Source organism: Bufo gargarizans, chromosome 4 (genome assembly GCF_014858855.1).
Source record: "Bufo gargarizans isolate SCDJY-AF-19 chromosome 4, ASM1485885v1, whole genome shotgun sequence".
In the NCBI taxonomy this organism is placed as follows: Eukaryota; Metazoa; Chordata; class Amphibia; order Anura; family Bufonidae; genus Bufo; species Bufo gargarizans.
In genome coordinates, this window is record NC_058083.1 from 315,133,611 (window position 1) to 315,421,968 (window position 288,358).

At 44.3% G+C, this 288,358-nt stretch overlaps 1 protein-coding gene and 1 long non-coding RNA gene across 7 annotated transcripts; both read left to right on the forward strand.

Moving 5' to 3' along the window:
- Window positions 1–20,160: 20,160 nt before the first annotated feature.
- Window positions 20,161–181,110, forward strand: AKAP7 (A-kinase anchoring protein 7). 6 transcript variants are annotated; one of them, XR_006388865.1, is made up of 9 exons: window positions 20,161–20,952; window positions 28,297–28,428; window positions 33,844–33,977; window positions 40,554–40,690; window positions 43,607–43,767; window positions 48,029–48,141; window positions 50,545–50,692; window positions 131,950–132,049; window positions 180,354–180,392. XR_006388865.1 is itself a non-coding variant. In XM_044292023.1 (8 exons), exons 1-8 carry the CDS (start codon window positions 20,751–20,753, stop codon window positions 180,551–180,553), a joined length of 1,227 nt encoding a protein of 408 aa, XP_044147958.1. In that variant the 5' UTR covers window positions 20,161–20,750; the 3' UTR covers window positions 180,554–181,110. The 6 variants fall into 6 exon arrangements, 3 of the variants coding, with proteins under 3 accessions (XP_044147958.1, XP_044147961.1, XP_044147960.1); XR_006388864.1 differs by lacking the exon at window positions 180,354–180,392 and adding an exon at window positions 179,491–179,587; XR_006388863.1 differs by lacking the exon at window positions 131,950–132,049 and adding an exon at window positions 179,491–180,062 and having other exon boundaries at window positions 20,165–20,952; window positions 180,354–180,482.
- On the forward strand, window positions 108,983–111,771 carry LOC122936030. Its single transcript, XR_006388866.1, has 3 exons — window positions 108,983–109,786; window positions 109,993–110,031; window positions 111,420–111,771. It is a non-coding gene; the product is annotated as an uncharacterized LOC122936030 (long non-coding RNA).
- Window positions 181,111–288,358: the final 107,248 nt, after the last annotated feature.

A 288,358-nucleotide genomic window follows, 5' to 3' on the forward strand; every position in this document is an offset into this window, starting at 1 on the left:
GTCACAACAATAGACAATTACAGTCTGCTTAAACTAATAACACACAAATAATTAAATGTTACCATGTTTTTTTTTTTAACAAACCATGTAAACATTCACAGTGCAGGTGGAAAAAGTATGTGAACCCCTAGACTAATGACACCTCCAAAAGCTAATTGGAGTGAGGTGTCAGCTAACTGGAGTCCAATCAATGAGTTGAGATTGGAGGTGTTGGTTACAGCTGCCCTGCCCTATAAAAAACACACACCAGTTCTGGGTTTGCTTTTTACAAGAAGCATTGCCTGAGGTGAATGATGCCTCGCACAAAAGAGCTCTCAGAAGACCTACGATTAAGAATTGTTGACTTGCATAAAGCTGGAAAAGGTTATAAAAGTATCTCCAAAAGCCTTGCTGTTCATCAGTCCACGGTAAGACAAATTGTCTATAAATGGAGAAAGTTCTGCACTGCTGCTACTCTCCCTAGGAGTGGCTGTCCTGTAAAGATGACTGCAAGAGCACAGCGCAGACTGCTCAATGAGGGTGAAGAAGAATCCTAGAGTGTCAGCTAAAGACTTACAAAAGTCTCTGGCATATGCTAACATCCCTGTTAGCGAATCTACGATACGTAAAACACTAAACAAGAATGGATTTCATGGGAGGATACCACAGAGGAAGCCACTGCTGTCCAAAAAAACCATTGCTAAACATTTACAGTTTGCACAAGAGCACCTGGATGTTCCACAGCAGTACTGGCAAAATATTCTGTGGACAGATGAAACCAAAGTTGAGTTCTTTGGAAGAAACACACAATACTATGTGTGGAGAATAAGAGGCACAGCACATCAACATCAAAACCTCATCCCAACTGTAAAGTATGGTGGTGGGGGCATCATGGTTTGGGGCTGCTTTGCTGCGTCAGAGCCTGGACGGATTGCAATTATCGAAGGAAAAATAAATTCCCAAGTTTATCAAGACATTTTGCAGGAGAACTTAAGGCCATCTGTCCACCAGCTGAAGCTCAACAGAAGATGGGTGTTGCAACAGGACAACGACCCAAAGCATAGAAGTAAATCAACAACATTAAGTTCTTGCCTTTAATGTAGATGGCTGTGAGTTCAAATAAAATATGTGAAAACACAGTGAAAAGTTTTATTTTATTGGAGAAAAAAATGGAGCAAAACGTAAAATATGATAAAATAACACCTGTGTTAATCGACGCCAACCTTATAAACTTGTGTAACCAATATTTTTAGTTGTAAAAGGTGCCAATCCTAACAGCACCTCCGCTCACGACTTCAATAGGCCCACTCACTGTAGCAAGCCCAGCCTCAGTCAGTGCTATAAGCGTCAGGACTCATTTGGGAAAAAAAAAATGATTTTCATTGCAATATTCTGACCCTCATAACATTTTAATAGTTATGTCTATGGAGATGTGTGGGTGCCAACCTTTTTAACTTGTGTAACCAGTATTTTTAGCTGGGAAAGGTGGCAACCATAACAGCACCCCTGCTCAGGACTTCTATAGGCCCACTCACTGCAGCAAGCCCAGCCTCAGTCAGTGCTATAAACGTTGGGACTGACTTTGTAAAAAAAATATTTTTCTTTTTATTCTGACATTCTGACCTTCATAACTATAGTTATGTCTACAGAGATGTGTCTGTTCTTGTTTTTTGCGGAACGATCTGTCGTTTTTGACAATACCATTTTGGGGTGTGTATGACTTGATCGCTTTTTATTCAATTTTCTTGGGGGATAAAGTGATGAAAAAAAACACGAATTGGCCATTTTTATTTTTAATTTTCTGTTTCACCATTCACTATATGGGCTAACTTTTTTATATTTTAATAGTACCGGCATTTTCGGATGCGGCGATGCCCATGATGCTGTTGTTTTTTGTTTATTTTTATTTTGAGGAAAGAGGAGGAATTTTTTCCCCTAAAGTGAGGAAAATTGGCTTCTAACTCGCAGGGGTCTTTTTTTTCTTCCTCTGGATTAACTTGCAGGATAACAAGCTGAAGTGGATGAACAGATGTCTTTTTTCAGCTTTATAAACTACTAGCAGAAGGACCCGGCATAGGGTATATTTCATTTAATGTTTGTGTAGGTTGCAAAAAGATATCAACAGTATCCCCTATAACAGTGACATCTACAGTACCCTACCCCCTTAACAGTGATCTCCACAGCCCTCACCCCTTAACACTGCCCCCCCCCCCGAGTGCCACGCCTCCTTAAAATGGGACCTCCACAGCAGCCCAACCCCTTAACTTTGACCTTCACAGCAGCCTTCCCCTTTAACAGCGAGTTCCACAGCACCCCACCCCATTGACAGTGACCTCCACAGGGGCCAGCCCCCTTAACAGTGACCTCTACAGCACCCACCCCTTAACACTGACCATAGGTTACATTCATCTTAACTGTGACCTCCACCATTCCCGGCCCTCTTAACAGAGACCTCCACTGTACCCTGCTCCCTTAACAATGACCTCACAGTACTCCACTGCCCCTTTAACCCCTTAAGGACACAGCCTTATTTCACCTTAAGGACTTGGCCATTTTTTGCAAATCTGACCAGTGTCACTTTAAATGGTGATAACTTTAAAACACTTTGACTTATCCAGACCATTCTGAGAATGTTTTTTCATCACATATTGTACTTCATGACACTGCTAAAATTGGGTCAAAAAAGTTAATTTTTTTGCATAAAAAAATACCTAATTTACCAAAAATTGGGAAAAATTAGCAAATTTCAAAGTTTCAGTTTCTCTACTTCTGTAATACATAGTAATACCCCTAAAAATTTTGATGACTTTACATTCCCCATATGTCTACTCCATGTTTGAATTATTTTGGGAATGATATTTTATTAGAAGTTTAGAAGCAAATCTTGAAATTTTTCTGAAATTTACAGAAACCCAATTTTTAGGGACCACTACAGGTCTGAAGTCACTTTGCGAGGCTTACATAATAGAAACCACCCAAATGACCCCAGCTAAGAAACCACACCCCTCAAGGTATTCAAAACTAATTTTACATACGCCGTTAACCCTTTAGGTGTTGCACAAGAGTTATTGGCAATTGGGGATGAATTTTGAGAATTTTATTTTTTTGTCTAATTTTCCATTTTAACCCATTTTTTCCACTAACAAAGCAAGGGTTAACAGCCAAACAAGACTGTGTCTTTATTGCCCTGACTCTGCCGTTTACAAAAATACCCCATACATGGCCGTAAACTGCTGTATGGTAACACGGCAGGGCGCAGAAGGACAGGACCGCTATATGGCTTTTGAAGGGCAGATTTCGCTGGAATAATTTTCAGGTGCCATGTCACATTTGAAGACACCCTGAGGTACCTACACAGTGGAAAACCCCAAGAAGTGACCCCATTTTGGAAACTACACCCCCAAGGAATTTTTCAAGGCATGTAGCGAGCACTTTGACCCAACAAGCGTTTCATAGAATTTAAAAATATTTGGCTGTAAAAAGGAAAATTTTTATTTTTTTACAAGAAAATGTCTCTTTAGGCCCACATTATTTATTTTCACAAGGGGTAACAGAATAATTTACACCCACAATTTGTTACCCATTTTCTCCTGAATATGGCAACACTTCATATGTGGCCGTAAACTGCTGTATGGGCACACTGTAAAGTTCCGTGTACTGATAAGCATCAGCTGATGTATTCCGTATCCTACAAATTTTATATATATATAAGCTTTATATGGTAGGACATAGTCGCCAAATATAGCAGCTAAAAGAAACAAGTGTCTCAAATTATATGAAAGAAATATGTTGTATATTATATGTCATCACATTGCAGAGGCACTGAGCTACCAGAACATCCAAAGTTCTAGTCCCCTTTTGTAAAACAACACCTGTCAAGGTATTCATCTAGGGGTGTAATGAGAATTTTTAGCTTTGTTATGGGTTTTATTAGAATGCCAATTCAAATGTGGAGAAACGGGAAATTAGAATTTTTACCAGCATACAGTTTCAAGGGGGTGTTTTATAAAATGATCAAAGGGGGTTTAGTTAAAAGTCAAGAGAGGTGTGGTAGATTCTAAAACAATCTTTTATGCAAAGACCCGGCTTTGATGGGCACGTCTCACAATGCTGAATTGTGTCTTTCCTGATTCCATTTCTGGAGCATACCCGACACCTTTTTTGTGTCCTTCTCCGTGTCTCTGTGGGGGGAACTACCCCAGGGAAATGCTGTCCTCGTATTATTCTGCTCTTACTTCCTGTGGCCCTGCTCCCTTCCCCTTCCTGTTCCCCAAATAAAAAGTTATTTTCCTCTGTTTCCTGCACTTCTGTATAATACAAAAGCATTATAGAGGGCAATTTGCGTCAGGTGCAATTTTTTATACCATGCCCGAGTTTTGCGGAGGGCACTGTATGGTTGCAGTACCTGGTCTGACAGATCCACCCCTCCCATAAACTTATTATAGTCCTGGATGCACACAGGTTTGGGGACTGATTCTGTGGATCCACGAACTGGAACAGGGGTTGATCTGTCAGCATGTATGGTAGTAAGTACAAAGATGTCACGCTTGTCTTTGTACTTAACAAGCATCATGTTATCATTGCAAACTGCCCTGCTTTCCCTCACTCTTATCCTTTGGTCTATAAAATTTTTAGGCAGATGTTTTTGGTTTCGTCTGATAGTCCCGCATGCAACAGTGTCTCTGGAAAACAGGCATTTCAGTAGTGGGACACTTGTGTAGAAGTTGCCAAGGTACAAGTTGTACCCTTGACCTAGCAGGGGGTGAATCAAGTCCCATACTATTTTTCCTGCTATTCCAAGGGGAGGGGGGCACTCCGGGGGTTCAAATTTTGAATCTTTTCCCTCATAAACTCCATAGTGATGTCACCACAGGTCCTTTGACAAGTCCTGAAGAAAGAACAGGAGACTGTCAGCTATGCGATCAATTGGAGGAGGTGAGTTAAGTTTTATTTATTTTTTTAACCCTTAGCACAACCTGCATAACCAGGCATCTACATGCAAAAGCATTAACTGCAGTGGAGTAAACACCTTAAAAACAAGGAAGTCACTCAGGCTCCCCCTGCTACCTCTCCTGCTGCTGCCGCCTTGGCCTCTTCTGCTGCTGCCGCCTCGGCCTCTTCCTCCGCCTCGGGAGGAACGTTGGCACCTGCCGCCCAGCAAACAAAGGATGTACCACCAACACCACCACCTCCGTCACCAAGCATCTCCACCATGTCACACGGCAGCGTTCAGCTCTCCATCTCACAAACATTGGAGAGAAAGCGTAAATTCCCACCTAGCCACCCTCGATCCCTGGCCCTGAATGCCAGCATTTCTAAACTACTGGCCTATGAAATGCTGTCATTCAGGCTGGTGGACACAGACAGCTTCAAACAGCTGATGTCGCTTGCTGTCCCACAGTATGTTGTTCCCAGCCGCCACTACTTCTCCAGGAGAGCCGTGCCTTCCCTGCACAACCAAGTATCCGATAAAATCAAGTGTGCACTGCGCAATGCCATCTGTGGCAAGGTCCACCTAACCACAGATACGTGGACCAGTAAGCATGGCCAGGGACGCTATATCTCCCTAACTGCACACTGGGTAAATGTAGTGGTGGCTGGGCCCCAGGCGGAGAGTTCTTTGGCGCACGTCCTTCCGCTGCCAAGGATCACAGGGCAACATTCTTTGCCTCCTATAGCCTCCTCCTCCTACTCGGCTTCCTCCTCCTCTTCTTCCACCTGCTCATCCAGTCACCACCAACTTCAGCACAGCCCGGGGTAAACGTCAGTAGTCCATTCTGAAACTCATATGTTTGGGGGACAGGCCCCACACCGCGCAGGAGTTGTGGCGGGGTATTGAACAACAGACTGACGAGTGGTTGCTGCTGGTGAGCCTCAAGCCCGGCCTGGTGGTGTGCGATAATGGGCGAAATCTCGTTGCAGCTCTGGGACTAGCCGGTTTGATGCACATCCCTTGCCTGGCGCATGTGCTGAATTTGGTGGTGCAGAAGTTCATTCACAACTACCCCGACATGTCAGAGCTGCTGCATAAAGTGCGGGCCATCTGTGCGCGCTTCCGGCGTTCATATCCTGCCGCTGCTCGCCTGCCTGCGCTACAGCGTAACTTCGGCCTTCCCGCTCACCGCCTCATATGCGACATGCCCACCAGGTGGAACTCCACCTTGCACATGCTGGACAGACTGTGCGAGCAGCAGCAGGCCATAGTGGAGTTTCAGCTGCAGCACGCACGGGTGAGTCGCACTGCGGAACAGCACCACTTCACCACCAATGACTGGGCCTCCATGCGAGACCTTTGTGCCCTGTTTCGAGTACCCCACCAACATGGCCAGTGGCGATAACGCCGTTATCAGCGTTACAATACCACTTCTATGTCTCCTTGAGAAAACACTTAGGGCGATGATGGAAGAGGAGGTGGCCCAGGAGGAGGAGGAGGAAGAGGGGTCATTTTTAGCACTTTCAGGCCAGTCTCTTAGAAGTGACTCAGAGGGAGGTTTTTTGCAACAGCAGTGGCCAGGTACAAATGTGGCCAGCCAGGGCCCACTACTGGAGGACGAGGAGGATGAAGCATGTTCACAGCGGGGTGGCACCCAACGCAGCTCGGGCCCATCACTGGTGCATGGCTGGGGAGAAACGGAGGACGATGGCGATACGCCTCCCACAGAGGACAGCTTGTCCTTACCTCTGGGCAGCCTGGCACACATGAGCGACTACATGCTGCAGTGCCTGCGCAACGACAGCAGAGTTGCCCACATTTTAACGTGTGCGGACTACTGGGTTGCCACCCTGCTGGATCCCCGGTTCAAAGACAATGTGCCCACCTTACTTCCTGCACTAGAGCGTGATAGGAAGATGCTCGAGTACAAGCGCACGTTGGTAGACGTGCTACTGAGAGCATTCCCAAATGTCACAGGGGAACAAGTGAAAGCCCAAGGCGGAGGCAGAAGAGGAGCAAGAGATCGCCAATGCAGCTGTGTCACGGCCAGCTCCTCTGAGGGCAGGGTTAGCATGGCAGAGATGTGAAAAAGTTTTGTCACCACGCCACAGCTAACTGCACCACCACCTGATACGGAACGTGTTAGCAGGAGGCAGAATTTCACTAACATGTTGGAACAGTACTTGTGCACACCCCTCCACGTACTGACTGATGGTTCGGCGCCACTCAACTTCTGGGTCTCCAAATTGTCCACGTGGCTAGAGCTAGCCTTTTATGCCTTGGAGGTGCCCAGCGGCCAGCGTTTTGTCTGAACGTGTATTCAGCACGGCAGGGGGCGTTACAGACAAACGCAGCCGTCTGTCCACAGCCAATGTGGACAAGCTGACGTTCATAAAAATGAACCAGGCATGGACCCCACAGGACCTGTCCATTCCTTGTGCAGATTAGACATTAACTACCTCCCCATAACCATATATTATTGTACTCCAGGGCACTTCTTCATTCAATCCTCTTTTTTTTTATTTTACCATTATATTGCGAGGCAAACCAAAGTTGAATGAACCTCTCCTCCGTCTGGGTGCCGAGGCCTAAATATCTGAATGTGGCCTGTTCCAGTGGTGGGTGACATGAAGCCTGATTCTTTGCTATGCGACCTCTCTCCTCTGTCTGGGTGCCGGGGCCTAAATATCTGAAAGTGGCCTGTTCCTGTGGTGGGTGACATGAAGCCTGATTCTCTGCTATGCGACCTCTCTCCTCTGTCTGGGTGCCGAGTAGGGATGAGCAAACTTGAACTGTATAGTTCGGGTTCGTACCGAATTTTGGGGTGTCCGTGACACAGACCCGAACCCGGACATTTTCGTAAAAGTCCGGGTTCGGGTTCGGTGTTCGTCGCTTTCTTGGCGCTTTTGTGACGCTTTCTTGGTGCTTTTTGAAAGGCTGCAAAGCAGCCAATCAACAAGCGTCATACTACTTGCCCCAAAAGGCCGTCACAGCCATGCCTACTATTGGCATGGCTGTGATTGGCCAGAGCACCATGTGACCCAGCCTCTATTTAAGCTGGAGTCACATAGCGCCGCCCGTCACTCTGCTCTGATTAGCGTAGGGAGAGGTTGCGGCTGCGACAGTAGGGCGAGATTAGGCAGATTAACTCCTCCAAAGGACTTCACTTGATTAATCGATCGATCTGCAGCTGTGCATCATTGAGCTGCTCAAATGCTCACTCACTGTTTTTAGGCTGCCCAGACCGTTTGTCAGTCACTTTTTTCTGGGGTGATCGGCAGCCATTTTGTGTCTTGTGCGGTGCTGCGACCAAGTGCATCCAAGCTGCGACCAAGTGCATTTAACCCTCAATGGTGTGGTTGTTTTTTGGCTAAAGCCTACATCAGGGTGAAGCTGTCACACCAAGTGCATTTAACCAGCAATAGTCTGTTCATTTTTTGGCCATATACTAAATCAGGGGCAAGCTGCGCCTGTCACCAAGTGCATTTAACCCTCAATGGTGTGGTTGTTTTTTGGCTAAAGCCTACATCAGGGTGAAGCTGTCACACCAAGTGCATTTAACCAGCAATAGTCTGTTTATTTTTTGGCCATATACTACATCAGGGGCAAGCTGCGCCCGTCACCAAGTGCATTTAACCCTCAGTAGTGTGGTTCGTCAAGCTGTGACACCAAGTGCATTTAACCAGCAATAATCTGTTCATTTTTTGGCCATATACTACATCAGGGGCAAGCTGCGCCCGTCACCAAGTGCATTTAACCCTCAGTAGTGTGGTTGGTCAAGCTATCACACCAAGTGCATTTAACCAGCAATAGTCTGTTCATTTTTTGGCCATATACTAAATCAGGGGCAAGCTGCGCCCGTCACCAAGTGCATTTAACCAGCAATAGTCTGTTCATTTTTTGGCCATATACTACATCAGGGGCAAGCTGCGCCCGTCACCAAGTACATTTAACCCTCAGTAGTGTGGTTGGTCAAGCTATCACACCAAGTGCATTTAACCAGCAATAGTCTGTTCATTTTTTGGCCATATACTAAATCAGGGGCAAGCTGCGCCCGTCACCAAGTGCATTTAACCAGCAATAGTCTGTTAATTTTTTGGCCATATACTACATCAGGGGCAAGCTGCGCCCGTCACCAAGTGCATTTAACCCTCAGTAGTGTGGTTGGTCAAGCTATCACACCAAGTGCATTTAACCAGCAATAGTCTGTTCATTTTTTGGCCATATACTAAATCAGGGGCAAGCTGCGCCCGTCACCAAGTGCATTTAACCAGCAATAGTCTGTTCATTTTTTGGCCATATACTACATCAGGGGCAAGCTGCGCCCGTCACCAAGTGCATTTAACCCTCAGTAGTGTGGTTCGTCAAGCTGTGACACCAAGTGCATTTAACCAGCAATAGTCTGTTCATTTTTTGGCCATATACTACATCAGGGGCAAGCTGCGCCCGTCACCAAGTGCATTTAACCAGCAATAGTGTGGTTATTTTTTGGCCATATCCCAGTCTAATTCTGTCACTAAATCCATACCGGTCACCCAGCGCCTAAATACTAGGCCTCAAATTTATATCCCGCTAAATCTCTCGTTACCGCTGTCCTGTTGTGGCTGGGAAAGTTATTTAGTGTCCGTCAAAGCACATTTTTTGTTCTGGGTTGAAGTACAATTCCCAATTTAGCAATTTCATAATTTAGTGGTTCCTGCTATATCAGAGCTATTTGAAATCTATCCCTAAAAGGGTATATAATATTCAAGGTGCACATAGGGTCATTCAGAATAACTTCACACACACGCTACTGTGCATTTCCAAGTCTAATTCTGTCGCTAAATCCATACCGGTCACCCAGCGCCTAAATACTAGGCCTCAAATTTATATCCCGCTAAATCTCTCGTTACCGCTGTCCTGTTGTGGCTGGGAAAGTTATTTAGTGTCCGTCAAAGCACATTTTTTGTTCTGGGTTGAAGTACAATTCCCAATTTAGCAATTTCATAATTTAGTGGTTCCTGCTATATCAGAGCTATTTGAAATCTATCCCTAAAAGGGTATATAATATTCAAGGTGCACATAGGGTCATTCAGAATAACTTCACACACACGCTACTGTGCATTTCCAAGTCTAATTCTGTCGCTAAATCCATACCGGTCACCCAGCGCCTAAATACTAGGCCTCAAATTTATATCCCGCTAAATCTCTCGTTACCGCTGTACTGTTGTGGCTGGGAAAGTTATTTAGTGTCCGTCAAAGCACATTTTTTGTTCTGGGTTGAAGTACAATTCCCAATTTAGCAATTTCATAATTTAGTGGTTCCTGCTATATCAGATCTATTTGAAATCTATCCCTAAAAGGGTATATAATATTCAAGGTGCACATAGGGTCATTCAGAATAACTTCACACACACGCTACTGTGCATTTCCAAGTCTAATTCTGTCGCTAAATCCATACCGGTCACCCAGCGCCTAAATACTAGGCCTCAAATTTATATCCCGCTGAATTTGAATACAATACATTGGGCCAAATAATATTTTTGTTGTTGTGGTGAACCATAACAATGAGAAAAACATCTAGTAAGGGACGCGGACGTGGACATGGTCGTGGTGGTGTTAGTGGACCCTCTGGTGCTGGGAGAGGACGTGGCCGTTCTGCCACATCCACACGTCCTAGTGTACCAACTACCTCAGGTCCCAGTAGCCGCCAGAATTTACAGCGATATATGGTGGGGCCCAATGCCGTTCTAAGGATGGTAAGGCCTGAGCAGGTACAGGCATTAGTCAATTGGGTGGCCGACAGTGGATCCAGCACGTTCACGTTATCTCCCACCCAGTCTTCTGCAGAAAGCGCACAGATGGCGCCTGAAAACCAACCCCATCAGTCTGTCACATCACCCCCATGCATACCAGGGAAACTGTCTCAGCCTCAAGTTATGCAGCAGTCTCTTATGCTGTTTGAAGACTCCACTGGCAGGGTTTCCCAAGGGCATCCACCTAGCCCTTCCCCAGCGGTGAAAGATATAGAATGCACTGACGCACAACCACTTATGTTTCCTGATGATGAGGACATGGGAATACCACCTCAGCATGTCTCTGATGATGACGAAACACAGGTGCCAACTGCTGAGTCTTTCTGCAGTGTGCAGACTGAACAGGAGGTCAGGGATCAAGACTGGGTGGAAGACGATGCAGGGGATGATGAGGTCCTAGACCCCACATGGAATGAAGGTCGTGCCACTGACTTTCACAGTTCGGAGGAAGAGGCAGTGGTGAGACCGAGCCAACAGCGTAGCAAAAGAGGGAGCAGTGGGCAAAAGCAGAACACCCGCCGCCAAGAGACTCCGCCTGCTACTGCCCGCCGCCATCTGGGACCGAGCACCCCAAAGGCAGCTTCAAGGAGTTCCCTGGCATGGCACTTCTTCAAACAATGTGCTGACGACAAGACCCGAGTGGTTTGCACGCTGTGCCATCAGAGCCTTAAGCGAGGCATTAACGTTCTGAACCTGAGCACAACCTGCATGACCAGGCACCTGCATGCAAAGCATGAACTGCAGTGGAGTAAACACCTTGAAACCAAGGAAGTCACTCAGGCTCCCCCTGCTACCTCTTCTGCTGCTGCCGCCTCGGCCTCTTCTGCTGCTGCCGCCTCGGCCTCTTCCTCCGCCTCTGGAGGAACGTTGGCACCTGCCGCCCAGCAAACAGGGGATGTACCACCAACACCACCACCACCACCTCCGTCACCAAGCGTCTCAACCATGTCACACGGCAGCGTTCAGCTCTCCATCTCACAAACATTTGAGAGAAAGCGTAAATTCCCACCTAGCCACCCTCGATCCCTGGCCCTGAATGCCAGCATTTCTAAACTACTGGCCTATGAAATGCTGTCATTTAGGCTGGTGGACACAGACAGCTTCAAACAGCTCATGTCGCTTGCTGTCCCACAGTATGTTGTTCCCAGCCGCCACTACTTCTCCAAGAGAGCCGTGCCTTCCCTGCACAACCAAGTATCCGATAAAATCAAGTGTGCACTGCGCAACGCCATCTGTGGCAAGGTCCACCTAACCACAGATACGTGGACCAGTAAGCACGGCCAGGGACGCTATATCTCCCTAACTGCACACTGGGTAAATGTAGTGGCAGCTGGGCCCCAGGCGGAGAGCTGTTTGGCGCACGTCCTTCCGCCGCCAAGGATCGCAGGGCAACATTCTTTGCCTCCTGTTGCCACCTCCTCCTTCTCGGCTTCCTCCTCCTCTTCTTCCACCTGCTCATCCAGTCAGCCACACACCTTCACCACCAACTTCAGCACAGCCCGGGGTAAACGTCAGCAGGCCATTCTGAAACTCATATGTTTGGGGGACAGGCCCCACACCGCACAGGAGTTGTGGCGGGGTATAGAACAACAGACCGACGAGTGGTTGCTGTCGGTGAGCCTCAAGCCCGGCCTGGTGGTGTGCGATAATGGGCGAAATCTCGTTGCAGCTCTGGGACTAGCCAATTTGACGCACATCCCTTGCTTGGCGCATGTGCTGAATTTGGTGGTGCAGAAGTTCATTCACAACTACCCCGACATGTCAGAGCTGCTGCATAAAGTGCGGGCCGTCTGTTCGCGCTTCCGGCGTTCACATCCTGCTGCTGCTCGCCTGTCTGCGCTACAGCGTAACTTCGGCCTTTCCGCTCACCGCCTCATATGCGACGTGCCCACCAGGTGGAACTCCACCTTGCACATGCTGGACAGACTGTGCGAGCAGCAGCAGGCCATAGTGGAGTTTCAGCTGCAGCACACACGGGTCAGTCGCACTACAGAACAGCACCACTTCACCACCAATGACTGGGCCTCCATGCGAGACCTGTGTGCCCTGTTGCGCTGTTTCGAGTACTCCACCAACATGGCCAGTGGCGATGACGCCGTTATCAGCGTTACAATACCACTTCTATGTCTCCTTGAGAAAACACTTAGGGCGATGATGGAAGAGGAGGTGGCCCAGGAGGAGGAGGAGGAGGAGGAGGAGGAAGAGGGGTCATTTTTAGCACTTTCAGGCCAGTCTCTTCGAAGTGACTCAGAGGGAGGTTTTTGGCAACAGCAGAGGCCAGGTACAAATGTGGCCAGCCAGGGCCCACTACTGGAGGACGAGGAGGACGAGGATGAGGAGGAGGTGGAGGAGGATGAGGATGAAGCATGGTCACAGCGGGGTGGCACCCAACGCAGCTCGGGTCCATCACTGGTGCGTGGCTGGGGGGAAAGGCAGGACGATGACGATACGCCTCCCACAGAGGACAGCTTGTCCTTACCCCTGGGCAGCCTGGCACACATGAGCGACTACATGCTGCAGTGCCTGCGCAACGACAGCAGAGTTGCCCACATTTTAACCTGTGCGGACTACTGGGTTGCCACCCTGCTGGATCCACGCTACAAAGACAATGTGCCCACCTTACTTCCTGCACTGGAGCGTGATAGGAAGATGCGCGAGTACAAGCGCACGTTGGTAGACGCGCTACTGAGAGCATTCCCAAATGTCACAGGGGAACAAGTGGAAGCCCAAGGCCAAGGCAGAGGAGGAGCAAGAGGTCGCCAAGGCAGCTGTGTCAATGCCAGCTCCTTTGAGGGCAGGGTTAGCATGGCAGAGATGTGGAAAACTTTTGTCAACACGCCACAGCTAACTGCACCACCACCTGATACGCAACGTGTTAGCAGGAGGCAACATTTCACTAACATGGTGGAACAGTACGTGTGCACACCCCTCCACGTACTGACTGATGGTTCGGCCCCATTCAACTTCTGGGTCTCTAAATTGTCCACGTGGCCAGAGCTAGCCTTTTATGCCTTGGAGGTGCTGGCCTGCCCGGCGGCCAGCGTTTTGTCTGAACGTGTATTCAGCACGGCAGGGGGCGTCATTACAGACAAACGCAGCCGCCTGTCTACAGCCAATGTGGACAAGCTGACGTTCATAAAAATGAACCAGGCATGGATCCCACAGGATCTGTCCGTCCCTTGTCCAGATTAGACATTAACTACCTCCCCTTAACCATATATTATTGGACTCCAGGGCACTTCCTCATTCAATCCTATTTTTATTTTCATTTTACCATTATATTGCGAGGCTACCCAAAGTTGAATGAACCTCTCCTGTGTCTGGGTGCCGGGGCCTAAATATATGCCAATGGACTGTTCCAATGTTGGGTGACGTGAAGCCTGATTCTCTGCTATGACATGCAGAATGATTCTCTGCTGACATGAGGCCAGATTGTCTGTTACGGGACCTCTCTCCTCTGCCTGTGTGCTGGGCCTAAATATATGCCAATGGACTGTTGCAGTGGTGGCTGACGTGAAGCCTCATTCTCTGCTATGACATGCAGACTAATTCTCTGCTGACATGAAGACAGATTCTCTGTTACGGGACCTCTCTCCTCTGCCTGTGTGTGTGCTGGGCCTAAATATATGCCAATGGACTGTTGCAGTGGTGGCTGACGTGAAGCCTCATTCTCTGCTATGACATGCAGACTGATTCTCTGCTGACACGAAGCCAGATTCTCTGTTACGGGACCTCCCTCCTCTGCCTGGGTGCTGGGCCTAAATTTATGACAATGGACTGTTGCAGTGGTGGCTGACGTGAAGCCTGATTCTCTGCTATGACATGCAGACTGATTCTCTGCTGACATGAAGCCAGATTGTCTGTTACGGGACCTCTCTCCTCTGCCTGGGTGCTGGGCCTAAATATATGCCAATGGACTGTTGCAGTGGTGGCTGACGTGAAGCCTCATTCTCTGCTATGACATGCAGACTGATTCTCTGCTGACATGAAGACAGATTCTCTGTTACGGGACCTCCCTCCTCTGCCTGGGTGCTGGGCCTAAATATATGCCAATGGACTGTTGCAGTGGTGGCTGACGTGAAGCCTCATTCTCTGCTATGACATGCAGACTGATTCTCTGCTGACATGAAGCCAGATTCTCTGTTACGGGACCTCCCTCCTCTGCCTGGGTGCTGGGCCTAAATATATGCCAATGGACTGTTGCAGTGGTGGCTGACGTGAAGCCTCATTCTCTGCTATGACATGCAGACTAATTCTCTGCTGACATGAAGACAGATTCTCTGTTACGGGACCTCTCTCCTCTGCCTGTGTGTGTGCTGGGCCTAAATATATGCCAATGGACTGTTGCAGTGGTGGCTGACGTGAAGCCTCATTCTCTGCTATGACATGCAGACTGATTCTCTGCTGACATGAAGCCAGATTCTCTGTTACGGGACCTCTCTCCTCTGCCTGTGTGTGTGCTGGGCCTAAATATATGCCAATGGACTGTTGCAGTGGTGGCTGACGTGAAGCCTCATTCTCTGCTATGACATGCAGACTAATTCTCTGCTGACATGAAGACAGATTCTCTGTTACGGGACCTCTCTCCTCTGCCTGTGTGTGTGCTGGGCCTAAATATATGCCAATGGACTGTTGCAGTGGTGGCTGACGTGAAGCCTCATTCTCTGCTATGACATGCAGACTGATTCTCTGCTGACATGAAGCCAGATTCTCTGTTACGGGACCTCCCTCCTCTGCCTGGGTGCTGGGCCTAAATTTATGACAATGGACTGTTGCAGTGGTGGCTGACGTGAAGCCTGATTCTCTGCTATGACATGCAGACTGATTCTCTGCTGACATGAAGCCAGATTGTCTGTTACGGGACCTCTCTCCTCTGCCTGGGTGCTGGGCCTAAATATATGCCAATGGACTGTTGCAGTGGTGGCTGACGTGAAGCCTCATTCTCTGCTATGACATGCAGACTGATTCTCTGCTGACATGAAGACAGATTCTCTGTTACGGGACCTCCCTCCTCTGCCTGGGTGCTGGGCCTAAATATATGCCAATGGACTGTTGCAATGGTGGCTGACGTGAAGCCTCATTCTCTGCTATGACATGCAGACTGATTCTCTGCTGACATGAAGCCAGATTCTCTGTTACGGGACCTCCCTCCTCTGCCTGGGTGCTGGGCCTAAATATATGCCAATGGACTGTTGCAGTGGTGGCTGACGTGAAGCCTCATTCTCTGCTATGACATGCAGACTAATTCTCTGCTGACATGAAGACAGATTCTCTGTTACGGGACCTCTCTCCTCTGCCTGTGTGCTGGGCCTAAATATATGCCAATGGACTGTTGCAGTGGTGGCTGACGTGAAGCCTCATTCTCTGCTATGACATGCAGACTGATTCTCTGCTGACATGAAGCCAGATTCTCTGTTACGGGACCTCCCTCCTCTGCCTGGGTGCTGGGCCTAAATTTATGACAATGGACTGTTGCAGTGGTGGCTGACGTGAAGCCTGATTCTCTGCTATGACATGCAGACTGATTCTCTGCTGACATGAAGCCAGATTGTCTGTTACGGGACCTCTCTCCTCTGCCTGGGTGCTGGGCCTAAATATATGCCAATGGACTGTTGCAGTGGTGGCTGACGTGAAGCCTCATTCTCTGCTATGACATGCAGACTGATTCTCTGCTGACATGAAGCCAGATTCTCTGTTACGGGACCTCCCTCCTCTGCCTGGGTGCTGGGCCTAAATATATGCCAATGGACTGTTGCAGTGGTGGCTGACGTGAAGCCTCATTCTCTGCTATGACATGCAGACTAATTCTCTGCTGACATGAAGACAGATTCTCTGTTACGGGACCTCTCTCCTCTGCCTGTGTGTGTGCTGGGCCTAAATATATGCCAATGGACTGTTGCAGTGGTGGCTGACGTGAAGCCTCATTCTCTGCTATGACATGCAGACTGATTCTCTGCTGACATGAAGCCAGATTCTCTGTTACGGGACCTCCCTCCTCTGCCTGGGTGCTGGGCCTAAATATATGCCAATGGACTGTTGCAGTGGTGGCTGACGTGAAGCCTCATTCTCTGCTATGACATGCAGACTGATTCTCTGCTGACATGAAGACAGATTCTCTGTTACGGGACCTCCCTCCTCTGCCTGGGTGCTGGGCCTAAATATATGCCAATGGACTGTTGCAGTGGTGGCTGACGTGAAGCCTGATTCTCTGCTATGACATGCAGACTGATTCTCTGCTGACATGAAGCCAGTTTCTCTGTTACGGGACCTCTCTCCTCTGCCTGGGTGCTGGGCCTAAATTTATGAAAATGGACTCTTACAGTGGTGGGTGACGTGAAGCCAGATTCTCTGCTATGGGACCTCTCTCCAATTGATTTTGGTTAATTTTTATTTATTTAATTTTTATTTTAATTAATTTCCCTATCCACATTTGTTTGCAGGGGATTTACCTACATGTTGCTGCCTTTTGCAGCCCTCTAGCTCTTTCCTGGGCTGTTTTACAGCCTTTTTAGTGCCGAAAAGTTCGGGTCCCCATTGACTTCAATGGGGTTCGGGACGAAGTTCGGATCGGGTTCGGATCCCGAACCCGAACATTTCCGGGATGTTCGGCCGAACTTCTCGAACCCGAACATCCAGGTGTTCGCTCAACTCTAGTGCCGAGGCCTAAATATCTGAAAGTGGCCTGTTCCAGTAGTGGGTGACATGAAGCCTGATTCTCTGCTATGGGACCTATCTCCTCTGTCGGGGTGTCATGGGCCTAAATAAGTAAAAGTGGCCTTCTCCATCGGTGGGTGACATGAAGCCTGATTCTCTGCTATGGGACCTCTCTCCAATTGATATTGGTTAATTTTAATTTATTTTATTTTAATTCATTCCCCTATCCACATTTGTTTGCAGGGGATTTACCTACATTTTGCTGCCTGCTGCAGCCCTCTAGCCCCTTCCTGGGATATTTTACAGCCTTTTTAGTGCCAAAAAGTTTGGGTCCCCATTGACTTCAATGGGGTTCGGGGTGAAGTTCGGGTCGAGTTCGGATCCCAAACCCGAACTTTTTCGGGAAATTCGGCCGAACTTCTCGAACCTGAACATCCAGGTGTTCACTCAACTCTACTTATAACCATGTTTTAAGAGAAAATAATACAGTGAATAGACTTTCATCCTAGCAACCATGAGTGAAAATCGCACCGCATCCGCACTTGCTTGCGATTTTCACGCAGCCCCATTCACTTTTATGGGGCCTGCTTTGCGTGAATAACGCACAATATAGAGCATGCTGCGATTTTCACGCAACGTACAAGTGATCACCGTAAAAATCACCGCTCATGTGCACAGCCCCATAGAAATGAATGGGTCCGGATTCAGTGAGGGTGCAATGCGTTCACCTCACGCATTGCAGCCGCGTGGAAATCTCGCCAGTGTGAAAGGAGCCTAAGGTCCCTTTCACACGAGCGAGTTTTCTGCGCGGGTGCAATGCGTGACGTGAACGCATAGCACCCGCACTGAATCCTGACCCATTCATTTCAATGGGTCTGTGTACATGAGCGGTGATTTTCACGCATCAGTTCTGCGCTGCGTGAAAATCACAGCATGTTCTATATTCTGCGTTTTTCACGCAGCCCTGGCCCCATAGAAGTGAATGGGGCTGCATGAAAAATGCATTGCATCCGCAAGCAAGTGCGGGTGCGATGCGTTTTTCACTGATGGTTGCTAAGAGATGTTGTTTGTTAACATTCAGTTTTTTATCACGCGTGTGAAAAACGCATCAAAACGCATTGCACCCGCACAGAAAAAACTGAACAACTAAACGCACACGAAGACAAAACTGACTGAACTTGCTTGCAAAATAGTGCGAGTTTCACTGAACGCACTCTGATCGCATCCGGCCCCAATCCGCAACGCCCGTGTGAAACCAGCCTAAGGGAAAGATCTGCATCGGTTCTGTGTTTAGCGCTGCACCTGGTTTGGGCTCAAAATCACTGATGGGAAATCACTGACCATGGCCTCATGCGCACGACCGTATGTATTTTGCGGTCCGCAAAATATACGAATGACATCCGTGTGCATTCCATATTTTGCGGAACGGAACAGCTGGCCCTTAACCGAACAGTACAGTCGTGGCCAAAAGTTTTGAGAATGACACAAATATTAGTTTTCACAAAGTTTGCTGCTAAACTGCTTTTAGATCTTTGTTTCAGTTGTTTCTGTAATGTAGTGAAATATAATTACACGCACTTCATACATTTCAATGGCTTTTATCGACAATTACATGACATTTATGCAAAGAGTCAGTATTTGCAGTGTTGGCCCTTCTGTTTCAGGACCTCTGCAATTCGACTGGGCATGCTCTCAATCAACTTCTGGGCCAATTCCTGACTGATTGCAACCCATTCTTTCATAATCACTTCTTGGAGTTTGTCAGAATTAGGCTACTTTCACACTAGCGTTCGGGCGGATCCGTTCTGAACGGATCCGCTCATAATAATGCAGACGGAGGCTCCGTTCAGAACGGATCCGTCTGCATTAAAATGGCAAAAAAAAAGCTAAGTGTGAAAATAGCCTCGGACGGATCCGTCCAGACTTTCAATGTAAAGTCAATGGGGGACGGATCCGCTTGAAGATTGAGCCACATTGTGGCATCTTCAAACGGATCCGTCCCCATTGACTTACATTGTAAGTCTGGACGGATCCGCACGGCCAGGCGGACACCCGAACGCTGCAAGCAGCGTTCAGCTGTCCGCCTGTCCGTGCGGAGGCGAGCGGAGCGGAGGCTGAACGCCGCCAGACTGATGCAGTCTGAGCGGATCCGCTCCATTCAGACTGCATCAGGGCTGGACGGCTGCGTTCGGGTCCGCTCGTGAGCTCCTTCAAACGGAGCTCACGAGCGGACCAGCGAACGCTAGTGTGAAAGGAGCCTTAGTGGGTTTTTGTTTGTCCACCCGCCTCTTGAGGATTGACAACAAGTTCTCAATGGGATTAAGATCTGGGGAGTTTCCAGGCCATAGACCCAAAATGTCAACGTTTTGGTCCCCGAGCCACTTAGTTATCACTTTTGCCTTATGGCACGGTGCTCCATCGTGCTGGAAAATGCATCGTTCTTCACCAAACTGTTGTTGGATTGTTGGAAGAAGTTGCTGTTGGAGGGTGTTTTGGTACCATTCTTTATTCATGGCTGTGTTTTTGGGCAAACAGGGCGGACAGTTAGGCCCCATTCACACATCTGCAATTTAGTTCCGCATTTTGCAGAACGAAATTGCAGTCCCATTCATTTCTATGGGGGCCGCACGATGCGTGGCCTGTCTCTGGAAATGCGGACCTGCACTTCCGGGTCCACATTTCCGTTCCCGAAAAAAATAGAACATGTCCTATTCTTGTCCGCAATTGCGGACAAGAATAGGCATATTCCATAAGTGCTGGCAATGTGCAGTCCGCAAAATGCGGAACGCACATTGCCATGTCCGTGTTTTGCGGATCCGCAAAACATGTTATGGACGTGTGAATGGAGCCTTATAATTATTTATACCACACTGCAAAAAGACTGTAGGGCAGATTTACTAATAACATATTTTTACGCCGGTCTTATTTCCCCTTTGTGCTGCCGCTATATACGTTGAGGCGTTAGCTTGGTCATAAATTAGGCGCATCCGTGGCAGTCTGTGCGCCTGGAGTAAAAACTACGCCAGCCCCCCAAAATTGTGTTGCACGGCCAGACAGAAAAGGGGACTTGAGACACTTTTTACAAGTAAAACTGTTGCAAGCCCATTAGTAAATGTGCCCCCGTGTCTGCAAATGGGTACAGAGACTGGTAAATAGGGCACAGTGGATGGCACAGCAGATAACACTTATCAAAGTGTTCATCATACATCCTAAAAAATGACATCAAACATAAATGCTAGTCCGCCTGTAAAGCTCCTTGTACAGAAATAAACCGCTGGAAGAAACTACAATCACTCTGCCACCAACATACAAGAAATCGTTCCGCGCAAGCTTCGCGCTTGCTCGAGGTTTGACCCGCACGCTGCTCCGTAGCTGAGTGTCTAGTTACGATGTGGGCCTCGCGCCGAGCACTATACTCGCTCGTAAACATAGCGCTTCATGTCCCTTCGCGGCGGTGCCGTAGTGACGTCTTCAGAGGGACCTCGCTGAACCACAGAGTGACGTTCCGGGCCCCTAGGCCTATGGAATATGGCCCTTTATCTGCCCTGCCCGTGCCGGGTGAACGGGGCTCGGAGCGGGTAGGAGAAGCAGGTGCGAGCGCTGCTGTGTATGCCCGTCATATGCCCACATCCGTGACGTAAGGAGTCACATGACCTCACCAAGTTAAATCCTAACTTCCTGATACCCTAATCTTTCACCCCCTGTTCACACCTTGCGGTAATGGGCTCTTAACCAGCGCCGTCTGCAGCTTTAAATTAAGACTCCATTAAAATCAATAGATCATTTATCAGCAGTATCTGGATGAACGAACTGAGAAAGCCTGGCACAGGGTGCCCAGTCCTGTATGAAGGCAGTTTTTAGTGCCCACAGCCGGCAGTATTGATGCTACATAAGTTGCAGTATCCAAACCATATTTCTTTCTTTAGGGAGCACGATTTTACAAGCTGGCCACGTTTCTCCAAGTGTAATATATAGCAAACAACCCGCACAACCAGCAGAATAAAATGCCGCACCCCCATGTACTTCACTGGCATTTGTATGATGCTAGATTTTCATGCAGGGCTGCCCAAACTGCGCCAGTAGATGCCGCCATGGACACCAGTTTATAATGTCTTGGGTTGTCTCACGCCAAGAAATAGCATTTATCATGTAGAGAAAGGTAATACAAGGCACTTACTAATGTATTGTGATTGTCCATATTGCCTCCATTGCTGGCTGGATTTATTTTTCCATCATGTTAGACACTGCTCGTTTCCATGGTTACGACCACCCTGCAATCCAGCAGCGGTGGTCGCACTTACACACTATAGGAAAAAGCGTCATCTTCTTTAATGGCCGGGACCACGGGGGTGTGCACCTCATATCTGTGCTGCTGTGGTGGTCGTAACTAGGGATCGCCCGATTATCGGATTTACCGATATTATTGGCCGATATTCATGATTTTCAAAGTTATCGGCAACTAACCTTGCCGATAATGCGTCCAGCGCGCTCATGTTCCCTCAGCAGCACAGGGGAGAAGGCGTCATTCTCTCCCTCCCCCTGTGCCGGGCTGCCAATAAGGAGAGACGGGAGGTGGAGGGGCCGGCGCACTGCGCCACCAATGATAATTAACGTCTAATACAAATACAGGAGGTGGTGCCCAGCCTATATGACAGGAAGCTGCGATCAGTTGCAGTTAACCCCTCAGGTGCCGCTTCCTGTATTAAGCGTCAATTATAATTGGTGGCGCCTCCCCAGTATTAAAAACATTTGTGGCACAGTGCGCCCTCCCCCAATATTAAAAACATTGGTGGCACAGTGCGCCCTCCCCCAGTATTAAAAACATTGGTGGCGCAGTGCGCTCTCCCCCCAGTATTAAAAACATTGGTGGCACAGTGCGCCCCCCCAGTATTAAAAACATTGGTGGCACAGTGCGCCCTCCCCCCAGTATTAAAAACATTGGTGGCACAGTGCGCCCTCCCCCCAGTATTAAAAACATTGGTGGCACAGTGCGCCCTCCCCCAGTATTAAAAACATTGGTGGCGCAGTGCGCTCTCCCCCCAGTATTAAAAACTGGTGGCACAGTGCGCCCCCCCAGTATTAAAAACATTGGTGGCACAGTGCGCCCTCCCCCCAGTATTAAAAACATTGGTGGCACAGTGCGCCCTCCCCCCAGTATTTAAAACATTGGTGGCACAGTGCGCCCTCCCCCCAGTATTAAAAACATTGGTGGCGCAGTGCGCCCTTTCCCCCACCCCCCAGTATTAAAATCATTGGTGGCAGTGGCCACAGGGCCCCCCTGCCGTCTTCATTGGTGGCAGTGGCCACAGGGTCCCCTCTGCCCTCTTCATTGGTGGCAGTGGCAGGTTCTGATCGGAGCCCAGCAGTGTAATCCTGGGGCTCTGATCGGTTACCATGGCAGACAGGACGCTACTGAAGCCCTGGCTGCCATAGTCGGCTCCCTGCTGCTGTGTGCACTATGCACAGAGCAGCAGGGAGATTGTAAGATCCTGTTCACACTAATAGAGCTCTATAACCCTGGGTTCACACCTGAGCGTTCTGAAAGGAGCGCTCTGTATGCGCGATTGTACCGGCGTTTACAATCGCGCATACAGAGACAGGCGAACACACATTGTTGCGCATTCCCGAATATCTATGTACGGGAACGCGCGACAAAACGCCCCAAAAAAGCTCAAGAACTTGTTTGAGCGTCAGGCGTTTTACAGCGCGATCGTACGCGCTGTAAAATGCCCAGGTGAGAACCATTCCCATAGGGAAGCATTGGTTTCTCCTTGTTGAGCGTTTTACAGCGCGTAGGAACGCGCTGTAAAACGCTCAGGTGTGAACTTAGGCTTAGGGTGAATAGGACAAGGGATTAAAAGATCCCAGGTTCTAGCCCCTAAGGGGGGAAATAGTTATTAAATAAAAAGTTAAAGAAACACACCAAAATATTAATTATAAATCACCCCCTTTCCCAATTTTACATATAAAATATGTAAACAATAAATAACTAAACATATCACATATTGCCACGTCTGAAAAGTCCAAACTATTAAAATATAAAAAAAAATAAAAAATGGTGAACGCCATAACAGAATAAAAAAAAATAATAAAAAATTAAAATGCACAGAATATCGGTATAAGCTATCGGCTATCGGCCTGAAAGTTCACAGGTTATCAGTATCGGTCGATCCCTAGCGGCAACCCCTGGAAACAAGCAGTGCATTGTGTGATGTCTCAGGAGGCAGTGTGGACAATGACAATACATTGGTACTAACTTTCTATACTTAAAGGGGTTGTCCGGGTTCAGAGCTGAACCCGGACATACCCTTATTTTCACCCCGGCAGCCCCCCTGAGCCTAGCATCGGAGCATCTCATGCTCCGATGCGCTCCTGTGCCCTGCGCTAGATCACGCAGGGCACAGGCTCTTTTGTTTTTATTAACATACTGCCGGGCGGTAACTTCCGCCCAGCGGTGTGTTCGGTGACGTCACCGGCTCTGAGGGGCGGGCTTTAGCTCTGCCCTAGCCGTTTTACTGGCTAGGGCAGAGCCAAATCCCGCCCATCAGTGCCGGTGATGTCACCGGGGTTCCTGTGAGCCCCATGGAGAGCCCGGTACGTCACCGGAACTCTGAAAAATGCCTTTGCCCTGCGCGATTTAGTGCAGGGCAAAGGAGAGCATCGGAGCATGAACTGCTCCGATGCTCATGTCAGGGGGGCTGCCGGGGTGAAAATGGAGGGCTGTCCAGGTTCAGCTCTGAACCTGGACAACCCCTTTAAACTCCATTTGCAGAAGGGAGACAATCCATTAATTTTGAGGCCGCAGATTTTTTTGCCGTATGTTCTGCGTTTGTTCACTCGCAAAGTGGAGGAGGTTTTAAAAAATCTCATCCACAGTCTGCGAATAAAATCTGCAGCGTAAATTGACCTGCGATGTGGATTTGGATTCTGCGCACATCACTTTGTAATACAGAGTGTGAGATCCGCAGCAAAATCCGCGAGTAACTTGTGCTGGTTTGCTCTGGATCCATCAGAATTCTGGAGCAGCAGAATAGGTACTAAACGGTGCAGATTTTGTTTTTGTGGAATACGCCGGTCCCTCTGCGCTGCCTTCATGCTACATGCACACAACAGTGAAAAACGGACAAGTGATGGTACGTTTTTTTTTAACAGCCATCACACGACTGTTTTAAGACCAATGGTAGTCTATAGGGTTGACATTTTGTTTCGTGTGCATGTAGCCTAACACCGACGTCACGCCTCCATTTCTTGCCACTTTGGTGCAGATTGTGCTTAAAAAATGGCATGCGACAAAATCTGCGACTTTAATATGTGTATATGATGTAATAAATGTCCCCTATAGTGTGAATGCTGTGGGTTTGCGGCAGATTTTACCCTCTGCATTGCAAAGGTGAAATCCACAGCATAAAGCTGCATGCACACGACCGTGGTGTGTTTTGCGGTCCGCAAATCGCGGATCTGCAAAACACGGATGGCGTCCCTGCACGTTCCGCAGTTTGTAGAACGGCACGGACAGCTTTTAATATAAATGCCTATTCTCGCAAATTGCAGACAAGAATAGGACATGCTATATTTTTTTGGCGGGGCCGCGTAACGAAACAGAGTGCTGTCCGCATTGAAGTGAATGGGCCCGCATCCGACACAGCTTCATAGATTACAAAGATGCTGTGCACGTTGAGCCGCCTGCGGGACTATTGTCCCACATAATATCATATAAGAGCGGGACACTAGCCCTGTGGGTGGCCCAATGTGCACAGCATCATTGTGATCTACAATGTGTGCGCACGATCAATGCCGCTCTGGTACATATGGCCCGCTCACGGACCGTATATCTCGCCGGGCATACGGTCGTGTGCATGAGCCCTAAAAGCCAGAGTTTATCCACCATGTTTGACTACCCTAAGGCAAGGGCCACGCCTAGGGTGGCCATACGTCCGGTTTTCAGACTCCCTGTCCTCCGTCGGACGCAGGGATGTCCTCCTTTTCAGTAGCTCACGCTCAGACAGCAGCATTGCGCTATCTGAGCGTGAGCTGGCAGCACAAACTGACTTACTAACAGGCTTCTCTCACCCCCAGTCAGTCACTAGAGCCCCCATACATGGCTCCCTGTGGCTGACTGAGGGGGAGAGAAGCACCCCGGGCTGCCCCCAGCTCTCCTTCCAGTCAGAAAGTTCTCTCCCCACCTTTTTTTGCTGGCGATGGGGCGTGGCTTAACAGAGCAGGGGAAAGAACAGGGGCGTGGTTTAGAAGTTTGGGGTGTGGCCGGTGAGATTCGGCTTTCTGGGGTAAAGTCAGTGGCCACCCTAGCCACGCCTTAGTAATCTGGCCGGTATTTTGCCAAAAACAGTATCGGGTCCAAAACATGAAAGAGGAGTAAATCATCACATTATACTTTTTTTCGGTTGGTTCCATTTCTGTTTTTGGCTTATAAATACTGAGATTGAAGTGTGAACGATGCCTTAGGATGGGGATCAGCAACTTTTGGCACTCCAGCTGGTGACAAACTACAACTCCCAGCATGCACACTTAGGGTCCATTCATACGTCCGTAAGTGTTTTGCGGATCCGCAAAACACAGATACCGGCAATGTGCGTTCCGCATTTTGCGGACCGCACATCGCTGGCACTTAATAGAAAATGCCTATTCTTGTCCGCAATTGCGGACAAGAATAGGACATGTTCAATTTATTTTTGGGAACGGAATTGCGGACCCGGAAGTGCGGATCCTCAATTCTGGATGCATAGAAATGAATGGGTCTGCAATTCCATTCCGCAAAATGCGGAACAGGATTGCAGAAGTGTGAATGGACCCTTAGGCTACTGTCACACTAGCGTTTTCAATTCCGCTATTGAGATCCGTCATAGGATCTCAATAGTGGAAGAAAACGCTTCAGTTTTGTCCCCATTCATTGTCAGCGGGGACAAAACTGAACTAAATGGAATGCACCAAAATGCATTCTGTTCCGTTTGGTTGCGCCCCCATCGCGGACAGAATAACGCTGCAAGCAGCGTTTTTCTGTCCGCGGTGTGATGTAGTGCGGAGCCGTCCTGACACACAATGTAAGTCAATGGGGACAGATCCGTTTTCTCTAACACAATCTGACACAATAGAAAACTGGTTCTGTCGTGGCTATAGAAGACATAATACAACCAGATGCGTTCATGCGGTTGTATTATGGTAACGGAAGCATTTTTGCAGATCCATGACTGATCCGCAAAAAACGCTAATGTGAAAGTAGCCTTACTCAGCTGTTTTTGTAGTTCCTTTTGTAACTTCATAGAAGGAAAAGGAGGATTCTGGGAGTTGTAGTTTCAGAACAGCTAGAGTGCCGGAGGTTGCTGATCTCTGCCTTAGGATATATTCATGCTGACAGACTCAGGGCTCATTCACATTTCAATGGGGCCACAAAAGAGGCGGACGGCACACCATGTGCTGTCCGCATCTGTAGTTCCGTTCTGCGGCCTCACACAAAATATTAAGCGTGTCCTATTCTTGTCTGCAATTTGCGGACAAGAATAGGCATTTTCTATGATAGTGGCTGCCATGTGCTCTCCGCAGATTGCAGAACCGGTATCCATGCTTTGCAGATCCTCAATTTGTGGATCCGCAAAACTCTTCTGTCGTGTGAATGCGCCCTAACAGTTATTGATTGGTAGGTATCTTTAATTAAAGGGACACTTCCATCAGAAAGGGGTGTTTTTTTGTAACTCACTAGTCATCGAAAACATTTTTTTAAAGAACGTTTGGCTTTTTTTTTTCTTTTTCGGCAGTACTAAGCCATTGAAAATTTATATAAAATATTGTCCTTCTGTAGCAGCCAGCGCAGTGAGATAAAACTCCTAAATGAATTAGGATCCCATGGCAGTTTACTGCTGCTGTGAGGGATAGGTGCTGTCTGCTAGTATAATAGTAGATTAGTAGAATTAGGATAAGGAGCCTATGTCAGTTTACTGCTGCTCTGAGGGATAGGTGCTGTCTGCTAGTATAATAGTAGATTAGTAGAATTAGGATAAGGAGCCTATGTCAGTTTACTGCTGCTCTGAGGGATAGGTGCTGTCTGCTAGTATAATAGTAGATTAGTAGAATTAGGATAAGGAGCCTATGCCAGTTTACTGCTGCTCTGAGGGATAGGTGCTGTCTGCTAGTATAATAGTAGATTAGTAGAATTAGGATAAGGATCCTATGTCAGTTTACTGCTGCTCTGAGGGAAAAGTGCTGCTTGCTAGTATAATAGTAGATTAGTAGAATTAGGATAAGAATCCTATGTCAGTTTACTGCTGCTCTGAGGGAAAGGTGCTGCTTGCTAGTATAATAGTAGATTAGTATAATTAGGATAAGGATCATATGTCAGTTTACTTCTGCTGTGAGGGAAAGGTGCTTTCTGCTAGTATAATAGTAGATTAGTAGAATTAGGATAAGGATCATATGTCAGTTTACTTCTGCTGTGAGGGAAAGGTGCTTTCTGCTAGTATAATAGTAGATTAGTAGAATTAGGATAAGGATCATATGTCAGTTTACTTCTGCTGTGAGGGAAAGGTGCTTTCTGCTAGTATAATAGTAGATTAGTAAAATTAGGATAAGGATCATATGTCAGTTTACTTCTGCTGTGAGGGAAAGGTGCTTTCACGGAACGGAACACTACAGAAGCACTACGGAGTGGGGTTCCGTTCTGCAAAAAGATAGAACTTGTCCTATCTTTTTGCGGAACAAACGGATCGCGGACCCCATTCAAGTGAAGGGGGTCGTGATCCGCATGCGGCTGGCCCATGGTCGGTGCCCGTGCATTGCGGACTGCTATGATCACTCCATGCATGAACCCTGCAGAACAGTTGAAACAAGGCTAACGCATTACGGTAATTTGTCAGGCAGTATGTATCATATATTATTGATACAGAATAATGGTTTTACAGCCACTTTACTCTTTTTTAATTTTAGCCTGTGAAAATGAAGCTGCAGAGAAAAATCAGCAAAAGAGAACAACCCCCCATAAGAAAAATCCAGGATCAGCGAAGTCTTTGCTGACAGAGCTGCCATTTGCAGGTGCAGACATTAGTTATGTGTTTGAAAGTAAGTATGTTTTACCGTATTGAACGGCTTATGAAGACAACCCCTGTTCATAGGCTGTGATATGGAGATCATGTAGCGCGTCACTTGCACTGATCTATGAGCCAGGACAGGGAGCCGATCTGGGAGAGCGACTCCTGTTCAGGGAGACTCAAAGCATTCTTGTTTTGAATTCCTTAAAAATGGATTCCATATAATGCTGACTGGCCATGGCCATGGTCTTGCTGAGACAATCCCTTTAATAGGTCACTGGTTTTTCAACAAATAATATAAGCGAAGATAAGAAACTTTGTAATATATTTTATCACAGAAAACGATCTATTCTCCTTTTATCAGCCACTTCTTTTCCATCCCCGGCCTCCTTCACTGACTCTTAAAGAGTAACTGAAGTGAGTTTTCAGAAAACTTTTGATATTTCACAGAGAAATATCAAAAGATTTGATTTGATTTAGGCTACTTTCACACTAGTGTTTTTGCTGTATCCAGAATGGTCCAGCAAAAACGCTTCTGTTACTGATAATACAACCATCTGCATCCATTATGAATTCGGATCCGGTTGTATTATCTTTACCCAAGACGGATCCGTCATGAACTCCATTGAAAGCCAATGGGGGACGGATCCGTTTTCTATTGTGTCAGATTGTGTCAGAGAAAATGGATCCGTCCCCATTAACTTGCACTCTGGGTCATGATGAATCCGTCTTGCTCCGCATCCCAGGACAGAAAGCAAACCACAGCATGCTGCAGTTTGCTCTACGGTATGAGAACAGAATGCATTTTGGAGCATTCTGTACTGTTCAGTTACGTTTCGTCCCCATTGACAATGAATAGGGACAAAATGGAAGCGTTTTTTTTCTGGTATTGAGACCCTATGGCCCCTTTCACATGGGCGAGTTTTCCGCGTGGGTGCAATGCGTGAGGTGAACGCATTGCACCCGCACTGAATCCGGACCCATTAATTTCTATGAAGCTGTGCACATGAGCGGTGATTTTCACGCATCACTTGTGCGTTGCGTGAAAAGCGCAGCATGCTCTATATTGTGCGTTTTTTTACGCAACGCAGGCCCCATAGAAGCGAATGGGGCTGCGTGAAAACCGAAAGCAAGTGCGGGTGCAGTGCGATTTTCACGCATGGTTGCTAGGATGAAAGTCTATTCACTGTATTATTTTCCCTTATAACATGGTTATAAAGGAAAATAATAGCATTCTTTAATACAGAATGCTTAGTAGAAGGTCAATTGAGGGTTAAAAAAATAAATAAAAATAAACTCACCTCCTCCAATTGATCGCGTAGCTGCCGGTCTCCTGTTCTTTCTTCAGGACCTGTCAAAGGACCTGTGGTGACATCACTGTGCTCATCAAATGATACATCACATGATCCATCGCCATGGTGATGGACCATGTGATGAGCACGGTGACGTCACCACAGGTCCTGAAGAAAGAACAGGAGACCGGCAGCTACGCGATCAATTGAAGGAGGTGAGTTATGTGAGTTAATCTTTTTTATTTTTTAACCCTCAATTGACCTTCTACTAAGCATTCTGTATTAAAGAATGCTATTATTTTCCCTTATAACCATGTTATAAGGGAAAATAATAAAATTTACAGAATACTGAACCCAAACCCGAACTTCTGTGAAGAAGTCCGGGTTCCAAACATGCTGATTTTTCTCATGCGCATGCAAAACGCGTTAAAACGCTTTGCACTCGTGGGGAAAAAACGCGCATGTTCCCGCAACGCCTGTTTGAAACCAGCCTATGATGGATCTCAATACCGGAAAATATTAACGCGAGTGTGAACGTAGCCTTACTTGACAAAGGCAAGCATTCACCACAGGCATGGCTCCTGTAGAGATCTGGCAGTCTGTAATTGTTGTGTCATTGGAAGAGTGAGAAGAGACTGGTCGCCCTGTTAGAAGGATTTCTAACTTCCGGCAGTGTATGTAGTACATGGCATCATGGTAGAAACATATCTGTTGGTGGACACCTTCAGAAATGTTCTAGAATCTAGATGGCTTTATTTATTGACAGGGCCATGTTCCAGATTAGTCATCTTGCTTGGCCCTGTCAATCAAGATGGAAAGAGATGAACTGGCAGGAGAAGCAAGGGTGCAAAGAGTGGCTTGGGCCCACCTTCGGTGCACTTAACTACTCATTTGGATTAAAAGTACTTTTTCTCCAGAATGAGGCAATGGATCACTAAGTGAAAGGTCTCAGTACATTTATCTAAGCTACATCTACATTATCTACATTTCTACATTTATCTACATGAATTTCTTCAATTGACTGAACAGCGGAACCTCTTTCACCTCAACTGTCCGAACTGGAGCTTAATTTTCTGTCTGTCATTTGAGGATGCAACTTATATTTTATGGTTCCTATATATACATGAAATTAAACAAGAGATTGAATATGGTCATTAATGCATATATTCACTTATAATTTTTATTTATATGTTATTTATCCTTTTTTACCTTTATTTATATCAGGCATGTCCAAACTGCGGCCCTCCAGCTGTTGCAAAACTACAACTCCCAGCATGCCTGGATAGATTACAGCTATTAGGGCATGCTGGGAGCTGTAGTTTTGCAACAGCTGGAGGGCCGCAGTTTGGACATGCCTGATTCATATGAATCAGCTTAAATAATGTGCATTATGGTGGAGAGTTTGTGAACCAACATTCAGCTACCCACAAAATATATAATAGCATAGCTTTTATAATAGAATAGCTCACCTTAGGGAGCTGGGTGTTCGTCCTTGAACTCAGGACATTATATAGACACATTGTGTAAGTACTAGATAGGAGATTCAGATCGCTGTTAGTGTCAGATTTTAACCTGTATATTGGTGCATCTACTATATTATATTTTATTTTCTTTCAGTTAATAAATGTTGTTTTATTAATATATATTGGAGTATTCCGTATGCTTCCTGATAATTGAGTGCCCTCCAATTTGCACTATATACATTGTTTCACATTACAAACACAAACTTAAAGGGAACCTGTCATCAACTTTATGCTGACCATACTAACTGCAGCATAAGGCCTCATGCACACGACCGTTGTTGTGTTCCGTTCCGCAAAATGGGGTTCCGTTGTTCCGTGATCCGTTTCCGTTTTTGTTTCCGTGTGTCTTCCTTTATTTTTGGAGGATCACCAGACATGAAGGAAAGTAAAAAAAAATCTAAGACAGGTTTGCCATGCAAATGATAGGAAAAAAACGGACGTGGATGACAATCTTGTGTGACTCTGTGTTTTTTAGCGGTCCCATTGACTTGAATGGGTCCGCAAACCGTTTTCCGCAAAAAAAATAGGACAGGTTATATTTTTTGGACGGACTGGAACCACAGATCACGGACGTGGATGACAAACGGTGCATTAGCCGAGTTTTCAACGGACCCATTGAAAGTCAATGGGTCCGCAGAAAATAACAAAAAATGGCACAACGGACACGGAATAAAACAACGGTTGTGTGCATGAAGCCTAAAGAAGAGACAGGTGAGTTGATTTCAGCAGTCTGTCATTTATAAGTTAAAAGCAAGTGGTTGCCGAGAACCAACATCACAATCATTGCAAACGGGGCCTGGAAAAGAGTTATGGCCACCTAAGGCCTCTTTCAGACGGGCGTTGTGGGAAAATGTGCGGGTGCTTTGCGGGAACACCCGTGATTTTTCCGCGCGAGTGCAAAACATTGTAATGCGTTTTGCACTCGCGTGAGAAAAATCGCGCATGTTTGGTACCCAAACCCGAACTTCTTCACAGAAGTTCAGGCTTGGGATCGGTGTTCTGTAGATTGTATTATTTTCCCTTATAACATGGTTATAAGGGAAAATAATAGCATTCTGAATACAGAATGCATAGTAAAATATCGCTGGAGGGGTTAAAAAAAACTAAAAAATAATTTAACTCACCTTAGTCCACTTGATCGCGTAGCCCGGCATCTCTTCTGTCTCCTTTGCTGAACAGGACCTGTGGTGAGCATTCATTGCAGGAACAGGACCTGTGGTGACGTCACTCTGGTCATCACATGATCCATCACATGATCCATCACCATGGTAAAAGATCATGTGATGGAATATGTGATAACCGGAGTGACGTCACCACAGGTCCTGTTCAGCAAATGAGACAGACGAGATGCCGGGCAGCGCGATCAAGTGGACTAAGGTGAGTTAAATTATTATTATTATTTTTTTAACCCCTCCAGCGTTATTTTACTATGCATTCTATATTCAGAATGCTGCGATTTTCACGCAATGCATAAGTGATGCGTGAAAATCACCGCTCATGTGAACAGCCCCATAGAAATGAATGGGTCGGTATTCAGTGCGGGTGCAATGCGTTCAACTCACGCATCGCATCCGCGCGGAATACTCGCCCGTGTGAAAGGGGCCTAAGAGTCATGGTTATTCATGGATTCTTGCTCTCCTGCCACCTGCTGATGACTGACAGGCTTCTACCTAGTTTTCTCCCTTAGTCTAGGAGAGAACTGCCAATCATCATCAGATGGGCGAGGAGAGCAGGAGATTATGGATAACCAGGACTCTTCTCAGTTGGCCATGACTCTTTTCAAGGCCTGGGCTGCAATGATTATGATGCTGGTTCTCAGCAACCACTTCCTTTTAGCTCAGTAGTGACACACCGCTGAAATAGGCATTTCTGTCACTGATTTATGCTGCCCTCAATAAGGTCAGCATAAAACTGATGACAGGTTCCCTTTAAAAGGGTTTTCCAAGACTTCAGAACCGATGACCTATCCTCTGGATAGGTCATCAGTATCTGATCGTTGGGGCTCCTACATTTCTTTAGCGGCTGTGCTTGGTATCGTGCTTAGGCCCATTCACTTGAATGGGGCTGAGTTGCGCCTAGGCCACATGACAGATGAACGTGTCATCACTGGCCAAGGAAAAGCTGAGAGGAGACCACAGTGCTACTGCTACTCAAACAGCTGATCGGTGGGGGTCCCGGATGTCAGACTCCCGACATGTTGGCTCCTAGACTGGACAACACCTTTAAATGAACTAGGTTAGCACACGTGTGCCATGTAGGTCTAGCCTTAAAGGGGTTGTCCAGCTTCTAAATTGGTTTTAAATAACCCCCAACTTAGCAGGACATGTCAAGGGAAGCAAACTTACCTACTTCCAGCTCCGTGGGTCCACCGCTGTCTTCAGTATGCTTCGGTCCCCACATATAAACATCCTGCATGGACGGGAGTGTGTGCGCCGCTGCAGGCAATGACCGCGGTGTCATGTCCAGTGAAGATCGTGTTGGACCAGTGGAGCTGGAACAGAGTGTCAGGGAGCAGGTGTTCTTCCACTGGTTCTGCTGGGTGTGTGGGGGGTGTTATTTAAAACCCACTTAGAAGTTGGACAACTTTAAAATTGAATGTCACATATAATCCATTAATGTCATTTCTTTCAGCAAAAGGCACATTGGACAAAAAAGTGAAAAAGAAAAGGAAACGACATCAGCTAGAAAGTGATGAAGATGATGGTAAAAGTAAAAAGCAAAAGAGGGCCAATTATTTTGTATCTCTGCCCATTACAAATGTGAAGGTAATTTTATTTATTTTCATTGCACTTACATAAGGATATGATCTTTATCTTTCCAGTTAGGCCGTGTTCTCATTAGGTCTGAGTTTTCTATCAGGTGAATATTTTGGGAGTGTTCCCCAAGTTATACCTCCAAAGTAGGACTTCTACATGTGCCGTTGTAAAGTTTGCTTATAGTCTGCTGTGCTTTCCTATACACGAAAAAAACTGTGTGCTCAATTTGCCAGCCTGACACAGGCTAGTATTATTGCCAGTTATTAATATACAGATGCTTAAAGGGGTTGTCCAAGTTATATTTATTGATGACCTATCCCCAGGATAGGTCATCAATATCAGATCGGAGGGGGTCCGACACCCGGCACCCCCTCCGATCAGCTGTTTGAAGAGGAGACTCGCACTGTGTCAGCGCTGCCTCCTCTTCACTGTTTACCTTCTAGCCGTTGCATCTGCAGTGGTGAGCAGGTGTAATTACACCCAAGCCATCCCATTCATTTCAATAGGAAGGCTTGGGTGTAATTACACCTGCTCACCACTGCAGATGCAACGGCTAGAAGGTAATATAGTAACATAGTACATAAGGCCGAAAAAAGACATTTGTCCATCCAGTTCGGCCTGTTATCCCGCAAGTTGATCCAGAGGAAGGCAAAAAAAAAAAAAAAATCCTGTGAGGTAGAAGCCAATTTTCTCCACTTTAGGGGACTATAAACTTCCTTCCCGACTCCAATCAGGCCATCAGAATAACTCCCTGGATCAACGACCCCTCTCTAGTAGCTATTGCCTGTAATATTATTAAGCTCCAGAAATACGTCCAGGGCCCTCTTGAATTCCTTTATTGTACTCACCATCACCTCCTCCTCAGGCAGAGAGTTCCATAGTCTCACTGCTCTTACCGTAAAAAATCCTTTTCTATGTTTGTGTACAAACCTTCTTTCCTCCAGACGCAGAGGATGTCCCCTCGTCACAGTCACAGTCCTGGGGATAAATAGATGATGGGATAGATCTCTGTACTGACCCCTGATATATTTATACATATTAATTAGATCTCCCCTCAGTCGTCTTTTTTCTAAAGTGAATAACCCTAATTTTGATAATCTTTCAGGGTACTGTAGTTGCCCCATTCCAGTTATTACTTTAGATGCCCTCCTCTGGACCTTCTCCAGCTCTATGTCTGCCTTGTTTACAGGAGCCCAGAACTGTACACAGTACTCCATGTTCTTATCACGGGAATCTATGCCCCTTCTGATGCAACCCATTATCTTGTTGGCCTTGGCAGCAGCTGCCTGACACTGGTTTTTGCAGCTTAGTTTGCTGTTTATTAAAATTCCTAGATCCTTTTCCATGTCAGTGTTACCGAGTGTTTTACCATTTAGTATGTACGGGTGACTTGCATTTTTCCTTCCCATGTGCATAACTTTACATTTATCAGTGTTAAACCCCATCTGCCACTTATCTGCCCAAGCCTCCAATCTATCCAGATCCCTCTGTAGCAGTATACTGTCCTCTTCAGTGTAAATTACTTTACACAGTTTAGTGTCATCTGCGAAAATTGATACTTTACTATGCAAGCCTTCTACAAGATCATTAATAAATATATTAAAGAGAATAGGGCCCAATACTGACCCCTGAGGTACCCCACTAGTGACAGTGACCCAATCTGAGTGTGTACCGTTAATAACCACCCTCTGTTTTCTATCCCTCAGCCAGTTACTTACCCACATACAGATGTTTTCTCCCAGTCCGAGCATTCTCATTTTATATACTAACCTTTTATGTGGTACAGTGTCAAATGCTTTGGAGAAGTCCAGATATACGACATCCATTGATTCGCCGCTGTCAAGTCTAGAACTTACCTCCTCATAGAAACTGATTAAATTCGTTTGACATGACCGATCCCTCACAAAGCCATGCTGATATGGCGTTATTTGCTTATTTCTGTTGAGATGCTCTAATATAGCATCTCTCAGAAAACCTTCAAACAGTTTACCCACAACAGATGTTAAACTTACCGTCCTATAGTTTCCAGGCTCTGTTTTTGGCCCCTTTTTGAATATTGGCACCACATATGCCATGCGCCAATCCTGTGGGACATTCCCTGTCAGTATAGAGTCTGCAAATATCAGAAATAAGGGTCTGGCTATGACATTACTTAATTCCTTTAGGATACGGGGGTGTATGTCATCCGGTCCTGGCGATTTGTCTATTTTAGGCTACTTTCACACTAGCGTTCGTCGGTCCGCTCGTGAGTTCCGTTTGAAGGGGCTCACGAGCGGACCCGAACGCAGCCGTCCAGCCCTAATGCAGTCTGAATGGAGCGGATCCGCTCAGACTGCATCAGTCTGGCGGCGTTCAGCCTCCGCTCCGCTCGCCTCCGCACGGACAGGCGGACAGCTGAACGCTGCTTGCAGCGTTCGGGTGTCCGCCTGGCCGTGCGGAGGCGTGCGGATCCGTGCGGATCCGTCCAGACTTACAATGTAAGTCAATGGGGACGGATCCGTATGAAGATGCCACAATATGGCTCAATCTTCATGCGGATCCGTCCCCCATTGACTTTACATTGAAAGTCTGGACGGATCCGTACGAGGCTATTTTCACACTTAGCTGTTATATGCTAAAAATAATGCAGACGGATCCGTACTGAACGGAGCCTCCGTCTGCATTATTATGATCGGATCCGTTCAGAACGGATCCGATCGAACGCTAGTGTGAAAGTAGCCTTAATCTTTTTAAGTCGCTGATGTACTTCTTCCTGGGTCAGACAGGACACTTTTAATGGGGAATTTATTTTTGCATTCTGCATGTCATCTGACAATTTATTTTCCTCAGTGAATACATTGGAGAAAAAAATATTTAACAGCTTTGCTTTCTCCTCATCGCTCTCTGCGACTTCCCCCTCATTACTCTTTAACGGGCCGACACCTTCAGATTTATACTTTTTAACATTTATATAATTGAAGAACATTTTAGGGTTAGTTTTACTCTCTTTGGCAATTAATCTCTCGGTCTCTAGTTTGGCCGCTTTTATTTGTTTTTTACATGTTCTATTTTTTTCCTTATAGTTTTTCAGTGCTTCCGTGCTCCCCTCCTGTTTCAGTGAATGATATGCTTTCTTTTTGTCATTTATTGCTTTCGTTACAGTTCTATTTATCCACATTGGTTTCTTTTTGTTCCTTAACCTTTTATTCCCATATGGTATGTACCTCTCACAATGAGATTTTAGGATGTTTTTAAAGATATCCCATTTTGTGGCTGTATTTTTATTTTTGAGGATTTTGTCCCAGTTAGTTTGGCCTATGGCCTCTCTTAGTTGGCTAAATTTAGCTTTTTTGAAGTTTGGTATTTTTGTTCCTCCCTGTAGAAACGCTCTTTTGAATGATAATTGGAAGGTTATTACTTTGTGGTCACTATTTCCCAGGTGTCCCCCAACCTGCACGTCTGTTGTTCTGTCCGGCCTATTGGTTAATACTAAGTCCAGTATGGCCGTCCCTCTAGTCGGGTCCTGAACCAGTTGGGAGAGGTAAAACAGTGAAGAGGAGGCAGCGCTGATCGGAGGGGGTGCCGGGTGTAGGACCCCCTCCGATCTGATATTGATGACCTATCCTGAGTATAGGTCATCAATAAATATAACTTGGACAACCCCTTTAAGGGGGTTTTCCCTTCCCATACAGTGGGAGCATATCGCTAGGATATGCTCCCATTGTCTCATAGGTGCAGGTCCCAGAGAACGGAGTAGAGAAATCAATGGAGGGCGCATGCGCAGCTGCCCTACATTCATTTCAATGGGGCCGCTGAAAATAGCTGAGCGCTGGCTCTGCTATTTCCGTCCGCCTTATAGAAATGAATGGAAGCAGGGGCCACTCGTGCGCTCCCATTCACTTGTAGGGGAGCAGCGCTTGGCGGTGGGTGCACCCCCGGAAAACCTGGGATCCTCCGGCCACAGCTCTCCCCTCTCCGTTCTCCTTGTAGGTTCGGATCCCAGAGGTGGGACCCACACCTATTAGACAATGGGGGCATATCCTAGTGATATGCCCCCATTGTAGGTGATGGGAATGCCCATTTAAGGCAGACCCATGGTTGCCCTGAGATTGCATCGCTGGTGGTATTGGGCTCACAGTGGGAGCCCCCTACCTCTGTCAGACACCTTAGATGCTGCAGTTGGTATCTTTGATCTTGGCTATTACAGTGGGAGATGGTCTCTCACAGTCTGCATGTCTCATGATGCCTCTGTATAATGAATCCATTACATATCTGAAAGAGATATAGAGAATTGGGTCGCTTTATTTTAGAAATAAAATATCTGTGTGCGTAAACAGCCACCTCAGTCCATTCTTAAAGGGGTTCTCCCATTACAACTTAACACCTATCCACAAGATAAGGGATAAGAGTCTGATGATTGGGGTCTGACTGCTGGGTCCCTGTCACGAGGGTGTCAAGAGCCACGTCTGACTCCGTTATACCCGGGGTCAGGAAGTCGCAGCGGGTGGCTGCGCGCTCTATGTCTAAAGATCACGTTGTTTCTTAGTGATTGTTTTCTGTGTTTGCCTTGCAATCCTTTTTGTCTCACTCAGGGATCCGTAGCTTCTCCTCCTCAGCTGTTTCTTGTCTGCCACTCCCAACCTCCTTATATTCTCCTCTCACACTTCTCTAGTTGCCAGTTATAGAGCTTCCTGCCTGGACTTCTATACTGACCCACTGGAGCTGTGAATCCTGGTTGTTGTTCCAGAGTGCTACCCTCCGGATCCCTGTTGGGCTTTTTGTTGTCTCCTGTTGTCGCCCACCTGGGATTATATGTTTAGTCTGTATTGTCTGTCCTCCCCTTGGTGTTTTCCTTTAGAGCTAGTGGTGCGGACTAGTGTTCCCACCGCCCTGTTCACTATCTAGGGCTCATCTTAGGGAAAGCCAGGGTTTTAGGCACGTGATCGGCGTACGGGTGAGGAACCCGTCTAGGGACGTCAGGGCAGCCAGGTGCCAGCCTCAAGGTGAGTCAGGGGTCACCACCTTCCCTCTCACTTGGGCAGGGCCTTCCTCTTTCCCTCCCTCTGTGTCACGTATGTGATAGTCACGCCGATCGTGATAGTCCCCTCCAGTTATGAGAACTGGGGCTTGCATTCTCCCAGTTCAGTGGAGCTGTGGGCTGCTTAATATAACCGAGTTCTTGTACTCCGGTATCTCCAGCAGTCCCATAGAGTTGAATGGAGTGGCACACATGCATGTGGGGGAACTCCGTTCTTGTGATAAGCAGGGGACCCATCAGTTGGGTCTCCGTCGATCATACATCCTCTATCCTGTGGATAGGGAATAAGTTGTTGTAATAGGACAAACCCTTTAATATCTGTCAGATTGGTGAGAAATCTGTATGCCCAGCTTTTGTGATTGTACAATAATTAAAGGGGTTGTTCACCTGCTTAGCACTTTTCTACAGATCCCACTGTGTGGTTGGACCTGCGGTGGTAGTCATACTTATGTGACCCCCACCGTTGGTTTCTGGCATCTTCGCTGCCTGACCGGCGTCAATATCCGTTTTTACGCAGGAGCATGTGACCGCCGCAGCCAATGACTGGCCACAGCTGTGATGTCTCACCGATGTGGCACATCACTGGGTCACCGGATATCCTACAACAAACCGGATGTTGACACAGAGAGACTCGGGACCTGCAGGGCTGGCGTTGCAGCAATGGAGCCGGAACCCAGAGTTGGGGCTCAAGTAGGTATGATTACCACCTCAGGTTCGCACATGGGGTCTGTAGAAAAGCGCTAGAAGGTGAACAATCCCTTTATTTACAGAAGAAGGCCTCTTTTATTACTGTTGGATTGAAGATTAACTCAGTTTGAGACGAACAATTGAACAACTGAATTGAAGTGAGATATCCTGTTCTTTCTCCTTTGTATAGCCCTGATTTTTAGACAGTCATTCAACATGTTCATGATGAAAAGTTCAAGTCGCCTTTCAGACATCTACCTTATTCATAAAGTGGGATAAAAGAAGGTTTGTACCTATGAACCTGGCTGACCTGTTACATGTGCGCTTGGCAGCTGAAGGCATCTGTGTTGGTCCCATATTCATATGTGCCGGCATTGCTGAGAAAAATGAAGTTTTAATATATGCAAATTAACCTCTAGGAGCAACAGGGGCGTTGCCATTACACTTAGAGTCTCAGCTTTTTTTGCAACTAATGTACCCTCCCCAATTTGATTGACAGGGCCAGGTGTTATGATGTTTTCACTGCCTGGCCCTGTCAATCAAAGTGGAAAGAGCTCAGCAAGTGCAGAGAGAGCAGAGCCTCTAGGTGTAATGACAACGCCCCTGTTGCTCCTAGAGGCTAATTTGCATATATTAAAACATCATTTTTCTCAGTAAAGCAGACACATATGAACATGGGACTAACACCGATGTCTTCAGCTGCCAAGTGTCCATGTAACAGGTCAGCCAGTTTCATAGGTACAAATCTGCTGACAGATTTAATTTATGGTCAAGTGTATTTTACATGAAGTTTCTTTTTAGCAGATTCCTGTGTCAGTTAGTTTAGGCAACATGTGTCATGTTTATTTCACAGAAATATGTTTTTTTCTGATTATGACCAGATTCTTGACGACATCCATATGATTCAGAATTCTGTGTTGAAAAAAGATGACAGACTGTCTAAGGCGATGATTCCGCAGGGGTCGTTCCATCTGACGCTCTTTGTGATGCATTTAGCCAGTGAAGAGGAAGTTACTGTGTAAGTACAGTCCAGGCCTTAAAGAGGACCTGTCACCGCTCCTGACATGCCTGTTTTAATAGCTTCATGCATTCCCCATGTAATAACAATTAATGTGTTATTATTTCTACTAGAAGTTATGAATGAATTACTAGCAGTCTGCAGTAAGGGTACAGAGGGGTGGTAACCAGTTGGGGGGGGGGGGGGGGGGCGTGTACCTGCACAGTCTGAAAATGGCTGCTTCAGGAAGGGGTTAAAGAGGACCTTTTACCTCTCCTGACATGCCTGCTTTAATAGCTTCATGCACTCCCCATGTAATAACAATGCTGGAGCCTCTATTCTTATGTCTGTATGTTATGCCATTCCTTTATTATTTCTACTAGAAGTTATGAATAAACTGCTAGCAGTCTGCAGTAAGGGTACAGAGGGGAGATTAGAGTTTCTGGCACATGGAGGGCCAGATATGCGGCTAATTTATTAAAGGGAGTCTGTCACCTAATTTTCACCAATATAAGGCCTCATGCACACAACCGTATGTATTTTGCGGTTCGCAAAAAACACGGATGACATCCGTGTGCATTCCGTATTTTGCAGAACGGAACAGCTAGCCCCTAATAGAACAGTCCTATCCTTGTCCGTAATGCGGACACTAATAGGACATGTTACATTTTTTTACGGAACAAAAATACGGAAACGGAAAGCACACGGAGTACCAAACTGAACGGACATGGAATTAAAATACATTTGTGTGCATAAGGCCTAACTAAGAGCACTGCCCCACAGAGATTGCACACACTTTCCAAGCATACCTGTGTGTACTATGTCTGTATTCTATGTCCAGGAAAAGCACTTTTATTCTGCTAAAAAACAGCTCCCAAGTGCCCTGCTGAAAGTGAAAGTAAAAAACTGCTTTCACTCCTGACTCGACTTTCTAACAGCTATATCCTCTGATATACTGGATATAATGCTATGATTCTGGTATCGTTTGAAAGGTTGGAATGACAGCTTTCAAACAAGGCCCATGTTTCTAGCTGGTACTAATCCCAAGATACTGGGGTCCACTAATGGGGCCTTATTAATACTGGGGGCCACTAATGGGGCCGTATTAATACTGGGGGCCACTAATGGAAGCCTTATTAATAATGAGAGTCTTATTAATACTGGGGGCCACTAATGGGGCCTTATTAATACTGGGGGCCACTAATGGAAGCCTTATTAATAATGAGGGTCTTATTAATACTGGGGGCCACTAATAGGACATTTTTAATACTAGGTGAGCCAACGGGGGCAGTAATTACTGGGGCCTGTGTTAAGCCATGTTCCCACAGCTTAACTTGGTCGGTATTTTTCAGTATGTAGGTTAAAGTGCCATGTTGGCACTTTGCGATAAATAAGTGGGTTTTGGGTTGCAGTTTGGGCATTTAGGGGCACTGGCGGTCGATTTGCCAAGTTATGAAGCGGCTGCAAAGTTATGAAGCCTTCTCTGCCCACGCTACACCTACAATTTTAGTCCTGGCGTGAGCTGGGCAAAGTTGCAGATAGCAGCGCAACTAACCATTGCACTGCTATCTGCACCTGAAATATGCCAAATTTAGGCATATTTCAGCATAGTAAATGAACCCCTTACTGATTTAGTGTGTTATTTGTTCTCGTTTGATATGTAAAACCCCCAGCAGCACACGAATACAGTATCTCTGGTATATTCTCCACATGTGGTTTGCCACTTCTGTGCACAAACTGTGAGGTTCACCTGTTTACAATGGCTCCAAGTTCTCATATGTGTTCTTGGATGATTTGTGGGTACAGACAGTCAAATCTATTAATTACATTTTGGGAAATGTGGTTTCTCAGATGTAAATGACTTGGCTTTGTACAATTTAACGTATGAAACGTATGGCAAGCAGATGTGTTCACAGGATTTCATGTATAATATTTGAACATTTAATGCAGAGCTGTCTGTTCTCCTGACGTGTTTTAGTAAATACCATTGACTAGAATAGAAATAGACACGTCAGGAGAGGCGACAGGCGCTGTGTAAAAGAAAGCAATGATAAAATATTTTGTAAATAATTTTGAATATGTTCTGTGTTTTAGCATTGTATGTATGATTCCTGGATGTTTTTTCAGTGTCCACTTTTGGAAACATTTCAAAAGTTGGCACATTTGAAGAGAGACTCTCACCATGAAATGTACTATTAAACCATGCACAATGCTTTGTAGGACTAGCTCAGCTAAATGTAATAATACCTTTCACTTAGCCATCCATTGCTTCATCCTGAAGAAAAAGTACTATTAATCCATATGCAAATGAGCAGTTAAAGGGATTGTCCAGCCATTACTAAGTGATGGCCTATCCTCACCCCACTGATCAGCTAGTGATGGCATATCCCTTGGATTGACCATTACTTAATAAAGGCAGCTTAACAACCCTTTTAAGCGCTCTGAGGGTGGTCCCAAGCAACTCTGTCCCTTTCTACTAGTCCCTTAAAAGACGTTGCTAGGGCTTGTCTGTCTTCCCTTTAGTATAAGCAGAAGACAGAGGGGCGGTCCTCTACACTGCATGCCTGCATTAGGCTTCAGAGTGAGGAGGCGTTTCTCTCAGTAATCCAATCTGATTGGCTGGCAGGGAGCTGCTGGCTAAAGTATGTTTGTGAAGTGAAGTGAAGGAAGCAAGTTTTGGCCTCAGAGAACTGGCAGAGGAGCCATCTTGAGAAGATCCTCACATTGTAGAGGTTACTACAGCCGTAACTAAGGGAAAAGCTCAAGGAAAACAGTGGTCTGCGAAGAAACTAAAGACTGCTTTATGCATAATGCTGCTGCAGCAGTAACATCAGCTAAAAAAGATTTTTTTTTTTATGAAAACATGACAGTTACCCTTTAATTGAATTAATGAATGGATGGTACCTGTTTAATGTCAGCTCTTTCTTGACTTTCAAGGGCAACAAGCGCACTTTTAGACAGCAAAAAGCCAATTGAGGAAATCCTTCAGAGAAATGTTTTAGTTCTGTCATTTAGTGGAATCTCTGACTTCAAGCATGAAGTTGTATATGTAAATTTGACAGATGAAGCCTCCGTAGCTGCTCTTAAGCAAATAACCGGTAAGAAACTCCCCTTTTTTTTGTACTCTTTTTGTTTTTGTATTTTAACATTAACAAGTGTATTCCAGCTCTATGCCCATTTAGCAAACTGGTCTTTACAGAGAAACACTAGCAGACAGCGAAGCCATAGCCACCGCCGTAACCTAGCCCAGATTATATCAGTTTCTTTCATTTGCAGCCAAAGGGTCACTGTGTTTTCAGAAAACTTTTCATATGTCATAGAGATTACACCGTTGTCATCAGAAGTTTTGATCGTGGGGGTCTGAGTTCTGTGAAACCCACCAATCACTAGAACAAGGAGAGAAGCTGTTTCAGAACGTGCTCTGCAGGAGAAAGAAGTGAGACAGGCCCATAGACTTTCTTTTGAGTCTATCTCGCTTCCGCTCCTGCAATAAGGAGAGAGAAAGCACTCCTCATTCTAGCAATTGGTGGGGGTCTCCGCACTCGGACCCCCGCTGATGACAGAAATTACATATGTCACCTGATATATAACAAAACTGACATCTCTATGGCATATCAAAAGTTTTCTGAAAACTCACTAACCTTTTAATAACCTTCATTTTCAAAGGAATAATATGCAACCAGCTGCACTTCTGTGGGGACGTGGTTAGGTCCTCTCTAAAGGTGTTTTTTTACCATCTCAGACTTTGATTGCATATCACTAAGATATGCCATCAAAGTCAGTTTGATGTAGTTCCTACATCTGAGACCTGCACCTATCTCCAGACTCTGCCCCCGAAAGTGAAGGAGAATGAAGCATACATGCACTGTGTGCTCTCTATTTACAGTGCCTTGCAAAAGTATTCACCCCCTTGACTTTTTTTGTATTTTGTTATATTATAGCCTTAAAGGGAACCTGTCACCTGGATTTTGGGTATAGAGCTGAGGACATGGGTTGCTAGATGGCCACTAGCACATCTGCAATACCTAGTCCTCATAGCTCTGTGTGCTTTTATTGTGTAAAAAAACCGATTTGATACATATGCAAATTAACCTAAGATGAGTCCTGTACGTGAGATGAGTCAGGGACAGGACTCATCTCAGGTTAATTTGCATATGTATCAAATCGTTGTTTTTTTCCACAATAAAAGCACAGAGAGCTGTAGGGACTGGGTATTGCGGATGTGCTAGCGGCCATCTAGCAGCCCATGTCCTCAGCTCTATACCCAAAATCCAGGTGACAGGTTCCCTTTAAGTTCAATGTTTTGTTAATCTGAATTTTATGTGATGCATCAGAACACAATAGTCTAAGTTGGTGAAGTAAAATGAGAAAAATATATAAATATAACTATTGTTTAGAGATAGAAAACAGAAAATTGGCACGTGCATATGTATTCCCCCTCTTTGTTAGGAAGCCCATAAAAAGCTGTGGTGCAACCAATTGCCTTCAGAAGTCACATAATTAGTGAAATGATGTCCACCTGTGTGCAATCTAAGTGTCGGATGATCTGCTATCACATATACACACCTTTTTTTGAAAGGCCCCAGAGGCTGCAACACCTAAGCAAGAGGCCTCACTAACCAAACACTGCCATGAAGACTAAGGAACTCTCCAAACAAGTAAGGGACAATATTGTTGAGAAGTACAAGTCAGGGTTAGGTTATAAAAAAAATATCCAAATCTTTGATGATCCCCAGGAGCACCATCAAATGTATCATAACCAAATGGAAAGAACATGGCACAACAGCAAACCTGCCAAGAGACGGCCGCCCACCAAAACTCACAGACCGGGCAAGGAGGGCATTAATCAGAGAGGCAGCACAGAGACCTAAGGTAACCCTGGAGGGGTTAATTCCAGGTTGTGAGGCTCCAACATACGAAAAAAGTCGAGGGGGGGGGGGGGTGAATACTTTTGCAAGGCACTGTATTTCTATGGGAGTTCTAAAAATAGCAGAGCACACGTGATTGACTATTTTTGGAAGTCCCATACAAATGAATGTAGAGCACACTACTCAAGCGCCTCCACCGATCCATAATTAATATGTGTTCCTCCGTTGTGGAGTTATGCCCCCCAAGAATTGCAGCGCCACATATGAAAATCTGGAGCTAGTAGCCTCAGAGGTATAGCCAGTCACTCCTCTTGTTTGCTAGGGGAGGTTTCACTCCAATGTGACAGTCTCTGTCACAGAGAATCCAATTTCAATGTGATCTCCAGAACTACCAGTTCTCTCAAGACCATGCTGCATCATTGCTGCCTCTCTGCGGCCGCTAGGCTCCTCTCTGCAGCCGCCAGGCTCTTCTCTGAGGCAGCTGGGCTCTTCTTGCTTGGATTTTACTCCCATCTGATTGAGATGCTGTCCGATCAGAACTATGAATGCAGTGAGATCATGCTGTGATTGGACAGAGATTGTCACGTGGGGGAGAAACCTCTGCTAGCAAAAAGGAGTAACACAGCTCTGTGGCTAGTCGCTCTGGATTTACATACAGTATATGGTGCCGGAATTCTTAGGGGACATAATTCCACAACAGGGGGACCCATATTTATAAAATGAAGTATGTCATGCTCAGGGGAGCATGACCAGCAGGAGTCTATCTCTATATGTATATCACATTTTTGGGTGACAGGTCCTCTTTATATCAGGAGACTGTGAAGGCCAGGACATGTTATGCAGCACTTCCTTTCTCCTCCTTTATAAATGGCTCCGGATATGTGCTTGGATCATTATTATTTTTTTTTTTTTCATACTTAAAATTCAATAAATCCATTCTTCATATTTGTCTTAATGACTAAAGAGGATCTGTCACCACAAAATGCAATGCAACCTGAAAGCACCATGTTGTAGAGCTGGAGGAGCTGAGCAATATTGATATATACTTTTGTGGGAAAAGATTCAGTAAAACCTGTAATTTATACATTTATATCTTAGCTTTTTTTACCTCCTGTGAACAGCTATCGGTACAGGAGAAAGGTGTCATCAGTGATTGATAGCACTGTGTGTATAAGTGAGCATACAGAGGTAGCTGCCACTGATTACACCTTCCTCCTGTACCGATAGGTATTTACAGGGCTGCTAAATAACAAAGATATAACTGTATAAATTACACGTTTTACGGAATCTTTTCCTAGAAATTCCTAGATTTTAGAGAAGGAAAAAAAAATAAAAAATTTCATCAGACCCCCAGTGTTCATAAGACCCCTAATCAGACCACAAATCCCAGCCCCAATGTAAATAGGAACCCCCCCATTCAGATCCCCAATGTGCATATGACCCCAAGCAGACCTCAGATCAGACAAATAACTAACTTTTTCGGCTCTGGACGTCGCTGCTCTTCACATCCACAATCTTCTAGTTCAGCCTGCAGCGCCGTGCTGTGACCCGACGCGCACAGTGTGAGGTCACGGCTGCCAACGTCCTCATGCTGTATCAGCACAGCGAACAACCGAGGACCAGAAAACGTTAAGTACAGAGCACAGGGAGAGCTGCATTCACCGCTTCCCGGTCCTCCTATAGTAATGTCAGACAAATCCCAGCAGGCCTACTTGTTTCTGAATGCTTTATTATAATCCATATAACAGGACGCGTTTTGGGCCGTCCAGCCTTCCTCAACTGCACAGCTCCTGTACTAATGAGCGCTTCCTTAATGGAAACGCTTATTATTTTTTTCCCCATATGATGCCCTGACATTTCCCATCCACTCTGGGGGAAAAAAGTGGGTCTTATAGGGCAAAAAATATGGTGCTCTACAACATGGTGCTTTCAGTCCATGGGAGTTTTGGAAAAAGCCAAGCCAACATTTAGAAGAAAGTGACTGTTCCTTTGGGGATGGAGGATTTCTTTTGGTATTTTGCCTTCCTCTCAATCAGTGCGGCAACATATTCTGTGAGCTGAAATTGATGTCTCTTTTTATCAGCCTACCTGCAATGATTGTATTGTTCAGTGTTAAAAACCACCTATCTCGCTAATCAGATTTTTTTTATCATTACATTTTCAACAGTTTCCCTCTACTGCTTTCACTTTTAGAGCATTTGCAGACTGTTGCTTTCTCCTTCATAGTGAATCTGTCAGAGAGCTGCTCTGATGGCTTGATCTGTAGCCTTTACCTCGGAACTGTTGACACCAGAGCTGCTGTGAAGCAGAAAGCAACAGTTTGCAGTTTTAATGAAAGTGAAAGCTGTAGAGGAAAAACTGTTGAAAATGTTTAAAAATATGTCAATAGCTTTTAATTATAGTTTGATTTACTGTATACCTAAATAAGTGTAAGAAAAAAAAAAAGAAAAGGTATTTCTATTTCAAAAGATTTATTTTTCTATCTTAACAGAAGCCACCGGGAAGATATTTATGGAAAAAGGCATTTCTGTAACTGGATGTAAAGATTTTGTACCACATTTGACCTTCATGAAGTTATCAAGAGCACCGAAGCTACGCAAGCAGGTAAGTTCATATTACTTGTTCCAGAATCGGCCTATATAATAGGAGACATAAGGATTTCTGAGAAAATAGAAAAAAAATGATTATTTTTGTTGCTGTTTCTGCCGTAAAGCCGGCCGGGTACATAAATAAATGATGCCATATTAGAAAAATGGACGCAATTTCAGTGCTCCTATTTCTCTGCCTCTCTTATGATAAAACTGGACGGAAATAGATAAGTGTCTACCATAGACTGATGAGTGATGGCATATCGCTTGGATATACTAGAATAAAGGCTTTTGACTGTGTATAGCCCAGTTGTAACAAATCTTATAGAAATTCTCATGTTTGGGCTGCATGGCTTGCAGCACTGGGTCCTAGGTTCAAATCCAATCAAGGACAACATCTGCACAGAGTTTGTTTGTTCTCCTCCTGTTTATGTGACTTTCCTCCAGGTACTGCGGTTTACTCTCACACTCTAAAAACATACTGGTAGGGAGTTTAGATTGTGAGCCCCATTGGGGGCAGCGAGTGATGATAATGTATGTAAAGCGCTGCTATATGAGTAAACTAAATACATATTTACAATGTACATGTACAATGTGCATCACATTTCATCCATATTGCTGACAAAAACCTAAAATGTACCGATCCTAAATAGCAGTCTGCATTAACAGTTCTGCAGGCTTCATAGCTGAAATCTTCCAGCATTCCTTCCTTGTAGGAAAACGTAACAGTTCCAGTGCATTATAGGGGGTTGTTACAGTTTATAGAGTCTGTTACCCTTGGGTTCTTTCTCACATCTTTCAGGATTGTCTGTTCTGTTTTTGAGTGATCTTAACAAGACACCTACTTCTAGATTGAGTAACAGCAATCATGCATTTTCTACATTTGTAGATAATTTGTCTAACTCTACATTAATGCACACCGACGTCTTCATTTTTTTGTAACCTTTGCCAGCTTCATGTGTCTATATAATACCTCTGAGGTCCACAAAACATTGTTTGCATTGAGGCGTGGTTACTACTACATACTAACCAAGCTATTTTGAGAAAAACAGATTGTTCAGTAACCGGGCATTGTGTGCCTTTATGTAATAGGGAAAGCATCTCTGAAACCCACACTTTGAATCTCATCTTCTTTACCGAAACACCTTTGGCCTGTTAGTTCTTGGATTAGTCCTGGAGGTTAACTTATTTTTCTCCCTGCACTGGCATAAACTATAGTGCAAATCTGTGCTTGCTCATAATGGCGCACGGGCTGCCAGAACAAGCGCCAAATTCAAAAGGCCTATGCCTCTTTATAAATTTTCTGCATTTTAGTTCAGCGGATTTCTTGGCTCAAGAAATGACAGTCTTAATAAAATGTCCCTGAAGCCTTTGAGAACGACCAGATTTTTTCAATTTGCAATTAGGCGATTGATTGAATTAATTTGATTAATTTGCCCTTTTACAGCCTGATAATATTGATTTTTCAAATATCATTGCATCGATTTTTTTTTCTTTTGGAGCTTACGCTATTAATCCTGATGCAGACCTGAGACTGAGACCCCTGCACATGCTGCACTGATACAGACCTTCAGATCACAGTGGGAGCCCAGCCTTGAATTAGGCTGGCTCCTGCTATTTATTTTATGCACGTATATAGCGCTGACATAATCTGCAGTGCTTTACAGACATTAGTATTGAACTGTCCCCAATGGGGCTCACAATCTAACTTCCCTATCAGTATGTCTGCAGGGCAACCATCAGGGCAGTACCAGTAGTCCGTCCCACCTCTTCTCCTCCCAAGCTATTATTTATACTGCAGTGGCGGATCAGGACTGGAGCCAGTAGGATCAGCAGCAGACACAGTAAATGCAATTATTCCTCTGTCGGAAGGAGGTGAAGGAGAGCTCAGAAAACTGTAGCCTGCTCTGAGTTCTGTATAGTCAGGCTGCAGCTTCAATTAGTCTCTTCTGCCTAAAAATGTCTCCCTACCCGTCAGCCACAGAGCCTAAACTTCTCCCTGCCATCTTCTCTGACACCTCTCATGCCATTAACATCGTGCCACCTGTGCCACCCTGTCAGGCCCTCTACCACAGAATACCTGTGCCTTTGCCATCTCTGCCACTATTATTCCCACCTTTGCTTCCTTGCCTTTCCAACCTTGCAACTGCTTCCCTACCCTTACAGACAGTGGACATCCCCCTCTTTACAGTGCACCCTTCTATATACAGCGCACCCCTCTATATACAGTGCATCCGACAGAAAAATAAAGACGTTATTGCCAGAAAAATAGAAAAATAAAGTAATAGAGATTATAATTAATAATTGTCCATGAAGTTGAAATAATCATGATCATTTTTCTGCCATAATCACCCAGCTCGGTTTGCAATCATATTTACCTGCTGAATTGACTGCTTCAAACGCATTATATGCTTTTTAGGGAATGAAAAAGATTGATGCACATCTGTATAAGGATTTCCAAGATCATTGCTTTGGAGAAGAGACACTTACGAGATTGGATCTTTGCTCTATGTTAAAGAAGAAACAGCCAAGTGGTTATTATCACACAGAAGCATCCATATTGTTTGGTAAGTAAATGTGTTCGCTCAGTTTCACTTCCAGTCATGTGAAATTATAATTTCTTATGAAAGATTGGCAGCATGTTGATTGGTATTCTGCTTTGCAATGTTTCCAGACTTGCAATTTGTCACTATGGAATTTTTTAAACCAATGCAAAAAATACAACTTAAAAACTGTTTATCTTCAGTGCTGTTTATTGCAGTTTTATCATTGTACAATTTAATTTGTTTATTGTACTTTATCTTTGAAGTTGTGTTTTATGTTGTAATTGATTCAATACGTTATATTCAGTTTCTGCTGATGTTTCTACTTATTTAAATTCAATGTAGTACAACTGCAAAAAATAAAACGTAACACAGTTTATATATGATAATTGGGTGGTGTCTTGAAATGAAGTGGAAGAAACTGTAAGGTATTAATCAAAAAGCATACATACATCAATATCTGTTAACCACTTCACATCCAGGCCATTTGCCTGTCACGGTCCCTCCTGTAAGAGAGGTGAGAAGATCGGATAGACTTGCTGCGCGTGAGGCTATCTGACAGGTCTCTGTTTTCCTCTATGTATGTTGTTGTTTGGCAGGATCTCACCTCTCGTTATCAGTGATGAGGCTCTATTTAGATCCGCCTCACACTGCTGACCATGTGATTGATAGTTTCTACTTGGAGTTGCTAGTGCTGGTTTGTCTTGGATCTCCTGCTTCTCCATACATCTTTAAGCTAAGTACTTGTTGCCTTCGCTGTTTCTTTTTATCTGGTGTGTGTTGTTTCTAGGCCTCAGGGAGACGCAGGTTTCTTCATTCTGGAAGCAACCAGCTGTCTCATCCCCTGCTACCTATTCTAGGGCTTGTCAGTTTTAGCAGGGCTTTAGGAATCTGCTGTATGAGTATTTCCACCATCAGGATGTGCTCATACTGGCAGGAGTTTAGGAAAGGCCTAGGGATTACTAGGAGGTCACCATCCCTCTTCCTTAGCTTTTGAGGCCTAGATTGTTGTCTATTAGTTGTGGTGTGTATTTGGTGTTTTCCCTTCCCCTTAACCTGTGACATTACCCCCTTCCTGACCAGGCTTAATTTTGCAAATCTGACGTGTAATTTTATGTGGTAATAACTTTGGAACGCTTTTATTTATCCAAGCCATTCTGAGTTTGTTTTCTTCGTGACAAATTGTACTTCATGATAGTGGTATATTTGAGTCGATATATTACACCTTTACTTATAAAATAATCCAAAATGTACAACAATTAGCAATTTTCAAAATTTCAATTTCTCTGCTTTTAAAACAGAAAGTGATACCTCGTAAAATATTTATTACTTAAAGAGGACCTTTCACCGATTATGACAATGTGAACTAAGTATACAGACATGAAGAGCAGCGCCCTGGGATCTCACTGCACTTACTATTATCCCTGGGTGCCGCTCCGTTCTCCCGCTATGCCCTCCGGTATCTTCGCTCACTAAGTTATAGTAGGCAGAGATTTCAGTCACTAAGTTATGGTAGGCGGAGTCTGCCCTTGTTCTGCTGTAGCGCTGGCCAATCGCATTGCAGAGCTCACAGCCTCGGAGAAAATAACCTCCCAGGCTGTGAGCTCTGCGAAGCGATTGGCCAGCGCTACAGCAGAACAAGGGCAGACTCCACCTACCATAACCTTACATTACAAAAACCTGAGGGGTTAGGTCATGTGATACTTTTTTTAGAGCTGGTTGTTACGGACGTGGCGATACCTAAGGCTACTTTTACACTCGCGTTTTGGCTTTCCGTTTGTGAGATCCTTTCAGGGCTCTCACAAGCGGTCCAAAACTGATAAGTTTTGCCCTAATGCATTCTGAATGGAAAAGGATCCGCTCAGAATGCATCAGTTTGCCTCCGTTCCGTCTCCATTCCACTTTGGAGGCGGACACCAAACCAAAACTGAGCCAAACTGATCCGTTTTGACACACAATGTAAGTCAATGGGGACGGATCCGTTTTCTATGACACAATCTGACACAATAGAAAACTGATCCGCCCTCCATTGACTTTCAATGGTGTTCAAGATGGATCTGTTAAAGATAAAACAAACGGATCCGTTCTGAACAAATGCAGACGGTTGTATTATCTGAACGGATCCGTCTGTGCTGATCCATGACGGATCCGCACCAAATGCAAGTGTGAAAGTAGCCTTATATGTATACTTTTTTAATTTAATTTAATTTAATTTAATTTAATTTAACACAATAATAGCATTTTTGAAACAAAATAATTATGTTTTAATGTCTGCATGTTCTGAGAACAATATATTATTATTTTTTGAGCAATTTTCTTATGTAGGGGCTCATCTTTTGCGGGATGAGGTGACAGTATTATTGGTACTATTTTGTGCGACATACGCCTTAATGATCACTTGGAGTTGCACTTTTTGTGATGTAAGGTGACAAAAATGATAAAATATATATATATTTTTTTTATGGTGTTTATATGACGGGGTGGATCATGTGATATATTTATGGAGTCGGTCGTTACTGACGCGGCAATACCAAATATGTCTATTTTATTTACTTTTTTCTATTTTTTATTTTATTAATTAATTGGGGATATATATATTTTTTTACATGTGAAGTCTTTTTTTACTCTTGATTTCTCCTGTAACTGCCCCAATTACAGTAGAAATGCAGCCCCCAGAGAGGCTGTACAGCAGAATACAGCGCTGTACAGCCTCAGTGCAGGGCTGATCGAGGTCTGTGGAAGACTGGACAGCTCCTGTACTCTCCCGGCCCCGACGGTCACATAGCGCTGTATACACCTGGGAACTGTCCCTGCCTTCCCTTTGGGTTGCCCTGCTGTCACTGACAGCGGGCCCCCCACTTGGCTGCCTCACGATTAGCGTGCTGCTGCCATCTCTAAATGGACATTCCAGAACGTCCATTCAGAGATAAACTGTTACATCCACCCATAGGATGTTTATATCCTATGGGCGGATGTAAGGTGGTTAAACAAGAAGAAGCTAATTGAAATGCATAGCTCACTCTGCCACAAAAATCAAAGGCTTTAGAAAAAATACATGCACCCTGCAGGGTGTTGGTATCGAGAGCATAGAAGGTGGCAGTACACTTTTAACCTAGTTGATTCATTACTTTTCTTGTTCGTAATAATTTTTTTTTGTGTATCCTTAATACAATAGTTAGCTTTGAAATATAAAAAATAAAGTGTTGCATATAAATGAAAAAGTTTTTTCTCTGTGTGCAGTGATGACAAGAATTTCAAGAGTTAATTTTTTGAAGCTCTGCCTATAATATCTATACAGAGTAATCTCTGTATAAAACTGTGTTGTATTGTACTGTATGACTCTTAAAGGGGGTTATCCAACCCTTATAATGCCCCCACAAGGCCACCGCTGCATTTCTGCATCGCCCGGACCAAAACATCCGGTGACGTCACTTGCGATGTTTTGACCCACGCGATGGGGAGATGCAGCGGCGGCCTTGCGGGCATCAGAAGCGACGCAGGTGCTGAGACTGGGGTAAGTATCAACAGTATGAGTTGCTGGAGCATTATATGGGTTTTATAACCCCTATTAAGAGGTTTTCCACTAAACTGTCTAAAATGACCAGCAGATTGTGTGGTCTAAACAGTGCTTCATGTCCCACCCACCATTATTAAAAAACAATCAAAATGTCTCAACATATTTTGGATCCACCTACTCATTAAGATCTCTCCAATAAATACCTCTCATTCATAATGTATGTCACCTTAATCAAACATGTGAACTAAATAAGTGATTACCTTATGTGATCATAGGTGTTCTCCACGTGGTAGATGGCGGGCAATGGAGTCCACATTACATGCACACCAGTTCCATCGCAGCGTCTGTCAAATTCCTCCGAGCATGCTCACATGCGGTCCTATCACTTCTGCTGTGCCGGATGACGTCAGTTCGCCATGTGATACAAACAGGTCACATGACACACTCGGAACTACGCTGACAAGAAGAGCGTCCGTATCTCCATGGAGATCGGTACACCGCGATGCTACAAATCGTACGCGCATCATGTGACATATCTATGTCACATGATCCCCTCAGTACTAAACAACCAAAGAGTTGTCCCGCCTCCATGGAGATCAATTATCAACAGCCGCATAGCATGTATATAAATAAGAAGAAAGATCCATTTATCATATACCATACTCGCCCAATCTATAAAATGAAGAATATCCACTAAAGGCATTATAAATACCTCTTACTAGTGCATAATGTGTATCCGTCCGCCATCTTGCACCTACAAAAAAGACAAAAACATAATTAAAGGGAACCTGTCACCGGGATTTTGTGTATAGAGCTGAGGACATGGGTTGCTAGATGGCCGCTAGCACATCCGAAATACCCAGTCCCCATAGCTCTGAGTGCTTTTATTGTGTAAAAAAAAGGATTTGATACATGTGCAAATTACCCTGAGATGAGTCCTGTATGTGAGATGAGCCAGAGACAGGACTCATCTCAGGTTAATTTGCATATATATCAAATCGTTTTTTTTACACAATAAAAGCACACAGAGCTATGGGGACTGGATATTGTGGATGTGCTAGCGGCCATCTAGCAACCCATGTCCTCAGCTCTATACACAAAATCCCGGTGACAGGTTCCCTTTAAGAACAATAGTACAACTATAACAACAATATATACTCTATACTGATGTATATTAATTATGAACCTATTCATAAGTGGTTTGGTTTTCGTTGATCTGTTGACCGTTGAGGATCTATGGTTGTGGACGAGCTGATGCATTCCTGAGGGAGTCTGCGAGGTACTGGTGCTGCTCTAAGCATTCTATTATATCCATTATATTCTGAAGATCACTTCATATATATTAAAATGTAGTTGTCATTTACATTTAGCATCATTTTTTTCAGTGTAGCTGACTTCCTTGTGTTTTGGATGGCTTAGGGTCCATTCACACGTCCGCAACTTCATTCCGCAATTTGCAGAACGGAATTGTGAACCCATTCATTTCTATGGGGCAGTACGATGTGCTGTCCAGATACGGAATTGCGGACCCGCACTCCCGGGTCCGCAATTCCGTTCCCGAAAAAAAATAGAACATGTCCTATTCTTGTCCGCAATTGTTGACAAAAATAGGCATATTCCATTAGTGCCGGCAATGTGCGGTCTGCAAAATGTGGAACGCACATTGCCACTGTCTGTGTTTTGCGGATCCGTGGATCTGCAAAACACGTTACAGACGTCTGAATGGAGCCTTAGTAGATATGTTCCTCTAGTAAGTTTGATGTGCTTTTAGAAGCCTTGCTGAGGCAACATCCCCGATGCATCTTTCATATTACAATATCTAAATTGATTTGTGTAAGTAGATTTACTGTTGTGCCTCTGGCTTTGAAACAGGAGTACTTCAAAAGCATGCTTCGTACCCTGTTCTTGAACTGTGTATTTGCCTTGAACATGAGCTGTAATAATAGGATTACCTCACCTGCCATGATTTATTAAGCTACAAATGGTACTATTTAGTTTCTACCTCTGCAAGTAAAACAAAATAAATTGGCATTTCATTTGTAACGGAGTTGAAAAAATATAAATCTGCATGTTCTCTCTGATCTGCTGTATAAACGCATTATGTGACTACAAAAGTACATAAATGATGATATACTATACACAATTTAGTTTTTGTAATATAATGATCCATAAAACTCACAAAACTCTAGACCCTATGTTGCATAAAAAATTATGAATACCAAATGTAAACCTTTATGACCATTGGCATCAAACATAATTAGAATTTTATGTCTTGTATTGTCACCGTAATGGGCAAATCAATCTCACATGCAGCCTGTTAGAATTCCATAGACTGCAGTAGTATTCTATTGCAGTCTACTGGGCAAGCAATCAAAAGATCGCATGTTCAAGTCCCCCAAAAAATTAAAAAGTGATCAAATAGTTTTATGTACCCTAAAATGATACAAATAAAAACTGCAGCTCACCCAACAAAAAAGGAGCTCTCACAGAGCTCTGTAGAAGGTAAAATAAAATAAAAATGTTTTATGCAATACAATAATTTTTCAGATTATGGCAATACAAAGAAAAACATTTTTGTAAAGGTTTATTTTTTTTTAAGTAATAAAACAAAAAAAATTATAGAATATAATAATAGAACTATAGAAATTTTGTTTCGCCAGCACTGAACCACTGAAATCAATGTCTCTGTCACCTCTATACGCCTCCCTATTTTCTGGTATAAAGTAAAAAAGTTGCAAACCCTGTGTCTGCGTCTTAGGGTACTTTCACACATTATTCTTTTCCGGCATAGAGTTCCGTCAAAAGGGCTCTATGCTGGAAAAGAACTGATCAGGCATATCCCAATGCATTCTGAATAGAGAGCAATCCGTTCAGTTTGCATAAGTATACCTTCCGTTCAGTCACTGTCAGGCGTTTTGGCTGGACATAATACCACAGCATGCTACAGTATTATGTCCGTCCAAAATGCCTGATCAGTCGCCGGAATGCCGGATCCGACATTAATTCCCATTGACTTGTATTAACATAGTAACATAGTAGTACACAAGGCCGAAAAAAGACATTTGTCCATCCAGTTCGGCCTGTCATCCTGAAAGTTGATCCAGAGGAAGGCAAAAAAAAAAAACTGTGAGGTAGAAGCCAATTTTCCTCACTTTAGGGGAATAAAAAATTCCTTCCCGACTCCAATCAGGCAATCAGAATAACTCCCTGGATCTCTAATAGCTATAGCCTGTAAAATTATCACGCTCCAGAAATACATCCAGGCCCCTCTTGAATTCCTTTATTGTACTCACCATCACCACCTCCTCAGGCAGAGAGTTCCATAGTCTCACTGCTCTTACCGTAAAGAATCCTCTTCTATGTTTGTGTACAAACCTTCTTTCCTCCAGACGCAGAGGATGTCCCCTCGTCACAGTCACAGTCCTGGGGATAAATAGATGATGGGATAGATCTCTGTACTGACCCCTGATATATTTATACATATTAATTAGATCTCCTCTCAGTCGTCTTTTTTCTAAAGTGAATAACCCTAATTTTGATAATCTTTCAGGGTACTTTAGTCCCCCCATTCCAGTTATTACTTTAGTTGCCCTCCTCTGGACCCTCTCCAGCTCTGCTATGTCTGCTTTGTTCACTGGAGCCCAGAACGGTACACAGTACTCCATGTGTGGTTTGACTAGCGATTTGTAAAGTGGTAGGACTGTGTTCTCATCACGGGCATCTATGCCCCTTTTAATGCAACCCATTATCTTATTGGCCTTGGCAGATCCCTCTGTAGTAGTATACTGTCCTCTTCAGTGTTAATTACTTTACACAGTTTAGTGTCATCTGCGAAAATTGATACTTTACTATGCAAGCCTTCTACAAGATCATTAATAAATATATTGAAGAGAATAGGGCCCAATACTGACCCCTGAGGTACTCCACTATTGACAGTGACACAATCTGAGTGTGTACCATTAATAACCACCCTCTGTTTTCTATCACTGAGCCAGTTACTTACCCACTTACAGACGTTTTCTCCCAGTCCGAGCATTCTCATTTTATATACTAACCTTTTATGTGGTACAGCGTCAAATGCTTTGGAGAAGTCCAGATACACGACATCCATTGATTCGCCGCTGTCAAGTCTAGAACTTACCTCCTCATAGAAACTGATTAAATTAGTTTGACATGACCGATCCCTCACGAAGCCATGCTGATATGGCGTTATTTGCTTATTTCCGTTAAGATGCTCTAACATAGCATCCCTCAGAAAACCTTCAAACAGTTTACCCACAACAGATGTTAAACTTACCGGCCTATAGTTTCCAGGCTCTGTTTTTGGACCCTTTTTGAATATTTGCACCACATTTGCCATGCGCCAATCCTGTGGGACATTCCCTGTCAGTATAGAGTCTGCAAATATCAGAAATAAGGGTCTGGCTATGACATTACTTAATTCCCTTAGGATACCGGGGTGTATGCCATCCGGTCCTGGCGATTTTTCTATTTTAATCTTTTTAAGTCGCTGTTGCACTTCTTCCTGGGTCAGACAGGACACTTTTAATGGGGAATTTATTTCAACATTCAGCAAGTCATCTGACAGTTTATTTTCCTCAGTGAATACATTGGAGAAAAAAATATTTAACAGCTTTGCTTTCTCCTCGTCACTCTCTGCGACTTCCCCCTCATTACTCTTTAAAGGGCCAACACCTTCAGATTTATACTTTTTAACGTTTATATAATTGAAGAACATTTTAGGGTTAGTTTTACTCTCTTTGGCAATTAATCTCTCGGTCTCTAGTTTGGACGCTTTTATTTGTTTTTTACATGTTCTATTTTTTTCCTTATAGTTTTCAGTGCTTCTGTGCTACCTTCCTGTTTTAGTGTTTTATATGCTTTCTTTTTGTCATTTATTGCTTTCTTTACAGTTCTGTTTATCCACATTGGTTTCTTTTTGTTCCTTAACCTTTTATTCTCACAATGAGATTTTAGGATGCTTTTAAAGATATCCCATTTTGTGGCTGTATTTTTATTTTTGAGGACTTTGTTCCAGTTAGTTAGGCCTATGGCCTCTCTTAGTTGGCTAAATTTAGCTTTTTTGAAGTTTGGTATTTTTGTTCCTCCCTGTAGAAACGCTCTTTTGAATGATAATTGGAAGGTTATTACTTTGTGGCCACTATTTTCCAGGTGTCCCCCAACCTGCACGTCTGTTGTTCTGTCAGGCCTATTGGTTAATACTAAGTCCAGTATGGCCGTCCCTCTAGTCAGGTCCTGAACCAGTTGGGAGAGGTAATTGTCTTTGGTTATTGCCAAGAACCTGTTTCCTTTATGAGATATACAAGTTTCAGTTTGCCAGTCTATATCTGGGTAGTTGAAGTCCCCCATAATAACAATCTCATTATGATTTGCCACCTCATCTATCCCGTTTAGTAGTAGATTTTCTGTGGACTCTGGTATATTAGGTGGTTTATAGTAAACTCCTATTAGTAATTTATTGTTGTTTTTCGCGCCTTGTATCTCTACCCACAGTGACTCCACATGTTCATGTCCCTCACTTATATCTTCACGGTGTGTGGGCTTTCGACCGGACTTTACATAAAGGCAGACCCCTCCCCCTATTAGTGCCGGATCCGGCATTGCAAAACAACTGAAGGACGTATTCGTGAAAACGATGAAAAAAGACTGCAAGACGATCCGTCCATCCTCATGACAAGCAGAGATCAGTCTACAAATGCTGTCAGTTGTCACACTGATCGGCGGATCCAGCAGGCAGCTCCGACAACGGAACTGACTGCCGGATCACACTAACGCTAGTGTGAAAGTACCCTTACATGCCAGTGTGCTTCTACGCCACCCTCATCAGGCCATTGCAAAGACAGGGAGGGAGCAGGGACTGCAGGCCCGACACATTTATCTTTGTTCATGCCAGTTTTCTTGCATGAATGCAGACAGAAATGTATGACAACTAGGAGTCTGCTGTATATTTTTGTCCCTCGCATGACCTGCTGGTGGATGCGCCAAATCTATGATGAGGCCTGCACCTCAGCAGAAATTAGGCACATCCTCCGACTGTGCGGGGGAAATCAAGACCGGCAAAGAAAACGCCAGTCTTGATAAATGTCCCCCTATGTGTCCTCAGAGAGGGTACCAAATGGGACCTGACAGATTGTTGTAAGGCTTCACATACAATACAGTGTATTCATATTTTCGTCGGCAAAACCCAGATACCTGCCCTTTGGATTCTGCAAAATAGACCATAATAGGACATGTTCTATAATTTGTGGAATGACCACATGTATCTTCGAAAAATACTGATGTGCTTATGGCCCAATAGAAATGTGGATAGTGTACATATGAAAAATACATTTCTTGTGATGTCAAAAATGTTGTGGGGACACTTGTAAGAGAAAACTTTAGGTTAACATTATTAAAGTTTGTAGGCAACTTAAGGAGAACCTTTTACCACTCCTGACATGCCTGTTTTAATAGCCTCGTGCATTCTCCATGTAATAACACTTCTGGAGCATCTATTCTTATGGCTCTGTGTTGTGTCATTCCTTTATTTCCTGTATTATTTTTACTAGAAGTTATTAATGAATTGCTAGCAGTCTGCAGTAAGGGTACAGAGGGGTGGTAACCAGTAACCAGGTACACACCCCCAACTGGTTACCACCCCTCTGTACCCTTACTGCAGACTGCTAGCAATTCATCCATAACTTCTAGTAGAAATAATAAAGGAATGGCACAACATAGAGCCTTAAGACTAGATGTTCCAGAATTGTTATTACATGGAGAATGCATGAGGCTATTAAAACAGGAATGTCAGGGGTGGTGACAGGTCCTCTTTAATTGTTTCTGTCTATTATTTGTACCCCCCAGAGGCCTATTGTGTCAAGCTGCCATCATTTAGGTATGTAAAAAGAAGAGTCTGGTGTATAATACATCTGAAGGTATTATTGTAATATTGACCTGTTGCTCCTTGATGAAAAGAACATTAGTCATTAAATTTATGGACATATGTGTTGCTGCAAGATATTGTTTTTCTTAAGCAGAGCCCACACATTGTCAGTGCCGAAAAACGATATAAATGCCAGATATACACTGCTCAGTTCCATGATTGGCTTTTATTCTAATTTGCATGTCTGGAAGGCAGAGACTTGAATAAGATGTAATGCAAGATTGATTCTCATTACAGAGATTGACTCAGAAACATACAGATGGCATAATCTGGCTCTATTACTGGGAACCAACAGAATGTGACGGTTTTAATAGATTCACTCATTAGAGTAGTATTTACAGTGTTATAAACAGAAGGTTGTATGAGAAAAGCTCAGAATTAATTGTCTCATTAATGTTTGGTATTGATAATTATTTCATGTTAAACGAATATTAGTTTAAAAAGGTTCTCTGATACTGGGAACCCCTTTTGATTAGTGTTTTTTCGATACCAAAATTTTGATTCGGTTTCGATACCATAAAAAAGTATTGCGATCCTCAATACCGTTCGATACCACGCGAAAAAAATAAAACACCAAAAAAACCTGGGTGCGTTCCGCATTTTATGGAACGTCCGGCCCATAATAGAGCAGTCTGATCCTATTTTTGGGGGGGATGGGGGACAAGGTGACAAAAAAAAAATGGCGAATTGCGCAGTTTTTATTTATTTTTTTCTGTTACGGCGCTCACTGCATAGTACATTTTTTAAAATATTTTAATAGTTTGGACTTTTCAGATCTGGCGATATGTTTATTTATTTATTGTTTATATATTTTATATGTAAAATTGGTAAAGGGGGTGATTTATACTTAATATTTTGATGGGTTTTTTTGCTTTTTTTTTTACTTTTCATTTAATAACTATTTTCCCCCTTAGGGGCCAGAACCTGGGATCTTTTAATCCCTTGTCCTATTCACACTGATAGATCTCTATCAGGGTGAATAGTACACAAAGCAGCAGGGAGTTGACCATGGCAGCCAGGCTTCAGTCCTGTCCTGGCTGCCATGGTTACCAATCGGAGCCCCAGGATCACACTGCTGGGGCTCTGATCGGAACTGCCACCAATGGAGGAGGAGGGGAGGGGACCCTGTGGCCACTGTCACCAATGATTTTAATACTTAGGGGGGCGCACTGCGCCACTAATGATTTTAATACTGGGGGTTGAGGTGAGGGGGCGCACTGCGCTACCGATTATTTTAATATTGGGGGGGTTGAGGGGAGGGTGCGCACTGCGCCACCAATGATTTTAATACTGGGAAAGAGGGGGGGGGGGAGGGCGCACTGTGCCACCAATGATAATATAATTAAAATTTAATACAGGAGGCGGGTGCGGCACCTGAGGGGTTAACTGCCGCTAATCACAGCTCCCCGCCAGCAGCCGCCTCCGGGATTTGTATTAAACATTTACTCTCCTTATTGGTGGCAGCGGCACAGGGGGAAGGGAGAGACTGCTTCCTTCTCCCCTGTGCTGCTAAGGAGAACACGGAGCACGCTGGGAGCAGCACGCTCCTTGTTCTTTGATACTAGACTGCGCAATAGCGAAGCCTAGTATCGAAAAAAGGCAAATCCTGGTATTGAGGTCCAGGCAAAAGTATAGATTGGGTATCAAAAATTCGATACCCGAAACAACCCTACTTTTGATATTGCAAGTATTTCATGGTCCCCGGTGGACTGGAAGTGTGACATGCATGTTACTGCTGCCTGCCAATCCGTGACATCAAATAGTGGCAGTGAGGAGAGAAAGCCGCTCATAGGGTGAGTATGTCAAATAAACACTATATCAACAATAGTGGGAAATGTTAAAGTAGCACTCCCAAAAGAATCTTTATTCTATGACCTGTTAGAAAGGTACATAATGTAATTTGTAATGGAGGTAATCTTCTCACAATGACTGTATTTGTAATTTATAACCTTCCTTCTGATCCTTAGCTGTGTCATATGACCAACACCCTGATCTCCAACTGGCACAGGACAGGAAGTCAGTACTTCTCTATTCATTCCTCCCATAGAAATACATAGAGAAACTGGCTTCCTGTCCACACATAAGATGCTGTGTTAATTGGAAAGTGCGGGTTCCATGACACAACTGAGGATCAGAGGAACATGAGGATCAGAAGGGAGGTTATACAGACGTGGACAAAATTGTTGGTACCCTTTGGTCAATGAAAGAAAAAGTCACAATGGTCACAGAAATAACTTTAATCTGACAAAAGTAATAATAAATTAAAATTCTATAAATGTTAACCAATGAAAGTCAGACATTGTTTTTCAACCATGCTTCAACAGAATTATGTAAAAAAATAAACTCATGAAACAGGCATGGACAAAAATGATGGTACCCCTAACTTAATATTTTGTTGCGCAACCTTTTGAGGCAATCACTGCAATCAAACGCTTCCTGTAACTGTCAATGAGACATCTGCACCTCTCAGCAGGTATTTTGGCCCACTCCTCATGAGCAAACTGCTCCAGTTGTGTCCGGTTTGAAGGGTGCCTTTTCCAGACTGCATGTTTCAGCTCCTTCCAAAGATGCTCAATAGGATTGAGGTCAGGGCTCATAGAAGGCCACTTTAGAATAGTCCAATTTTTTCCTCTTAGCCATTCTTGGGTGTTTTTAGCGGTGTGTTTTGGGTCATTGTCCTGTTGCAAGACCCATGACCTGCGACTGAGACCAAGCTTTCTGACACTGGCTAGTACATTTCTCTCTAGAATTCCTTGATAGTCTTGAGATTTCATTGTACCCTGCACAGATTCAAGACACCCTGTGCCAGACGCAGCAAAGCAGCCCCAGAACATAACAGAGCCTCCTCCATGTTTCACAGTAGGGACAGTGTTCTTTTCTTGATATGCTTCATTTTTTCGTCTGTGAACATACAGCTGATGTGCCTTGGCAAAAACTTCGATTTTTGTCTCATCTGTCCACAGGACATTCTCCCAGAAGCTTTGTGGCTTGTCAACATGTAGTTTGGCATATTCCAGTCTTGCTTTTTTATGATTCGTTTTCAACAATGGTGTCCTCCTTGGTCGTCTCCCATGTAGTCCACTTTGGCTCAAACAACGACGGATGGTGCGATCTGACACTGATGTTCCTTGAGCATGAAGTTCACCTTGAATCTCTTTAGAAGTCTTTCTAGGCTCTTTTGTTACCATTCGGATTATCCGTCTCTTAGATTTGTCATCAATTTTCCTCCTGCGGCCACGTCCAGGGAGGTTGGCTACAGTCCCATGGATCTTAAACTTATGAATAATATGTGCAACTGTACTCACAGGAACATCTAGTTGCTTGGAGATGGTCTTATAGCCTTTACCTTTAACATGCTTGTCTATAATTTTCTTTCTGATCTCTTGAGACAGCTCTTTCCTTTGCTTCCTCTGGTCCATGTCGAGTGTGGTACACACCATATCACCAAACAACACAGTGATTACCTGGAGCCATATATATAGGCCCAATGGCTGATTACAAGGTTGTAGACACCTGTGATGCTAATTAGTGGACACACCTTGAATTAACATGTCCCTTTGGTCACATTATGTTCTGTGTTTTCTAGGGGTACCATCATTTTTGTCCATGCCTGTTTCATGAGTTTATTTTTTTACATAATTCTGTTGAAGCATGGTTGAAAAACAATGTCTGACTTTCATTGGTTAACATTTATAGAATTTTAATTTATTATTACTTTTGTCAGATTAAAGTTATTTCTGTGACCATTGTGACTTTTTCTTTCATTGACCAAAGGGTACCAACAATTTTGTCCACGTCTGTAACTCACAAATACAGTCGCTGGTAAGTTAACTTCACTACAGTTTACATCATGTACCTTTCTAACAGGTCATAGAATACAAAAATGTGTGGGATTTAAACATTTTCCTACTTCTGTGACATAGTTAAATAAGTTGTCTACAAGCACCTGGATCTGAATATATTTGTAGTTACATAAAATAAAAACATTAGTATAGCAACTAAGGTACTGATGTGGTTATCTGGTCACTATGGTTCCCTCTCCCCATGGTCTGTGTCGCTCTATGGGGCCCCCCTAGAGATACAGTTGTGTTCAAAATAATAGCAGTCAGACATCACTAACCTGATCAATTACTGTTTTTGGTAGAAATGATATTTCTACATGGAAAATAATTTACTAGCAGGTGTAGTAAAGTAATAGAAACCCAACAGACCCTACAGTCATGACATGCATGCTGCTGATTCTCTGTAATTCAATCACTTATTGAAAGGGGCATGTTTAAAATAATACCAGTGTGGAGTTCAATTCATTCTTTGAAAAACAGGTGGCAATTATTGCCCTTATTTAAGGAAGGAAGGCAGCAAATTTTGTAGATGCTGGTGACAGTGCATTTCTCTCTGAAATTCTGAGGAAAATGGGTCATTCCAGACATTGTTCAGAAGAACAGCGTACCTTGATTAAAAAGTATAATGGCAACCAAAACCTGAAAGATGTGGAAGAAAGCGAAAAACTACCAATCAGATGGATAGAAGAATAGCCAAAATGGCAAGGACTCAGCCAACAATCAGCTCCAGGAAGATCAAAGTTACCTGTGAGTACTGTTACAATTAGAAGACGCCTATGTGAAGCCAAGCTATCTGCAAGAAGCCCCCGCAAAGTCCCACTGTTGAAAAAAAGATATGTGCTGAAGAGGTTACAATTTGCCAAAGAGCACATTAACTGGCCTGAAGAGAAATGGTGCAACATTTTGTGGACTGATGAAAGTAAGATTGTTCTTTTTGGGTCTAGTGGCCTGGAGACAGTTTGTCAGACGACCCCCAAACACTGAATTCAAGCCACAGTACACTGTGAAGACAGTGAAGTATGGTGGCAGAAGCATCATGATATGGGGATGTTTCTCATACTAAGGTGTTGGGCCTATTTATCTCATACCAGGAATCATGGATCAGTTTGATTACATCAGAATACTTGAAGAGGTCATGCTGCCTTATGCTGAAGAGGAAATACCCTTGATATGGGTGTTCCAACAAGACAACGACCCCAAACACACCAGTAAACGTGCAACATCTTGGTTCCAGACCAACAAGATTGAAGTTATGGAGTGGTCAGCCCAATCCCCAGATCTTAATCTAATAGAAAACTTGTGGGGTGACATAAAAAATGCAGTTTCTGAGGCAAAACCAAGAAATAGAGAAGAACTGTGGAATGTAGTCAAGTCATCATGGGCTGGAATACCTGTTCACAGGTGCCACAGATGTACAGCAGTTCTCAGAAACAGTGGTTACACAACTAAATATTAGTTCAGTGATTCAAAGGAAAGCAAAATCTTCAAACATTTTTTAGTTTATATAGTGAATGTTTGAGTTTGTAAAGAATACAAACACTGCTATTTTTTTGAACAAACATATTCACTTTTCGTCAATTTTTTTAGAGGAACAACACAAATTTGATATATTTTTCTTCATGTTTTGATTTGGAATAAAATGTGTAGTGTTCCCAATGCATTTGTGTGTAAAGAAATAAAAGCTATTAGAAGGATTTTGAGCTTTATTCACTTTTTTTTTTAAACACACTGCTATTATTTTGAACACAACTGTACATCACTAGTTTTTTATTTTGGTACCTTTAGTACCATGGACCAGTTTCTGTTAGTCTTATAGTGTATTTTTACAGATTTTTAAATTCACGATTTTTCAGTGATTTGCAGCTCCTCTAAATAAACATCTCTTCCTGAGGATTTCTTCTAATAGTTATAAAGATTACAGCTAAAGACTTCTCTGGTGAAACTTTCTAACCTTCCATAAGGTTACTAACAGCTATTATACTTTTGTTGAGCTCTGTACATATAGTATGAAGTCTCAGAGGGCTGTTGATAGCCAAAGCAAGTTTGCGTCACCTTAAATCACTAATGAACTCTCATATGGGGGACGCGAAAAATGAAAACAATAAATACTTTATTCACAAATACAAAATTAAAAACTTGGGAGAAATTTGACGTACAACAACAATTATCAATCAGTGGTGGTAATGCTAAGTGTGGGTGATAAAGCAAGGAAACCCACAGGACACCAATTGGCAAGGGCACATAAAGTTGCAAGGTGCGCAATTGCCACCACTGATATAAATAGAGCACACTCTGGGGTATAGTTCCCACCCCTATGACCTAAAAATACCCTATTGTAACCCAGTTGAACTGACTCTGTAATCATTAAACCACAGTGTGAAACATGCACCGCGTAGACACTACTTTTGCTGTGTAATAATACAGCTGGAGCTTAGCTAGAGCACACTGGGCGTCAGCCAAGGGTTAAGCACGTTATCCCTGCCGCTAGATGATCATTGCAGTTGGTTCCTGTCTATGCTATACACTCATTATGCACTGGATCAAGGCGTTTCTTTTCGCAAACATCAGGAGCCCTACAGTGGAAGCATTGCGCTACTCCCCGCATGTATGGAGGCAGCGCTCCAGCACTAGTGCGGCCGTGAAGCGGCCTCCAAAACCAAGGGCATTTAAATCATTAACCTCTACCATCGCCAGCAAGGCTACGCCTACCCCGCAACACACAATCTGAGCCTAATGAGACGCTCCGAGGTGATTCTACTGTACACGGACGCTGGCACTGTAAGTGGGGGACCTGCTAGGGGACCTTGTAAATCTAGGAATCAAACGGCGGATATGCAAGCATCGCTTAGGAGGACCATTGTATATTAGCAAAGGGGGACAAAGCGAGCACCAGATTTGAAATTATGATCACAAAAGGGTAAAACAATTACAAATTATACGGAGAATGGCACATAAGGTAACATGAGTACCACAACCAGTACGTAATCCATCACAACATGTCAGTTGACAGATGACAATACCATACTCCTGATAAAATAAAGCCTCACCTACAATTTGTTTCATATTACCTGTCCAATATAAGCAAATTAAATAAACCCCAGAGCCATACATTAACATGGCATACGCCCACATACTGTATTCCCTACGGAGTAAATATACCACAGACTGAAAAATAATTTTTGTCCCATTAGAGGGAGGGATATATTGTAGGGATATCTACTAAATATCTGGTGGAAACAACATAACTTCTCTCCATACATTAGGTGCATCACAGTCTGGGATCTAATTTTAAGAAACAGATAAAGTATATGTGCTTATTTAGGCCACAGGGACGTATGGTTTTCAAACGGAAAATCCATTGTGCCTCTTTTTTCAGGAGATCTCGATAAACAAATATTTTGAACCAAAAGGTGTACTTTTGGTGGGTTTTGAACTAATGGTGGTCTGTAGATTACACTATTATGGAGGGATCTGTGGATGACACACTGTTATGGGGGGTCTGTGGATGACACTGTTATGGGGGGATCTGTGGATGGCACTGTTATGGGGGGATCTGTGGATGACACTATTATGGAGGGGATCTGTGGATGGCACTGTTATGGGGAATCTCTAGATGGCACTGTTATGGGGATCTCTGGATGACACTTGATGGGGGCATCTGTGGATGACACAGCTATGGGGGGGGGGGGTCCGTGGATGATACTGCTATGGGGGGATCTGTGGATGACACATATATAGCATCTTATGCTATGTGCCAGCCACAGATCCCCCCATAACAGTGTCCCTGCAGTGTGAATGACCCCCAATACAGGGGGTGGGGGCCGGCATCTGGATTAGGAATGACAGTGGGGACCGGTGCAGTCCCTGTATTCTAATGTATCGGCCCCGCTCACTGTTGTATAATCTTATCTAACCTGTAGGCATTGTTAAAATATAATAATGTGTAATATAGCTGTATTACTTACAACTAAGTTCCGTAGCAGAGAGGAGGGAGGAGGCAGGCCGGGAGGACGGGCGGGCGACGCGTCACTCACTACGTCACACGCTCGTGCCGCCTGCTTCATTTATAATGTGTGCGGCGCAGGTGCATGACGTAGTGAGTGACGCTTCTCCCTGCTACGGAACTTAGTTGTAAGTAATACAGCTGGATTAAACATGATTATTATATTTTAAAGGATAACTGTCGTATTTTTATTTTTTGGGGCGTATTGGATTGTGGTGATTAATACCACCTTGGTGGCCCAATTTCAACTTTTCACTGTGTATTCAATTACCCCTAATTCCACATTTTTTCCCCCTGTACTGCCTACTTTTACCTCTGCTTAAAATAGGGCTGCTAGGCATGGTCCGTCTATCTGTTGATAGACGGAGCACGCAGCGTGCAAGGTCACATTACGAGGGACTGTAAGTAAATGATTAAAGCCAGGTCCTCCCCAGCAGCTGATAGCAGTGCCTGGGCTGTGTGCACTTCTCCCTGTCCCTGCGCTTGGCAGACACTCCCTCACTCAGCAGAGCTGGAGAATGCAGAGTTGGAGCAGCGCACAACAGGGAAGGGAGATCTGCCATCTGCTCAATGTATACATGAAAGCAACATGTGGTAAGAGGACCCCTTTGTGCTGCAGGAGATAAACCCTTTAGGGGGGAGGGCTCTGGTTACTGACACTTTTGGGGGGGTATTGTTACTGGCTAGTGCATGTGAGGAGCTCAATGCATTGTGGGTAGTGAGGGCAGGTGGGATTGGCCTCAGGGTGAGGGCAGTGGCGGCCATCTTAACTGAATAGTGAAATTGCAGTTTTATGCAGACTGGTTGCTAAGGGCTGAATCTTATTAAATATGGGGTAAGTCAGTCTAATAGTAACTGATTCTGGAATATCATGTTATTAGTAACTACATATATGAAAATTGAAATTAGTGTCTAAATGTGACAGTTATCCTTTAACAATGCCTACAGGTTAGATAAGATTATACAACAGTGAGCAGGGCCGGTGCATTAGAATACAGGGACTGCATTGGTTCCCGCTCTCATTCCTAATCCAGATGCCGGCCCCCAGCCCCTCCCCCCTCTGTTGATACACCAGCTGACCGCGCTGTGCAGCATCGCAGCGGGTGTATATCATTGTAGGTAATCGCAGCATTTTTGGGTCGGCCAAATCGCCAAATCGCAATCGTTGATTATCGCGATACGATTGCTTTGGCGATATATCGTGCAGGCCTACTGTCAACTAACATGTTGTGATGGATTACGTACTGGTTGTGGTACTCATGTTACCTTGTGTGCCATTCTGCATATAATTCCTCAAACCCCCCTCTTTTTTTTGTGACCATTTTATGATCATCATTTCAAATCTGGTGCTCACTTTGTCCCCCTTTGTTAATATACAACGGTCCTCCTAAGCGATGCTTGCATATCCGCCGTTTTATTCCTAGATTTACAAGGGACCAGGTCCCCCACTTACAGTGCCAGCGTCCGAGTATAGTAGAATCGCCTCGGAGTGTCTCAATAGGCTCCGATCATGTGACGTGAGGTAGGCGTGGCCTTGTTGGCGATGGTAGAGGTTGATGATTTAAATGCCTTTGGTTTTGAAGGCCGCTTCACGGCCGCACTAGTCCTGGAGCTCTTCCTCCATACATGCGGGGAGTAGCGCGATGCTGCTTTGATTTATGTTTAAAGAAAGTACTCCATGCTTCCACTGTAGGGCTCCTGATGTTTGCGAAAAGAAACGCCTTGATCCAGTGCATAATGAGTGTATAGCATAGACAGGAACCAACTGCAATGATCATCTGGCTGCAGGGATAACGTGTTTAACCCTTGGCTGACGCCCAGTATGTTCTAGCTGTATTATTACACAGCAAGAGTGGTGTCTACGCGGTGCATGTTTCACGCTGTGGTTTAATGATTACAGAGTCAGTTCAACTGGGTTACAATAGGATATTTTTAGCGCATAGGGGTGTGAACTATACCCCAGAGTGTGCTCTATTTTTATCAGAGGTTGCAATTGCGCACCTTAAAACTTTATGTGCTCTTGCCAATTGGTGTCCTGTGGGTTACCTTGCTTTATCACCCACACTTTTAATTTAGTATTTCTGTATATATAGTATTTTTATCAGGGTAATCTGTAGTCAGGCTAATCCTAAGTAATATTCCTTAAAGTGGCCCTCTCAACTGTAATCAACTCTCTTAGGCATTTCTTCTCACTTATTTAGTTTAAATCCTGCTTTTATAATCCCCAGATTCCAATTATTTCTTTAGCGTCATCTTTCTGCATGTTCACGGGATTTCTCACTAAGAATATTCGTAGGATAAGTACAAACCGGATTCCCAAAAAGTTGGGACACTATACAAATCGTGAATAAAAACTGAATGCAATGATGTGGAGGTGCCAACTTCTAATATTTTATTCAGAATAGAACATAAATCACGGAACAAAAGTTTAAACTGAGAAAATGTACCATTTTAAGGGAAAAATATGTTGAATCAGAATTTCAAGGTGTCAACAAATCCCCAAAAAGTTGGAACAAGGCCATTTTCACCACTGTGTGGCATCTCCCCTTCTTCTTACAACACTCAACAGACGTCTGGGGACCGAGGAGACCAGTTTCTCAAGTCTTGTCTAATACAGGCCTCTAACTGTTCAATCGTCTTGGGCCTTCTTTGTTGCACCTTCCTCTTTATGATGCGCCAAATGTTCTCTATAGGTGAAAGATCTGGACTGCAGACTGGCCATTTCAGTACCCGGATCCTTCTCCTACGCAGCCATGATGTTGTGATTGATGCAGAATGTGGTCTGGCATTATCTTGTTGAAAAATGCAGGGTCTTCCCTGAAAGAGATGACGTCTGGATGGGAGCATATGTTGTTCTAGAACCTGAATATATTTTTCTGCATTGATGGTGCCTTTCCAGACATGCAAGCTGCCCATGCCACACGCCCTCATGCAACCCCATACCATCAGAGATGCAGGCTTCTGAACTGAGCGTTGATAACAACTTGGGTTGTCCTTGTCCTCTTTGGTCTGGATGACATGGCGTCCCAGATTTCCAAAAAGAACTTTGAATCGTGACTCGTCTGACCACAGAACAGTCTTCCATTTTGCCACACTCCATTTTAAATGATCCCTGGCCCAGTGAAAACGCCTGAGCTTGTGGATCTTGCTTAGAAATGGCTTCTTCTTTGCACTGTAGAGTTTCAGCTGGCAACGACAGATGGCACGGTGGATTGTGTTCACTGACAATGGTTTCTGAAAGTATTCCTGAGCCCATTCTGTGATTTCCTTTACAGTAGCATTCCTGTTTGTGGTGCAGTGTCGTTTAAGGGCCCGGAGATCACGGGCATCCAGTATGGTTTTACGGCCTTGACCCTTACGCACAGAGATTGTTCCAGATTCTCTGAATCTTCGGATGATGTTATGCACAGTTGATGATGATAGATGCAAAGTCTTTGCAATTTTTCGCTGGGTAACACCTTTCTGATATTGCTCCACTATCTTTCTGCACAACATTGTGGGAATTGTTGATCCTCTACCCATCTTGGCTTCTGAGAGACACTGCCACTCTGAGAAGCTCTTTTTATACCCAATCATGTTGCCAATTGACCTAATTAGTGTTAATTGGTCTTCCAGCTTTTCGTTATGCTCAAATTTACTTTTTCCAGCCTCTTATTGCTACTTGTGCCCAACTTTTTGGGGATTTGTTGACACCGTGAAAATTTGAATCAAGGTATTTTTTCTTTAAAATGATACATTTACTCGGATTAAACGTTTGATCTGTCACCTACGTTCTATTACAAATAAAATATTGACATTTGCCATCTCCACATCATTGCATTCAGTTTTTATTCACAATTTGTTTAGTGTCCCAACTTTTTTGAAATCCGGTTTGTATCTGATTGCTGGGCGTCTGGCATTGACACCCCCATCGTTCATATGAACGGAGGTTCAGAAGTGTGCCATGAGGATGGGGCAGTGGTGCTGCTCCAGTCTCTTCTGTGGGACTGCTGGAGATTGTGTGAGTGCTGTACACAGCAGTCCCATTGAAGTGAATGGAGTGGTTGTCATGCATAAGCACACCACTCTATTTTCATGGGGCACCTCGAGACCTCCATTTTCATGATTCCTCGGAGACCCAACAGTCAGATCCACACCAATCAGATATGTACCCTATAGATAGAGGATAAGTATTGTTAGTGCAAATTCCCCTTTAAGTATGAACCTCAGATTTCTGTGCTCCCTGTATTGATCATAGACAGTCCCCTTAGTTCACTATAAAAAGGTGGCGTCAGCAGCAATGACTTTCCATAGGAGGCTGAATCGATTTACACATATTATGAACTTTCAGTGCCTCATATTTTGTTACATTACTTTAGAAGGCTTCACATTCCTATATCTTTTTTCTTTTCTTAATCCATGACTTCAAAGCACACAGATAAAAGATGCCATTGATTGAACTTCCCTATTCAGCTTGCTTCCATCGTGGAAGTTTTACAGCTTGCAGCATAGATGTGATCAGCTTATATGATGTTCTACATGATTAGAGAAAGAATTTGTATTTCTGGCATGCAGTAATCCCTGTGTGATGTTCTATATTAGGATTCCGCTGCAAAGGTCACCGTATGGAGAAGAAATAGGCAGGCAGCATCGGCAAGAGGAACAGTGGATAAAAAGATTAAAAATTACCTGGATATTCTATTCTAAAGAATAAACTGTAGCATCCATCAGGCACTTAAGACTGAGATTCACCTTGTCTATAGTTATAGCGTGCCTGCACCAGGCTACTGATTGATCTAAGTGGTTTTATTCCTGGCTACAGAGCGTTTAAAGGGATTATCCAGGATTTTGATACTGATGACCTATCCTCATGACAGGTCAGCAGTATCTGATCGGTTGGGGTCTGACACCTGGGACCCCTGCTGATCAGCTGTTTGAGAAGGCACCGGTGCTCCTGTGAGCGCCCCAGCCTTCTCCGTGCTTACCAAGCACAGCGCAGTAAATTGTATCAACCCGGTTGAAGTGAATGGGGCTGAGCGCGATACCAAGCACAGCTGCTATACAATGCGCAGGGCTGTGCTTGGTAAGCTGCGAGACCTGCACTCACAGGAGCGCCAGTGTCTTCTCAAATAGCTGATCGGCAGGGGTCCCAGGTATCGGACACTAACTGATCAGATACTGTTAACCTACCCTGAGAAACTGAAAGAAACTTAATAAACTTAAATACAGGATGCGCTACCCAGTATTGGTTAGACTACAGTGGCATGCAAAATCTTGGGCACCCCTGGTCAAAATTACTGTTACTGTCAGGGCCAGCTCCAGGTTAATGTGGGCCCCATTGAGGCATTTTTTCTACATTTACATGTCCCCTTGTGGCTCCCACACCATATAATAACCACTACTGGTCCTTGACACAGTATAATGACCACCCAATGCCCGCCCACACAGTATAATGACCACCAGTGGCCCCCCACACAGTATAATGACCCCAAAGTAGCCCTCCATTCAAAATAATCACCCCCAGTCGCCACCTATTCATAATAATCACCCCCAGTGGCCCCCCACACTGGGTGTTATACTGTATGGGGATCACTGAGGGGTCATTATATTGAATGGGGGCTCTGGGGTTCATTATACTGAATGGAGGGTCATTGTGGATCATTATACTAAATGGGGGCACTGGGGGTCTTTATACTGTGTAAGGGTCCCTCACAGTGTAATGAACCCCTAGTGCCCCCCTCACATACCTATCATTGCTGGAGCGCAGGGGAGCCGGTGGTCCTGTCATTCACTAACCACAGCTCATCTCTCTGCTCTCCTTCTCTCCTCTGATCCACTGCAGCAGTGAGACACACGTCATGACATCACCGTTGGGCCGGCCTGGAGGAGAGAAGGAGCTGTGCAGTGATGTAGCTAGAACTGACTGGGCCCCACAGCAAATTTTTGTTTACATAATTTGGGTTTACATAACGTTTTTCAGTTTGTTGTATACAAATGTGCAGCACTCTACGTTTTTGTATCCTGCAGAGTACAGTAAAAAGTGCATATGTTAATGTATGTTTTTTTTTTTTTTACAATGGGACTGTATGATGAACAGACGCCATTGTATGTCTGTTAAAGAGGTATTCCCATCACAATGAGCACTGTTAAATCTGTTAATGATTTGACAGTGATCATTTTTCTAAATACATTTTATTACCCAATTCCCTCCGTTTTTGAGAAAAAAAGTCCCCTCTTACCTGATTGTAGTCTTTCGTCTCCCCTGGTTACGGCCACCTCTCCTGTTGAATCCCGCCGGGCCGTGCTTGCGCTGAAGACTGAACATTCTCTCCCGGCCGGGCCGCGCAATGTCCTGAACGCGCACGCCGCCGCGCATGCACCATAATGACTTCTTCTTGGCCAGTATAGTACAGAGCTGTGAACGCGCATGCCGGCTCTGTACTATACAGACCAGGAAAAAGTCATCATGGCGCCTGCGCGGCAGCGTGCGCGTTTAGGATATTGCGCGGCCTGGCCGGTAGAAAAACTTCAGTCTTCTGCGCAATTGCGGCCTGGCCTGGAGAAGACGTCAATCAAGCACCGCCGAATCCAGGAAGTGAACGTCGCGCTGGATGAAGGTAAGTATGAAAACTGAAGATGGGAATACCCCTTTAATGTATAGAATTTTGGTATGTATTAAATGGACGGCAAAAATGTGATGTGAACCCAGCCTTAGTGCCAGAATAAGTGCTAGTACTCAGCGGGGCGGAGAGGAGAGGGCACGGCACCATGTACTGACAGAGCGCACAACCTGATCCTGGTGGTCGGCGGTAAGGACTGTATTTCCCAAGAATCATTTATCTATTGGGAAATACAGGGCACAGTATAATACACTAGAATCTATATACTATAAAGATATTAGCCCGTCTGTCAGCTCACCTGACAGACTCCTTATCTCTGCTCTCTGACATTATAAACACTCATTATAGCTCTGTCCTTATCTTTCTGATAAGAACGTGGCTTATATAAGTGTTTATGACCTCTTAGTAAATTAGAGATAAGGGTTATTAGATGACCGGCAGTTAACCCTTTGTGACAGAACAGCTCAATATTTTTAATGAAGACCAATTGAAAAAATGTTTTTTTAGCCCAAAAGGAGTAAAATACAATCCCAAAAATTTTTGGGCCTCCGAAAAAAAAAAAAAAAAAGGCTTACCCTTAATCGCAACGGCGATATAATGCACCATTTGTTTAGTGAAATGATCTGGCTAAACACCGAGTGAGTAATAAATAAGAAGTCAGATATCTGTAATTACTGCATTTATATTTAATTTCAGTACCATATAAATAATTCTGATCCTGGCTTCAGTTTTCTGACCATTAGTTTTATTAAAAGATTGATACTGAAAGCAAACAACATGGATCATCCTACCCATTGCCTGAATTATTGATCTTCTGTGCAAAACTCTGCTTCTTATCTCTTAGCAATAATCAGCCCTGTTTCCTTTCAGTCTTTTTTTTTTTTTTTTTAGGCAAGAATTGAAAATACTAGAATTTTTTTTTTCTTTTACCATGGGTGAAGCCAATTTTTGCCTGAATCTCTTTGCACAAAACAGCATACATGCACAGTGCCGCAGGAGGGTAATTAACACATAGCTCCGTACATGTACACTGCTGGCATGCCATGCAATATGCCGCGGGGACTGGCTGTAATACCCTTGTCAACCTCCCGATACAGAAGTCGAGATTGGATCTAGCTACAATGCCAGCTGTATCTATCAGATGCAGCGGTAAATAGCAACTGCTGCATCTAAATTTATAAGAAGGTGGGGTCCCTTTACAACCGCGACGTGATTGCAGGGTCCTGATGATTTCTATGGAAACCAGAGGCTTAACAATGGCCTTCAAGTTTGCCATTTACAGAAGGCTATTGGGCCCTGTCAGCATAAAACTGATGGGTGTTTGCAATACCAAAAGTATTTCTTTTTTTATATATTTTTTTTCACTCAGAAAAATCTGAATATATACACGCTGCATGTTCACTTTGGGAAGCTTTGTGCAGTTTATGGATGTATTTTTTGCCCAAGTAAAGAAAAACATCCGTTCCAGTGCCAGTGGCAAAAATTGAGAAAATCTCAGTTCTTTGTCATAAAATAATGGTTGCTATAATAGAGGAAATAGTGGAGTCTGAATCCTGAAATGTGATATTATCTTTAGTTGTTTAGTTATTTAATTGGCTTCTGTTTTTTTTCCTGCTAAATATGTTTCCTAAGATTCTTCCATCACATAATATTTTGTATCCGATATCTTACATCATCTTCTCAGATCTTCGTTTTGATCTGTGTCCACTGTTCAGCTATTTTCAGGGGGCAGAGGGTTACTCGAGCACTGCATCCCCTCTTTTAGTAGCAGTTGTGCCTGATGTTACAGTTTACCAAGGTTTCATCTCATTCTAGTTAATAGGACTGAACTGCAATACCAGGCACAGCCATTACAAAAAGCACCGAGCTGTGCCTGGTAAACAGTGAAGGAGACCCAACCCTTGCTTACATTAATTTCAAGCTGCCATCAGATTGTGGCATTTGAAGAATGAAACTGAATATGTGCATCCACTTCATTTACCATATTTTTCGCCCTATAAGACGCACCTGGCCATAAGACGGGTTTTTGAGGAGGAAAATAATAAGAAAAAAAATTTGAACCAAAAGGTGTGCTTTTGGTGGGTTTTGAACTACCGTAATGGAATCTGTGGATGGCACTGTTATGGGGGCATCTGTGGATGACACATATATAGCATCTTATGTGTCATCCATAGATCCCCCATAACAGTGTCCCTGTGTAGTGAATGGGGGCCGGCATCTGTTTCTGTAATGGCAGCGGGGCCCGGTGCAGTCACTGTATTCTACTACACTGGGCTCCGCTCTCTGTAGTATACGGTAATTATATCTAACTTGTGGGTATTGTTTACAGTTTTCCAATCATCTTAAATCTAGCGCTGTACTACTTACAACTAACTTCTTGGCAGTCAGGAGGCTGGGCGGGCACTTTTAGCGTAGCTTACTGCGCCTGCGCCGCCTGCTTCATTCATAAAGTGGGCGGCGCAGTGAGCGTAGTGAGCTACGCTACAAGCACCCGCCCGGCCTCCTGACTGCCAAGAAGTTAGTTGTAAGTAGTACAGCGTTAGATTTAAGATGATTGGAATACTTTAACAACACCCACAAGTTAGATATGATCTGTGCCTTTAGAGGCATGCCGTTATTCATTCCGTCATAATGGCTGCAAAACGGATCCATCCAGTTTCCGTTATGCAGGAGAGGACTGCAGCATAACGGAAACGGGACATATCCGTTTTGCAGCCCATAGACTTCTAAAGGCATTCCGTTATGCATTCTATCATAGATTTGCGTTATGGTCTGTGGTAAAAATGTGAAATTCGCTCATCTCTACTCACTATACAATATACATTAATTTTATGGAAACAAAAATCAATTCTCAGTGTTTTATTGGCAGTTTTATATCCAGTGTGTACAGCAGGGATGGGAATGTACATCCCTGGGTCTGATAGCACATTGTTCTGCATAGCAAGCTGCTGTCACAGTCAGGTCCTTATAATATGACAGAGAACTGAAACGATCGGAGCTAAAATTGTAAATCACTAAACCCAACCTTTATATTTTAAGATGTGTTCATTAATGTAGCTGTTTCCTATGTTTAGATGGTTACCATAGAAATGTTACATTGTGATGATGTCAGAGGTGTCCCGATTTGGAATAACATACATTCTACATACATGGATGGATTATCATATGCTTGGTAAAGCGAAAGTATCGCCTATATATTTTTAACTTATTAAAACCAGATAATTAAACATGTTATTTTTCTCATCCGTTTTTAGTTTCTGATTATATCATTTTTTTATTCTATTTCCTGACTATGGAGGTCTGTGAGATGGTACAGGGATAGGGAGATGGTACAAGTGGTGACTATTATCTCAATTATTGTCTATTATGTCACTGTAATCCTGCCTGTGATCATAATGAGATGACTGTTGAAAAATGATCTCCACAGAACAGGAAGTGTCAGTCAATTATGAGGCTCTGTGAAAAACTCAGGATTTTAAGATTTTTTTCATATAGTGTCAGGATCACAACATAGACAGGATGGGGAGCATAAAGGGTAACCCAGATTTTAATGCCAGCCTCCCACTCTACTTTGAGCCACAGGGTTATACCAAATCTTCCCCCTTTAGCTCTCTGACATCCACATCTAAGAAATATTAGCTGCCACCAGTTGTCATATTAAGCAGACAAGACACCTGGCATGCCCCACTCTGACGATGTACGGAGGTCAGCACGAGTTTAGTGATTGCTTTGGCGCCGTGCTGGATCCGCCTCTCTCAGGTGCACTGGGTGGGGTCTTTAGTTTAAATAGCACACTGCCCAGTGTCCTGAGCGGATTATACTGTTCATTCTGGTCTGGGAAGCTTGGAGAGAAGGTTGGCTGTCAGTTCCTGCTCTCAGAGATAAGTGTCATTGCTAGTTCGGTTGTTTGTGTCTTCTTGTCCATCCAGGTTCTGTGCGAGCAGACTGCTCCTATCTCCCCACTTCACCATCTTAGGGAGTTCAAGGTTTTTGTTAGCCCAGGCTGGAGGACACTAGTACACCTACCTTCAAGGTCTGCTGTGGGCTGAGCAGTGCAGGGAAAGAGGTCAGAGATAAGCTAGGAGGTGACCCTTCCCCTGTCTCTCGTCCAGAGCCTGGTTGGTGTGTTATCTTTGGTACAAAGTGTACGTCCGCCGTGACAACACCTTAAACTAGGTAACTCACAATTGCCCACTACTCTCTCTAGCATTCACAGGGTTACTATACTGCTATACCTTCTGAGGTTGTGAAATTGTTTAGAACACAAGATGGCTCTTATTGAAGTGAAGTTTTGATATCTAAAGGATGGTGCATACAAAATAATACAGTTATCACAAGGTAAAATATAAGGACATACTAATACAATGTAAAAAATAAAAGTTTTAAAATAAAAGAAACTGAACTTACAGAGGACCTTTCATCGGTCCAAACATTGTAAGATAACTATCAGGCTGTGCAGAGCGGCGCCCAGGGATCTCACTGCACTTACTATTATTCCGGGGCGCCGCTCTGTTCTCCCACTATATCCCCCGTTATTTTTTCGCTGACTTGGTGACACTGGGAGGAGCCTGCCCTTTTTCTCCTGGGCGTGCCTTCTCCCAGGCTGTAGCGATGTCCAATCGCAGCGCTGATTAGAAGTACCGCCCAAGGAGAAACAGGGCAGATTCCTCCCAGTGTCACCAAGTCCGCGAAAAGTGGGAGAACAGAGCGGTGCATCTGAATAATAGTAAGTGCAGTGAGATCCCAGGGTGCCGCTCTACACAGCCTGATAGTTATCTTGTAATGTTTGGACCGATCAAAGGTCCTCTTGGATACGTTATGAGACAGTAGAAGTCCGGTATCCTGGGGGTACCAAGAAAGTTGGCCAGTTCATCAAACCAGTTTTCCCCCAAAGAAATGGCAAAGCCGAAGGGACATACACACCTCAAGAAGGTGTGCAGGGTGCATTCTTTAATTACCACCTCTTGTAGAGCCCTGATTGAGGTGACGTTTACACAGGTCTAGGGGCTCTGAGGACATAGGGTTTATGATGGGTAATATATTTTCTGAGTGAAGTTGTTCTGCTCCCCTGGTTTTGTTTCAACAGACCTTGTGTTCTGGGTTTGGGAATAAGGCATCAATGATTTTATTACCAGCCACAAGAATGTCAGATGGGTTGTCTCCTACACTGACATCTACAAATTATTTTGCTATCTATACCACCCAGGGTCAGGGTTAGGGGGGACACACTGGGAAATTGCCCAGGGCCCCCAACGTGGAAGGGGCCCCCCTGCTTCAGGCTCTTCAGCTGACTGTCTGCGGAAGCCAGCGGGCGTTCAGCAGAAGAGCGCTCAGTGCAGAGACGCAGCCAGCTAGTCTGTGCAGCTGCCAGCCGTGCTCCTAGTAATCGTCGGCCGCACAGTGATGAGTGTCCCTCCCTCTCCCACTGTGATGCGGCCGCCACTGCCACCAATGAAATCACAAGGGGAAGGGCCTCTGAATCTGAACCACCAATGAAAAACGTGTATAATTAAGAGGAGGAGGGAGGGAATACAAATGAACCAAGGTCCTCTGCTGACTGTTTCTGAGGTGAGCCAGAGAGTGCCCAGTGAAGCAGCAGCATCTCCACAAGACCACAACCACCACAATTGCTATTTGAGTCCCAATCATTAGCAGCCCAGGCCCCTGACCCCACAGGGTGTAGCAGAAGGACTCAGGTATCCCAAACTGTCCATACTGTACACAAATGATTAGCCTGCCTAAAAAGAAAGGCAGGCAAAAACATAAGTACAAGATGGGCCAGCAACATTAGGGTTAATGTGACTCATTAACCCCAATCTTGCCACTGCCATGTGTTAAAACATGATGGGGGGTCACTTATTTTTATTGTGAGGCACATGCTTTTCTCAATTTGTCCCCGTGTGCCCCACATTAAGGCCTCATGCACACGGCCGTGGCCCATATTGCAGACCCGCTGTTTGTGCAAAAGGCCTAATACTAAGTGACCTCCAAGTACCTCTTGAAATAATGTGCAACATGGGGTTAATGTGAGTTACAGAATACAGATGAGTCTCTTACTATTAGGGCTCATTTAGACGGCTCTAGTGTTTTGCGTTCTGCAAAACACAGATACCGGCCATGTTTGTTCTGCATTCTGCAGACTGCTCACGATAGAAAATGCCTATATCTGTCCGTAATTATGAACAAGAATAGGACATGCTCTATCTTTTTTGCAGGGCCGCGGAACGGAACTACGGATGCGGACATCACACGGTGTGCTGCCCACATCTGTGTTGTTGGTACATTATTACAAGATTTAGCGACCCCACTTTTCATTTTGCCCAGGGCCACATATTGTCTCAAACCGGCCCTGATACCACCACAGTTAGTGACATAGAAATTTAAATAAGAACATCACCAAAAAGTCATAACATTGACAAACCCTGACAAACTGTGCATCATGTTCTGCTGCACAATCCTTTTGAGCCCATGCAGGTGCCCCTATGTCACACAGGATGGTTGGTAATGGTCTGGATAGGCAGGTAGATGTGTGGTAGATTTGTTCACATTGGGAAGACATCACCTGTGTGTTCCTTGCATTCTTTTACATTATAGAGAGATTACGAGAATAAGAGTAATTTAATGTCCAATAGCTAATCGCTGCAATATGTGATCTGCATATACAGTTATTAAATATGATACTGTAAACTTCTGGACATATAGGGTTACATGCACCCCTTCAGCCAATGACTGGCCTCAGTGATGATGTGTCCCCAAGTGGCACGTCAGTGCTGGGTTATGTGCCGTTTAGAGACACCTCACCACTGCTGCCAGTCAGTGATCAACCACGTGCATTCCGAAGTTTAGTGGACACAGACAGGAAGACCAAAGAAGGGAGCCAGGACGACGTGGTGGGGAACAGATGAGTACGATTTTTTTCAACAAGCTGCTCTCCACAGTAAAAAAAAATCAAAAGCTGGACAACCCCTTTAACCGCCTCCGGAACGCCTAACGCAGATTGCGGTCCGGAGGCGGCGGCCCTGTGCAGAGTCACGCATATATTCGTCATCTCGCGAGGGCCGGGATTTCCTGTGAACGCGCGCACACAGGCGCGCGCGCTCACAGGAACGGAAGGTAAGCGAGTGGATCTCCAGCCTGCCAGCGGCGATCGCTCGCTGGCAGGCTGGAGATCTGATTTTTTTTAACCCCTAACAGGTATATTAGACGCTGTTTTGATAACAGCGTCTAATATACCTGCTACCTGGTCCTCTGGTGGTCCCTTTTGTTAGGATCGACCACCAGAGGACACAGGCAGCTCAGTTCAGTCGCACCAAACACCACACTACACTACACCCCCCCCCCCGTCACTTATTAACCCCTTATAAACCCCTGATCACCCATGATCACCCCATATAAACTCCCTGATCACCCCCCTGTCATTGATCACCCCCCTTTCATTGATCACCCCCCTGTCAGGCTCCGTTCAGACGTCCGTATGATTTTTACGGATCCACGGATACATGGATCGGATCCGCAAAACACATGCGGACGTCTGAATGGAGCCTTACAGGGGTGTGATCAATGACAGGCGGGTGATCACCCCATATAGACTCCCTGATCACCTCCGTCATTGATCACCCCCCTGTCATTGATCACCCCCCTGTAAGGCTCCATTCAGACGTCCGCATGTGTTTTGCGGATCCGATCCATGTATCCATGGATCCGTAAAAATCATACGGACGTCTGAATGGAGCCTTACAGGGGGGTGATCACCCTGATCACCCCCTGTCATTGATAACCCCCCTGTAAGGCTCCATTCAGACGTCCGCATGTGTTTTGCGGATCCGATCCATGTATCCATGGATCCGTAAAAATCATACGGACGTCTGAATGGAGCCTTACAGGGGGGTGATCACCCTGATCACCCCCTGTCATTGATAACCCCCCTGTAAGGCTCCATTCAGACGTCCGCATGTGTTTTGCGGATCCGATCCATGTATCCGTAAAAATCATACGGACGTCTGAATGGAGCCTTACAGGGGGGGTGATCAGTGACAGGGGGGTGATCACCCTGATCACCACCTGTCATTGATCACCCCCCTGTAAGGCTCCATTCAGACGTCCGCATGTGTTTTACGGATCCGATCCATGTATCCATGGATCCGTAAAAATCATACGGACGTCTGAATGGAGCCTTACAGGGGGGGTAATCAGTGACAGGGGGGTGATCACCCTGATCACCCCCTGTCATTGATCACCCCCCTGTAAGGCTCCATTCAGACGTCCGCATGTGTTTTGCGGATCCGATCCATGTATCCATGGATCCGTGAAAATCATACGGACGTCTGAATGGAGCCTTACAGGGGGGTGATCAATGACAGGGGGGTGATCACCCATATACACTCCCTGATCACCCCCCTGTCATTGATCACCCCCCTGTAAGGCTCCATTCAGACGTCCGCATGTGTTTTGCGGATCCGATCCATGGATCCGTAAAAATCATACGGACGTCTGAATGGAGCCTTACCAGGGGGGTGATCAATGACAGGGGGGTGATCAGGGAGTCTATATGGGTGATCACCCCCCTGTCATTGATCACCCTTCCCTGTAAGGCTCCATTCAGACATTTTTTTGGCCCAAGTTAGCGGAAATATATATTTTTTTTTGTTTGTTTTTTTCTTACTAAGTCTCATATTCCACTAACTTGTGTCAAAAAATAAAATCTCACATGAACTCACCATACCCCTCACGGAATCCAAATGCGTAAAATTTTTTAGACATTTATATTCCAGACTTCTTCTCACGCTTTAGGGCCCCTAAAAAGCCAGGGCAGTATAAATACCCCACATGTGACCCCATTTCGGAAAGAAGACACCCCAAGGTATTCTGTGAGGGGCATATTGAGTCCATGAAAGATTGAAATTTTTGTCCTAAGTTAGCGGAAAGTGAGACTTTGTGAGAAAAAAACAAAAAAAATCAATTTCCGCTAACTTATGCAAAAAAAAAATATATAATTCTATGAACTCGCCAGGCCCCTCATTGAATACCTTGGGGTGTCTTCTTTCCAAAGTGGGGTCACATGTGGGGTATTTATACTGCCCTGGCTTTTTAGGGGCCCGAAAGTGTGAGAAGAAGTCTGGGATCCAAATGTCTAAAAATGCCCTCCTAGAAGGAATTTGGGCAACTTTGCGCATCTAGGCTGCAAAAAAGTGTCACACATCTGGTATCGCCGTACTCAGGAGAAGTTGGGCAATGTGTTTTGGGGTGTCATTTTACATATACCCATGCTGGGTGAGATAAACATCTTGGTCAAATGCCAACTTTGTATAAAAAAATAGGAAAAGTTATCTTTTGCCAAGATATTTCTCTCACCCAGCATGGTTATATGTAAAATGATACCCCAAAACACATTCCCCAACTTCTCCTGAGTACGGCGATACCACATGTGTGACACTTTTTTGCAGCCAAGGTGGGCAAAGGGGCACATATTCCAAAGTGCACCTTTCGGATTTCACAGGCCATTTTTTACAGATTTTGATTGCAAGGTACTTCTTACACATTTGGGCCCCTAAATTGCCAGGGCAGTATAACTACGCCACAAGTGACCCCATTTTGGAAAGAAGACACCCCAAGGTATTCCGTGAGAGGCACGGCGAGTTCCTAGAATTTTTTATTTTTTGTCACAAGTTAGCGGAAAATGATGATTTTTCTTTTTTTTTCTTTTTTCCTTACAAAGTCTCATATTCCACTAACTTGCGACAAAAAATAAAAAATTCTAGGAACTCGCCATGCCCCTCACGGAATACCTTGGGGTGTCTTCTTTCCAAAATGGGGTCACTTGTGGCGTAGTTATACTGCCCTGGCAATTTAGGGGCCCAAATGTGTAAGAAGTACCTTGCAATCAAAATGTGTAAAAAATGACCGGTGAAATCCGAAAGGTGCACTTTGGAATATGTGCCCCTTTGCCCACCTAGGCTGCAAAAAAGTGTGACACATCTGGTATCGCCGTACTCAGGAGAAGTTGGGGAATGTGTTTTGGGGTGTCATTTTACATATACCCATGCTGGGTGAGAGAAATATCTTGGTCAAATGCCAACTTTGTATAAAAAAATTGGAAAAGTTGTCTTTTGCCAAGATATTTCTCTCACCCAGCATGGGTATATGTAAAATGACACCCCAAAACACATTCCCCAACTTCTCCTGAGTACGGCGATACCAGATGTGTGACACTTTTTTGCAGCCTAGGTGGGCAATGGGGCACATATTCCAAAGTGCACCTTTCGGATTTCACCGGTCATTTTTTTTTACAGATTTTGATTGCAAACTACTTCTCACACATATGGGCTCCTAAATTGCCAGGGCAGTATAACTACCCCACAAGTGACCCCATTTTGGAAAGAAGACACCCCAAGGTATTCCGTGAGGGGCATGGCGAGTTCCTAGAATTTTTTATTTTTTGTCGCAAGTTAGTGGAATATGAGACTTTGTAAGAAAAAAATAAAAATAAAAAATCATCATCATTTTCCGCTAACTTGTGACAAAAAATAAAAAGTTCTATGAACTCACTATGCCCATCAGCGAATACCTTAGGGTGTCTACTTTCCGAAATGGGGTAATTTGTGGGGTTTTTCTACTGTTTGGGCATTGTAGAACCTCAGGAAACATGACAGGTGCTCAGAAAGTCAGAGCTGCTTCAAAAAGCGGAAATTCACATTTTTGTACCATAGTTTGTAAACGCTATAACTTTTACCCAAACCATTTTATTTTTTGCCCAAACATTTTTTTTTTTATCAAAGACATGTAGAACTATAAATTTAGCGAAAAATTTATATATGGATGTCGTTTTTTTTGCAAAATTTTACAGCTGAAAGTGAAAAATGTCATTTTTTTGCAAAAAAATCGTTACATTTCGATTAATAACAAAAAAAGTAAAAATGTCAGCAGCAATAATATACCACCCAATGAAAGCTCTATTAGTGAGAAGAAAAGGAGGTAAAATTCATTTGGGTGGTAAGTTGCATGACCGAGCGATAAACGGTGAAAGTAGTGTAGTGCAGAAGTGTAAAAAGTGCTCTGGTCATGAAGGGGGTTTCAGCTAGCGGGGCTGAAGTGGTTAAAGTGCATCTGTCAGCAGATTTGTACCTATGAACCTGGCTGACCTGTTACATGTGTGCTTGGCAGCTGAAGGCATCTGTTTTGGTCCAATGTTCATATGTGTCCATATTGCTGAGAAACATGATGTTTTAATATATGCAAATTACCCTCTAGGAGAAACTAGGGAGTTGCCGATACACCTAGAGGCACAGCTCTCTCTGCAACTGCCGTGCCCTCTGCACTTTGACAAGGCCAGGCAGTGTTAATGTAATCTCATCTGACTTCTCCTAAAGTTAATCAAAGTGGAGAGGGTGCAACAGTTACACCTAGAGCCTCCACCTTCTCTGCAATTGAAACCGTCCCCCACCCCTCCACACCCACTAAATTGCTCCCTCAGCAATGTGGGAACATATGTACATGGGACCACCACAGATGCCTTCAGCTGCCAAGTACATGTAACAGGTCAGCCAGGTTCATAGGTACAAATCTGCTGACAGATGCCGTTTTAGGATTTCTAAATGTGTAAAGTGGCCCATGGCCCCTCGAATTCATTCACCCTTTCCTGACATCTGTGCATAACCTTTTTAGGATTTTTGTGTACTTTCTCTCTTATTGTACAGACTAAATTTCTCATTGACTTGAATTATAAGTATGGTCAAGGCGGGCAATTTATCATGACAGTATTGTGTTTATGTACCGTATTTTGCATCAGTATTTGTAAGCCACAACATGATATTGGTGCAGATCTTTTTCTGTACAGGTTCCACTCCTGCTTTTGACTGACAGACACTGAGGCAGAATATTGACCAAATACTGACCTTGTGAAAGCGGCCATATTCTGTTATGTGATATACCAATATATCCTTACCTCAAGTTCCACTACCTATATCCTATTGTACTTCTTTTTTCTATTATAAAAACCCAAAAAAGACTTTTAATTTTTTTTATGAAGTTCCTTATAGCCACAAAATTAAAACAATACAGAACTAGATGGGCCAAATGGTTCTTATCTGCCGACACATTCTATGTTTCTATACCAAACTAGTACATGGATTGCAGGATAAAACTAGTTAAAGGTGTATCCCTTTTGTTTCAAGTTACCCCCTATCCACAGGATAGGGGATAACTATTGGATCAATGGGGACGCCTACTGATCATGAGAATGGGGGCTTCGTATTCCCTGCAGTCCCCCTGAATGGAGCGGCTGGTCAAACTTGCACGCAGATGCGCCATTAAATTCTATGGGAATTTCAGAGATAGCCGAGTACAACCGGTTTATCCCTTTAAACCGCACCTATATAACCTGCATTGCGAGGATAGATTAACCGCTTGCGTTACATAATGCGTGTTACCTCTTGGTTTTAGATCACCATAGGGTTCTAAAATGTGGCCATATTAAAGCCAGTTGAAAAAGCCAATTTTCAAATACCCAGTTAGGATATTCTCAGCCAATAGAATGTGTTCCCCCATCCAACCCCCTGACTTATTAGCCAAAGCAGAGGTCAGCTACAGAGAGTATCTCTTGATGTAGAGGACCGGGCATATCCATCCATGCGTTACACAAGCAGTCCATTGATTCCAATGGGAACTGTGTACTACATCATATATCTAGAAAGTAGTGCTATAGACTGAACACTTTCTGCCAAGTTCTCTAACAGACTGCAGGTGATCTTTGGAGGTCCCTTTAGGTCAACCTATTTCTAGAGAGGTACGACTTTAGAGAAGTCACATGCGGCAGGAAGTATTCTGATCACTCCATTTGTTTTCAATTTGTAAAGGATCTACATATTTCAGCCAAGTGTATTTTTGTACGGGACCAGGGCCAGGGACTTTCTGAGTCACCAGTCAGAAATAGTGACAATGGGAAATTCAATCATTGAAAAATATTTGATTTATATTTTAAGTAGAAAGAATTTCCATCTGGGCTTTACACATTTGAAGCAAAGCATGTGTAAAGTTGAAGTGATATACGTGTGACAGGATAAAAAAAAAAAAGCTACTGGGAAAAACAATTTGATGGTGTGAGGATGATATCTTACATGGGAAAACTGTAATTCACCATGCCAAACATTGATTCTGGCTGATGGATCTGTCACATAGATTGGCAGGGCAAGCAATACAGTTACTGGAGCATGAACTGCAATCTTATGAGAACCTATTAAACATATGGTAGTTCCTCAATTTATCATAGTTATGGTGCGGGGAAAAGTGCTAAGCTATTGTAACATTGTATATTACATAACTTTTCCTTATACAATGAATAAGCTTTGCATTATTTTAATATATCAGAAAAATGGGTGCTCCCTGCCTGTATGCATCTATAGGTTTTAATTGACCCAGGCTATACCAGAAGTGTTCTTTTTCCATATAGGTGTAGGAAAATCTTATTTCCCCTGTATTGAAAAACATAATTGACTACACTTTTCAACACAATGAGGTCCTACAAAAAAGAATAATACACTCAGATAGAAATGTCAGATTGCTGCAAAACTAGGCATGTACTTATGTCTCAGACAGGTGTGGATTAGACAGATTAGACACTGGGTCTTGCCACAAAAGGTTGTAAAAGTTCTTTCCCAGCTGCCCTATAAAAGAGCTCTCAGAGGCTACTTGTGGGTAGTGTACCACTTGGTGAGAGAGATCCCTAACTGCTTGACATGCCCCGATGATGCACTTTAAGACATTTTGCCCAGTTGACAGACTTTGGGAGAGGATGCATATTTGGACTAAAAGAAGCAGAATTGGCGTTTTTAAAGAAATTGCCTGCCATCTAGCTGTTAGGAGTTGTTCAGAGTGGATATGTAGGGGCATGCACAGGTCCCGAACTGCCCAAACCACCAGAAGAGAGGATCCTTCTTTGATCCACCAACCATTCAGACACATGTAGCACCTTCATTATGCTTGACAGAGGTAAATTTGGTATCATGGCACCCATTATGTGTAATGCCATTGACAGCCAGCCAGCCAGCGTTGCCTTCCTTTGCAGTGGTGTAGTGAACTAGAAATCTGGACTGCTACGGACTGCCACCATATTGTCTTTAGTGACAAATCCAGGTTCTGTTCTACGCTTTAACATTGGTTTTCTCCACTAAATATCCTCTGCGTTCCTCCTTGAAACAGATATATATGTGTTGTGACACAGTGAGAGGTTTGGTCTGGGAAAACAGGTATTTTCCTCCCAGCATGTGCTGCTGGGATGATTTACAGCCAGGTGAGGTCAAATACCAGACCGGATTTTAAATGCCGTTCCGGGTTTTGGCAGCACCTGGCTGTCCTTAAAAAGGCAGCTGGGCTAAGAAGCCATGTCTCTGTGCTTGGATCTGGGAGCCTTGTGTCTGGATGAAGGCTTGCTACCTGTTTGGCGTGAAAACAGGCTGGTGCTGCTATGGACAAGGACTCTTTGAGGCACCAACACCGCAAGGTGACTTTTTGTTTGAATATGACTTCTTGTTTTGTCACTTGCCTAAAGTGTGAATAAAACACTGAACTGTTTTATCCAAAGAACTTGTTGTTGCCTCTATACTGCGTCTGTGTCATGGTCTTACCTCCTTGCTGTTCTCCTTCGTTTGACATGTGCTGGCGGCCATCTTGGTTTCTGGGTTTCTTGTAGCCTCCCACCCTGCGGCTCCTCCTTCCCACTGGGAGGAGCTGGATGCCTAGCTCATATATATAGGAGGTCTGTGGCTTCAGTTCCCTGCTTGGTCCTCCTGTGCTCACATGCTTCTAAGACTGCTGCTGCTTCTGGTTCCTGATCCTGGCTTCGTCTGACTACCCTGCTGATTCCTGATCCTGGCTTCGTCTGACTACCCTGTTGGTTCCTGATCCTGGCTTCATCTGACTACCCTTCTGGTTCCTGATCTCTGGTTTCGCAAGACCCTGCTTCGGTTTAGCCATCCGTTTGGACTTTTGCCTTACAGCTTTATTTTCAATAAAGCCTTCTTATTTCCACTCATCTCTTGTTGTACGTCTGGTTCATGGTTCCATGACATTAGGACCAAGCCATGAATTCTGACGGTACAGGGCCATCCTCGCTACCTACGCTGGTTGCCAGACTTGATCAGCAGGATCACCTATTGGGTCGGTTCGCTGTGGCGTTGCAAACCCTGCTTGAACGCACGGCTCATTTAGCTTTCGTTGCCGATGGGTCGGTTGTCGCTCCTGGGCCCGCTCCTACTGCCGCTCCGGTTGTTGCGCCAGAGTCTACCCCGACACCTGTTGCTGCGCCTGCGGTGTTTCGGGGTATGACCGGTTCTGCCCCCCTTCCACAGCGCTTTGGGGGAGAGCCAACTCAGTGCCGAGGTTTCCTTAACCAGGTGGGCATTTACTTCGAGTTGCTGCCACATGCCTTTCCTACTGAGAGATCAAAGGTGGGCTTCTTGATCTCGCTGCTCTCGGACAAGGCCTTGGCCTGGGCCAGCCCTTTATGGGAGAACAACAATCCGGTGGTTGCCGAGTTTTCCGGTTTTGTTGCTTCTCTTCGGAAGGTATTCGATGTGCCGGCTCGTGCTGCCTCTGCTGCGAAGCTCCTTATGTCCATCAGACAGGGTTCACGATCCGTAGCTGAATACGCCATTGAGTTTCGTACCCTGGCAGCAGAGGTGGGCTGGAATAATGAGGCTCTGGTCGCTGCTTTCTCTCATGGTCTCTCGGATGCCTTGAAGGATGAGGTTGCAGCTAAGGACCTACCTGTGGAGCTCGAGTCTCTTATTTCTTTCCTGATTTTGATTGACACCAGACTCAGGGAGAGACCTTCCTTTCAGGAGAGCCTGCGGAGGCCTTCTAACAGATTGGCGCCTACGTTTGCTGTCCCACCCGTGCCTCCCTCTCCTCCCACGCCTCCTGGGGATGACTTGTCTGGGGGTGAACCCATGCAGCTGGGGTTTGCTCGCCTGTCCGAGGGGGAGAGGGTACTCCGGAGACGCGAGGGCCGATGCATGTACTGTGGTCTCGGTGGGCATTTTCGGTTGGCATGCCCGAACCGTCCGGGAAACGCTCGCACCTGAGATCCTGTCGGGGGCAGATCTTGGGTGGAGTATCCTCGTCCCCGGTTTCCCGTGTTGACAAACCACTGATTACTGTTGTCCTCTCCTGGGTCGGGGGCTCGGTGACGACCCAGGCGTTGGTGGACTCTGGTGCTGGTGGTTTGTTCATTGATAGTGTGTTCGCTGCCGCCAATTCCATTCCTCTGCAGCCTCGAGGTTCCCCACTGGCTCTTGAGGCGATAGACGGCAGACCCCTTCTGCCGCCACACGTGACTCATGAGACCCTTCCAGTGGGGATGGCCATTGGTGCCGTTCACAGAGAGTCGGTCTGTCTCCAGGTTATTTCGTCTCCACACTACTCGGTGGTCTTGGGGTACCCCTGGCTCCAGAAGCATAATCCGACTTTCGATTGGAAATCGGCCGAGATCCTCTCGTGGTCACCGCAGTGTGGGGCTAGTTGCATCCATGGGCCTGTCAAGTTGCTGTGTACTTCCTCGGACTCTCTGTTGCCTCCTGAATACGAGGAGTACCGGGATGTATTCGATAGGTGCGTGCGGTTGCCCTACCTCCGCACCGCCCATACGATTGTGCCATAGAGTTACAATCTGGTGCCGTTCCTCCTCGTGGCAAAGTCTATCCACTGTCGGTAGCGGAGAATGAGGCCATGGAGGAGTACGTGAGGGAGGCGCTTTCACGCGGACACATTCGCAAATCCTCGTCCCCGGCAGGGGCTGGATTTTTCTTTGTGAAAAAGAAGGGCGGTGAGTTGAGGCCTTGCATCGATTACAGGGGTCTCAATCGCATCACGATCAAGAACGCTTACCCGATACCCTTGATTTCTGAGCTGTTCGATCGCCTCAAAGGGGCCACGGTCTTTACCAAACTCGACCTGAGGGCGGCATATAACCTGGTAAGGATCAAGGCGGGCGATGAGTGGAAGACCGCGTTTAACACCAGGACCGGTCATTATGAATCCTTGGTTATGCCCTTTGGGTTGTGCAATGCGCCCGCAGTCTTCCAGGAATTCATCAACGATGTTTTCCGTGACCTGTTGCAGCAGTGTGTGGTGGTCTATTTGGATGACATCTTGGTATATTCTGAATCCATGGAGGCCCACATTCTGGATGTCAGACGAGTGTTGCAACGGTTACGAGAGAACAAGCTGTTCGGTAAGCTTGAGAAATGCGAATTTCACCGATCCCAGGTAACCTTCTTAGGTTACATCATTTCCGCTGAGGGGTTCTCCATGGATCCTGAGAAGGTTTCGGCTGTCTTACAGTGGCCCCAGCCCAGTGGTCTTCGTGCCCTGCAGCGCTTTTTGGGCTTCGCCAATTATTATCGAAAGTTCATCAGGGACTTTTCCATGCTAGCCAAGCCTCTCACGGATCTGACCAGGAAGGGCAGTAATCCCCAGGTCTGGCCGCCCGAGGCCATCCGAGCTTTTGAGGCTCTAAAGTCCGCCTTTGTGTCGGCTCCGATTCTGTCGCATCCCAACCCTGGGTTGCCGTTTGTCCTCGAGGTGGACGCGTCTGAGACGGGAGTAGGCGCCCTCCTGTCTCAGCGTAGAACACCAGAGGGTCCTCTGCTTCCTTGTGGGTTTTACTCCCGGAAACTGTCTTCCGCGGAGTGCAACTATCAGATTGGTGACAGGGAGTTATTGGCCATCGTGCAGGACCTTAAAGAATGGAGGCACTTGCTCGAGGGCTCGGTGGTTCCGGTTCTCATCCTGACGGACCACAAGAATCTGACCTACCTCTCTGAGGCCAAGAGATTGACACCACGTCAGGCCAGATGGGCTCTGTTCTTGTCACGTTTTAATTACGTGGTCTCCTACCTACCCGGTTCCAAGAACATCAGAGCGGATGCCTTATCACGGCAGTACTCCGAGCTGTCCGGGGAGGAGTCGATTCCGACTTCGGTCATACCTCCGAATCAGATCCTGGCCGCCATTCGCACCAGCCTGACCTCTCCCCTGGGTGAGCAGATTTTGGCGGCTCAATCTGGTGCTCCCTCTGGGAGACCTAACGGCAGGTGTTTTGTGCCTGAGGAGTTGCGCACTCGGTTGTTGCGAACCTACCATAACTCCAAGGCCGCGGGGCATCCTGGAAAGAATCAGCTGTCCTGGGCTGTTTCACGTCTGTTCTGGTGGCCTTCTCTACGTTCCGACATCGCCGCATATGTAGCGGCATGCTCCGTTTGTGCCCAGAGTAAGTCCCCTCGGCACCTTCCGTTGGGCCTTTTGCAACCCATAGCCACCAGGGAGCGTCCATGGTCACACCTGGGGATGGATTTCATTGTGGACCTCCCTGCATCCCGAGGCCATACGGTCATTCTCATGATAGTGGATCGGTTTTCCAAAATGTGCCACTGTGTACCTCTCAAGAAGTTACCCTCTGCACAAGAGTTGGCCTCGATTTTTGCCAGGGAGGTCTTCCGGTTGCACGGTTTGCCCAAGGAGATTGTGTCGGATCGGGGGAGTCAGTTTGTGTCCAGGTTCTGGCGCGCCTTTTGCTCCCAGTTGGGGATTCATCTCTCTTTCTCATCGGCCTACCACCCTCAGTCCAATGGGGCCGCAGAACGATCCAATCAGGCCTTGGAGCAATTCCTTCGTTGCTATGTCTCCGATCACCAAGACAATTGGGTTGACCTCCTGCCTTGGGCTGAGTTTGCCAGGAACACGGCGGTGAACTCTTCCTCTGGGACGTCTCCCTTCATGGCCAATTATGGGTTCCAACCTGCCGTGTTACCGGAGGTATTCTCTCCCCAGGATATTCCGGCTGTGGAGGATCACCTTTCCGTCCTACGTGCTTCTTGGGTACAGATCCAGAGGTCCCTTGAGGTCTCTGTGCAGCGCCAGAGACTCCAGGCTGATCGCAGACGAGCGCCCGCTCCTTCCTACCAGGTCGGAGACCGCATATGGTTGTCCACCCGCAACCTCAACCTTCGAGTGCCCACTCCCAAGCTGGCGCCTCGCTTTGTTGGTCCCTTCCGAGTGCTTCGCAGGGTAAACCCGGTAGCCTATGCCCTTGCGCTTCCTCCTGGCATGCGGATCTCCAACGTGTTTCATGTCTCCCTCTTGAAGCCACTGGTGTGTAATCGTTTCACTTCCTCGATTCCTCGGCCTCGTCCGGTCCAAGTGGGCAATCGTGAGGAGTATGAGGTGAGCAATATCCTGGACTCACGCCTGGTCCGCGGCCGGGTGCAGTTTTTGGTCCATTGGCGTGGTTATGGTCCAGAGGAGCGTTCCTGGGTTCCCTCCGCAGATGTCCATGCTCCTGCCTTGCTCCGAGCCTTCCACGCACGCTTCCCTCAGAAACCGTTCCTTACTCCGCGGAGGAGGGGCCCTTGAGGGGGAGGTACTGTCATGGTCTTACCTCCTTGCTGTTCTCCTTCGTTTGACATGTGCTGGCGGCCATCTTGGTTTCTGGGTTTCTTGTAGCCTCCCACCCTGCGGCTCCTCCTTCCCACTGGGAGGAGCTGGATGCCTAGCTCATATATATAGGAGGTCTGTGGCTTCAGTTCCCTGCTTGGTCCTCCTGTGCTCACATGCTTCTAAGACTGCTGCTGCTTCTGGTTCCTGATCCTGGCTTCGTCTGACTACCCTGCTGATTCCTGATCCTGGCTTCGTCTGACTACCCTGTTGGTTCCTGATCCTGGCTTCATCTGACTACCCTTCTGGTTCCTGATCTCTGGTTTCGCAAGACCCTGCTTCGGTTTAGCCATCCGTTTGGACTTTTGCCTTACAGCTTTATTTTCAATAAAGCCTTCTTATTTCCACTCATCTCTTGTTGTACGTCTGGTTCATGGTTCCATGACAGTCTGCTAATCCTGTCTACCAAAGCAAGTCCCCACAATTGGTGGAGGATACGGGCAAGAGCAGTGAAACTGGCGTGAACGCCGATATTTTTGGTTTGTGCATTTTTCAGGCACGGTTGTATGTCATACATTAACCACTTCAACCCCACTAGCTGAAACCCCCTTAATGACCAGGCCACTTTTTACACTTCTGCACTACACTACTTTAACCGTTTATCGCTCGGTCATGCAACTTACCACCCAAATGAATTTTACCTCCTTTTCTTCTCACTAATAGAGCTTTCATTTGGTGGTATTTCATTGCTGCTGACATTTTTACTTTTTTTGTTATTAATCAAAATGTAACGATTTTTTTGCAAAAAAATGACATTTTTCACTTTCAGCTGTAAAATTTTGCAAAAAAAACGACATCCATATATAAATTTTTCGCAAAATTTATTGTTCTACATGTCTTTGATAAAAAAAAAATGTTTGGGCAAAAAAAAAAAATGGTTTGGGTAAAAGTTATAGCGTTTACAAACTATGGTACAAAAATGTGAATTTCCGCTTTTTGAAGCAGCTCTGACTTTCTGAGCACCTGTCATGTTTCCTGAGGTTCTACAATGCCCAAACAGTAGAAAAACCCCACAAATGACCCCATTTCGGAAAGTAGACACCCTAAGGTATTCGCTGATGGGCATAGTGAGTTCATAGAACTTTTTATTTTTTGTCACAAGTTAGCGGAAAATTATGATTTTTTTTTTTCTTACAAAGTCTCATATTCCACTAACTTGTGACAAAAAATAAAAAATTCTAGGAACTCGCCATGCCCCTCACGGAATACCTTGGGGTGTCCTCTTTCCAAAATGGGGTCACTTGTGGCGTAGTTATACTGCCCTGGCAATTTAGGGGCCCATATGTGTGAGAAGTAGTTTGCAATCAAAATCTGTAAAAAATGACCGGTGAAATCCGAAAGATGCACTTTGGAATGTGGGTCCCTTTGCCCACCTAGGCTGCAAAAAAGTGTCACACATCTGGTATCGCCGTACTCAGGAGAAGTTGGGGAATGTGTTTTGGGGTGTCATTTTACATATAACCATGCTGGGTGAGAGAAATATCTTGGCAAAAGACAACTTTTCCAATTTTTTTATACAAAGTTGGCATTTGACCAAGATATTTTTCTCACCCAGCATGGGTATATGTAAAATGACACCCCAAAACACATTCCCCAACTTCTCCTGAGTACGGCGATACCAGATGTGTGACACTTTTTTGCAGCCAAGGTGGGCAAAGGGGCACATATTCCAAAGTGCACCTTTCGGATTTCGCAGGCCATTTTTTACACATTTTGATTGCAAAGTACTTCTCACACATTTGGGCCCCTAAATTACCAGGGCAGTATAACTACGCCACAAGTGACCCCATTTTGGAAAGAAGACACCCCAAGGTATTCCGTGAGGGGCATGGTGAGTTCCTAGAATTTTTTTATTTTTTGTCGCAAGTTAGTGGAATATGAGACTTTGTAAGGGAAAAAAAATAAAATAAAAAATCATCATTTTCCGCTAACTTGTGACAAAAAATAAAAAATTCTAGGAACTCGCCGTGCACCTCACGGAATACCTTGGGGTGTCTTCTTTCCAAACTTTGGAATATGTGCCCCTTTGCCCACCTTGGCTGCAAAAAAGTGTCACACATCTGGTATCGCCGTACTCAGGAGAAGTTGGGGAATGTGTTTTGGGGTGTCATTTTACATATACCCATGCTGGGTGAGAGAAATATCTTGGCAAAAGACAACTTTTTCCATTTTTTTTATACAAAGTTGGCATTTGACCAAGATATTTATCTCACCCAGCATGGGTATATGTAAAATGACACCCCAAAACACATTCCCCAGCTTCTCCTGAGTACGACGATACCAGATGTGTGACACTTTTTTGCAGCCTAGATGCGCAAAGGTGCCTAAATTCCTTTTAGGAGGGCATTTTTAGACATTTGGATCCCAGACTTCTTCTCACACTTTAGGGCCCCTAAAAAGCCAGGGCAGTATAACTACCCCACATGTGACCCCACTTTGGAAAGAAGACACCCCATGATATTCAATGAGGGGCATGGCGAGTTCATAGAAATTTATTTTTTTGGCATAAGTTAGCGGAAATTGACTTTTATTTTATTTTTTCTCACAAAGTCTCACTTTCCGCTAACTTAGGACAAAAATTTAAATCTTTAATGGACTCAATATGCCCCTCAGCGAATACCTTGGGGTGTCTTCTTTCCAAAATGAGGTCAGTTGTGGGGTGTTTGTACTGCCCTGGCATTTGAGGGTCTCCGCAATCATTACATGTATGGCCAGCATTAGGAGTTTCTGCTATTCTCCTTATATTGAGCATACAGGTAATGAGATTTTTTTTTCCGTTCAGCCTCTGGGCTGAAAGAAAAAAATGAGCGGCACAGATTTCTTCATTCGCATCGATCAATGTGGATGAAAAAATCTCTGCCCAAAAAAAAAAAAGGAGGGGAAAGGCGTCTGCCAGGACATAGGAGCTCCGCCCAACATCCATACCCACTTAGCTCGTATGCCCTGGCAAACCAGATTTCTCCATTCACATCAATCGATGTGGATGAATAAATCATTGCCGGGATTTTTTATTATTTTTTTTTATATACAAAGTGTTTGCCAAAGCATAGGAACGCCTCCTCCTCAGCTCGTATGCCTAGGCAAACGTATCTTTTACTGCAGAGTAGAAATCTCGTCTTGCAGCGCCGCATACACCGACTTGTGTGTAATCTGACAGCAGCGCAATGCTGTCAGAATGCACATCAGTGCTGCAGCTAGTCGATCGGTTGGTCCACCTGGAAGGTTAAAAAAAAAAAAACAGGCCGCAACGCAAAATTTTAATTACTTTGGAACAGAACATATAAACTTTAACTTTTTGAACTAAACATTAACCTTTTTGCTTACTGGTGTTTTTTTTTTTTTTTTTTTACCTTTATAGAACAAACCTCTCCTTCCCCATGGGTCAATGTGCAAAGCGCAAATCGCCCGAAGATGTGGCGAAGTGCGTTATGCACTTTGTCCCAGGTGAAAGGAGACGTTTGCAGCAGCTGTGAGTGAATGGGCCCTAATAGCCCTGTGTGCCTGTCCTGGTGAGATGATCCCTATGCTAGGTGTACCTGTGTGTGGTACTTCCGGAAACACTCTCCAAAGCATAGGGCAGGGTGGTCAGGACAGTCAGGACAGAAATAGCGGGTGTCACGCCTTATTCCACTCCTGCTACAGACACGACATCTTTTTCGGGGTGACGGTTGGGTTGAGGTACCAGGAACGACATTGGGGAAATGTCGCTCGTGTAGACGGCTAACTACACTGGTGGATGGGGCCACGGAACCTCCTGGGTACAGGAGGTTCTCGATGATCTCTTCCTGAAATTTGAGGAAGGATCCAGTTCTCCCAGCCTTACTGTAGAGAACAAAACTATTATACAGAGCCAATTTAATTAAATATACAGACACCTTCTTATACCAGCGTCTGGTTCTGCGGGAAACTAAATACGGAGACAACATCTGGTCATTGAAGTCCACCCTTCCCATGTGAAGGTTATAGTCGTGGACTGAGAGGGGCTTTTCAATGACACGGGTTGCTCGCTCAATTTGTATTGTCGTGTCTGCGTGAATGGAGGAGAGCATGTAAACGTCACGCTTGTCTCTCCATTTCACCGCGAGCAGTTCTTCGTTACACAATGCGGCCCTCTGCCCCCTTGCAAGACGGGTGGTAACGAGCCGTTGGGGGAAGCCCACGCAACTAGTTCGCGTGGTGCCACAGGCGCCAATCTGTTCTAGAAACAAATGCCTAAAGAGGGCCACATTTGTGTAGAAATTGTCCACATAAAGATGGTACCCCTTGCCGAATAAGGGTGACACCAAGTCCCAGACTGTCTTCCCACTGCTCCCCAGGTAGTCAGGGCAACCGACCGGCTCCAGGGTCTGATCTTTTCCCTCATAGATCCGAAATTTGTGGGTATAGCCTGTGGCCCTTTCACAGAGCTTATACAATTTGACCCCATACCGGGCGCGCTTGCTTGGGATGTATTGTTTGAAGCCATGGCGCCCGGTAAAATGTATTAGGGACTCGTCTACGCAGATGTTTTGCTCTGGGGTATACAAATCTGCAAATTTCAGGTTGAAATGGTCTATGAGGGGCTGAATTTTGTGGAGCCGGTCAAAAGCAGGGTGGCCTCTGGGACGGGAGGCGGTGTTGTCGCTAAAGTGCAGGAAACGCAGGATGGCCTCAAAACGTGCCCTGGACATAGCAGCAGAGAACATGGGCATGTGATGAATTGGGTTCGTGGACCAATATGACCGCAATTCATTATTTTTAGTTAGACCCATGTTGAGGAGAAGGCCCAGAAAAGTTTTAATTTCGGAAACTTGGACTGGTTTCCACCGGAAAGGCTGGGCATAATAGCTTCCCGGGTTGGTGGTTATAAATTGTGTGGCATACCTGTTTGTTTCGGCCACGACTATGTCTAAGAGCTCCGCAGTCAAGAACAGCTAAAAAAATCCCAGGGCCGAACCGATCTGAGCTGTCTCAACCCGAACTCCAGACTGGGCTGTGAAAGGGGGAACTACAGGTGCGGCTGAAGTTGGGGACTGCCAATCAGGGTTTGCCAGCACCTCTGGGATTCTAGGGGCTCTACGGGCCCGTCTTTGCGGTGGCTGCGACGGGGTAACTACTGCTCGTGCCACCGTACCAGCTTCAACTGCCCTTCTGGTGCTCGCCACTTCACCAGGTTGTACGGCAGTGCTGGTACTAGGTCCAGGGAGGGCTGCGCTGCTGGTGTATGCCTCACCACGTAATCCGACAGCGCCAGCCCCACTCTGCTGCTCTTGAAGCGGATCCTGCGCAACCTGTGGTCTAGCGACACGGGGCCGGGTACCCCTGGTGCTATCAGGGACCTCAGCCTCCTCGTCCGAACTTTGGGTCAGAGAGCCACTGCTTTCTACAGGTTCGTATTCTGACCCACTAGATTCATCAGATGAGGGTTCCCATGCTAGATTCATCAGATGAGGGTTCCCATTCCTCATCCGACTGGGTCAGAAGCCTGTAGGCCTCTTCAGAAGAATACCCCCTGTTTGACATTTGGGCAACTAAATTTAGGGGTATTCCCTGAGACTACCCAAGAAAAAAAGCAAGCCTGTCTTACAAAGGGGAGGCTAGCGAAGTACCGGAGGCCGCTGCGGTTGATAAAAAATATCAAAACTGATTTTTTTATCGCCGCAGCGCGTGTAAAGTGAATGTGCAGTTATCCAAAAAAATATATTTTGTCACTGCGGTGGGGCGGGTGTGGGCGAACGCACGTGTGGGCGACCGATCAGGCCTGATCGGGCAAACACTGCGTTTTGGGTGGAGGGCGAACTAAAGTGACACTAGTACTATTATAGATCTGACGGTGATCAGTTTTGTTCACTTCCAGATACTATAAAAGTACAAATGCTGATTAGCGATACGCTAATCAGCGAATCAGTGACTGCGGTGCGGTGGGCTGGGCGCTAACCGATCCCTAAACTACCTAACCAAGGGGCCTAAACTATCCCTAAAACCTAACGTTTGCACTGATCACTTTTTTCCTTTCACTAGTGATTGACAGGGGCGATCAAATGGGTGATCAAAGGGTTAATTGGGGTGCAGGGGGTGATCTGGGGCTAGTGTGTACTGTTGGTGCTACTCACTGTGAAGCCTGCTCCTCTGCTGGATCCAACCGACGAAAAGGACCAGCAGAGGAGCAGGGCAGCCATATAACAGATCATATTTACTAATATGATCTGTTATCTGGCACTTGATTGGTTTTTTTAAAAATCATCAGCTTGTCAGCCGCGATCATTGGCTGGCAAGCTGATGACGCGACCCCCCTTGACGAAATGCCGGCCCGAACTGCGCATGCGCGGGCCAGCAAAGCGCGTCATCTCGCGTCTTGCGAGATTACGCGTATATGTGTGACTCTGCGCATCGCTGCCGCCTCCGGACCGCACATCTGCGTTAGGCGGTCCGGAGGCGGTTAAACCAGCTGTATTACAACCAGTGCCCCACGACAAAATGGAGGCTGTTGTGAAGGCCCTCATGGACGCTAATCTGCAGCAGCGAGAGGCAAACCTGCAGCAACGCAAGGCTAATAAGCAGCAGCAGGAGACCAACCAGTTGCTGCTACAACACGTGATGGCTTTGCAGACAGTAGGAGCAACCCTGAGCGTCCACAATGCCTGGAGAGCAGTCCGTGCCGCGATTCCTAAGATGACCCCTGCAGACGACATCGAAACCTACCTGGCGATCAACGAGAAAGTGGCCATCAGGGAATAGCTACCCCGTGACCCATGGGCTGAGGTTGTCGCTCTATTCCTAGCATCCGATTCCCAGCAGGTGTATTTCGACTTGCCGGATGATCAGGCAGCCGACTACCCAAAAGTAAAGGTTGAATGTGTTGGTCCGGGCCCAGCGGGTACATCAGTGGGGGTTTAAGCCTGCTGACCCAGTATTATGACTTACTCCATCTCTTGCAAAAGTGGCTACAGCCTGATGTGCGGAGTCCCCCGAATATGCTGGATAGACTATTAGATATGTTCTGGAGGGCTTTGCCATACCCTCTCCAGCACTGAATCAGTCATGTGTCTCCTGGCAATGCCCTTGAGATGGTGGACCTGGTGGAACGCTATGAAGCTACCAGGAATCTAAAGGAGGGTTCTGTCGGGAGGAGGGGGTCGGCAAACCCCGGAAATCTGCACCCCAGGTCCGGAGATTTGAGCCGATAAAACCCGCCCGGGATGTACCCACGGCAGACCTGGCTCCAATAGTCTGCTAGTGGTGTCAGGAGCCTGGCCATGTAAGGGCTGATTGTCCCCATCAAGTTGAGCCCATGGACACTAACTATGACTACCGTCAGTCGCTATATGCCAGGAGGCTGTGTGCAACAGGTACCCCAGAGTCTCTAGATCATTTGTGCCAGGTGGAAGTGGAAGACACTCCGGCGGAGTCTCTGCTGGACTCAGGGAGTCTGGTGACCCTAGTAAGGGCTACCCTGGTGTGGTCAACTGAGTATACTCGCCTGAAATTCGGGGTGATGTGCATCCACGGAGACTTAAAAGACTTCCCCACCGCGCTGGTGTCTCTAACCACGGTGGCCGGTAGATGGACCCACGAGGTTGCTGTCGCCACAAATCTACATTATGAACTCATAATAGGGAGAGACTACCCGGCACTGTGGCCTGCTATGAGAGTGACTGATACCCATGAGACAGGGGTAACCCTAGCAGAGTGGCCCGGCTCAGGGGGGAGACCAGATCCCTGGGAACCTGAGACCGAAGGACCAGCAGTAGGGGTGACCGCCACTTCAGTGGAAGAGGGGGAGACAACCCCGCTAAGTTTGATGGTGGGAGACATGAAAGACTTGCAGCCGGGACCTGAATTAGCAGACCTCAATGTCTCCGGGGATAATTTTGGTACCGCCCCAACGTCGGGACCCAACCCTGCCTGCGCCTGGGAAAATGTGTTAATAGTAGATGGTGAGCCACAACAACCTGGGGCAGATTCGGTGTTTCACGGTTTTGTGGTTCATCAAGATATGTTGTATTGGGTAAACCAACTACAGGGTGAGCCTATTGAACAGTTGGTGGTCCCCAAGGCTTATCGCAAGCTTGTGTTAGATCTAGCCCACCAACGCGTTCTCAGGGGTCACCTGGGGCTGCAGAAAACGTAGGATCGTATTCTACAGCTGTTTTACTGGCCCAGCATATTCAAAGAAGTGGAAGAGTTTTGTAATTCTTGCCCCACCTGCCAGATAATTAGCCCCCAACCACATTTCCGTAGTCCCCTAGTACCTCTCCCGATTATCGAAGTACCGTTTTACCTCATAGGCCCAGTACTGAAGTCCCCCAGAGGGCATCAACACATCTTAGTCATTCTAGACTACGCAAATCGGTACCCGGAGGCGGTGCCACTGCGACATACCTCGGCAAACTCATAGCTAAGGAGTTAATGGAGATGTTTTCCCATGTATTTTGCTCCAAGTATGTGCTGCTGGGCTGATTTACAGTCAGGTGAGGTCAAATACCGGACCGGATTTTAACTGCCGGTCCGGGTTTTGGAAGCACATGGCTGTCCTTAAATAGGCAGCTGGGCTCAGAAGCCATGTCTCTGTGTTTGGATCTGGGAGCCTTGTGTCTCGATGAAGGCTTGCTACCTGTTTAGCGTGAAAATCTTCCCACCCAATCCATTTTTATTAATTTTATTAAAGGAATTTTGCTAAGATCTAGATATTGATATCCTCATGAATGGGACATTTAAAGGGGTTGTCCAGGATTAGAATAACATGTCCGTTTTCTTCTAAAAACAACACCATCCTTGTCCATGTTTTCTAACCATGGACAATCTTTTTAAATTAATGGGACAAACCTGCAATATACTGCATTGCCACTACTAAGTGCATAGCTTTCAGGTAGACGGCCTGATATAAACAATGCAGAGGCTGCAGCACCAATGCCACATTCCCGTCAAGCAGCTTAAAGAGGTGTCTGGGCTTTTACTATTGACCTATCCTCAGGATAGGTCATCAATATCAGATTGGCGGGGGTCTGACACCCGGCACCCCCGACGATCAGCTGTATGAGGAGACGGTGCGCACAGTGTGCACGTGTCATCTCCTGCATCGGTTCTGTGTTTAGAGCCGCACCTGGTTTTGGCTCAAAATCACTGATGGAAATCCTTGACGTTTGAATGAGCCATTACAATGATTTTCATGCCTGATCAGGTTTAAGTTTTGATTTAATACAACTGGATCCAGCCAAAACTGAGCCATCGCGTATTAAATGGAACGGATCCTTTTAATTCAGGTTTTGAGATCCTCTGCCGGATCTGAAAACCTGAATTAAAGACGCAGATATGAAAGTGGCCTTAAATACATAAACTGAAAGCCTGCACTGTGCTCATAGCTTTAGTGAGACCTAGGCACATGTGTGTGTATATATATAATACAGTCCTGATCAAAAGTTTAAGACCACTTAAAAAATGGCCAAAAATCATATTTTACATTGTTGGATCTTAACAAGATTCCAAGTAGAGCTTCAACATGCAACAAGAAGAAATGAGAGTGAGACAAAACATTTTTTGAGCATTCAATTAATTGAAAACAACGATTAAACTGAAACAGGCTGTTTTTCAGCTGATCCAAATTTTAGGACCACATGCCTTTAAATGGCCAAATCTGTGCACAGAACTGCTCGTTTGGACTTTGCAAGAGAGCACCACACATGGGACATTCAAAGGTGGGAGAAAGTTTTATTCTCTGATGAGAATTTTTTTTTAACCTTGATGGTTTCCAATGTTACTGGCATGACAAGCAGATCCCACCTGAGAGATTTTTTACGCGGCACAGTTGAGGGGGCACCATAATGGTCTAGGGTGCTTTTTCCTTCAGTGGAACAATGGAGCTTCAGGAAGTGCAGGGGCGTCAAACGGCCGCTTGCTATGTCCAGATGTTGCAGAGAGCATTCCTCATTACTGAGTGCCCTTGTCTTTGTGGTAACGACTGGGGTTTTCAACAGGACAACGCTACAGTACACAATGCCCCCAGGACAAGGGACTTCTTCCAGGAGAATGACATCACTCTTTTGGCCCATCCTGCGTGTTCCCCTGATCTATATCCAATTGAGAACCTTTGGGGATGGATGGCAAGGGAAGTTTACAAAAATGGACAACAGTTCCAGACAGTAGATGGCCTTCGTGCGGCCGTCTTCACCACTTGGATAAATGTTCCCACTCACCTCATAGAAACGAATTTTGGAAGTGATAAACAATAACGGCGGAGCTACTCATTACTGAGTTCATGTTTGGAAGTTGGATTTCTGTTTGGGGGGGGGGTTAGTTATTTTTTTGGAGGTGTGGTCCTAAACTTTTGATCAGCTGAAAAACAGCCTGTTTTCATTAAATTGTATGCTCAAAAAATGTTTTGTCTCACTCCCATTTCTTCTTGTTGAAGTTATATTTGGAACCTTGTTAAGATCCAGCCATGCTAAATATGATTTTTTGCCATTTTTCGAGTGGTCTTAAACTTTTGATCAGGACTGTATCTGAAGGTCTCGGGAAGCTATTAAAAGCATCTGTCAGCAGGTTTGTACCTATGAAACTGACTGACCTGTTACATGTGCACTTGGCAGCTGAAGGCATCTGTATTGGTCCCATGTTCATATGTACCCTCATTACTGAGAGAATGATGTTTAAATATATGCAAATGAGCCTCTAGGAGCAACAGTGTCACGGATGTTGTAGGGGAGAACACCAAAGGACAACAAGAAGGAAGGGAAAAGACACTAGGCCTCACCACTAGGGAAGGAAAAGGGTCACCACCTATAAAACCCTGCTCCTGGCCCTAACTCCTATTCGTATGGGCACCTCTTGTTGCCCTAATAGTAATGACCGGGCAGAGACAACCCGCTCCTTTCCTGGTGAAGGAACCAGCGTCTCGCTGAAGCCTAGTAAACAAAGATGTGTGTGTGGGGGGGGGGGGGAATACAAAACACAACAAGTGGAACACTTAACTTCTGAGGCTGATGGATGATGGACGAACAGGACTTCACCATGAACCACACTCCAGCTCTTCCAAAAACCAAATGACGCTATCCAGAGCGAGGAGTGATGGGTAAAGTCAGACGGAATAGTGGGAGATGAAGGTCACATGATCCACACCTGAACAGGGGGGGTGGACATACCAGCAACACACAGACAAAGTGAAACCAAAAGAGGCTGTCAGATAACTAATGTGCAGATATTCTTTCAGACCTTCTCAAACCTGTCACCGGCGTGACAAACGAGGGCATTGCTGTTACACCTAGAGACTCTGCTCTCTAGGCCAAAGCACCACCTTTTTAGGCTACTTTCACACTAGCGTTAAAATTTTCCGGTATTGAGATCCGTCATAGGGTCTCAATACCGGAAAAAACTATTCTGTTTTGTCCCCATTGGGACAAAACATAACTGAACAGAACGGAATGCTCCAAAATGCATTCCGTTCCGTTCTCATACCGGAGAGCAAAACATACTGGTTGCGGAGCAAAACAAATCCGTCATGACCCGTAGTGCAAGTCAATGGGGACGGATCCGTTTTCTCTGACACAATAGAAAACAGATTCATTGACTTTCAATGAAGTTTATGACAGATCCGTCTTGGGTATGTTAAAGATGATACAACCGGATCCGTTCTGAACAGATGCAGATGGTTGTATTATCAGTAACGCAAGCGTTTTTGCTGAACCCTGCCGTATCCAGTAAAAACGCTAGTGTGAAAGTAGCTTTATTCCCAGTTTTATCTTTTAATTATTATTACCCAACATGGTTTTGTTTTTCCTTTATGTTCCTTATTAATTTGTCTTAGTTTTTTATTTTTTCATTGACTTGTTATTATTACTTTTCTCTGAAGGTAGTATTCTATTTGTGAGGCTCAACTGTATTTGTGAGCTTCCGTCCTCTTTCCCCCATCCCTCTTTTTACTGGCAAATTTGGTTTTAAATTGAATACTGGATTTTCCTCATGTGTTTTACCTAATGAAGGAACCGATCCACTTCCGAAATGTGTTGTAGTCCCACGCTAAAGACTTAGGAGGTAATTTACTAACCTGGAGCAGATAGCTTTGCAAAGGTGCTTTACCATTTTCTATACCTGGTTTAGGAAGTTATGTAGAGGCCGGTGCCTCTACATAACTCCAATGGATCCACCGCCAGCTAATGGGGATATCAAGACTGGCATCTAAAACGCCAGTCTTGGGGTCCATTCACACGTCCGCAAAATAGGTCCGCATCCGTTCTGCAATTTTGTGGAACAGGTGCGGACCCATTCATTTTCAATGAGGCCGGAATGTGCTGTCCACATTTGCGGATTCGCACTTCCGTTCCGCAAAAAAATTTAATTGCAATTGCGGACAAGAAAAGGCATTTTCTATGAGAGTGCTGGCAATGTGCGGTCCGCAAAATGCGGAACGCTTATTGCCGGTGTCCGTGTTTTGCAGATCCGCAATTTGCAGATCCGCAAAACACATACGGACGTGTGAATGGACCCTTAATAAATGACCCCCTTAATATTTGGTAGATTACGTGAAGTTCTCCCTCCTGACGTATAATCTCTAGAATTTAAGGGGATTGCTATGGACACCCCCCCAAGACTGGCACACCACTGCAGAATATGCAGCTTCTAGGATAGCAATTTATGTGACTGTGTATCTGTCTACATATAAAAATGTGCTACTGGTTGTATTATAAATGAACTAGTATACAAACTCTATACATTGTCTATGTTTCATAGCAGTTTACAGCTTTTTTTTTACTGCTGCGTTTATGACCATGGGCACATTGTGTTAGCGTGCAGGAACTTCTGTAATGTACAAGTGGACTAGATTTTATATGTCATTGAATGTATATTGTCATCTTACCCACTAGGAGATAATGGTCAGTTAGACATTTTGTTGCAGTATTGGCATGCGATTTTAGCAAGAAGAGACGTTCCGCCATATGTGTAAAAGATTGTGGTGTGACTGTGTAAATATATGCAGTGAAGGAGGAAGTGCATGCTTCACTGGGAAAGAGGAACATCTCAGATGTGTATACACCGTACGTGTTTGTATGTTAACCCTTTGACATTGATTTTCAGATTTTCCCAAGAAATATGCGCTGCAGCGCTCCTTGAAACAGATTTCTATGCCCATATTTAATATGCAGTTTACTCTAGGTTTTTGTGTAAACGACACTACTAAAATGTCGGTAAAAATTTGGGGTTTTCATTGTGAAAAAATGGCTGGGATTTTCCCATAAACATTACCTATCTACAGGACAGGTGATAAATGTATGATCGCTGGTGGTTTGACCACTGGGCCCCCCACTGATTGCAGGATCCATGTGGGAATGGGCAGTGTGTGACCACCACTCATTTCAGTTCTTTGGAAGTACCTGAGGGCTGTAATCTGCAGTCCCATAGACAGTGAATAGAGTGGTGATCATGGGTCTGCACTACTTCTCCATTAAGCAGGAGACCCCCTTTCTTGTGATCAGTAGAGGCCCCAGTAGTCGGACCCCCCAAGCAAGCATACATTTATCACCTGTCTTGTGGACAGGTGATGTTACCTCTATAGGTTATAGGTAGAATAGGTGTAGATGCGATGTTCTGCACCCACTTATAACAGGCTGTTACACAGGTGTAAATGTCAAAATGTATTTGCAGTTGTGTGCATTCAATAAATTTAACGCAGATTACTCTAACTACATCCTTTACTTATATTGGCATAAAAAGCTCCAATTTTAGTAACTGTGGCCCATGCTATATTCTTTGATGTTGGTTGGTAGCTTCCTCCTTCGGGTCCACCTTAAGCAGGCAAGGAAGGGACAAGTTACCTTTTCAGATATCTGATATTTTCTGGACTTCTGTGGCTGTGATTTATAGGGGAGGTGAAGATTGTGCAGCCCTGAATTTCAGGTATTAAAGGGGATATCTCACAACCAGTCCTTTTTTACAAAAACAACTACTCATATGTTCATCTATTATCTTCTGATCTTTCCACATAGTTTATCACATGAACTGACAAGAACGGCGGCACAGTCTCTCCTGTTTGACGGAAATTGCAGTCAAGCATGCGCTCTGCGGCTCCATTCAAAGGCTTTGGGGCTGCCGAAGATAGCCGAGTGCTGTATTCGGCTCTCTTCATCAGTTCCATGGAGATTGAATGGAGCGGCATACTTGACCACCGATATAAACTGGAGAAACAGGACCCCTGTCCCTAGCAGCCAGACCTCCACCAGTCAGAGACATCACCTATTCTGTGGATTTAGACCCATTTGTTGTTATCTGGTGCCTCCGTGACCACTGTGTGATCCACTTTGCGGGGGAATGCACAATTGAAGCCTTCAGGAAAGTCATCCTTTAAATGGCTTCCTTGACCTGACAGTGCACTTCCATGATAGTTCCCTAACCTGGTGTTGAAGCTCAGTTCTACAAGACTGTATATCATCTAGAATGGCATCATGGAGAAGTGTGTGTCATAAGAAAAGGGAAGTTATGCTAGCCATAAATGACATGGCTATAATTTGGGTAAGCGAGTGTCATGCTCTGTTGTGTTGTCAGCATCAAACAGCAGGACGGGGAGGAGGAGCCCTGCCTTCACTATAGCCTCTGGATTCCTCCTCTGCTCCCCTCCCTTGTCTGAGGAATAAGCAGCGTTCTGCCAGCCTGTGCACTAATCTGCACTTTAAGGTGTTCGGAGGGACGAGGATCAGCAGGATAACACCGTGCCATGGGCCAGCTCTGCTGCTTTCCTTTTTCCCGAGACGAGGAGAAGATCAGTAAGTATCATTCTGCACAGAGTAAATGTTCTGAGCGTTGGGTTAGAAACTGTGCTTTCTGCCCATCTGTGGGGAAGGGAATGAGATTGTGCTGCCCCTGCTAGAAATGACACTGCCAGTGGGAGTTGGCACTGAGAAAGCTTCATAGCACACTGCCTGGTCTATAAATAAAATTATTAAAAATGTGTCTGCTTTCCTTCCCTCAGTTTTCTGGCAGCTTCTTTCTATTAACAGATGCCGACAAGGTAATTTGATGTGTTCTTTTGCATTTGAGAGCTTTGGTGGAATCATTTTCAACTTAGTTGTGTAGTATGTGACTGTGTAGCCCCTATATTGCCTGTGTGTATTATCCACCTTCATCTGCCTAGTAGTAATTGTTCCTAGTGTAGCCCCCCCACTGCGTCCTCAAGTAATAGAGCTTATATACCGCTATTTTAATTGCTATCATAATACTGGGTCATATACTTATCTGATTAGCGGCCAGTAAGCGGCTGCCTCATGCAGAAGGAGCTTGCATTTGTGCTGCAATAATGCATTTCTTGGTAAAATGATACAGTATGTGGAGGAGTGTAAAGCCCACGGTATCATTTCCACATCTACTGCCGGTGTATGAGGGGATGAGCCCAGGTTACTGCTCTGAACTGCCTTTCCAATATAAACATTCTGTATAACATTATATTGCGGCATATTATTCAGTATGCTCTCTAGGATCCTGGATGACACTGGCCCTTTGAATGCTGCATATCTAGGCCAAAGGATTTCTGCATGTGGTTTTACATATCTCACATTCTGCATTGAACAGATGAATATATATATATATATATATATATATATATATATATATTGTAAAGCTCCAATGTAGATCACTTTGGGTGAATGAAAGCCTTTTGTTGCTGTTTTTAATCCTTGGAGAGCGCTGCCCTTTTGAGATATATAATTATCTATCTATCTATCTATCTATCAATGTATCTATCGATGTATCTATCAATGTATCTATCGATGTATCTATCGATGTATCTATCTATATACAGTATCTATCTATTATCTATCTAATATCTATCGATGTATCTATCTCATATCTATCTATATTTATCTATCTATCCTTCTATCTATCTATCTATCTATCTATCATATATCCATATGTCTATTATCTCTCTATAAGTCTATCTCTCTATCTATCATATATCTATCTGCCTATCTATGTATCTATCTGTCTATCATCTATTATCGATCTATATATCTATCTATCTATCTAACTATCTATCTATCTATCTATCTATCATATGTCTATTATCTATCTATAAGTCTATCTCTCTATCTATCATATATCTATCTGCCTATCTATGTATCTATCTGTCTATCATCTATTATCGATCTATCTATCTATCTATCTATCTCTCTATCTATCTATCTATCATATATCTATCTGTCTATCTATGTATCTATCTCATATCTATCTATTTATCTGCGTGTCTATTATCTGTCTGTCTAACTCTCTCTCTTTTTCTCTCTCTCTCTCTCTCTCTCTCTCTCTCTCTTTCTCTCTCTCTCTATATATATATATATATATATATATATATATTATATATATATAAATATTCTATTTTTATTGCCTTCCGCCCTGCTGCAATAGCATTGGTGTGAATGGGATTCACCCAGCATGAAGACAACTGTTATGTTATCTTTTACATTTAGCAGTTTCAGAAACATTTCCTAACTACTACTGAGAAACATTTCACAAAATGATTGTAAAACTGCCTATATGTTTAACAGATGGAAGTTGCTTCTTCATTATGTGTGAGCGTACCTTTAGATGAGTAAAGCCATTTTGCATTTCCATGGAATACAGTATGAGCTGTGATACTCTTAGAGAGCATGTTTTCCATATGTCTCTTGTGGATTTAGTCAGCCCCCCACCAGTAACAGCCCTGTCAGAAGATTTTCGGGCTGTACACTTTGGCATTCAATGATTAACAAGTCTGGGATTGATTCTTCAAATACCGCTATGAATTCATGGTCTTCCTTGGAGAAATGGAACGCTTATAAGTAATGGGATAATTGGTCTTTAGTTTGCAACATTTTCAGCATATTTCTTGTGTCTGGACATAAGACTGACATAGGCTACTTTCACACTCGTGTTTTGTGCGGATCCGTCATGGACGGATCCGTTCAGATAATACATCCATCTGCAGCCATTCAGAACGGATCAGTTTGTATTATCTGTAACATAGCCGAGACGGATCTGTCTTGAACACCATTAAAAGTCAATGGAGGACGGATCCGTTTTCTATTGTGCCAGAGAAAACGGATCCGTCCCCATTGACTTACATTGTGTGTCAGGACGGATCCGTTTGGCTCAGTTTCATCAGACGGACACCAAAACGCTGCAAGCAGGTGGAATGGGGACTGAACTGATGCATTCTGAGCGGATCCTTTTCCATTCAGAATGCAAACTGATCAGTTTTGGACCGCTTGTGAGAGCCCTGAACGGACCAAAGCGCCAGTGTGAAAGTAGCCATAGCTGAAAGACTATGAGCATGGCAAAATATATCACCTGTGATCCGCATAGGTTCACATATACAGTATGCTCTAAACATCAGTCATGTCTGTCTTTTTCAGAGCACTTCAGGTGTAGCTGAGGGTTATATTATAATGTTATCACAGCCAAGACATGACATTATCATTAACGGGCATCTGTCAGCAGTTTTGTACCTATGAAACTGACTGACCTGTTACATATGCACTTGGCAGCTGAAGGCATCTGTGTTAGTCCCATGTTCATTGCTGAGAACCATTAGTTTTTAATGTATGTAAATGAGCCATTAGGAGCAACGGGGGCGTTGTCGTTACACCTACAGGCAGCTGTCTCTGCGACTGCCATGCCCTTTGCATTTTGATTGACTTTAGGAGAAGTCAGGGCCAGGTGTGATGAAATTTTTACTTCCTGGCGCTGTCAATCAAAATGCAGAGGGTGCAGCAGTCGCAGAGAGAGCAGAGCCTCTAGGAGTAATGGCTCCTAGAGGCCCATATATTAAAACTTCATTTTCTCAGAAATGCCAGCACATATGAACATGGGACCAGCACAGATGCCTTCAGCTGCTGAGCACATATGGAACAGGTCAGCCAGGTTCATAGGTATAAATCTGCTGACATGTGCCCTTTGAAGGGAAAGTTACAAAGCTTGTATATAGTTAATGCTCTTGGTTCTTAAAGGGGTTTCCCAGGACTGATATTGATGACCAGTCGTTAGGCCAGGGCTAGCATAGAAGGGGATTCTTTACTGTAAGAGCAGTGTGGCTATAGACCTCTCTGCAAGAAGAGGTTGTGAGGTGAGATCAAAAGCGGCCTAGATGCATTTCTTGAGTACAACAGTATTTCAAATTAGAATGACTAGATTACTGTAGATGGATTTGTTGATTGCCAGATTTATAGTTGGGAAGGATTTGTTCCTCCTCAGATGAGGAAAATTGGCTTCTACCTCTCGAGGATTACTTTGCCTTCCTCTTAGGGAGAGAGCACCTTAAAGAGTTAGTTCCCCCGGGAGCCGGACCCAGGCCTCTCACCCGGTTAAGCCAGTACTCTCTGCTCTGCACTGATGAGGGTCAATCACCCCGAAACTGCTGTCTGCAGATGAGGTGCTGGCTTGTTGAACTAGATAGACATATCTTTTTTCAGCCCTACAAACTATGCCATTATGTTAAATGGTAAGTCACATCATTTCAGGGTGTCGCATTCAGGCAAGAAATGCGCAGTTGGATCCATTCTGAATAAGGAGCTTTTCTGGAAGTCTTACCAGTATTACTAATGTACAAGTTACAACAGCACATATACACAGTGCACACTTTAAAATATAATTCACAAATGATAACATCACTTGACATTGTATTTGCCGGGATACGAGGTATACCTAGGACTACTTGCTTTCATGTCAAGGATTACTTAATCGCAAGGTTTCTCAAGCATTATTTGCCGAGGACTCACCTGCCAGAAAATGATGTCTCACCATTAGTCAGAGCGAAAGTGAAACATTTATCTTAGTTTAACTCTGATCCTCTGATTCTGATAGATCCACTTTAAAATGTTCACAAAATGAGTTAGTTTGTTGCTAAACCAGAGATTGCTGCTTCTAGGGAAAAGGCCTGTGTAGCATTTGATCAAAACTTCTTTGCCAGATGCACTGTGCTTTACTGCACCGATTGCTTATAACCCCAATTGTCCTTTTTTGGAAAGTTTTAAAAAGTTATCTCACCAATATGAGCTTTATAAATAAAATGTAATAGCCATACAGTGCTCAAATAACAGTGCCATAAAGTCCAATCTCAATCCACGTTAGTAAATGAAACATGGACTCTGATTACTGCTTGCTAAATTTGGCAATGCCTCTTTTAGGCCTCTTTCCAACGGGCGTGTGCGCCCCGTGGTCGTTCTGTGGCCCGCAAAATGCGGGCCGCAATGCACGAGCACAGTCCGTAGGGCAGCCGCATCGGATCGCGGACCAATTCACCTGAATGGGTCCGCGATCCGGCCGTTCCGCAAAAAGATAGGACATGTTCTATCTTTTTGCAGAACGGAAGTACGGGACGAAACTGCATGGAAGCACTTTGTAGTGCTTCCGTAGGGTTCCTTGTTTCCGTTCCGCACCATTCTGCATCTCCGGATTTGCAGACCCATTGAGGTGAATGGGTCCGCATCCGTGATGTGGAATGCCCACGAATGGCGCCCGTGTATTGCGGATCCGCAAATGCGCACACGCCCGTGGGAAAGAGGCCTTACTCTGAGACAGAGGATTCAATGTGGTTGTGAGTACTGAAAGACAAAAATCTCTGCTCTACTACATAAAGACTTTTAACATGTTGCAGCAACTAAACAATAAAACGCTCCTGAAATCAATTCTCAGTGGGGAAAGCTATAATTGCATGTCTAAACTGGGCCAGATCTAGTATTTGTTAGATGTGCTATAAAATAAAAAAATACAAACAGCGCTGAATGCCACATAGATTAGTAATGCAATGCAAAGCACCATAGCTCCCAGGGCTTAATAGATGGGTTCTCACGTAGTTGTGGAAGGCCCACAACAACCTCGCTGGATCTTCAGGCTGCAGGTCCCTGAGAAGATCACACAGACAGCTGGATGTCTAATTACTGGCAAACAAAACCAAAAAAGCAAGAGAAAATAGAAGAATCAACGTGCCAAACCAGGGGTGATCCAGATATTTTTTTTATTGAATCCACATGTAATGCATTTTGGGAAATAAATCCCCTTCTTCCGATAAATGGATTAGATTAGATAGTTGTAGTGGGTCCTTCTATCTGCTCTTGGGGGTTCTTTTCTGTCCTCCTATCCTTACTACTGTTCATTAAACAAATATGCCAGAGTTATTGCAGTGGCTTGGGTTGTATAGCCTGCCTCACTAAAAGGTTAAGACAACTTTTATTGTCTTTCTTTCATATTTTGCAAACTAAGCCATACCCCTTTTTTGACTGAACGAGTGTAAGAAAGAGTAAAGCCACGGACCGTGAGATACCGGCCTGGATTCCTGCTGAGTGCAGGAGCGCACGGCGTCATTGGTTGCTATGACGCCGTGCGCTTCGTGCCGCCGCTGCTGTACAGTAATACACTTGTTTAGATCATACGGGTGTATTACTGTACAGCAGCGGCGGCATGAAGCGCACGGCGTCATAGCAACCAATGACGCCGTGCGCTCCTGCACTCAGCAGGAATCCAGGCCAGTATCTCTCGGCCCGTGTTCCACGGACGTGTGCATGAGGCTTAAATCAGACTTTTTGCGCTAAATTGCTCCGCATTAAATCTCTGCATTAAATCTAAGCAACTGTATGTATTTTGTATAGTTATGCCATGTCTTCCAGAGTAGAAGCAACTTTTTTAATGGGTTCTTCAGTGGATAAATGGGCCTTAGTTGTTGACATCTTGTATGATTTTGGGTCAAATGCTTTTCCATCAAGTTCTTCTACCATCATTAAAAAATAAATGTTTCTATTAAATCAATCAGATTTTCTGCTTAGTTTGTGTTCTGGGCACAGGCATGTTGAGATAAGCTTGTTATAATAAAATTTATGCCATCTGATTAATACTGGATAAAGAATGGTTTTTCACTTACTGTAGTTGGTTCGTAATTGACATGAAATGTAAAAAAAAATATGTATTTATACAGAGCCTCTTATTTTTATTCATTAGACAGGTCTTGTATGAGTGACATTTCTCAGACATTTACAGGTGAAATTGCTGGAACCTGTCATTTATATGCTTGTCTCATTTTGGGTTTTATATGCTTAGCTGATTTTGACCAAAGAGAAGGTAATAATATCATTCTGGATCCTGCAGTAGGGTTCAAGTAATCAATGCTTAGATAAATACTATTATCCAAAGGGATTAACATAATAGAAAACTGATATTCTAGATTCCTCACTTTCAGGTCAGACTAGAACCAGCAATTAGATTTCTCTGTTGGTAATAATAGGAATATAATAAAAGTATTGAACTCCAAGAATTTGGAGTTGTCCGACAGTTTTAGAAATTCAGACAGACCTATAAAAGGAAAAAAAACTTAAAGGGGTTTGCAACCTTTCATGTATTTATCACCAATATTTGATTGGTAGGATCAGATACCTGGCACCCCTACCGATCAGCGGTTTGTGACAGGCATCCGAAACATAACAGTGGACAGAGCCGGAAGCACAAGGGGCAATCCAATGTGTAGTGGTTGTGCTGATGTACTGCAGTCCACCTTGAATTCGCTACCTGGAGCAGAAGTCATCAATATCGAAAAGGTGGAAAACCCCTTTAACTCACCTTGAAAAGGCCTCAGTCTTCAGGAATCGGAAATGACGTCCATCATTCATTTCACCACTCAGCTAAACACTGGCCTCAGCAGTCATGTGTGCCTGAACGGCACATGACATATGAGACTAGTGATTGGCTTGATTGGTCACATCAAGATAGACCATCAGTTCTGGTCCCATAGAGATCGAAAGTCCCAGGGATAAGACCCACAGAATTGGAAAGGAGATGATTAGCAGATGATTTAACGGGGTTCTCTGGGAATTAAGAGAATGTAAAATACTTAAATATTACTTTATTATAAATATATTCCCAAATACCTTTAATGCAGGGATGTCAAACTCGTGGCCCTCCAGCTGTTGCAAAACTACAACTCCCATCATGCCTGGGCATACTACCGCTATCAGGGAATGATGGGAGTTGTCGTTTTGAAACATCTGGAGGGCCATGAGTTTGACATCCATGCAATTGGCTCATTTTGTCTATGGAGCAATCATTAGGAGAAATAAAATGGCCACCGTCCACACAAAACCTGTCCTAATCACACAGGAGGACAAGTTATTACACAACACTGATTCAAAGAGCTGCCTCTGCCTCCTCTCTGCTCTGCTTATCAGAGATTATGATCCTGTATACATCTGATAAGATCTTTAGCTGAATCTCTGTAGGAATGGAGTTCCATTATTGAGATCCGTTATAGGATCTCATTAGCGGAGGAAAAACGCTTCAGTTTTGTACCCATTCATTGTCAATGGGGACAAAACTGAACGAAACGAAATGCACCAAAATGCATTCCATTCTATTTGGCTGTGCTCCCATCGCAGACAGAATAACGCTTCAAGCAGCGTTTTTCAGTCCGCGATGTGGTGCGGAGCAAAACGGATCCGTCCTGACACACAATGTAAGTCAATGGGGACGGATCCGTTTTCTCTGACACAATAGAAAACAGATCCGTCCCCCTTTGACTTTCAATGGCGTTCATGATGGATGTGTCTTGGCTATATAAGACATAATACAACCGAATCCTTTCATGATGGATGCATGCGGTTGTATTATGGTAACGGAAGCGTTTTTGCAGATCCATGACGGATCCGCAAAAAAACGCTAATGGGAAAGTAGCCTAACTTGTCCTCCTTTGTGATTAAGACAGGTTTTGTGTGTACTAATAGAACAGCGGCCATTTTATTTCCCCTAAAGATTGCTCCCTAGACAAAATGAGCTATTATAACTAATAAAAGGTATTTAGGAATATATTTACAATAAAGTAATATTTAAGTATTTTCATTTTCTTAATTCCCGGAGAACCCCTTTAACACCTTATGGACCCAGGATGAGAATGCTCGTCCTAAATAGCCGGATTGCGCCTTATCGTCCTGCGGTCCTTCCTCCCCCCCATGTGTGGCAATCAGCAGCACAGATCCGGCTGTTACTGACAGCCGGATCCCTGCTGCAACCACCAGCATCGGTGATAACGCTGATGCCGGTGGATTAACCCCTCATATGTCGCGTTAAGGCCATTCCAAGGCCTTGGGGCCCGGCATGTACAGAGGCCTATGAGGCCCAGGCTTGGTCTCATAGGCAAACTACCAGTGTATTACACTGATAGTCAATGCAGTACAAGTCAGATGTATTGTGCTGCATTGAAACAGGAATCAGACCCTGTAATGTTGAAGCCCCATAGTGGGACAAAAATAAATAAATAATAAAAGTGGGGGAAAAAAGTGTTTTTAACAATAGTTATTTTTTTTTGTTTCCTTAAAAAAAAGCCCCTTTCCCATAAAAACAGACTTTATCACCGCGTGCGTAACAACCTGCTCTATAAAAATATCACATGATCCACCCTATCTGGTCAACAACGTAATTTTTTTAAAGAAAAACTGTTAAAAAAATCTTTTGTCACCTTACATCACAAAAAGTGTAATACCAAGCGATCAAAAAGCCATACGCACACCAAAATCGTACCAATCAAACCGTCATCTCATCCCGCAAAAAATGAGACCCTACCTAGGACAATCGCCCCAAAAATAAAAAAACTATGGCTCTCAGAATATGGAGACACTAAAGCATGATTTTTTTTTGTTTCAAAAATGCTGTTATTAAATAAACAAGAAAAAGTAGACATATTAGGTATCGCCGTGTCTGTAACAACCTGCTCTATAAAAAATACCACATGATCTAACCCCTCAGGTAAACACTGTAAAAAAATTAAAACTGTGTCAAAAAAGCAATTTTTTTGTCACCTTACATCACAAAAAGTGTAATACCAAGCGATCAAAAAGTCATATGCACCCTAAAATAGTATCAATCAAACCGTCATCTCATACCGAAAAAAATTTGCCCCTACATAAGACAGTCGCCCAAAAAATAAAAAATAAAAAAAATGTGGCTTTCAGAATATGGAGACACTAAAAAACAATATTTTTTTCAAAAATGCTTTATTATGTAAAACTGAAACAAACAACCAAAAATTTGGTATTGTTGCGTCCGTAACAACCTGATCTATAAAAATATGAACATTGTAAATAAAAAATAAAAACGGTGCCAAAACAGCTATTTTTTTTTACCTTGCCTCACATAAATTGTAACATAGAGCAACCAAAAATCATATGCACCCTTAAAATGGTACCAACAAAACTGCCACCTTATCTCGTAGTTTCCAAAATGGGGTCATTTTTTGGAAATTTCAACTCTAGGGGTGCATCAGGGGGTCTTCAAATGTGACATGGCAGCTTAAAATTATCCCAGTGAAAATCTGCCTTCCGAAAACCAGATGGCATTCCTTTCCTTCTGCGCCCTGCCTTGTTCCCATACAGCAGTTTACGACCACATATGGGGTGTTTCTGTAAACTACAGAATCAGGGTAATAAATATTGAGTTTTGTTTGGCTGTTAACCGTTGCTTGGTTACTGGAAAAATGGATTAAAATGGAAAATCTGCCAAAAAAGTGAAATTCTGAAATTTCATCTCCATTTTCCTTTAATTCTTGTGGAACACCTAAAGGGTTAACAACGTTTGTAAAATCAGTTTTGAATACCTTGGGTGTAGTTTCTAAAATGGGGACATTTATGGGTGGTTTCTACTATGTAACTTTACTAGGCTACTTTCACACTTGCGTTCGGGGTTCCGCTTATGAGTTCCGTTTGAAGGCTCTCGCAAGCGGCCCCGAACGGATCCGTACGGCCCCAATGCATTCTAAGTTTTTTAAAAGCAGAGAAATAGAAACTTTGAAAATTGCTAATTTTTACAAATTTTTGGTAAATTTGGTATATTTTTATCAATAAAAATGAAATATTTTGACTCAAATTTACCACTGTCATGAAGTACAATATGTGACGATAAAACACTCAAAATGGCTTGGATAAGTAAAAGCGTTTTAAAGTTATCACCACATAAAGTGGGGTTTTCTCATCTCCAACAATGGGGGCATATCACTAGGATATGCCCCCTGTCTTATAGGTGCGGGTCCCACCCCTATATCGAGAACGGAGCTCCTGCGCATGCGCAGCCACCCTCCATTTATTTCTATGGGGCCGCGGAAAATAGCCGAGCGCTGGGTCGACTATTGCCGTCTGCCCCATAGAAATGAATGGGAGCATGGGCTGCGCATGCGCTGCACGCTCCCATTCACTTCTATGGGAGAGGCGGGGATTAGCGCTTGGTGTTGGACGGACCCTGGGAAATCTGGGGTCCTCCAGCCACAGCGCTCCCCGCTCCATTCTCAATACAGTTGCGGGTCCCAGTGGTGGGACCCGCACCTATCAGACAATGGGGGCATATCCTAGCGAAGGTTAAAAATGGCAGGGTCCTGAAGGGGTTAAAGAGGTTTTCCAGGATTATGGCCCTTTTTAACAATGCGCTGGAGTATGTGGTACCTAGTGAAAAAAATCATACTACTAGCTCCCTGTTGCAATCTTCTGGTCCTCAGCTTGTTCATTTCCGACTGGGGTATAGATGGGCTTTCATGCGCCCCTTCAGCCAAGAACTGCCCTTGACTAGTTCTCAAGCGGCACGTGACCCAGCAGTTATGTGCTGATTGAGGACATGTCATTGCTGAGGCCAGTCTTTGGCTTCAGAGGCGCACTGCGACCCCGTCTACACCCTGGTCGGAAGTAAACAGGCTGGGGACCGGAAGATCACTGAAGGGAGGCAGGGAGCAGATGAGAATATTTTTTTTCATTAGGTGCCACACTCTCCAGGGGCTACCAGAAAAGCACCATAATCCTGGAAATCCCTTAAGGGCTCATGCACAGGGCCATAGCCGTTTCTGAAGTCCACAAATTGCATATCTGCAAGACACGGATACCGGACGTGTGCATTACACATTTTGCGGAATGCAATTTCCAACCCATAATAGAACAGTTCTATCCTTGTCCATAACGTGGACAAGAATAGGACATGTTCTATATTTATGCGGATGCCACGGATCGGACAAACGGATGCGGACAGCACACAGAGTGCGGTTCGCATGCGGACAACAAACACGTTTATGAGCATGAGCCCTAAGTTCTTTTCTTTCTTTTGTAAGCCTGTCTGCTCCCCTGAGAATTAGACAAAAACCTGTCGAACAGCCCCCTTTTAATTAAATGCGTAGGGAAGTCTACTACAAATCTAATAGACCTTGTAACACATAAACATGCACAGAGATTGACAAACAATGAAACGCCTGTTGGTCGCTGATCGCATCTTTTATGCTGTCGGTTAAGCAGAGGGATGTTTTCCAGCAGTATGCAAACTGAGAGAAGGGGAGAAATGAACACTTGTACGAAGGATCGTTCGTAAGAGAAACCTCACAATAAGTGTAACATGACTTGATATATCATTGGTTGGCGCTTGTTACAGGCAGTATACCTGCCAATAAAAAAGGACCCTTAGCCTTTAGTTTTAATGTGGATATAACCTCCTGTACTGACTAACTTTCCAAATCCATTACATTGTTTATGTTATACTGTCCCGAGTTCCAGATGGCTTCATAGTCCACGGCTGCATTCACTATTCTGCAGGCTATAGAGCACAACATTCCTTGCTTGGTGCCTGAGGAAGTCCAGATGCCCCTCTGCCACTTAAGAAGACATCGGTGTTATAAATGGCCTGTGTTACATAGGAGCCCTGTTACTGACTTTTCATTGACGTCTACAAGCTTCGGGTTATGCCTCTATTTCTAATATTTTTCAGGACAGCTTTTTTAACATCTGAAAATGTTAGGTTTGAGTTGGGTTTTCACACTAGGGTAGAAGGCACCTATTAGACCCATACATCTTGAATATATATATATATATATATATATATATATATCTGTAGGAAAGGGCGTATGCTTGAACCTGACCTGACCACAAGAAAAAATCTGAGAAAGTAGACTTGCCAATTACACTTCCTTCCTCCAGGAAGTACTAATCCGGAGTTGTATGATTGATTTAAGTATACACTTACACTGTTATATGTATAATCTACGGATTGTTTAGACAAAACACAAGAAGTTACATCATAAAGTTAACTCGCACATTAAAGGCCATATCTCCATCACCTTTAATGCTTTTGTCGAAAGTAACAGTTTGTGGTGTTCTAGGAAGCTTTTCCTTACGCCAAAACACAGCACTAATAGGAAAGGAAATTATTCTGTAAATGTGCTATTACTATTTTTATTTTATTTTTTTAGCAAAAATAGCCAGTTACTGCCAATAAAGAATTGGCACAAACAGAAAGTGATGAGGTTAATTCCCCCAAAATAAATTATTTCCATTCTTCTTCTTCCTATAATTGTGTTCTGCATGGAGTTGTAGGTAGTAGGAGACCTTGTCATGTAACTGCAAAACAAAAAACACAGTGTGAACTGGGTGTGATAAATGGATACAACATTGGAAACAAGGGACCATTTAGATACATGAAACACTTTAAAGGAGCTTAGTGTAATAAAGAGTTGCTTGTTGTAGACTGGTCTCTGTAGCCTGTAGACCCTAATGGAAGAAAATGTTCCTTACAGCTATCATTTGGTAAGGATAGTTGAACAGAGTTTGTTTAATTGCAGATATTGGGATATTCATATTATTTTGTTAATGATATTAAGCACACCAAAGCATCTGTTCAGAGCAAGGCTAATAGTAAAAGGGTATTCCAGGATTTTAATATTGATGGCCTATCCTCAAGATAGGCCATCAATGTCTGATATGTGGAGGTCCGATACCCAGCACCCCCGCCGATCAGCTGTTCCCAAGTAGCTCCAGTGCTAGAACTACACAATGTTGTCATTGTGTAGTAGCTTCCATTCACTTAAGGCCTCATGCACACGACCGTTTTTGTGGTCTGCATCCGAGCCGCATTTTTTGCGGCTCGGGTGCGGACCCATTCACTTCAATGGGGCCGCAAAAGATGCGGACAGCACTCTGTGTGCTGTCCGCATTAGTTGGCCTGTTCCATGGCCCCGCCAAAAAAATATAGCATGTCCTATTCTTGTCCATTTTGCTGACAAGAATAGGCAATTCTACAATGGACCTTTCGTTCCGCAAATTGCGGAAGGCACACGGGCAGCTTCCGTTTTTTTAGGATCCGCTGTTTGCGGACCGCAAAAAACGACACGGTCATGTGCATGAGGCCTAAGTAGGATCTTTGTTGCAGTAACCATCTCCATCCACTACACAGTGAATGGAGTTGTGTAGTTGCAACACGAACATTGGCACCAGAGCTACTGCAGAATACTGGATCGATAGGGGTGCTAGATGTCAGACCTCTGACAATTAGACATTCATGGCCTATCCAGCATGGCGGGTAGTTTGTACTTGTTCTGTCTGTCGCCTTCACTTGTTATAGATGGTGACAATATGGCCGTACTGCACCACATTGTATCTGTAAGACCCTTTGCAATTCTACTCAAACACAAACAAAAAACTATGGAACCCATGTGATGGTTATTTAAATTAATTTCAGTAGGACTTCTGGGGTGTGAAACCAACCTAAAGTGTTAAGGTGGATTTAGGCTACTTAGACACTTGCAGTAAACTTTAACAGCAAGGGAACAGCCTTTCAGATCCGTACTATCGTTTGCACGCACGTGCTGCCGGAAGTCTGCCCGGTCCCATTCACTATAATGGGGACCACAAAAAACGGTCTCCCAGCAGCACACATGTACAAACGGCAGTACGGATCCGCCAGGCTGCCGGAAAAGTTTACAGCGAGTGTGAAAGTTGCCTTAGATGTGCAGAGGAGCAGCTAATTATCAGGAAGGAAGCATTTCTTCCTGGCAGTCGGCTTCTCGTTCAGTGTGGGCGAAACGCTGCATTTACATGTAGTGATCTCCTCCACAGTATGATTACAAGTGCCGGCTACTGCTGTCGCTCATCCTCACACAGCTGCATTGTTTCTGGGCAGCAGATCGCTGTTTAGACACCACAATCTGCTGCCCAGGAATGACAATTTACTTGCACGAATGACAGTTTCACTTGATGAACCACAGTCTCGCTCGTTCATTGGGTGATCTGCTGCACATTTAGAAGGGTAGATTTTAATCAGTTTTTCGGGATGCGTAAACCCACCATTAGGGTAAGTGGTTTTGAAGATTCTTTGGTATCTCTTAGAGGCAGGACGGTAAAGCAATAATCTAAATGTGCAGAATACTTTAATAAAAGACAACAGTCTGTCTTGTAGGCGTTTATACGTTTTGGCCCATTTACAGCTGGCACAAAGCAGTGCTTAACTGTTCACAGTAACAGTCATTTTGACCAGGGGTGCCCAAACTTTTGCATGCCACTGTATACTGATAACCTATCCTGAAGATAGGTCATCAGTATAAAAAAGTCAGAAAACTTCTTTAACTAAAGAGAAAGTCTGTGTACCATACAATGCCCCCTGACGTTCTGAACTAGGCTTATTAGTTTTCTTATTCAAAAGTTTTATTAGTTTTAGTAACCAGTCCACCAGGTCTACATGAAAAAATATAGCACAAGAACATCCATATGTTGATAGTCTATCAGATAGGATGATGTATCCAATGTCTCTGGTAGGGACAAAGGTAGGGACAGAGAGAGACAGAGAGACAAAAAGTAGGGTGCTAGAGAAGAAGTAGGAGAGATTAAGAAAGAGAGGAGAAGAGGAAAGAGAATAGTGTATAAACTGAAGGAGAAAGAGAAGATAGAGAGAAGAGCAGAAGAAAAGGAAAAAGAAGGCCATGGGGGACCTTAAGATCTCAATCGTGCAATGAAAAATTTGCACCTAACCTTATAAAATATATGATTTAAGTGCACAGAGAGAAATAAGTTGAGGAGATGCAGAAAGTATCCCAGGAGGAGCAAGTTTTGGCAAACCTAGCATAGTCTGCAGGCAATGAGGCGATAAGGTTCACCATCCTCTGAATCAGAGCTATCTCCTCAAACCAAGCTCATCAGGTTTTTTCAGGAGTATTCTTTTAACTAGAGATAGAAGCTTAAAAGTATCCTAATAACAATCTATGATCTGTGAGCTGTAGTACGACAGGTCAAGGTTTGGGCCATCTGCGTATACAGGTCCTTCTAAAAAAATTAGCATATTGTGATAAAGTTCATTATTTTCTGTAATGTACCGATAAACATTAGACTTTCATATATTTTAGATTCATTACACACCAACTGAAGTAGTTTAAGCCTTTTATTGTTTTAATATTGATGATTTTGGCATACAGCTCATGAAAACCCAAAATTCCTATCTAAAAAAATTAGCATATCATGAAAAGGTTCTCTAAACGAGCTATTAACCTAATCATCTGAATCAACTAACTAACTCTAAACACCTGCAAAAAATTCCTGAGGCTTTTAAAAACTCCCAGCCTGGTTCATTACTCAAAACCGCAATCATGGGTAAGACTGCCGACCTGACTGCTGTCCAGAAGGCCATCATTGACACCCTCAAGCAAGAGGGTAAGACACAGAAAGAAATTTCTGAATGAATAGGCTGTTCCCAGAGTGCAGTATCAAGGCACCTCAGTGGAAAGTCTGTGGGAAGGAAAAAGTGTGGCAGAAAACGCTGCACAACGAGAAGAGGTGACCGGACCCTGAGGAAAATTGTGGAGAAGGACCGATTCCAGACCTTGGGGGACCTGCGGAAGCAGTGGACTGAGTCTGGAGTAGAAACATCCAGAGCCACCGTGTACAGGCGTGTGCAGGAAATGGGCTACAGGTGCCGCATTCCCCAGGTCAAGCCACTTTTGAACCAGAAACAGCGGCAGAAGCGCCTGACCTGGGCTACAGAGAAGCAGCACTGGACTGTTGCTCAGTGGTCCAAAGTACTTTTTTCGGATGAAAGCAAATTTTGCATGTCATTCGGAAATCAAGGTGCCAGAGTCTGGAGGAAGACTGGGGAGAGGGAAATGCCAAAATGCCTGAAGTCCAGTGTCAAGTACCCACAGTCAGTGATGGTCTGGGGTGCCATGTCAGCTGCTGGTGTTGGTCCACTGTGTTTTATCAAGGGCAGGGTCAATGCAGCTAGCTATCAGGAGATTTTGGAGCACTTCATGCTTCCATCTGCTGAAAAGCTTTATGGAGATGAAGATTTCATTTTTCAGCACGACCTGGCACCTGCTCACAGTGCCAAAACCACTGGTAAATGGTTTACTGACCATGGTATTACTGTGCTCAATTGGCCTGCCAACTCTCCTGACCTGAACCCCATAGAGAATCTGTGGGATATTGGGAAGAGAAAGTTGAGAGACGCAAGACCCAACACTCTGGATGAGCTTAAGGCCGCTATCGAAGCATCCTGGGCCTCCATAACACCTCAGCAGTGCCACAGGCTGATTGCCTCCATGCCACGCCGCATTGAAGCAGTCATTTCTGCAAAAGGATTCCCGACCAAGTATTGAGTGCATAACTGAACATCATTATTTAAAGGTTGACTTTTTTTGTATTAAAAACACTTTTCTTTTATTGGTCGGATGAAATATGCTAATTTTTTGAGATAGGAAATTTTGGTTTTCATGAGCTGTATGCCAAAATCATCAATATTAAAACAATAAAAGGCTTGGACTACTTCAGTTGGTGTGTAATGAATCTAAAATATGTGAAAGTCTAATGTTTATCAGTACATTACAGAAAATAATGAACTTTATCACAATATGCAAATTTTTTTAGAAGGACCTGTATATCGCAAGCAATTCTTACAATAAACACATAATATGCCTATGCGAGTCAATTGTATACCATGTACCCATCTAGCACATCTTTGTTTTAGGCTTTTTGTCCATATTACTGTTTTGATCACATTGACAGTTTTTTGTGTAATACTAATGGTACCAACACGCCACTATGGCATTGGTCTACTTAGATATATAGTGCTTCATCGCTAGCCTTTTCCAGTGTTCCCTCTTTTATGTAACTCATCTTGTAATGTGGACCTCTATGAATGTTTTTTAATCCTGTATTAATCATGATATGAAATAAAGATGATTTTTTTTGATATTTTATGATAGTTTGGACTTCGAATGATCTGGGCATACATGTGTTTATTGTAGGAATTGTATTGTCATTCATCTGGACCTCATAGGTCGGTTTATAGGTATTCTATATTGCAAGCAAGCAAAGCTCTCTACGTTGGGAGATTCATATGATGAAGCAACGTGTTCTGCTCTTGAAGGGTTGGTATATGCACAAATAAAGATGACTCTGCTATGTGACTTCTGCTTTGGCGCTCAGGCATGATCTTTATTTTAGAATTTGCTGTCTTGATTTTATTTTTCAAAGGAGACAGCAAATATTGTGCATGTCTCTGACACTTCCACTCCTCATGGTTCTGAGATTAAATATGCATGTTGTATTATTATATTTCCAATAATCATTTACTTCCTAGCACAATTTTTTTCCCCACATATATCTAGCAATATAATGGAACCTGCTTTGTAAAAGAAGAGTACCCACTGAATACATTCATCAGCAAAAATACTCCTTGGTTTTATTTAACTGCACCAAGAAAGCAGTGACAAGAAATCTCAGTCATATGAGCCTGCAGCTACTGTATGTTACAGAGGAGTAGGACGAAAATGTAGCAGTCATAATTAAGTCATCAGACTGAACCTGCACTAAATGACATCTGAGATGTGAACAGGGGGTGGCAGCTCGTGAGGTAGCACATATGAAACCGTGTTAATTGCCTGCCGTTCCTCATCTCCATTTAAATGCATCGCTGGAGCAGATGTGTGCAATTAATATACCAGCTATTAAAGAGCCTCTCTCCGTTCTCTTCCGCAATGTTAATTTTCACTGCCTCTCCTCGGTCAGGGCCCTTACGTCAAGCACTGTATCTGCTTAGACAGTTTCTAATTTCAAATCTATATTCAGTATCATCATAAAACCTAAAATGGACTGATTAATTGCTAAAAATACCACAGTTACAATGTATTTTCAACTGTATTGATTGAGATATGCTGCTTTCATGTTCTTTCTGGTAGACTGTGCTCCAGGAAATATAGGGGGTCATTTTACTGACATTCTACAAATTGGTTTTAAAGCCCTGCACTGGCAGTGGATCCGCCAAAGTTATGTAGAGGCGCCGGCCTCTACATAACTTGTCCGGATCCTCCGCCACTTCTAAATGTGAGAAAGCCTCCTTGCTGTCTTACACTTAGACCCTTTTCTACGCCTAAAACAGGTGTAGAAAATGGTAAATGAGGCACACCCACTTTTTAGATCTGGCATAAGCAGTGAGAAGCCACAGATTGTGGCGCAAAGGACCTTTGTGCAGCAGTCTGCGCCAGAAATAAGCCTAATTTAGGCATATTTCTGTTTAATAAATGACCCCCATAGTGTACACCAGCTATGAGCTGGTGTACTTTGCGTTATAATCTACACTCTTGGAATGACAGTATCCCCTCCCATTAAGAATGACTGAAAATTGAAAAAAAAACTAACATTTTTGTGCATTTATGGCTTAGGAAAAGTTTGGTCAGTAAGCATTATGTATTCCATCTCTGGTATAGACCATCCTCCATTGGCTTCATTTTGACATATCTGTAGCAGGTACTCAATTTGATTGTATACACAAATCTCTGGTTTAGACTAAAATACCTAGAAGGAAATACCCTTATTTTGCCCACTAATTTAAGTGGCACTAAAAGGAAAAAATATCCTCATTAACTGGCATAGCAAAACGATACTGCAGTGTAACAAAAGGAACATTTGCAACAGCAGCCTATTGAATTCAGCTTCTAAGTCATTGCTGGAAGCTTGACAAAACAAATATAAGAGGACAGGTTTGAGATGTTTGGAAGTACGAGACTGTACAAAACATTTAAATTGAATCCGTTTGCATTTCCTTTTTATAAGGATTTTGCTGTTTCCAATTTATTCACACACTTTAGTAAAACAGAATTGCCAAGCAAAACACTAGATGCTTTGTACAATTTAGTTAAAAAAAAAGAGTCCTCAGCAAAGTAACACAATAACAAGTGTATTACTATCCTTTTTTTATTTTGTTCTAACCACTAGGACACAGTTCACTGAGTTTAAAGAGGACCTGTTACCTCTCCTGACATGCCTGTTTTAATAGATTCAAGCATTTCCCATGTAATAACAATTCTGGAGAATCTATTCTTATGGATCTATGTTCTACCATTCCTTTATTATTTCTACTAGAAGTTATAAATTATTTGCTAGCAGTAAGGGTACAGAGGGGAGGTAACTAGCCCAGGGAGGGGGGGGGGGGTGTAGCTGCACAGTCTGAAAATGGCAGCACTGATTGGATAGAGTGAGTCGGTGCAGGTACAACCCCCAACTGGTTACCTCCCCTCTGTACCCTTACTGAAGGCTAACAGCAATTAATTCATAACTTCTAGTAGAAATAATAAAGGAATGACACAACATAGAGCCATAAGAATAGATGTTCCAGAATCGTTATCACACGGGGAATGCATAAAGCTATTAAAACAGGCATGTCAAGGGTGGTGAAAGGTCCTCTTTAACCCCTTCCTGAAGCAGCCATTTTACATATATTCGTTTTTATTTTCTACTTCCTGCCTTCCAAAAGCCATAACTTTTTTCATTCATATAGCTTGTGTGAGGGCTTGCTTTCTTGCAGGAATAGTTGCACTTTCTAACTACGCAATTTACTATTCCAAACAATAGTGGGAAGCTGGAAAAATATTCTATATGGATGGAATCGAAAATAAATTTCTTTTTTCATATTTTGTTATGTTGCAGCCTTTTGCTAAAATACAAAATAATAATTTTCCCCATCATTCTACACCCAATGCCCCATATTGACAAAGTGAAAACTGAGTGTTCAAAAGCTTTGCATTAAAAAAGTAAAATCTTGCATTTACATGAGTATTCAGACCCTTTACTCAGTACTTAGTTGAAGCAGCTTTGGCAGAAGTTAAAGCCTCCAGTCTTCTTGGCTATGATACCACACGGTTTGTACACTTGGATTTGGGGATTTTCTGCCCTTCTTCTCTGCAGATGCTCTTAAGCTTTGTTAGGGTGGATGGGGATCATCTGTGAACAGCCATGTTCAGGTTTGTCCATAGATGTTCGATTGGGTTCAAGTCAGGGCTCTGACTGGGCCACTCAAGGAGATTCACAGAGTTGGCCCAGTCTGAGGTCCAGAGCACTCTGGATCAGGTTTTCATTAAGAATATTTGTGTGTTCCATTGAGCTTTCCCTTAACCCTGACCAGTCTCCTGGTCCCAGCCTAGGGTGTTTCATTTTTCCAAAGATGTGATTTTCATATGACTTTGCTTACGCCCCGAGTCTCAGTGATGTAAAAGATATATATGGCAAATTTCAAGAAGATTTAATAGGTTTAGGGGTTGCACACATTGATCACTTTTATTACTACTCTCACTCCTGTACCTAGGAGGTTGGTATAAAACTACTTCAGTTTCAGGATCCCAGGGGCTCTGCATCAAGCAAGGTGGATGGCAAAGGCAATATATGCACTTAAAATTGTCCTCTTCACTAAACAGTTGAATATTCCTCAACGAGAATTGAAAGGAATAAACCGGGTTGCACATTTTGTCAGCCTCATATATGTTCGCGTTTTGCACGAGGCAATTGTAAGTCGATGGGCTCCAAAGAATGATTTGGATATGCTACAGCTCCTGAGCACTTACCCAGATGAAGACATCAAAAAAAGTGCTCTCACAGTTGCTAAGAGACATCTTTGGTATCTGTCAGAAACAAACGTAGGATTGGCTTTATTGGACAAACGTATTACTCAGGCTGTTAAGGAAAATATGACTAAAATTTTCAAGAACCAAACCTGCAAAGAAAAAGGAAATGAAACGATTAGAGGGTAAAAACCTAGTTTTTGAAGACCTAAGCCATTTTGTTACTTTAAGCCATGTGAACGCTCTTAAGGTAGTCAATAATACCGCAGAAAGAGGAGTTGCTCTGAGAAAAAGTTTAACAAATCGGTTAGGGACGAACAACTCGAGCATCACAGAAAAGTCATCACCAAGCTAACAAAAGAAGGGATTGCATCGTTCAAAGTTGATTATTATAACACGTTTTGCCTATCATACTAACTATTAATCTTTAGTGTCTAGTTTTAATATTAAATACTAATATTGAGTTTTCCCAATAAAAGTAATTAACATTAAAAAATCTTATTTTTTGCCTACTTTTACAAAACTGATCAAAGTGTGCAACCTCTTATTATTATCCAATCTTCATGAAATTCATTTGGCATATATACCTTTTACATCACTGAGACTCGAGGCGTAAGCAAAGTCTGCAAAAATGTTACATTTAATTTTTTTCTATTACAAAATGAAACACCCTATCCCAGCCACTGAAAACACTCCCACTGCATGATACTGCCACTACGATTGACTGTAGGGATGATTTTGGGCAGGTGATGAGCAGTGCCTGGTTTCCTCCAGGCATGACACAGAGAATTGAGGCCAAAAAGTTCAATGTTGGTTTCATCAGACCAGAGAATCTTGTTTCTCACAGTCTGAGAGTCTTTAAGGTGCTTTTTTGTAAACTCAAGGCAGGCTTTTATGTATCTTTTACTGAGGAGAGACTTTTCGTTCTGAACAGCCCAGATTGGTGGAATGCTGCAGTGATGTTTTACCTTTTGGAAGTTTTTCCCATCTGCACACAGGATCTGTGGAGCTCAACCAGAGTGACCATTGTGTTCTTGGCCTTCCTGTCTTACCAAGGCCCTTCTCCCCAATTACTTAGTTTGGTGGGGCCACCAGCTCTAGGTCATTCCAAATTTCTTTCATAAGAATTATGGAGGACACTGACTTTTTTTTTTTTTACCCTTCTTCAGATCTGTGCTTCAACACAATCCCATCTCTAAGCTCTACAGGTAGTTATTTTCTCCTCTGATATGAATTGTCAGCAGTAAGACCTTATATAGACTGGGTGTGTCTTTCCAATTAATGTCCAATCAACTGAATTTACCACAGGTTAACTCCAATCAAGGTGTCCATCTCAAAGATGATCAAGAGAATTGAAAGGCCCCTAGAGCTAAATATCGTGTCATAGCAAAGGGTCTAAATACTTATGGTATGTGACATTTTCGATTTTCCTTTTTAATAAATTAGCAACAATTTCTAAAATTCTATTTTCACCTTTGGACTGTAACGTTCTCTACTTCTTGGTACTAAGAAAATAATTACAGTACATAAAGATTATTATTTAAAAAAATTGTTTCACAGCAAATAAAAATAGAAAAACCTGGTTTTACAAAAAGTAAGTGTTAAATAGTTTTTTAAAGTACTTAGAAATGTATATATATTGCTGAATCATAGCAACGTGTGTATTGAAGAACATTTAGACCTCATGGTTAACAGAGTGAGAGAAAAAAAACGCTAAATATAGCAGCAGAATTGCTTTTTTCATTTCCTCCACCCCAAGAAAATAATTCAAGTTATTATTAAGTAATTTAAGTAGTTTTATTAAAAAATATAACTCATCCCACAAAAAACAAAGCCACATATGGTCACATTAATGGAAAAATAAAAACGTTTTCACGCTTGAAATGAGTTGGCATAAGAACAGGGTTTTTTTTCCCTGAAATGTGTTATTGATTAAAAGTAGTACAACATAAAACATTGCATACATATTTGGTAGCAACCTAATTATACTGATATAGAGATAAAGGTCTAATTATGCCACAAGATCATTAATACAAATGACCGTAGGTGTCCCTAATGCCAGGATTATAGTATATTAACAATTGTTGTGGCAAAATGAAAGGGCAATCTAAAGCAATAATAGTGGTAAAGCTTCTAAATACATATAAATTAAACAAACAAGAGACATGGCGCTTGTAAAATACCTATAAAAATGTAGCTTTTTTAGCGTATCAATAAATTACAAGCATATTACCGTTAAAAAAATGAAGGTGGCAGAGAAAAGACACCATCCCAGCTTTACACAGACCGCATATATTAATAAATACAATAACAACAGCTAATCTAAATAGTAGAACAATATCACGATGGGTCAGCAGTGTCAGGAACATGAAACAATAATTACCCAGAACCATAAGCATGCGAGACTGTGAAAGCCAGGATGGCATTACTGATGCAACAGGATCCTTTTTTTTTTTTTTTTTATAGGATCCTTTTTTTTCTCTCTCTTCTTCTGACGGATCAGAAGAACGGAAAGCTAAACGGTGATGTGAATGCACCCTTTTCATGTATGTGATAATGTGTGAAGGGGTTAAATGTGTCAAAAGAGAGCTTGAGGAACTATTTGCCTCAACACGTCTATTACTGATAAGGGAAATTAAAAATGCTACAGGGATCAAATATTAATATAAATTTGTGTGTACGGTATGAATAATTAATCCATGTGTGGGAATGCGGAGTGAATTACAAATGGATGATTTACTCTTAGACTTACTAGATTATGATTGACCACGATAAATCTTACAAAGGCAGAGGAAAACAAATTTGCCTGTGCTACTCGCACAATAGCGTCCCTGTGTTTGCACAGAAAGTCAATGTCATAGCCCTGATTTGTCACTTGACTGCAGTTTATGTTGGTTCGCCCTTCATTAGGATTGATAGCTATTCCCTTCCAGTTCTGTAGATAGCCTAGTTTTCAAAATTCCAGTCTATGAAGGGGAAGTGCTTAGAGTACTGTATACAGTAACATATGGCCTAATCTGAGGTTAATGTGTAACACATTACAGCCTTGCATTAAGACCTTACCCCCCCAGACTGGTTGTCCACGTTGTTGAGCTTCTCATGAAATCATCTGCGTGCTGAAGAAAAAAATCTGTGCATTATTTGACATGTGATGCAAATTTTAAATCTGCAGCGTGTCAATTGTTTCTGCGGATTACAATGCATAAAGTGAAATGTTCAGAACATCAGCATCAGCTGTATGTAAAACATGCCGCATTTGCTGCAATTTTTTAGCAGAATTTGTGGCAAAATCAGCAATGGATGTTTTTCCCTCCTAGGTCAACTTACTGTAATTGTCATTAAAAAAAGTCCAGATGACAGCCCTACAGCAGTCGTTGATTCATCTAGGCTAAAGCTCAGTTTTTCTTTTTGGCAGTAGTACCTGGCTCTGCTGAGCCCTGTACGGTTACGCTGCACTGCATTGTTATTTAGGTTTTGCATGTTCTACCTCATTATTCAGCTATTTTCTGCAAGGTTGTACCTCACATTGGAATGAAAGGAATCACTTAGAGGAGAAGTGTGCATTTCTGCTAAAGGAGTGCAAATAAGTACTTCAGGCTCGGTGAAGAAATAATTCCCCTTGTATGCATACAACCGGAAAATGAAAAAAAATGAACTCCTGGAAAACTTAATGCCATTGAGCTGAAATTACCAAAGTATAAACTGCTAGTGGTACTTAGTCAATGTTCACACAACCAAGGTTTTGCACCCTTTATTTTAGGTTCTGCATCAGGGTATTTGTTAAAGTAAGGTAATACTAGGTGGCATCTTCACTTGCTGTTATGTAGACTGCCACTCTGGCATGATAACACTCATACAGATGCTGATATCCTCCTGTTCTATGTCATTCCAAGCTCGTTCAACTTGGACCCATAGTTCAGGCAATGTGGTTGTTGGCCACATAGTAAATCAGTTGTGCCATCGACTCCTAGACATTCTAGATGGGGAAGAGGTCTGATGACCATCCAGCTGATCAGAGGAGCTGCTAAATACCCTGAAGAGTATGTTGTGTTGTGAGGACAGGCCATATGTGGTTGTACATCACAGCTCCTGAGTAACAAAAGGCAGTAGGACTTTTTCCACAATGTCTTGGACATACTGAAGGTTGGTCAGTGTTCCCTCAATAAAGCATGGTAGCTAATGCGCTCCACACCATGACACTTGTTTGTGTCTCTGCACTATGCATGATGGCAGTAGGTGCTCTCCAGACCTCCTGTGAACTCTGATGCGGCCATTTGGGATGAGCGAATCGACTTTGGATGAAGCATCCAAAGTCAATTCGCATAAAAGTTTATTCCAATACTGTACGGAGAAGGAGCTCTTACAGTTTTAGAATGTATTGGCTCCAATGAGCCGAAGTTATTGCTTCACGAAGTCTCGTCTCATTTATAAATTAGTTTGTACAGTAAAAAAGTTTTTCCTGAACTCGGGTTTGGTTCCAAGGTACCACTTGGAACCGAATTTATGAAGTTATTACCCGAAGTCTCGTGAGACTTCGCAAAGCAATAACTTCGGCTCATCGGAGCCAATACATTCTAATACTGTACGGAGCTCCTGCTCAATACAGTATTGGAACAAACTTTTATGCAAATCGACTTTGGATGTTTCATCCGAAGTCGATTCGCTCATCCCTAGCCACCATCAAACAGTAGCGTTCACTGATGAAAGCAGGTTCTACCTTGATACTAATGTTGGCCGCATCAAAGTTCGCATGATGAATCCACCAGTGCCATTGCTTCCTTTATAAAAGAAAGCAATGACGCTAATGTGAACATAGCTTTTAGTATTATCAAACATTTAAAACAAGGTTGAGTGAATAGAGGGCTCTGTATATTACAGATTGTTGTAAGTAACTAAATGATTGCCCTGGCAACTATGGATCATTACTGTACTGTGGGTGGGGTATTCTATGGGGTCTGTACAATTTACATACTGTAGTTAATAAGTTGAATTGCTAGAATCACTGGAATGTTGCATGATTGTAGAATCTAAGCACTGCATGTTTTCAGTATTTAATTCAAATCTTAGAGTTACTGTAAGATGTAATTAGAGAGATCATAAAAGGAGTGTATTTTTAGATTTGCATATTTTAGTAGTAGAATCATGCTGGCATCAAGATGTTGTACTGTGCCTTACGCGTGTATTGTTGATACTACTGCAGAAGATAGACCTACCATGAATGTTTTCCCTCAGTACAAAGAGTGGAATGATTCTTTGTTTGCAAGTAAAGGTTAAGAAATGGGCATGCATGAAACATATTTTCCACAACAGAAATGGTTGTAGCCAAGTATTTTTGTATTCTGATAATGGCAGTAAACTAATTGTACTGTAGCGTAGAACTGAAGTTGACCGCACACATTAGATATCGGTAGCTGTTGGGCCAACAGCTCTCTTCTGACCCCCTCCATACACATGGTTGCTTAGCTTGGCATGCTTATGTCCTGAATGGGAAGAGAGCCATTGCCAGACTGGTAGCTTATCTCTCCATGAACAAAAAGATTGGGCAGTTGAAATCCAACTGCACGATCCTTATCTTCCCCAACATCTGCTGTTTAGGAGACAGGAGGCCCCCAAATACATGATTATATGGTAAGCTGGTAATACCCAAATCAGTGGGTCTGTCCAACATTTATCTAATGTGTATAGTCAACTTCAAACCAATTTAGAATCCTGAAAAATAGACTTAAAGGGGTTATCCCATGACTAATGTAAAAAATTACGAAAAATGTAAGAAAATATGTATAGTACATGACAGTCTCTTTCTAACAAAGCTAGAACCAGCCCTGTACCTCACATGGATCCAGAGATCTCCCCATTCTTTGCTCTGCTAGATTTATATCAATCTGGCAACTTAAGGGGGAGTGTATGTTATGCTGTTGCTAAGGGACGGGAGTGTCCATGCTCTCCCTATCACAGATCAGGAGGCAGTTGAAGGATGATACTGAGCATGTGCTACCTTCTCATTGAGCAGGTCAAAGAAATAAGAATAAAAACAAACAGCAGGTGGTGCTATACACATATTTTATTGAATAACTCAGTGGCTATGCAAAATTTTTAATTCTATGCAATTACAAAAGTATTCAGATCCAGGTGCTGGTTTAAAAACTGTAGAGTATTTTTCGTATTTATAGGTGTTCCAATCTGAAATACTGACCTACTTTTCACTCCACTTCTAAAATTGGCGAGGCTTACCATATGGCAAAAATATGCACAAGATGTCACACATGGGCATAACTAGTGATTTTTCTATGCCACAAAACTGGCATAGCAAATTTGATAAATTACCCCCTTTGTTTTTTTTACCTTAAAATGTTCTAATGAGGGTATGGAGTTTAGCACCAGTTTTTAATGGAGCATGTGAGCACCCAAAGCCTTTGTTATCAAGGCCAAGCGAACCAGCAGAGCAAGAGTTGCTCTCCCACAATTGTAGGGAGCATAGGGGGACATCCTTTTATAGAGTAAAAATTAAATCTAATCTGGTACCAACATTTGATAATGGTGTTGTCCAGCACCTTGATTTTTTTTAAACCAAAGAATTCCTAGAATTCTGTAAAATGACTAACTATATACCTTACCAGTTCCCCTTTCCTGTACTGTTACTTTCTTGTTCCCTGGATCTTAGCCTCCAGCGATGATGTTGCTGCGGTGACCTTGGTGGATTCCTCTGCAACCTGTAATGGGCTGCATAGGCCACATTTTCATGTTAAAAAGTCATCACTAGAGGCCAGGATACAGAGATTGGTGAGGAACCCAGGATACCGGCATGGGGGTGGTAGAGGATCTGTAAGGTGAGCCTTATTCACTTTGGTACTTTATAACAGTCTAGGTTTTTTATAAAAGAATTTAAAGAGTTTGTTTAAGCAGCAATATTATACCATATAATGTGTGTGATGTCAATTATAGATTCATGATGACCAGTGCAAGCGTGGATCTGAAATAGCTTAACGGAGTTGTCTCACTTCAACAAATAGCATTTATTATGTAGAAGAAGTTATTACAAGCCAATTACCAATGTACTCTGATTGTCCATATTGCTTCCTTTGCTGGCTGGATTAATTTTTCCATCACGTTATACACTGCTCGTTTCCATGCTTGCAATCCATCAGTGGTGGTCGTGCTTGCACACTACAGGAAAAAGCACAGTGGGGCCGCACATAGGTTGGTGCTTTTCCTATATTGTGCAAGCACGACCTTTCTGATGGATTGCAGGGTGGTCATAACCATGGAAACGAGCAGTGTTTAATGTGATGGTAAAATTAATCCAGCCAGCAAAGGAGGCAATATCGATACTAACAATACATTAGTGACTTGTATTAACTTTCTCTACATAACAAATGCTATTTGCTGAAGTGAGAAAATCCCTTTAAGACCTATGTTGATTAGTTCTTCATTTCTTGATCAAACATTGTATAAGGGGCTGTCCTTAATTAATGTAAAAAATGAAAATCGGGCATCATGTAGTCCCTATCAGAGCTAGAATCAGCTCTGTGCCTCACATGGATAGCCTCCCCCGCCCCCTTCATTGCTCCAGTTGCTGTGCTAGGTTTACTTGAGGCTGCCAGCTCAATGGGTGTGTCCTCTTTGCTGCATGTCTACCCATTACAGCTTGGGGGATTTTCTTCCTGCTGCAGGTATTCCTCTGTAACTGTAAGAGCTTCTAAACAAAAGATAGTCTTGTAGCAGTTGAAAGCTAGAATTGAGCATGTGCCTCCACCTCGGCAAACTGTCCAGAGAAAAATGAAAAAGAACAAACAGGATTGATGCCTCCATTTATTGGTCTTCAGCATATAGAAGACATTTCTGATTTAAAACTGGCCTTATTATTGTATAATAATCCTTTTCTTGTTAACTATTTGGCAGCTGCTCAAGGACTTATGATCCAGCCATTTCTACTGACAGTGTATCTTCACTAGAGCCCTTCTAGGACTTTTCACAACAGTGATTTACAAATGTTGCTCTTTTTTTGCTCTGGGTTATGTTCTGGGTGTTTTTCTTATAGATGAAAAGCAATTATTGTTATTTTTTTTTTTAAGTCTATTTCCACAGTTACTGCAGCTGAGGATTCAGGAGCACTGGGAAATTTTTCTTTTTGGAAGGAGTTAGGCTACTAACGGACCCGTCTTGACTTACATTGAAAGTCAATGGGGGACGGATCCGTTTTAAATTGCACCATATTGTGTCAGTGAAAAACAGATCCGTCTCCATTGACTTATATTGTAAGTCAGGACGGATCCGTTTGGATCCACATCGTCAGGCAGACACCAAAACGCTGCAAGCTGTGTTTTAGTGACCGTCTAAAAACGCAACGGAGACCAAACGCAGCCAAATTGATGCATTCAGAATGCATTGGGGCTGAACTGATCCGTTTTGGACCGCTTGTGAAAGCCCTGAAACGGATCTCACAAGCGGACCCAGAAATGCCAATGTGAAAGTAGCCTTACACTTTAACGTTTCCATTGCTGAGTCAGCTAAGCCTCTGATAAGTTAATTAACATGTAGTCAAAGTCACCCTATTCATTTGTATTAACTAATAAGTGGTTTGCTTGCAACTCAGTTTTAGGATATAATAGTGTTAGCCGATCAATGAAATGCCTTGAGGAGAAACTGCACTTTATTTCTGAGATTAACATAAGGCACTTAACCTTGTTACTTATTTGTACTCTTATAATTACATTTCTGTTGCAGCAACCCAACAATCATCAAATCATGTTATTCTAAACTAGATTTTCTTCTTATCCGAATGATACCATGTGTTCTTTCAGCTGATTCCTGCTTTGCACATGTATCATTAGATCCAAACAGAAATAGCCTACAATAGCTTGTTTCATCTTATAACTAGCTTATAAGCCAATGATGTATGATAGAGAATACCGGTCTGCAATGATTCATTATACCGTAAAAAAATGATTTGACAAATCTTCTCCCCATTTTCCTCATTGGGAATACTGAGAATTGTAATAGGCCGTGGTCCCCTCTAGTGTTTCACCCTTGTGTTTTGTGCCTTAGTGTCCTGTCTGTCCGCTTTGTGTAGTGCCTTGTCCCTAGTCTGCGTAGGAAAGCAGTGGTAGGGCACGCTTTCAGCATGCAACAATAGAGCAGTCCATTCCCAATCTCAGTAAAGGAGGAAAAGTCACCATTTTTATGGAGATACCACTCAACACACCTGGGTGACATGTTTTAAGTTCTCAGAGGCAAGGAAACCCTCTGCCTTCTGTATAGAGGAGATGAGAGGGGCATGTCTGCATGCAGTGATACTGTGCTGAGGTAGGTGATAAATATCATGGAGCAGGGGGCGGTGGAGTAGTGGTAGTGAGACTGCAACTGCCGAGAGTGAGGTATTTGTTCTCATGGCAGGGTTTTCAGGGTTGCGGCACCCTTACGGGTACCTGAGGTCTAGGGGGGGGGGGTGTGGCCATATTGGTTCCTCACCCCCCTGCTAATCCCCTTGTGCTCTCCCTCTGGGGAGAGTCCAGACCTTTGTTGAAGCTCCTGGCTGCCGCTGAAGCGAAAGCCGGGAGCATAGATGGGCGTAACCTCAGCTGCCATTTGTCCCTGTCCCTTGCAGGAGCCTTAGGCCCAGAGGGATAGGGAATGGTTTGTGGGGGGCCCTTCTCTTATGGAGAGGGCCTGCAGTAGACCGCAACCTAGTGCACGTTTTTGTGTGGCACGCTGCACGATTTTGTTGCACGGGGTGAAGAAAGCACGTACTTTGGGCTTTCAAAAACATACAAATAAAAAATTTGTTCTCATGGCATCAGGCAAGTGTCCACTAAAGAGCCATTGTCCTAGCCAGCAGCAAAGTGGGATAAATCATCTCATTAAAGGTAATTCAGGACAGAATTGGAGCAACAGTTGAATCACTATTGGATTGGAAAGAGTTTTGTCCTGTAAGGGGCTATTCAAATGACCGTATCCGTTTTGTGGTTCACAAATTGCGTATACGCAAAATACAGATGCGGTCCATGTGCATCACTTTTCATGGGCCCATTTTAACAATACCTATTTTTGTCTGCAAAAACCTACTTATGCCTACTTGGTTAAAGGTTACCAACCGAAGGCAGAAACGGTGAGTCCACGAAAGAGAGTGGTTAGCATCGCAGTAACATGCAAAGGCGCTAGTAGGCCTCATTAGAGCACAGCTAAGGGAATAGCCCTCATACTTTGGGGGATTTTATTTGGTAATTGGTAACAACCACCATGACTTATGAAGGAGTAACCTAAAGCCAGGTGCTCCAGCACCTATTTTGCAAGCAAGTTCAGTCAATTTTGTCTGTGATTGCTTTCAGTTTTTTCCGCACGGGTGCAATGCGTTTTGATGCGTTTTTCACCCCCGTGATAAAAAAACTGAAGGTTTACAAACAACAGCTCTTAGCAACCATCAGTGAAAAACGCATTGCATCCACACTTGCTTGCGGATGTGCTGCGATTTTCACTGAAGCCCCATTCACTTGTATGGGGCCAGGGCTGCGTGAAAAAAAGAAAGAATATAGAACATGCTGCGATTTTCACGCAACGCAGAACTGATGTGTGAAAAAACCGCTTATGTACACAGACATATTGAAATTAATGGGTCAGGATTCAGTGCGGGTGCTATTTGTTCACGTCACGCATTGCACCTGCGCGGAAAACTCGCTTGTATGAAAGAGGCCTTACTCAGTTCCTGTCACATATACTTATTTTCAGTTGTTTCATCTTTCAATATATTAGATGGTATTCATTTTTAACTTGTTTCCCAGACTTTAGTATTTAGGCTACTTTCACACTCACATTTTGGCTTTCTGTTTGTGAGATCCATTCAGCGCTCTCACAAGCGGTCCAAAACAGATCAGTTTTTGCCATTCTGAATGGAAAAGAATCCGCTCAGAATGCATCAGTTTGCCTCCGATCTGTCTCCATTCTGCTCTGGAGGCGGACACCAAAACGCTGCCTGCCTGACGAAGCGGAGCCAAACGGATCCGTCCTGGCACACAATGTAATTCAATAGGGATGGATCCGTTTTCTGTGACACAATCTGGCACAATAGAAAACGGATCCGTCCGCAATTGGTGTTCAAGATGGATCCATCATAGCTATAGAAGACATAATACAACTGGATCCGTTCATGACGGATACATGCGGTTGTATTATTGTAACAGAAGCGTTTTTGCAGATCCATGACGGATCCGCAAAAAACACTAGTGTGAAAGTAGCCTTAGCTATATTGGTTTTCTTTCATTAGAGATTTTGGTAACCACTTTGACTAAATTCATCCCTTAGTTGATTGAGTTTTGCTTTTCTAAAATTTAGTTTTTCTAGGAGCTCTCAAACCTACACATTTCATGCTATATTTGGTCTCTCATACAAGAGCCAACCAAGTTTAGTATCCCTTATATTTGGTTCATATGCAGACTGCGTAAGATAAGTGTTTTGAATAGTAGGTAAAAAATGGATGGTGTATGTATTGTTAATTTTTGGAATTCTCTGGTATGTGGTGCTGGTCACCAATTAGGTATTAAGTATGACAAGCCTCTTTTATAGTTATATAGGCTGAGAAAGCAGAGAAACTGGTTTTCCTTTCAGCTAGGTACACTTCATATTGTTTACTTTGCTTTCCGCTAGTGTCTGCTCTATTTAAATTAACGTCCGGTTTATGAAATACATAATGTCGGTTAATAAATAGGAAACGCAGAACACAAATGTCATATTTTGGAAGTGAGCCTGTTAAATCCACTTCTAAACCCTTCGGTGCAATAATCTTAAGAAGATCACAGCTTCTAGGCGCCTGTACTGAAACTAATCAAGTCTGGGAATTGTATATGGATTTAACGCTACATTAAAACCAATAATTCAGTTCATTCTAGTCATGTAATTAGGGTACATTCACACTAACGTTGTTAGAATCCGGCAGGCAGTTCCATTGCCGCATCTGCCTACTGGATCTGGAAATCCATATGCAAACGAATATCTTTTTTTCCCTGATACGGATGCATTAGGCCAAGCATGTCAAACTCAAAGGCTAACATGGGCCAAAAAAACAAAATTTAAGTTTATGTGGGCCGCATCAAAAAAATAAATATTTTTTTTACAATATAATGCAGACGGATCCTTTCTGAACGGATCCACCGTCTGCATTATATGAGCGGATCCGTCTCAGACGGATCCGCTCTGAACGCAAGTGTGAAAGTAGCCTTAGAGGCGAGAACCTGGGATCTTTCATCCCTTGTCCTATTCAGCTCTATCATGGTGAATAGGACTTCACACTGTCCCTGCTGCTCTGTGCCTTGTGCACACAGCATCAGGGATGTTACCATGGCAACCAGGGCTTCTGTAGCGTCCTGGCTGCCATGGTAACTGATCGGAGCCCCAGGCTTACACAGCTGGGGCTCCGATCAGAAGCTGCCACTGCACCACCAATGAGGGGGAGGGGAGAGGTCCCTGTGGCCACTGCCACCAATGATTTTAATACTGGGGGGGGTTGAGAGGGGCTGGCGCACTGTGCCACCAATGATTTTAATGGGATGGGGGGTTGAGGGGGGGGGGGGCACACTGCACCACCAATGATAAATTACCCCTTTATACAGGAGGCTGGTACTGGCAGATCAGCAGTTAACCCCTCAGGTGCGGCACCTAAGGGGTTAACTGCCTCTGATCGCAGCTCCCTGTCAGCGGCAGGGTGCCGGCAATGCGATTCTGCTGCCAGCACCTGCCTCCTGTATTGTGTTAAAGACTGACTTTCACTATCAGGCCACACAGAGCGGCGCCCAGCGATGTCTCAGCACTCACCATTAGTCCTGGGCGCCGCTCCGTTCGCCTGCAGTGCTCCATTACTGTCTCCTCTCCTGCTCCACATGCTGCTGATTACTATCGGAGCGATGGGAGGAGACATCAGCTTCACTAGTGGGCGTTCCTTCTTCCTGGCTGTAGCGCTGTCCAATCGCAGCGCAGGGAGAAGGAACGCCCACTAGTGAAGCTGATGTCTCCTCCCATCGCTCCGATAGTAATCAGCAGCATGTGGAGCAGGAGAGGAGACAGTAATGGGGCACTGCGGGCGAACGGAGCGGCGCCCAGGACTAATGGTGAGTGCTGAGACATCGCTGGGCGCCGCTCTGTGTGGGAAATGGGAATAGTCCTATCATTGGTGGCTCAGTGCGCCCGCCCCTCCTCCGCCCCTCTCTCCTCATTGGTGGCGCAGTGCGCCCTCCCCTCCTCCCCCCCCCCCCCCCCTCTTCTCATTGGTGGCAGCGGCAGCAGCACAGGGGGAGGGAGGACAGCTTCCTTCTCCCTGTGCTGCTGAGAGAACATGAGCGCGCCGATAGCAGCGCGCTCATGTTCAGAGATACTAGACTGCCGGGCCGCATGTTTGACACCCATGCTTTAGACTTTTTCATTGAAATATCGGATCCGTCTTTCCAGTATCATCTGGAATAACAGATCCGGTATTTAATTTTTTCAAAGCTAGAAAGAACTGCGCATGTGCAGACCCGAAAACCGGATCTGGCGATGCGGCAATTTTCAGAACACTTGGTACCGGATCCGGCATTAATACATTTCGATGGAAATTTAATGCCAGATCCGGCAAGTGTGGTAGTGTTCTGGAAAAAACAAGTAACCACATGCCTAAAACCAAGTACCTGCATATGAAAACTGCATTTGTTTTATTTATTTTTAAAATTGCATATGCGTGTGCTCCGCATTCAATTGGGACCAAGTTTATCAACCTAACATAAGGACTTTTATTACATAGAATTGTATTTGGGGATTGTTATTTTATTACAATTTTTTTTATTAAATGCTTTATATACACTCACCTAAATAATTATTAGGAACACCATACTAATTGGACCCCCTTTTGCCTTCAGAACTGCCTTAATTCTACATGGCATTGATTCAATAAGGTGCTGATAGCATTCTTTAGAAGTGTTGGCCCATATTGATAGGATAGCATCTTGCAGTTGATGGAGATTTGAGGGATGCACATCCAGGGCACTAAGCTCCCGTTCCACCACATCCCAAAGATGCTCTATTGGGTTGAGATCTGGTGACTGTGGGGGCCATTTTAGTACAGTGAACTCATTGTCATGTTCAAGAAACCAATTTGAAATGATTCGAGCTTTGTGACATGGTGCATTATCATGCTGGAAGTAGCCATCTGAGGATAGGTACATGGTGGTCATGAAGGGATGGACATGGTCAGAAACAATGCTCAGGTAGCCCGTGGCATTAAAACAATGGCCAATTGGCAATAAGGAGCCTAAAGTATGCCCAGAAAACATCCCCCACACCATTACAGCACCACCACCAGCCTGCACAGTGGTAACAAGGCATGATGGATACATGTTCTCATTCTGTTTACGCCAAATTCGGACTCTACCATTTGAATGTCTCAACAAAAATCGAGACTCATCAGACCAGGCAACATTTTTCCAGTCTTCAACAGTCCAATTTTGGTGAGCTTGTGCAAATTGTAGCCTCTTTTTCCTATTTGTAGTAGAGATGAGTGGTACCCGGTGGGGTCTTCTGTTGTTGTAGCCCATCTGCCTCAAGGTTGTGCGTGTTGTGGCTTCACAAATGCTTTGCTGCATACCTCGGTTGTAACGAGTGGTTATTTCAGTCAACGTTGCTCTTCTATCAGCTTGAATCAGTCGGCCCATTCTCCTCTGACCTCTAGCATCAACAAGGCATTTTCGCCCACAGGACTGCCGCATACTGGATGTTTTTCCCTTTTCACACCATTCTTTGTAAACCCTAGAAATGGTTGTGCGTGAAAATCCCAGTAACTGAGCAGATTGTGAAATACTCAGACTGGCCCGTCTGGCACCAACAACCATGCCACGCTCAAAATTGCTTAAATCACCTTTCTTTCCCATTCTGACATTCAGTTTGGAGTTCAGGAGATTGTCTTGACCAGGACCACAACCCTACATGCATTGAAGCAACTGCCATGTGATTGGTTGACTAGATAATCGCATTAATGAGGAATAGAACAGGTGTTCCTAATAATTCTTTAGGTGAGTGTATATGCATGCAGCACTAATGAAGTAAAAGCCCCTGCAAATTACTGAGAGCCAGCCATATTTATTATTTTGGTATTTATTATAACTGGGGGTGGTCAGCGGGCCGGGCTCCAGAATAGTTGGTGAGCATTCTCGAATTTAGTATTGTCGTATTTTTATTTATTTTAACTTTTTTTACTTATTATTTATTTTTTCTTTATGAAAAAAGGAAAATAAGCTCTTCCTCCCACAGTCAGGGCAGGAAGGGATTATTTCACGGCTTGCAGACTTACACTTAATTTTACAGCCAGCAGGGGGCGCTGTCACATCAATAAGTGCTCTCCTCTGTTTTTTTTTTTTTTTTTTTTACTTTACACTGTGATGGATTCTTGTAGCACGCTGCTACAACGATGCCATGCAGAGAGACCACTTCTGCTTCTAATGATATCGTGGTCACAGCAGTCTACAGAGCAATGGGGCGCTGGCAGATCGTAGTGTAACCTGATGCTGTTATATGTTGGGTTACAATTAAGAGTCTACCGCCAAGACGTATGAAGTCATTTGACTGTAGGCAAGTGTAACTGTCCTTTCAGTTTATTTTCTATATAGTCTAGGGACAGTGAAGTTCAACATTGTTAAGAAGATGTCCATATAAAGAAAAACGCAGTTGGCATTGCCTAATGTGGTTAATGTCCAACAGGATCCACACCTGCACCATAAACATACGTCAGTTCGGTGGTGCTCTGCCAAGTAGACATATGTTCGATTAGTTAAAAGAAGAAAAAACGCGGCACTCACCATTAACGTCAATTTTGCAGCTTTATTGTAAGTAAAGTAAGTAGATGCGGAGCACCGCACAGATACAGCAGGCAACAGCCGGTTCGTGCTGGATTGCGCTTTTTCAAGCCTCCCATGACGTGGTGGGGAGGTGTACTATATATATCACTCCCACGTCATGATCGTACAGGTGAAGTGATCACTTCAATCTACAACTTGATGTCCTTATAAAAAACATATAGCTAAACATCAATATAATCTAAAACCATTTCATACAAACACAGCTAAGTCATTTTTGTCATGTAATCCCAGAGGACCCATGGCATCAGTTTTAAAAATCCAACCTGAGAGGTCTAAAGGTCTTACCCACATAAACTCTTCCACATGGGCAGAAAATCACATACTGTATACTACAAACTGCGTCTTGCAGTATATGAAGTGTTTCACTGTATGTCCCACTCCTCCTATTTGTAGATACTTACGTCTATACATGTAATCACACATAGAACAGTGTCCACATATGAAATTCCCTCTCAGTGTACATTTCCCTAACCAATTTAAATCAGTTCTTGGTAGGTTGCTTCTAGTGATGACATCCCCTATGGTTCTGCTCCTTCTAAAACTAATAATGGGACTAGTGTGTGTTTTATCTTTCAAATTATCATCTCGTTCCAGCATATGCCAGTTGTTGAGAATCACACTCCTAATTACTGGGGCCATTGGGGAATAGTCAAATGTGAACAATGTCCTAGCGTTTTCACTGTTCCTTTGTTTTTCCCTTTTATTCAATGTTAGTGCCTTGTTTTGCTTCTGTTTACATGCCGTCACATAAGCTCTATCTATGATATATTCAGGATATCCTCTCTGGAGAAAACGTCTCTTCAGCTCCTTACATTGCTTCTCAAACTCTATTTGGTTCCTTACTATTTTCGTCAAGCGCATAAATTGGCCGTAAGGGACTGCCGTCTTAACATGAGGCGGGTGAAAACTTTCAGAATATAACAATGTATTCGTGGAAGTAGGTTTTCATTATACAGTGGTATGTAAACTCCCACCCCTGTCATTACCATAACATCCCAAAACTCAAGCTCTTCTTTTTTTATTCTGCTAGTAAATCGCATGTTCATATAATTTGCATTATTAAGATATTCCACGAATGCATTGAATACCACTATGTCACTCATCCAAATTATGAACACGTCATCAATATATACAGTCAGGCCCATAAATATTGGGACATCAACACAGTTCTAACATTTTTGGCTCTATACACCACCACAATGGATTTGAAATGAAACGAACAAGATGTGCTTTAACTGCAGACTGTCAGCTTCAAATTGAAGGTATTTGCATCCAAATCAGGTGAACGGTGTAGGAAATACAACAGTTTGCATGGCCAGGTGTGTTTTTCGCTCATTATCCCAATTACAATGAGCAGATACAAGGCCCAGAGTTCATTTCAAGTGTGCTATTTGCATGTGGAATCTGTGGCTGTCAACTCTCAAGGTGAGTTCCAAAGAGCTGTCACTATCAGTGAAGCAAGCCATCATTAGGCTGAAAAAAACAAAACAAACCCATCAGAGAGATAGGAAAAACATTAGGCGTGGCCAAAACAACTGTTTGGAACATTCTTAAAAAGAAGGAACACACCAGTAAGCTCAGCAACACGAAAAGACCCAGAAGACCACGGAAAACAACTGTGATAGATAACCGAAGAATTCTTTCCTTGTTGAAGAAAACACCCTTCACAACAGTTGGCCAGATCAAGAACACTTTCCAGGAGGTAGGTGTATGTGTGTCAAAGTCAACAATCAAGAGAAGACTTCACTAGAGTGAATACAGAGGGTTCACCACAAGATGTAAACCATCGGTGAGGCTCAAAAACAGGAAGGCCAGATTAGAGTTTGCCAAACGACATCTAAAAAAGCCTTCAGAGTTCTGGAACAACATCCTATGGACAGATGAGACCAAGATCAACTTGTACCAGAGTGATGGGAAGAGAAGAGTATGGAGAAGGAAAGGAACTGCTTATGATCCTAAGCATACCCACCTCATCAGTGAAGCATGGTGGTGGTAGTGTCATGGCATGGGCATGTATGGCTGCCAATGGAACTGGTTCTCTTGTATTTATTGATGATGTGACTGCTGACAAAAGCAGCAGGATGAATTCTGAAGTGTTTCGGGCAATATTATCTGCTCATATTCAGCCAAATGGTTCAGAACTCATTGGACGGCGCTTCACAGTGCAGATGGACAATGACCCAAAGCATACTGCAAAAGCAACCAAAGAGGTTTTTAAGGGAAAGAAGTGGAATGTTATGCAATAGCCAAGTCAATCACCTGATCTGAATCCGATTGAGCATAAATTTCACTTGCTGAAGGTAAAACTGAAGGGAAAATGCCCCAAGAACAAGCAGGAACTGAAGACAGTTGAAGTAGAGGCCTGGCAGAGCATCACCAGGGATCAAACCCAGCATCTGGTGATGTCTATGCGTTGCAGACTTCAGGCTGTAATTGACAGCAAAGGATTTCCAACCAAGTATTAAAAAGTGAAAGTTTGATGTATGATTATTATTCTGTCCCATTACTTTTGGCCCCTAACAAGTGGGAGGCACATATGCAAACTGTTGTAATTCCTACACCATTCACCTGATTTAGATGTAAATACCCTCAAATTAAAGCTGGCAGTCTGCAGTTAAAGCACATCTTGTTCATTTCATTTAAAATCTATTGTGGTGGTGTATAGAGCCAAAAATGTTAGAATTGTGTTGATGTCCCAATATTTATGGACCTGGCTATCACAAAAATAATCTGATATACTGCACAAAAGTATTTTTCGTCATGAATATATATTTCTCCTCAAAGGATGCAAGAAATAAATTGGCAAAGGAGCAGGAGACTGGTGTCCCCATTGCCGTACCTGAGAGCTGTCTGAACCATTGCTGTTTAAATATGAAAGCATTGTGTGTTAATACATATGATAACGCTTGGGTGACAAAGTCAACGTATAGAGCATTCCTGTCTATTTTCTCCATCATGTCTCGTATTGTCTGTGTGACAGTCACGTACACTACACACAGGGGAAAGGATAGTGACCACTGCGCTCTACCTTCATCCCTGGCCCTGCCTACTTGCCTCGCAAGTCCTAATGACAGGGGACAACTAGACGGCAGTCCCTAACTTAGGATACGTGCTGGGAAGACAGACAAGACAAATAACGGAAAAAGAACAGACCGGGTCAATACCTAGAGAGCTACGCAGTACTAAGGAATGAGCAGAGAATAGTCAGGAAAAGCCGAGGTCAAATACCAGGAGAGAAACGAAGTACAACAGGAGTCGGCAAAGAATCGTCAGGTGGAAGCCGGGGTCAGGATACCAGGTGAGATGCGCAGTACAGGAGGAGTAGGCAAAGGATCGTCAGGGAACAGGATCAGGTAGTATTCAGTAGTCCAACAAATAGCCAGGAACCTAGAATTAACAGGCAACCTGTGGCCAGCAGGCTGCCTGTATTTATAGTGGGGTCTTAGGGTCATGTGACGTGGCCAGCGTCACATGACCAACAGACAGACAAGTCGAGCACCGAGTGATCAGCTCGGCGCTCAAGGCAGACCTAGGAGCAGGGAGCCTCCCAGCTAGCAAAGCCGCCCTGGGAACGAGGCCAAACACAGATCCTCGCTCCCGAAGCTAAGCAGCAGTTCTGCGGCTGATTGGAGATGAGTGCGCCTTTGGCGCCCCGTGACAGTCTGTACCCCAGTTCCAGGGAGATTCTAGTGTATAGGCTCTCCACATCTATCGATGCCAACAAATAATCATCTTGGCATTCAATATCTTTGAGAGCTTCCAAAAAAATCGCTGGTGTCCTCCAGATAGGAGGGAATCCCTTTTAGCAATGAACGTAACATCCAATCCAGGTATTGGGAAAGGGGCTCGGTAACAGATCCGATCCCCGATACTAAGGGTGTCCAGGTGGGTCCACCAGTTATTTATGGATTTTAGGTAGACAGTACCATACTGGTTTAGTAGGGAACTGGGGGTACAGTCTCTCCGCCGTACGCTTTGATAACACTCCCACATCAATATATTTCCATAATAATCCTCTCAGCTGTTGTGGATATTTTAATGTGGGGTTGGATTGGAGAAGTGCATATGTGTTCCTATCACTCAATTGTCGTTCCGCTTATTTTATATAACTGGCTTTATACATGACCACTATATTTCCACCCTTGTTGGCCGGTTTGACAAGTATATCCTCATGCTTTGCAAACCAGCCCAGAGCTTTATTTTCACCTTCTTTTAAATTGGATTTGCCAGTGGGATAAATCAAGGCCTTAATTTCTTTAAGTACCTGCTTTTGAAACAGGTCTATACTGCTATCGGCCAGCAAGGGTAGAGAGAAAGTGGACTTAATCCTTTTTTTTTAAATATTCATATTGATTTGACGCTTCATGTTGCCAATCGAGTCCCTGTAGCTCCAATAGTGTATCTATCATCTGTCTATCTAACCTATCGGTGTATTCTCCAAAATGGAAACCCAGGGGGCCTATTGTGGTAGGTTGTTCTAATTCTTTGACCTCTCTAGATCTTTCCTTCATATTTCAAAAAAATCTATGAAGATTCAATTTTCTCACCGCTTTAAATAAATACACTTCAAAACTAACTTCATCAAACTTATTAACCATACTAAAATTAAGTCCCCTGGAAAGTAAAGATAGACAATTATTATCCAGTTCCACATCTGTCAGATTCACTACATTTTAGCCCACCGGCAAATCCTGCACCTCCCCCACATCCAATACTAGCGTCCACGCCACTTGTTTCCTTTTGAAACCACTTTTGCGAGACCTTCTTTCTTGTTCTCCCCCTTCTAGACCTCCTCCTAAAGGGGATGTGGTTTTGGGTTATACATTCTCCACTAGTTGCATCTGAATCGAGATTTCAATCCCCGCAATCGCTTCCTCCGAAGCGCTTGATTCTGAATCTGTGGTCCAGTAGTCTTAGGAACGTCGCTTATTTTGACGTTTCCTCCTTGTGACCATCTCTTAGTCATCCAGTCAAAAATTCTGCCCTTATCATAATCATATTTATCATGCAGGAATGTATCTTTTTTCCTTTCTTTGATTTCAGATTTTTGGCAGGATGTGCACCACATTTATTAGGTGTCGCAAACACTTTTTGCACCTTGCTCAGCAAGTGGGGTGGTTTAGTGTAAAGATAGTGGCTTAGAATGCGACATTGTGCACCAAAATAAGCCAACTAATAGGTGGTATAAATTTAGACTACAATCTAAAATTGTGCCAGATCTAATCCAGGACATTTTTAGCCTGTCTAGTCCAGAGATTCCCAACCTTTTGTATGTTCAACTAAATCCTAGATTGTATAGGTAAACTTGCCCCAATATCTAAAAGCCCTATTAGACTGTCTGATATTCAGGCAGGCTGAGGCAAAGTGAATGGGGTGGAACGATACTTACCGCAGTCGTTCTTCCCCGTTCAATTCTAATGATTACAGAGGGATGTGCTGCCAATAATCATGCATCTTTCATCCTAATGCAAGATGCACAGAAAGATACAAATCATTTGACAAACTCATTTATCGGCTGATCAGCGGCACAATTATACGGGCCAGTTACTGGAAACGAGTGTTCCTGTGAACGTTTGTTCCCAATAATTGCTCCAAAAATCACCCAGTCTAATAGGGGCCTAAGCCTTGGTGTTTGCCATCTGAAGATAAGAAAATATATTAGTAATAGCCAAAGCACTCTCTTGGCATTCGTCCGCACTTAGAGGTGAAATGCTGAAGAATTGTGGTCTCCCTGACTGGCCACAACAGTCATGGAGAGAAATATGGCATCCAAGTCCTCATACTGGATACATGCAAATTCTTTCTTATTCCTTTACAAAATGCTGCAGTTAGAATGCTACCTGAAACTATAGTAGCCGAGCAAGAGGTACAATAACAGGGAGAAATAATCTAAAAACATTGTAGAATCCTATGGTTATTGTTATTTATAGCCCTTTGAACCATCACATGCAGAGCATCCGTGTTTGGTATGTTCCTATTTTATAGAAGTGTGAAAGGAATGAAGCAGCACTATAATTATCCTGTACCATTGGATAACTTCCAAGGATGGAGAAAATAGCAGGGCTTGGCGTTAGAGATAAATGCATTCTACTTAAAATCCTTAATGATAAACAGCGAAAGAATGACTGCAGGGATGTGAGCAGAAATATCCCTCCATTCACAGCACTTACTGAGCAATACATCTGGGCTCTCTACGCTCTTCTCGAAGCTCTGACTGCAGTATTTGGCAGTCAGAGTGCACTATGAATAATATTTGATTTTGCTAAAAATACAGAAGTAAAAAAAATCTAAATCAAAGGTTTAAAATTATGTTAGTGAAGCACAAGCTACATGTTAATACCCCCCTTACCAAGGGAAGCTAATATGAGGTTGTGTACATTAGAGGTCCATTGACAGAAATGGCACTGCGGTGTAGAGTGATTGACTAAGGAGTGAAATATCTCTCAAGTTGTTATACATTTTATTTAGTTGTCTGCTTCAGAAAAAGCTGGGTGTTATCCAGTGTGGTCAGCATTAGGGTGCATTCACATCACCATTTTGTTTCCGTTCTTCTGATCCATCAGAAGAACAGAAAAATAAAAAACAGGTCTGTTTTTGAGCATCAATTATGACCAGTTTGCATCCGTTTTTTCAGTTCCGTTAGAGATGCTTTATTTTAGGCGGGAGAAAAAGGACTCGCCTAACAGCTCTCAAACAGAACTGGCAAAAACTGATGCTCAAAAAAGTTGGTTCAGTTATGGATCAGAAGAACGGAAAACAAAACAGTGATGTGAATGCACCCTTACAGTATAGTCAGTGGTTGTCATCCACTTTTTACAGGCTTCTGATGGCAAATCGAAAGACAGCTGCAGGAGAACTAGACATACACTGGTCACAAAAAGTTAGGAATAATTGGCTTTTGGGTAAAATGTATGGAAAACATAAACAGTTCATGCTACAGTGATATTATATCATGAACGTAGGGCATTTAAGTAGAAGCATGCAATGGTGAATTCCTCTAAAACATGGGGAACATGACTTGGATATTCTTATAAACCAGTATCTCGTCTGCAGACAGCTATTTCTTCCCAGAATTCCAGAGGCGCATGTATGACCTATAAGTCTCCTGAAGCTGATTAAGGCACTTTCCACAAGGAGAGATAGTACCTCCCCAAATCCTGACTTAGGCCTCTCACCCGATTAAGCCAGTACTCTCTGCTCTGCTCTGCGGCAATCACCCCGAAACAGCTGTCTGCAGATGAGGTGCTGGCTTATTTAATATCCAAGTCATGTCTCAAGGCCCATTTAAAGGGTCGAACATTGACTTATAGGATAGCTGCCTTACATCTGGTGGCATTAGAGGCAGAGATTCCTAACAGCTCATTTTCATCCCTTTCTCATTATAACAGAAGAACTCTTGGACTGTTTTTTAAATCTTGGGGAAAATGCTCATTAAATGGAAACCGCTGCATTGAACATTAAGTGTAATCTGCAGACACCATGGGGAAGATTTATTATACACCGGCATTTTACTCTCTTTTATGACATGGAAGATGCACTTAATTTAGGCCAAGACTCAGGCCTTGTCATATATTACGTGGTGCTACTGTAGATTTCTGTCTTCATTTATACCAGAAAACTAGTGTAAATTTTTAGAAAGTGTCAAGGGTGGTGTAGAAATGCCACCTGAGACAAAATTATGGCATTTAAAAAAATGTTTGGTATTTAAATAGTTGCAAACACAGCGTTTGCATTTAGAGCTGAGTGATATACATGTTTGTGGGGAAATATTCACTAGTAATGAATCATACATGACTCAAGTAATGAATCCACCCTGCTCCCCGATGAATATAAGAGGCTCATAATGATGCGTCTTGCAGGATCTTCAGCATCAAAGTTGCTTTCTAGCCTGATGAATTTCTTACGAACAGCTTAGGTCCCTTTCACACGAGCGAGTTTTCCACGCGGGTGCAATGCGTGACGTGAACACATAGCACCCACACTGACTCCTGACCCATTTATTTCAATGGGTCTGTGTTCATGAACATGGTTTTTCACGCATCAGTTCTGCGTTGTGTAAAAATTGCAGCATGTTCTACAGACGTGGACAAAATTGTTGGTACCCTTTGGTCAATGAAAGAAAAAGTCACAATGGTCACAGAAATAACTTTAATCTGACAAAAGTAATAATAAATTAAAATTCTATAAATGTTAACCAATGAAAGTCAGACATTGTTTTTCAACCATGCTTCAACAGAATTATGTAAAAAAATAAACTCATGAAACAGGCATGGACAAAAATGATGGTACCCCTAACTTAATATTTTGTTGCGCAACCTTTTGAGGCAATCACTGCAATCAAACGCTTCCTGTAACTGTCAATGAGACATCTGCACCTCTCAGCAGGTATTTTGGCCCACTCCTCATGAGCAAACTGCTCCAGTTGTGTCCGGTTTGAAGGGTGCCTTTTCCAGACTGCATGTTTCAGCTCCTTCCAAAGATGCTCAATAGGATTGAGGTCAGGGCTCATAGAAGGCCACTTTAGAATAGTCCAATTTTTTCCTCTTAGCCATTCTTGGGTGTTTTTAGCGGTGTGTTTTGGGTCATTGTCCTGTTGCAAGACCCATGACCTGCGACTGAGACCAAGCTTTCTGACACTGGCTAGTACATTTCTCTCTAGAATTCCTTGATAGTCTTGAGATTTCATTGTACCCTGCACAGATTCAAGACACCCTGTGCCAGACGCAGCAAAGCAGCCCCAGAACATAACAGAGCCTCCTCCATGTTTCACAGTAGGGACAGTGTTCTTTTCTTGATATGCTTCATTTTTTCGTCTGTGAACATACAGCTGATGTGCCTTGGCAAAAACTTCGATTTTTGTCTCATCTGTCCACAGGACATTCTCCCAGAAGCTTTGTGGCTTGTCAACATGTAGTTTGGCATATTCCAGTCTTGCTTTTTTATGATTCGTTTTCAACAATGGTGTCCTCCTTGGTCGTCTCCCATGTAGTCCACTTTGGCTCAAACAACGACGGATGGTGCGATCTGACACTGATGTTCCTTGAGCATGAAGTTCACCTTGAATCTCTTTAGAAGTCTTTCTAGGCTCTTTTGTTACCATTCGGATTATCCGTCTCTTAGATTTGTCATCAATTTTCCTCCTGCGGCCACGTCCAGGGAGGTTGGCTACAGTCCCATGGATCTTAAACTTATGAATAATATGTGCAACTGTACTCACAGGAACATCTAGTTGCTTGGAGATGGTCTTATAGCCTTTACCTTTAACATGCTTGTCTATAATTTTCTTTCTGATCTCTTGAGACAGCTCTTTCCTTTGCTTCCTCTGGTCCATGTCGAGTGTGGTACACACCATATCACCAAACAACACAGTGATTACCTGGAGCCATATATATAGGCCCAATGGCTGATTACAAGGTTGTAGACACCTGTGATGCTAATTAGTGGACACACCTTGAATTAACATGTCCCTTTGGTCACATTATGTTCTGTGTTTTCTAGGGGTACCATCATTTTTGTCCATGCCTGTTTCATGAGTTTATTTTTTTACATAATTCTGTTGAAGCATGGTTGAAAAACAATGTCTGACTTTCATTGGTTAACATTTATAGAATTTTAATTTATTATTACTTTTGTCAGATTAAAGTTATTTCTGTGACCATTGTGACTTTTTCTTTCATTGACCAAAGGGTACCAACAATTTTGTCCACGTCTGTATATTCTGCGTTTTTCACACAGTCCTGGCTCCATAGAAATGAATGGGGCTCCGTGAATATCACATTGCATTACGCAAGCAAGTGCGGGTGCGATGCGTTTATTCACTGATGGTTGCTAGGAGATGTTGTTGGTAAACCTTCAGTTTTTTATGACGCGCGTGAAAAACACATCAAAACGCATTGCACCCGCGCGGAAAAAACTGAACAACTAAACGCAATCGCAGACAAAACTGACTGAACTTGCTTGCAAAATGGTGCGAGTTTCACTGAACGCATCCGGAGCCAATCCGTCACGCTCGCGTGAAAGAGGCCTTACAGTGGTATAACATATATAATACTCGCTTTACCAATATACCATGCCAGCATTTCCCTGGTTCCTCTAGACCTGTATCTTCTTCGAACTACCTTGGTGGAAAACCTTTCTGAGGTCAAGCATGAAAAACTATGAGTTCTATATCATCTGTAAGCCAAGGATTAGGCATATGTATTTTGAAAAGAAAAAGCCCATGGACATAGTAGCTTAGGGTAATGGGCTATAGGAGAAGGTAAATTTACCTTATCTTTTTTCTATAAACCGCTATCTGAAGCTATAAAAAGGTCAATTAGAAGGAATTGGCACATAATAACTAGCGATTACATATTTACAGATAAAATACACCCTCAACCACTAATCACATTTAGATGTACTAAAAACCTAAGAGATTTTTTGGTGAGTGGTCGGAATTTGCGGTTTAATTATAGTAGGAAAAAAGAGAGGGTGTTAAACTTCCTCCCTAACGGCAATCATAGATGTGGACAATGTATTTTTTGTGATAGACTAATGCGCTGTCGATTTAGCAAATTAGGAGGCCGAGAATTAACAATTATGGATCTTATCAGTTATCACATGTAAATCGTGTTATGTGGTTTAGGGTCCATTCACACGTCCGCAAAACACAGACACCGGCAATTTGTGGACCGCACATCGCCGACACTATAATAGAAAATGCCAAATCTTGCCCGAAATTGGATGCGTAAGTGCGGATCCGGAAATGCGGATGCAGACAGCACATAGTGTGCTGTTTGTACATGATCAGGCGGCACTGCATAGAAATATGGGTGCACGGTCAGCGGGCGTTGCCCCAGGTACTTCAATAAGGAACGGGGCCGGCACTCCTTGCGATGCAATAGTATATTCTTTTTTCGCCACTCTTAAAGAAAGTGGACACGCGTTTCAGCACATGCAAGTGCCTGTGTCAAACACAATATATGTGAGCAGCAATCTTGCCGCTCACATATATTGTGTTTGACAAAGGCACTTGCATGTGCCGAAACGCGCGTCCACTTTCTTTATGAGTGGCAAATAAAGAATATACTATTGCATCGCAAGGAGTGCCGGCCCCGTTCCTTATTGAAGCACATAGTGTGCTGTCCGCATCTTTTCTGTCCCCATTGGAAATTAATGGGACCGCACCTGTTCCCAAAATTGCGGAGCGAATGCGGACCCATTTTGCGGACGTGTGAATGGAACCTTATGCTGTAGTCTGCTGTTGCATTTTTTTCTTTGGAAAAAACATATGCCCTATGCAGGTCAGGGGTGAGCATGTCAGATCCATAGGTACTGGAGCACCCAGACTGATCTGGCACATTGGGTCCAGACATGTGAGCAGCATTAGGCAGATGCTTTCGCTGGGCCTATTACATGTTGCCCCTTTAAAACTGGGGGTGACAGACATCGGGAACTATTGAGAAGGGAAGCAGCGATCATTTTACAAACAGAGGCTACGGGACCGTCCTTTTGGACTGAATTCAGACAAGGATCTGTACTCTATAATAATGGGATTGTGATGCATGCATTTTTAGATGAATTTTGCTCTTGATGTTTGTAATTATGTTGTAACTACCCACATAGGTGTATGCACTGTGAGGGGGTTAAAAATGGCGGTGCCATATTTATTGTGTAGGCCAGACTAAGTGCAATGTAGCCTGAAACGGCTGTCAGCTGTGTTTCTCCTCTCCATATGTACCAGGTCTTCTGTGATGGGGCCCGCGATGCACTGTCCTGACCCCGTACAGCATCAGGACGTAGTGCGCGCACTATGACCTGACGTTGCACACTGTCAGGTGACAGTGCATCGCGGGTCGGAGAAGACAGGGGAGCGAGAGATGCTGGACCTGGAGCGGAGCCGGGGCGCAGGAGATGTAAGAGGAGTTTTTTATTTTTTATTCTGATCTGAGGTCTGATGGGGGTTATTAATGAAGGGCTCATCTGAGGTCTGATAGGGGTTAATAATAAAGGGCTGATTTGAGGTCTGACAGGGGTTAATAATAAAGGGCTGATCTGAGGTCTGATAGGGGTTAATAATAAAGGGCTGCTCTGAGGTCTGATGGGAGTTAAAAATAAAGGGCGGATTTGAGGTCTGGTAGGGGTTAAAAATAAAGGGCTGATTTGAGGTTTGATGGGATTCTGATATGGAGGGCTGATATGGGGGTCTGATATGATGTCCTGATATGGGGGTCTGATATGAGGTCTGATGAAAAATATTTTTTTCTTATTTTCCGCCTCTGAAATCTGGGGTGCGTCTTATAAAGCGAAAAATACGGTAGTTAAAAGTAATGTTTAACTTATTTCTCTTTCCTTTAAAGCTACCATCACAAAGTTCAGCTTTAATGTAGAACATCAGAGATGTATTTCTTGTACAACCATTACCTCTGATTGCAATTTGTAATGTGTGATTTTCCCATAGGGAGCCCATCTCTCGCTCTGGCATACTGAGATACAGCTGATTACATTCTAGTAGCATATTATTTCTTCAAAATCATTTTCAACTTGAAATATTTTGGGGCTGAACTTTATTCAATGTTTTTATGTCATGACTATCTTAAAGGGGGTTGTCTAACTTTAGCAAATGGTATATATGATGTAGGCAAAGATAATAGAAGGCACTTACTAATGTATTGTGATTGTCCATATTGCCTCCTTTGCTTGCTTGATTCATTTTCGATCACATTATACACTGCTCATATCCAGCAGTTACGACCACCCTACAACCCAGCAGCAGTGGCGATGCTTGCACACTATAGGAAAAATGCCGGCCTCTCTGGTGGCCAGGACCATTGGAGTGCACATAAGCATGCATGTGGTGGAAAACAACATAGGCAATATGGACAATCACAATACATTAGTAAGTGCCTTGTGTTAGCTTTGTACTAACTGATAATTGCCATTTGTATAAAAAAAACTCCATCAGACATATTAAACTATACCTAACACTCCTTAAAGGGGTTTCCCATAAACTTTTAGCAGTTATCCACAAGTGAAATGGTAAAAACAGAAAGATCATGCATGTACACTACTGCTCTGTTCACAATGGGGACCCCCATTCTCATGATCTGTGCCATAAGGCCCCTACTGATCTTTCACTTATCACTTATCCTGTAGATAGGTGATAAATGTGATTTATACAGGAAAGCCTCTTTAACCACCGTTACTTTGCTGTTTTGAAGAGAATAGTCCAATGCCATCTTGATAGGAATCCCTATCTGCATGAAGTAGCTGCAACCACATATCCGGTTGTGTCTTTTCCAGACCTTTCAAACGGTAGATGAGACCCTAGACAGCATCTATCAGAATCCATATTTATGTAGATCATTCCATGCAGGTCAAAGGCACAGGAGAGGCAGCAGGCATGTCACAGGCAGTGTCCACAGAGCCGATCCCTACAGGAGGATCAGAGAGAGTCACCTACATGTATAGATCAGTTTCAGTGACAACGGTAGAACACTCAGAGCTATGTAGTTTTGCAGTTGTCAAGCAGTGCATTTATATATTGTAGCAAAGCAAAGGCACAGGAACATTGCAAAAACTTACAGTAGCCATATCAGAAATTGAGAATTATTAGAATCCAATCAAGGAGCACTTCAACTGAGGATCCCATCTACCAGAATCCCGCAGACATGACAGTAGGTAATTTTAAAATACACTTAATCAGCTTTACCCTTCATTCTTTGAAGCGTATGAAACTTTCCCTATATCCATATGTCATCAAAGCCATTCATAGTAGTCCAACTTGGCTAGGCGGTACTGAGGAGTGTGGAAAATATACTGTATTCATTGAACATGAAGAATTACAAGCTATCGCCCTTTAATGTGTTTCTAATACACAGTATCTCATGTTGGAGTGCCGACTGCAGATAGGAAAAGCAACTCCCATTATAGACCAATTTCCATGCAGCCTATTCAAAGTAAATTGGGTTCAAAATAATGGTACTGTGAGTAACATACAATTCCGCTCAGTCTTTGCTTGAGAGCCTGGGACTGCCTATGTGACGTTGCCTTATCTCACAGAATGTTAATACTCTCTTTAAAATGGATTCTGTGCCCATTTGTGTATTTAAAAAATATAGCTTTGCTGCTATCATCCTACAGGCATAAGCTTCATCGTATTTTGTAATCCTATTAAGGGACCAGAAAAAAAAAGAGGACATAGCCATGGAAGAGCTCAGCTCTGGTTGTTGGAACATATACAGGTTATCTATAATCCAAAGAAAGTCATACAATAAATATTGTGCTAGGGATTTATACTATTGAAATTCATGATTCATTTTGGGATCTTGCCTTTTTATTTGTGTGAGGAGCAGATTTAACGAGTACCCGTGACCTCTCTTGAAAGTCGTTTTTAAGAACTACTTGCATTCCCCATGTCATAACAATTGTAGAGCATTTATTCTTCTGACGTTATGTTGTGCCATGCCTTTATTATTCCTGCTAGAAGTTATAAATACATTTCTAGAGGTTTGTAATGAGGGTTCAACTGGGTGTTTCTAGTTGGGGGTCTGTCCCAGGCATTGGCAGAACTGATTGGATACTGGTAGCCTGTGCAGGGACACGCCTCCAGTTGGTAAAAACCATCTGGACCTTCATTGAAAACTGCTAGTAATTCATTCAGAAATTCTAGCAGGAATAAAAAAAACTATTGGACCATCATAGAGTCATAAGAATATATGCTCCTGAATTGTTATTACAAGGGATATGCAAGTAGTTGCTAAAACAAACTTGTCAGGAGAGATTACAGATCCTGATTAAGCAAACATGGGCAGCATAGTGGCTCCGTGGTTAGCAATGTTACTTTTGCAGCTCTGGGTTTATGAGTTTTGATCCATCCAAGAGTCTCCATGGAATTTGTGCCGGTTTCCTCCACACTCCAAAAACATACTATTAGGTTCATTGGCCTTCTGTGAAATTGGTCTTAAAGCTGACCATACACATTAGGTTCATTTCTGCCGAATCTGCCAATTTTAGAGGAACTGGACAACCATCTAATAATATGGGGACTTCCTGACTGTCTCCCAACAGCAGATGTTGGGGAAAGGACGATTGGGCAGAAAGATTTCAACATGCCCAGTTTTCTTTTTCTCAGATGAGATAAGCCTGTTCCTAATAAAGTGAATCTATCACCGGCGACCTTCTCATCCAGCTGTTCACACAGACACATAGCTGTGGTTCACTTGATTAAAAGATAGGTTTTTCTTTTGTAGATCCAAGGCTCCATTCTTGAGTTATGATACTTAATATACAGATTAGGATTTTGGTGCAATGAGGGCATTTCTCTTGTTGCATCCACTCTTCGCTCCTGTCGATGTCCAGACCCTCTATAGCCGTTTTACCACCCCCTGGCCCCGTGAATCAAAGCAGGGCCTGACCACAGAAAGTAGTGAAGCTTAGGTGCAAAAAGATCTATGCCTACACCCACATTGCACCAAAGGCTTACTTTGCATAATAAGAAAGAAATATCACCTTAGGAACAGAGCCTCGAATCAACAAAGAGATTTTAATCAGGTGGACTACAGCTATGTGTCTATGCAAACAATTTTATCGCTGGTGACAGACTCCCTTTAACCACTCATATTTTATTACTTATGAGTGTAAGGCTATTTTCACATCTGCGTTTTCAATTCCGCTATTGAGATCCGTCATAGGATCTCAATAGCGGAAGAAAATGCTTCCGTTTTGTCCACATTCTTTGTCAATGGGGACAAAACTGAACGAAATGGAATGCACCAAAATACATTCCGTTCCCCACTGAAAAACTGATCCGTCCCCCACTGACTTTCAGTGGTGTTCATGATGGATCCGTCATGGCTACGGAAGACATAATACAACCGGACCCATTCATGACGGATGCATGCGGTTGTATTATGGTAACTGAAGCGTTTTTGCGGATCCATGACAGATCCGCAAAAAACGCTAATGTGAAAGTAGCCTAAAGTCTAAAAAAACTGAAAAAATATTGCTGCATGATGTGATGGATGTCTGATATGTTTTGATTAATAAAATGGGCCCCATTCTGAATGTCTGCCATCTTTTCTGGGAACGTTTCCTATTGCTTTAACTAGGTAAGGTAATTATGTCAGTGACATTTTCCGAAATGCCACAGTGAAAGTAACGGCTTCCACAGATGTTTGAGATAATGTGCACAGCATTTGCTCTGCGCTTTTATCCCTCAGCATACTGTTTATTCACACAACCTTTTCTGCCATTCATCATCTGTTATTTGGCAGATGAGTTCAGATAATAGAATCTGGTCTCATATATTGTATAAGGAGATGCGTTCTAGAAACTGCTTCTTTTTACTGCTAGAGTTTCTATTTTAATACATTTTTTGCAGCTTAGAGAGAAACATAAAGCATATAATTTCACATAAAACCATTGCCATGCTATCGTTCTCTAGATACTCCGCTAAAGAGGACGACCTTTCAACATTTGTGCTTAAGCCTGTGCTCCATCTTTCTATTTACAGTATTTCTGCAAAACCCGGTTCAGTAAACTGGCTTTAACGTCAAACGTATTCTCTGGATATTGGAAGACGTAAACAGTTTAGACAAACAGCTTCTTGGGATCAGTGAAAAGCAAACAGTATTTTGCACCATGGATAGATAAAAACAATGCCATGTGTCGAAAGGGTTTGTTGTAGTGAATGCTTGGATCTGCCAACAGTTTTTAAAATGCGCCTTGAGTAATTCATTGATCCATAAGTTTGATATTGCTTGCCTACTTTAATAAAACTGTTTCAGCACTCTATAATTGAAAAATAATGCAATACATTAATAAATATGGTGCACACTTCAAATTACATATTTTTATTTCTGTATCATTTCTCATAACATTTTATTTAGTTGCTTACTACAGTAATGGAATCACTAAACATGTCATGGTACATGTATGTCTTGAAAGGGGTTGTCTTAGCAGTATAACCCCTATTCAGATTGGAGCTGGCTAATCACTGCGGGTCTGGTTTTTGGAACCCACCAAGGTAGACAGTGCTCGATAATGTGATACATAAACGGGCTCGATCCAAGAGAACAAGAGCTGCTCTGTAGCATGAGTCCTATTTCCTTTATGAAGTCTGTATCCCTAGTAGGATATATGGTGAGGCGATGCCTTTATTGATTGGGGCAGATGAATTTTCTGATGGAGTATAATTGCGACAGTATCACAGCTCTGAATTCTAATATTATGAATGTATTACTGCAAATTCCGAGATCTGGGAATAAATAGGCTTAACACGGCTTGGGTGCATAAAAAGTTTATTAAAGTAAATAACAGTCACCAAAGTCATGGACAAATGAGCAAGCTCTTCATCAACCAGTTACCAACATGGCACTTAGATCAGGGTTCCTCAACTCCAGTCCTCAGGGCCCACTTGCCGGTCATGTTTTCAGGATTTCCTTAGTATTGAGCAGGTGATAGAATTAGTGTCCATGCATCAGGACTTACCTTAGGCCAGTGCTTCTCAAATAGTGGGGCGCGCCCAGAGGCTCCGTAAAGGGGGGCTCGTTCAGGGCTGGCCTTTGGGGTGTGCGTTATGCGGCAGGGAGATGAGCGCTTCCATTGTGGAAGCGCTCATCTCCCTTCCTCTGATCAGAGGCCGGCGCAGGCGCTGGACGCGATGTACGGAGCGGGGGTCGGGGGAGGGACTGGGAGGAGGAGCTGGGGGCCGGCAATAGCGGTGGGGCGGTGCGGTCACTGTACTATAGCCCCACCGCTCCCTCCGGTATACTAATATAAAATGTATTATTGAATTAAAACATGCCCCCCTCACTCCTAATAGTACCGTATATCCGAATTTCTTCTGTATAAGGGTCCATTCACACGTCCGTTGTTTCTTTCCTGATCTGTTCCGTTTTTTGCTGAACAGATCTGGACCAGATCTGGACCCATTCATTTTCAATGGGTCCTGAAAAAAATCGGACAGCACAATGTCAGATTTTTTTTCAGGACCCATTGAAAATGAATGGGTTCAGATCTGTTCAGCAAAAAAACTGAACAGATCAGGAAAGAAACAACGGACGTGTGAATGGACCCTAATGCCGGCAGGCAGGCAGGCCGGGCGGCCGGCGCGTCCCTCAGTGATGTCACGTGCCTGCGCCGCCTGCTTTATGAATGAAGCAGGCAGCGCAGACAAGTGACGTCACTGAGGGACGCGTCGGCCGGCCGGCCCGCCTGCCGGCATTATACAGAAGAAATTCGGATATACGGTACTATTAGGAGTGAGGGGGGCATGTTAAATAACTTTAAACGGCGGCGGCGGGCACACGGAATCTGTGGATGGCACAGTTAAGGGGTGGGGGGTCTGTGGATGGCACTGTTATGGGCTGGGGGGGCACTGTGGATGGCACTGTTATGGGGTGGGGGGGGGGTCTGTGGTTGGCACATATATAACACTATTTACAGTCGCGCGGGGGGGCGCGAAATGTTTTCTTCTTCGCGGGGGGCATGACAGAAAATAATTGAGAAGCACTGCCTTAGGCATTCATTCTGTGGGATATTCTCAAATCATAACTGGTAGGTGGGCCCTGAGGACTGGAGTAGGGGAACACTGACCTAGATGATGCCCATATGATGCACAGAGAGGCAATAGTAGTAAAACACATCCTACCTTGATGATATCTTAATTGGAGCTATTTGTTACATGCTAGATGTTTTCTAGCTTCCTGGCCTGTCCTAGACCCCACTAAACATCTTCAGGGTGCAGTACTTATTTACAGTTACTTCTGACCTCTGGAATGCAGCCAGGTACCTGGTACCACTAACCAACTATGTTACTAGGAAGTAAAATAACCACAAAAATACCTTGCTATTCAATAATACATTCCTATTCAGCCTCTTTGAAATTGTAATTTCTTTTAATGTGTTGTGTTAAGTGATATGCCTATTTTAAAAAAAATTCGGTCCAGCTCTAAAGATTTCTGATTAATCTAATCATCATAAGGCCCTTTTATGTGGGTCAATAAATGCCCTAGGACAGTGATGGCTAACCTCCAGCACTCCAGCTGTGGTAAAACTATGAATCCCAGCATGCTCCATTTATTTCTGTGGCGTTCTAAGAAAAGCCAAGCAAGGGGGCATCTTGGGAGTTGTAGTTTTACCACAGCTGGAGTGCTGAGGTTAACCATCTCAGCCCTAGGATGTTTGTTCCCAATCATTGCCTTGTGTACATATGCCCAGTGATCAGCCCGAATGTTATTTGTCATTCATTACATCTTTTATTTGGGCATTCCCCATGTAAGCAAAGGCAAAATTCAAAAAGTATTGCTAGTACGTACAGTACAATTACTGCTCCATTTAAATGTGCACTGATCAACATGCTGTATTGTTGGTCGTTTACAGGCAAATGATCTGCCTGTGTGAAAGGCTCTGGGAGATTTCTGCTCCTTAAGAAGCACCAATTGATAAAACACCATGTTGAATGGTACTTAAGTGCTGTTTACTTATATTCCTGGCCTCCACATTCCTCATACAGATTAACTCAAGTCTATGGGAGTTACAAAAGAATCAGTGGTCATTAAATGACTGTTCAAGAACCACCAATAAACATAAATAAATACATGGGCATCCCCTGCAAATGGTCTAAAATAACATAAAAATGTATACCCCGTTTCTCTCCTGCTTCTTCCAGTGCCACTGTCTAGTCCTCCCCGCCTCTGGCATCATCTTCCTGGCTGCAGAGGTGATGTTAGGCTACTTTCACACTAGCGTTTCACGGATCCGCTTGAAGGGCATTTCAAACGGATCCGTCAATAAACTGACTAAACGGAGCCAAACGGAAGCAATTCAGACGGATCAGTTTGTACGGATCCGTCTGTATTACGGATCCGTTTGTCACGTTGGTTTCCATTTTGTCATCCGTTTAGCGGATCCGTTTTGAAAGGAAAAGCATCTCTAGGTTCCATCTTCATGTATTGAGATCTATAGGGTTGTAATGCTCCTATATTTCTCCATGGCTATCTTGTTGAAGTTCCAAAGCTGGTCCGACTTTCTTGTGCACGACTACATGCACTTAAAGATGTATAGTGTTCGTTAGCGGGCCATATGTCCCTGATCGTCATTGATAGTACGTACAGGAGTACAGAGCATCATGATGCTGACCATGTTGTGCCGCAAATTGGGCTATTGTCCTGCACTCATATGATCTATTAGTGCAAGACTATATCCCCGCGGGCAGCTCAACTTGCACAGGATGATTGTATACTATGATGCTGTGTACTCTCGTGTGCACGATCAATGCCACTATGGGACATATGGCCCGCTCACGGACCATATGTCTCTTGTGGCATACAGTCGTGTGCAAGAGGCCTTAAAGGGGTTTTCTCATCTCATACAATGGGGGCATACCACTTTAAGGATATACCTACATTGTCTTATAGGCGCGGGTCCCACGGCTGGTACCCTCACATATATTGAGAACGAAGCTAAGAAAGTAGATGAGGTCGCACTGCGCTGCCGCCCTCCATCCATTTCTATAGTTGAGGCGGGGATTAGCGTTTGGCGGTGGACATACCATGGGAAATGTGTCCTACAGCAACTGTGCTCCCCGCTCCGTTCTCAATATAGGTGCGGGTCCTACCAATGTTACCCACACCTATCAGACAATGGGGGCATATTCAAGTGGAATCCCCCCATTGTCTATGTGAATACCCCTTTAAAAACTCTATGTCCCTTGCGTGTCCCTTGTGGTAATCACACTAGTTATATTAGCGTCATCGGGAAATCATTAAACGTTAAAATCACAATTTATGAATTCCTGATGATGCTGACAGACCGTGACTACCACAAGGGCTCATATGAAAGGGCACAAGATTGAACAATGAACAAGCATTTGCTTGTTCATGTGCCAATCATAGGTTCTACGATCAATAAAGAGCCAAAATTTAGCTCATTATTGATGGTCAGGTTTTAATGGATCTTACGACTTTGGCACTAATGCTGTTTTGATATAAAAACTACCAAGGGTGTTGTAATAAACGCACAGTAGTGAGACTAGGGTAGTTTTTATTTCAACACAGATAGAGTGCCAATGTTCCCTGTACAGGACAATAAAAAGACAGACACAGTGCAGTAAAGTATAATTTATTTTTTATTTTTTTCTGTCAATAAATAAATAAATTATAAACTTTTTTTTTTTTTTTTTACAACTGTTCATAACTTTGCGGGGAGGTGGACTCTCGTGGACTCGATGCGCTGGGGCTGGCAATGGTAGCCCCCCTGTCCTGGCGAGCCACTGAGGTTAAACTACGGGCCATAGGAGAAAGGAAGGGTCTGAGGAGGAGGGGACCCGAGCATGTGTAGAGGTGGAGGGAGTTTGAAAAGAAGTAGGAGGAAAAGGGGCAGGAGAAGAAAAAGAAGAAGAAGGAAACACATGCTCGGGGGGGTGGGAAGGGAAAGGTTGGCGGTACTGGCCACTGCTGTGGGATGGGGGGTAGGTGTGGGATGGGGGTGGGGGTGGGGGTTGGGGGCGGTGCATGATTTCCCATGACCCATTCTCTACCATGATTTTAAACTGATGTAACTGCTCGGGCGTCATTGAGTCCATCAAACCGATCATGTTTAGCCCATAATGGTAGTTTGGGCTGCGTTGATACGCCGACTCCGCCCCTTCCCAGCGGAGAATCAAGTCAGCACCAAACTCCATTTGATGTCGGGCAAAACCTTCTAGAGCGTCGGAAACGACCTCTACAAGGTTCGCATAATCGGCTCGACTTGGCCTACCAGATCTCTGCCCGCTCACCAGGGCTCTTAAATTTTGACGGAAACCTAAGAGCCTCTGTTGAGCGGAGGGACCCGGTAGGGGACCCGGATTATCCTGAGCCGATGCATCAGGGACAGGAGGGCTGGCGCTGGCGATCTGTACTGGTTCCGCCTCAGGAGGTTGGTCAGGCTCCCGAGTGCTGCTGGCACTTCTGTAGAAAAAAAAAGGAAAGTTAGGAATTGTTCTTTAAATAAAACATCCATGTTCTATGCTATGTCTACCGTATACCATAGGGGGCTGGCCAAAACAGGGGAGCCAAACGCTCTGCTGTCTCAGACAGCCCCTTACACTCAGACGGAGAGAACAGTTGTCCCTCTGACTGTGGGGGGCTGGCCAAAACAGGGGAGCCAAACGCTACCCTGTCTCAGACAGCCCCTTACACTCAGACGGAGAGAACAGTTGTCCCTCTGACTATGGGGGGCTGTCCAAAACAGGGGAGCCAAACGCTACCCTGTCTCAGACAGCCCCTTACACTCAGACGGAGAGAACAGTTGTCCCTCTGACTGTGGGGGGCTGGCCAAAACAGGGGAGCCAAACGCTACCCTGTCTCAGACAGCCCCTTACACTCAGACGGAGAGAACAGTTGTCCCTCTGACTATGGGGGGCTGTCCAAAACAGGGGAGCCAAACGCTACCCTGTCTCAGACAGCCCCTTACACTCAGACGGAGAGAACAGTTGTCCCTCTGACTATGGGGGGCTGTCCAAAACAGGGGAGCCAAACGCTACCCTGTCTCAGACAGCCCCTTACACTCAGACGGAGAGAACAGTTGTCCATCTGACTGTGGGGGGCTGTCCAAAACAGGGGAGCCAAACGCTACCCTGTCTCAGACAGCCCCTTACACTCAGACGGAGAGAACAGTTGTCCATCTGACTGTGGGGGGCTGTCCAAAACAGGGGAGCCAGACGCTCCACTGTCTCGGACAGCCCCTTTACAATTAATTTTTTAAACAGTTGTTATAAATATTTACCTTTTTGGTGCCATAGCCTTTCGTAGGAACCCCAGGGCCGCCGTATGGATGTATGTGGCCCCTGAGGTTCCTCCGGAGCCACTCGGGGCCTGACCCTCCTTGTTGTAATCCCTCCTGAAGCGGTCCCGGATAGATCGCCAACGCGTTATAACCAGTTTGACTATGGAAAAAAACAATAAAAACCAAAATCAGCATGATGAAAGGAAAACAACAATATTTTAATTTATTAAAATACATATTGTTTTACTTACCATATTTCTCCTGAGCCGCTGCATCTAGATCCCCCCAGGTATCTAAAACTTCTGCAGATGTCCCTCCAGAGCCGCTGGGTATGGCGATAATCGGCGTGGTGGCGGTCGGCGTGGTCCCATAACGCTGGACGTGCCTCCACCAGTCGGATGAGGAGCAGGTTATCGATGTACGGAACCCCGAACTCCTCATCCTCCCTGGTGGAGCCTAGGGAACCCTGAAAAAAAAGGAAATACAAAATTTTATGTAAATCCTAATACAAAATGCTAATTAAAACTACTAAATTCAATACTTACACGTCTACGACCGCCACGATCATTCCCGCGGACTCTGGAGGCGACTGAGGGATCCTCGCTGGCGGCTCTAGGTGCAGATTGCTAATACAAATAAAAATTTTTTTAGAAGACTGTACTTAAACCAATTATTAAGAAATCTATATATATATATATATATATATATATATATATATATATATACTTACTTCTTGACAACCCCGGTCCGGGCTTGGTCCACCTCCCCTGGACGCTGGCGATGCAGCAGGTGAGCTGGCCCCGGCAGCCACTTCGGGAGAGCCCTCCGCAGAAGATGATGAAGAAATCTATAATAAGAGCACATACTGATTAATGCAACGAATCAAACAGTAAAAAGTCCAAGTGTTGATTTTATACTTACGGGCCACTGGATACGGCGGCGCCTTCTGGGTGGGTTACGCCAGTCTATCAATGTCTTCTTTGATGACATCTGTACGCAACAGAATACCAGACAAAATGCAGATAACGTTAAAGGAACTTGTAGAGCACTATTTCCTCATATATCAACATTGTTTTAGTTTTTTTTAATACTTACTTTTTAAAATATAGATATGGGCTTCCCCACCGCAGATGTCTCTTTCTTTTTTTTTTTTCTTTTTTTGGAACGACCCTAATAATAAAATGATTAAAAAAATTAATCCGACAGGAGCCATAATCCCCCCAAGTTACATAAACACCCCGAGAGACAGCAGCCCCGCATAGTGCCAGCAGCCCCCCACAATGACATCAGGCCCCCAGTTCCAAACAACTCTCCCACAGTGCCCTCAGCCCCCCCCCAATGCCAGCAGCCCCCACAGTTCCAGTCACAAACACCCCCGCAGTGCCAGCAGCAGACACAGTTCCAGCCACAAACACCCCCGCACTGCCAGAAGCACCGCACAGTTCCAGACACAAAAAACCCTGCAGTTCCATCCAGAAGCACCGCACAGTTCCAGCCACAAACACCCCCGCAGTGCCAGCAAACCGCACAGTTCCAGCCACAAACACCCCCGCAGTGCCAGCAAACCGCACAGTTCCAGCCACAAACACCCCCGCAGTGCCAGCAAACCGCACAGTTCCAGCCACAAACACCCCCGCAGTGCCAGCAAACCGCACAGTTCCAGCCACAAACACCAGCCACAAACACCACATTTTTATATTTCCAGAGTGGTTTTGGGACTTGATTTTTACAGGGTAAATAATAATAATTCACAATGTAGAACCACTATATTGGCGCCAATCCCTATAAAATAGTAAGATATTGGTAGTATTAATAGTAAGAGAATATCCTAGGAGACTATATTGTCTAAATATTAAAACTAAGTATTGACCCAGAAGAAAGGAAGGGAATAATTTTAAATTTGTCAAAAAAATGAAAAGTTAAAATCAATTAACAAAAAATCCCTGAAAATGCATTGACTCGCTTCACTGAGGAGGTGGTCTGTAAGATAAAGCTGAAGACACCTGCAGACTCAACCTCCCTGGCCGGAATCGCTTGTAGTGTATTAGGAATAACGGCTGCCCACGGTCAGGTAAATTCCTTTCTCAGGAGCATTAAAAGTATAAATAAGAATAAAATTGTATAATAGTTTTTACTGGTGCCATTTTGGGGTATATAACACTTTTTTAGCACTTCAGTTTCTTGGGGGAGGAGACAAGGTGACCAAAATTGACAAAGCAAATTTGCTTTTCAAATTTATTTTTTTCCGTTAGGGCCTACACAATGCAGGAAAAATATTTTGACATTGTAATAATTCGTACAGAATAGGGGCAAAGCCTATTTATTATAACTTGCACCAGAAACTGAAGTTATAGCTCCAGTCTACACCAGCCCCTGACTAACGTAGATTTGAGTTTCTGGTGCACGGAGGGCCAGAAATGCACCTAATTTATTAAGGGCAATCTGTCACCAGCGATCTTCCTATCCAATAGTTTGCATAGACACATAGACGTGGTTTACCTGACTAAAAAGCAGTTTTTCTTTTGTTCTGAGGCTCCATTCTCAAGTTATGATAGTTTTTCTTAATATGCAAATTAGGCTTTTGGTGCAATGAGGGAGTAACCATTGGCGTTCGGGGCTCCGCTTGTGAGTTCCGTTTAAAGGCTCTCGCAAGCGGCCCCGAACGGATCCATCCAGCTCTGATGCATTCTGAGTGGATGCGGATCCGCTCAGGGTGCATCGTTATGGCTCCGTCTGTCCTCCGCTCCGCTCAGCGGGCGGACACCTGAGCGCTGCTTGCAGCGTTCGGGTGTCCGCCTGGCTGTGCGGAGGCAGGCGGATCCGTCCGGACTTGCAGTGGAGGTCGGTGGGGACGGATCCGTTTGAATTTGATACTATATGGCTCGGTTTTCGGACGGATCCGTCCCCCATTGACTTTCGGTGTGGGGTCGGGACGGATCTGTTTGCGTTGCCGGGGAGAAGGGTGAAAAAAGAGAAAACATATTTTTTTATTTTTTATTTTTGTTCATGGTGATGCGGGCGCAGGGCCGGCCTTTGGGGTGTGCGGGCTGTGCGGCCGCACAGGGCGCCATAGCAACAGGGGCGCTGGGCGGCCGACAGCTCGCAATGTAATATGCGGCAGGCGAGGCTGCACTTGTGTTCTCCCTCGGGGCGCCCCCTCCATCTCGCCCTCCCCTGTCTGACCTGATTCGTTCCTCCTCCCCTGTGTCTGACCTGCCTGCTGCCCCCGCAGCTGCCAATAAGAAGAGAGATGGGAGGAGGAGGGGAGGGGCTGAGGCCACTGCGCCACCAATGAAGATAACTGACCTGTAATACAAATACAGGAGGCGGGTGCCGGAATCAAATAGCCGGCACCCGACCTCTATGACAGGGAGCTGCAATCAGCTGCAGTTGAGTTAACCCTTCAGGTGCGGTACCTGAGGGGTTAACTGCCGCTGATCGCAGCTCCCTGTCACAGAGGTCGGGTGCCGGCTATTTGATTCCGGCACCCGCCTCCTGTATTTGTATAAGAAACTTTGGTGGCACAGTGGGAAGTGCCAATGAGGGTTAAAAAATAATAAAAAAAATTAACTCACCTCCTCCAGTTGATCGCGTAGCTGTCGGTCTCCTGTTTCTTCAGGACCTGTGGTGATGTCACTGAGCTCATCACATGGCCCATTACCATGGTGATGGATCATGTGATGCATCATGTGATGAGCACAGTGATGTCACCACAGGTCCTTTGACAGGTTCTGAAGAAAGAACAGGAGACGATCAATTGGAGGAGGTGAGTTAATTATTTTTTTATTTTTTAACCCTCACTGGGCCACCAATGTTTATTATATGGGGGGGGGGGGGTGCACTGCGCCACCAATGTTTATTATACTGGGGTGTTGGGGGGGCACACTGAACCACCAATGTTTATTATATTGGGGGGCGCACTGCGCTCATGTTTGTTATATTGGGGGGGGGCGCACTGCGCTCATGTTTGTTATATTGGGGGGCGCACTGCGCTCATGTTTGTTATATTGGGGGGCGCACTGCGCCACCAATGTTTATCATACTGGGGTGTTGGGAGGGGCGCACTGCGCCACCAATGTTTATTATATTGGGGGGGCGCACTGCGCACAACGACGGGTTAGGGAAATTTCACAGCAGAGTGCGCATGCGCTGGGAGCCTCGCCGGCGGTTAGGGTAGGGAAAAATTGGTGCGGTGATCGGATGGATGTTCTCAGCTGGACACCGGCCGACACTGCGCATGCGCTGGGAGCCTCACCAGCGGTTAGGGTAGGGAAAAAGCACTGGCCCGTACGTAATTTTTCCGTTTCCTAACCGCTGGTGAGGCTCCCGGTGCATGTGCAGTGTCGGCCGGTGTCCAGCTGAGAACATCCATCCGATCACTGCGCCTGCGCACTGGCCCATAGTTTTTCCCTACCCTAACCGCCGGCGAGGCTCCTGGCGCATGCGCACTCTGCTGTGAAATTTCCCTAACCTGTCGTTGTGCGCCTGCGTGGCGCTGCACACCTCCTCACGTCATGTCCGGTGCGACCGGAAGTGACGAGGGTAGGGAGATCTCGAGAAGTAGGGAAGTATAACATTACATCGGCCTTTGGGGTGTGCGGGCTGGTAACTACTTGGTTGGATAGTCAGCCAGCCTATGCCATGATGCCAGCAACAAGCAGTGTTTTTTTTTTGGGGGGGGGGGGGGGGTTAGCTCGCACAGGGCGCCTGAACACCTACCTGTGCTAAGCGTTTGAATTATAGGTGCGGATCCGTCTGTGCAGATACCAGACGGATCCGCTCCGAACGCAAGTGTGAAAGTAGCCATCGTGATTTAATTTACCTGTATGTAAGGTTCTTTTCCTTTTTTTTTCCTTTTTGCTAGTGTTTGCCCTTGATTAAAAAGGGTTTTCTTCTGTGTCATGTGCATGGGAACCTATCAGCCTGGGGTTAGTATGTGCTACTTAAGAGGGAGCTCCCATTTCATAAACACGTTTGTCATGAGGAAGGACCCATATTTCTCTGAGGTCTGAAACGCGTTGACTGCTATTTGTACACCTGTATGGATTTTAAACTTGCTGGATTAAAGTTTTTCATTTTTTCACCGGAGAGAGCTGGATTTTCTTCTTTTTATTGCTGTTTTTGTACCCAAGCCCCTCTCGTTTCTGTGGCCAGTCCCTCCCTGGCTGCTTTATCACTGCCTGGCCCTGTAAATCAAAGCAGCATTTAAAAAAATATCATAACTTGGGAACAGGGCCTCAGATCAACAAAAGAAAAACAGCATTTTAATCAGCGGAACCACAGCTAAGTGTGTATGCAAACAGTTTGCGAGGGATACCTGGTGACAGAATCCCTTTAAGAGGCATCTACCTTTTAATAAATTAGGTGCATCTTACTGCAGTGCACAGAGGATCAAGACTGGTGTATGGAAAAGCCATTGGGAGACAGTTATCAATAATGGCGTAATTTGCGCCCAAAAAATATTAAAGTTACAAATCAAAAGTGGTGATTTGTTTCACCTTATATATAAAAAGGCGCACACTACTTGTAAAATGTGACTTTTTAAAATGTCAACTTGATTATCCGCCTATTTCTCTTGATTTGCGGCATTTTAACACCAATGGCACTAAAATGCTACTTTTTTAGGGCTAGTTTCACACTAGTGGCAGGGGACTCCGGCAGGCTGTTCCAGCAGGTGGATCCGTCCTGCCGCTAGTTTACGTGTGCCCCCGGACTGCCGCTCCGTCCCCATTGACTATAATGGAGGCGGTGGCGGAGTCCCTGTAGCAGCACGGCAGCGCATGCCTAGAGGCGGCCGTACTAAAAGTAGCAATAATTTATAGTCAATGGGGATGGAGCGGCAGTCCGGGGGCACACGTAAACTAGCGGCAAGACGGATACGACAGGCTGTTCACCCGCCGGACCAGCCTGCCGGAGTCCCTTGCCGCTAGTGTGAAATCACCCTAAACTACACTTGAGACTTTTGAAACATATTTGTGACCTTTGAAGCATATTTGTGACATTTCCACTGGTAAATTGCGACTTTTGTCTCAGACTCAGGACACTTTCGTTATTATTTAGTTTTTTGTTGGAAGTCAGTTTACTGACAAAACTCAGCAGTTTAGCTCATTTATATTAGAAAAAGTAAATGCATCTTGTTTTAATACTTACCTGTCACTTATATTCCCACCACGAGTTGGTTTCACTTTTCATAAATTTGACTTTTTACACAAGCCACCACCACATAAGCTGGCTTAATTGTCTGAAACAATTTGAGCCATTTCTGCAGATAAGGGGATGATAAATGAGGCGTAATATGCGCCAGTTTGATTGACCCGCCCACTTTGACATTTATAACTCGTGATGCATTCTTTATGGTGAAAACTCTACAGAAAACAGTTGATATTGTTGGTGCAAATCAAAACACCATTCTTTTTCGTGCATTTTACGCCATAATTCTGGCGCAACATGCTTAGTAAATCTCCCCCATTGTGTTTCTTATCTGTTTACATTTTGTACATTAAATTGGAAAAGGGGATTATTTGAATTATTTTGTTTTTTACATAACATTTCATTTTCTTACTACCATTTTTAGCCCCCTAGAGGACTTGCAGAGCATGCAGGCCCCATGCTGTCATAGCAATGGGTCATAGCAGGGGTTCCGGTAGGTGGTTAGAACAAGCCCCTTCCCTTTCCTTTCTATAACCATTTAGATGCTGCAATTGCTATTGACCATGGCATGTGAAGGGTTATATGACCGGGATTGGCGTTTTCTCCAATCCCAGTCATTCCAGGTGGGTGTCAGCTGTATTATACAGATAGCACCCAGCGCATGTGAAGCAGGATCTTCTCTTTCCATACATCCCCTTCACACAAATGCCGTACATGTATATCATTTTGACTTACGACCTTATATGTTGATTACCTATCTTACCTAACCCCCACCGATCAGCTGAGAGACAGAACTAGGGCAGACAAAGAAAGTAGGACCGCTCCATAAACTATGTAGCGGCCCCGGAAATGTACTGCAAATATAGTCACGTGCACACTGTTGACATACACAGACAGATATCACAGAATTCGGATTGGGCGTGCCATTCCCCTTTTTTTCTAGTAGTCAGTCTGCATCCAAACCTTAGTTTTCCTAGTTGGTACATACAGATCTGCAATGACGGCAGGCTAGTGGCAGAGCTGAGGAGAGCTTATGGGTCGATGGCTGTAATTCTCTTATATGTTGCTATCTGTCTGGACTTTTATATTTGTGTAATCCTGGAAGCCATATTGCCCCAGTATGAAATAAGGAGAGATCCTGACACGTAATATAATTTTTTCTGACAATGTTTAGTTACTTTTGCTCCACATGATTGGCTTCGTCTTTACACATTAGCCAAGTTACAGTTATAAGAGGCTTCAGGCAGTTTGCTCAGATGAGAACCATACGTAGACATATGTTTCTGTAATTTATCACTCAAGCAGAATACATCTATTTCCTGCCGGGCCACTTACTGGCATTAGCTGCTAAGGACAGTTATCAATCACCGCTCTGCATTGGTACAAGTCAATGGAAAGCTAGACGTGCAGGCATGTGACTGTGGGATTCATTACCTCAGACCCTCAGCCGCAGACTGTTTATGCTCCACTCTACATAGTTAAAACCTCACTGACTGCTATTTCAATAGGATTGACATCTGCTTCAATATCTCGTCTCCGGACAGCAGTAGAAGCTTGAAATTAGTATTGTGTCTACAGTTTAATTTACAGTTTGTGATCTTACAGTGGGGAAATGCAATATTATATTCAAAATCTGTGTCTTACAACCCCTATAATGATCCCCCAATGCCCGGGACCCTCATATAGTTTATTCTTACCCCGCTCCCCGGCACCGACGCCGCTTCTGATCCCTGCACATCCGCTGCTGCATCACCCGCAATGCTAGGGAGGCTTGTCTCTGTCGTGGCTTGATATTGGCTGCCCCCAATGTCGCTGAATGTTTTGATCCGTGCGACGGGGAGATGCAGCGGCGGACGTGCAGGGATCAGAAACAACGCGGGGAGCGGGGTAAGTATAACCTATATGAGGGGTCCAGGCATTGGGGGGGGGGCATTGTAGGGCTTGCCTAACCCCTTTAATGTAGTTACTGTTCCTAACAACTAAGGGCTCTTTCACACGAGTGGATGCCATGCGGGTAATCCGCTGCCTGAAAGAGAGCCAAGCCCCGTTCCGGACAGCAGAGACACGGAGCAGTAACATGATTGATAATACTCTGTGCCTCTCTGTGACCTTTTTACTACAAAATCACGGTGAGATAAAGTTATCACCATGATTTTATAGTAAAAAGGTCACAGAGAGGCACAGAGCATTATAAATCATGTTAATGCTCCGTGTCTCTGCTGTCCGGAATGGGACTTGGCTCTTTTTCACGCAGCGGATTCCACACACGGCTTCCGCTCATGTGAAAGGGCCCTAAGTCATCTATGTAAAAAGGGAAGGTATGCCTACCATGACCAAACCAGCAGTATACATGATTTGGAATATACGTATCATACATAATACCATATGCCTATTGCCACCACCTGGAGGTCTATCTATATGCAGCCCGATTCAGGTTAAAGACAGTCTGGTCCAGCTGTATACTGATTATCCCCCCAGGGGTGACAGCAGGAAATCAAGGTTTATATATGTATGAAGGAGGGATTATGCCCTATCCTAAATAGGCCGAACTCTTTAGCTTTGCAATCAAATGAAAGTAGGAAAACATTTAATAATTCACTCGCACGAATAGGTTTTTCTACATGAACTGCTTAGTTTAGTTTGTGTACTATACACTGTATTTAAAGAGCATCTATCTGCAGGGTAAACCTATTGAACTAGACATACTGTTTGGTTGAGTTGATCCTGCTGATTGCAACAATATCTTATTTATGTTGCAGAGTTGACCTGTTTCCAAGAAAATTTTATATTTTTTTCTTGATATTCAAATGAGCTTGTTAGTGCACTGAAGGGCAGGCCTAAGCCCTTGTAGCACCAGTTTGTCAAGATCCTGCAGCTCCAGAGACTCCTGCCACCCATTGATTGACAGTGGCAAACCTCTCACCTGGCCCTGTGTTCCTGCACTAACATTGTTGGTATGAGTATCGTGCATGCATAGAGAATCTGCTATTACACAGGGCATCAATGTACACCCATAAGTGGAGGCATCTGCTTCTGACAGATTTGTTGAGCAACGCTGCAGGGTGGTGATGAGCTGGTGTTACGAGGACTCGGTCCAGCTCCCCATTGCTCCAACAAACTAATCTGCATATCAAGAAAAAAGTGAATTTCCTCGGAATCAGGGCAATGCTGTAACAAAGTATTTTTCGAATTAGCAGGGTCAATTTTGTCAGGCAATTTGCCTGGTTTAATAGGGTTGACCCTGCTGACAGAGCTCTTTTAAAGGGAACCTGTCACCGGGATTTTGGGTATAGAGCTGAGGACATGGGTTGCTAGATGGCCGCTAGCACATCCGCAATACCCAGTCCCCATAGCTCTGTGTGCTTTTATTGTGTAAAAAAAACGATTTGATACATATGCAAATTAACCTGAGATGAGTCCTGTCCCTGACTCATCTCACGTACAGGACTCATCTCAGGTTAATTTGCATATGTATCAAATATTTTTTTTTACACAATAAAAGCTCACAGAGCTACGGGGACTGGATATTGCATATGTGCTAGCGGCCATCTAGCAACCCATGTCCTCAGCTCTATACACAAAATCCAGGTGACAGGTTCCCTTTAAGTGTATGGACTTCATGATGCAATATATTTATTAATCTATATATAATCTATATATTCAGCAGAGCTGTACAGAGATTGTCGTTACATCAGTTCCACTGAGTACTGGGGCTCATAATCTACTGTAAATTCAAAATTAATCTGTATGGTTTTGGAGTGTGGGAGGAAACCCGCACAAACACGGGAAGTACTTACAAAATCCATGCAGATGTTCTTGGTCAGATAGAAACCCATGATCCCAGCCTTGCAAGACATCAGTGCTAACCAGTGATCCACCGTATAGTGACCTTTTAAATTTCGACCTGTAATTGACATTGTTGTTTTTTTCTGCCTGATTTTGTAGACACAATTTGCCCTAGCTTCCTAATGAGTAATTAGTTCCTTAAATACAGTTTTCTGTAGAACATTGTAATCTGTACATGCTGTCTAGTGTTCTGTTTCCTTACTTATTAGGAACTTTTCTTTGTTATGGTGTGTAGGTCATAAGAATGGAAGAGAACCTGATGAAGCCGAGCTCTTGAGCTTGAGTAAAAAGCTGGTGGAAAATGCGGTACTCAAGGCTGTTCAGCAGTATATAGAGGAGACACAGACCAAAACCAAACAGACTGATGGGATCTTAGTAGAGCCTGGCAATAATGAGAAAACGGAGAATAACATAAAATAACGCACACAGCCTCCACACATGGATTAATGTATTAAAACGTGAACTGGACAATTCCGTTCATGAGACGCCTAGTTTGCTACTCAGGTGCATTCTTCATGGGGATTTAAGGACAATATTCTTTGATTGCATTTACACAGATGGATACATTAAATGATTTTTCTTGATAAACCTGTTTGCAAAGCCGAAAAGCCAAAGCTTAAGGAAAATTGCAAGTTTCCCTTGAGGTGAACTACAATGAGTGAATTGTATAGAAGGAAGAACAATGGGAGCCTTTTGTCTACGCCTTGTTGAGTAGCAATGAGCAACCAACTAAGAGGCCTTACCACACAAGGAAGCAATGTCATCCTGGTTTAATGGAGATGCTCGGCTTTGTTACAGAAACGGAAGGTTCTTTCTAGATTACTAGTGTTGCAATGGCAACCCTTCAAAAGCTATGCTAATTTCAATGCTGGATACTCACTGTTATTCTACTGGTTTCCTTCAATGTATTGTGGCACTATGCAGTATCTTCTCAAAGCCCATTAATCATGAATGAAAAATAATATATTTTTGACAAGCATTATTGTCTTTTTTTAATACAGATGTGTGGCCAAAAACCTGAATGTGTGTTTCTTTGATTATTATTACTTTTCTTACACACTTTTTGTATATGGAAAATAATGATGTTCTTTTCTCCAGGTCAAAAATGTAGTGATACCATCAAAGACATTGCTTTTCGAAAAGAGTTGAAGCCTCTAGTGGACAAAGTGATGGACATAAAGAAATTGCTGGCTCTTCCAGAGACACGTGCACAAATATACAAGGAGGTGTTTGGTACAAGACCTATTACAGGAAACAACAGGCTGGTGTTGCCTGCAGAGAATAAAGTACTGACATAAATACTTTGGGATGCGTTCTTGTACACATGACTTTAGCATTAAGAAGTGAGTTATGTATTATGTGTATTGTGAACCACACCTCATGCTGGAATATGGTGTTTTTGAAAAATTGTTGCATGGATTTAATTTCAGCATTGTCCACTCCTGCTGAAAAATGGGCTGCCTCTAATGATTCAGGAGCTACTTGATAGAATTCTTTAAGAGGTCTACCATTCTGTACTCATTTAACACAGTATCGTAAGAAAACAACCACCTGAAATGTTAGTAGTTTGCAGTGTTGCAAGGGTAATAGTGTTGAAGACCGTAGAACAGTGTTCCTCAACTCCAGTCCTCAGGGCCCACCTACCGGTCATGTTTTCAGGAATCCTGACATACCACTGGTAATTATTCTGTGAGATATTCTCAAATCATGATCGGCAGGTGGACCCTGAGGACTGGAGTTGCGGAGCACTGCCGTAGAAGGATCAGTGATGTCTTAGGGCCCCAAAAGACAATTTCCAGCTTAACAATGTGAAGGTAACTTCATGTTAAATAATGATAAACCTTTTTGAAAACTAGCATATGAGTAATTTTTTTATCAATTTGTAATTTTGTATTAAATAATTATAGGAGAAAATCATTAGCTTTAGAGCATGTTCACGCTTCTCAGATTTAATCTAGAGCAGGGTTGCACAATGTTTCCTGGTTAGGGGCCACATTGCCAGAATGAACCAATGACGAGGGCTGAAATTAAAATTTAAAGGTGTATTAACAACTAAAATATTGTACTTATGGCATATTGAACACACATTATATACCATGAATGTCTAGTTACACTTCCAGGACTCCCATCTAATGGGAGAAATACATGAAAAATACATGTGAGCAGCCACAAGACATAGGCATACATGTCTGTTACCAGATGGTTGGGGGCCGCACAGAATGGTATCAAGGGCCGCATGTGGCCCCCAGGCCGCAGGTTGTGCACCCCTGATCTAGAGGATCTGCCGGCAGGAATCCTAGACTGGCACTTGTATTTCTGCCACAGTGTGCAGCTTGAAGTGCGTTTGATCTGGACACGGTTTAGCCCTACTCTCATTTGAACATTGCTATCTCCTGGCTTTTCCAAATTAAATTTGTGAAAATAAGTAGCATGCTACTTTTTACCACGGTGCATTATTATTATTTTTTTTGGTCCAGCCAAAAGTCTGCACAGAAGTTTTTCGCAGCATATGAATGGATTTATGGAAACCCCATTCACATGCATTGGGATGCGGATTGTAATCAGAATCTACGTGGACTTTGGCATAGAATCTGTGCCAACATCCACATAGAATCCAATATGTGTTGAACAAACCATCAGTGTCTAGTGTAATACTAATTGTAAGTATTTTTTTAATTATGGAATCTGGTGGGCTAACATTTTTACTCTTATTTTCTGGAAGCGTTTACGTTTTTATTGTTATCTGTGATGATAATCGGTGAAACAACTAAAAAAAGAATCATGAGATTTTCATCAGCTGATTGTTCCAATTATGATGGGATTCACATATACAGTCATGTGAAAAAATTAGGACACCCTTTGAAAGCATGTGGTTTTTTGTAACATTTTTAATAAAAGGTTATTTCATCTCCGTTTCAACAATACAGAGAGATTAAAGTAATCCAACTAAACAAAGAAAACTGAAGAAAAGTCTTTTCAAGATCTTCTGTAAATGTCATTCTACAAAAATGCCTATTCTAACTGAGGAAAAAGATAGGACACCCTCACATGTATTCCCTCTTAAATTGGCTCAGATCTCACACAGGTATATCACACCAGGTGCACATAATTAGTAGATCGTTACTCTGCATGTTGAATGAGGCTTGCCCTATTTAAACCTCAGACATTTAGTTTGGTGTGCTCCTGACTGTTGAAGTGAGAGTGAGCACCATGGTGAGAGCAAAAGAGCTGTCAGAGGACTTCAGAAAAAAGATTGTAGCAGCCTATGAGTCTGGGAAGGGATTTAAAAAGATCTCAAAAGATTTTGAAATCAGCCATTCCACTGTCCGGAAGATAGTCTACAAGTGGAGGGCTTTCAAAACAACTGCCAACATGCCCAGGACTGGTCGCCCCAGCAAGTTCACCCCAAGAGCAGACCGCAAGATGCTAAAAGAGGTCTCCAAAAACCCTAAAGTGTCATCTCGAGAACTACAGCAGGCTCTGGCTACTGTTGATGTAGAAGTACATGCCTCTACAATCAGAAAGAGACTGTACAAGTTTAACTTGCATGGGAGGTGTGCAAGGAGGAAACCTTTGCTTTCCAAGAGAAACATCGAGGCCAGACTGACATTTGCCAGAGATAAAGTTGACAAAGACCAGGACTTCTGGAATAATGTTCTTTAGACAGATGAGTCCAAAATTGAATTATTTGGACACAACAGCAGAGGACATGTTTGGCGTAAACCAAACACAGCATTCCAAGAAAAGAACCTCATACCAACTGTGAAGCATGGAGGTGGAAGTGTCATGGTTTGGGGCTGCTTTGCTGCAGCAGGACCTGGTCAGCTCACCATCATAGAATCCACGATGAATTCTACTGTGTATCAGAAGGTGCTTGAAGAACATGTGAAAAGGGCTGTACGTGCAAGAAACCCCTCAAACATCTCACAGCTGAAAAAGTTCTGCATTGAGGAGTGGGGTAAAATTTCCTCAGACCGATGTCGAAGACTGGTAGATGGCTACAAGAACCGTCTCACTGCAGTTATTTCAGCCAAAGGAGGTAACACTCGCTATTAGGGGCAAGGGTGTCCTATCTTTTTCCTCAGTTAGAATAGGCATTTTTGTAGAATGACATTTACAGAAGATCTTGAAAAGACTTTTCTTCAGTTTTCTTTGTTTAGTTGGATTACTTTAATCTCTCTGTATTGTTGAAACGGAGATGAAATAACCTTTTATTAAAAATGTTACAAAAAACCACATGCTTTCAAAGGGTGTCCTAATTTTTTCACATGACTGTATTCTTATATCTGTATGAACGTCCCCTCATGAAAAAAACATAATTGTTAAGGTTGGACTTTACCCTGTCCAGTATTTAGCCGTTTGGCTTCGAGGGATTGTGCCATTATTAAAACATATCCCCTATCCACAGGACAGCCATCTGATCAGTGGAGTCTGACTGCTGGGACCCCACTGGTCCCAAGAATGGGTTGAACGGCAGGTCGAGCCTGCGCCTTTCCTTTCCATTCATTCTGTATGGGAATGTTGGAGATAGCCGAGTGCCATATTCGGCATCCCCAAAGATAATAAATGGAGCCACAAGGTGCATGTGCTAGACAATTCTTTGGATTACATTTATTTTATGTCTGTGGCCAGTTTAGGCTATAGTCCCATAAAGCTCATTTTTTGGCAGAAATATTGGTAAACTTTCTGTCCTGTTCATCTGTATGGGGCTTGATTTTTAAATCCCATTGCAGTTTTTTCAACCAAAGCCAGAAGTGGGTTCAAAAAGAATGAGAACTATAAAGGGGGCTTATATTTTACCTTCTTGCTGGATCATTTTCTGGTTGTGGCTAAAAAAAAAAAAAAAAAAAAAAAAAAGCATTACAAACGACAGCGGCATACTTCACTGCTGTGTGAGAGTACTTTTTAGAGATTGTTTATGATTAGAACATTCCCTCCAGAAGCAGCACCATTCGTGTTCATAGGCTGTGTTGGTATGGCGAAACATCTCTCTTCAAATAATTCTGCCTAGGCCGAGTTCACACTTCAGTTATTTGGTCAGTTATTTCCATCTGGTATTGTGGCCCAAAACCAGTAGTGAAGCCTACTCAGAGATTAGGTGTAACTTAAAGAGGACCTTTCACTAGAATAAAGCATCTAAACTAACTATACAGACATGGAGAACGGCGCCCAGGGATCCCCCTGCACTTACTGTTATACCTGGGCGCCGCTCCGTTCTCCCGGTATAGCCTCCGGTATCTTCATAGTTAGGCTCCACCCAGGGGAACCTGCCGGCGTCTCCTTCTCCCAGGCTGTAGCGCTGGCCAATCGCAGTGCTCAGCTCATAGCCTGAGAGAAAAAAAAGCCTCTCAGGCTATGAGCTGAACGCTGCGACTGGGCGCCGTTCTACATGTCTGTATAGTTAGTTTAGATGTTTTATTCTAGTGAAAGGTCTTCTTTAAAGATTTCCACCTGTTCTGAGTTTTTGACCCAAACTTGGTTTTGGCTCACAATAACTGATTGAAATAACTGATCAAATAACTGAAGTCTGAACTTAGCCTTAGCTGTAATACCCGATAAAACCCATGGACACAAGTGGTGCCATTTCTGGGCAAAAAATGTAGATCCTATTTTTTATCCCAAATAATCTCTTTGAGGGTACATTCACAAATCAAGTAGTGTGTTACAAAGGAGTGAAATATATAAAGGAAAGGCACACAACCGTTTTTCAGGTCCGCACTCGGGTCCGTATTTGCGGCTCGGGTGCAGACCCATTAGCTTCAATAGGGCTGCAAAAGATGCAGACAGCATTCCGTGTGCTGTGCGCATCCTTTGCTCCGTTCCGAGGCCCTGCAAAAAAAATATAGCATGTCCTATTCTTGTACGTTTTGTGGACAAGAATAGGCATTTTTACAATGGGCCACCCATTCCGTAAATTGAGGAAGGCACACGGGTGGCTTTCGTTTTTTGCGGACCGTAAAAAACAGCACGGTCGTGTTCATGAGGCCAAAGACTTATATTCCTACTTTCTGCTGGATCCACTTCTGGTTTATTCTAAAAAAAAAAAACTGCCATAAAATTGTGTGAACCCACCCTCATTCCGGTTATGTAAATGCATTAAGAAATCTGCTCAACTGATTTCCTCACCTTTCTGCAGTAATTGACCACAGCAGTACTTTTCTGGTCTACAGATATTGATGGCTTAGGCTACTTTCACACTTGTGGCAGTGTGATCCGGCGATCTGCATGTGACTGAAAGCATTTGTGAGACGCATCCGGATGCGGATCCGTCTTACAAATGCATTGCAAGAACGGATCCGTCTCTCCGCTTGTCATGCGGACAGACGGATCCATCTTGTATCTTTTTTCAAATTCCTATTGGGGCGGCATTCCGGCAAGTGTTCTTTTTTTTTTTTGCCGGAAATGCATGCTACTGTTTTATCTTTTGCCTGATCAGTCAAAAAGACTGAACTGAAGACATCCTGATGCAAACTGAACGGATTACTCTCCATTCAGAATGCGTGGGGATATGCCTGATCAGTTCTTTTCCGGTATAGAGCCCCTGTGACGGAACTCTATGCCGGAAAAGAAAAACGCTACCCTTATTCTTAGATTAGATAATCAGTAACAGATTGTGTGGGTCCCACCCATCCTCACCGACCAGCTGTTTACAGCAGCTATTGAGGTTGGAGCTAACGGAGAGGACAGAGTGGGATGCAGACCGTTGTTTTCTCTGAGTAGTAGATGAGCAGGTTTCCTGCAGCTCCATTTCTATTCACCTGAATGGGAGCTTGGCTGTAGGAACCCAGCACAGCCACTACACAGAGAATGGAGCTCTGCTTGCGGCTTTGCCCTCTCTCTTAGCTCCAACCGGCTGCTGTGAACAGCTGATCGGTGAGGGTGTCGGGGATCAGACCCCCACTGATATAATACTGATGAGCTTACCTAGGAATAGGTCATCAGTATCTGTAGACCAGAAAAACCCTATATACAAATAAATGGTAGCTTGTAGGTGCCACTTCATGTAGTATTTATTATAGTTTTTTTTGGTTCTGAGTGCTGCTGAGACCTCAGTGAAGAGACGTAATGTGAAAGAATAATGTATAATGTATACAGTGCTTGAATATGAAATAATGGTGAGGTCAGACATGGCTCACTAGGTAATGTCAACTGTGTGCATGCTTGAGAGTTTCTGAAATGCTATAATGAGTCTCGTTAAATTGTGTTTCTAATAACCATCTAATTAGAATTTTTGTAGTACAGCATCGGGGCACGCTGGCGCTGATCGGGGACAGAGCTTTTTTTCTGAATATATAATATAAATTTGTGAGTCATCCTCAGTAACACGTGTAGTGAGTCATTGTTTAATGATAATAATGGCAGTCAGCTTTATTTGTACTTAACACATATTCTCTGCTATGCAGATTTTGTCTTTTTATACGAGGCACTGGATTATCCCTCATGCCCTAGTTAATTCACTGTATATATTAACAGCACAGAATGTCTTATGTACAGTAAACTACACAAAGTAGTTTGGCTTCATAATAACAGCTTTCCCAGCCTCTTTGTCAACAATTGAAAAAGTGAAATTAAAATGTAAAATAAAAAATAAATAAAAAAAAGTCTTTATATTGAGTAGTGCATTTTCTCTGTTCACATTGCAGCTTTTAGGCTCTGCCCCTCTAAGGCCCATTTCAAACGAGCATGTTCCACGCTCCAGACTCGCAGCAGCTCCCGTCCTGACCTCCCAGCACTGATGGAGTCGCAAAGCATTTTGTTGATTTATAATGCTATGTAACCTTTACAGCTCTAAAATGTATTGGATAACACTGACAGCATTATGTCAGTCTTATCCGATACATTCCAGAACTGTAAGGGTTACATAGCATAATAAATCAGTGTAATGCTATGCGACCCCGTCAGTGCTAGAAGATCAGAACGGTAGTTGCCACATACTCATGCCGCGATTCCGATGCATGGAACTCACTCGTCTGAAGGGGGGCCTAAAGCACAGTTAGGCCCCTTTCACGCGGGCGAGTTTTCCGTGCGGGTGCGATGCGTGCGGTGAACGTATTGCACCTGCACTGAATCCTGACCCATTCATTTCTATGGGGCTGTGCACATGAGCGGTGATTTTCACGCATCACTTGTGCCTTGAGTGAAAATCGCAGCATGCTCTATATTGTCCGATTTTCACGTGACGCAGGCCCCATAGAAGTGAATGGGAAGCGTGAAAATCGCATAGCATCCGCAAGCAAGTACGGATGCGGTGCGATTTTCACGCACGGTTGCTAGGAGACGATCGGGATGGAGACACGATCATTATTATTTCCCTTATAACATGGTTATAAGGGAAAATAATAGCATTCTGAATACAGAATGCATAGTAAAACAGCGCTAGAGGGGTTAAAAAAATAAAATAAAAATTTAACTCACCTTAGTCCACTTGATCGCGAAGCCGGCATCTCCTTGTGTCTCCTCTGCGCTGAACAGGACCTGGGGTGAGCTGCTGCATTAAATACCGGTTAAGGACCTTTGATGGCGTCACTCCGGTCATCACATGGTCTTTTACCATGGTGAATCACCATGGTAAAAGATCATGTGACGTACCATGTGATGACATCAATCACATGGTACAGAACATCAATACCAAGCCCGAACTTCTGTGAAGAAGTTCGGGTTTGGGTACCAAACATGCGCGATTTTTCTCACGCGAGTGCAACGCATGACAATGTTTTGCACTCGCGCGGAAAAATCGCGCATTTTCCCGCAACGCACCCGGCTCTTATCCGGGCAAAAAAACTGACGCCCGTGTGAAAGAGGCCTTAAGACTAGTCACTCCAGCTTTGCTGCATTGTCTAATGATAATCGGCGGTAGCCTGAGACTAATCAGAGCCTCCACAATATTTTACACTGCAGGTAAGACGTGGAGAGCACACTGTGTGCTATCTGCATCTGGATGTCCGTTCCACAGGCCCGCCAAAAAGATAGAACATGTCCTATCTTGTCCATTTTGCGGACAAGGATAGGAGATTTGTACAAGAGTTAAAAAACAATGGCGGCATGCACTTGGCCGGTATCCATGTTTTGCGAATCGCCAATTTATGGACTGCAAAATGGATGCTATCACGTGCATGAGGCCTGAGTCCGCAATCTTCCATTTAGCCACAATCCTTGTACATTTCAAAAAAAAATTGATAAGGGTGTTTTCACAGTTTTTTTAGGTGCGTTCTTAGTCCTATTTTGTAACTATCCTCTGCTATTCCTCCTGAATATTAATGAATAAAATGACAACTGGATGTTTCCATTCCCCTTTTTAAACGTGGGGTGTCCGTACGCAGTATGGCACTGTGAGCACTGGTTGGATAGTATCTGAGTATATAGGAACACCCATTTGTTAGTGTATTTATAATCACTTATAGTAGGAATAACAGAGGAACTGTGAAATGCAGAATTCTAAGGGCACATAGATTTTTTTTTTTTATGCGTGTCCACTTTAAATCCGCACTGAAATCCGTATTTGCAGATGTTGTCCTGAATTATGATGCGTATTTTCCCCAGATCTTGCCCTTTGCATTGTAAAGAGTGATATCTGCACCGAAAATCCACACAAACAATTGTCATGCTCCAGATTTCAAAATTCACATCACAGGTCGATGCTGCGCTGAAAATTTCTGCACCATGTACATGAGATTTTGAAAATTTAATCTACTTAGCTGGTACTGCATTATGTGTAGATTTTCTACACCAAAACCTGCATGGAAAAAAATCAAATCCACATTATTCAGTTCGCAGTGCAAAAAAAATTTAAATTTTTTTTGCATTGCAGAGGCACAGACTGAAATCCCATGGAAGCGTTCCGCAGTGCTAACGTGGGCTTCTGCTCCGTATCTTGCAGATTGCAGACCCATTCAAGCGGGGCGTAATACGGGCATCGGCCACACACATTCGTATGCATAAGCCCTTAGTCCCCCATATAATGTCCAGCCACAGTTCTGCCTATAACTGCCAACTAAAGTCATCCATAACCATAATTGGTATTGGCCTCCATTGGGTAAATGAACTTGCTTAGCATTTACACTGGGAGCTCTTACCTATGTAAACGCTAAGCAGAGGAGCTGAGCAGATTGATATATAGTTTTATAGGAAAAGATTCAGTATAAGGGTCCATTCACACGTCCGTGGTGTGTTGCGGACCCACAAATTGCCGATCCGCAACACACCCAGCCGGCACCCGCTATAGAAATGCCTATTCTTGTCCGCAGCTGCGGACAAGAATAGGACATGTTCTATCTTTTGCAGAGCTGCGGACCGGAAGTTCGGGGCCGAAACCCGGAAGTTCATAGAGAATGAATGGGTCCACACCTGTTCCGCAAAATTGCGGAACGGGTGCGGACCCTTTTGCGGACGTGTGAATTGCTCATTCTGGGCTTTGAAGTCAAAGAGGTGGTCCTATCCATTATTAACAGCTAGCTCTGTATACATAGTCAATCACTGATAGGACCACCTCCTTGACTTCAAAGCCCAGAATGAGCAGGAGTTTAAATAAATAAATAAATCACATGTTAAGCCTCATTCACACGTCAGTGTTCCACGGACGTGTGCTGTACGTGTTCTCCGTGGACAGCACACGTCCCCATTCATTTGAATGTGTGCATTCAGACATCAGTGTTTTAGCACGGTCCGTGGGTCTGTTTTCAGCACGGATGCATGTCCTATTTTTGTCCGTGTTCCTGGATCCCTCACGCCCATTATAGTCTATAGGTCCTTAAAAAACACGGATCATTAAGAAGAGATTCTTTGAAAAAAAAATTCAGCTGCTCAGTGTCAGTGAAACACGGATGCAACACGGACAGCAAAAAACGTACATACGGACCCAACACGGATCCTTCACAGCCAGCTTCATGGATGCATGACTGACCATCTGCTTACGGATTTGAGCACGGACACAGACGTGTGAATGAGGCTTTATACTGAATACTTTTTACCTATAAAACTATATATCAATCTGCTTAGCTCCTCCTGCTCTATAACATGCTGCCTGCAGATTACAATACATTTTCATGGTGACATGTTCCCTTTAACAGGTTATAAGTCTATTTTGCCAACTAATTAAGATCAAACCACACTTGACCATTTCTGAGCCACTGAAGGGCAGAGTTTGATATGGCCAATGGGTATTGACATACATGACATACCCATAATACCATGGAAGTGCATTGCTCTTTTTGTACAATATGCATGGGATTTAAAGTTTTTTGTTTTTTCCCCCCAGTAATACCTACTGTATATGTCTGTAATAGCGATAGTATTGTATGTCATAAAGGTCAAAGCCAGCTGCTGATAAGAATTTGATCAATAAAATACATTTGTACAACTAGTTGTCTTGTTTTCCCTTACGTTTTCCTAATCGCATTGGAGCTACAGAATGAAATCTGAATCCAAGTATAGCGTTCAGTTACAAATATTGGAATTTGTGTTGCCTGATCTGAAGCAATAGACCATGCAGTGTGAATGCTACCTTCACTATACTGGGCTCTGGAGGCCAGAAAGAAATGGACCGGTCTGGGAGATACTACGTGATTCTAAGATGACTCATTTCTCCCTTTAACTTTCTTTTCCACAAAAGTTTGGGTCAGCAACTAGCCAGGCCTATGAGTCTGCACATTTAGGTTGAATGCTCTTTCTCCAGAAACAGTGCCACTCCTGCCTATGGACTTTTTCTGGTATTTCCATTGGTCCCCTTCAAGCCATTCCCAACTGGAGGGACCCTGAGGAAGTCAGATACAAAGGATAATGAAGTGGAGTGCTCTACTCAATCATAAAGAACAACGGGGCAGTTCTTTCTCACCGCTACAAGCAGCAATGAAAAAAAAATTGCTGAAATAATTGTTTAATAATGTTTGCCTTTTTTATGCTCTAGTTCCATTTGGAGAACATTTAAATAAGCCCTAAACTTGTATATGTTTATGAATAGAGCTAAATTTGTCCCTGAATAGATAATGCATGGCCAAACAATGGAATCGAAGGCTGCTTGGTGCCCAGTGCTGGTGACGGTGCTGCATTAACCCCTTAGGGCCCGGGCTCATTTTCACCTTCAGGACCAGGCCATTTTTTGCAAATCTGACCAGTGTCACTTTATGTGGTGATAACTTTAAAATGCTTTGACTTATCCGGGCCATTCTGAGATAGTTTTTTCGTCATATTGTACTTCATGACACTCGTAAAATGGAGTCAAAGAAATTAATTTTTATTTATTATTAAAATTAGAAAATTTCCAAGTTTCAATTTCTCTACTTCTGTAATACATAGTAATACCTACAAAAATAGTTATTACTTTACATTCCCCATATGTCTACTTCATGTTTGGATCATTTTGGGAAAGACATTTTATTTTTTGGGGATGTTACAAGGCTTAGAACTTTAGAAGCAAATCTTGAAATTTTTCAGAAATTTTCAAAAACCCACTTTTATGGTTTTTGGAAGGCAGATTTTGCTGGACTGTTTTTTTGCCACCATAACCCATTTGAAGCCCCCCTGATGCACCCCTAGAGTAGAAACTCCCAAAAAGTGACCCCATTTTGGAAACTACACCCCTCAAGGTATTCAAAACTGATTTTACAAACTTTGTTAACCCTTTAGGTGTTCCACAAGAATTAATGGAATATAGAGATAAAATTTCACTTTTTTGGCAGATTTTCCATTTTAATATTTTTTTTCCAGTTACAAAGCAAGGGTTAACAGCCAAACAAAACTCAAAATTTATGGCCCCGATTGTCTAGTTTACAGAAACACCCCATTATGTGGTCGTAAACTGCTGTACGGGCACATGGCAGGGCGCAGAAGGAAAGGAACGCCATATGGTTTTTAGAAGGCAGATTTTGCTGGACTGTTTTTTTTTTTTTACACCATGTCCCATTTGAAGCCCCCCTGATGCACCCCTAGAGTAGAAACTCCAAATAAGTGACACCATTTTAGAAACGACACCCCTCAAGGTATTCAAACCTGATTTTACAAACTTTGTTAACCCTTTAGGTCAGTGATGCCCAACCTACGGCCTGCGGGCCAAATGCGGCCCGCGCAGTGACCGGACTTTATCAGCGCAGGGAGCGCTGCGAACACCACAGGCAGCAAAGCGATGCTGCCTGTGCCTGCAATTTCCCAGCCCCGCCTCCTAGCTAATTTATTCACTGCACTTCGCTCTGTGAAATTGAAGAGAAGCGCCGTAATCTCGCACAGGCGCACTGGTAGAGGCATTGAAGTGCGCATGTACCATCTGTCTGGCCTCTGTCAGTGTGCCTGTGCGAGATTACGGCGCTTCTCTTCAATTTCACAGAGGCAAGGCAAGTGCAGTGAATAAATTAGCTAGGAAGCGGCTCTGGGTGGGGGGGGTATCTGTGGATGACACTGAGGGGGAGGATATCTGTGGATGACACTGAGGGGGGATATCTGTGGATGACACTGAGGGGGGATATCTGCGGATGACACCGAGGGAGATATCTGCGGATGACACTGAGGGAGGGGGGATATCTGTGGATGACACTGAGGGGGGATATCTGTGGATGACACTGAGGGGGGATATCTGTGGATGAAACTGATGGGGTGTATCTGTGGATGACACTAAGGGGGGGGTGTATCTGTGGATGACACTGAGGGGGGAGGATCTGTGGATGACACTGAGGGGGATCTGTGGATGACACTGAAGGAGGGATCTGTGGATGACACTGAAGGGGGGGATCTGTGGATGACACTGAGGGGGGATCTGTGGATGACACTGAGGGGGGTCTTTGGATGACACTTAGGGGGGATCTGTGGATGACACTGAGGGGGGAATCTGTGGATGACACTGAGGGGGGATCTGTGTATGACACTGAGGGGGGGATCTGTGGATGACACTGAGTGGGGATCTGTGGATGACACTGAGGGGGATCTAGGGGGGGTGTTGGGATGGGAGGTCCAATAGGTATGTGGATGTGGGAGATCCGGGAGGGGGGCCCATAATTTTTTTTGCTATGGGGCCCAGTCATTACTAGCTACGCCCCTGATTGGTAAGATTGGGCGGGCACTGGAGCAATAGAGCGCTCTGCTGTAGGAGAAGCCGGCAGGAGATGAAAGGAGGAGGGGCCAGCTCCTGGTGGAGTCAGGCACACGGAAGCGTAAAGACCAGACGTCAAGGTAGACCTGCAGAAGAAGGTGACAGCGCAGTATGTGATGTATACATGTGTGTAATGTATGTAGTGCGGTGTGTGATCATCACATACTGCACTACATACATTACACACATGTATACATCATATGCCCCCTCACAGTAATAATGCCAAGATATGTGCCCTCTTCACAGACGTAATGCTCACACATGCCCCATCACAGTAGTTATGCCCAGATATGTGCCCCCTCACAGTAATAATGCCAAGATATGTGCCATCTTCACAGTAGTAATGCTCACTCGTGCCCCCTCACAGTAGTTATGCCCTGATATGTGCCCTCCTCACAGTAGTTATGCCCTGATATGTGCCCTCCTCACAGTAGTTATACCGTGATATGTGCCCCCTCACAGTAGTTATGCCCAGATATGTGCCCCCTCACAGTAATAATGCCTAGATATGTGCCCTCTTCACAGATGTAATGCTCGCACAAGCCCCCTCACAGTAGTTATGCCCAGATATGTGCCCCCTCACAGTAGTTATGCCCAGATATGTGCCCTCTTCACAGTAGTTATGCCCTGATATGTGCCCTCCTCAGGTAGTTATGCCCTGATATGTGCCCCCTCACAATAGTTATGCCCTGATATGTGCCCCCTCACAGTAGTTATGCCCAGATATGTGCCCCCCTCACAGTAGTTATGCCAGATATGTGCCCTCTTCACAGTAGTAATGCTCACACGTGCCCCCTCACAGTGTTTGCATTTCTTTCTGGCAAATCTACCTGGTTCTGGCCCACGAAATTTATACCAAAGTCTAGTGCGGCCTTCAGCCGAAAAATGGTTGGGCACCACTGCTTTAGGTGTTCCACAAGAATTAATGGAAAATTATAGTAATAACATTTAAAAATTTCACTTTTTTGGCAGATTTTCCATTTTAAGAATTTTTTTCCAGTTACAAAGCAAGGGTTAACAGCCAAACAAAACTCAATATTTATGGCCCCGATTGTGTAGTTTACAGAAACACCTCATATGTGGTCATAAACTGCTGTACGGGCACATGGCCGGGACCAGAAGGAAAGGAACGCCATAAGGTTTTTGGAAGGCAGATTTTGCTGGACTGGTTTTTTGATACTATGTCCCATTTGAATCCCCCCTAATGCTCCCCTAGAGTAGAAACTCCCAAAAAGTGACCCCATTTTAGAAACTATGGGATAGGGTGGCAGTTTTGTTGGTACTATTTTAGGGTACATATGATTTTTGGTTGCTCTAGATTACACTTTTTGTGAGGCAAGAAATAGCTGTTTTAGCACCGTTTTTATTTTTGTTATTTACAACAGTCATCTGACAGGTTGGATCATGTTTGTCACGGATGCGACGATACCTAATATGTATACAATTTTTTTATTTATGTAAGTTTTACACAATGATTTCATTTTTGAAACAAAAAAAATACACCTTTTTTATTTTATTTTTTCTACGGTGTTCACCTTAGGGGTTAGGTCATGTGATATTTTTTTAGAGCAGGTTATTACGGACGCGGCAAAAATTATGTTTTAGTGTCTCCATATTCTGAGCCATAGTTTATTTAATTTTTTGGGCGATTGTCTTAGGTAAGGGCTCATTTTTAGCGGGATGAGGTGATGGTTAAATTAGTACTATTTTGGTGGGGATACGCTTTTTGATCGCTTGCTGTTGTACTTTTAGTGATGTAAGGTGACAAAAAAAATTGTTTATTTAGCACAGTTTTTATTTTTTATGGTGTTCATCTGAGGGGTTAGGTCATGTGATATTTTTATAGAGCCGATCGATACGGACACGGCGATACCTAATATGTCAACTTTGGGGGAAATGACGTTTTAGGTTTTTTTTTTGTTGAATTTTTTTTTGGGGGGGGAAACTTTATTTTTTCACTTTTTTTTTCACTTTATTTTTTGTTCCACTTTGGGACTTCAACTTTTGGGGGCCTAATCCCCTTTATAATGCATTCCAATACTTCTGTATTGGAATGCATTGGTTGTATGAGTAATACAGTGTGTATTACTCATACAGCTTCCTGCCTGTTAGATCCAGGGGGCTGGATCTCACAGGCTTTTCACCAGAAGGCAGCGCCGATGTCTAAGGAAGGCATTGCGATGCCTTCCATGCCATCAGGTCCCCATTACAGCATCACGGGGACCCAATGGCACCGCCGATACCCGCCGTAACGACCAGTAAATGCCGCAAACTGCAGGTCTGAATTGATACGTGGGGGTCATGGGACACCCCCCGGCTCATTGTCCCAGGGTGCCTGCTGATTGATTTCAGCAGGCACCCAGTTTCGATCACCGCCCGCCGCGCGGTGGTGATCGATACTACACATGATGTACCGGTACGTCATGTGTCCTTAAGTACCAGGACATCATGACATACCGGTACGACATATGTCCCCAAGAGGTTAAATGCTCTTGAGGGTGGAATTACTGTTTATTATTAACCACATTTGTTCCATATGACATACAGTGCTATGTTAAAGTATTCCCCCCTTTCATGTTTTTTTTTCTGTTTTGTTGCATTACAAAGGGGTTGTCCAGGTTTATGTGGATAGGGGATAACTGGCTGGTCATTGGGTGTCAGAATGCAGGGACCCCAATTGATCCCAAGAATTGGGGTTCAATTACTCCATTCTGATGGAGCGACAGGTTGAGCATCCGCCCTGCTGCTTTTATGTTAATAGCTATTATTCTTTGTCTATGGGAGCACCGGAGAAAGCCAAGCACTGTACTTGGCTATCTCTGGTGCTACCACAGAGAATGGAGTGACAGTGTGCATGCATGACCGGCCACTCCATCAGTCATTGTGGGGGTCCCAGTATTCGGATCCCCAGTGATCAGCTAGTTATCCCCTATCAACCTTGCTCAACACCTTTAAAGGGAACCTGTCACAGGGATTTTGTGTATAGAGCGGAGGACATGGGTTGCTAGATGGCCGCTAGCACATCTGCAATATCCAGTCCCCATAACTATGTGTGCTTTTATTGTGTAAAAAAACCCAATGATTTGATACATATGCAAATTAACCTGAGAGGAGTCCTGTCCCTGAGATGAGCCAGGGACAGGACTCATTTTTTTATTATTATTAAGTTTGTGAGATAGAAGGTGAGCCCTCAGCATCAATTCCTCTGGTGGGCTCAGTATGCCTCAGTTTGACACTGCTTATGCAAATTAAAGTTTTCTATTATTTTCTCCTTCAAAATAGAAAGTATGTTGTGTGATTCGAATGGCCAGTTTAAAGGGAACCTGTCCCCGGGATTTTGTGTATAGAGCTCAGGACATGGGCTGCTAAATGGCCGCTAGCACATCCACAATACCCAGTCCCCATAGCTCTGTGTGCTTTTATTGTGTAAAAAAAATAAATAAGATATGATACATATGCAAATTAACCTGAGATGAGTCAGAGCTTGAAAATGACTCTTCTCTGGTCACACAAGTAAGGTATGACTCTTTTATGTTAATTTGTTCAAGTTCAAAAATGCATAATACTTATTGAATCCATCTGCAAATGAAATTAAAAGTGTAATTTATATGTTTAGGGTAACACAATGAACATTTAGAAACGCTCAGTGAGGGTAGCATAGTAGAAGTGACAGGTTCCCTTTAAATGTGTGGCATTCATCATCTGCTTTCAAAGGGCATTGTTCACAATGAGGTGGTCATCAGTGTGGGATGTGGCCAAAGGACGTCCACTTCTATGCCTTTCTGTGACTCTTCCAGTCTCTCAGAGGCCACTTCCATCTGAGAACATCCTACTTGAAGCCTCACAATGGCGAGGTACTGTTAATAAATTTTTTAGGTGTCTTCTTGTTCAAAATGTGAACAGCATGATGAGGAGGACTGTTTAAATACCAATTCTAATTGAACCAGGAAATTTATTGTACGATTCATGGATCAAACACCTGTTTTAAATTTTGCCATTAAGCTCCTTGTTAGAGAACAGCAAGTTGTGCAAAAAGTACTGAAACACTAAACAGTTCGACATGTGCATTCAAAAGTTTAGAGAAGGTCACATTAAGTTCACCTGTAAAGATTAGAGTGCATTTTAGGTTCATCCAGATAATTCACCCACAAGCCGAATAAAATATCCCTAACTTTTTGTGAGAAGTGCATATATAACAAAATTTTAAAGTCCATGATAACCTGTTTCCTGAAGCTACTGGCACAAGTTGTGGCGCCAATTACGAAATTATTCACATACGACAGATGCTGGCAACGATTATATGAACTAACAGAAAATATTTGTTCGAGATACCACTGCATGTGAACAGCATGATGAGGAGGACTGTTTAAATACCAATTCTAATTGAACCAGGAAATTTATTGTACGATTCATGGATCAAACACCTGTTTTAAATTTTGCCATTAAGCTCCTTGTTAGAGAATAGCAAGTTGTGCAAAAAGTACTGAAACACTAAACAGTTCGACATGTGCATTCAAAAGTTTAGAGAAGGTCACATTAAGTTCACCTGTAAAGATTAGAGTGCATTTTAGGTTCATCCTGATAATTCACCCACAAGCTAAATAAAATATCCCTAACTTTTTGTGAGAAGTGCATATATAATAAAATTTTAAACTCCATGATAACCTGTGTCCTGAAGCTACTGGCACAAGTTGTGGCGCCAATTACGAAATTATCCACATACGACAGATGCTGGCAACTATTATATGGACTAACAGAAAATATTTGTTCGAGATACCACAGCATGTGAACAGCATGATGAGGAGGACTGTTTAAATACCAATTCTAATTGAACCAGGAAATTTATTGTACGATTCATGGATCAAACACCTGTTTTAAATTTTGCCATTAAGCTCCTTGTTAGAGAATAGCAAGTTGTGCAAAAAGTACTGAAACACTAAACAGTTCGACATATGCATTCAAAAGTTTAGAGAAGGTCACATTAAGTTCACCTGTAAAGATTAGAGTGCATTTTAGGTTCATCCTGATAATTCACCCACAAGCTAAATAAAATATCCCTAACTTTTTGTGAGAAGTGCATATATAATAAAATTTTAAACTCCATGATAACCTGTGTCCTGAAGCTACTGGCACAAGTTGTGGCGCCAATTACGAAATTATCCACATACGACAGATGCTGGCAACGATTATATGGACTAACAGAAAATATTTGTTCGAGATACCACATTACGAACCAACATTCTCGACTTCCGCCTCTGACAAACTACATCGGCACTCACGTGAGTAAACAGGAGCGAGGGGCCGTGAAGCACGCACCGATTCCCGCCAGTGCAAAAGCCTGTTTGTGAGTACACCATACGATTCAGAGGAATGTTCTAGTGATTTGTTGGTTGTGACTCTCCTTTTTTATCAAACGTCCTTGCCAATTCGGCATTGAGTCTACTATTATGTGGTTAAAGTTCCAAGGTACTTAACTATGGACAATTTCCTGTTGCAAGCATTGTGGAAAACATAATAGATAAACTGACTCACCACATGTGGTATATTTTCAGGGTTGCGATTTTACAATAGTCGGATGGACGAATTATATGAAGTTTTTAGATTTTAGATCAGTGTAATTCGTCACACGGTGGACTGGTTTGGTCATACAATTGTCTCTCTGTTTTTGGTGGATTGATAGCCCTTTTAAGTCTGGCCAGATTACTATTAGATCATCTTTTTATTAAGGGCTTTTTTTTTAATGCAAATGCATGCATTTTAAAGTTTATGTCATTTTATCTGTATTTTATGTTGAAATAAATTACCACCTACTGCAGATAAGTGTGAGTGCCCAGCTTTTTACAAATTTTGTTGCTTATACTATAGATTGGGTGAATCTGTTTGCTGTGAGCACCCCTCTTTGGAATCAGACGTGGTAGTGCTACCATTATACTATATATATATATATATATATATATTAAAACACAAATCATATAGAAAAAAATTGTAACCACAGAACTTGTCCATTTATGGCTTTAATGGGTGCACGTCTCTAGGTTGAACTCCCTCCACCTTGGGGATCAGTGAGTATCCTTATCACAGTATTCGAGACAGCACGCCAATGATCTACACATGGTCGGCCAAGTTGACAGCCTGAAGAAGGGCACCAGAATAGGGCCCAAAACGTTGCACTGATATGTACCACTGCTGTTGAAATGTACTAATAAAGCAAGCAATTTTCTAACAAAAAGTCATTAGCGTGCTGTCTTGAATACTGTGATAAGGAAAAATCATGCATAATAGTAAAGGTAAATAATAATCACCTGGCTTGCAACACAATGGAGGAGCTCCTGTTGCTCATGTAGCACATAGCCATAGTGACGTACAACATCCTACCTGGATGATGTTCTCATTGGAGCCAAGCTCTTTGTTTTTGTGCAGAAACCTTTTAGCCCTTCCACCTAAGGAAGTCCAGTGTGGAGTATACATGTCCTGTGAGTTAACCATTGTGGAATGTGGAAAAGTGGTAATATGGGAAATAGCTCACCCCCTCACACGCACAGAGAGGTGCTCAAGTCTAATTTGATTCACCCTTCAAAAATGCGAAACTAGTATATGGTATTGGAAGACTGGCACACTCGACATACGGGACCATATGGATTGGTAGAAAAACACAAAATTTATTGTACATACATAAAAATATAAACGAATAAAAAATAGCTCATAAAAATTTGTGATATCACTTAATTGCTGTCTCACAAAATATAATTTCACACTGTGTGATAATTATTAAGGCATAATGTCATAGGTCATATATTTTAACATTCTATCTTATGCAAGATAACCCGATGATCACTATAACAAGAATATCGTTATTCATAAGGTAAGTTCCTATAGAGAAAAAAGGTTTAAAGGGCTTCTGTCAGCCCACTAAACCCTTTTTTTTCCCCCCCGTTAATATTAATCCCTACACTGCAAGCTCCCTGTACATAAGCTAAATATTAATTTTCGTTCAGTAGATATTGTTAAAAATCAAGTTTTATCATATGTAAATTACCTTGCTACCAGCAAGTAGGGCGGCTACTTGCTGGTAGCAGCCGCATCCTCCTCTCATCATGACGCCCCCTCCGCCGTTTGATTGACAGGGCCAGGGAACGGGTTCGTTCTCTGCTGGCCCTGTTCGAATTCAAAATATCGCGCCTGCGCCGTACCTTTCTTTAATCGGTGCAGGCGCACTGAGAGGCGGCCTCTCTCCCGGCCGCTCCATCCTCAATGCGCCTGCGCCGGGTGTAGATGTGACGTCATCGGCGCAGGCGCATTGAGGATGGAGCGGCCGGGAGAGAGGCCGCCTCTCAGTGCGCCTGCACCGATTAAAGAAAGGTACGGCGCAGGCGCGATATTTTGAATTCGAACAGGGCCAGCAGAGAACGAACCCGTTCCCTGGCCCCGTCAATCAAACGGCGGAGGGGGCGTCATGATGAGAGGAGGATGCGGCTGCTACCAGCAAGTAGCCGCCCTACTTGCTGGTAGCAAGGTAATTTACATATGATAAAACTTGATTTTTAACAATATCTACTGAACGAAAATTAATATTTAGCATATGTACAGGGAGCTTGCAGTGTAGGGATTAATATTAACGAAAAAAAAAAAAAAGGGTTTAGTGGGCTGACAGAAGCCCTTTAAAGATCAAAGTCTGCCTTGATTTTCTTCTTTTTTTGTGGAAATGAACACGATGAAATAGTGTCTGCAGAAATAAAAAGTCAATGTTCTATTGCTTTATATAGAAATATTTCACTTGCCCAAGCGTGACTTGAGAGTTAGCAATTTTCAGTATACCTATGATCACCCACTGTTGTGGGCTTACCTTCCTTCAATGCCGACTAAACAGTCAAGATGTTCTGGGCTTGCTGGATGCCGGCGTCCCGGCCATCTTTCTGGTCAGCGTCCCACGTGTGTTCGGAGATAGGCTTGTCGCTCTGGAGATGACGTGTCAGCATACAAAATTTGAGTTGTCTATTTTTTGGGACTCGAAAATTTGTTTCGATTACCAATATTTTTCGAGAAGGAAGGAATCTTTTGTCGATTTTAACAGTGAACTGTATTTTCGCATAAAAATGCTTCTTTTATGGAAGGGTCATATTGCGATCTTGTGTTTAGATCTCTTAAAACCAAACGCTTTTCGGGGACGGCTCTCCCCTTCTTCAGTGGTTGGTTTTTATACCCTCAATCGGTGAATCGCAAAGTCCGAGATGGAATATACACATTATCTTGTCTCTCGACTTTTAATAATTTCGAGCATGATATATTTGTATCAGCCACTCTCGTTATTATTTTCTTCCATTCGATTTTTCATATATTCAACTTTTTCTCGATTTTTCAACTTGCAATTTTAGTGCATTTTTAATGCGTTTTATTATTTATTCATGCGTTTTTTTGCCATAGGCTATAATTTACCTTATTGTGCAACCTCCATAGAGGGTTTCATTGCACCGGTCTTGGTTGGGCTTGGATATCATTTTTTTAGTCCGCTCAATGTATATGCAGTTAATCTTCATTCATATTTGTCATTATTCAGTTGCAATGATTGTTAAAGTGTTAAAAGTTTTTAAAATTATAGTACAACAGTTGACCTGTATAATTGTATCCACACATTTGATACATTATAATTTTTCATATTCTCATTAATTCATATATATCAATGCATAATATTGTATATTCTTGTCTTTACATCAAAATTCTTAGCAAGCATGTTTTTTTATTTTATTATTAGTAGTAGATCGACTCGATGAAAAATGATGATTTTATTTAGTGACCTATAGTATCTAAATTTATTATTAACAACAGGAAAAGACAATTCTACAACCGGTTTTCTTTCTTTTTGATATCTAGCTACTATTAGTAGTAGATCGACTCGATGAAAAATGATTTTGTTTAGTGACCTATAGTGTCTGAATTTATAATTAACCAACAGCAAAAAAACAATTGGAAAAAACAATTGTAGAACCGTTTTTCTTTCTTTTGGATGTCTGGCTTTCCCTTGGGAACATGCTTGCTAAGAATTTTGATGTAAAGACAAGAATATACAATATTATGTATTGATATATATGAATTAATGAGAATATGAAAAATTATAATGTATCAAATGTGTGGATACAATTATACAGGTCAACTGTTGTACTATAATTTTAAAAACCTTTAACACTTTAACAATCATTGCAACTGAATAATGACGAATATGAATGAAGATTAACCGCATATACATTGAGCGGACTAAAAAAATGATATCCAAGCCCAACCAAGACCGGTACAATGAAACCCTCTATGGAGGTTGTACAATAAGGTAAATTACAGCCTATGGCAAAAAAACGCATGAATAAATAATAAAACGCATTAAAAACGCAATAAAATCGCAAGTTGAAAAATCGAGAAAAAATCGAATATATGAAAAATCAAATGGAAGAAAATAATAACGAGAGTGGCTGATACAAATATATCATGCTCGAAATTATTAAAAATCAAGAGACAAGATAATGTGTATATTCCATCTCGGATTTAGCGATTCACCAATTGAGGGTATAAAAAACAACCAGAAATAAAGGAGGGTCATTACCACTGAAGAAGGGGAGAGCCGTCCCCGAAACGCGTTTGGTTTTAAGAAATCTAAACACAAGATCGCAATATGACCCTTCCATAAAAGAAGCATTTTTATGCGAAAATACAGTGCACTGTAAAGATCGACAAAAGATTCCTTCCTTCTCGAAAAATATTGGTAATCGAAACGAATTTTCGAGTCCCAAAAAATAGACAACTCGAATTTTGTATGCCGACACGTCATCTCCGGAGCGACAAGCCTATCTCCGAACACACGTGGGACGCTGACCAGAAAGATGGCCGGGACGCCGGCATCCAGCAAGCCCGAACATCTTGACTGTTTAGTCGGCATTGAAGGAAGGTAAGCCCACAACAGTGGGTGATCATAGGTATACTGAAAATTGCTAACTCTCAAGTCACGCTTGGGCAAGTGAAATATTTCTATATAAAGCAATAGAACATTAACTTTTTATTTCTGCGGACACTATTTCATCGTGTTCATTTCCACAAAAAAAAGAAGAAAATCAAGGCAGACTTTGATCTTTAAACCTTTTTTCTCTATAGGAACTTACCTTATGAATAACGATATTCTTGTTATAGTGATCATCGGATTATCTTGCATAAGATAGAATGTTAAAATATATGACTTATGACATTATGCCTTAATAATTATCACACAGTGTGAAATTATATTTTGTGAGACAGCAATTAAGTGATATCACTAATTTTTATGAGCTATTTTTTATTCGTTTATATTTTTATGTATGTACAATAAATTTTGTGTTTTTCTACCAATCCATATGGTCCCATATGTCGAGTGTGCCAGTCTTCCAATACCATATACCATTGTGGAATGTGGCCTGGTGGTCATCTGACACAGAATAATGGCTTTGTATATATTAACTAATATCCCAAACTCAGAAACTTAATGTTTCCAATTAAAGGGGAAACATAGAACTAATCAGTACTTAATTATGTCAATTGCCAATTATTATGTTGGCTTGAAAGGCCAACATATTGTTCTTAGATTTTTTGTTTATTTCAGCTTATTATGTTGGCTTGAAAGGCATACCCAATATAGTAAAAAAATATAAATCTACTTTGTTGCATAGAAATCCATATATACAGCATATAACACTATAATGGTAATAAACAGAAAACAAGAGATGTATAAGGGTGCCAGAATCACCTGACCTATGCTGCTACCACCCTCAAAAAGATGTTGCACACGTTATGTCAGCTGTTGCAGCGCATTGCCGTGGAACGCATGGTGTGCGTTCCACCCCTCCTCTTGATGAGCATGGCGTCTCCATAGTTTGGCCGTGGCACGCATCACCAGGTGGGGATGCTCTTTGTAGGATACAACAGCTGATATATTTCATGTAAGTAATTGATCAACATTTGGCGCCTGTTTTGGATATAAATAAGGGCTGAGGGCTACATTTTACTACCTCTTGACGAAGCACAGGCGAAACGCGCGTCAAGGTTTGCTTACTGACCTGCGCTGCTTTTTACACCTCCAATCATGTCCTGTGGTATGTATTGCACATAATTTTGTGGCATATCTTGACCACACTTTTAGTGGCTCTCCTGATTAGGCTGTGGGTGGGTTAGTTTGTTCTAGGGGACCTTTTTTTCTTTTCTTTTTTTTTTTCTTCTTTTTTTTTTTTTTTCTTTTTTTTTTTTTCCTTTTGTCTTTTTCCATCTCATTTCTGTTCTCTGCCTTCTATTTTTTTCTCCCCCATTCTCCCTGCCTCATGGCTTATTTATTTTTTGCTCTTGCTGTACCATTGTTTTGGGGCTTTCATCACTAGGGAGTGTCATCATACAACTCCTGATAATGTACTTGATATAGGTATCCACTTGTATTGTAGGACATACCCATGTGGAGTAACAGGTTGGCTGATATGTGATGCGTATGCTTTATAGCAGTGTTTCCCAACCAGTGTGCCTCCAGCTGTTACAAAACTACAACTCCCAGCATGCCTGCACAGCCAAATGCTGTCCGGGCATGCTGGGAGTTGTAGTTTTGCAACAGCTGGAGGCACGCTGGTTGGGAAACATTGCTTTATAGTGCATATTTTTTGATATGGTGACACATGACATGTGTAACATCTTTTTGAGGGTGGTAGCAGCATAGGTCAGGTGATTCTGGCACCCTTATACATCTGTCGTTTTCTGTTTATTACCATTATACTGTTATATGCTGTATATATGGATTTTTATGCAATAAAGTGGATTATATATATTTTTTTTTACTATATTGGGTATGTTCTCGTTGTTTGTGAGCAACATTATAGGTATATCTTCTGGTTAACGTATATGCCCTGATTTACTGTTGTTGTATTGAGGCCTGTTTTGGTTTCAGATCACATATTGTTGGTGTCAACCCAAATAAAAAGGTGAATTTTGGGGGTACACCCAAAAGTTGGCGGAGCTAGCAACAACCAATGAAAATTTAGCCATTTTCTATACGCTACTCCCCCCACAGTTTTAGGAGTACAATTACAAAACTTTGCACCCTTGTTCAGCACATACCTGATTAGGTTGCTTGTGCTTTGTTAACCGATCCCACCCTCCATGCCCGTGGGGCAGCCCCCCTTCCCCCCGAAGACCCCACTTTTTGCCATAGACTTTTATTGGAAAATTGTAAACTTTTGCCACTCGTACAACTTTGAAGTTAAACTCACCACACTTGGGTCACTTAGTCATGGGGTCAACTTGAAAATTTCTGTCACATCTTGGGGACTTTAAAAAAAAAGTGGGCAGAGCCACAAGCAACCAATCAGATTTTCCCTTTTGACTTCAATGAGAAAATTTAAAAAGCTGTCATTCGCACAGTATTTAAGCCAGAGTACCCAAACTTGGCACCGTGGGTCATTGGGTGACTGGGGTCAAAATTTATAAAAAGTGAGCGGAGTCTACAATGGTCAATCTAATATCAGCCATTTGTTTAAATGGGAAAATTTAAAAGTGCCGCTGCTGTTAGACTGTTAATGGCAGGGTCCTCAAACTTGGCACAGTTGGTCACTGGAGGACTGGGATTAAAATTCAGAAAAGTGGGGAGGACCAAAAAGTGGGCGGAGCCACCAGCAACCAATCAAATTTATGTAAACTGCTGCCATTTTTACACGTTAAATGCCATAATTCCCAAACCTTAAAGTGTTAGTGACTGTGGGGGGGGGGGGGGGGATGGGGCAGGGTAACAACAGCCAATCAGAATTCAGCCTTTAGTGCAGACACACACATGCAGTCTCCTATATACACAGGCACATGCTTAAAGTCTTATATACATGCGCAGGCACACAAATACAGTCTGTTATCATGTGTCCATAATACACTGTATGTGTGTTGTAAGGGATCGTCTCTTTTCAGGGGGTCACACTCACAGATATCTCGCCAGACAACGGATTTTCATGTCCAAACTGTGCATTTATTTTGACAGTCTTCTTATAAAGGATAGTCCAGTTATACATCACTGGGTGGGGTGAGGTTCCCACACCGCCAACACTTAAAACACAAATAAACTCCTGCCCGTCTAGGCACTACCTAAACAAAATACATCCCTACCTCACTCATAGGGCTCAGTTCACACATGGACATTATATGCGGCTTTCCTCAGCCAACATCAATACTGCAGCCTCCAGGCTGTGGCAACTCCAGTACCTTTTGGGGGAGTGTGGCCCAGTAGTCCTCCAGACGCTGGGCGTGCAACCCTCGTTCTCTAGGTGTCGCTAGGTCCTCCAAACCTCAGGCTATTCAAAGCCTTGTGGCCCCTCAGTCCTCCTGACTGAGACCACACACAGATCCTCTGCTTCACAAAACAGTCTCGCTCTCCCTCCCCAGACTGACCTACTCTGAGGCGCTTTATGCCAGTCTGATTACAGCAGGCCTCATCTGCGATCACCTCAGGTAGAAAGGAAAACCCGTACTGGAATGGTGTGGACTGGCAACTCCCTCTACCAAGCCTAGCCACTAGTCCAAGTAAAATCCAGCCCAGAAAATGTATACAAAAATGTCTCAGCAAACAATGCTTTGCTGAGACTACTGCCACTCTCTGGATTTTATCTGTCTCACCCATCTGAGGTACCTGAAGTGGGACAACACACCTTCCAGCACTGTTCACATTACCACAGTGTTCATGTATGTGTATGACTGTATTGTCATGTGTGCGTACAAGACTATGTATACGACTGTGTGTATACACTAAGTAAATGTATGTATATCAGACTGTATGTATATCACCGGTGCCGGTAATTTTTAGAAAAAAAATTACCGGCACTGGCAAGGCCACTAAATCACTGGCCTTGCCGGTGAGATACCGGCCAGGTGGCAACCCTATTCAATCCTTTTTTTATTTTTTGCAATGTTTTTTTCCGGGCCACTCATCCATGAGACCCCATTTTGCAGAGTGTATAGATCAGGGGTGCACAACCTTTTCTATGGTTGGGGGCCACATTGTGAACCTGAACCAATTCCAAGGGCCGAAAATAAACTTTAAAGGGGTATTATCAACCGAACCAAATTTATGGCATATTGAATATACAGTATATATTATAAATGTCTAGTTACACTTCTAGTACTCCCATCTAATGGGACAATACATGAAAGATTCATGTGAGCAGCCACAAGACAGAGACATACATGTCTGCTACCAGATGGCTGGGGGCCGCATAGAATGGTATTGAGGGCTGCATGTGGCCCCTGGGCCGCAGGTTGTGCACCCATGGTTTAAATTATAGAGTAGAGGTCCTATGGACTGATACTTGCATACCTGCTGTCGATCTTTAGAACTCTCTCAGTGTTAGGCCTCATGCACACGACCGCATGTATTTTGCAGTCCGAAGAAAACAAATCCACAAAAAATACGGATGACATTCGTGTGCATTCTGTATTTCACAGAACGGAACAGCTGGCCCCTAATAGAACAGTCCTATCCTTGTCCGTAATGCAGACAATAATAGGACATGTTTTATTTTTTTGCGGAACGGAAATACAGACATACAGAAACAGAATGCACACAAAGTAACTTCTGGTTTTTTTTTTTGCGGACCCATTGAAATGTATGTATACAGCCCGGGAAAAAAAATAACGAAACGGACACGGAAAGAAAATACATTCATTTGCATGAGGCCTTATTGTTGGTGTCTCTGTTGAATCTCTGATTAATGTCCTTCTTGCCTGGTCTGTGAGTTTTGGTGGAAGGCCTTCTCTTGTAGGTATGCCATATTCTTTCAATTTTGTTATAATGGATTGAAATGTAGTCCATGGGATGTTTAAAGTTTGGGATATTTTTTATAACTCAAACTTGATCAATACTTCTGCAGAACTTTGTATGGCCTGTTCGGAGAGCTCCTTGGTTTTCATGTTCATGCTTGCTTGGTAGCATTACAGAGTTGGGGGCCTTTCAGAATTATTGTGAACATCACCGAAAAGGCGGCATGGCGAGGTAGGGGAGGCGCAGGGCCAGCACCCTGACACATTTATTATCTTCTATGCCATTTTTTTGACATAGAAGAACACTGAAATCTACGCCAGCCTGGTCATAAATCAGGTGTAGCCTCCAGCAGTGAGCCTGGTGTATGCCACCGGGCTATGATAAAATTGCGCCTTTGATTATTCACAGGGGGACCTATTCAACTAATTATGTGACTTCAGAAATAAATTTGGACCAGACCTTAATTAGGAGTTTAATAGCAAAGGGGATGAATATATATGCACTCATGACGTGGGGGGATAAATACTTTGTCCAAGCACTTTAGATGCTTTCATGTGAAAATAAATTAGATGCCATTGAAACAGGCCGCAGTTCTAAACTGCTTTACCTGCGAATAAATTACTGTTCTGTCTTTGTTTTTTTATTTCATTTGGTACAATTATTCTTCAGATTTGAATATAATATCAGTGTCTAGCTCGTAAAACCATTACCATAGAAATCAATGCATTTAATTTGGTGCTTTGCAGCAAAAATCTCCTCAGCATTGGAACATCAAGGCTGCTCTCTCGCTAAAGTCTATTTTTGTAAGCATTAAAAAAAGCATCTTGCATTTGTTCTTCCCTGGGGCAAACTAGGTCACAGTCATAAAGGGTGAATATAAACACTGACGGCTGTGTGCCAGCAGCGATCAGCGAATGACAGTCTGGATCATTATACAGCAGACCTGACTGCTTCATCGATGAAGACTTGCCAATGAAATGAACTTGCTAAATTATATGTCTATAGGAATATCACAATGTTTGCAGACTCATCTGTCAGCATCTCTCTGGCTCTTTGCTGTCCTGATGTAGCTTCTGCCAGCAGAACCAGACCATACTGGTGTGCAGCTGTCAGCCACAACTGAACGGAGTCTCACTGCCGTCACTTCTAATTTTATAATCAAGCGTTGACGCTGAAAAGGGTTATGCCATGATTGGTGTGAAAAATGAAAATCAGACATCATATAGTACATGAACCAGGCCTGTACCTGCCAGGGAACCAGAGATATAACATGTCCTATTCTTCTCCGTTTTGCAGACAAGAATAGGCATTTCTACAATGTGCCGTCCGTTCCGTAAATTGCGGAAGGCACACAGACGGCTTCCGTTTTTTGCGGATCCGCGGTTTGCGGACCGCAAAAAAAAATGGAACGGTCGTGTGCATGAGGCCTTAGGCTACTTTCACACTAGTATTTTGGCTCTCCGTTTGTGAGATCCGTTCGGGGCTCTCACAAGCGGTCCAAAACAGATCCGTTTTGCCCTAATGCATTCTGAATGGAAAAGGATCCGCTCAGAATGCATCAGTTTGTCTCCGTTCAGTCACCATTCCGCTCTGGAGGTGGACACCAAATCGCTGCCTGCAGTGTTTTGTGTCCGCCTGACGAAGCGGAGCCAAACGGATCCGTCCTGGCACACAATGTAAGTCAATAGGGACGGATCCGTTTTCTCTGACACAATCGGACAAAATAGAAAACGGATCCATTGACTTTCAATGGTGTTCAACACGGATCTGTCATGGCTATAGAAGACATAATAAAACCGGATCTGTTCATGATGGATGCATGTGGTTGTATTATTGTAACGGAAGCGTTTTTTGCAGATCCATGACAGATCTGCAAAAAAAGCGCTATTGTGAAAGTAGCCTAAGCCTATTTTCTTTACCATAGTGGTGTTTTTGAGGCATGGATGTATTGAACTATGCAAATACTTTGTATTTCCAGTATACTTTCTTGGAGCAAATTATTCAAACATGAACAAATATGGCAGTAAAATGCTTACGACCTGGAGTTCAGAGAGACAAATGTATATTTGAGAGATGTACTGTCTATCCTTTTTTACTAACCTCATACTAAACTACGTATTATAAAGAAGACCTCCATGTGCTGCCTTCTTTACGTGTATAACCACTGCTCCACAGAATATCTAGCCCATTCCTGTTCCTGAGCGATTGGTGTAGTTTTGGTGTCCTATATACTAATGACTGGAGGGACCTCTCACCGACACTTAATATCAAACAGGGAGTGAATGTGAGTGTTTTGACACTGTCCTTTTGGGTGACCCCATGACAACTCCTACCTGACAGTTACATGCAGGGCCGGCCTTAGGCCTTTAGGCACCCTGTGCGAAAAAGCTTTACAGCGCCCCATAGTGACCACGCCTCTCAGTAACCACGCCCCTCAGTAACCAAGCCCCTCAGTAACCACACGCTTTCAGTGGTCACACCCATTTCTCCAATATTGGCTCCATTTAAAACCTTCCATTCCGTTAAGGGCTCTTTCACATCTGCGTTCTTTTCTTCCGGCATAGAGTTCCGTCGTCGGGGCTCTATGCCGGAAGAATACTGATCAGGATTATCCTAATGCATTCTGAATGGACAGTCCGTCCTTCAGGATGCATCAGGATGTCTTCCGTTCCGGAACGGAACGTTTTTTGGCCGCAGCAAATAGCGCAGCATGCTGCGCTTTTTGCTCCGGCCAAAAATCCGGAACACTTGCCGCAAGGCCGGATCCGGAATGAATGCCCATTGAAAGGCATTGATCCGGATCCGGCCTTAAGCTAAACGTCGTTTCGGCGCATTGCCGGTTGCGACGTTTAGCTTTTTCTCAATGGTTACCATGGCTGCCGGGACGCTAAAGTCCTGGCAGCCATGGTAAAGTGTAGTGGGGAGTGGGGAGCAGCATACTTACCATCCGTGCGGCTCCCGGGGCGCTCCAGAGTGACGTCAGGGCGCCCCAGGCGCATGGATGACGTGATCGCATGGATCGCATGGGGCGCTCTGACGTCACTCTGGAGCGCCCCGGGAGCCGCACGGACTGTAAGTATGCTGCTCCCCCGCTCCCCACTACTACTATGGCAACCAGGACTTTAATAGCGTCCTGGGTGCCATAGTAACACTGAAAGCATTTTGAAGACGGATCCGTCTTCAAATGCTTTCAGTACACTTGCGTTTTTCCGGATCCGGCGTGTAATTCCGGCAAGTGGAGTACACGCTGGATCCGGACAACGCAAGTGTGAAAGAGGCCTAAGTCCCCAAAAAACAGATTACAAGCTATGATAAAAATACAACTTTTATTCAAAAGGTATTTAAACTTGTAACCCCTAAGGCCGGCCCTGGCAATAGGCGGCGGAGCTCGGCAGTGTCACAGGCGGAGAGAGCGGCCGGAGCGGCAAGTGACAGCGCGGACCTCAGCACACCATGGACACGGACTCTGGGGACCTGAGCGAGGGGGAGCTGTCACCAGGTAACAGCAACGCCAAACTTGTCTGCAGCACTGCTGACTGACAGCCGCACGTCCCGCTACAGATCAATCAACTTCATTGAAATGGGCGGGAGGCTGCATTCCGCTGGTAATGGGGGGGTTAACCCCTTTTAAAGGGTTAAAAGGAGAGAGCGCTGTGGCTCCCAGGGAGTGGGTGCTCCGCACGTGGGGCAGGAAGTTTGTTACGGGCATGCGGTACCTGAGCACCTGTCGCTGGTCATAGCAGGTGCTGCGGATTATAAACCGCAGTCAGTGCTCTGCACGGTAGTCACTGTGCCAATGATAGAGCTGCATAGGGTGGGACTGAGGGGGATGTAGCAGAGCTGCCTGGAGGTGCTGCTCACCTACCTGTTGTGTTATCATGGATGACATGCTCAGCTCTGCTACATCAAGAGCTGTGGACTATAAACCTGACACCTACTGGAGTGACCAGGTGCCAAGGCTGGTCCCTCAGACACTAGGTGGTTGTGATGTAGCAGGATTAAGCACACACTGTCAGTCTGTCCCCCTGTCCTCTATGAGCCTCCCCCCCCCCCCATGGCACATTTTTCCCACTCCATTATGGGCCACCACAGGGCCAGTGGCAGATGGGATCCATCCAGATGTTATCTTATCTTATCTTTGTACAAAATTGTACTTTACTACCAAATACCTGTAAGTAGTTCTGTGTGTTCTGACTTGTTATGGTGGTCCTGGTCCGGTGGAACACTGGAACTTGCTGCTTGGCTTTGGCTGGCTCAGGCGTCTGTTGTGGGCGTGGCTGCTGCTGGCTGGTGCTCGGGCTCGCTCCGCCTCCTTCTTCTCTCTGCCTGTGCTGCAGCTGCCTGCGTCACACACACTCCAGCAGCCACTGGTATGCTCTGCTCTGTTAAAGAGAGAGGCAGGCCAGGGAGCAGAGCGGAGCACAGAGCAGCCGCGGGCCCCGCCCCCTCCTCACTCAGTCTCTTAGTCCGGACTCCGGACCGTGACGTGACGGTGTCACGGTGACTTCATGTTCATGGCTCATGCTGTTAGATGGCCGGCGGGCCGCGGCGGCAACAAAATATAGTAGTAAGTAGTAGACTGACTTCACTTAGAGTTCGGCGGGCTGTGTCGGCCGCCCGGCGCCCCTGTTGCTATGGCGCCCTGTGCGGCCGCACAGCCCGCACACCCCAAAGGCCGGCCCTGGTTACATGACCCCATTATGAAACTAGTAGCACAGATTGCTTGGAGGAGATTGCGAGGAGCTAGAAAAATAAAAAGAGGTGTAGAGAGCTGCAGCGCCAGACAGCTATTAAAAAACCACGGTAGCACATACAGGAACACATACAGTCTTTCCTACTCTTTAGCTCTGATGATCTGTCTGTGGATATAGACTTCAATCTGCTTATGGTATATTACAGTTTATAATATTGACTAGGCAGGGAGAAAAACTTTGACAGGGAGACTAGCACAGTCAGTTTTAGGCTCCAATCACACGTCCGCAGAATGCGTCCGCATCCGTTCCGCAATTTAGCGGATTGGGTGCGGACCCATTCATTCTCTATGGGGACGGAATGGATGCGGACAGCACACAGTGTGCTGTCCGCATCCACATTTACGGTGCGCGGCCCCGATCTTTAGGTCCGCAACTCCGCAAAAAGATAGAGCATGTCCTATTCTTGTCCACAGCTTGCTTGACAAGAATAGGCATTTCTATAGGGGTGAAGGGCTGGCGTGTTGCGGACCCGCAATTTGCAGGTCCGCAACACACCACGGACGTGTGAATGCAGCCTAAAGGGCATCTGTCAGCAGATTTGTACTTCTGAAACTAGCTGACCTGTTACATGTGCACTTGGCAGCTGAAGGCATCTGTGTTGGTCCCATGTTCATATGTGCCCGCATTGCTGAGAAAAATTATGTTTTTTTTTACTCATGTTTTAATATACACAAATAAGACTCTAGGAGCAAGGGGGGCGTTGCCAGAGGCTCTGCTCTCCTTCATCTGCCACGCCCTCTGCACTTTGATTGACAAGACTGGGCAGTGTAAACCTCATCATGCCTGCTGGAAAAACTGTTGAAAAATAAGTACTAGGTATATGATCTTTTAATATTTTCACAAATGCATGGGTTTTTGAACAACCTTAACCCCTTAAGGACCCGCACCTTACACGTACAGCGCTGGTGGACGTGACTTAAGGACCAGCGCCTGATCAGTGACACGGACCCGGCAGTCACCGACAGCCGAGCCCCTGCTGCATACGCTGGTATGTTCGCGGAGGGTACGGGTGCAGTGATGGGGACCCGATGGCAGAGAATGCAAGCCCAATGCCTTCCATAGGCATAGGAGCTTGCCTTCTATGGAAGCCCGTAAGATCCAGCCCTTAGGCTGGGTCCCACCAGCAGGCGGTCAACATAAAAGCTGACAGCCAATCCATTACAATACAGGTTGTATTGTAATGCATTGCAGAGGGTATCAGACCTCAGAAGTTGAAGTCCCAGAGTGGGTTAAAAAGTAAAACCAAAAGTGTTTTTATAACAAAAAAAATAAAGTTTCAAGAAAAAGAAAAATACATTTCTAAAAATAAAACACCTAAAATTGGAAAAAAAATTGAAAAAAAAACAGTAAACCAGACATATTGGATATTTCCGCATCCGTAACGACCGAAAAAAATAGATTTTTGTCACCTTACATCACAAAAAGTGCAACACCAAGCAATTAAAAAGGCATATACCGCCCAAAATAGTACCATCCAAACCTTTACCTCATCCCACAAAAAATAAGCCCCTACATAAAACAATCGGGCAAAAAATAAAAAAAACTATTGCTCTGAGAATATGGAGACACTAAAACATGATTTTTTTTGTTTTAAAAATGCTGTTATTGTGTAAAACTTAAATAATTAAATAAAAGTATACATATTAGGTATTGCCGCATCCATAAGAACCTGCGGTTTAATAATATCACATGACCTAACCCCTCAGGTGAACACTGTAAAAAATAAAAACGGTCAAAAAAGCCATTTTTTTTCACCTTACATCACAAAAAGTGTAATACCAAGCGATCAAAAAGTCATATGCACCCTAAAATAGTACCAATCAAACCATAATTTCATACTGAAAAAAAATGAGCCCTTACTAGAGTTGAGCGAACACCTGGATGTTCGGGTTCGAGAAGTTCGGCCGAACTTCCCGGAAATGTTCGGGTTCGGGATCCGAACCTGATCCGAACTTCGTCCCGAACCCGAACCCCATTGAAGTCAATGGGGACCCGAACTTTTCGGTACTAAAAAGGCTGTAAAACAGCCCAGGAAAGGGCTAGAGGGCTGCAAAAGGCAGCAACATGTAGGTAAATCCCCTGCAAACAAATGTGGATAGGGAAATGAATTAAAATAAAAATTAAATAAATAAAAATTAACCAAAATCAATTGGAGAGAGGTCCCATAGCAGAGAATCTGGCTTCACGTCACCCACCACTGGAACAGTCCATTCTCAGATATTTAGGCCCCGGCACCCAGGCAGAGGAGAGAGGTCCCGTAACAGACAATCTGGCTTCATGTCAGCAGAGAATCAGTCTTCATGTCATAGCAGAGAATCAGGCTTCACGTCAGCCACCACTGTAACAGTCCATTTTCATAAATTTAGGCCCAGCACCCAGGCAGAGGAGAGAGGTCCCGTAACAGAGAATCTGGCTTCATGTCAGCAGAGAATCAGTCTGCATGTCATAGCAGAGAATCAGGCTTCACGTCAGCCACCACTGCAACAGTCCATTTTCATAAATTTAGGCCAAGCACCCAGGCAGAGGAGAGAGGTCCCGTAACAGACAATCTGGCTTCATGTTAGCAGAGAATCAGTCTTCATATCGTAGCAGAGAATCAGGCTTCACGTCAGCCACCAATGCAACAGTCCATTGTCAGATATTTAGGCCCAGCACCCAGGCAGAGGAGAGAGGTCCCGTAACAGACAATCAGGCTTCACGTCAGCCACCAGTGCAACAGTCCATTGGCATATATTTAGGCCCAGCACCCAGGCAGAGGAGAGAGGTCCCTTAACAGAGAATCTGGCTTCATGTCAGCAGAGAATCAGTCTGCATGTCATAGCAGAGAATCAGGCTTCACGTCAGCCACCACTGCAACAGTCCATTTTCATAAATTTAGGCCCAGCACCCAGGCAGAGGAGAGAGGTCCCATAACAGAGAATCTGGCTTCATGTCAGCAGAGAATCAGTCTGCATGTCATAGCAGAGAATCAGGCTTCACGTCACCCACCACTGTAAGAGTCCATTTTCATAAATTTAGGCCCAGCACCCAGGCAGAGGAGAGAGGTCCCGTAACAGACAATCTGGCTTCATGTCAGCAGAGAATCAGTCTTCATGTCATAGCAGAGAATCAGGCTTCACGTCACCCACCACTGCAACAGTCCATTTTCATAAATTTAGGCCCAGCACACAGGCAGAGGAGAGAGGTCCTGTAACAGACAGTCTGGCTTCATGTCAGCAGAGAATCAGTCTGCATGTCATAGCAGAGAATAAGGCTTCACGTCAGCCACCACTGCAACAGTCCATTGTCATAAATTTAGGCCCAGCACCCAGGCAGAGGAGAGAGGTCCCGTAACAGACAATCTGGCTTCATGTCAGCAGAGAATCAGTCTTCATGTCATAGCAGAGAATCAGGCTTCACGTCACCCACCACTGCAACAGTCCATTTTCATAAATTTAGGCCCAGCACCCAGGCAGAGGAGAGAGGTCCCGTAACAGAGAATCTGGCTTCATGTCAGCAGAGAATCAGTCTGCATGTCATAGCAGAGAATCAGGCTTCACGTCACCCACCACTGTAAGAGTCCATTTTCATAAATTTAGGCCCAGCACCCAGGCAGAGGAGAGAGGTCCCGTAACAGACAATCTGGCTTCATGTCAGCAGAGAATCAGTCTTCATATCATAGCAGAGAATCAGGCTTCACGTCAGCCACCAATGCAACAGTCCATTGTCAGATATTTAGGCCCAGCACCCAGGCAGAGGAGAGAGGTCCCGTAACAGACAATCAGGCTTCACGTCAGCCACCAGTGCAACAGTCCATTGGCATATATTTAGGCCCAGCACCCAGGCAGAGGAGAGAGGTCCCTTAACAGAGAATCTGGCTTCATGTCAGCAGAGAATCAGTCTGCATGTCATAGCAGAGAATCAGGCTTCATGTCAGCCACCACTGCAACAGTCCATTTTCATAAATTTAGGCCCAGCACCCAGGCAGAGGAGAGAGGTCCCATAACAGAGAATCTGGCTTCATGTCAGCAGAGAATCAGTCTGCATGTCATAGCAGAGAATCAGGCTTCACGTCACCCACCACTGTAAGAGTCCATTTTCATAAATTTAGGCCCAGCACCCAGGCAGAGGAGAGAGGTCCCGTAACAGACAATCTGGCTTCATGTCAGCAGAGAATCAGTCTTCATGTCATAGCAGAGAATCAGGCTTCACGTCACCCACCACTGCAACAGTCCATTTTCATAAATTTAGGCCCAGCACACAGGCAGAGGAGAGAGGTCCCGTAACAGACAATCTGGCTTCATGTCAGCAGAGAATCAGTCTGCATGTCATAGCAGAAAATCAGGCTTCACATCAGCCACCACTGCAACAGTCCATTGTCAGATATTTAGGCCCAGCACCCAGGCAGAGGAGAGAGGTCCCGTAACAGACAATCTGGCTTCATGTCAGCAGAGAATCAGTCTTCATGTCATAGCAGAAAATCAGGCTTCACGTCAGCCACCACTGCAAAAGTCCATTGTCAGATATTTAGGCCCAGCACCCAGGCAGAGGAGAGAGGTCCCGTAACAGACAATCTGGCTTCATGTCAGCAGAGAATCAGTCTTCATGTCATAGCAGAGAATCAGGCTTCACGGCACCCACCACTGCAACAGTCCATTTTCATAAATTTAGGCCCAGCACCCAGGCAGAGGAGAGAGGTCCCGTAACAGACAATCTGGCTTCATGTCAGCAGAGAATCAGTCTTCATATCATAGCAGAGAATCAGGCTTCACGTCAGCCACCAATGCAACAGTCCATTGTCAGATATTTAGGCCCAGCACCCAGGCAGAGGAGAGAGGTCCCGTAACAGACAATCTGGCTTCATGTCAGCAGAGAATCAGTCTGCATGTCATAGCAGAGAATCAGGCTTCACGTCAGCCACCAATGCAACAGTCCATTGTCAGATATTTAGGCCCAGCACCCAGGCAGAGGAGAGAGGTCCCGTAACAGACAATCTGGCTTCATGTCAGCAGAGAATCAGTCTTCATATCATAGCAGAGAATCAGGCTTCACGTCAGCCACCAATGCAACAGTCCATTGTCAGATATTTAGGCCCAGCACCCAGGCAGAGGAGAGAGGTCCCGTAACAGACAATCTGGCTTCATGTCAGCAGAGAATTAGTCTGCATGTCAAAGCAGAGAATCAGGCTTCACGTCAGCCATCACTGCAACAGTCCATTGGCATATATTTAGGCCCAGCACACAGGCAGAGGAGAGAGGTCCCGTAACAGAGAATCTGTCTTCATGTCAGCAGAGAATTAGTCTGCATGTCATAGCAGAGAATCAGGCTTCACGTCAGCCACCAGTGCAACAGTCCATTGGCATATATTTAGGCCCAGCACACAGGCAGAGGAGAGAGGTCCCGTAACAGAGGATCTGGCTTCATGTCAGCAGAGAATCAGTCTGCATGTAATAGCAGAAAATCAGGCTTCACGTCAGCCACCACTGCAAGAGTCCATTGTCAGATATTTAGGCCCAGCACCCAGGCAGAGGAGAGAGGTCCCGTAACAGAGAATCTGTCTTCATGTCAGCAGAGAATTAGTCTGCATGTCATAGCAGAGAATCAGGCTTCACGTCACCCAACATTGGAACAGTCCATTGGCATATATTTAGGCCCCGGCACCCAGACAGAGGAGAGGTTCATTCAACTTTGGGTAGCCTCGCAATATAATGGTAAAATGAAAATAAAAATAGGATTGAATGAGGAAGTGCCCTGGAGTACAATAATATATGGTTAAGGGGAGGTAGTTAATGTCTAATCTGGACAAGGGACGGACAGGTCCTGTGGGATCCATGCCTGGTTCATTTTTATGAACGTCAGCTTGTCCACATTGGCTGTAGACAGGCGGCTGCGTTTGTCTGTAATGACGCCCCCTGCCGTGCTGAATACACGTTCAGACAAAACGCTGGCCGCCGAGCAGGCCAGCACCTCCAAGGCATAAAAGGCTAGCTCTGGCCACGTGGACAATTTAGAGACCCAGAAGTTGAATGGGGCCGAACCATCAGTCAGTACGTGGAGGGGTGTGCACAAGTACTGTTCCACCATGTTAGTGAAATGTTGCCTCCTGCTAACACGTTGCGTATCAGGTGGTGGTGCAGTTAGCTGTGGCGTGTTGACAAAACTTTTCCACATCTCTGCCATGCTAACCCTGCCCACAGAGGAGCTGGCCGTGACACAGCTGCCTTGGCGACCTCTTGCTCCTCCTCTGCCTTGGCCTTGGGCTTCCACTTGTTCCCCTGTGACATTTGGGAATGCTCTCAGTAGCGCGTCTACCAACGTGCGCTTGTACTCGCGCATCTTCCTATCACGCTCCAGTGCAGGAAGTAAGGTGGGCACATTGTCTTTGTAGCGTGGATCCAGCAGGGTGGCAACCCAGTGGTCCGCACACGTTAAAATGTGGGCAACTCTGTTGTCGTTGCGCAGGCACTGCAGCATGTAGTCGCTCATGTGTGCCAGGCTGCCCAGGGGTAAGGACAAGCTGTCCTCTGTGGGAGGCGTATCGCCATCGTCCTGCCTTTCCCCCCAGCCACGCACCAGTGATGGGCCCGAGCTGCGTTGGGTGCCACCCCGCTGTGACCATGCTTCATCCTCATCCTCCTCCACCTCCTCCTCATCCTCGCCCTAAGTGTTTTCTCAAGGAGACATAGAAGTGGTATTGTAACGCTGATAACGGCGTCATCGCCACTGGCCATGTTGGTGGAGTACTCGAAACAGCGCAACAGGGCACACAGGTCTCGCATGGAGGCCCAGTCATTGGTGGTGAAGTGGTGCTGTTCCGCAGTGCGACTGACCCGTGCGTGCTGCAGCTGAAACTCCACTATGGCCTGCTGCTGCTCGCACAGTCTGTCCAGCATGTGCAAGGTGGAGTTCCACCTGGTGGGCACGTCGCATATGAGGCGGTGAGCAGGAAGGCCGAAGTTACGCTGTAGCGCAGACAGGCGAGCAGCGGCAGGATGTGAACGCCGGAAGCGCGAACAGACGGCCTGCACTTTATGCAGCAGCTCTGACATGTCGGGGTAGTTGTGAATGAACTTCTGCACCACCAAATTCAGCACATGCGCCAGGCAAGGGATGTGCGTCAAACTGGCTAGTCCCAGAGCTGCAACGAGATTTCGCCTATTATCGCACACCACCAGGCTGGGCTTGAGGCTCACCGGCAGCAACCACTCGTCGGTCTGTTGTTCTATACCCCGCCACAACTCCTGTGCAGTGTGGGGCCTGTCCCCCAAACATATGAGTTTCAGAATGGCCTGCTGATGTTTACCCCGGGCTGTGCTGAAGTTGGTGGTGAAGGTGTGTGGCTGACTGGATGAGCAGGTGGAAGAAGAGGAGGAGGAAGCCGAGAAGGAGGAGGTGGCAACAGGAGGCAAAGAATGTTGCCCTGGTATCCTTGGCGGCGGAAGGACGTGCGCCAAACAGCTGCCACTACATTTACCCAGTGTGCAGTTAGGGAGATATAGCGTCCCTGGCCGTGCTTACTGGTCCACGTATCTGTGGTTAGGTGGACCTTGCTACAGATGGCGTTGCGCAGTGCACACTTGATTTTATCGGATACTTGGTTGTGCAGGGAAGGCACGGCTCTCTTGGAGAAGTAGTGGCGGCCGGGAACAACATACTGTGGGACAGCAAGCGACATGAGCTGTTTGAAGCTGTCTGTGTCCACCAGCCTAAATGACAGCATTTCATAGGCCAGTAGTTTAGAAATGCTGGCATTCAGGGCCAGGGATCGAGGGTGGCTAGGTGGGAATTTACGCTTTCTCTCAAATGTTTGTGAGATGGAGAGCTGAACGCTGCCGTGTGACATGTTTGAGACGCTTGGTGACGGAGGTGGTGGTGGTGTTGGTGGTACATCCCCTATTTGCTGGGCGGCAGGTGCCAACGTTCCTCCAGAGGTGGAGGAAGAGGCCGAGGCGGCAGCAGCAGAAGAGGCCCAGGCGGCAGCAGCAGAAGAGGTAGCAGGGGGAGCCTGAGTGACTTCCTTGGTTTTAAGGTTTTTGCTCCACTGCAGTTCATGCTTTGCATGCAGGTGCCTGGTCATGCAGGTTGTGCTCAGGTTCAGAACGTTAATGCCTCGCTTCAGGCTCTGATGGCACAGCGTGCAAACCACTCGGGTCTTGTCGTCAGCACATTGTTTGAAGAAGTGCCATGCCAGGGAACTCCTTGAAGCTGCCTTTGGGGTGCTCGGTCCCAGATGGCGGCGGGCAGTAGCAGGCGGAGTCTCTTGGCGGCGGGTGTTCTGCTTTTGCCCACTGCTCCCTCTTTTGCTACGCTGTTGGCTCGGTCTCACCACTGCCTCTTCCTCCGAACTGTGAAAGTCAGTGGCACGACCTTCATTCCATATGGGGTCTAGGACCTCATCGTCCCCTGCATCATCTTCCACCCAGTCTTGATCCCTGACCTCCTGTTCAGTCTGCACACTGCAGAAAGACGCAGCAGTTGGCACCTGTGTTTCGTCATCATCAGAGACATGCTGAGGTGGTATTCCCATGTCCTCATCATCAGGAAACATAAGTGGTTGTGCGTCAGTGCAGTCTATGTCTTCCACCGCTGGGGAAGGGCTAGGTGGATGCCCTTGGGAAACCCTGCCAGCAGAGTCTTCAAACAGCATAAGAGACTGCTGCATAACTTGAGGCTCAGACAGTTTCCCTGATATGCATGGGGGTGATGTGACAGACTGATGGGGTTGGTTTTCAGGCGCCATCTGTGCGCTTTCTGCAGAAGACTGGGCGGGAGATAATGTGAACGTGCTGGATCCACTGTCGGCCACCCAATTGACTAATGCCTGTACCTGCTCAGGCCTTACCATCCTTAGAACGGCATTGGGCCCCACCATATATCGCTGTAAATTCTGGCGGCTACTGGGACCTGAGGTAGTTGGTACACTAGGACGTGTGGATGTGGCAGAACGGCCACGTCCTCTCCCAGCACCAGAGGGTCCACTAAGACCACCACGACCATGTCCACGTCCGCGTCCCTTAATAGATGTTTTCCTCATTGTTATCGTTCACCACAACAACAAAAATATTATTTGGCCCAATGTATTGTATTCAAATTCAGCTGAATATAAATTTGAGGCCTAGTATTTAGGCGCTGGGTGACCGGTATAGATTTACTGACAGAATTAGACTTGGAAATACACAGTAGCGTGTGTGTGAAGTTATTCTGAATGACCCTATGTGCACCTTGAATATTATATACCCTTTTAGGGATAGATTTCAAATAGCTCTGCTACAGCAGAAACCACTAAATTAGGAAATTGCTAAATTGGGAATTGTATTTCAACCCAGAACAAAAAATGTGCTTTGACGGACACTAAATAACTTGCCCAGCCAGAACAGTACAGCGGTAACGACAGATTTAGCGGGATATAAATTTGAGGCCTAGTATTTAGGCGCTGGGTGACCGGTATGGATTTACTGACAGAATTGGACTGGGATATGGCCAAAAAATAACCACACTATTGCTGGTTAAATGCACTTGGTGTGACAGCTTGACCAACCACACTACTGAGGGTTAAATGCACTTGGTGACGGGCGCAGCTTGCCCCTGGTGTAGTATATGGCCAAAAAATGAACAGACTATTGCTGGTTAAATGCACTTGGTGTGACAGCTTGACCAACCACACTACTGAGGGTTAAATGCACTTGGTGATGGGCGCAGCTTGCCCCTGATGTAGTATATGGCCAAAAAATGAACAGACTATTGCTGGTTAAATGCACTTGGTGTGACAGCTTGACCAACCACACTACTGAGGGTTAAATGCACTTGGTGACGGGCGCAGCTTGCCCCTGGTGTAGTATATGGCCAAAAAATGAACAGACTATTGCTGGTTAAATGCACTTGGTGTGACAGCTTGACCAACCACACTACTGAGGGTTAAATGCACTTGGTGACGGGCGCAGCTTGCCCCTGATGTAGTATATGGCCAAAAAATGAACAGACTATTGCTGGTTAAATGCACTTGGTGTGACAGCTTGACCAACCACACTACTGAGGGTTAAATGCACTTGGTGACGGGCGCAGCTTGCCCCTGATGTAGTATATGGCCAAAAAATAAACAGACTATTGCTGGTTAAATGCACTTGGTGTGACAGCTTCACCCTGATGTAGGCTTTAGCCAAAAAACAACCACACCATTGAGGGTTAAATGCACTTGGTGACAGGCGCAGCTTGCCCCTGATGTAGTATATGGCCAAAAAATAAACAGACTATTGCTGGTTAAATGCACTTGGTGTGACAGCTTCACCCTGATGTAGGCTTTAGCCAAAAAACAACCACACCATTGAGGGTTAAATGCACTTGGTGACAGGCGCAGCTTGCCCCTGATGTAGTATATGGCCAAAAAATAAACAGACTATTGCTGGTTAAATGCACTTGGTGTGACAGCTTCACCCTGATGTAGGCTTTAGCCAAAAAACAACCACACCATTGAGGGTTAAATGCACTTGGTCGCAGCTTGTGCTGGCGCACCACAAGACACAAAATGGCCGCCGATCACCCCAGAAAAAAGTGACTGACAAACGGTCTGGGCAGCCTAAAAACAGTGAGCAATTGAATTTCAGCAGCTCAATGATGCACAGCTGCAGATCGATCGATTAATCAAGTCCTTTGGAGGAGTTAATCTGCCTAATCTCGCCCTACTGTCGCAGCCGCAACCTCTCCCTACGCTAATCAGAGCAGAGTGACGGGCGGCGCTATGTGACTCCAGCTTAAATAGAGGCTGGGTCACATGGTGCTCTGGCCAATCACAGCCATGCCAATAGTAGGCATGGCTGTGACGGCCTCTTGGGGCAGGTAGTATGACGCTTGTTGATTGGCTGCTTTGCAGCCTTTCAAAAAGCGCCAAGAAAGCGTCACAAAAGCGCCAAGAAAGCGACGAACACCGAACCCGAACCCGGACTTTTACGAAAATGTCCGGGTTCGGGTCCGTGTCACGGACACCCCAAAATTCGGTACGAACCCGAACTATACAGTTCGAGTTCGCTCATCCCTAGCCCTTACATAAGACAGTCACCCAAAAAATACAGAAAAACTATGGCTTTCAGAATATAGAGACACAAAAAAAAAAATTTTTTGAAAATGCTTTATTATGTAAAACTGAAACAAACAACAATCATATTTGGTATTGTCACGTCCGTAGCAACCTGCTATATAAAAATAGCACATGATCTAACCTGTCAGATGAACATTGTAAAAAACAAGAAATAAAAACTGCTATTTTTTGTTACCTTGCTTCACAAAAAGTGTAATATAGAGCAACTAAAAATCATATGTACCCTAAAATAGTACCAACAAAACTGCCGTCTTATCCCATAGTTTCCAAAATGGGGTCACTCTTTTGGAGTTTCTACTCTAGGGGTGCATCAGGGGGTCTTCAAATGTGACATGGCAACTTAAAATTATCCCAATGAAAATCTGCCTTCCAAAATCCATATGGCTTTCTTTTCCTTCTGCACCCTGCTGTGTGCCCGTACAGCAGTTGACAACCACATATGGGGTGTTTCTGTAAACTACAGAATCAGGGTAATACATTTTGAGTTTTGTTTGGCTGTTAACCCTTGTTTTGCAACTGGAATTTTTTTTATTAAAATGGAAAAATCTGCCCAAAAAGTGAAATTCTAAAATTTCATTGACATTTTCCTTTATTTCTTGTGGAACACCTAAAGGGTTAACAGTTTGTAAAATCAGTTTTGAATACCTTGAGGGGTGTAGTTTCTAAAATGGGGCCATTTATGGGTGGTTTCTATTATGTAAGCCCTACAAAGTGACTTCAGACCTGAACTGTTCCTTAAAAATTGGGGTTTAGAAATTTTCTTAAAAGTTTTAAGATTTGCTTCTAAACTTTTAAGCCTTCTAACGTCCCCAAAAAAGAAAATGTCATTTACAAAATGATCCAAACATGGGAAATGTAAAGACATATGGGAAAAATAGACATATGGGAAATGTAAAGTAATGACTATTTTGAGGGTATCACTATGTGTTTTAAGAGTAAAGAAAATGACATTTTGAAAATTTTTAATTTTTCTAAATTCTTGGTAAATTTGGTCATTTTTTTATAAGTAAAAATGACATATTTTGACTCAAATTTACCAATATCATGAAATACAATATGTGACGAGAAAACATTCTCAGAATGGCTTGGATAAGTAAAAGCATTTTAAAAGTTATCACCACATAAAGTGACACATGTCAGATTTGTAAAAAAAATGGCCTGCACCTTAAGGTGAAAAATGGCAGGGTCCTGAAGGGGTTAACAACCCTTCTGAACAACAATAATGTCTAATTGATTATTTGTAAATGAATCTAGAAAAATAGTCCTTGGCAACTTTTAAATAGGTTTTAATTTGGTGAGCTTTTATTACTGTATCAGAAATTAATTCCACTGAAGGATGCTACTGGCGATGCCATCACTGGCGATGCCATCACGTTTTCCGGTATTGAGTTCCGTTACAGGGGCTCAATACTGGAAGAAAAAAAAACGCTTCAGTTTTATCCTAATGCATTCTGAATGGAAAGCATTCCGTTCAGTAGGCATCAGGATGTCTTCAGTTCAGTCACTCTAAGCCCTCTTTCACACGGGCGTTGCGGGTGCATTGCGGGAAAAGATGCGGGTGTGTTGCAGGAAAATGCGTGAGTTTTTCGTGTGAGTGCAAAGCGGTTTAATGCTTTTTGCACGCGCGTGAGAAAAATCGCCATGTTTGGTACCCAGACCCGAACCTGGACTTCTTCACAGAAGTTTGGGTTTGGGATCAGTGTTGTATAGATTTTGTTATTTTCACTTATAACATGGTTATAAGGGAAAATAATAGCATTCTTAATACAGAATGCTTAGTAAATTAGGGATGGAGGGGTTGAATAAAAAAAATAAAAAATTCAACTCACCTCATCCACTTGTTCGCGCAGCCCGACTTGTCTTCTTTCTTCTTCTTTGAGGACCTGGGAGGAAAAGGACCTTTGGTGACACAATACACGCATCACATGGTCCATCACCATGGCGATGGACCATGTGATGAGCGCAGTGATGTCACCAAAGGTCCTTTCAATGCATTTGTCAGCCAGAACCGTATCCGGATCGGGAAACAAATGCTATCCGTTTGCATACGGATTTCCGAATCCAGCAGGCAGTTCCGGCAACCGAACTGCCTGCCGGAATCCAACAACGCAAGTGTGAAAGTACCCTAAATAAGGATGTACCAATCTTGCATAATCAAAACTAAACAGTTCAACAGTTATAATTTTCTTTTACAGTGACACTATTACAAAGCTACAGAACATAAATAGACAATTTACAGCATATTCACATCTGTGTTGGAGGCTGGATTCAGGGCTTCCGTCGCAGATTCTTTGAAAAAGAGCAGACAAAAAATTCTTGCACGCAGGACTATTGTTTTTCCCGGGAAAGGGGGCACCAGAATGTAACTCAATCTGACCCTATTATAGTTAGTAGGGACTGTTCTGCTCTATTCGTGTCAGTATGTGCCAGAGCTGTCTCTTCAGTTATTTTCCTTGTTCTGCTCCTCTAACAGTGCAGAATAACAAAATAACTATTGCTGATGTGAATGTGCCTTTATTGTGATCTCATCAAAACAGAAATAGATAAAAATGTTCATTGTAAAATGACAACAGAACATATACTGAATAAAAGAAAAACAGGACTATTACATTAACATAATAGAACACATTCTAGGAATCAAAACACTACTTTGACCTGATGACTATAGGACACAGGCCTAGGAATGGAGAAATACATTATAGTGACATTATTACAGAACAATAACTAAATTATTACGAAGTCTTCTATGACACCATCAATGTAGAACACAGCTCCTTAATGAAGACACAGGGCATTGTGAAATAAACACAATAGAACATAGCCTAGAAATAAAAACAACACTACAGTAGCATCATCAATATAGAACACAGCCTAAAGCCTCATGCGTACGGCCATTGCTCTGCCGCTCCATGCATTGGGGACCAATGCATGGACAACATCCATACGGCTGCCGCTGACAGATCCAGACCCATTCAACAGTGACCCGCCCGTACTGCAATAAAATAGAACAAGTTCTATATTATTTTTTTGAGGTGTGGAGGCACAGAGAGAATGGGTCCGCTTCCATGATGCTGTGTGCACACGGCCAGGACCCGTATATTGCGGACTAGCTGTTCGCGGGCCGCAATACGATCACGGCCGGGCAACTGCCGTGTGCATGAGGCCTTAATCATACACTACTGTAATTTCATGTAAATAAAACACCTTGAAAAATGCAGAGATCATTTTCACGATAGTATGTGTGGTCTATTGTGACAATGATAACAATAGAACACACCATATTATTAATAATGTATCATCACAATGGATAGAACATGACATAAATGAAGACACGGTCTATTATAAACTCCTCAGAATAGATAATGTTATAGGTGTAAAAATAAACACTACAGTAACAATCCCTATGGCACACACCCTAGAAAAATGACTCACTTTTGTGACTTTATCACAGTAGAAAACGCAGGCCATAATATCATAAAAATAGAATAGAGCATTAAATAAAGACACCACCATTGTGACATAAAAATACGACACAGCCTAACAATAAAGATGAAGATTAGCACAATATCGCAGTAGTATACAGTAAATAAGGGTAAATGTTAAAACACATTCTATCATCTATGACAGGGATGCCCTGCTGTAGGCTGATAGATGTAGGCTGGCCGGGAATAATGGGAGTTGTAGTTTTGCAACAGCTGGAGGGCCGCAGGTTGAACATGCCTGATCTATGAGAATAAAATACAGCCAATGCATGCAGATTATTGTGACTATTCTTATAAATGACAAAACAGACTACTAGGATAACACAGGCTATTGTGCTCACATACTCACCACTTTATTGAGGACCTCTCAGATGCGAAATGTCTGTTTGGAGAAGATCTACATACGTACTAGAATTATCCTGCACTCCAGTCCCATAAAAGCCTTCAATCTTTATGTAGCATCAGTATTGACTATTGAGACATCCTCATTATAGACCACAGCCTAAGATTGCACACAATGATGGTAGTATGTAGATTCAGTTAGCACTCCAGTATGTATTGCGTGGTGCTCACATCTAGGGAGACCATCCCATATAACCATAGAGAAAAATACCGGCACTCACTGTTGTTTCTTCTTAGTTTATTGCCACATTTGATGATAACTAGAGTTGAGCGGACACCTGGATGTTCGGGTTTGACTGGTTCAGCCAAACGTCACAAAAAAGTTCGAGTTCGGGACCCGAACTTGTCCCCGAACCCCATTGAAGTCAATGGGTACCCAAACTTTTGAGCACTAAACTGGCTGTAAAAATGTCATGGAAAGGGCTAGAGGGCTGCAAATGGCATCAAAATGGGATTAAGAGCATGGTAAGTGCTCTGCAAACAAATGTGGATACGGAAATGACTTCAAGTAACATAAAATACCTAAAAATAAATTTTTTTGATCTAGGCGGACGAGGTCCATATGGAGTAGAAGGTTGAGGAGGCGGTGGATGTGGTGGAAGGTAGCCTACACTGCTTTTTGGTTTTAAATGTATTTTTTATTTAGGGTACACTCCAAAAGAGTGTGAAATATCCAAAATACAACAATGTGCAATTGCGCTGTAGTATAACAATGGCTGGATAAGGCCGGTATACATGTCTATTCTGCACAAGGTACGGACAAGTCCTGTGGGATCCATGTCTGGTTCATTTTAATGAACGTGAGCTTGTCCACATTGGCTGTGGACAGGTGGCTGCGCTTGTCTGCGATGCCGCCCCCTGCCGTGCTAAACACACGTTCAGACAATACACTGGCTGCAGGGCAGGCCAGCACCTCCAAGGCGTAAAGGGAAAGCTCAGTCCATGTGTCTAATTTGGAGACCTAGAAGTTGAAGGGGGCAGACCCGTCATTCAGTACATGTAAGCGTGTGCACACATACTGCTCCACCATGTTGGTGAAATGCTACCTCCTGCTAAGACATTCCATATCAGCTGGTGGTGCTGGTTGTTGTGGCGTGCTGACAAAGCTTTTCCATATTTCGACCATGCTAACCCTACCTTCTGAGGTGCTGGCGGTGCCCCAGCTGCGTTGGCGACCTCTTCCCCCTCCTCTGCCTTCGCCTTGTGCTTCCACTGTGCCCCCGTTGTCAGGTGGGAATGGCACTAGCAGCGTGTCTACCAGGGTGCGCTTGTAATCGCGCATCTTACGATCACGCTCCAGTGACGGAATTAAGGACGGTATTTTGTCCTTGTAACGGGGATCCAGCAGCGTGGCCACCCAGTAATCTGCACAAGTTAGAATGTGGGCAACTCAGCGGTCGTTGCGAAGACAATGCAGCATGTAATCGCTCATGTGTGCCAGGCTGCCCAGAGGCAATGAAAAGCTGTATTCTGTGGGAGGTGTATCGTCTGTGTCCTCTGTATCCCCCCCAGCCACGCACCAGTGATGGCCATGAGCTGGTTTGGGTGCCAACCTGCTGTGAAAATGGTTCCTCCTCCTTCATCTCCTCATCCTCCACCTCATCATCCTCCAGAACTGTGCCCTGGCTGGACAATTGTGTACCTGGCGTTTGTGGATGCAGGAACCCACCCTCGAAGCCACTTGTGAATGACTGGCCGGAAATCCTATGAAATGATCCCTTTTCCTCCTCCTGTGCCACATCCTCTTCCATCATCGCCCAAAGCGGTTTTTCAAGGAGGCATAGAAGTGGCGTAGTAACGCTGAGAACGGCGTTATCGGCACTGGCCATGTTGGTGGAGCACTCGAAACAGCGCAACAAGGAACACAGGTCTCGCATGGAGGCCCAGTCATTGGTGGTGAAGTGGTGCTGTTCCGCCGAGCGACTCGCCCGTGCGTGCTGTAGCTGAAACTCCACTATCGCCTGCTGCTGCTCGCACAGTCTGTCCAGCATATGGAAGGTGGAGTTCCACCTTGTGGGCACATCGCATATGAGGCGGTGAGCGGGAAGGCCGAAGTTACGCTGCAGCTCTGACAGGCGAGCAGCAGCAGGGTGAGAATGCCAAAAGCACGCACAGACGGCCCGCACTTTATGCAGCAGCTCTGACATATCATAATTTTGCCCAAAATGGGTGTTTTTTTAATACCATAATAGCACAGCAGTATTTAAAGCATGTATCTCACACTGACAGATGCAGACAAGGCCGCAAATTAAGTATTTTACCCTAAATGGGTGCTTTTTAAAACTTATAGCTGTATTTCTAGCTTAAATTGCACACTGACTAATGCGGCAGAGGCCCCAGATGGAGGGTATTGCAAAAAATGGGTGTTTTTTTTAAAACCCAGAAAATTATTGAGGTATTTCAAGCTTGTTTTTAACAATCACAGATGCAGCAAAGGCTGCAATATTAAGTATTTTGCCCCAAAATGGGTGTTTTTTTTATAACACAATATGACAGCAGTATATAACGCTTGAATTTCACACGTACAGATGCAGCAAGGGCTGTAAAATTGAGTATTTTGCCCAAAAAGGGTGTTTTTTAAAACCCAGAAAATTATAGCTGTATTTCTAGCTTAAATTGGACACTGACTAATGCGGCAGAGCCAGAGGGTATTGCCAAAAATGGGTGTTTTTTAGCCGATTGTCCGAGTGTAGGGGCTTTTTTTTTTGCGGGATGAGAGGACGGTTTTATTCACACTATTTTGGGGGGCATATGACTTTTTGATCGCTTGCTAGTACACTTTTTGTGATGTAAGGTGACAAAAAAATACCTTTTTTTGCTCTGTATTTATTTTATTATTTTGACCGTGTTCATCTGAGGGGTTAGGTCATGGGGTATTTTTATAGAGCAGATTCTTACGGACGCAGATATACCTATCATGTCTACTTTTTTAAATTTATTTAGGTTTTACACTATATTATCCTTTTTTAAACAAAAAATAAAACATTTTAGTATCTCCATAGTCTGAGTCAGTTTATTTTTTTTATTTTTAGCCGATTGTCTTAGGTAGGGGCTTATTTTTTGCGGGCTGAGAGGGCGGTTTTATTGGCACAATTTTGGGGGGCATATGACTTTTTGATCGCTTGCTATTACACTTTTTGTGATGTAAGGTGACAAAAAAATTGATTTTTTTACACAGTTTTTATTTTTTATTTTCTACGGTGTTCCAGGGAGTGAGAGAAAAGAACGCAACCGGCACTGCTACATGCACCCATGCAGTCACTGGAGCACATAAAACAAACACTTGGATCCCGAACCTTCACGGTGGTGCTCTGTCGGTGGTATAGTAGTTATGATGATAGCAGAAGAAAAAAGCACCGCAGCACTCACCACTGGTCACAAAGTTGCTGTTTGCAGTTTATTTTTCAAGTACACATCGTGGACGCGGACAGGACACAGGTGAATGGTCGTACCGGTACGTCATGTGTCCCCAACAGGTAAAATGAACCTACCATGCTCTCAGTTGGAGTTCCCCAGAACTTCAGGTAAGGTAAGCTTTGAAAACTGTTCACATGGTGCGGTACTGCTATATTTATTCTATATGCATAACCTTACATTTGTCAGTGTTAAACCTCATCTGCCACTTATCTGCCCAAGCCTCCAATCTATCCAGATCCATCTGTAGCAGTATACTGTCCTCTTTCATGTTAATTACTTTACAGTTTAGTGTCATCTGCAAAAAAGTATATTTTACTGTAGCCTTCTACAAGATCATTAATAAATATATTGAAGTCCCCCATAATAACAACCTCATTAAGATCTGCCGCCTCGTCTATCTCATTTATTAGCAGATTTTCTGTGGTTTATAATAAACTCCTATTAGTATTTTATTATTGTTTTTGCCTTCATGTATTTCTACCCACAGTGACACCACATGTTCATGTCCCTCACTTATATCTTCTCGGACTGTGGGCTTTAGACAGGACTTTACATAAAGGCAGATCCCTCCCCCTCTCCCGTTTTCGTGATCCTTTCTAAACAGACTGTAACCCTGTACGTTAACTGCCCAGTCATAGCTATCATCCAGCCATGTCTCAGTTATTCCCACTATGTCTTCCTCAAACATAATTCCAATTCAGCAGTTTTATTAGTCAGGCTTCTTTCATTAGTATACATACAATTAAGAGGTTGATGTATATTTTTTACCCTACACTTTTCCTTCTGAACTGTTCTAGTCCCTCCTTCCATTCCTCCCCCAGTCCCAATACCTTGCCCAGGGTCTCTATCTGCACTATCTTCCCATCCTATAACGTAGTTACCCTCCCCCCAAGTCCCTAGTTTAAACACTCCTCCAACCCTCTAGCCATATTCTCCCCCAACACAGCTGCCCCTTCTCCATTAAGGTCCAGCCCATTTGTACGATAGAGCCTGTAGCCAACAGAGAAGTTGGCCCAGTTCTCCAGGAACCCAAACCCCTCCTTCCTACACCAGTTCTTGAGCCACTTGTTAACCTCCCTAATCTCCCACTGCCTTTCTTGTGTGGCTCGTGGTATCAGTAGTATTTTGGAAAACACTACCACTGAGGTCCTTGCCTTAAGCTTGTGACCAGGGTTGAGCGAACCCGAACTGTAAAGTTCGGGTTCGTACCGTACTTTAGGATTTTTCGACCCCGAACCCAAACTTTTCAGTAAAAGTTCGGGTTCAGTGTTTGGCGATTTAATGGTGCGTTTTAAAAGGCTGCAGAGCAGCCAATCAACGAGCGTTTAACAACTCTTGTGCCCTTAGAAGCCATCACAGCCATGCCTACTAAAAATAAAAAAATAACTTGTATCCCTCTGTTAGTTAGGTGGGCATGTCAGCAGCCATTTTGTGCAAATTCGGGGGGATAGATTATGTGGGGAATATACTGCAGTTATATTCTGGGTTTAAAAAAACACCCATTTTGTGCAAGACCCTACATTTGGGGCCCTTGCTGCAATTGTGACAGTCCAATACAAGCTTTAAATAATGCAGTTATATTCTGGGTTTAAACAAACACCCATTTTGTGCAAGACACTACATTTGGGGCCTTTGCTGCATTTGTGACAGTCAAATACAAGCTTTAAATACTGCAGTTATATTATGGGTGTAAAAAACACCCATTTTGTGCAGGACCCTACATTTGGGGCCCTTGCTGCAATTGTGACAGTCCAATACAAGCTTTAAATAATGCAGTTATATTCTGGGTTTAAACAAACACCCATTTTATGCAAAACCCTACATTTGGGGCCTTTGCTGCATTTGTAACAGTCAAAAACAAGCTTTAAATACTCCAGTTATAGTCTGGGTTTAAAAAAACACCCATTTTGTGCAAGACACTACATTTGCAGCCTTTGCTAAATTTGTGACAGTCAAATACAAGCTTTAAATGCTGTAATTATATTCTGGGTTTAAAAATACACCCATTTTGTGCAAGACACTTCATTTGGGGCCTTTGCTGCATTTGTGACAGTCAAATACAAGCTTTAAATACTGCATTTATATTCTGGGTTTAAAAAAACCACCCATTTTGTGCAAGACCCTACATTTGGGGCCTTTGATGCAGTTGTGACAGTCAAATACAAACTTTAAATACTGCAGTTATATTCTGGGTTTAAAAAAACACCCATTTTGTGCAAGACACTACATTTGGGGCCTTTTCTAAATTTGTGACAGTCAAATACAAGCTTTAAATACTGCAGTTATATTCTGGGTTTAAAAAGCACCCATTTTGTGCAAGACACTACATTTGGGGCCTTTGCTACATGTGTGACAGTCAAATACAAGCGTTAGATACTGCTGTTATATTCTGGGTTTAAACAAACACCCATTTTGTGCAAGACCCTACATTTGGGGCCCTTGCTGCAATTGTGACAGTCCAATACAAGCTTTAAATAATGCAGTTATATTCTGGGTTTAAACAAACACCCATTTTTCGCAAGACACTACATTTGGGGCCTTTGCTGCATTTGTGACAGTCAAATACAAGCTTTAAATACTGCAGTTATATTATGGGTGTAAAAAACACCCATTTTGTGCAGGACCCTACATTTGGGGCCCTTGCTGCAATTGTGACAGTCCAATACAAGCTTTAAATAATGCAGTTATATTCTGGGTTTAAACAAACACCCATTTTATGCAAAACCCTACATTTGGGGCCTTTGCTGCATTTGTAACAGTCAAAAACAAGCTTTAAATACTGCAGTTATAGTCTGGGTTTAAAAAAAACACCCATTTTGTGCAAGACACTACATTTGCAGCCTTTGCTAAATTTGTGACAGTCAAATACAAGCTTTAAATGCTGTAATTATCTTCTGGGTTTAAAAATACACCCATTTTGTGCAAGACACTACATTTGGGGCCTTTGCTGCATTTGTGACAGTCAAATACAAGCTTTAAATACTGCATTTATATTCTGGGTTTAAAAAAAACACCCATTTTGTGCAAGACCCTACATTTGGGGCCTTTGATGCAGTTGTGACAGTCAAATACAAACTTTAAATACTGCAGTTATATTCTGGGTTTAAAAAAACACCCATTTTGTGCAAGACACTACATTTGGGGCCTTTTCTAAATTTGTGACAGTCAAATACAAGCTTTAAATACTGCAGTTATATTCTGGGTTTAAAAAAGCACCCATTTTGTGCAAGACACTACATTTGGGGCCTTTGCTACATGTGTGACAGTCAAATACAAGCGTTAGATACTGCTGTTATATTCTGGGTTTAAACAAACACCCATTTTGTGCTAGATACTACATTTGGGGCCTTTGCTGCATTTGTGACAGTCAAATACAAGCTTTAAACACTGCAGTTATATTATGGGTGTAAAAAACACCCATTTTGTGCAAGACCCTACATTTGGGGCCCTTGCTGCAATTGTGACAGTCCAATACAAGCTTTAAAGGGGTTGTCCAGGTTCAGAGCTGAACCTGGACAGCCCTCCATTTTCACCCAGGCAGCCCCCCTGACATGAGCATCGGAGCAGTTCATGCTCCGATGCTCTCCTTTGCCCTGCGCTAAATTGCACAGGGCAAAGGCATTTTTCAGAGTTACGGTGATGTACCGGGGCTCTCTATGGGGCTGACAGGAACCCCGGTGACATCACCGGCACTGATGGGCGGGATTTGGCTCTGCCCTAGCCAGTAAAACGGCTAGGGCAGAGCTAAAGCCCTCCCCTCAGAGCCGGTGACGTCACCGAACACACTGCCGGGCGGAAGTTACCGCCCGGCAGTGTGTTATTGAAAACAAAAGAGCCAGTGCCCTGCGCGATTTAGCGCAGGGCACTGGAGCGCATCGGAGCATGAGAAACTCCAATGCTAGCCTCAGGGGGGCTGCCGGGGTGAAAATAAGGGTATGTCCGGGTTCAGCTCTGAACCCGGACAACCCCTTTAAATACTGCAGTTATATTCTGGGTTTAAAAAAACACCCATTTTGTGCAAGACACTACATTTGGGGCCTTTGCTGCATTTGTGACAGTCAAATACAAGCTTTAAATACTGCAGTTATATTCTGGGTTTAAAAAAACACCCATTTTGTACCAAGACACTACATTTGGAGCCTTTTCTACATTTGTGACAATCAAATACAAGCTTTAAATACTGCAGTTATATTCTGGGTTTAAAAAAGCACCAATTTTGTTCAAGACACTACATTTGGGGCTTTTGCTGCATTTTTGACAGTCAAATACAAGCTTTAAACACTGCAATTATATTCTGGGTTTAAAAAAAAACATCCATTTTGTGCAGTCCAATACAACCAGTCAATACTGCAGTTACATTGTTGGTTGACAAATTAAATTTTTTTGTGACCATGAAGTAATTGTATAATATTTGCCTGTCACACTGTTGTGTGACCTCAAGAAATGTTTCCTCTTTATGACACCGGCACTGCCTTACTTTCAGTGAACTTAATTGTTGACTATTGGCAGTTACATTGTCGCCTGACATAAACCATCTGTTCGTTTGGTGGGTGAACGCAAAGAATGAGGAAAGCGTCAAATAAGGGACATGGCCCCGATCCTGGTGCTGCTGGTGGAGCTTCTGTTGCAGGGAGAGGACGTGGTCGATCTGTGCCAGCTACACACACAAGTGAAACACCTTCCTCAGGTGCAAGTAGGCGACCGAACCTTCAGTGTTATTTGGTCGGGCCTAATGCTGCTCTACAATTGGTGAGGCCAGAACAAGTACAGGCGATCGTAGATTGGGTGGCTGACAGCGCCTCCAGTTCCTTCACATTGTCTCCCACCCAGTCTCCTGCTGAAAGATCATAGTTGGCACCTGCAGCCGATGTCTATCAGTCTTTCACCTCACCCCCTTGCAAATCAGGCAAGCTGTCTGAGCCCCAAGTCATGCAGCAGTCTCTTCTGCTTTTTGATGACTCTGCTAGCAGGGTTTCCCAGGGCCATCCACATAGCCCTGCCCCAGAAGTGGAAGAGATTGAGTGCACCTATGCCCAACCACTTATTTTTCAGGATGAGTACATGGGAGGACCACTGCAGCACGTCTCAGATGATGACAAAACACAGGTGCCAACTGCTGTGGTTTTCTGCAGTGTGCAGACCGACAAGGAGGGCAGGGGTGAAGACTGGGTGGAAGATGTGGAGGACGATGAGGTCCTTGACCCCACATGGAATCAAAGTCATGTGAGTGACCTGTCTAGTTTGCAGGAAGAGGCGGTGGTCGCACAGAGCCACCAGCACAGCAGAAGAGGGAGCAGGGTACAAAAGCGGAGCACTGTCCCCTAGGCAGTACGCCTGCTACTGCCCACCGCACCAAGGGACTGAGCACACCAAAGCCAGTTCCAAGGATTTCCCTGGAGTGGCAGTTCTTCAGACAATGTGCTGACTACAAGACACAAGTGGTTTGTACGCTGTGCAATCAGAGCCTGAAGCGAGGCATAAATGTTCTCAACCTGAGCACAACCTGCATGACCAGGCATCTAAGTGCAAAGCACGAGCTGCAGTGGAGTAGACACCTCAAAAACTAAGAAAGGTCTCTGGCTCCTCCTGCTTCCTCTTCTGCTGCAGTCTCTCGGCCTCTTCATCCACCTCTGGAGTGACAGTGCCACCTGCCACCCTGCAAACAGAGGATGTTCCAGCAATGCCACCACCTGGGTCACCAAGCATCTCCACAATGTCCCATGGAAGCGTTCAGCTGTCTATCTCCCAAACACTGGAGCGAAAGAGGAAGTACCCCATTACCCCCCCACGATCCCTGGCCCTGAATGCCAGCATTTCAAAATTACTGGCCTTTGAAATGCTGTCATTCCGTCTGGTGGAGACGGAGAGTTTTAAAAGCCTTATGGCGGTGGCTGTCTCACAGTTCGTCGTGCCCAGCCGCCACTACTTTTCCAGGTGAGCCATCCCTTCCCTGCATAACCAGGTCGGGGACAAAATCAGGTGTGCACAGTGCAACGCCATCGGTGGCAAGGTCCACCTAACTACGGATACGTGGACTAGTAAGCATAGAGACGTTATATCTCCCTAACACACTGGGTAAATGCAGTGGCGGCTGGACCTGAGGCGGATAACAGTTTGGCATATGTCCTTCCACCACCGAGAATTGCAGGGCGCTTTCTCTTTGCCTCCTGTTGCTTCCTCCTCCTACTCCGCTTCCTCATCCTCTACCGCCTCCTCATCTGGTCAGCGCAACACCTTCACCACCAACTTCAGCACAGCTAGGGGTAAACGACAGCAGGCAGTTTTAAAACTTATCTGTTTGGCGGGCAAACCCCACAACGTGCAGGAGCTGTGGATGGGCAAGGAACAACAGACTGATGAGTGGTTGGTGCCAGTGAACCTCAAGCCCGGCCTGGTGGTGTGCGATAATGGGCGAAATCTCATAGCAGCTCTGGGCCTAGCCGGTTTTATGCACAGCCCTTGCCTGGCGCATGTGCTGAATTTGGTGGTGCAGAGGTTCCTGAAAAATGACCCCAATATGTGAGAGCTGCTGCATAAAGTGCGGGCCATCTGTGCGCGCTTTCGGCGTTCTCACCCTGCTGCTGCTCGCCTGTCAGCGCTGCAGCGTAACTTCGGCCTTCCCGCTCACCGCCTCATATGCGACATGCCCACAAGGTGGAACTCCACCTTGCACATGCTGGCCAAACTGTGCAAGCAGCAGCAGGCGATAGTGGAGTTTTAGCTGCAGCACGCACGGGTGAGTAGCTCTGCGGAACAGCACCACTTTACCACTAATGAGTGGGCCTCCATGCGAAACCTGGGTGCCTTGTTGCGCTGTTTCGAGTATTCCACCAACATGGCCAGTGCCGATGACGCCATTCTCAGCGTTACTATCTCACTTCTATGCCTCCTCAAAAAAAACTCTTCGGGCGATGATGGAAGAGGATGTGGCACAGGAGGAGGAGGAAGAGGGATCATTTACAAGGGTTTCAGGCCAGTCATTCACAAGTGGCTCAGAGGGTGGGTTCCATATGCCAGGTACACATTTGTCCAGCCAGGGCACAGTTCTGGAGGATGACTAGGTGGAGGATGAGGAGATGAAGGAGGAGGAACCGTGTTCACAGCAGGGTGGCACACAAACCAACTCATGGCCATCACTGCTGCATGGCTGGGGGGATACAGAGGACACACATGAGCGTTACATGCTGCAGTGTCTCCGCAACGACTGCCAAGTTGTAATAACCGAATAAATCCTCAAAGATTGAGAGATCATATGTGAGTCAAACTCATGATAACCAATACAAAACACACATATATGAAATACAATATTTTATTAATATGTCACATAAAACGACACAATTACAATAATAATAAATATAGTATGAAATGCAGTACTGTGGTGGCGCTACAGAACAGCGCCCCACCAAGGATATGCAAGAAATGTTGTAGTACCCACAACCCCTTGTCTTCAATCAGCCCTAATAAACAGAAGAAATTGATCTCAACATCGGCTCAGAGGAGACAAAGGGTTAAAATCAAAGTGCAAGTGCTGGTAGTTAGTAAAGGATGTGAACCCAACAGTAGGAGCAGTATATATGTCCCACACCCACTAAAGATGTTGTAATAGATGACCTGCATACACTACATGTCACATCAACATAAACTAAGCCAGCACATATAAATACCACATAACGAATACTGGGAACAAACTTACAATCCCTGGTGAGCGGACCCCTGACGCACGTTTCGCCAAGCTTTTTCAAAGGGGCGCGTTGTGTGCCAAGTTGGCCACATTCTAACATTCTAACTTGGGCAGACTAGATGGGCCAAATGGTTCTTATCTGCCGACACATTCTATGTTTCTATGTTTCTATGCTGATTACTGGGTGGCCACGCTGCTGGATCCCCATTACAAGAACAACGTACCTGTAACGGCACCCCCGGACATAAAAGGGGTTAAAACAGTTTAGGTGATCTTCCCGTTCCAGAGCTACAGGCACAGCTACTTACAGAACACCAAACTCCCGAACGGCATACAAGGGAACACTCCAAACTCCCGAACGGAACCTCGCGAATAGCTGCTAGCAGACGAATAGGAAACGCACCCAAGCGGCTTACACTCCTAGTAATCAGTCTCTAACAGCATACAGTGAATCCCCCAAAAACGAGACCAAACTCGGTGTTGAGGGTCAAGCAGTGGTCAGCCAGAGCTGTGTGTTTATTGTTCTTATATACACATTCTTACACATTAGTACCACCCACAGGGTTTTGTAAAACAACCAGTAACCCCGTACAATACACTCAGACACTCTTACACAAAATCCTCCCCTCTGCCTGTGATACAATTACCTTACACAATGGGTTAATGTAATTATCACAGGCAGGAGAATACAGTTTTACACAATGTCTTCTGTCCTGGAGACAATTGGGAAGTAATCAAATTTATCTCCAAGGGCAGAGGCAAAACTTCATTAGCCACATGGTAGCAAAAGACAATCAAAGACATAAGAATACTTAACTGTGCAGCTATTGCATAAAACATAGACATTTAACATATCCCCAGATAGCTCCGGTGCATATTATTAGGTGAATGGCACTCAGACTACACAAATACAGTTCAATTGCCATGGAGCCAAATTATTTCACATAGCCTTTGAAGGGGAAAATCAAGTGTTTCAACATGGGGCCATAGTCTAAAGGAAGCAGGCGGGCAGCCAGGCTTCTCCAATGCAATGTGGCGAGATTGATCCTGCAGGAGCACATTGCTGGGGCAAGGAAATAACATGAAAGACAGACATGCAATGTGACAATGCACTGCAATATAAAGTACAAAAATTGCATGGAAATAACAAGTGCTACACTATAAGTGCGAGATACTTGGCAAATTATTTTGTACAAAATTATTTGAGCCCGTCTGCCAAGCGTCAAGGCGTTCTCTGTTAGACGGGTTCCTACGCTAAATTCTACCTGTTAGGTGCCATAACGGCTACCGTACACTTCAGGGAGTGTAGGTTCCACGTACCTGCATTGTAACCTACCTGTTGGGTGCCATGACGGCTACCATCCACTTAAGGGAATGCAGGCTACACAGCAGGCCCACTCCACAACACCACCGGCGCCTAAAAGCCACCAAGGACCGCTGCTGTGGCTTCAGTGAATGAAGTTTTTGTACTTTATATTGCAGTGCATTGTCACATTGCATGTCTGTCTTTCATGTTATTTCCTTGCCCCAGCAATGTGCTCCTGCGGTTGTTATGTGGCTGAGCCCCTTTTTTGGTTTCCCTTGTAGTTTGTAATTGAGGTGTGGCTGCCTCCTCAGTCTCACATTTCTGACCACCCTGTCTGCCCCATTGGCTGATTTTAATTAGTGTCAGTGCATAGTCAGGCCTGCTCCACTTCATTCACTGAAGCCACAGCACCAGGACTCTCACTGCGGTCCTTGGTGGCTTTTAGGCGCCGGTGGTGTTGTGGAGTGGGCCTGCTGTGTAGCCTGCATTCCCTGAAGTGGATGGTAGCCGTCATGGCACCCAACAGGTAGGTTACAATGCAGGTACGTGGAACCTACACTCCCTGAAGTGTACGGTAGCCGTTATGGCACCTAACAGGTAGAATTTAGCGTAGGAACCCGTCTAACAGAGAACGCCTTGACGCTTGGCAGACGGGCTCAAATAATTTTGTACAAAATAATTTGCCAAGTATCTCGCACTTATAGTGTAGCACTTGTTATTTCCATGCAATTTTTGTACTTTATATTGCAGTGCATTGTCACATTGCATGTCTGTCTTTCATGTTATTTCCTTGCCCCAGCAATGTGCTCCTGCGGTTGTTATGTGGCTGAGCCCCTTTTTTGGTCTCCCTTGGATATGGTATACCTTTCTCAGGCTCCCTCTCCGGCATTGAACCCTGATTCCCCATTACCCGTGATCACCATGGTAGGCGGATAAAAGAACATCGAAAGTTGATAGGGAAGATATCTAATTGGATCAAGGCCTTCACGGGGACGTGCGACATGGTTGAGCAGTATGTGTGCACAAGCCTACACATACAATGTTCCTCTTTAATATTTGTATGGTTATACAGGTTCCCCAGAGACGGAAAATGAATTATCAGCATTAGGCCTCATGTACACGAACGTATTTTGTCTCCGTGTCTATTCAGATTTTTTTGCAGGTAGGATGCGGACCCATTCATTTCAATGGGTCCACAAAAAATGCAGACAGCACACTGTGTGCTATCCGCATCCGTATGTCCGTTCCGTAGCCCCAAAAATAAAATAGAACAAGTTCTATTCTTGTCCGTTTTAGGCATTGTTACAATGGATCCGCAAAAAAAACATTGGGTTTTTTGGGGGGCAGATCCACAATTTGCGGACCACAAAACACATACCGTCATGTGCATGTAGCCTTAGAAGAATAAAAAACCTGGGGAGCATTAAAGTTTATCTATTCTTCCTTCTTCGTCTTTCCATATGTATAATGAAAAGTCACAGATTGCAGGGCAAAGGACCTTTGCGCCGCAATCTACGCCAGAAATACGCCTAATTTAGGCGTATTACTGTTTAATAAATGACCCCCAATATTTCTAGTTTCGGTTTCGCGTCAGCACTTGTAATTATTTATTTAATATCTGTTTTCTTTCTGCACGGCACCAGATAGGGAAGAACATTTTCCAGAGATGACTGCTAGACGAAAAGTGGAAGCACGAGAATCGCTATGGAAACCTCAGCTATTGAAAATTTGCTGAGAGATTCCAGAATAGTCAGCATTTGGCTTCTGCATTTTTTAACATATACTCTATGCTATGATCTGATGAATCCAAGCGCTCATCTCCTACTTTACTGTAAATGAAGTAAAAGAGTTTTATTACCATCTGCATGAAGTTTGTATGTTCTTCCCGTGTTTGCGTGGGTTTACTCTGGGTACTGCGGTTTCCTCCCACACTCCAAAGAACTTAGATTGCGAGCTTCGTTGAGGACAGCGTAATGCCAATATCTGTAAAGCGCAGCGGAATATAGTAGCGATATATAACTGTGTATGATAAAAAAATTATACACCATGATATTAAGAGTTTTACTAAAGCTATACCATGCATTGTCTGGTTTCCGATATTGAATATGTATCCTCAGGATGGGTCATCAATATCAGATCAGCGGTGGTCCGACTCTTGACTCCCTTCCGCCCCCCCCCAATTGGCTTTTTGAAGAGAATGTAGTGTTCATGTCAGCGCAGCGGCAAGCAGTGTAATTTCAGTTCCTCCGTCCCCATTCACTTGAATGGGACTGAATGTAGTTACAACTGCTTCTTCCCATTTAAGTGAATGGGATGAAGGGGTTGTTATTACACTGCTCACCAGTACAGTGTCAACAGTGAGCAGGTAAACAGTGAAGAGGATGCAGCGCTGACACAAGTGCTGCGTTCTCTTCAAACAGCTGATTGGCAGGGGTGCCAGGGGTCAGATCCCCACTGATCTGATATTGATAATCTATCGTGAGGACAGGCCATCAGTATTCAAATCAGACAACCATTTTAAATCATGTAGAAGTGAGATAGCGCTGCATAATATTTGCAATCTGCAATACAAGCACTATAATCCATGGGCTAATCAACAACATGACATGCAGGACATAATATATACTGGAGTGCCAAAAACGCTGGGATTTTCTTTCCATTCAGTGCTGCTAGTGTCAGACTGTGCAGGGATATAAAAAATGAAATCCACATATACTCGCTGGTATGGTTAGTAGCGTAGCTCAGAAAGTTCTCTTGTATACTTCCCACACAGTCCACAAAACTTCGTGGTAGCACAGTCTTGTGCCTTGTCTGCTTTTGTGATTTGGACTTTTAAAAACATGAATCACAGAAAATAATGCACTAAGCAATAGATGCAAACCCAAATTAATACACAAAAAAGCTCATCCGCAGCTAGCAATAGACAAGTGTGGGCTCTGTTCACACCCGAAAACACGTAATGAAGTAGTCTCTAGTGTTAGTGGGGACAGTTATCGGATAACACAGCCAATGCAGTTTATGTAGCCAGCTGCAAGGAGTATAACCTCCAGTATGTAGGGTGCACCACAAATAGTCGGAAACCACGCATGAGAAGACATTTTCTTGAAGTGACTAATGAAAAAGTAAAAGTGGTGATCTATCTATCCAGACACTTTAGGGAGATCCACCAGGGCAATATGGCCAGCTTGGAAGCTACAGACATTGAAAGAGTCTTTAACTCCTGCAGGGGAGGTGATTTGCAAAATATGGTGGTCATACGTTTACAGAATTGGGAACAAGAGAAATCTGAAGCGCAAGTGGTTCCGATTACAAAACAACTACACTCAGTAAAGGGGTTGTCTCACCTTCTTGCGTAGAGTATCTTCTACAGTGTCCCATGGATCACCATGGGTCTGGTTCCTGACATTTCCAAAAACAGCAGATTTTGCTGAGGGAATCTGTCAGTCCACCACAGTGACAGCCACACAGGGAATTCATTTCTATGATCGGGCATTTCAACAGGGGTGGTCTTCAGGAGAAAAACACTTTAAGACTACTTTCACATCTGCATTTTTGCTGGATCCATCATGGATCAGCAAAAACGCTTCCATTATGATAAGACAACCGTCTGCATCTGTTTTGAACGGATTCAGTGGTATTATCTCTAAAATAGCCATGATCCGTCATTAAAACCATTCTAAGTCAATGAGGACGGATCTGCTTTCTTTTGAGTCTGAGAAAACTGATCCGACACTATTGACTTAGGCCTCTTGCACACGGCAGTTGTGGTTCCGCTCCGTGCATTGGGGACCGCAAGTTACAGTCCCCAATGCACGGGCAACGTCCATGTGGCGGCCGGGATGGATCCAGATCCATTCAACTTAAATAGGTTCGTGATCTGTCCGTTCCGCAAAAAGATAGAACAGAATCTAATTTTTTGCGGAACAGAAGCACGGATCGGAAGTACTCCGTAGTGCTTCCGTGGGGTTTCGTTACGTGCTTCTGTCCTGCACCGCACCTCCGGATTTGCAGACCCATTCAAGTGAAGGGGTCCGCATCGGTGATGCGGAATGCACACGGCCAGTGCCCTGTGTATTGCGCAACCGCCGTATGCGGCCCGCAATACAGCCACGGGAGCACAACGGCCGCGTGCAAGAGGCATTACATTGTGTGTCAGGACTGATCCGTCTTACAGCATTATTCTGTCCGTGATGGGGACACAACCAAACAGAACAGAATGCATTCTGGTGCATTCCGTTTCATTCAGTTCTGTTTTATCCCTATTAACAATGAATGGTGACAAAACTGAAGCGTTTTCCTCCGCTATTTAGATCTTATGACCGATCTCAATAGCGGAAAGGGAAAGCACAAGTGTGAAAGTAGCCTAAAACACAAGCATTCTAAAGCATAGCAATGTTTTAATCGATTTTTGTAATAGATATACTTAGAGGTACTTTTTGCTATTATTTTTTGATTACTTTGTTATGATATATAATGTAATGCAATGCTTTTTGTTTTTATGTACTTAATATAAAAGACGGTCCCGGCCACTAGCGCTTTTTTCTATGGTGTGCACCCTGGAAATGAGCTGTGTAATGTAATGTGATGTGATGAAAAAAAAATAATCAATACATTAGTAAGTCCCTTGTATTATTTCACAAATTTTTTATTAGAAAATCATAGCATACATCATCTTCCACAATGTCAAATTACCGTACAGTACAGTATAATTTGCTCATCACATTGCAGGATAAAAGACACTGGATGTAAAGTTTTCATTTATATTAAAGAAAAAAACAAAAAAAAAAAAAACAAGGCTGTAAGAGAACGACCAACAAACAAACAATAATAAACACTGCGCCACATTTAAAATCAAGCAGTAAAATTGAGGTATGTATCTTCTATACTTGTAGATCTGGCAAAGATGGATAGTGTTTGGATATATAAGACGCCCATTTTCGCCACCTGGCGCTGACACATGATAATCGGCAAAGCTGTTTTGCAATCAGTAGCTCCATGCCATAATTATAGTGGACTTTAGCAATGATTTCTGGTATGGTTGGGATGTCCCTACTCTTCCACCTTTTAGCTATTGCAACTCTCGTTGCTGTTAGTATATGAAAAGCAATAGTGAGGTCCGCTAACTCTAAACATTCCAGCTCAAAGGAGAGCAATGCTAGTTCCGGGGACATGGGGAGCGCCTTCCCTATTACAGCACTTATAAGTAACAATATTGTGGACCAGAAACGGTGGACAGCAGGGCAGGTCCACCAGATATGCATTAAGTTGCCAACTGCTGATAGGCATCGCCAGCAAACATTTGAGGTGGTTGGATATATAATGGATAGGCGATAAGGGGTATAATACCACCTATAAAGGAGTTTTCTTGAGGCCTCCAGGTGGTCGACACACTTTGAGGTTCTAGAGCTCAGGGAGAAAACAAAGGCCCAACGCGCTGGCACAAAAGATTTATTTAAATCTGTCTCCCATTTAATCTGGAACGGGAATTTTGATATAGCAACTGAGAGCTGCAACCCCCTATAGGCCTCAGAAATACCTCCCTTCCGTATTTTGGGGTTCTGGAAATATGCAGCATACATAGAGGAGTGTGTAGAGTGTGTAATGTTCTTGGATGCTAGGAGGTGGCGTAATTGAAGGTACTTATAAAAATCTGACCACTGGACTTGATACCGCTCTCTTAAGTCAGTGAATGATATAAGGGCCTCATTGGTTAAAATTCGGGACACTGAACGGATTCCTTTAGATTCCCATTGTGAGAAATCAGTATCCGGCAAGCAGGCACTGAAAGCTGACAACGGAGCATCCAAAATCCTGAGTGGAAGGATTTTCGGGATAAGGGGACACTTGGTCCACAAGGACATTCCAGCTTGACTAGTGATAGATGGAGATCGAGGGGGCGTTTTGGAAAGTAATCCCTGCCAAAGTAAGTGCTGCAATGAGGGTGCACGAGTTAAGCTAGTTTCCATTTGTACCCATTTCTTCGCTGTGTCATTAATCCACCAGCTTTTGAGTTGGTCGAGCACAGTAGCTTGGTAATAGGTAAGAAGGCATGGACATCCCAATCCCCCCAATTTAACAGGCTTGTATAGGATATCAGCCGCTACTCTCGCCCTCTGTTTTTTCCATATAAATTGTGATATAAGGGCTTGGAGCGAAGCAATATATCTGCGGGGCACAATGACAGGCAAGTTCCTAAGTCCCTTGTATTAACTTTGCATAATAAATGCCATTTGCTGATGTCAAACAATCCCTTTAATCATGAAAATATGTCGGGAATTGCACTTTAAAATTGCTGGTCCAAGGCCTTATCAAATTTGGAGATAACTGAGCGTTGCACATGCTCAACTGCTACTCTATTCAAACAGGGGACACAGGACCCCATTTCTTCTTTTTGGTGGGGGTCCCAGAGGTTGGACCCCTGCTCATCAAACACATATTAGCTATCCTGTAGATAGGCAATACATTTTCATTCTAGGAAACCCCTTTAAAGCAAACTTAAAGAGGACCTTTCACCGATCCTGACATGGTGAACTAAGTATACAGACATGGAGAGTGGCGCTCGGTGATCTTACTGCACTTACTATTATCCCTGGGCGCCGCTCCATTCTCCAGGGATAATAGTAAGTGCAGTGAGATCCCTGGGCGCCGCTCTCCATGTCTGTATACTTAGTTCACAATGTCAGGATCGGTGAAAGGTCCTCTTTAAGTGAAGAAATGTAACACAGGAGATGGAAAGCTACCAAGTAAATTGCAAAATTATTTTCTAAATTGCAATTTTTCCTGCCTGATGATTGATTGTCCTTTGTATATTACAGATTCATTTAATAAAAGAGGTCTAAAAAAATCATATTTCCATCATGACATTTTGCATAGATATTGAAATTATAATCAAAAATGAATTCTAGCCAAACATGATGCAGTCACTTCCAGCAGATGTATTAAATGAAAGCATGCTATTAAACTTCACAGATCTTTCTCCTCACTAAGGCCTCATGAACACGGCCGAGCGGTGGCGGGGACGGATCGAGACCCATTCAACATGTTCTATTTTTTTGAGGTGCGGAGGCACGGACAGAAACACCACGGAAGCACTCCATGGTGCTTCCGTGGGGTTCCGTGCCTCCATTCCGCACCCAGCTCTGGATTGCGGACCCATTCAAGCGAATGTGTCTGCATTTGCGGTCCCCAATGCATGGGCATCGTCCGTGCGGTGGCCGGGACGGATCGAGACCCATTCAACATGTTCTATTTTTTTGCGGTGTGGAGGCACGGACAGAAAAACCACAGAAGCACTCCATAGTGCTTCCGTGGGGTTCCTTGCCTTCATTCCGCACCCAGCTCTGGATTGCAGACCCATTCAAGCAATGGCCGTGTGCATGAGGCCTAAGCCACTGAAGCCCTGAAAAATATCTATCCATCTTTTGTACATCAAAATTAAAATCAAACTAATGACGAACCTGAGATACTTTTTGCCACTTGTGATGTAATTGCTCTGAACGCCTCTATTCCATATTCCTTGGGCCTGAGGGAGTTGTCTCACCATCTGAGCAGTTACAGGACTTATACTGAGATATTAAAATAATTTTTATGATGGCCACTGAATTTTTGTAGTGTAACAGCAATTTTTGTGCAATTTAATACATATTTTTTTAAGTCTGAGGTGCTTCAATGGGGGCGCATTTCTCCCCCTCATACGCAAACTTTTTTATGTGTGGATGGGAGGAGAAGTACATATGGACAACAAATAATAATAAAAAATTCCAACATTAAAAGGTGTGGCTTGTTTATCAATGACCTGTTACTAGTATGGGATGGCATGGAGGAGGAATTTTCTAGTATTGATCAATACATTAATAATAATAATTAGTGTTGAGCAAAGTGAAGCATTTGAAGCAGCATTCAGTCCAAAGTTTAGGTAAATTTTTCATTTGCAACAAATCCAAGTTTCCTTGCTCTTCGTGTTTATGAATCAGTTTTTCCTAAAATCGAGGCTGCATGTGTTACAAAGTGAAAACAAGAAGCTCGGGAACACGAGATCACCCATAATGCCGTGCAGCTAGCCAATGCGCAGATAGCCCTCCCCTGTGATGTCATAGCCCTACAAAACCATCATCCCACCAGCCATCCCGCCATTGTCTTGTGAGCTAAGCATGGGGAGAGATGTGACAATCACTCATGCGCTAGGGACAATGTTGCTGAAAACGATAAATAGAAGAATTCAATATCAATAAGATGGAAGCCTTTATTATTCCAGTGCCCAGCATGCCAACAAATACTATCCAGTCTGCACCCCTTAGGGGGTGCCATGTCTTAATGATGACCATCCTCATCTTTTGCTGGATTTACTTCTTCCAAATCATCCTTCAAAGTCTCCATGTACTAGAAAACTTAGCGAGATACAGATCGAGGAGAAGTTAGATGTTCCTGATCAGGGGCGTAGCTATAGAGGTAGTAGTCCCTATCGGGCCCAGGAGCCTGAGGGGGCCCAAAGACCCTTGTTTCCTTATAAGAAGACATCGGTATTATAGAAAGTGTATGCTAGGAGGGGTCTGTTATCGATTTTGCACTGGGGCCCAGAATCTTCAAGTTACACCTCTGGCTGGATGGAACGGGTTAGGTGAAGAATTTGGCATGGGGGGTGTTGCCGTTTCAATTGTGCCTCAGGCTGCAGGAGGGCTATGAGCTCCCCGTTCCCCTTACCACAAAGAACTGAGGGAAGGGGGGCCCAAGCTGTTCCTGATGACATTGTCATCGATATAAGATGATGTGGAAAGGTAGGAAAAGCAGATGGTAGAAGAAGGGCTCCCACCTGTAGGGCAGAAGAGCGCTGGGGTTGGAGCAGTAGGTATTGTTTGCTATGATTAAGAACCACAGTGTTTGAAATGCGGAAAGGGAAAGACAAGCAGTGTTTTGCTACGTGGTGCAGTTTATGACTTTTAAATAAAGCAGTTTGATTTTATTGAGGGGCCCCAAAACTATACTTCAGAAACATTCCCCCTGAAAATATTATTATCATGCAGTTAGTGGCCCATTCAATAATTGCTGGCACACAGCGCCCTAAAAAAATAACTGTGCCCAGCAAATAGTGCCCCTGACACTAATAGTGCACCACAAAATGATTATGCTAAAATGATACTGTGTGCCAGAGTGCTCCTCACAGTAATAGTGCTCCCAAAAGTACTAGCAATAAAACAAAATCTGCCAGAGTGCCCTTAGTGTTAACAGTGCCCCAGAAGTAATAATGCCCCTATATTGCCCATACTAGTAATCATGTTCCCGATAGTCCCTCAGTAGTAATAAAGCCCACCATTACTTGGCCTTATTTGTGGTGTGCCCCATTTGGCTCTATGTGTAGGGTCATCGTCTTGCTGCAAGGTTAACCTCCATCCCAGTCACAGGTTTTCCTATAGTTTCCCTATATGTACTGCCATCCATCTTTTTTTCAATCCTGACCAGTTTTCCAGTCCCTTTGTACATTGGCATACACAGACCTCATAAAACTTAGCAACACAGAAGTGGAAGAAATTGTAATCGAAAAAATGGTAATAAAAAAAGTCACCCTCCACCTCACTCCCTTTATCCAACTTAGAAAAAGTGCAACAGGTGCTTCATAAATATAGTGTTCATTCTGCATTTTCACCAGACAACTGGCATAAATACATTGGTAAATCTCCTTATACAGCTCTGCTGCTTCTCTCAGTGTATTATAAAATGGTCTGCCTGAAGCCACCACTAGGAGGAGCTCCATGCAAAGGAATTTATACCATTACCATTGACTGCAATAAAAGCTTCAAAAATCTTTTTGCACTGATGTCATGGTCTTACCTTCTTGCTGTTCTCCTTCGTTTGACATGTGCTGGCGGCCATCTTGGTTTCTGGGTTTCTTGTAGCCTCCCACCCTGCGGCTTCTCCTTCCCACTGGGAGGAGCTGGATGCCTAGCTCATATATATAGGAGGTCTGTGGCTTCAGTTCCTTGCTTGGTCCTCCTGTGTTCACATGCTTCTAAGACTGCTGCTGCTTCTGGTTCCTGATCCTGGCCTCGTCTGACTACCCCGCTGGTTCCTGATCCTGGCTTCGTCTGACTACCCCGCTGGTTCCTGATCCTGGCTTCGTCTGACTACCCTTCTGGTTCCTGACCTCTGGCTACGCAAGACCCTGCTTCGGTTTAGCCATCCGTTTGGACTTTTGCTTACAGCTTGATTTTCAATAAAGCCTTCTTATTCCCACTTATCTCTTGTTGTACGTCTGGTTCATGGTTCCATGACATTAGGACCAAGCGATGAATTTTGACGGTACAGGGCCATCCTCGCTACCTACGCTGATTGCCAGACTTGATCAGCAGGATCACCTGTTGGGTCGGTTCGCTGTGGCGTTGCAAACCCTGCTTGAACGCACGGCTCATTTCGCTTCCGTTGCCGATGGGTCGGTTGTCGCTCCTGGGCCCGCTCCTACTGCCGCTCCGGTTTTTGCGCCAGAGTCTACCCCGACACCTGTTGCTGCGCCTGCGGTGTCTCGGGGTATGACCGGTTCTGCCCCCCTTCCACAGCGCTTTGGGGGAGAGCCAACTCAGTGCCGAGGTTTCCTTAACCAGGTGGGCATTTATTTCGAGTTGCTGCCACATGCCTTTCCTACTGAGAGATCAAAGGTGGGCTTCTTGATCTCGCTGCTCTCGGACAAGGCCTTGGCCTGGGCCAGCCCTTTATGGGAGAACAACAATCCGGTGGTTGCCGAGTTTTCCGGTTTTGTTGCTTCTCTTCGGAAGGTATTCGATGTGCCGGCTCGTGCTGCCTCTGCTGCGAAGCTCCTTATGTCCATCAGACAGGGTTCACGATCCGTAGCTGAATACGCCATTGAGTTTCGTACCCTGGCAGCAGAGGTGGGCTGGAATAATGAGGCTCTGGTCGCTGCTTTCTCTCATGGTCTCTCGGATGCCTTGAAGGATGAGGTTGCAGCTAAGGACCTACCAGTGGAGCTCGAGTCTCTTATTTCTTTCCTGATTTTGATTGACACCAGACTCAGGGAGAGACCTTCCTTTAAGGAGAGCCTGCGGAGGCCTTCTAACAGATTGGCGCCTACGTTTGCTGTCCCACCCGTGCCTCCCTCTCCTCCCACGCCTCCTGGGGATGACTTGTCTGGGGGTGAACCCATGAAGCTGGGGTTTGCTCGCCTGTCCGAGGGGGAGAGGGTACTCCGGAGACGCGAGGGCCGATGCATGTACTGTGGTCTCGGTGGGCATTTTCGGTTGGCATGTCCGAACCGTCCGGGAAACGCTCGCACCTGAGATCCTGTCGGGGGCAGATCTTGGGTGGAGTCTCCTCGTCCCCGGTTTCCCGTGTTGACAAACCACTGATCACTGTTGTCCTCTCCTGGGTCGGGGGCTCGGTGACGACCCAGGCGTTGGTGGACTCTGGTGCTGGTGGTTTGTTCATTGATAGTGTGTTCGCTGCCGCCAATTCCATTCCTCTGCAGCCTCGAGGTTCCCCACTGGCTCTTGAGGCGATAGACGGCAGACCCCTTCTGCCGCCACGCGTGACTCATGAGACCCTTCCAGTGGGGATAGCCATTGGTGCCGTTCACAGAGAGTCGGTCTGTCTCCAGGTGATTTCGTCTCCACACTACTCGGTGGTCTTGGGGTACCCCTGGCTCCAGAAGCATAATCCGACTTTCGATTGGAGATCGGCCGAGATCCTCTCGTGGTCACCGCAGTGTGGGGCTAGTTGCATCCATGGGCCTGTCAAGTTGCTGTGTACTTCCTCGGACTCTCTGTTGCCTCCTGAATACGAAGAGTACCGGGATGTATTCGATAAGGTGCGCGCGGTTGCCCTACCTCCGCACCGCCCATACGATTGTGCCATAGAGTTACAATCTGGTGCCGTTCCTCCTCGTGGCAAAGTCTATCCACTGTCGGTAGCGGAGAATGAGGCCATGGAGGAGTACGTGAGGGAGGCGCTTTCACGCGGACACATTCGCAAATCCTCGTCCCCGGCAGGGGCTGGATTTTTCTTTGTTAAAAAGAAGGTCGGTGAGTTGAGGCCTTGCATCGATTACAGGGGTCTCAATCGCATCACGATCAAGAACGCTTACCCGATACCCTTGATTTCTGAGCTGTTCGATCGCCTCAAAGGGGCCACGGTCTTTACCAAACTCGACCTGAGGGCGGCATATAACCTGGTAAGGATCAAGGCGGGCGATGAGTGGAAGACCGCGTTTAACACCAGGACCGGTCATTATGAATCCTTGGTTATGCCCTTTGGGTTGTGCAATGCGCCCGCAGTCTTCCAGGAATTCATCAACGATGTTTTCCGTGACCTGTTGCAGCAGTGTGTGGTGGTCTATTTGGATGACATCTTGGTATATTCTGAATCCATGGAGGCCCACATTATGGATGTCAGACGAGTGTTGCAACGGTTACGAGAGAACAGGCTGTTCGGTAAGCTTGAGAAATGCGAATTTCACCGATCCCAGGTAACCTTCTTAGGTTACATCATTTCCGCTGAGGGGTTCTCCATGGATCCTGAGAAGGTTTCGGCTGTCTTACAGTGGCCCCAGCCCAGTGGTCTCCGTGCCCTGCAGCGCTTTTTGGGCTTCGCCAATTATTATCGGAAGTTCATCAGGGACTTTTCTATGCTAGCCAAGCCTCTCACGGATCTGACCAGGAAGGGCAGTAATTTCCAGGTCTGGCCGCTCAAGGCCATCCGAGCTTTTGAGGCTCTAAAGTCCGCCTTTGTGTCGGCTCCGATTCTGTCGCATCCCAACCCTGGGTTGCCCTTTGTCCTCGAGGTGGACGCGTCTGAGACGGGAGTAGGCGCCCTTCTGTCTCAGCGTAGAACACCAGAGGGTCCTCTGCTTCTTTGTGGGTTTTACTCCCGGAAACTGTCTTCCGCGGAGTGCAACTATCAGATTGGTGACAGGGAGTTATTGGCCATTGTGCAGGCCCTTAAAGAATGGAGGCACTTGCTCGAGGGTTCGGTGGTTCCGGTTCTCATCCTGACGGACCACAAGAATCTGACCTACCTTTCTGAGGCCAAGAGATTGACACCACGTCAGGCCAGATGGGCTCTGTTCTTGTCACGTTTTAATTACGTGGTCTCCTACCTACCCGGTTCCAAGAACATCAGAGCGGATGCCTTATCACGGCAGTACTCCGAGCTGTCCAGGGAGGAGTCGATTCCGACTTCGGTCATACCTCCGAATCAGATCCTGGCCGCCATTCGCACCAGTCTGACCTCTCCCCTGGGTGAGCAGATTTTGGCGGCTCAATCTGGTGCTCCCTCTGGGAGACCCAACGGCAGATGTTTTGTGCCTGAGGAGTTGCGCACTCGGTTGTTGCGAACCTACCATAACTCCAAGGCCGCGGGGCATCCTGGAAAGAATCAGCTGTCCTGGGCTGTTTCACGTCTGTTCTGGTGGCCTTCTCTACGTTCCGACATCGCCGCATATGTAGCGGCATGCTCCGTTTGTGCCCAGAGTAAGTCCCCTCGGCACCTTCCGTTGGGCCTTTTGCAACCCATAGCCACCGGGGAGCGCCTATGGTCACACCTGGGGATGGATTTCATTGTGGACCTCCCTGCATCCCGAGGCCATACGGTCATTCTCATGATTGTGGATCGGTTTTCCAAAATGTGCCACTGTGTTCCTCTCAAGAAGTTACCCTCTGCACAAGAGTTGGCCACGATTTTCGCCAGGGAGGTCTTCCGGTTGCACGGTTTGCCCAAGGAGATTGTGTCGGATCGGGGGAGTCAGTTTGTGTCCAGGTTCTGGCGCGCCTTTTGCTCCCAGTTGGGGATTCATCTCTCTTTCTCCTCGGCCTACCACCCTCAGTCCAATGGGGCCGCAGAACGATCCAATCAGGCCTTGGAGAAATTCCTTCGTTGCTATGTCTCCGATCACCAAGACAATTGGGTTGACCTCCTGCCTTGGGCTGAGTTTGCCAGGAACACGGCGGTGAACTCTTCCTCTGGGACGTCTCCCTTCATGGCCAATTATGGGTTCCAACCTGCCGTGTTACCGGAGGTATTCTCTCCCCAGGATATTCCGGCTGTGGAGGATCACCTTTCCGTCCTACGTGCTTCTTGGGTACAGATCCAGAGGTCCCTTGAGGTCTCTGCGCAGCGCCAGAGACTCCAGGCTGATCGCAGACGAGCGCCTGCTCCTTCCTACCAGGTCGGAGACCATGTATGGTTGTCCACCCGCAACCTCAACCTTCGAGTGCCCACTCCCAAGCTGGCGCCTCGCTTTGTTGGTCCCTTCCAAGTGCTTCGCAGGGTAAACCCGGTAGCCTATGCCCTTGCGCTTCCTCCTGGCATGCGGATCTCCAACGTGTTTCATGTCTCCCTGTTGAAGCCATTGGTGTGTAATCGTTTCACTTCCTCGGTTCCTCGGCCCCGTCCGGTCCAAGTGGGCAATCGTGAGGAATATGAGGTGAGCAATATCCTGGACTCACGCCTGGTCCGCGGTCGGTTGCAGTTTTTGGTCCATTGGCGTGGTTATAGTCCAGAGGAGCGTTCCTGGGTTCCCTCCGCAGATGTCCATGCTCCTGCGTTGCTCCGAGCCTTCCACGCACGCTTCCCTCAGAAACCGTTCCTTACTCCGCGGAGGGGGGGCCCTTGAGGGGGAGGTACTGTCATGGTCTTACCTTCTTGCTGTTCTCCTTCGTTTGACATGTGCTGGCGGCCATCTTGGTTTCTGGGTTTCTTGTAGCCTCCCACCCTGTGGCTTCTCCTTCCCACTGGGAGGAGCTGGATGCCTAGCTCATATATATAGGAGGTCTGTGGCTTCAGTTCCTTGCTTGGTCCTCCTGTGTTCACATGCTTCTAAGACTGCTGCTGCTTCTGGTTCCTGATCCTGGCCTCGTCTGACTACCCCGCTGGTTCCTGATCCTGGCTTCGTCTGACTACCCCGCTGGTTCCTGATCCTGGCTTCGTCTGACTACCCTTCTGGTTCCTGACCTCTGGCTACGCAAGACCCTGCTTCGGTTTAGCCATCCGTTTGGACTTTTGCTTACAGCTTGATTTTCAATAAAGCCTTCTTATTCCCACTTATCTCTTGTTGTACGTCTGGTTCATGGTTCCATGACAACTGAGCTCCCCTATAGTGTTGATCGAGCACCAAAGTGCTCGGGTGCTCTGGTGCTATAGTAGAACACTTTGGGATGCTCGGGTGCTCTAGCACCAGAGCACAATGGAAGTCAATGGGAGAACCAGAGCTGCTCTGAAGAGGGGAGGGTGTCTGGTTCACAGGAAAAGGTCAGAAATTGATGAAAACACCACTGAAATGGTTCGGGAAAATCATGGGGAGGATGTCTGGATGCATCTTGGATTCCCAGGTCGCTGCTTGGAACGATGTTGTCCGAGTAATACACCACTTTTACAGACTGACAATAATATGCACAACACCGAAGATAAAATTGATTTTAGGGGAAAAACATTCTTTACTGTATATTTACTTGTATATAAAGTGCAAGTGCTGCCAAAAATTGCAAGGAAGAGGCACTCTGATACAACCTGTATATCACATAAAGGAGGGCCTCATTCACATTGTGGTACAATTGTTCAGGTAGTGGGACTCCTACACTTATAAAGCCTATGCGCTAAGTGAAAGGGCTGCCAAAAATTACAAGGAACCGGCACTCCAATACACCCTTTATTATACATAAAGGAGGGCATTATACACACCCTTGAAAAATTATGATTGATGGCCTGCTGGTGACCCTCAAAAACATTAGGAGCAAGGGCCTGCTGGTGACCCTCTAAAACATTAGGGGTGAGGGCCTGCTGCTGATCTGACCATCTAAAACATTAGGGGCGAGGGCCTGCTGCTGATCTGACCATCTAAAGCATTAGGGCTGAGGGTCTTCTGCTGAGATGACCCTCTAAATAACGGCGAGGGCCTGCTGCTGATCTCAAACATTAGGGGTGAGGGTCTTCTGCTGAGCTGACCCTCTAAAACAGGAGTGAGGGCAGCCTAATAAGCATGTTGATATGATGGAGGAGGAGGACGAGAAAAGGAAGATTGAACCATATACTCTTTTTTGTGGTGGAAGGTGTGCATGGGAATACAGTGTATCCAATACACCATATAAGCCACATTTGAAGTGCCTTTATGTTCAGCTGCTTTCCTCTGGTGGAGTAGAGAAGTCAGGGGCAATCCAGGCCTTGTTCATTTTTAATAAGAGTCAACCTGTCAGCATTTTCAGCTGACAGGCCGATGTGCTTATCAGTTATTATGCCCCCAGCAGCACTAAATACCCAGATGGACAAAATGGTTGAGGACAGAACTGTAGACAGATAAAATGCAATGTAAAATCACACAATTGGAGCCAAAAAAATAAATAATAATAAAAAATAATACTAAAAAAATTGCAAAAAATAGGAAAAATAATGAAAATAATGAATAGTTAACGTCACACTGTACGCTCCTAATGGTCGGTAATATGTTGTATGGACCTGATCGTTGGAGCTCTGGGGTCTCTTGATTAAGACATAAGAGTCCGTGGATAAAAAACTTGGTTACTCGTTTGTTTAGAATATTTAGATAGTCAGGTGTGCAGATGGGTCAAATAACCCTTAGGTAGAATAAGATACTATATGTCAGAGATAGTTACTGCAACGTTATATCCTGATATCATTGCTCCACCATGAGGTATGTAATAGCACATGCAATGGGAGATAATTAGAGACAAGTCATAAAGAAATTTGCATCTGTGCGTGTGTCAAATGTACTTTACCCCTCCTGAAGGTGTTTTGTCTGGTAGTAGTTTGTTTGGACATCCCAGGTGGCGTGCGATTGGATACTTGCTGTGTATCTAGGACCTTCCGCCTTTTTTCCACGTGATTGGTCTGGTCATGTGATCAGAATAGGTCCACGTGATCCGAGGGGTAAGTGAGGATGCTGGACTGTCTCAGATGATTGCTCAGCTTCAGGCGGGCACCTGTAATTGACTTGCAAGCTGAGCAGAACTCATACTTGTGATGCTTATATCCAGAAATCCATTGGTGTGGAATCCATTAAATAATGAATAATGATAACTGCTGAAACCAAACGCGTTTCGGGGCCTGAACTTGCCCCTTCCTCAGTGGTCGGCAGCATAATGGTATATGTGTCCTTTTATAGAGGATTGCACCTTAATGGGAGGTGTCTCTTTCTTGGGAGAGATGGTTGGAAAAACAGAACTGGATGGTCTTCCAGTCCCGTATCCCATCTAAGCAGCGTAATGGAGTTGAGCGATGTCCTCATTAATACAAATAAAAATATCTATGTGGTTCATTACAAATACATACAAATTGGTGTACAGATAAAATAAAAATACATTTTAAAAATAATAAAAAGTAATAAAAATTCTGAATGCAGTGAGAAACATCTAGGCTGTTATTTGAATGGACGTGTAACATAAAATGCTATTACAGGTGTAAATAGAGGTGATAAAGTAGCGCCTGAAATATCAAACACAGGGCGTTGTTGAGATTAGAAAGACGCTACTGCGGTTTTGTGTAGCTACCGTAGGTCTAGAGAAATATATATCTTGTGTTTTTCATAGAACAGAATGACATTAAGGACCTATCAAAGATATGTTCCCTTCTGTGATCCAGATAGGTATAGACAGAATGTAGCAGAACTATGTGGATGGTCAATTGTCATATATATAGTTTTCAATATCATTACTTTCAAATGGTGATAATTCAAACCTAGATGATTTCTCAAAAAGTGATGCTATTTCTTCTTGTCCGCAATTGTCAACCTAGTTTATTTGGATATACGATGTAGAACAGGGATCAGCAAGCTTCGGCACTCCAGCTGTTCCAAAACTACAATTTCCCAGCATGCTCCATTCATTTCTATGAGAGTTCTGAGAGAAGCAGAGAAAGAATGCATTCTGGGAGTTTTAGTTTCACAACAGCTGGAGTGCCGGAGGTTGCCTACCCCTGATGTAGAAGGATGCTGAATACTCTTGTTTTTTGCACAAAACGTTACTAAACCAATTGTGCGGTTCTAATCCGTTTAATGTGCGTTTTTTTTGTTATTGTCTGGAAGGTAATCTGGGGGTAGTGTTGTCAAGTGTAGATGAGTGCTGGAACCTGACATATAGATATCAAACAAGTGATTATTTTGACATAAATGGTTTCTCAAATAAGTGATTATTCCGACATAAATGGGTTTTCAAATGGCGATGCAATTTTTTTTGCCCGCAATGATCAGTCTTTTTTTGAGGGGGGATATATGATATAAGCGAATACCTGGATGGTCTAGTTTTTTGTGGGAAACGTTAGTGATGCAATTGTGCGATTCTGATGCATTTTATGTGCATTTTCCTTTTTTGTGCATTTTTTACGTTACTGACTAGAAACAATTCGGGGGTAATGTTGCTGTCAACTGTGAATTAGTGCTGAAATTAAACATATAAATATCATGGCGCATTACACTAGTAGGGGTATAATATGGCCTATATCAGTGTGTTACTTAAGTATGAATGGGGGGTTGATATTAGATATATTTTATAGGTACCATATGAGGCCTTGGGTATGGACATCTGTATGTGGCGATGGGACACAGAAGTGGATGTGCTAGCTGATGGTGCTTGTGAAGGTCCTGGTGCAGAGTGGGAGGCATCCGGGCCTGCATCTTGGACAGGGGATTGGCCAGCACATAACACAGGGGAAGAGGAGGCAGTGGTGTGGTCCGCAGACACTGATTGTGGACCCAGGCATTCGGCCCACCTATTAGGGTGCTTTGATGCCATGTGGCGGATTATGCTGGTGGTGGTGAGGTTGCTAGTGTTCACGCCCCTGCTCATTTTGGTATGGCACAGGTTGCAAATGACAATTCTTTTATCGTCTGCACTTTCCTCAAAAAAGCGCCAGACTGCTGAACACCATTGCCACAAGGAGGTGCTAGGGGAACAGTTGTGGGACTGTTTGGTGTGGCCTGTCTTCTCACTTTTGCCACCCCACTGCCTCTTCCAGCCTGTTGCGGTGCTGCGGATCCCTCCCCCTCTGTACTGCTGTCCTCGCTCCGCTTGCCACCTTGGCAGGTTGGGTCAGTGATTTCATTGTCCACCACCTCCTCTTCTACTTCCTCACTCTGGTCATCCTCCTGACTTGTTGACCTAACAAGAACCTCACTTATTGACAACTGTGTCTCATCCTCAACCTCTTGAGACACTAATTGTCATTGACTTATTGGCAACTGTGTCTCATCATCATCATCCACCTCGTGAAACACTAATTGCCGTTCCCCACCGTAATCTTCTTCTGACTGTAGATGCTCAAGAGTTTGGGAATCAGTGCACAAGATCTCCTCATGTCCCTCTTCAAGCGGGCTTGGCGAGAGGCCCAAATCAAGGAATGGCGATGAAAAGAGCTCCTCGGAATATCGGAGTGTGGGATCACTTGTTTGCTAAGACTCTCCATGGTGGGAGGAAGGAGGATCAGGGTGAGACTTCTGTTGACCAGACTCTTGGCTACTGAGACTGGACTTTGTGGAAGACAGGGTGGTGCTTAACCGACTGGAAGCATTATCTGCTGCAATCCAACCGACCACCTGGTCGCACTGGTGTGACTTTGAGAGCGGTGTCCTGCGCCGCCCTGCAAACTGGGACATGAAGCTAGGTATCGCGGATGAGTGTGTTTCTTGTGCTCTGGAAGCAGGCACAGTATCACCCAGGCCCACGGTCTCTGCGTGCCCCATCAGCAGCACGGCCAGTTCCCTGTCGCTTACTCCTCGCCTTGAGCATATTAAATGGTATATATGCTTGCAAGTATGTCACACGTACAGTAGCGCAGGTTTTGTAAGTGTATGCGCAAATAAATTACACTGAATGTCACAGATATTTAGGATGCACAAATGTTATACAGAAGATGTAGTGTAGGTAATGTCGCTGTCACCAGCGGCGAAAAAATTACACTGAATGTCACAGATATTTAGGATGCGCAAACATTATACAGCAGATGTAGCGCAGGTAGTGTCGCTGTCACCAGCGGCGAAGATAAATTACACTGAATGTCACAGATATTTAGGATGCGCAAACTTTATACAGGAGATGTAGCGTAGGTAATGTCGCTGTCACCAGCGGTTAAGAAAAAATTACACTGAATGTCACAGATATTTAGGATGCGCAAACATTATACAGCAGATGTAGCGCAGGTAGTGTCGCTGTCACCAGCGGCGAAGATAAATTACACTGAATGTCACAGATATTTAGGATGCGCAAACTTTATACAGGAGATGTAGCGTAGGTAATGTCGCTGTCACCAGCGGTTAAGAAAAAATTACACTGAATGTCACAGATATTTAGGATGCGCAAACATTATACAGCAGATGTAGCACAGGTATTGTTGCTGTCAGCAGCGGCTAACAAAAAATTACACTGAATGTCACTGATATTTAGGATGCGCAAACGTTATACAGTAGCTGTAGCCGCAGGTATTGTTGCTGTCAGCAGCGGCCAAACAATTGCACTGAATATCACAGATATTTAGGATGCGCAAATGTAACACAACAGATGTAGCAGAGGTTCTGTCACTGTCAGCAGCGGCCAAACAATTGCACGGAATTTAGCGCAGGTTGCGCTAATAATATATATTGCAGCCAGATAAAACAATAGTCCTTAAAATGATTTTTGGGTCTCTAACACCTTTCAGCACTAAACCCTGCCTAAAAAAAATTCCTGTCCCTAAACTGTCTGTCCCTTCTGCTGCAGCTCGCCCTGACTAAGACTGAGCTGAACCACGTGTTATTGGGTGCTATATAGCATACGATGACGCGTTTTTTGGCCAGCCAATCACTGTAATGCCAGTAACCAACATGTGGTGTTCGGCAGAGCATGCTCGACCAACACTACTCCCCTAGTGTTGGCTGCAAGAAAATGTAGGTTTTAATGTTGACAACAGAAAAAGCAGTTCAGCGTTAGACCCCCCTTCTCACTTGGCCCTGTTGCATTGCTCTATTCACTGTGGTAGAGGAATGGAACTGCACAAACAGAAGGTGCTAATGATTTCTTGTAAGGTCATTTAGCAGGAAAGTGGTCAACCTCTTAATGGGAATCTGTCACCTGGTTTGAGCATATTAAGGTGTTACTACTGCCATATACAATAAAATACCTTATTTCTTGCTGTAGTCTTCAGTTTTTGTTTCATGGTTTCATTGGCGATAAAATCCACTTTTTATGTTATGTAAACGAGTGTCCAAGGTGCCCAGAGGGACGTTATCATCCTAATCTGGAGCCCAGGAACTCCCCCGTACAGTGCCAGCCCGCCTTCCTTTAGAGCCCAAGGATGCCTCTTCCAGCATATGTAACTGCCCACACGCAAACTCTTTGCTGCAGCCCCCCTCCGCTATGTGAAATCTCACGCAGGTGCAGTACCGCGGACTGCCTGCGCCATGTAGAAGCTTCTGAAGGCAATAGCTTTAAAGGGACACTGACAGGCCCAATAACCATAATTAGCTGTACATATCCATGCACAGGTCTTCTAATGTGCATTAAAAACATAAGTATACCCCCTGTCCACATTATGAATACAGTTAACTCACGTTTTATAACCTGAACTAATCGCTGTTCTTTCTGCCCAAGGGGCGGGGTTTCAGCTTCTCTTGCGCCCAGCCAGCATCAGCCCAACCGCCGTTTTTGAAGCGCCGCCCAGCTCATCAATATTCACTTAGCTGGGCGGCTTCTGCAGTCCCCGACCTTCAGAGATCCGGCGCATGCCCAATAGAAAGCTATGGGCATCGGACTCGCTTTCAGCTTCTGCGCATGCGCCCGGCACCCATAGCTTTCTATTGGGCATGCGCCGGATCTCGGAAGGTCGGGGACTGCAGAAGCCGCCCAGCTAAGTGAATATTGATGAGCTGGGCAGCGCTTCAAAAATGGCGGTTGGGCTGATGCTGGCTGGGCGCAAGAGAAGCTGAAAACCCACCCCTTGGGCAGAAAGAACAGCGATTAGTTCAGGTTAAAAAACGTGAGTTAACTGTATTCATAATGTGGACGGGGGGATACTTATATATTTTTAATGCACATTAGAAGACCTGTGCATGGATATGTACAGCTAATTATGGTTATTGGGCCTGTCAGTGTCCGTTTAAATCTGTCACTGGGCTCGGCGCATAGATTTCACATAGCAGAGGGGGGCGGCGGCAAAGAGTTCAGGTGTGGGCAGTTACTTCTGCTGGAAGAGGCGTGCTTGGACTCTAAAGGAAGGCGGGCTGGGCACTGTACGGGGGAGTTCCTGGGCTCCAGATTAGGATAATAACGCCCCTCTGGGCACCTTGGACACTCATTTGCATAACCTAAAAAGATTTTTATTGCTAATGAAACCATAAAACAAAAACTGAAGACTATAGCAAGAAATTTGGTATTTTATTGTACATGGCAGTAGTAACACCTTAATATGCTCAAACCAGGTGACAGATTCCCTTTAAGGCGCAGTATAAATAAAAGCTAAAAAAAGGGGCCAACAACTTCCATTACTGTCTATTAGTAAATTAAGTCGTTTTTGTCCATGGTATATTATTATTCATTTAAGACTGATGTAAAGAACTTAAAAATGTATTGAGAATAACTTACAAATTTGATTATTTTTAAGTTTACCAGCTATCTAATATCAGTCATTTTAAATTGAACTTGCACTTTAAACAGTTTAATGAACCTCTGTATAGACTTTGCTGCAAATTAATTACAAGTTGCCATTTAAAATATCCATGAACTGTATTAATATAAGAGACATGTTATGGTTATTAATGCCCATCACTGGCATGACAGAATGTATACACGCTTATAGTACAGAGTGCAAGGCTAAATCTCATCCTTGCAAGAGCTTTACACTATATATATGATTAAGAGGCCTTTGCAAATATTTGATCAAAATAAATGTTCCCATCCACCACTGCAAGATGACCTTTTATAGATGGGACCAGGGGCGTTGCTAGGTCAAAACATTCTGGGCTTGGGCCCCTGATGTTTTGTCCCAGGCCCGAATATCCTGCCTGCCTATTAGATATAACTGTATTGCCATCCTCAGGACGGCAATACAATTGAATCTAATGCACTGCAAGAGCTGAAAGACCTGTGATGACCTCACAGGTCATGTGATCAGTTCTAAATGCAGTAGCTGAAAAGGACCTGCGATGATGTCACCATCATGTGACCAGTGCAGGAGAGGACTGCTCAGCAATGAAGAGAAGCCCTGGGAAGAGGCTGAGGTGAGATCTGCTACATGAGGAGAGGTAAGTGAAGATTACTCAGTGTGAGAGGCAGAGCAATGTTGGGAGTTGTAGTTATTTAACTGGGACTATATGTTAAGGATGAAGGGAGGGAAGTTATTTACATGGGACAGTGAGGTGGAGTGTTGTTAATTACATGGGACTGAAATTTGGAAGTAGCTGTGGTAGGGTGATGTTATTTACATTGGACTGTATGTTGAGGGGAAATGTTATTTATATGGGACTGTATGTTGAAGGCAGCGGTGGGAGGGAGTGATATTATTTCCATGGGATTGAATGTTAAGGGGTACTCTTATTTACATGGGACTGTATGTTGGAGCTGGCTTGGGAGGGGGTGATGTTATTTACATGAGACTGTATGTTGAAGGTGGCTGGGTAGGTAGGGAGTGATGTTATTTACATGGGACTGTATGTTGGAAGGGGCAGGAGAGATGGTGTGATGTTATTTACATGGGAATGTATTTTGGAGGGGGCTTTAGATAGAGAGGGATGTTATTTACATGGGACTGTATATTGGAGGGGGCTGGAGAGATGGTGTGATGGTATTCATATGGGACTCTATGGCGGAGGAAGGGAAATAGTGGTATTTACATGGGACTGTATGGCGGAGGTGCTGAGGAATTATAATTTCTGAGGGCACTAAAGGGAGGAATATAACTACAGGGGGCACTGCAGGCGACATTATAAATATTGGGGGCACTTCAGGGCGAGCATTATAACAGTAGGGGGCGATATAACTACAGGGGGCACTGCAGGCAGCATTATAAATACTTGGGGTGTTTCAGGGCGAGCATCCTAACTGTAGGGGGCAGTATAAATACTGGGGGAACTGTGGGGGCATTTTAAATCCAGGGGACATTAGGCGTTCTTTTTACTACTGGGGGCTCTATAGGAGGGATCTGCATTATTTCTACTAAGAGCACTATGGGGGCCTTATTACTACTGAGGGGTCTGTAGAGTGCTTTATTACCAGTGGGGGAATAATACAGGGCCTTATTTCTATTAGTGCTTGGGCCCCGGATCTTTTGAGACCCTAGCAACGCCCCTGGATGGGACTTTACTCCCAAATGAATCAGCTCTCCTTAGGCCCAAGCCTCCAGAGGAATATCAGGAAAGTAGGATTGAGCTTTTCCTAGAGCTATTCTGCTGGAATTAAAAACAGCCTTGAAAATACGGGTGGCTGAGGTGCAAGACCAAAATGGAGGCAACCACCTATATACAATAGAAAAGCAAAGCACATCCTATAAAATAAATAAATGCGCACATGGCTGGATAAGGGTTTGACCCTGTTGCAGAGGCAATACCATCTATATGCCAGCGTTGATATCATGCTTATGCATGGCATTACATCTCCTAGAACTTAGGTATGCCATATGGAGATGATATATGATTTACCACGTACTGTGCTTTCAAACCACTGTTAGGCGCTATTACAACGTCTGTTCATGTGGTTCTTGTATGCCGTGTACTGGTGGATATTTATCTAGGGTCATGGGTTGACATTCCAGTGCGCATCTGCCTCTCTCTTGTGCGTACTGGACACGGATAATTTGTGGTGTGAACATGACAATTGTTTACTAAGTCAGGGGTTAATCGCCTTTTGCTTGCTGTGTGTTCTGTGCCATGAAGAGGTTAACACCTCTTTCTGTTTGTGTGCACCTGTGGGTGCTTTGGGCTAATGTGTTAAGATATATTTTCTGTCTTTGTATCCCACCCCTAGGATTAGCAACAGCAATAGTCTTTGTATCTGCTTCTATTGCTCAGTTCAGTTCTTGCCAGTCTGTATGTCTGACCTGTTCCTGTCGTGATCTGTCTGTCACCCTGCCTGACTTTCTGTCGTGGTCTGTCTGTGTCACAGTTCCTGACTTTCTGTCGTGGTCTGTCTGTGTCACCATGCCTGATATCCTGCTTGTTTGGACTCAGTTTAGGTCTGTCCATGTTTTGTCATCCAGTCTGGTGTTTCTGCTCTTCCAATCTGCCTGTTGTGGTTTTCCAGAGACCTGTGCTATAGTCTTAGTTCCTGTTCATACTGCGTCTATTTTGTGTGTTTCATTATCCTGCCTGTGTTCCTGAGTGCTAGGGTCAACTGCTAAGTACACCAAGACCATCTCAGAAGGTAGAGGTCTGATCACTAACCCGCAGTGAAGTCCACATCCCTGTATAGGGGTTAAAGGGTGAATACCAGAGAGGTGCCAGAATAACGTCCTTAGGGTTTGGCCCAATGGCAAACTGGTTAATTAGCACAGTGTTTCCACATTACCATTGATCCATCTTGATCAGTAATCAGTGGATCCGTAACAAACGCCAGCGAGAGAATGGTAAATATATGTATGCTGTAAATAAGTAAGTCCTATAAGTATTGAAACCAACGTAATGTATTGTGGTGATGTTGTGGGCCAGCCGTGGGGGCATGCTGGCACTTTGAAGAGTAATGTACCTTGCAAAGATCATGGTGAAGACAAGGGAAGACACCCTGTGGATAAAGTGTATAACTACATATATAGTGCACTGGTATAATGGAACTGTATGCATTGTGTGATATAGATTATGCAATGTTAGTTTGCTGCCATGTATTGGACATTTCCATTATTGCAGTTGGAGAATACAAGGGGTAATGAAAGACCTTTCAAGTCAACTGACCTAATTAGCACAAGATCCTTCAGGACGTTGTGAAAGCACATACAAGAAAGGATAAGTATCCTGACACTGTAACAAATCAAACTGTAACATACTTTGAAATGAAAAACTCAATAAAAACTATTGAAACAGAAAGGATAAGTATCTGATAAAAAATGTGTTGTGGTGTTTTTTGTAAGCATTTTAAAATTCTGAAAAAAGTATATGAGAAGGACTCAGGAGCCGTTAGGGTAGGTTTACACTGTACTTTTTTCATTCTCTAGATGTCCACTGTTTTGTTCCTGAGGAGAAGTCAATAGTTTTATATGGGTTGTCCAGGATCAGAAAACATGGCTGCTTTTTTCCAGAGGACAGGATACAGTTGGATAGAGAGAGATGTATACCCTATAGTACCCCTCAGTATGCAGTATACAATATAGCACCTAACAGTATACAGTACCCTGCAGTATAGCACTTCACAGTGTATAGTACCCCACAGTATGCAGTATAGCATCCCACAGTATATTGTACCCTACAGTAAGCAGTTTAGCACCCTGCAGTATATAGTATCCTACAGTATAGCACCCAACAGTATATAGTACCCTCAGTATGCAGTATAAAATATAGCATCTAACAGTATACAGTACCCTGCAGTATAGCACCCCACAGTATACAGTATAGCACCCCACAGTATATAGTACTCTACAGTATGCAGTTTAGCACCCTGCAGTATATGGTATCCTACAGTATTCAGTAAAGCACCCCACAGTACATAATATCCTACAGTATAGCACCCCACCGTACATAGTATCCTACAGTATGCAGTGAACAGTATAGCACCTCACAGTATACAGTACCCTACAGTATGCAGTATACAGTATAGCACCCAACAGTATATAGTATCCTAAAGTATGCAGTATAGCACCCGCAGTATATAGTACCCTACAGTATGCAGTATAGCACCCACAGTATATAGTATCCTACAGTATAGCACCACACAGTATGCAGTATAGCACCAAGCACCCTGCAGTATATAGTATTCTACAGTATGCAGTATAGTACCCCACAGTACATAGTACCCCTCAGTATTTAATATATAATATAGCACCTAACAGTATACAGTACCCTGCAGTATAGCACACCACAGTATGCAGTATAACACCCGCAGTATATAGTATCCAGTATACAGTATAGCACCCCACAGTATATGGTACCCTACAGTATCCAGTATAGTACCCCACAGTATATAGTATCCTACTGTATGCAGCATAGCACCCGCAGTATATAGTATCCTACAGTATGCAGTATAGCACCACACAGTATATAGTATCCTACAGTATAGCACCCTACGGTATATAGTATCCTACAGTATTCAATATACAGTATAGCAGTATAGCACCCCACAGTATATAGTACCTGGAGATGAGTGAAATTTTTTAAAAATTCGATTTGCTCGTTCACCCAATTTTTGGGAAAAATTTGATTCAATCTGAATATATTCACGGCAAATTACGTTAAAAACGGCTATTTCCTGGCTGCAGAGAGCCTTTATAGTGGAGTAGAACACTGTGCCTTGTAGTAACACGCATAGGGAGTCTGCATTGGTAGTGAAATAATACTGTGAGTCCGTATGACATGCAGATGACAGGCGCCTCTCTTAGAATCACTGCACACTTCACTTATTTGGGCAGTCACGGGGCCAAAACTGACCAAATAACTCAAGTATGAACTCAGCCTTACAGGTATATGTTAGCGTCAAGAAGAAGCACACTCTTTTTACACTGTCGCCAGCTGATTCCTTATAGATGTCTACAGGACCTGTTATATTAAATGCTTATACAAGTAGAGCCCCCCCCGACAGAGTGGGGACGGTGTCAGTAGTAATTTTTTGTTGATGTCACTGATTAAGTTGCCCTTCCTCTAATCCGTCAAAAAATTACCCGCAAAAAACGGATCCTGTCTGTGGAGCATATGCCTTCACTCGATCAGCATTTGCTCAATAATCCATCAGTATTGCTAATGCCAAAAAAAAAAAAAAAAAAACAGGAGTGGATCTAAAACACAGATGACACGGGAATGGAATATTTGCATGTCTTCTGTGTTTTGTACCCATTCCTGCTTTTGGTAACCAAATCATAAGCCAATTCTGGTGGAACCATTCAGGCCTTACAGCTGCTACACAGACAGGATCCGTTGTGCGTCTAATTTTTCCTTACTTCTGACAGATCAGAAGAAAGGTCAAGTATATGATGTCAGTTAGGCCGAAAGACAAAATACTGGACCAGTCATAGAGTCATAAAGTGGGGATGGTGGGAACAGCATGAGGAGACCACAGAGTGGCTCAATGACAGGGTCTGGAGTTGGCAGCAGTATGAGGAGGACACAGAGTGGAACAATGACAGAGTCTGGAGGTGGCGGCAGTATGAGGAGGCCACAGAGTGGCACAATGACCGAGTCTGGAGGTTGCAGCAGCATCAGGAGGTTGATAAAAAAATGCCTGCTGAACTTTACACATGCAAACAATAGAGCTGAGAAGTTGGGATGATTCTAAATTAAAGTGGTATTATACAGTACCTACTATAAATGGAAAAATGGAAGCTCTTAGCGCACATTTTTGATCAAACGTGTGTCGGGCCCATCTACCAGGCATCAAGGTGGCTTCTGCAGATGGGTACCTAACACTAATATACCGCCTCTCTTCCTTTGATCAAAAATATGCGCTAAGAGCTTCCATTTTTCCATTTATAGTAGGTATAATACCACTTTAATTTAGAATGATCCCCATTTCTCTTATCTATTGTTAGTATGTGTAAAGTTGTGCAGCCATTTTTTTATCAACCATGTTTGCTTGATGGATATGCACCTGTGACTATGTATATAATGTGCTAGTCTAAATTTTCTTGAAGCATGAGGAGGTTGTCATTGTTTTCATGTACTTTTTGTCTATTTGTTGTTTCATAATATATATTTTCCTCACAATTTCAGACATCACACGATGTCATTCGGTCCATACAGCAAAAGGAGTTTTGCAGTCACCATCAATATTACCGGGGAAAAAAAAGTCTGGAGGTGGCGAATGCAGCAGCAGCATCATGAGAAGGCCACCGAGTGGCACAATGACAGATTCTGTAGATGGCAGCAGTATGATGAGGCCACCGAGTGGCAAGGTGACATAGTTTGGAGGTGGCGGCAGCATCCGGAGACCACAGAGTGGCAAGGTCACATAGTGTGGAGATGGCAGCAGCATGAGGAGACCACAGACTGGCAAGGTGACATAGTGTGGCTATGGCAGCATGAGAATACCACAGAGTGGCAAGTTGACATAATGTAGAGATGGCAGCAGCAGTATACCACAGAGTGGCAAGGTGACATAGTGTGGATATGGCAGCAGCAGGAAGCCACACAGTGGCAAGGTGACATAGTGTGGATATGGCAGCAGCACGAGGAGACCACAGAGTGGCAAGGTGACATAATGTGGAGATGGCAGCAGCAGGATACCACAGAGTGACAAGGTGACATAGTTTGGAGGTGGCGGCAGCACCGGAAGCCACCGAGTGGCAAGGTGACATAGTGTGGAGATGGAAGTAGCAGAAGCATCATGAGGATACCACAGTGTGGCAAGGTGACATAGTTTGGAGATGGCAGCAGCAGCTGCATCTGGAGACCACAAAGTGACCTGGAAACAGAGTGGGGTGGTGGGTGGCAATACCAGTGCCTGCTGATAAAGGTGGGTTAAATAAGGAGCACTTGGCATCAGATGTGTGGCATCAGGCGGGTGGCAGCATCAGAGTAGTAGCTGAGGCAGGTAGTCAGAAGAAACCGGTCTCTTGTATCAAAGTGTTGGTGTGGCATCATGGATGATCTAGTCTGATGAATCAGGAATTGGTGGTTTGAAATCCTGGCTGATCCACGCCTGATTCCTCTTGACAAAGGTCAGTCTCCCCACATTTTGGGTGGACAGGCGAGCTTGAAGTAACTGTGGCCCCCGCTGCACTAAACACCCGCTCTGATGCCACTCTACTGGCCGGGCAGGACAGCTTTTCCAGGGCAAACTCTGCTATTTGCTGCCAAAAGTCCAGTTTAGCTACCCAGTAGTCTAACGGATCTTCAATGTGGGGTGGCAGGGTGCTGTCCAAGTATGCCAACACCTGCTGGTTCAGATCCTGCTCCAGGTCTACCTGCAGCTGCTGGTGAGTAGTTTCTTCACTATGCGGGTGAAGAAAGCTACTCATCAGTGACTGTGACTCAGGCTGCTGCTGATGGAGCTGGTACTGCTCCTGACACCCCACCCCTCCCCAGCAGCCATGGCAGTGGAACGTGAGCGCAGAGGGCCCTCCCGGTCAGACCTGCAAGAGGATGGACGATGGCACAGATAGGCAGAGGCCAACTGACTACATAGGATGTCTCTGTGGTAGTTCAGTTTGTCCTCCCGCTCGGTGGGTGTAAAAAATGGCCCCATTTTGGATGGGAAGCGAGGGTCCAACAAGGTGGAGAGCCAGAAGTAGACAATTTGGCTGTCACTACGCAAGCAAGTGAGCATGTGTCCGCCTGACGAAGCGGAGCCAAACGGATCCGTCCTGGCACACAATGTAAGTCAATAGGGACGGATCCGTTTTCTCTGACACAATCGGACAAAATAGAAAACGGATCCATTGACTTTCAATGGTGTTCAACACGGATCTGTCATGGCTATAGAAGACATAATAAAACCGGATCTGTTCATGATGGATGCATGTGGTTGTATTATTGTAACGGAAGCGTTTTTTGCAGATCCATGACAGATCTGCAAAAAAAGCGCTATTGTGAAAGTAGCCTAAGCCTATTTTCTTTACCATAGTGGTGTTTTTGAGGCATGGATGTATTGAACTATGCAAATACTTTGTATTTCCAGTATACTTTCTTGGAGCAAATTATTCAAACATGAACAAATATGGCAGTAAAATGCTTACGACCTGGAGTTCAGAGAGACAAATGTATATTTGAGAGATGTACTGTCTATCCTTTTTTACTAACCTCATACTAAACTACGTATTATAAAGAAGACCTCCATGTGCTGCCTTCTTTACGTGTATAACCACTGCTCCACAGAATATCTAGCCCATTCCTGTTCCTGAGCGATTGGTGTAGTTTTGGTGTCCTATATACTAATGACTGGAGGGACCTCTCACCGACACTTAATATCAAACAGGGAGTGAATGTGAGTGTTTTGACACTGTCCTTTTGGGTGACCCCATGACAACTCCTACCTGACAGTTACATGACCCCATTATGAAACTAGTAGCACAGATTGCTTGGAGGAGATTGCGAGGAGCTAGAAAAATAAAAAGAGGTGTAGAGAGCTGCAGCGCCAGACAGCTATTAAAAAACCACGGTAGCACATACAGGAACACATACAGTCTTTCCTACTCTTTAGCTCTGATGATCTGTCTGTGGATATAGACTTCAATCTGCTTATGGTATATTACAGTTTATAATATTGACTAGGCAGGGAGAAAAACTTTGACAGGGAGACTAGCACAGTCAGTTTTAGGCTCCAATCACACGTCCGCAGAATGCGTCCGCATCCGTTCCGCAATTTAGCGGATTGGGTGCGGACCCATTCATTCTCTATGGGGACGGAATGGATGCGGACAGCACACAGTGTGCTGTCCGCATCCACATTTACGGTGCGCGGCCCCGATCTTTAGGTCCGCAACTCCGCAAAAAGATAGAGCATGTCCTATTCTTGTCCACAGCTTGCTTGACAAGAATAGGCATTTCTATAGGGGTGAAGGGCTGGCGTGTTGCGGACCCGCAATTTGCAGGTCCGCAACACACCACGGACGTGTGAATGCAGCCTAAAGGGCATCTGTCAGCAGATTTGTACTTCTGAAACTAGCTGACCTGTTACATGTGCACTTGGCAGCTGAAGGCATCTGTGTTGGTCCCATGTTCATATGTGCCCGCATTGCTGAGAAAAATTATGTTTTTTTTTACTCATGTTTTAATATACACAAATAAGACTCTAGGAGCAAGGGGGGCGTTGCCAGAGGCTCTGCTCTCCTTCATCTGCCACGCCCTCTGCACTTTGATTGACAAGACTGGGCAGTGTAAACCTCATCATGCCTGCTGGAAAAACTGTTGAAAAATAAGTACTAGGTATATGATCTTTTAATATTTTCACAAATGCATGGGTTTTTGAACAACCTTAACCCCTTAAGGACCCGCACCTTACACGTACAGCGCTGGTGGACGTGACTTAAGGACCAGCGCCTGATCAGTGACACGGACCCGGCAGTCACCGACAGCCGAGCCCCTGCTGCATACGCTGGTATGTTCGCGGAGGGTACGGGTGCAGTGATGGGGACCCGATGGCAGAGAATGCAAGCCCAATGCCTTCCATAGGCATAGGAGCTTGCCTTCTATGGAAGCCCGTAAGATCCAGCCCTTAGGCTGGGTCCCACCAGCAGGCGGTCAACATAAAAGCTGACAGCCAATCCATTACAATACAGGTTGTATTGTAATGCATTGCAGAGGGTATCAGACCTCAGAAGTTGAAGTCCCAGAGTGGGTTAAAAAGTAAAACCAAAAGTGTTTTTATAACAAAAAAAATAAAGTTTCAAGAAAAAGAAAAATACATTTCTAAAAATAAAACACCTAAAATTGGAAAAAAAATTGAAAAAAAAACAGTAAACCAGACATATTGGATATTTCCGCATCCGTAACGACCGAAAAAAATAGATTTTTGTCACCTTACATCACAAAAAGTGCAACACCAAGCAATTAAAAAGGCATATACCGCCCAAAATAGTACCATCCAAACCTTTACCTCATCCCACAAAAAATAAGCCCCTACATAAAACAATCGGGCAAAAAATAAAAAAAACTATTGCTCTGAGAATATGGAGACACTAAAACATGATTTTTTTTGTTTTAAAAATGCTGTTATTGTGTAAAACTTAAATAATTAAATAAAAGTATACATATTAGGTATTGCCGCATCCATAAGAACCTGCGGTTTAATAATATCACATGACCTAACCCCTCAGGTGAACACTGTAAAAAATAAAAACGGTCAAAAAAGCCATTTTTTTTCACCTTACATCACAAAAAGTGTAATACCAAGCGATCAAAAAGTCATATGCACCCTAAAATAGTACCAATCAAACCATAATTTCATACTGAAAAAAAATGAGCCCTTACTAGAGTTGAGCGAACACCTGGATGTTCGGGTTCGAGAAGTTCGGCCGAACTTCCCGGAAATGTTCGGGTTCGGGATCCGAACCTGATCCGAACTTCGTCCCGAACCCGAACCCCATTGAAGTCAATGGGGACCCGAACTTTTCGGTACTAAAAAGGCTGTAAAACAGCCCAGGAAAGGGCTAGAGGGCTGCAAAAGGCAGCAACATGTAGGTAAATCCCCTGCAAACAAATGTGGATAGGGAAATGAATTAAAATAAAAATTAAATAAATAAAAATTAACCAAAATCAATTGGAGAGAGGTCCCATAGCAGAGAATCTGGCTTCACGTCACCCACCACTGGAACAGTCCATTCTCAGATATTTAGGCCCCGGCACCCAGGCAGAGGAGAGAGGTCCCGTAACAGACAATCTGGCTTCATGTCAGCAGAGAATCAGTCTTCATGTCATAGCAGAGAATCAGGCTTCACGTCAGCCACCACTGTAACAGTCCATTTTCATAAATTTAGGCCCAGCACCCAGGCAGAGGAGAGAGGTCCCGTAACAGAGAATCTGGCTTCATGTCAGCAGAGAATCAGTCTGCATGTCATAGCAGAGAATCAGGCTTCACGTCAGCCACCACTGCAACAGTCCATTTTCATAAATTTAGGCCAAGCACCCAGGCAGAGGAGAGAGGTCCCGTAACAGACAATCTGGCTTCATGTTAGCAGAGAATCAGTCTTCATATCGTAGCAGAGAATCAGGCTTCACGTCAGCCACCAATGCAACAGTCCATTGTCAGATATTTAGGCCCAGCACCCAGGCAGAGGAGAGAGGTCCCGTAACAGACAATCAGGCTTCACGTCAGCCACCAGTGCAACAGTCCATTGGCATATATTTAGGCCCAGCACCCAGGCAGAGGAGAGAGGTCCCTTAACAGAGAATCTGGCTTCATGTCAGCAGAGAATCAGTCTGCATGTCATAGCAGAGAATCAGGCTTCACGTCAGCCACCACTGCAACAGTCCATTTTCATAAATTTAGGCCCAGCACCCAGGCAGAGGAGAGAGGTCCCATAACAGAGAATCTGGCTTCATGTCAGCAGAGAATCAGTCTGCATGTCATAGCAGAGAATCAGGCTTCACGTCACCCACCACTGTAAGAGTCCATTTTCATAAATTTAGGCCCAGCACCCAGGCAGAGGAGAGAGGTCCCGTAACAGACAATCTGGCTTCATGTCAGCAGAGAATCAGTCTTCATGTCATAGCAGAGAATCAGGCTTCACGTCACCCACCACTGCAACAGTCCATTTTCATAAATTTAGGCCCAGCACACAGGCAGAGGAGAGAGGTCCTGTAACAGACAGTCTGGCTTCATGTCAGCAGAGAATCAGTCTGCATGTCATAGCAGAGAATCAGGCTTCACGTCAGCCACCACTGCAACAGTCCATTGTCATAAATTTAGGCCCAGCACCCAGGCAGAGGAGAGAGGTCCCGTAACAGACAATCTGGCTTCATGTCAGCAGAGAATCAGTCTTCATGTCATAGCAGAGAATCAGGCTTCACGTCACCCACCACTGCAACAGTCCATTTTCATAAATTTAGGCCCAGCACCCAGGCAGAGGAGAGAGGTCCCGTAACAGAGAATCTGGCTTCATGTCAGCAGAGAATCAGTCTGCATGTCATAGCAGAGAATCAGGCTTCACGTCACCCACCACTGTAAGAGTCCATTTTCATAAATTTATGCCCAGCACCCAGGCAGAGGAGAGAGGTCCCGTAACAGACAATCTGGCTTCATGTCAGCAGAGAATCAGTCTTCATATCATAGCAGAGAATCAGGCTTCACGTCAGCCACCAATGCAACAGTCCATTGTCAGATATTTAGGCCCAGCACCCAGGCAGAGGAGAGAGGTCCCGTAACAGACAATCAGGCTTCACGTCAGCCACCAGTGCAACAGTCCATTGGCATATATTTAGGCCCAGCACCCAGGCAGAGGAGAGAGGTCCCTTAACAGAGAATCTGGCTTCATGTCAGCAGAGAATCAGTCTGCATGTCATAGCAGAGAATCAGGCTTCATGTCAGCCACCACTGCAACAGTCCATTTTCATAAATTTAGGCCCAGCACCCAGGCAGAGGAGAGAGGTCCCATAACAGAGAATCTGGCTTCATGTCAGCAGAGAATCAGTCTGCATGTCATAGCAGAGAATCAGGCTTCACGTCACCCACCACTGTAAGAGTCCATTTTCATAAATTTAGGCCCAGCACCCAGGCAGAGGAGAGAGGTCCCGTAACAGACAATCTGGCTTCATGTCAGCAGAGAATCAGTCTTCATGTCATAGCAGAGAATCAGGCTTCACGTCACCCACCACTGCAACAGTCCATTTTCATAAATTTAGGCCCAGCACACAGGCAGAGGAGAGAGGTCCCGTAACAGACAATCTGGCTTCATGTCAGCAGAGAATCAGTCTGCATGTCATAGCAGAAAATCAGGCTTCACATCAGCCACCACTGCAACAGTCCATTGTCAGATATTTAGGCCCAGCACCCAGGCAGAGGAGAGAGGTCCCGTAACAGACAATCTGGCTTCATGTCAGCAGAGAATCAGTCTTCATGTCATAGCAGAAAATCAGGCTTCACGTCAGCCACCACTGCAAAAGTCCATTGTCAGATATTTAGGCCCAGCACCCAGGCAGAGGAGAGAGGTCCCGTAACAGACAATCTGGCTTCATGTCAGCAGAGAATCAGTCTTCATGTCATAGCAGAGAATCAGGCTTCACGGCACCCACCACTGCAACAGTCCATTTTCATAAATTTAGGCCCAGCACCCAGGCAGAGGAGAGAGGTCCCGTAACAGACAATCTGGCTTCATGTCAGCAGAGAATCAGTCTTCATATCATAGCAGAGAATCAGGCTTCACGTCAGCCACCAATGCAACAGTCCATTGTCAGATATTTAGGCCCAGCACCCAGGCAGAGGAGAGAGGTCCCGTAACAGACAATCTGGCTTCATGTCAGCAGAGAATCAGTCTGCATGTCATAGCAGAGAATCAGGCTTCACGTCAGCCACCAATGCAACAGTCCATTGTCAGATATTTAGGCCCAGCACCCAGGCAGAGGAGAGAGGTCCCGTAACAGACAATCTGGCTTCATGTCAGCAGAGAATCAGTCTTCATATCATAGCAGAGAATCAGGCTTCACGTCAGCCACCAATGCAACAGTCCATTGTCAGATATTTAGGCCCAGCACCCAGGCAGAGGAGAGAGGTCCCGTAACAGACAATCTGGCTTCATGTCAGCAGAGAATTAGTCTGCATGTCAAAGCAGAGAATCAGGCTTCACGTCAGCCATCACTGCAACAGTCCATTGGCATATATTTAGGCCCAGCACACAGGCAGAGGAGAGAGGTCCCGTAACAGAGAATCTGTCTTCATGTCAGCAGAGAATTAGTCTGCATGTCATAGCAGAGAATCAGGCTTCACGTCAGCCACCAGTGCAACAGTCCATTGGCATATATTTAGGCCCAGCACACAGGCAGAGGAGAGAGGTCCCGTAACAGAGGATCTGGCTTCATGTCAGCAGAGAATCAGTCTGCATGTAATAGCAGAAAATCAGGCTTCACGTCAGCCACCACTGCAAGAGTCCATTGTCAGATATTTAGGCCCAGCACCCAGGCAGAGGAGAGAGGTCCCGTAACAGAGAATCTGTCTTCATGTCAGCAGAGAATTAGTCTGCATGTCATAGCAGAGAATCAGGCTTCACGTCACCCAACATTGGAACAGTCCATTGGCATATATTTAGGCCCCGGCACCCAGACAGAGGAGAGGTTCATTCAACTTTGGGTAGCCTCGCAATATAATGGTAAAATGAAAATAAAAATAGGATTGAATGAGGAAGTGCCCTGGAGTACAATAATATATGGTTAAGGGGAGGTAGTTAATGTCTAATCTGGACAAGGGACGGACAGGTCCTGTGGGATCCATGCCTGGTTCATTTTTATGAACGTCAGCTTGTCCACATTGGCTGTAGACAGGCGGCTGCGTTTGTCTGTAATGACGCCCCCTGCCGTGCTGAATACACGTTCAGACAAAACGCTGGCCGCCGAGCAGGCCAGCACCTCCAAGGCATAAAAGGCTAGCTCTGGCCACGTGGACAATTTAGAGACCCAGAAGTTGAATGGGGCCGAACCATCAGTCAGTACGTGGAGGGGTGTGCACAAGTACTGTTCCACCATGTTAGTGAAATGTTGCCTCCTGCTAACACGTTGCGTATCAGGTGGTGGTGCAGTTAGCTGTGGCGTGTTGACAAAACTTTTCCACATCTCTGCCATGCTAACCCTGCCCACAGAGGAGCTGGCCGTGACACAGCTGCCTTGGCGACCTCTTGCTCCTCCTCTGCCTTGGCCTTGGGCTTCCACTTGTTCCCCTGTGACATTTGGGAATGCTCTCAGTAGCGCGTCTACCAACGTGCGCTTGTACTCGCGCATCTTCCTATCACGCTCCAGTGCAGGAAGTAAGGTGGGCACATTGTCTTTGTAGCGTGGATCCAGCAGGGTGGCAACCCAGTGGTCCGCACACGTTAAAATGTGGGCAACTCTGTTGTCGTTGCGCAGGCACTGCAGCATGTAGTCGCTCATGTGTGCCAGGCTGCCCAGGGGTAAGGACAAGCTGTCCTCTGTGGGAGGCGTATCGCCATCGTCCTGCCTTTCCCCCCAGCCACGCACCAGTGATGGGCCCGAGCTGCGTTGGGTGCCACCCCGCTGTGACCATGCTTCATCCTCATCCTCCTCCACCTCCTCCTCATCCTCGCCCTAAGTGTTTTCTCAAGGAGACATAGAAGTGGTATTGTAACGCTGATAACGGCGTCATCGCCACTGGCCATGTTGGTGGAGTACTCGAAACAGCGCAACAGGGCACACAGGTCTCGCATGGAGGCCCAGTCATTGGTGGTGAAGTGGTGCTGTTCCGCAGTGCGACTGACCCGTGCGTGCTGCAGCTGAAACTCCACTATGGCCTGCTGCTGCTCGCACAGTCTGTCCAGCATGTGCAAGGTGGAGTTCCACCTGGTGGGCACGTCGCATATGAGGCGGTGAGCAGGAAGGCCGAAGTTACGCTGTAGCGCAGACAGGCGAGCAGCGGCAGGATGTGAACGCCGGAAGCGCGAACAGACGGCCTGCACTTTATGCAGCAGCTCTGACATGTCGGGGTAGTTGTGAATGAACTTCTGCACCACCAAATTCAGCACATGCGCCAGGCAAGGGATGTGCGTCAAACTGGCTAGTCCCAGAGCTGCAACGAGATTTCGCCTATTATCGCACACCACCAGGCTGGGCTTGAGGCTCACCGGCAGCAACCACTCGTCGGTCTGTTGTTCTATACCCCGCCACAACTCCTGTGCAGTGTGGGGCCTGTCCCCCAAACATATGAGTTTCAGAATGGCCTGCTGATGTTTACCCCGGGCTGTGCTGAAGTTGGTGGTGAAGGTGTGTGGCTGACTGGATGAGCAGGTGGAAGAAGAGGAGGAGGAAGCCGAGAAGGAGGAGGTGGCAACAGGAGGCAAAGAATGTTGCCCTGGTATCCTTGGCGGCGGAAGGACGTGCGCCAAACAGCTGCCACTACATTTACCCAGTGTGCAGTTAGGGAGATATAGCGTCCCTGGCCGTGCTTACTGGTCCACGTATCTGTGGTTAGGTGGACCTTGCTACAGATGGCGTTGCGCAGTGCACACTTGATTTTATCGGATACTTGGTTGTGCAGGGAAGGCACGGCTCTCTTGGAGAAGTAGTGGCGGCCGGGAACAACATACTGTGGGACAGCAAGCGACATGAGCTGTTTGAAGCTGTCTGTGTCCACCAGCCTAAATGACAGCATTTCATAGGCCAGTAGTTTAGAAATGCTGGCATTCAGGGCCAGGGATCGAGGGTGGCTAGGTGGGAATTTACGCTTTCTCTCAAATGTTTGTGAGATGGAGAGCTGAACGCTGCCGTGTGACATGTTTGAGACGCTTGGTGACGGAGGTGGTGGTGGTGTTGGTGGTACATCCCCTATTTGCTGGGCGGCATGGTGCCAACGTTCCTCCAGAGGTGGAGGAAGAGGCCGAGGCGGCAGCAGCAGAAGAGGCCCAGGCGGCAGCAGCAGAAGAGGTAGCAGGGGGAGCCTGAGTGACTTCCTTGGTTTTAAGGTTTTTGCTCCACTGCAGTTCATGCTTTGCATGCAGGTGCCTGGTCATGCAGGTTGTGCTCAGGTTCAGAACGTTAATGCCTCGCTTCAGGCTCTGATGGCACAGCGTGCAAACCACTCGGGTCTTGTCGTCAGCACATTGTTTGAAGAAGTGCCATGCCAGGGAACTCCTTGAAGCTGCCTTTGGGGTGCTCGGTCCCAGATGGCGGCGGGCAGTAGCAGGCGGAGTCTCTTGGCGGCGGGTGTTCTGCTTTTGCCCACTGCTCCCTCTTTTGCTACGCTGTTGGCTCGGTCTCACCACTGCCTCTTCCTCCGAACTGTGAAAGTCAGTGGCACGACCTTCATTCCATATGGGGTCTAGGACCTCATCGTCCCCTGCATCATCTTCCACCCAGTCTTGATCCCTGACCTCCTGTTCAGTCTGCACACTGCAGAAAGACGCAGCAGTTGGCACCTGTGTTTCGTCATCATCAGAGACATGCTGAGGTGGTATTCCCATGTCCTCATCATCAGGAAACATAAGTGGTTGTGCGTCAGTGCAGTCTATGTCTTCCACCGCTGGGGAAGGGCTAGGTGGATGCCCTTGGGAAACCCTGCCAGCAGAGTCTTCAAACAGCATAAGAGACTGCTGCATAACTTGAGGCTCAGACAGTTTCCCTGATATGCATGGGGGTGATGTGACAGACTGATGGGGTTGGTTTTCAGGCGCCATCTGTGCGCTTTCTGCAGAAGACTGGGCGGGAGATAATGTGAACGTGCTGGATCCACTGTCGGCCACCCAATTGACTAATGCCTGTACCTGCTCAGGCCTTACCATCCTTAGAACGGCATTGGGCCCCACCATATATCAGCTGTAAATTCTGGCGGCTACTGGGACCTGAGGTAGTTGGTACACTAGGACGTGTGGATGTGGCAGAACGGCCACGTCCTCTCCCAGCACCAGAGGGTCCACTAAGACCACCACGACCATGTCCACGTCCGCGTCCCTTAATAGATGTTTTCCTCATTGTTATCGTTCACCACAACAACAAAAATATTATTTGGCCCAATGTATTGTATTCAAATTCAGCTGAATATAAATTTGAGGCCTAGTATTTAGGCGCTGGGTGACCGGTATAGATTTACTGACAGAATTAGACTTGGAAATACACAGTAGCGTGTGTGTGAAGTTATTCTGAATGACCCTATGTGCACCTTGAATATTATATACCCTTTTAGGGATAGATTTCAAATAGCTCTGCTACAGCAGAAACCACTAAATTAGGAAATTGCTAAATTGGGAATTGTATTTCAACCCAGAACAAAAAATGTGCTTTGACGGACACTAAATAACTTGCCCAGCCAGAACAGTACAGCGGTAACGACAGATTTAGCGGGATATAAATTTGAGGCCTAGTATTTAGGCGCTGGGTGACCGGTATGGATTTACTGACAGAATTGGACTGGGATATGGCCAAAAAATAACCACACTATTGCTGGTTAAATGCACTTGGTGTGACAGCTTGACCAACCACACTACTGAGGGTTAAATGCACTTGGTGACGGGCGCAGCTTGCCCCTGGTGTAGTATATGGCCAAAAAATGAACAGACTATTGCTGGTTAAATGCACTTGGTGTGACAGCTTGACCAACCACACTACTGAGGGTTAAATGCACTTGGTGATGGGCGCAGCTTGCCCCTGATGTAGTATATGGCCAAAAAATGAACAGACTATTGCTGGTTAAATGCACTTGGTGTGACAGCTTGACCAACCACACTACTGAGGGTTAAATGCACTTGGTGACGGGCGCAGCTTGCCCCTGGTGTAGTATATGGCCAAAAAATGAACAGACTATTGCTGGTTAAATGCACTTGGTGTGACAGCTTGACCAACCACACTACTGAGGGTTAAATGCACTTGGTGACGGGCGCAGCTTGCCCCTGATGTAGTATATGGCCAAAAAATGAACAGACTATTGCTGGTTAAATGCACTTGGTGTGACAGCTTGACCAACCACACTACTGAGGGTTAAATGCACTTGGTGACGGGCGCAGCTTGCCCCTGATGTAGTATATGGCCAAAAAATGAACAGACTATTGCTGGTTAAATGCACTTGGTGTGACAGCTTCACCCTGATGTAGGCTTTAGCCAAAAAACAACCACACCATTGAGGGTTAAATGCACTTGGTGACAGGCGCAGCTTGCCCCTGATGTAGTATATGGCCAAAAAATAAACAGACTATTGCTGGTTAAATGCACTTGGTGTGACAGCTTCACCCTGATGTAGGCTTTAGCCAAAAAACAACCACACCATTGAGGGTTAAATGCACTTGGTGACAGGCGCAGCTTGCCCCTGATGTAGTATATGGCCAAAAAATAAACAGACTATTGCTGGTTAAATGCACTTGGTGTGACAGCTTCACCCTGATGTAGGCTTTAGCCAAAAAACAACCACACCATTGAGGGTTAAATGCACTTGGTCGCAGCTTGTGCTGGCGCACCACAAGACACAAAATGGCCGCCGATCACCCCAGAAAAAAGTGACTGACAAACGGTCTGGGCAGCCTAAAAACAGTGAGCAATTGAATTTCAGCAGCTCAATGATGCACAGCTGCAGATCGATCGATTAATCAAGTCCTTTGGAGGAGTTAATCTGCCTAATCTCGCCCTACTGTCGCAGCCGCAACCTCTCCCTACGCTAATCAGAGCAGAGTGACGGGCGGCGCTATGTGACTCCAGCTTAAATAGAGGCTGGGTCACATGGTGCTCTGGCCAATCACAGCCATGCCAATAGTAGGCATGGCTGTGACGGCCTCTTGGGGCAGGTAGTATGACGCTTGTTGATTGGCTGCTTTGCAGCCTTTCAAAAAGCGCCAAGAAAGCGTCACAAAAGCGCCAAGAAAGCGACGAACACCGAACCCGAACCCGGACTTTTACGAAAATGTCCGGGTTCGGGTCCGTGTCACGGACACCCCAAAATTCGGTACGAACCCGAACTATACAGTTCGAGTTCGCTCATCCCTAGCCCTTACATAAGACAGTCACCCAAAAAATACAGAAAAACTATGGCTTTCAGAATATAGAGACACAAAAAAAAAAATTTTTGAAAATGCTTTATTATGTAAAACTGAAACAAACAACAATCATATTTGGTATTGTCACGTCCGTAGCAACCTGCTATATAAAAATAGCACATGATCTAACCTGTCAGATGAACATTGTAAAAAACAAGAAATAAAAACTGCTATTTTTTGTTACCTTGCTTCACAAAAAGTGTAATATAGAGCAACTAAAAATCATATGTACCCTAAAATAGTACCAACAAAACTGCCGTCTTATCCCATAGTTTCCAAAATGGGGTCACTCTTTTGGAGTTTCTACTCTAGGGGTGCATCAGGGGGTCTTCAAATGTGACATGGCAACTTAAAATTATCCCAATGAAAATCTGCCTTCCAAAATCCATATGGCTTTCTTTTCCTTCTGCACCCTGCTGTGTGCCCGTACAGCAGTTGACAACCACATATGGGGTGTTTCTGTAAACTACAGAATCAGGGTAATACATTTTGAGTTTTGTTTGGCTGTTAACCCTTGTTTTGCAACTGGAATTTTTTTTATTAAAATGGAAAAATCTGCCCAAAAAGTGAAATTCTAAAATTTCATTGACATTTTCCTTTATTTCTTGTGGAACACCTAAAGGGTTAACAGTTTGTAAAATCAGTTTTGAATACCTTGAGGGGTGTAGTTTCTAAAATGGGGCCATTTATGGGTGGTTTCTATTATGTAAGCCCTACAAAGTGACTTCAGACCTGAACTGTTCCTTAAAAATTGGGGTTTAGAAATTTTCTTAAAAGTTTTAAGATTTGCTTCTAAACTTTTAAGCCTTCTAACGTCCCCAAAAAAGAAAATGTCATTTACAAAATGATCCAAACATGGGAAATGTAAAGACATATGGGAAAAATAGACATATGGGAAATGTAAAGTAATGACTATTTTGAGGGTATCACTATGTGTTTTAAGAGTAAAGAAAATGACATTTTGAAAATTTTTAATTTTTCTAAATTCTTGGTAAATTTGGTCATTTTTTTATAAGTAAAAATGACATATTTTGACTCAAATTTACCAATATCATGAAATACAATATGTGACGAGAAAACATTCTCAGAATGGCTTGGATAAGTAAAAGCATTTTAAAAGTTATCACCACATAAAGTGACACATGTCAGATTTGTAAAAAAAATGGCCTGCACCTTAAGGTGAAAAATGGCAGGGTCCTGAAGGGGTTAACAACCCTTCTGAACAACAATAATGTCTAATTGATTATTTGTAAATGAATCTAGAAAAATAGTCCTTGGCAACTTTTAAATAGGTTTTAATTTGGTGAGCTTTTATTACTGTATCAGAAATTAATTCCACTGAAGGATGCTACTGGCGATGCCATCACAATGGAGAACCAAGGGACTTTCATCACTTGTTAAGTTTCCGGTATTGAGTTCCGTTACAGGGGCTCAATACTGGAAGAAAAAAAAACGCTTCAGTTTTATCCTAATGCATTCTGAATGGAAAGCATTCCGTTCAGTAGGCATCAGGATGTCTTCAGTTCAGTCACTCTAAGCCCTCTTTCACACGGGCGTTGCGGGTGCATTGCGGGAAAAGATGCGGGTGTGTTGCAGGAAAATGCGTGAGTTTTTCGTGTGAGTGCAAAGCGGTTTAATGCTTTTTGCACGCGCGTGAGAAAAATCGCCATGTTTGGTACCCAGACCCGAACCTGGACTTCTTCACAGAAGTTTGGGTTTGGGATCAGTGTTGTATAGATTTTGTTATTTTCACTTATAACATGGTTATAAGGGAAAATAATAGCATTCTTAATACAGAATGCTTAGTAAATTAGGGATGGAGGGGTTGAATAAAAAAAATAAAAAATTCAACTCACCTCATCCACTTGTTCGCGCAGCCCGACTTGTCTTCTTTCTTCTTCTTTGAGGACCTGGGAGGAAAAGGACCTTTGGTGACACAATACACGCATCACATGGTCCATCACCATGGCGATGGACCATGTGATGAGCGCAGTGATGTCACCAAAGGTCCTTTCAATGCATTTGTCAGCCAGAACCGTATCCGGATCGGGAAACAAATGCTATCCGTTTGCATACGGATTTCCGAATCCAGCAGGCAGTTCCGGCAACCGAACTGCCTGCCGGAATCCAACAACGCAAGTGTGAAAGTACCCTAAATAAGGATGTACCAATCTTGCATAATCAAAACTAAACAGTTCAACAGTTATAATTTTCTTTTACAGTGACACTATTACAAAGCTACAGAACATAAATAGACAATTTACAGCATATTCACATCTGTGTTGGAGGCTGGATTCAGGGCTTCCGTCGCAGATTCTTTGAAAAAGAGCAGACAAAAAATTCTTGCACGCAGGACTATTGTTTTTCCCGGGAAAGGGGGCACCAGAATGTAACTCAATCTGACCCTATTATAGTTAGTAGGGACTGTTCTGCTCTATTCGTGTCAGTATGTGCCAGAGCTGTCTCTTCAGTTATTTTCCTTGTTCTGCTCCTCTAACAGTGCAGAATAACAAAAATAACTATTGCTGATGTGAATGTGCCTTTATTGTGATCTCATCAAAACAGAAATAGATAAAAAATGTTCATTGTAAAATGACAACAGAACATATACTGAATAAAAGAAAAACAGGACTATTACATTAACATAATAGAACACATTCTAGGAATCAAAACACTACTTTGACCTGATGACTATAGGACACAGGCCTAGGAATGGAGAAATACATTATAGTGACATTATTACAGAACAATAACTAAATTATTACGAAGTCTTCTATGACACCATCAATGTAGAACACAGCTCCTTAATGAAGACACAGGGCATTGTGAAATAAACACAATAGAACATAGCCTAGAAATAAAAACAACACTACAGTAGCATCATCAATATAGAACACAGCCTAAAGCCTCATGCGTACGGCCATTGCTCTGCCGCTCCATGCATTGGGGACCAATGCATGGACAACATCCATACGGCTGCCGCTGACAGATCCAGACCCATTCAACAGTGACCCGCCCGTACTGCAATAAAATAGAACAAGTTCTATATTATTTTTTTTGAGGTGTGGAGGCACAGAGAGAATGGGTCCGCTTCCATGATGCTGTGTGCACACGGCCAGGACCCGTATATTGCGGACTAGCTGTTCGCGGGCCGCAATACGATCACGGCCGGGCAACTGCCGTGTGCATGAGGCCTTAATCATACACTACTGTAATTTCATGTAAATAAAACACCTTGAAAAATGCAGAGATCATTTTCACGATAGTATGTGTGGTCTATTGTGACAATGATAACAATAGAACACACCATATTATTAATAATGTATCATCACAATGGATAGAACATGACATAAATGAAGACACGGTCTATTATAAACTCCTCAGAATAGATAATGTTATAGGTGTAAAAATAAACACTACAGTAACAATCCCTATGGCACACACCCTAGAAAAATGACTCACTTTTGTGACTTTATCACAGTAGAAAACGCAGGCCATAATATCATAAAAATAGAATAGAGCATTAAATAAAGACACCACCATTGTGACATAAAAATACGACACAGCCTAACAATAAAGATGAAGATTAGCACAATATCGCAGTAGTATACAGTAAATAAGGGTAAATGTTAAAACACATTCTATCATCTATGACAGGGATGCCCTGCTGTAGGCTGATAGATGTAGGCTGGCCGGGAATAATGGGAGTTGTAGTTTTGCAACAGCTGGAGGGCCGCAGGTTGAACATGCCTGATCTATGAGAATAAAATACAGCCAATGCATGCAGATTATTGTGACTATTCTTATAAATGACAAAACAGACTACTAGGATAACACAGGCTATTGTGCTCACATACTCACCACTTTATTGAGGACCTCTCAGATGCGAAATGTCTGTTTGGAGAAGATCTACATACGTACTAGAATTATCCTGCACTCCAGTCCCATAAAAGCCTTCAATCTTTATGTAGCATCAGTATTGACTATTGAGACATCCTCATTATAGACCACAGCCTAAGATTGCACACAATGATGGTAGTATGTAGATTCAGTTAGCACTCCAGTATGTATTGCGTGGTGCTCACATCTAGGGAGACCATCCCATATAACCATAGAGAAAAATACCGGCACTCACTGTTGTTTCTTCTTAGTTTATTGCCACATTTGATGATAACTAGAGTTGAGCGGACACCTGGATGTTCGGGTTTGACTGGTTCAGCCAAACGTCACAAAAAAGTTCGAGTTCGGGACCCGAACTTGTCCCCGAACCCCATTGAAGTCAATGGGTACCCGAACTTTTGAGCACTAAACTGGCTGTAAAAATGTCATGGAAAGGGCTAGAGGGCTGCAAATGGCATCAAAATGGGATTAAGAGCATGGTAAGTGCTCTGCAAACAAATGTGGATACGGAAATGACTTCAAGTAACATAAAATACCTAAAAATAAATTTTTTTGATCTAGGCGGACGAGGTCCATATGGAGTAGAAGGTTGAGGAGGCGGTGGATGTGGTGGAAGGTAGCCTACACTGCTTTTTGGTTTTAAATGTATTTTTTATTTAGGGTACACTCCAAAAGAGTGTGAAATATCCAAAATACAACAATGTGCAATTGCGCTGTAGTATAACAATGGCTGGATAAGGCCGGTATACATGTCTATTCTGCACAAGGTACGGACAAGTCCTGTGGGATCCATGTCTGGTTCATTTTAATGAACGTGAGCTTGTCCACATTGGCTGTGGACAGGTGGCTGCGCTTGTCTGCGATGCCGCCCCCTGCCGTGCTAAACACACGTTCAGACAATACACTGGCTGCAGGGCAGGCCAGCACCTCCAAGGCGTAAAGGGAAAGCTCAGTCCATGTGTCTAATTTGGAGACCTAGAAGTTGAAGGGGGCAGACCCGTCATTCAGTACATGTAAGCGTGTGCACACATACTGCTCCACCATGTTGGTGAAATGCTACCTCCTGCTAAGACATTCCATATCAGCTGGTGGTGCTGGTTGTTGTGGCGTGCTGACAAAGCTTTTCCATATTTCGACCATGCTAACCCTACCTTCTGAGGTGCTGGCGGTGCCCCAGCTGCGTTGGCGACCTCTTCCCCCTCCTCTGCCTTCGCCTTGTGCTTCCACTGTGCCCCCGTTGTCAGGTGGGAATGGCACTAGCAGCGTGTCTACCAGGGTGCGCTTGTAATCGCGCATCTTACGATCACGCTCCAGTGACGGAATTAAGGACGGTATTTTGTCCTTGTAACGGGGATCCAGCAGCGTGGCCACCCAGTAATCTGCACAAGTTAGAATGTGGGCAACTCAGCGGTCGTTGCGAAGACAATGCAGCATGTAATCGCTCATGTGTGCCAGGCTGCCCAGAGGCAATGAAAAGCTGTATTCTGTGGGAGGTGTATCGTCTGTGTCCTCTGTATCCCCCCCAGCCACGCACCAGTGATGGCCATGAGCTGGTTTGGGTGCCAACCTGCTGTGAAAATGGTTCCTCCTCCTTCATCTCCTCATCCTCCACCTCATCATCCTCCAGAACTGTGCCCTGGCTGGACAATTGTGTACCTGGCGTTTGTGGATGCAGGAACCCACCCTCGAAGCCACTTGTGAATGACTGGCCGGAAATCCTATGAAATGATCCCTTTTCCTCCTCCTGTGCCACATCCTCTTCCATCATCGCCCAAAGCGGTTTTTCAAGGAGGCATAGAAGTGGCGTAGTAACGCTGAGAACGGCGTTATCGGCACTGGCCATGTTGGTGGAGCACTCGAAACAGCGCAACAAGGAACACAGGTCTCGCATGGAGGCCCAGTCATTGGTGGTGAAGTGGTGCTGTTCCGCCGAGCGACTCGCCCGTGCGTGCTGTAGCTGAAACTCCACTATCGCCTGCTGCTGCTCGCACAGTCTGTCCAGCATATGGAAGGTG

Coding starts and splice junctions, on each gene's coding strand:
- AKAP7 (XM_044292023.1), top strand. CDS start 20,751: ATGTGGGCCTCGCGCCGAGCACTATACTCGCTCGTAAACATAGCGCTT. Junction 40,691..43,606: donor AGTGAAGAGGAAGTTACTGT/GTAAGTACAGTC, acceptor TTGACTTTCAAG/GGCAACAAGCGCACTTTTAG. Junction 50,693..180,353: donor AGAAGCATCCATATTGTTTG/GTAAGTAAATGT, acceptor TCTTTTCTCCAG/GTCAAAAATGTAGTGATACC.